Source organism: Dermacentor variabilis, chromosome 2 (assembly GCF_050947875.1).
Source record: "Dermacentor variabilis isolate Ectoservices chromosome 2, ASM5094787v1, whole genome shotgun sequence".
In the NCBI taxonomy this organism is placed as follows: Eukaryota; Metazoa; Arthropoda; class Arachnida; order Ixodida; family Ixodidae; genus Dermacentor; species Dermacentor variabilis.
This window is the reverse complement of record NC_134569.1, coordinates 143676835-143950720: the sequence shown is the minus strand read 5'-3', so window position 1 is coordinate 143950720 and position 273886 is coordinate 143676835. Positions and strand designations below refer to the sequence as shown.

At 46.1% G+C, this 273886-nt stretch overlaps 1 protein-coding gene across 5 annotated transcripts; it reads right to left on the bottom strand.

Annotated features, from left to right (window-relative positions):
• Nucleotides 1-40882: 40882 nt before the first annotated feature.
• On the bottom strand, nucleotides 40883-204919 carry Ubr3 (Ubr3 ubiquitin ligase). Of its 5 annotated transcripts, XM_075682179.1 has the most exons (38): nucleotides 204686-204919; nucleotides 191480-191693; nucleotides 188213-188358; nucleotides 186172-186321; nucleotides 183690-183797; nucleotides 171011-171037; nucleotides 167917-168050; nucleotides 160211-160619; nucleotides 157588-157721; nucleotides 155213-155305; nucleotides 154583-154738; nucleotides 146364-146545; nucleotides 141421-141554; nucleotides 138207-138352; nucleotides 127124-127290; nucleotides 116953-117100; nucleotides 115075-115173; nucleotides 113324-113594; nucleotides 109264-109560; nucleotides 103954-104070; nucleotides 103634-103848; nucleotides 100566-100924; nucleotides 100387-100475; nucleotides 99995-100147; nucleotides 94315-94457; nucleotides 86868-86978; nucleotides 85055-85255; nucleotides 77960-78087; nucleotides 70883-70968; nucleotides 67507-67615; nucleotides 64819-64916; nucleotides 56519-56643; nucleotides 55538-55636; nucleotides 52210-52338; nucleotides 48253-48429; nucleotides 47007-47216; nucleotides 43834-43973; nucleotides 40883-41370 (listed from the first exon to the last, which is right to left on the bottom strand). In XM_075682179.1, exons 1-38 carry the CDS (start codon nucleotides 204894-204896, stop codon nucleotides 41253-41255), a joined length of 6033 nt encoding a protein of 2010 aa, XP_075538294.1. In that variant the 5' UTR covers nucleotides 204897-204919; the 3' UTR covers nucleotides 40883-41252. The 5 variants fall into 5 exon arrangements, with proteins under 5 accessions (XP_075538294.1, XP_075538291.1, XP_075538292.1 ...); XM_075682176.1 differs by having other exon boundaries at nucleotides 103634-104070; XM_075682177.1 differs by having other exon boundaries at nucleotides 52210-52332; nucleotides 103634-104070.
• Nucleotides 204920-273886: the final 68967 nt, after the last annotated feature.

Here is a 273886-nt window from a genome sequence, read left to right as displayed (position 1 = left end):
CCTCCGAGATGTGTGGCGCGCCAACGTGTGCGAACGCTGAGAATTGTTCCCTCACTGGTCGCGGGCTTTCGTGGCGCAACGCTCTAAAGCGTCGGCTAGCTGTGCTTGCGGAACACGTGTGACACGGTTACACTGAATAGCGGCACATACCGTGGCACATATCCAGCGACCCAAGTTGGCGTGATAGAGGGTAATTGAAGAGTGGTGCATGCGCATTCCATTCGTGGCGCTGCTCGCTAAGGCGTCTGGCTGCTGCGTATTCAAACCAGCGTTACCGGTGTGACATCGGTTAAAATCCACTCCGAACCGGAGAAAGTAAAGGCTTCACTTTAATGCGATTAGCATTGTTTAGGCTGTCCAGCTTCTGGTATGTTTGTCTGTCCGCATCTAACCTCTTTCACGCTAATTTAGGTCACTAGATACCACGGTATGTGCCAGTTTAGGTCACTGGGCATGTGGCACTAGATATGGTTCGCCCTTCAATGATCCTTGTCCACGCCAAGTTGAGTCACTGGGTATGTTCCGCAGTTCAATAAACCTTTTTCACAGAAACTTGGGTCACTGAATATGTGCCACTGGGTATGGGCCGTTTTTCAATGAACCTTTCTGTCTCCAACTTAGGTCACTGATTATGTGCCACTGGGTATATAACGCTCTTTATTGAACCTCTTCCACGCCTACTGCGAGGTACAGGGTTGGGGAGCGAATGGTCCACCGTGTGGATCGTCGTGGTTCAGAAAATGCGCAACGTATTGGGCTTCATGCCAAGTGCTTTAGTATTAGCATTCTTCGCCAACATCAGGCGTTTTGAGCATATCTATCTATCTATCTATCTATCTATCTATCTATCTATCTATCTATCTATCTATCTATCTATCTATCTATCTATCTATCTATCTATCTATCTATCTATCTATCTATCTATCTATCTATGTATCTATCTATCTATCTATCTATCTTTTTACGCCGACCGAGTGGCCCTACTTGTCTACCAGCTGGTGCCGCTACGTATGTACTCGTGGTCGTGATGCCGTCGTGGTCGTTCGTTTGTTCTCACTATAACTTTGTCATCTAGTCATGATGTCGTTCTCACGCCCTCTAAGCCAGCCCAGTGGCCCAAGTTGTCTAGTAGCTTGATTCACTAAATGATGCCATCGTGGTCGTTGCATCATCAGTATTCCAGATTTGTCCTTCAACTCTCGTCATGCCGTCGCCGTACCGTCGTCGTCGCCATACAATCGTCATGCATTCTTTTTCGTGACCACGAGCGTCGTGACGACGTTGTGGTCATACCATCGTCGTCGCTCCAGCTTCGTCACCCGACTGTCGCCATGCCATCGTCGTCACACCATTGGCGTCGTGCAGTCTTCGCGATATATTCGCGCCACACTATTGTCGCATTACAGTCACCTTCATCCTATTGTATTCATACCGTTGTCATGTCATCATCTTCCTTGCGTCATCGTCCGACAACCGCTATCATGCATCCGTAGTCGTACCACCGTTGTTACGCCGTCGCGGTAGTCCCATCGTCGTCATACACTATGCGTTATGACATATTGTTCTCATGCTATTGTTGCGATATTTCTGTCATCGCGTAGTCGCCATACAGTCGTAGTCATGCAGTCGCTCTCACACCATCGTCGTGATACCATTGCGGTCGGCCCAACTTCGTCATTCTAACTTCGTCATCCGATTCTCGTCATGCCGTCGTGGACACGCCATCGTTTTCACACAGTCATCGTCCTACCTTTGTCGTCATACCGTCGCCGTCACGCCGTCATTTTACTGTCGTCATCGTTTCAGTAACGCTATCCTATTGTCTCGTCGAGGTTGTCGTCGTTTGCCACCTTCGTTTATCGCTCGACGTCAATCCTTCTTCGTCATTTTTCGGCAGACAGTATCTATGATGCGTCCGTTGTACTACCGTCATTCTCATGCCGTTGTGGTTGTGCTATGACATCATTCCAACTCCGTCATCCTGTTTTCATCACACCATCGTCGTCATGCACTCATGGTTAATTTCCTTTCCATTTATCCTCTGCTAGCTTCAATACTAGTTGAGGAGGGAAGATATTTAAGGTTCGAAGTCGGCGACCCTCGATGACCCGAGTGCACGGTGTTAGCGCGAAGGAAGAACCATTGTCTGGTAAAGAGATGCTTTATTCAAACACCCAGGCATCTGTCTGAGTGAAAGCCCGAACCTCCGCTCTCTCTCACACAACCAAAACATGACTCTCTAAGCCCTCAGTTGCACAAAACAGTCACAAACCAGCCAATCACACATGCGGGTTCACACCATGGCAACCAATAGCACAAAAACTTTCGTGAGGGACACGGCACTGGTAGAAACAGTGACACAATCTACAATACACAAGTGGATAGGTTTGCTGAAAGACATGTGTCACCTCCCTATCCCCTACGTTAGGCTCCGAGTATTGACCTTGATGTCCTCCGGCACTGGCAGCCAGGCTCAGGCTTGCACTTGTAACCATAAATTGCCCGTGTCGTTCCCCTTTGTCTACGCACCAGCCCACGGACTAAACATCTCCTGCAAGAAGCCGCCACGCAAGCTGCGAGAATGTTCCCACGAAGTCATGGCCTATTGACGACATGTGTGCCTGACAGTGGGCTGCTCTGCCAGCACTAAGAAAACTCGGTGCCTCGTGCAGCTGTTGGCCGGTTCGCTTGAACGCTCCAAACACACTAATTGCGACCCGATGGCGACCGCACATAAAGGCATCCATCGGTCGGAGCCAGCTGAGTGGTCTTAAATATACCGCCGTTTTCTCAAGGCATTCTCAAAAGGCGCACGCGGATGCCAAACAATAACACCGAAACCGGATGGCCATGTGTCGCGTCGCCCAATTTCCGTGACTACGCTTCACCGTCTGGCGGCGAGGCCCACAAACAAAGCGCAGCTGCGACCGGGAGGGTCAACGGGGCATCTGGGAAGCGCCTGGGCGTTGGCAGTGGCGGTGACCTAAGGCACACCCCTTTCTCTTATCTTCACGCCCGTCTCCCCGAACGCTTCTCATTCAGCACGGATCGTCTTCTCTTTTGTTCCTAGTGAGGGTGCGCACTTGGCGGCTCTTCTACGTATGGCGCAACCACTAAGCCGCATTTCTTTACATGCGTGGGTATCTCACCCGTCCTCTCTCTGCGGAGCCGACCCGGGTCCTTAGTTTACGGCAATTGGCCGATACAGCAGCGTGTGAAATCTCCCTGTGTTTTGCTGTACTTGCATGAAATGGGCCACACAAGAACAGCAACACCAACTCCATTTACTCTCGTCGTCATCACATCGTTCTCGTGTCGTCGTTGTCATGCTGTCGTGATTATAGCACGTTTGTTGTTCCATCGACATCATCCCTTCGTCGTTCCATCGTCGCCATAGCGTCATTGTCATCCAAGTGTAGTCATGCTGCCATGCTCATGAGAGACCCTTGCAAGCGTCATAGCAAAGTGGGACGATAACGGGGTCTGTCGCATGCAGCCGATTCAACGGGAGTCTCAGAATGACCACTACAGATGTTAAGTAAACATGAATTCAGAAATGCTGTGCACCCTTATATCACTCGAATGCTAATAGCATTACCATCGACAGTCATCGAGAGATGACTTCTGCTGTATTTTTTTATACCTCCTGTTGTTAGCTCGACTGCGAAGTGTTTCAAACCATACTAAGGTTTATATGCGGCGTTTATTTGCAAGGCTAGGCCCGCCTGCACCGAGCAGTCACTGAGTATAACTGCACCGAGCAACTTGGGTCACTGAGTATAACTACTAGGTATGTGCCGCTCTATCATAATCATCATCATAATCATCATTTAATGGACTTATAGCAAGCCGCCATAGCCAGGCCGAGGCCGAAGACAACGAAGCTGCATCATAGCATGGTCCCAGGGATTTTATTTCCACTGGTCTGGTTTGGCAGGTTCACCTCATTGCTTTTATTGCAACGAACCTGAAACTATGGAAAATTTCTTCATAGAGTGTCGTAGGTTCGACGTGCACAGAAAGCGACTTCCGGAAGGTCCCCTTCGACATTGCTCCCTGTGAAACTGTCTCTTGGGGCTTCGGCACTAGGACACTGCAATAGGAACGTATTTGATGCCATATTTAATTTTGTAAGTGAAACAAAGAGACTACCATGTTAATTTCATTGTTTTACTTTCCTCAATGTTAACACAAAAATATTAACTTCAAATGTGAAATAATACAGCCTGAAAATTGATAATAGCGATTACTATTCATTTAATATCATTTCTAAATTACAAAATTTTATGTAAGTATTCTTCCCTTCTTACCTACTGCAGCCCAATTCATGGCCGACCCCCCGTAGTGGGTTGAGCCATATCCATAGGCATCAAATAAAACCAAATCAAGCTAGATGTCAGGCGAGACGACGTCTTCTATGCCCCTAGCACAGATATTTTTGCCAAACACAAAAACTGTCCGTTAAGAGGCTGCACTGTCGCATACCTACGTTAACCTTCTGGTGGCAACAACTTTATTTCGTCAACAGAAAGGATTTGGTTGATTTTAGTGGGCTTGAAGGGTGCGTGAGGTGGCCGTCCGATCAGTTCCTCCAGTGCCACCTGCTATGGGCATGAATCCCTGTCTTTCGGCGACTTTCAAAGCCCACCTGACGGCCTGCATTTCAACGGCCGTGTCCGAGCTGGACACAGCACCCTCCCACTCCTGCTCGTTAGAGAGTTGCCATTCTCTTTTCGGTTTTAGATTGTTGCATTCGAATAAAATGTGCCTTAAATCTGCCTTCGTGACCCCGCAGAGCTTCCAAGTCTGGACTGCTCCGGGTCCCTCAGCATTATGCTCAATCTGTGGCGAAGGGGAGACAACAGACCATTTCTTGTTGTCAATTGGAGGCGTTTTTCTGCGATAAGAAAAAATTCGACAGAACCCATCTCACAATGACTGTCGACGGTAATGTGTTAGCATTGAATCAATACATATTCCAAGTAGCACACAGTCTTAAAAACATCTATTTGAGGGATACGTCGAATAAAACTGATTTCATACTTTTTTGACGTCTTAAAGACGCCTCAGACTAGTCAGAATATATCTAATCGTTAAAATTGCTCATTAAATGTTTTCAAAAAGACTGTTTGTATTATCATCTTCTCCAAACCCTATTAAAACCATGTTTTTGGCGGGAGAACTTGTTTTTCTTTCTTTTTTTTCTTTTCGTGGCGGAGCCTTGCTTGCTCCGCAGCCGTTACAGGGTCGACAAGGCAGTTGCGGCGCAGGAAGCCGAGCGGCGAGTTACCTGAGTGCTATCCGCCATACTGCGAATTGTGCCACGCGTACAAAGGAACGTGGAATAAAGTGTCGATTCTCTGCTTTTTCTGAACCTTTTGTCCGGTGCGTGCTGAATTCGTTGTTGCTGGTTATCGTTAGCAGATAGCTTATTTGGGAGCAGTCGCCAGCGATGCTGTTGCTGGTGGGTATAGCGAACCGTAAATGATGAAAAGGGGCGGGAACAGTCGCATTCATGTCCTACCGGTGCCACCCCAGTATGTGTAGCATTGATGTTCGTATTTGTGAAGCGTCTATTTAGCTATTGTAGCGTGAATACTTAAAGCAGAAGTAAGTCTAAGTCTTGAAAGCTATTAATGTTGATAATTCTAAGTTGTGAGCAAGTTTTTGAAGTCGCGTCCGCGTGCACACTGCTATACGATCGCTGACAGGCGCTGAGTTGCTCCGACGCCTTCTCACATCTGTGGATAACAGAACGCGTCCTTTCCAAGCCTATAATGAGGGGCAAAAAGCACAAAAGAGCTTGTGTGAGGAGTTTCCTAAAGAAATTAGCTTGTAACTGCCTAAAGGCATGGTTTTTGTTTCGGAGTTGCGAATTAAGAATTGGGATAAATGTGCCTTATATGAATTTCTTCACATACGCGAGGTAAATAACTCGCTTTAAAGAACCGGGTGATTCCCATTTACTTGCATTTAAGTATATCCTGTAAGTGAATTATCGTTAAGACGAAGTCGGTTAAGCTGAATTTTTCGCATGTAACGAACAACATGGGAACCTTCGTTTGGTTCTCCATAGGCTCAACGAAAAAAAAATCATGTTAGACGAACCGCCTAAGACGTGCTCTTTGGTTAAGACGAACATATTCGGAATGAACGCCCCCGCAGCCGATCCTGAAGGCAAGGGTGCCTCGATGCGCCGCGACCTCATATTCAGATCGTGGTTTCCGCACGTAAAACTCAAAATTTATTTTATTTTTTAAAAGAAAGAGAGACAGTAACGTTTTACTTCATGAACGCGGATGACGCGCAAGCGTGTGGGTGCTATAGCGCACACGAAGCTATCGGCCCTCGGTGCGCCTAAACTGTCCGGATCGCAGAACGTATTCAAGACAGGGCTCGTGCGGCCGCGCCATATGCAGCAACCGCCCGAGTAGAACGTCCCCTTGTGAACATTCGCTTACTAACTAAACTAACAAGCATGGTGCAAGCGCGCACAGGCAAACGTGAGCACATCACACTCGATGACCGCGGACGCTCGCTGTCAAAACGCCGGCGAGAGGAATCGCGGCAGCAGCAGCGAGCGAAGTCACCTTCCGCGAGAACACAGGGCACACAAAGCTCCGAACCATCGGCCCACCTAGACTGAGCCCCCAAAGCAGATCGCGTCCAAGATGAAGTCCGCGCGACCGCGCACGGCCGAAGTACAAGTTGGCCGAAGTGACTCAAGTTGGTGAGACGTTCATTGAAGAGCGGCACACACCCAGTGTTCCAATTCGGCATCAAAGAGTTTATTTGAACAGCGGTGTCTACCTAATCCCGCATCTACAGTGACCCATATCAGCGTGAAAGAGCTCCATTGAAAAGAGGCATGTCGCCAAATACTCAGTGACCGAAGTTGGTCCGAGAGTTGGTCTCGAGCCCCGTTACCTCAGCAATGTAGCCCTATGCGCTACCCATTTGACCACGGGCTACTCAGTAACCTAGATAGGCGGGAAGAGGTTTAGATGCAAAACAGATAGATGGCTAACCCGCCGATAAGTGTGCAATGCTATCGCATTAAAAGATTACTCGAAACTCCGCTTCGCAATATAGGCCCAGATTATTCTGTGCCTGTGATACTATCTTTTGGAGCCTCCATTATTGGGCTCAGCCACAGAAATATTTGCTTGGCAATCGAAAATTACACCACTGAATCTAATCGATTACAATTTTAAACTGACCGTCGCACCTCCTGATTCTTTTATTTATATATACTATTTCTCATTCAAGTTTTTATAATTGCTTTTTTCCCTCACAAATGATTTTTCTAAGTTCCAACATGCAAATTTCATTTTCCTTGTTCTTTTTTTTATTGAAATGAAAATAAAAGAAAGAGACGTAGTCACCTTATAACGGTGACGGCTACTCGTTTTCTCATAGCGGAAACAACAATATAGAAATATGTAGGAAAATGAAAAGAAATCACTCTATACGGTCCAAAATTCACAGCACAGTCCTATACGCCCATAAACATAACTGTATAAAAGTCAAATGCAAGTTGCACGACAATGAGTTCGTAAACAAAGCCCCAAACACACACAAACGGCCGTGATGTAGACTTCGATGAGCATACAAACGGATGAGGAATTGCAGTGTTAAAATAATTTACGCACAGAAAAAAATTTATAGCATGTAATATACAAGCCCTAACAATTACAAATAATAGAAGAACGTTATAGTAACATCGTGTGATTATTCAGTGCAATACCTAGTACTTCAATAAAACTTAGTGCTGGGCTAGCTAGTGACGTATTCTTTAAAACTGATGGTAGCGCTAAAAGGGGGACGAACACACGGTGGAAAGACGACACGACGACGAGGGAACGCTACTGACAACTGGTTTATTTTTGAAAAAGGTTTCAAATTTAAGACAAGCACAACACATGCGCACGACCGAACTGCGCCAGCCTTCTTTTACAAATAATTATATAGCAATATCGCAAGCAGTCACGGAAAGTGAAATAAAAAACCAAGCAGCGAGAAGTGAAACAAATGACCAATAAAAGACAGCAACGGACGAAAAGCCATATGTTACGGTTTTACACATCTCTCCAGAAGTGTGCGCTCAGCCGAGTACAAGTTTATCGAAACATTGCTGATGCACAGACCCGCCTTTTTTTGTATGTGAAATGCTTCCAGCAAAAGTCTAGCTTTAGCGTTTGCACTTCTGCCCAGAATCTTTGCTTCTTTGAACCGTGGCACGCACTCGAAAACCATCACATGCGAAGCTGAATCCGCAAGCTTGTCTTGCTTTGTTAAGTTTTGAGAATGTTCCCTTAAGCGATCATTGAAGCCCGAGATAGCACTTGCCGCAGGACAGGGGAATAACGTATACCACTCCTATGGCACACCTGACGACCGGGAATCTTCATGCTGCTTTTTGCAACCGCGCTGACCTTCACCGCAGATGCGGGGGCACAGCTTCGCCAACTTGTTTGGCGCAAAGAAAACAAGCGGTACGTTGTGCTTGCTGGCCACTTTGTTGAGGTTGTGTGAAACCTTATGAATGTAAGGCATCACCTCAGGTTTGGTCTTCACGCGTTCCGGTGCACCCTTCATTCGTCGGGGACCAAATTTCGTGAGGAGGGTTTCAGCGACTGCTAAAAGGACCGAGCTAGGGAAGCCTGCGGCCAAAAGCCTGCGAACCTGATTGTCAAAGCTAAAAAGCATATCGTGCGGCCACGACTTTTGAAGCGCCGATTCTATGGAGAGCGATGCAATTGTTCTTTTTACGGTCTTTGAATGAGACGATTCATGGGGCAAAAGCTCTTTCTTTGCACGTGGGAAATACGTCCCTTAGTTATCCTCAGCCTGAGGTCTAAAAAGAGAATCTCGCCATTTTGCGGTAGTTCATGGGTAAAAGCCAGAACTTTACCATGGTCGTTAAAAGTACTTAAAGGGAAGCTGAAAGCTTTTCCAGAAAAAATGAGTGAAGAGCAGTACGCCGTGGTTTCCAACCCTCTGAATTCGAATATCGCATCGAAATTGAGCGAAAGAAAGCGCAAACATATTTATTTCGAAGAAAAGTGCAGCAGCAGACACGCCCGCCTCGCGCGCCTCGTTTCCGCCTGTGATTGGTCGGGCGCCTCGTGACGTCAACAATGGTGTTCGTCCGGACCGACTCCTGCCGCTACACACGAAGCACGGTGAAAAATAGTTTGTTGGTGTTTTGCTGAGACGGTCATGGAAATTTTCGAAAGCTTGCGTTTCTCTGAGGAGTTCGGCGTTAAGTCCAAACTCTACGAGAGCGATCTTGCGCGCGACGGTGACGGGCGACGGCTTCGAGCGACAAAACGGGCCGTCGTTTGAACAAATCGCACGGTGTTGTCGCTCGATCGCTCGTTTCTATAAATCTAGAACTCGTCGCTCGTCGCCCGGAAATGCTATGAGCGACTAGCCAATTGTGCGAAGCCGAAACTGGATGTACATAACTCAAATACTACTGTTTGTCGCACGGAACGAGCAAGCTATTGAATTTTACACGTGCAAGACCTTCAGAAATATCTTGTACTCCTTCTTCAGTAAAATACATCAACTTAAATTGATAAAGCATGCGTCACGCTAGTTTCGGCGCGTATATTGCTGCCCTCATACCGGGAAGTCCTCGCTCAAAGCCGTCGCTCGCGTGGAGTTCGGCTTGCAGACGACGAGTGAACGCGACAGCTATCGCCTCGCTTGTAGCGCTGTCGCTGTCGTGTGCAAGATCACTTGTAAGGGGTTTATACTTGTACATACTACATGTACGAGCCGATTGCGAAGAGCCGGCCTCTTCAAGAAGCAAAAAATGCTGGTGCAAGCACTGCTTTCCACGCGAACGAAGGCGAAGTGTTAGCATCTCCTTGTGTTGTAAATGTTCTTTGGCGAGTACGTTTTTTGCTAAGCTGCATTCAGCGTTCCAGTGAGTACGTTTCCGGGAAAACAACTGTAGTGTTATGTTCCCGCATGCCTCCTCGTAGAACGTAAGCGGTAATGCGATCTACAGCATTTGTGCGCTGCCCCAAAGCTGTCGGCAATCTAAACAGATGGTTTAAACGCGGGAAAAGTTTACCGGCTGTTGTAGCACGTGTAGTATAGAACCTTCATCAGCGCGCCATCCGCATGCTACTCGTAACCGGCGAATTCCGTCGGCTACATGAGATGGTCGGTTTCTTATGTGTGCGAGAGAAGGGGAGCGCAGCGTCTTGGCGTGAGCAGGCTTTCCAAAACATGCAAACTTTACGCTTGCACTGGCACGCTTGCATAGCTTTTAAAAAGATCAAAAAATCATCAACATGTCTAAAAACCTTTAAAACCGGGCCTCCAATAAAATCTCGATCCAAAAGGCGATCAACATCAGCTAAAAAGATGTCGCACAATACAGGTGCAACACAGGACCCTATACAAATGTCATTGCGCTGCAGAAAAGGCTGCCTGTCAAAAAGGATTGGATTGTAAAACTTTATTTGTCCAACAGATGTAGGGAAGACTTTAAGTCTTCCCACCTAGACGACGGCCAGGAGTCCTTGGACCCTAGCGGCGATTTCGGCCAGTTGGACGGTCTTCTGTTGAATCTCCGGATCGGAGCTGAGTAATAAGGTCTCCCATTGTTCTAAAGACTTTATTCTTCCCTCAGAGGGAGCCTGTGGGCATTCCCACAGAATGTGATTAAGATTAGCCCTGGCTTTACATAGCTTACACTGGCTGGAGTACTGACCCGGGTAGTAGAGGCTGCACGACACCGGGCTTGGAAACGAGTTGGTTTGCAGGCGACGCCAAGTGGAGGCCTGGCTCTTGTTTAAGGATGCATCAGCCGGAGGGTATTTAACCCGCCCTAGTCTGTAGTGTTGTGTGATTTCTCTGTAGCACACTAAGCGGTCTCGCCCCGTGAAGCCTTCGGCTAGCCCACCAGCTCGGAATGTAAGTCCTCGAGCTAATTCGTGGGCCGCCTCGTTCCCAGCGAGGGAGGCGTGCACAGGTGCCCAGATTATTTCAATTTTCCTGCTATCTCTGCAGGTCTGCAGGATTCTGCTCGCCTCGGGAGAAATTCTGCCTCTGGCAAAGTTCATCACCGCAACCTTAGAGTCGCTTACTATAATTTTGGCTGAAGTACTTGCAATTGCAAGTGCTATGGCAGATTCTTCTCCAATCTGAGAGCAATCCGTTGGAACTGTGCCACTGGCTATCAGTCTAGTTTCAGCGCTCGCTACAGCTAGGGCCATGCGGCCATTGCCATAGTCTACAGCATCAACGTAGAGCACGTCCTTCGAGTTTTTGAAACGCTTCTCAAGAGCCTCAGCCCGTTTCTCTCTGCGTTCCTTGTGATGGATTGGGTGCATGTTTTGAGGTAGTGGTGGGATTATTAGTCGGTTCCGCACGCTTCGCGGCAGGTCGACTTTGATGCCTTCCTGCCCCTCATAGTTTATGCCTAGCCTAGCTAGGATTTTCCTGCCCGTAGGGCTTCCCGCAAGTCTCTCATACTGCGAGATCCTCACTGCTTCAATAATCTCCTCAAGAGTGTTGTGGAGCCCTAGAACTAAAAGCTTTTCATTTGCTGTGCGGATGGGAAGCCCCAGCGCCTGTTTGATACTTTTACGTATGATGCCCTCAATCTTCTTCTTCTCGAATGACCTAAAATTGAGGAAGGGAGCAACATAAGCTATTCTACCTATCACAAAGGCCTGGACTAGCCTAACTAGATTCGCTTCTCTCATCCCGGACCGCCTGTTGGCGATCCTGCGGATCAGCCTCATGGTCTACAGTGCGCAGCCGTCTAGTTTCCTTATTGTTTCGCCATTAAAGCTGTTGGCCTGAATCAAAAGTCCCAGAACTCTGATTCTGTCCACTTTTGGAATGGGGATCCCCCCAGCTGTGAGAGAGATTTGCGGTTCCTCCTTACTGTCCCTGCCTTTCGGCTGGTATAGAAGCAGTTCCGATTTTTGCGGTGAACATTTAAGTCCCCTAGGTCCGACGTAACCTTCAACTGCCTGGATAGCCCTTTGGAGGGTCTCCTCTATTTGGGCATCGCTGCCCCTAGCTATCCACAACGTAATGTCATCAGCGTATATGCTGTGATTTAGTCCTTCAATAGCCTCCAGTCTTTCAGGGAGTTTGATCATGGCCACATTGAAACGAAAGGGCGAGAGCACAGAGCCCTGTGGGGTCCCTTTGCTGCCTAATTTAATGTCATCCGATTGGCATTCTCCAATCTGGATTTTTGCTTCTCGGTCTGACAAGAAGTCCCTAATGTAATTGTAGGTTCGTACGCCTACTCCCAAGTCCTGAAGGTTCTCAAGAATGGCTTTATGTGTGACGTTATCAAAAGCCTTCGCTAGGTCAAGCCCTAGGATGGCCTTTGCGTCCCCCGCTTCCGCATCGATGATTTGGTGTTTTAGTTGCAGCATCACGTCCTGGGTGGAGAGCCTGGGCCTAAAGCCCACCATCAAATGCGGATAGAGGTCATTATCCTCCATGTAGTTATTGAGCCGCATTTGAATAACGTGTTTCAAAAGCTTGCCTGCACAAGAGGTTAGGGAGATAGGTCTTAAGTTCTCTATCTGGAGTTTCTTGCCTGGTTTTGGGATCATCACCACCTTAGCGGTTTTCCACTGATTTGGTAGTTTACCCTCTTCCCAGCACTTCTGCATAAAGTTAGTTAATGCAGTTATAGAGTTATCGTCTAGATTGCGTAACATTTTATTGCTAACGCCATCCGGGCCTGAAGCTGATTTGGTTTTGAGCTTGGCAATCTCCGCCCGGACCTCCGCCTCGCTGATGGGTTCGTCTAGGCTGGAGTTGCCTACGCCTTCATAGTTAGGTAGGGGTTCCTTGCTAGTGTCGCCTATGTATCTCTCCTGTATGTCCTTCATTAGATCTACCTCTGTACCTTCGTACAAGTGAAGAATTTTCGAAGGTTCTGTCGCTGCGCTGTTTTGCAGCCCTGTGGATCCAGCAGGTAGCGGAGTAGATTCCATGTCCTAGCTAGGCCTATATTTCCGTCCATCCTATCGCAGGTGGACTCCCAGTTCTGCCTGGTTAGTTTGAGCGCGTAATCTTCTATATCTTTATTGAGCCTAGCGATCCGTCTCCTGAGATTGCGGTTCCACCTTTGCTTCCTGAGCCGTTTTTCCATGCTGAGCTTAGCCTCCCACATATGGAGGAGGTGGCTGTCCGCTATCTCCAGTGCAGAGTCCTCCGTTATCTCCTTCGTTGCGTTTTTAACGTCCTGGCCCAGTTTCTTAGCCCATTCATCAATATCCCTTATCTCACTCACTGCCGTCTCGCTTCTTATTTCGCGAAAGGCATCCCATTCAACAATTAGCTGGTTTCTGCCTTTTCTCCTGGCAGGGCCTGCGCTCACCACTGTTTCGAGAATGAAGTGATCGCTACCTAGGTTTTCCTGGGTATTAACCCAGGTTGCATCTCCCACGTTTTTGACGAATGTGAGGTCGGGTGAGGTGTCTATGCTGACACTATTCCCCGTTCTAGTGGGGGTTTGGGGGTCGGTCATTAAGGTGAGCCCCTCTTGCTGTGCATCCAGCCAGAGTTCCCTTCCCTTAACTCCTTCTTTTCTGTACCCCCAGGCAGCGTGTTGGGCGTTAAAGTCTCCCACCACTACCAAAGCTTGCCTGTTGGCAATACGCAGAGTTTTTTGGAGAAGAGCTCCAAATCGGGCCTTCCTTTGTTTCGGGCTGCTATAGATATTGAGAACAAAGAGGCTGCCTTCTTTCTCTTTTGCTGGAATGAGTTCAACAAGGACGTGGTCTACGTTGATAACGTCCGTGTCGTGCTTAACGACTGCCAAGTTTCTCCTGACCAGGGTGGTTACCCCGGATCTTCCATCATCTGTACTAAATGATATGTAGCCCGATAATTTTGCCATCCCCGCAGTTTCTTGTAAAGCGATTACGTCCGGATTGTCTTTGCCAAGAAGGAGCTGCTGTAGGACCGCTCTTTTGCGACGGTACCCGCGGCAATTCCACTGCCAAATCGTGTGTTTATTGTGACTGGCCATGATTCAATTGTGGATTATCACCCAGTGGTATTAGGGTCGCAGCCGTGTGAGAACCACCATGTACCTTCTGCTCTGTTTCCCTCTGCCAATTATTAATACTAACCAACGCGGCCCTGTGTTTCTGGCTTTCTTCCGATAGCGCCTGGATGGCTTGGATGACTGATGCGAACTTTGCCTCCCAGCTCGCCTGGAAGTCGTCCATTTTCTTGCACAGATCTGCCATTGTGGGTTCTTGCGGCGCATTCGCGCCTGGTTTCCTTTTCAGAGGTGGGGAGCGGGTGTCATCTACCTGCATCGCCACAGTGCTTTCAACGGTTGGGTGGGTTCCAATCGTGTTAGCTGTTTTGACTGCGTTAGCTACTTTCTTCTCCCTTTTTAGCATAGCGTTTTCCTTTTCGAGGTCATCTACTCTTTTAATGAGTTTCTCTACCGTGATTCTCATCTTGGCGAGTTCCTCGGACTCCGTATTTTTTGGGGAGACCTTATCTACCCAGCTCACCTCCCTTTGCTTGTTGGCTTCATTCCTCGGCCTTGACGACGATCTTGCCCTGGAGCCGAAGTGGACCCCGGAGCCGGAACGATCCCTGGAGCTGGAGCAGCCCCTGGAGCTGGAACGGCCCGGGTGGTCGAGACGAGGGAAGGAGCCGGAGCGGCTCCGGAAGCCCTCCCGGCTTCTTGATCGGCTTTTTCGCCCAGACGGGGGTGTTTTCTTCGCCTCCTCTTCTTGGAGCTTCCGCTCCCACCGGCGTTTCCTGACGATGTACGGAGTTCGGTAGATCTCGCGACACTTCTTGTTGCCCAGTTCATGTCCCTTTCCACAAAGAGCACATTTGGGATCGCACACGTGTCCATCCGGTGGCTTTACCGTACCGCAGCCGCGGCACTTGACGTCGTCCGGGTCCGGACACACATCAGAGCGGTGCCCAAGATGTCCGCATGCGTTGCACACCTCAAACTTCTTTTTGTAGAGGAAGCACTTGAGGAGCCCGCCTCCATAATAAATCCAAAACGGCACATTATCGTTTACGAAGAGTATTAGAACTGAGGTCGATGTCTTCCCCATTCTTCTGACCCCTCTGATTTTGGGGTTCCTTGAACAATCCAGGTTGTCCAGAATCTGTGCTTCCGTGTGTTCCACCGGGATCCCATGAATAACTCCTTTGCCACTGCCATCGGGGGCTGACAGGTAGGCGTTTACTTCGTATTTTGCCTGATCAACCTGAAGTATTTTTATCTTCAGGTAGCGATGCATTCTTTCTTCACTCATGGTGCCCACCAAAATGGTGTTTTGCTTGGTGTTAAGTTGAATAATGTCTTCCTTAGCCTCCTTCATATTCACGCCCGCAGCGGCTCGAACAATCTCCTATATCTTCACGTCTCCACCCAAAGATAAGAGCTTTCAATCCTCCGCTCGGTCGGATTATCACCTTATGCAGGCCAGTAGGTAGGCGTGGTTGCTGTGACGCCACGGAGCGCAGCGCCAATTTCCTCCCCGCCATCTTGATTGATTTGGTGCTCATGTGGCCGTGGCCGCCATCTTGTCTCTTTCCTCGATCCGAGCCGACACCTTGGCTTCCTCCTTCGCGGCCGCCATCTTGGCTGCCGCGTTGCTGGCTTGTGTTGATCGTGAACCAACCGACCTTTTCGGAAAATTCTTCAGGAGAAATATCCTCCCCTTGAACAACAACCTCCATTTTCGCCGAAAATATCCAGCCGTGCTAAGCCCCAGGGGTCGGCAGCGCGGCGCACCGACGCTTGGCCGGCGGGCAGTGGTCGGAGTCGACGCTAGGTCGAACGCAGCTGCCGGGACGACGCGTCAGAGTCGAAAAATAGCCGAAAATTGGGTCCACTTGCCGCAATTTTGGTATCCAGGTGATCCTGGTGACTTCCGCTGATGATTCGCCTGAATTTTCGACAGATTCTTTCACAGCAACTAAATGTTCAGGTCGAGGGACGGAATTAAAAAAATCCTCAACATCCACAGAGAAAGCGTATCCGATACGGCGATTATTCTGGAGAAAGTTTGAAACCTCTTGGGATTTGTTTGTCAGGAAGGGATCGTTCACTTTTATCGACTTAAGCTTACATAGTAAAAACCGGCTAACACATTGCTGCCAGAATCCGTTCTCACTAATAATGGTCCTAAAAGGAAGGCCAGGTTTGTGAGCTTTAGCTGTGAAAAAAGCATTCAGGGAGTTACCTCTGCAATTGGAGATATCATTGCTTAATTTTGTCAGGTTCAACTCTACAGAAGTTCATGAACCTGGTTTTTACACGCACATCGCTTTTTCTCACTTGCACAAAGTTCTTCTCAACTGCTTGCATATTGCAATATCATTATTTGTAAAAGAAGGCTGGCGCAGTTCGGCTGTGCGCATGTGTTGTGCTTGTCTTAAATTTGAAAACTTTTTCAAAAATAAACCAGTTGTCAGTAGCGTTCCCTTGTCGTCGTGTCGTCTTTCCAGCGTGTGTTCATTCCTCTAGCGCTACCATCAGTTTTAAAGAGCCGAGTACTTGTTAAGGATGCTTGTTTTTTTCATTAAAATGTTCAAGTGCGTTCAATGCGTTTAGCTGTGCTATTTTCAATGGCCACGGGCCCAGCAATTTTGTGAGTCAGAAGGGCAGGCGAGGATCGATGGAGTTAGCTCTTGATGTAGCTGCCGTCTTTGCACCTCGTATATGGGGTATTCGAGGAGTAGATGGCAAACATCCTCATCGTCGTGGCCACGGGAGCAAGCCGGTGAAGGAGCCCCTTTGATGCGATAGAGGAAATGTTCGGTGTATGCTGTCCCAAGGCGCAGGCGATAAATTAGTGTCTCTGTATTTTTAGAAAGTTGTACATCCAGCTGGTATTTGAGTTGAGGGTCGACTTCATAAAGAATTGATTCCTTAGTGTTTTCATTAAACCATGTTGACATACGCAAGTCTTTCTTTAGTACTCTCAATATCCGTTTTGTGTCCATTGGTGATAAAGGGATGAGTTGAATTTCTGCATCTTTACGGGCCGATTTTGCCAATGAGTCCACTAGTTCATTGCCTGTTTTACCAGCATGGCCCGGGTCCCACTGTAATATCATTTTATGTTTCCTTTCATTAGCCTGAGTTAAACTGTTCAGTACTGCGTGTATTATTCGTGCGTGTGGTTGGCTGTCATCAATATTTTCACGACATGCTAAAGCCGATAAGGCGTCCGTGCAAATCGCCCACTTTGTTGGTGTCTCATATCTTTTGATAAAATGAGTGGCTTAAAGAATTGCCACTAATTCCTCTATTGTTGGTGACGACATGTGTCCTAGTCGACAAGCGTACTCTACTTCTAAGGATGGTATAACAAAAGCTGCAGTCGCACTTTCTTTGATTACAGAGCCATCCGTGTAGACGTGGATAGATTACTGGTACTTGTGAAATAGGTGATGTAACGCTAATTGTTTTGCTGCTAATGTGGAAACGTCGCTTTTATTTTTAAGCCCTTCGATTCACGTTTCTATTTTCGGCGCTTGCAGAAGCCATGGTTGGCAGCAGAGGTCCGAGTGCCAAAAAAAAGTGATCGTGGGAGTCGTGATTTATGCTCTTGAAACATGGCGTGTATCTGTGCACCCGGACGGTTCTCTATGAGATAGAGAAGGGGGTGTGAAGAATGCTCAGTAGAAATTCTGAAGAGATGTTGGCATGTTTCCAGGCTGCGAATCACCGTGAAATGCGGTTCCCGCGCTTCTGCAATAGTGAGGTGACTGGACATAGCTTGCAGGACTCCTAGGCACATTCGTAAACTCCGAGCCTGCAAGAGCTGTAGCCGATGGAGGGACGTCGCAGATAATTTGTGCAATATAGAGGCGGAGTAAGCACTTCTCTGACGCACAAATCACGTGAGGGACGTGAAGCAGGGATGCAGTTGTTCCACCCCACTTCGTGCCTGCGATTCTGCGGAGAACATTTATAACACAACTAATTTGCTCCTCCAGGGCGGTCAAATTATCAGTCCATCGAAGCTTGTGGTCTAAGATCACGCCGAAAAAACGATGTTTCCGAACCAGCTCGAACTCATGGCCGTCTGTTGAAAGACAAAAATTTTTAACCTTTTTTCTTGTGAAAGGCAGATCCGCTGATTTGGCATATCTTCATGCCCCGTTCTCTTAAATAATCACCTATTGCGTTCAAAGCTTCCTGCATCCAATGCTTGACAACTTCTGGAGACTTATTGTTCGATGTCCATATGCAAATGTCATCAGCATACATAGATATGTTTATGTCTGCTGGAAGTACTGCAGATAAACCTGCTATTGCTGCATTGAAGAGAAGTGGACTTAATACACTTCGTTGAAGAGCTCCTTTGTTTATGGCGTATGCGTCACTTTATCCGTCACTTGTATTTATGTATATCTTTCTGTCTTTCAAGAAGTTGGCGACCCATTTGAGAACTCGGCCATGCACTCCGAAAGTTGAGAGTCCAAGCAGAACATGAAGGTGACTGAGCGAGTCAAAGGCCTTAATGTCAATAAACACAACGACAGCAATGTTCCCACAGCTAGTCTCGTGGTCAACAAACGTTACCAAGTCAAATATGCAGTTCATTGTACATCTACGTTTTCTGAAGTCAGCCATTTCATCTAGTAGACAACTGCTGGTTTCTATCCACCATTGCAGTTTAATATCAATAGTTTTTTTTTTTCGTCACCTTTGAAACACAGCTCATTAAAGGGAAGCTGAAATGTTTTCCAGAAAAAATGAGTGAACATCTGTACATAATGGTTTTCAACCCTCCGAATTCGAATATCGTATCGAAATTGAGCGAAAGAAAGCGCAAATATATTTTATTTCGACGAAAAGTGCAGCAGCGGACACGCCCAGCTCGCGCGTCTCGTTTCCGCCTGTGATTGGTCGGTGCGCCTCGTGACGTAAACTCTGCCGCTGCCGACCGCTGCCGCTACACATGAAGCACGGTGCCAGGTAGTTTGGTGCTGTTCTTCTGATAAGGTAATGGAAAATTTAGAGAGACTGCGTTTTTCTGAGGTGTTCGGCGTTACTCCCTACATGTACGAGCCGATTGCGAAGAGCCGGCCTCTCGAAGAAGCAAACGATGCTGGTGCGAGCAGTGCTTTCGACGCGAACGAAAGCAAAGTCTTGGGATCTCCTCGTGTTGGAAATACTCTTTGGTGAGTATGTTTTTTGCAAAGCGATCTATTGATCTCGCCGATCTTTCGCCGATCTAGTGAGCTCGTTTCCGGTCAAACAACTATAGTGTTGTGTTCCTGCATGCCTCCTCGTGGAACGTAAGGGGGGATGCGATCGTCGGCATTTGTGCGCTGTCCAAAGCTGTCGGCAATCTACAAAGACGGTTTAAACGCGTGAAAAGCTTCCCGGTTCATGCGGTACGTGTAGTGACCTTCATCTGTTGACTACCACTCACGTTGACTACCACTCACGTTAATTACCACTCACGTTGACTACCACGCACGTTGACTACCACTCTGCATACACGCAGACGCACCAACAAAGGAATGCAGGGTCGATTGAAGCAGATTACGATGGCACGCACGCAGAAACAAGCGCGGTCAGGCACGGTCGCGGACGCTGCGAAGGAACGAAGCAGAGTTGACGTCACAACACCGCGGTTTCCGGTCTCCGCTCCGCTCGCTCACTCAAAGGGGGGCGGAGCTACAGCGCAATTTGAACCGACGATTACGTCGCTCCTAATTGAACAAAAAACCCCAAATTTTACCTACATGGTTTATAAGGTTCCCGCATCCGTATATGAGCGTCTTATTGAATTCGACAGACTCTTCAGCTTCCCTTTAAACTAACAGGAAGGAGGGAGTCAAGAGACAGTGGCTTTTTACCAGGTTTTAGCAACAGAACTACGTTAGCGATCCTCCAACTCACAAGAACATGTGCTTCCTCCAACATCTTGTCGCAGACGTATAGGAGAGTGGACGTGCCTGTTGGGCCAAGGTTTTTCAAGGTACAATAAGAGATGTTGTCAGGACCAGTCGCTGTTCTTTGGCGTGTCTTCGAGAGAGCGGGCTGCAGTTCTTTTAGAGAGAACAGAATATCCAACTGGGCAAATTGCAAGCATTTTCAATCTGTTGCTGCACCGAAAAGATAGGTTGATCTTGAATTGAAACAGGATTTGCGAAATTTACTAGTGTTGCACAGAACGTGTTTGTAATTTCACGTTCAGATAAGCCAAGAGCTGTAGCGAGGCTTTTGAAGGGACTACATTGTGATACCGGATGGCCAAGGGCGTTTATTAATCTCCAGATTTTTGGCAAGGGAGTGAAGGGGGTAAGTGACGTACAGAACTCACGCTACCATTGCTGTCGCAGTTTTTGCATGTCCCGGTTAGATTTTCTGTGTGCAGCTTGACTTTCTTCATAAAAGCCGTCCGAAACGACGAAACCGACGCTCTGCTCTCCGTCTAACTGCTCGGAGTCGTTCATAGTCTGCGTCGACACTGTATTGTCCTACTGGAACAGTTGTGTATCGCGTAGCCCTGGAGTAATTAGTACCGATGACATGAACGTGTCCAGGTCATTTACTTGGCTCAGTACCGCAGAATTATATTGTCGAAATAGCTGCCAATTAGTAAGTTTAGTTACCTTGGGAGATCTTGCCGGATGCATAAGGGGCTGCGCTATGAGAATTGAGTAGTGGTCACTACCCCGTGTCTCATAATCTGTGCACCATCTAATACCACGCGTAAGGTCAGGGGAGGCTATAGTACGATCAAGACAACTAGCGTAATTGTAGCCTCCTAAAAAGGTAATCGATCCGTCATTCAGCACAACAAGGCCGCACGAGTCTATAGCATTTTCTAAAGACCTGCCTCTAGAATCACTGTGACTACTGCCCCAGGTAACGTTATGAGCATTGAAGCCCCAGCAGAATAGGACTGGTCCTTGAATCCTTTGAAAGAAATTCATGAAAGTAATTGAAAGTAATGAATGAGTAAGCAATGAAATGAAGTAAGTAATCAGTAAGTAATGAAAGTAATTCATGAAAGACTCAGTAATGCGCGATGCTGGTTGCATGTAAACGCAAACAATGGTCACTAGCAGCTTTTTAAATTGAACTTTACAGGCAACGAACTCAGAGTCCGAGGAGGAGAGAAGCAAGAAAGGTAGATCGCGTCTGACGCATAACATAGTTCGGCTAGGGTTCGGACTTCGTGAAGATTAGTATATTACGTAGTTCGAAAGACAGAAATTACGGTCTACACCGGCTTCGTTAAGACACACAATGTGGAACCTGTATTGCGAAGCAAGCTTCCTGAAGTCTGCACTCTTAGATCGAATGCCGTTTGCATTCCATTGAAATACGGTTGTGTTTAGAAAACAGTTATCCATCTGGCAAGATATTATGCTATGCTGTAAGTTACTTTTGTAGTACCAGCGGTTCTAACGAAAGAACAGCGCTCACCTCTGGGAGGTTGTTTGCCATAAGAAACGCCCGAAGAATTGCTTTTAACGCAACAAAGAGCACGGACATCACCATATGCTGCTGAGATGATTCCGCTTCATGTGAGACATGCGCAGGTGCTTGTGTTCTCAAAGGGATGAATGCCTGCTGAGACTCATGCTGGCGGTCGACAACACTTGGCGAAGTCTTTCCTTGGCTGTCTTCCCTCCTTGGTTTGCCTTTCATCTCCTGTAAACCATTAGCCGCCATCGCGCACGTTTATTGCGCTCTGCTGATTGTAACGGTGGAGCTGCATTCACTGGGTTGACAGCATCTAAGTTTGGAGGAGGCGAGCCTTGCTTCGTCGTCCGACCATTTAATATTTCTAGTCGCCTGAGTAATGAAGCCGCTTGATGCTTGGGACATCCAGCCAGAGGCGTAGCCAGGGCGAGGGTGGGGGGGCTTATGGGGCTTCAGCCCCTCCCCGAAATTTTTTTGTGCTGTCAAGCAGCGCCGACCAAAACAACCCCGGCGCCGGAAATCATTCTGGATTTTGTACAGAATCGGTCTTTTTTATGTTCGAAAAGACATTTCGGCACGAACATGGCGAACTCGGGCTGGTTTTCGCGCCAAATCTCATGCACCTGGAGTCACATAACACAAGAAGTCCCATCCGAGCACAAAGTTTCAAGGGCGTTTTGATGGCGAGCGGGCTCGTCGCGGCATCTCGCGGAGGCCGCGGAATCTGCGGAGCGCTTGGATTTTAAGCGCGAAACTTTATGGGCATAAACTTCTTATAAACATTTGATACCAAAGATGCACTGACTTTTATAAAGTCGTACATCAGACCATACAATGAGACAAGCCAAATCAACACGCTATCATACAAGTTGGCAAAGCACGCAGCGAGGTCATACAAGACGAAGCGTTGTGGTGGGTCATTTGCGCCAACATGTAGCAGAGAAGAATATCAACAGTTTTTTTCACCTGAGCCAAAGCGTCGATGTCAAGACAGTAAAGGCAGCAAAGGTGACTACTCTCTTATTTGTTTTTCTACTTTGACTTTTATTCGCAAGCACCACATTCAGCCTCTTCAATTTTCTTGCTCTCGCTACTCGCAGGCTGCCAGAGCCAGCCAGAACGCATGCGTTTTTCTTTTGTTGCCCCGACCACAGCGAAACGCACTTTGGTTCACGTTCATTTTGCTCGGGCCGAGTGGATTTGGCCTGCCAGAGTTTTGGACACTTTCTGGCTAGCAGACAAGAAAAAGAAACAATGGTTGCTCGCCGCTATCACTGTGAGGACTCGTTGGGTTGCAACGCCTCCGCTTGAGAGCATCACCTTAACTTTGATGTTATTGCAACCTCTCCGTAAAGTCTTGGTTCTCTGTGGACCAAGCGTCTCACTACATTAGGTGCCCAAAGTAACATGCTATTTTGGCAAAATGCTTTCCTTCGCTTATTTTTTTCAATTCGGTGCCCCCGCCCCACAAAAGAAAGAAAGACATTGTTGCGACGCAGCGAATTGTTGCATGGTGAAAGTTCGATTTTGTTACTTCTTTTGCGGAAACTGATGAGTCACGGGACTCTAATACTCTTATTATATTATTGCGATAGCAATTATATGGTCACTTCAGGCGCATTCCTGCCGTCGCCGTCACCATCATGTTCCGTGTAAACTCCAACAGTTGAAATCGAAACTTTGACGGTAGCCCGTCTGGTCGCGAAAATACATGTTCAATAAACGCGAAAAGACTGCGTGATTACAAGGGCTGAACGACTACTACTACAAGCAAGAATACCGGAGTGCAAGGCTAAGGTCTCTATGCTGGAAAATGATACCGTCTATGCCTGTCGCTGGCTAGAGTTCCTGTGCCCTGCCGATTTTGCTTCAATTCAGCTACACGCTAACTTTCAAGCAAGCGTGAGAACACGAAATAACGACGTCATGCACCATGCCAAGCTTGAAAGCCTGAGACCATCCTGAAACGGTAGGTCCAGAAGTTTACCAAGGGAGGCTATACACAATCTTTCTTTCTATACGCCTGACAAAGCGGAACCCTGTCCTGAGACTTGGTCTAAACTTAAGCACTGGGCCCACACGAGATACGAAATAGCTTATTTGTGCTGTTAAAAAGGCTCTAAGTCAAGTCGACGAAACAAGACGTGACGAAGCTCGCACGCATGTTATTAACGTGCCTTCTAGGCTTCAAAACCCTTATTCAAACTCCGTGCTGTCGCTAGACGAACATGAGGCTATCGACTGGCTTCGATGCAATCCAGACATCGTCATTCCCCCGGCTGACAAAGGAAACGCAACTATTTTGCTTGATAGTGGTGACTACACCAAAAAGGTGCTGGCACTGGTCAGTGACGCCGATACCCATAGTCGCATCACGCGTGATCCCACAGGAAAACTGCAAAGGAACTTCCAAAAGCTTCCAGCTGACGACTTTCATTGAGTCCCGCCCCAGCATAACTCACTCCATTACCGATTACTTTGTCACAAAGGATAAGCTCCTGCACTTTATGGCCTACCGAAGATACACAAGCAAGGTGTTCTAATGCGCCCATTGTCCACTACACTCACTCACCTCTGTACAAGGTTTCCGGTTTCTTGCCCCGGATCTTCGCCACTCGTTGGAAAAAGCGGCATCCAACTACGCAGTTCTGGCGACCTTACTGAACAGATACGGCACATTGTTCCTGCTCATGACGACGTCATGGTCTCGTTTTATCTTAAGTCACTATTCACAAGTGCTTCAGTAGAATTGGCTGTAAAGGTTTGCACCGCTGCCCGATAAGTATCCGATTGACGTTCCAGACCTGTCCCGTCTCCTTAGATTCTGTGTGTCGAATATATACTTCGTCTTCCAACATATTTTTTACCTACAAACGCATGCTACGGCTATGGGTGCATTTATATCAGTTTCTGCTGCGAATCTGGTCACGGAGGACGTCGAACGTCGGGAGTTTGCATCTTTTATCCCTTCTCCAAAGGATTTCTTGGGATATGCAGATGATTGCTTCTCCACAATTCACAAGGATGCTCTCGCTGCCTTCACTATTCGTCTTACAGCAACAGGCGATTCAGTTTACTGTCGAGCAAGAACCATAAGGTTGTCTTCCATTTCTTCATGTTATTGTCGAGCGCGGTGTCTCTGGCCTTTCAACGTCTACTGGAAGCCCACACATACAGGCCAGTACCTGCATTTCAAGTCGGTAGATCCGCTTTCACACAAAAGGTACGTTCCTGCTACGCTGTTCCAGCGAGCGAAAACCATTTGCACAAGACAGGACTGCACGCGTGATATCGGGAGCATCTGTGAAGATATAAGAAACTGTGGCTACACTCCGTCCTTCTTGTCCTCAGTATGGAAAGAAGGGTCACTCCCAGAAAGACAGCGTTCTACGTCGTCTCCGAAGTCAGCTGCCATTCCATATGTCCCGGGCACAAGTGAGACCATCGCTCGTATCATGCGCAGGTACGACGTCAAAATTGCGCATGTGCCAACCCGCAAACTAAGAAATGTTTTAGTAAACGTAAAAAACTAATTGCCACAGGGAAATTTCCTCAGTGTAGTGTACGCCATAACGTGAGAGAACTGTGTTTACAAGTATATCGGCGAGACAAGTGACTTCAAGAAACGTGTGAAACCGCACGAGTACGACGTCAAGAAACGGTGCGCGGCCTCGAGTGCCCTTGCTGAACACATGAAATGTACAGACCACAATATTGTTACGTAGGAAGACACACATGAGAAGCTATATAAAAGTATATTTACAAGAAAATACGCCGCGTTTGGCCAAGAGGCAACAGCCCGCGCTAGCCTCTAATCGTCGTCGTCGTCTTCACACTGCTCGCCTCTTCGTGATCGCAAATACTGTTCCGTAGCACTACCCCCGGCGGCAAAAGCGCCGTCCCGGAGCGACTAAAGGCCGGACTCGGAAGCAGTGTAGTAGGCCTTGAGCCTAATGACATGCACGGCATCACTAGATGCCAGAGGAGAGGACGAAGTTGAGCCCACAGGAGCGATTTCGTACGTCACAGGCGTCACCTGGCGCCGCACGCGGTAGGGCCCTGTGTATCGCGAAAGGAGCTTCTCTGAAAGTCCGACGTGACGAGGGGGCGACCACAGGAGAACAAGCGCATCAGGCGTAAACTGTACGTCACGATGGCGGGCGTTGTACTGACGCTGCTGAGCGGTTTGTGAGGCCGTCAGTCGAGCACGGGCAAGCTGGCGTGCATGGTCGGCGAGGGCGATGGCATCGCGCGCATACTCGCTTGTTGAGATCGCAGCAGGAGGAAGTGCCGTGTCTAGGGGCAAGGTAGGTTCGCGACCGTACAGTAAATAAAATGGAGAAAATCCGACGGTGTCGTGCCGGGATAAATTGTACGCAAATGTTACGTAAGGAAGGGCAATGTCCCAGTCGTGGTGGTCCTTGGAAACGTACTTGGGCAGCATGTCGGTAAGAGTATATATACGGTTTAACCGCTCTGCCAGGCCATTGGTTTGAGGATGGTATGAGGTAGTCAGCTTGTGTTGAATAGAGCAGGAAAGCACAATGTCGGCGATAACTTTCCAGAGGAAGTTACGACCACGGTCAGTAAGCAGCTGTCGCGGGGCGCCATGCACTAAGATAATGTCACGCAAGAGAAAGTCCGCGACGTCAGTGGCGCAACTGGTAGGGAGAGCCCGCGTGATAGCGTATCGGGTGGCGTAATCAGTTGCGACGGCTACCAATTTGTTCCCAGAGGATGACGTGGGAAAGAGACCGAGGAGGTCTAATCCAGCACGAAAGAACGGTTCCACAGGGACGGTGATCGGCTGTAGATGACCGGAAGGTAGCACCTGAGGTTTTTCCGACGCTGGCAGGGATCACAGGCAGCAACATAGCGTCGGACGGAGCCAGCGAGACCACGCCAATAGAAGCGGCGGCGGACGCAGTCATACGTGCGGGTTACCCCAAGATGTCCTGCAGTGGGTGCGTCATGCATCTCAAAGAGCACAGTCTGTCGTAGATGTTTTGGCACGACAAGAAGATCAGAGCCGTCAGGGAGGAAGTTCCTTCGATACATAATGCCGCTCTGGAGGAAATATCGGCGAACGGATGCGTCGGTAGGTGTAGAGCTCAGATGCTCGATGAGTACTCACAGCGATAGGTCTCGGTACTGCTCATCGGCGATGTTAGCGAAGGCAGACACAGAGAAAATGCCGTTGGCGATACTACTGTCGGCGTCGTCAGGCTCGTTTACCGGGTATTGAGACAGGCGGTCAGCGTCCTTGTGTAGTCGGCCAGATTTATAGGTGACAGTATACGAATATTCTTGGAGGCGTAAGGCCCAGCGACCAAATCTTCCTGTAGGATCTTTCAGTGAGCATAACCAGCAAAGCGCGTGACGGTCTGTGACAACGGAAAATGGTCGGCCATATAAGTATGGGCGGAATTTCGCAACCGCCCAAACTAGGGCCAGACACTCACGCTCAGTGATGGAATAGTTGCGCTCCGCGGGCGAGAGGAGCCTGCTGGCGTAAGCGATAACACGGTCCTGGCCGCGCTCGCATTGTGCCAGTCCTGCGCCAATTCCGTGACCGCTGGCATCACTACGGACTTCGGTAGGCGCAGAAGGATCGAAATGGGCCAAAACGGGAGGCGCTGCCAGAAGGTTGATTAGATGCGAGAATGCAGAGGTCTCGTTATCGTCCCAATGGAAAGGGACGTATTTTTTCAAAAGCTCGGTTAGTGGTCGTGCTATGGCCGCGAAATTTTTCACGAAACGACGGGAGTACGAACAAAGGCCGATGAAGCTGCGCACATCCTTGACACACTTCGGAACAGGGAAGTGCGTAACAGCATGCATCTTGCCTGAGTCCGGTCGCACTCCGTTCGCGTCAACGAGATGTCCAAGGACGGTAATCTGGCGACGGCCGAATTGGCACTTCGATGCGTTGAGTTGCAGACCGGCTCGATGAAAAACGTCCAGGACTGCTGAGAGGCGCTCTAGGTGCGTAGCGAACGTTGGGGAGAATACTATAACGTCGTCCAAGTAGCACAGGCACGTGGACCATTTGAAACCGTGAAGAAGGGAGTCCATCATGCGTTCAAAAGTGGCAGGGGCGTTACATAGACCGAACGGCATCACTTTGAATTGATAAAGACCGTCGGGTGTTACAAAAACAGTCTTCTCGCGGTCGAGATCGTCCACACCAATCTGCCAGTAGCCGGAGCGAACGTCAATAGAGGAGAAATAGCAAGCACCGTGGAGACAGTCAAGGGCGTCATCAATCCGAGGTAGGGGATACACGTCCTTTTTGGTAACCCTGTTAAGGTGCCGACAATTCACGAAAAAGCGCTATGAGCCATCCTTCTTTTTTTTTTTTTTTTTGCCCAGTACAAGAGGTGACGCCCATGGACTACAGGACGGTTCAATTATGTTCCTTGCAAGGATTTTGGGAACTTCTGCGTGAATAACTTGACGCTCAGCCGGTGACACTCGATACGGGCGGCGATGAATAGGAGGGGCATCACCGGTATTAATGCGATGTTTAACAGCTGTAGTTTGGGCCAAAGGACGATCGTTAATGTCAAAAATATCGTGGTAGGAAAACAGAACGCGGTAGAGCTCACGAGCGTGCTCGGACGGCAAGTCGGGCGCAATCATTTCCTGTAAGTCGGCGATGGTACAAGTTGCCGACTGCGATGGTAGAGGAGGATCGGATGAATTGTCGTCTACTGCAATAGATGCTACTGAGTGATCCTCGAATGAGCAAAGCTGGGCCAGAGACATCCCGCGTGGCAGCACTTGTGTCGTCAAGCCAAAATTGACCACTGGCAGACAGACGCAATTCGCCGTAATAGATAAAACTGTATGAGGTACTGTGATTCCGTGTGTAAGGAGCACGTCTTGCATAGGAGCCGCGATGTAGTGACCATCGGGGACTGGTGGGGATAGCACTAAGTCAACGTAAATCAGTGCAGAAGGTGGGAAGCGAATAAAGTCGACGGAACTGAGGCGACTGGGATGTGGTTCAGCGGGATCCAGAACAGGCAGGTCAAGGCGGAGAGTACTGGCGGAACAATCGATGAAAGCAGAATGCGCGGAGTTGTATAAGCCGAGGATAGATGGCGTGGAGACAGTGGGCGATGACTGTGAATAGCACGATAGTGGAGCGATCGGCCAAGGAGGCGCGAGCGGTACACATACCAATTACAGGGGCTGTTCCGCCATCGGCGACACGGACAACAGGCGTCGTGGCGGGCGTGATAATTTTCTTGAGCCTGTTACGAAGGTCAGCGCTCATTACCGACAAATGCCCCCCAGTGTCTATAAGAGCAGACACAGAAACACCGTCGACTTGCACGTCAAGAAGGTTCTTATGAGTGGGCAACGTCAGTAGAGGATTTGGCGGCGTCGGGAGCAATGCAACGTCACCTCAAGGCGCTGCATCGTCTAGTTTTCCGGCTGGGAGCGGCGTCCGAGGGGAGTCGGCGAATAGGAGCGACGGGGCTGGGGAGAGCGAGATTGTCGTCGTTGGGGCGAAGGCGAACGAGAATAGAGGCGGTTCGGTGCAGGGGAATCAGCAGCGGCATTATCGGAGCGTGCGGCATAGGGACGAGAATGGCCAGCTGGGAGGCGAGAGTAGGCAGTATAAGTAGACCGGGTCGGCGAATTCCAGCGACTGCGACAGTGCCGAGAAATGTGCCCGATTCGATGGCAGTGAAAACAAATGGGCTTGTCGTCAGCAGTGCGCCATTCAGAAATGGGTTGCGGAAACGTGGTGGGTAAGAAGATGCGAGACGGGGCGGAATCGAAGAAGCCGGGCGGGTATCAGAGCGATGGGCCGAGCAGATGGTGTGAAGACCCATGTTTTCGAACTCCTGGCGGACAACTGCCTGGATCAGGCAGTTGACTGCAGATTCGTTGGTTGTACTGGAGTCGAAGGCAGCCGGATAGGCGGCCTCGATCTCACGCCTGACGATCCTGGTAACATCGCCAGTGTTGTTGGGACGAGGAGCGTCGGCACAGGAAGATGTCACCGGGGTGTTGGGCAGACGGGCAGACTGCTGGTCAATACGTCGGCTTTTAGCGAGTTTCAGGCGGCGGCACTCTTTTATAACTGTATCCACCGTCGCCACGTTGTTGCAAACGAGCAAGTTGAAGGCATCATCGGCAATTCCTTTGAGGATGTGGGAGACTTTGTCTGACTCAGTCATGTGTGCGTCAACTTTGCGGCACAGAGCCAAGACGTCCTGAATGTACATGACGTAGGGCTCTTTTGACGTCTGCACACGGCCGGAAAGCGCCTTCTGCGCGGCAAGTTGGTGACCGAAGGGGTTGCCGAACAAGTCTCGAAGCTTTTGCTTAAGTGAATCCCAACTGGTGAGCTCATCTTCATGTGTCCGAAACCAAACTCGAGGTGTGCCACCGAGGTAAAAGACTACATTGGCGAGCATGATAGTAGGGTCCCACCGGTTATTGCGGCTGACGTGTTCGTACAGGCTGATCCAGTCATCGACGTCTTCCCCATCTTTGCCCGAGAATACGCCAGGATCACGGGGAGCGGGGAAAGTGATGTAGGTCGTCGAAGTGGCAGCAGGTTTTGGAGTCGGCGGAGTCGAGTTGTCGTCGCCGGGAGCCATGAAGGAAGGCTTGACGTACCGTCCATTGCGAAGCTCCGTGGCGAGATACAGGGAACGTCCACCTCCACTAGATATGTTACGTAGGACGACGCAGATGCAAAACTATATACAAGTATATTTACAAGGGAATACGCCGTGCTTGGCCAAGAGGCAACAGCCCACGCTAGCCTCTGATCGTCGTCGTCGTCTTCACACTGCTCGCCTCTTCGTGATGGCAAATACTGTTCCGTAGCAATATTGACTGGGCAAGTGCACGTGTCTTGACCAAGGAAAAGAAGCTTGCGTCACGCCTGCATCTAGAATCCTTGCACATACAGACCACGGCGCACACGCTGAATAGGCATGACGGGACTCTTCCGACGGTGTACGCTCGCTGCTTGTGTCACGTACTGAAACCTACTTAAATACGTTGTATCTCTGTTATCGGTTTCACTGTGAACAAGGCTCCCGTATCGGGGGCCGAAACGTTATTAAATTTTCAGTTATCTTGCTCGGTGCATCTTTTCGCGCTTATTGATTAAAATTCAAGGCCGATAACATCGTCACCGCGCGCCGCAACCTGTACGTGCGAGTGAAAGCGTAGGGGGGAATGAAGGTAGGTGGAGCCGACGATGGTGGATTAGCCTTGTGTGCACAAGGGAGAAAAGTGGGGTGGAAGGGCGCCGCCTTTCGTCGCGCGCGATGCATCGGGGAGAATGGGGGGGGGGGGGGGGGAGGGCTTATGTTTCTGTGATCAGTGATTGCGAAACATGCTTATTTGCCTTGTTTGACGCACTATGTGCAGTGAATTTTGTTTAGATACGTAGATTTATTGGAGGCTTATACGTATATATAAATATCTTGTTGCGAGCTTTTGTGTATACACGCAGTGAACTTTGTTTCCAGTGGCACTTTTTGCCCTTTATGAAGCTGTATCTTCGCATTTTTATATTCCATTGTATCTCCGCATTTCTAACCTATATTTTGCTGAACACCTGCCTTTTATATGTGCTTTCTGCAGCGACGATAATTTTGGTGCAATTACAATACACGACCGGTGACAGCTGCACCTGCGCAATACATTGGAACGAAGGATAGCATCATTGAGATTTTTCCCTGGCCGTTGCATATGTACAAAAATGTGAAGAAGGTTCTCGAATTACAAAATTTTATTAAAGTATTTATCCTAAACTTGTTCATTTCATGGCCTTAACGTTTTTCATATGAGCGGCATGCACTCCTTTGCTGGTTTCGAACTAATATAGTTCTAAAGTTCATGTGATATTTTCTTTTAAATAGACAGAAAAGGTGGAAGAATTGATATCAGTTATTTCTGGCACAATATTTTGGGACGTACGAATATATTATGAAAAAAATACATATTTTACATGTCTTTACAGTGCATAGCGCTCAAGAATTCGTTTGCAGCATCTTTGGCAATGGCAATGCAGTTATCATTTATGTATTTTATCCCTCGACAAATTCTATAAGGAGCAGGTTGAGCTGGAACGCTTCTCTGGACAGACTGATCTTTCGCCAGCTCTTCCTGCAGCGACTGCTGCAGCAAAGGCGCATGATCTTGAGTGTGTCCTCCTCGAAATCCATCGACTCTTTAGTACAAATGGCCGATACGATCATGGACGTCGGTGTTGAGGTGGCGTAGAGGTAGAGCATCCGCCTCGCGTGCAAGAGGACCGTGGTTCGAATCCCGGTGCCGCGCAATTTTCCACCAGATTAAAAAAAATCCGCGTGTTGATAAAATTGCATAAACAGGCCTAGAGTGCGGCCTGATCCCGGTGACCAGAACCGGTGACGCACTACCTCACCAGAGCAGGATTTGCCACCCTAGGCAGTACTTGGCCACAACCACCTATTTGAATACAACAATCAAACCCCGGCCCTCAGTCCCCAGCAGCTGCAAAGCAACTGGCCATGGCGGCGGTCAGACCTGTGACGCAGCAGAGGGTGCTAAGAATCCCTGGGTCCGCCATTGGAATCTGACGCTGGCAACGTTAAACGTTGCCTAGTGAGGCGACTCTAGCAGTGTTATTGCAGGAATTAGAGGGCCGTAAATGGGATATACTAGGGCTCAGTGAGGTTAGGAGGACAAAAGAAGCATATACAGTGCTACAAAACAGGCACGTCCTGTGCTACTGGGGCTTAGCGGAGAGACAAAAACTAGGAGTCGGATTCCTGATTAGTAAGGATATAGCTTTTAACATACAGGAACTCTATAGCATTAACGAGAGGGTGGCAGGTCTTTTTGTGAAACTTAATGACAGGTGCAAATTGAAGGTCGTACAGGTCTACGTCCCTACATCCAGTCATGATGACCAGGAAGTCGAAAGCTTCTATGAAGAGGTGGAATCGGCGATGGGTAAAGTCAAAACAAAACATGCTATACTGATCGGCAACTTCAATGGCAGGGTAGGCAAGAAGCAGGCTGGAGACAAGTCAGTGGGGGAATATGGCATAGGCTCTAGGAATAGCAGGGGAGAGTTATTAGTAGAGTTTGCAGAACAGAATAATATGTGGATAATAAATACCTTCTTCCGCAAGCGGGATAGCCAAAAGTAGACATGGAGGAGCCCGAATGGCGAGACTAGAAAACGAGTAGTCCGAATTTTTGAAAACTACCATGGTAGGCCGCGTGACTTACCCACACACAATCTCTTCGGCAAATTCGGCAAACATTTACTGATCCGAGCAAATCAAGTATTGTATTATAGATTACTCCTACATATAAATAAACACAGGCTCCATGTTGTCAGCATACCGACTTTTCCTCGATACCCATTACGTTATCAAATCAAGAAAATACCATTCACGCGTACTAACTACGGATGTCAGGATATAAACTATCGAATACCAAGGCTACTAAACATCGTTGAGCAAAAAATTGATTTCTGTGCGCCTAAATTTAAGCAATGGATAAGAAACCTTCTCATACACAATCAAATTATTTATGTATAAAATGCTATTGCACTAAAATTTTTATGCGCTATATATGTATTCCTTAATCTTCTCTGTAATGCGAATGCACAAACAAAAATTGAAGCATAAATGTCTTTTTCATATAGTCATTGTATAATGTACACATTATCTTGTTTATTTGTATTTTCTACATCGTACTTGCTTGTTTCTTGTTATATTTGCTTTTTTCTTACATTGGATCATCATGTAAGCCGAACGCGCTTAGGAGCAAGAGCCCCTGTCAGGCCAAATGGCCTTTAGCTCCTGTTTCCTCTTTCTGTTATGAAGAAAGAAATAAACTTCAAACTTCAAATAGACCTCATACTCTGCGCTAACCCTGGCATCATACAAGATGTGGACGTGCTCGGCAAGGTGCGCTGCCGTGACCATAGGATGGTAAGAACTCGAATTAGCCTAGACTTGAGGAGGGAACGCAAGAAACTGGTCATCCTACTGCGGGTCACAGCGTCGTCCTACTGCGGGTCACACTAGACAGTTTTAGTTCGGCGTCCGCAGCAGCTCGGGCCTTCGAGAAGAGGACCTGCTGCGCTTGGTGGAGGCATGCGTGATCAGCCGCCTTACATACCATCTCCCATTTCAGCGGTTGACCGAAGCGCAACAACTTCGCATAGACGTAATGATTCGCAAAGCGACGAAGCTGGTCCATGGCCTCCCGAACTACACTTCCACACGCCGTCTCCTTAACTTAGGGACGCATAACACAGTAGGCGAGCTGCTAGAGGCACATTGGGTCAGCCATCGCCAGCGCCTCCTACTCGCTCCTACTGGCCGCCATCTTCTCACACGGCTAGGATGCTCTGTCCCGCCCCTCGAGTCTGAAACCCGTCCAACGATCTTGTCGTCAGCGATACGCCAAGCACTAAGTATACATCCATTGTCACGTAATATGCACCCCGAGCATGACAAAGGGCGGCGCAAAGCCCGTGTACGATACATTGGCCGCATGCTTGCAAACATCCCGGAAACACATACTTTACACACGGACACATCACGCACTCAAGAGGGCTATACCTCGGTTGTTTTGGATGGCACCCAATCCCTGAGAGACTCTGCTGCAATGCGCGGAACAAATGCCGCTTACGGAGAAATTCTCGGTGTTGCTCTTGCAATTCGATACGCCATCCGTGTTCCTGAGGAAGTGTATATATTGACGGACTCGCAACAGGCATGCCGAGCGTTCCTATCAGGACATGGCATCCCGAGAGTGGCGCACCAAATTCTCAAAGAGATCCCGCAAAATACACCAACCACACCTCCCCGCATCCACTTACTCTGGACCCCTGGTCATACCTCGCTGCCGGGTAACGAACGCGCACATGCGGTTACCCGAGAAATTTCCCTCCGGGCGACTCGGCGTGGTGAGGCGACTAGTTCAGAGTGGGGGCATCCCTTGCTCCGTTACAAAGACATAATCCGTCATTATACACGCATTCGTCGCACCCACGTCGCACCACCGCCGTCCTTCTCGCGAGAGGAAGCAGTGGCATTACGCCAGTTACAAACCGCAACTTTTCCAAATCTTGTCTCTCTCAATAAATTCTACCCACACTGTTATGCAGATTGTTGCCCTGATTGTGACAGCTCGCCCACAATCTTTCACGTCACGATTGAGTGCACTGCAAACCTCTTTCCTCCCTCGCCAACTCTCCTTTACTCCCTACGCAACAAAGAGCTGTGGGACGATGCCCTCCGCGACGGACCTCCTGAGGTCCTCCGAGCTGTGATACAACTGGCTCGAAACACCGCCGGAATCATCTTAGGGACCCTGGACTGAGGGTTCCTCCCACACTGCTCTCGCCATTCAAATATTATTAATAAAGATGTTTTACTCTCTCTCTCTCTCTCTCTGCGTGTACAGCAAACCGCGGAGACGTCAGTGCGCAGGAGCACGTACGGTATGTTGCGTGCTCCCGCAGCTTTTCAAAAGCTGCATAGATTCCGCTGCCGGCTCAACGTTCTCGCGTGTCCACGGGAGCGCATTTCAACGCGACAGCGTTAGGAGCACGTGTCGCAGGAAATGCGGCGTCCAGCGTCGGACGGCGCCACCGCAAAAAGAATTTCGAACCAAATTACAAACCACGCATACCCAACCACTTCTCTACCACGAAAGTCGCTTATATTTTCTTTCATTTTTTACAAGGTTATTCCTCGTAATTGTGAGAACGGCAGCCCACAAACAAATGTAATGAAAAAAAAAAAAAACACCGACAGCGTATGTCCTTCTCAGACTGAAATATTAAAAGTGCGAAACTATAACAGGAGATCGACCCACGCAAGAGGCCGCGTTTCTACCAGAAAGCTCGCCTTCGTGCATAGCGTTTGCAGCCAGCGTTTCCCGGTAAACGTTACGGCTACATAAGCTGCAGTTCCCGCGGGAAGCATGAAAAGCAGCAAGGGGCCTCTGAGCGCTATCCCGTTCCACTCTTAAAGGCGAAGCTTAAACGTCCTGCAAATTTTTTCGATATCGCTCTTGACGAAGATATGACTCCGGCTTGTGGTTTCACTTCGTGGCGGCTGACACTGGCTACACAGTTTCAGAAGGTGGCACATGGCGGTGCCGAGTAGCACACTACGGGTTCCTACGCGTTCATTCCCTTGTCAAGTTTTGCGTCCGGCCAACTATTGCCGCATCGTGCGCTGCGTACGTGGGCGGTTGCGGAAAGCTGCGCACTATCAGCCGCGGTGGCGGAGTGGAAGCAAAATCGTGGTTGGCTTCGCTTCGTACCGCCGATGTGAAGATATCGTCGACACGGCATGAAAGCGGGCATCTTTCATCGCTGACTTAAACAAAAAAAAATTTTTTTCTCAAATTTGCTTTTTCCGACGGCCCGACACTTCGGCAAATTTTACGGCACCTGCCACGTAAGAAAAATTCATCGGCGATTGTGCCCATTCGCGTAAAATGTCTAATTTCAATATAAAAATTTCGCTATAACGAAGCAAATCGCAGATTTTACCGACTTCGTTATATAGAGGTTTGGCCACGGCGGTCGCATTTCGATGGGGCGAAATGCGAAAACACCCGTGCACTTAGATTTAGGTGCACATTAAAGATCCCCTGGTGGTCGAAATTTCTGGAGTCCTCCACTACGGCGTGCCTCATAATCGGAAAGTGGTTTTGGCACGTAAAACACCATAATTTATATCGAGGTTTATCTGCACTTGTTAATTTTAATGTCCTCCTGTTAATAGCTTTGGGAAAAGGCACACTGAAATCTTACTCTATATCTAAAATTTGATACGCAACTATAAAAGAATACAAGTTCTATGGTGAGAAAGCTACTGAATGTTAAGCTAAAGGGCATCCCCATTCAGCATGCAAAATTTCAGATTAACATGTGCAGTAGTTTTCACAACAGACAGCTAAAACCAAGGTGGCCCTTGTAATCTACCACCCCTCCTTAAAAGGGCCCCTCACCAGTGGCGGCTTGCACGAACAGTTAATAACGAAAATAATAACGAATTTAGGAACGCATTCTTGTGACGACTAGGCGTTGTCTACAGAACATTTAAGAACGCATTCCTAAATTCATTATTTTCGTTATTAAGTGTTCATGCAAGCCGCCCCAGGTCTGGCCATGTTGAGCTGACAAGCGCAGAGCATACATTGCGCGGTAACGATAGTGTCTTCAAAGTATTACACTGCAGAAAGACCTGAAATTTGAAAACCGAACGCCGTTTTTCTTTCTCCTCGCGGCCGTTGCACTCCAAGCCGGAGGACGACGTACACGTGCCAGTGCGCCTACGTACACGTTTGCACATACTGTGACGTCGCTCATGGTGACACGTGACTTCGAGAATTATTCAGGACATCTGTTATTTGTGTAATACGTTGTTTGAATAGACGAATTAAAACTTGGAGAAATAATAAAAACACAAACCGAATCTCTGCGCAGCGAGAGAGATGTACTTTTGTGTCGTCTGCTTGTTCCCACGTCGTACAGTTGCGCACGCAGACACCGAAACTATGTCATTTTCTACCGTGTTGCAGCGGGGACCACGCTCAGTGATCCGCCTGTGTCTGCCTCAGTATTCGTGTAGCACAGACTTATACCGCTAGTCAGGTGTCCTCGTGTACAGCGCGCAAAATCGTGTGCTGCGCGAAACGAGACAATCGCGACACCGTCAGTGGAAGTGCAGCACGCCGCAAAAAAGCTAGGTGAAAAAAAAATAATAAAGGTGGGGCTCGTGACGTATGCGTCACGCGATCCTCGAGGTCCGGTACGGGAGAACACAGGGAAGGAATTTTGCTTGCGGAGGCCAGACGGGGCAAGTGGAGAGAGCGTCTATGTTTGCGGTGAAGCTTGCCTCCTGAAATAATAGATTCACGACACTGAAATATCTCTGTCCCGGCTATTAATGAGCCGATTTGAAAAACTTTTGCGGCAGAATGCTCCCTAGGGGTCAGGTACGAACTTTCAACGTATAACCAAAATTTGCTATGAGGTCTGGTAATGGGCCCTTTAAGGAAAACAACCAACAAATAGCGTGGTGCTTGGTTGCAATGCTGATAAGTCGAAAATATATATAAGGATGAAACCTTACGAATGCCCAAATGACAACCAGGCATTCTTTTACTGCAGAAGCAGTTTATGCATAGGTCGAATATCGGTAACCCACAGACTTCCGCTACCAGAAACAGAAGCTGCATCAACAGTCGTCATGGCCACGCCAAACCTGCCTGCTTCAGGCCAACTGATCCACTTACCCCCCTCACAGGAAGTTAATGGTGTTTCAGACTTTTGCTATCCCTCATCTCACTTTTTGGTGGCAAAGTTCAGCAGCTTTCTTGAGACTGGCTCTTGATCGATTGCAATGATACTGCACAATGGTTTAGCTGATGGTAACCCATAGGCTGCTCGCCTTGTCATTATTCTTGTCATGGCCTTAACACTTGGTTCATGTCACAAGGTTAGGTGTAGGTCTAGAGCCTAGAAGCTAGTGGCCTACCCACTCTGGAAGATTGGCCAAAAACCAAGTAGTTTATTAGGAAGTTTATTTTGCGTATGCAAAGTGTGACGCCAGGTTTGCATTCTTTTCTAACCTTTTTGCTTTCTTTTGTAAGGCCAGTGGCATTCATCCCCTCAGATTGCATGTACAAAATCTAAAACTCCCCATATTAAAAAAAAAGATATTGTAAGGAAATTAAAACAAAATTTCTGAATGGGTAGATAAGAATGAAGAGATAGATCATAGATAACAATTTAATGAAAACGAAAGATTAAATAAAAGCAAAAATACAACCAATCAAAATCAATACAGAGCAATGAAATTAAAACCTAAGCCCTGTTTTTAGTGATTTGATAGATAGCCTAAGCTTCGTATTCTAGAACGTTTCTCCTCTCAAGACTCCAGCATGACTCAAGTAAGTACATAGCCGATAGAAGCACCTCTCGACAGAAGTGATGACTACACTTCATTCGACATTCCACAGCAATTCTTGAGAAGCATAGCGTCTTCTTTAGGCGAGGGGCCATCAACTCGGTGAAGTGGAGGAAAAGATTCAAGTCAAGGATTGTTTGAGAATGCGGCGGTAAATCTCATTAACCAACAAGAAAACCCTGAATGGCAATGCAAACTTTCCTGACCCTGTGCCCAAGAGGTGAGGCCCCTAAGAGTAGGGCCTCACTAGCAACATTCAAATCCAATCAAAGAAAACTGAAAGATGTTTCTAACGTGTTTTTTTTCTTTTTTTTTGCGAATTGAAAAATGCTTCACAAGCAATGAAAAAAAAAAATGGTCTGTTGTCACCTCTTCCCCACAAAACGAACAGTTGTGAGGATGCCAGACCAGCTCTGTGTAATTGGCGTGGCTTCAGGGAGCACACGCTCTTCTTCATTAGTGGTAGTGTGTGGCTAGTGCTAGCTCACTCCTTGAAACGATTGAAACACTCATTAACACACACAAATGCAGAGATGTATCAAACACTTAATTTTGCAGAAACATAGTGCAAGATAATTGGATACAAAGACGTGTGTCTCTCAATTTACATGCTATACACATGTGCATTTCTGGCCCTTTTGTACATATATGCTTACGGAAACTAGCATTTTGAAACGATTGAAACGCTCAGTTACCATCATAAATGTGTGTCAGAATGCCTCTACACATCTTTCTCCACTCCTAAACTTGGGAGTCCCCTTTGCTTGTTAAGTGACCCAGATGGTGCGGGAGCTAGAGAAACCTTACAGCTTACGATTCGATTTCCAATCCGCAGGGAGGCATCTGGCTTTGCTGTGTTTCACAACAGATAGATCCGTCTTGAGAAACCACTGCATCAACGAAAGCATTCATTGGAATAAATTGCCAGAGAAAGCTTCAAGCAGACAGCCTTTGGAACGAGCAAGTAACTCCAGGACCGTGCTAGCCGTGCAGAGTGGGTCTACACATCGCCAACCACATGATAGGCTCAGCTTCTGCTGTGGTAACCTACTTTAATGAAAAAATTAATTGGCCCTAAATTTATTTTTCTGTAAGACTATAGTAGCACTCAGCTTTGTAGCCATGTTTCCGCTTTGCAAGGACAGTGCAAAGAATGATTGCTGGCTCTTGTATGATTGTGGTGGTAGAGTCATAGTGCTGTAGTACAGGTGGAGGCATAATGAATGTACCTTGAATGCAGCATTGCACGCAAGAGATCACAAAGACAGATCATTCGCATCATTTAACAGTCCTGTCAGAGGCTACATTTTTGAGGCAAAATTGTGAACAAAGCATCTGAATTAAGAACAGAGGCTGATGAAGCGCAGATTTCACTGGGTGGCTTTGGCTTGGGGAACTCTGGGACAGCGCGAAGTTTCAATGGGTCAGGAAGGAGTCTGTCTTTAGATACGACTTTGCCAAGAATCACAAGCGTCTGTGTCATGAAGTGGCATTTTTTCAGGTTTAGTTGTAGGCCAGTGAGCACAAGTAAACCAAGCATATGGACAGTCTGCCCAACACAGCCTCGTCTGAGAGGTCACATGCTGGGCCAACTTTTGCAGGCATGGGGGAGAGAAAAAAGCAAAGAGGATGATTTCACAGTGTTGACTTGCGAAAGCTGGCAGCGCGCTGCCCGGCTTCCTTCTAGTGGTTCCTTTCTTTGTGCAACGCATTGACTTCATTTCTTTTGCCACCCTACAGCAGCTAGACGGTGATTCAAATAGTGCTAAGGACAGTTCAAATGATGCAGGAAGGGTATTTTGAAAAAATATGAGAGGAAATCAATATCAACGCATCTTTTTCACTTTTTTTCTACACGTGTACTGTGAATCCCTTTTGTTTTTCTCAATGCCATCCTGCAGATCCTACAATATAGTCATTGTGACAGGCCTGCTGGTAACAGTATTAGAGCTTTATTAAAATCTTGTTGAGGGCTAGTTGTTTCATCTTTAACTGTGCTCAAACTACGGGGCTGCAACAAGGACACACAGAGACAAATATCACAAAACAGGCGCTTGTTCTGTGGTACTACGTATGTTGCTCTGCGTGTCCTTGTTTCAGTTGCGCTGTTTGAGCATTGTTCTAAAGCATTAGTTCCTCTCGGTTTTTACCTTCTTTTTTCTTAACAGCAAAAGCTTATTTAAGCAGTGTAGTCTTAAATCATAAAGTACGATGAAAGCTACAAGAGATTCCACAGTGAAGAGGTCTTGATTAACTAAGAGCACCTCTGAGCTGAAACTGAATCGAAATCTCACAGCATGAGCATTATTGCGCTTCGCATTTACTGGAACGCAGTTGTTTCGATTGGGAATTGAACCTATAACGTTGTGCTTAGTGACAGAATGCCACAGATGCTGTGAGCATTGTATTCAACATCAAACTACCAGGACAGCTTTCACTGTATGGAGACAGAGACGAGTGATCTCAACTCTCTTCTTTTAATGCAAACAAGCAGCAATTTTTTTTCTTTGCAACTTCCTATACTAGTATTATACTGTATTCTTTCGGCCTGGCTGCAGTGCTACTTGACAGCTGCATCTCACAGAAAAAAGAAGAAAATCCTACGCGCCATTCCCCGCAGCAGCGGCAGAACTTCGCCTGTACATATGTATAGTGCGGTGAGGAAAAAGGCAGATAGAAGTGACGGCTGCAGCACCCGCAGCGTCCAGGCATCTGTGAAACAAGCCTAGGGGAACAACGGCACCACGGAGTTGTGGCCAACAGCGTCCTGGAGCGCGGCCAGACGCAGGTGTGGGAGGTGAGGCCGAGGGGAAGGAGGGCCAGGGGTGGCATCACAGGTTGTCCTTATGCCACACCCAGCGTCTCGAGGTGTGGTCAAAGGCATGTGTTGTCCATTGCTGCTGCAACAGCTGGTACCGCTCCACGCTCAAGTAGAGTGGCTTCCCTCGCCTGCGTGCATGCGTGCCACACCCAAAACATTTTGAATCAACATTTTGATTCAAATCGGGCCCTATTAAATGGGAGGGAAAAGATAAGAGACATGAGAAGGGCAGCATGGTCCAAACAGTTGAATTTGGAGCCTTCAAGTACGGTTGAGCTTAGACATAACCAAGTGGGCTACGTGAGACACCCGGTGCGTCCTTATGTGCCCCGACCACTGCAATGTCGCAAGAGCCTAAAGCTAGGCCATGTCAGCACTGTCTGCACAGGCCAGATGGCGTGCCTCCACTGTGCCAGTAGCGATGACATATCTTCATGCACAGTAAAAGAAATCAAATGCTCGATTGCGATGGACCAAGGACTGTCCAAGGGTTGTCCAAGGATTGTCCTAAACAGAAAAATGAGATAAACATACTGAAGCAAATGAGTAAGACAAGTATGTCTCACAAACATGCGGCAGTGTCAGTGCAACAACAGAGAAGACTATCTCGTTGTCAACGTGGACAAGCTGTAAGTCCGAACGAGAGCTCCCTGGCTCCAATTCGCAGGTTCACCAGAAGGTAGTTGATCGACATCGATAGATCTCTCCGAACCATTGCTTCAAGCGAGCCCTGAAAGCCCGGAACCTAATGTATGGCCACACTTGCTGCCGTGCACATGGGCCTTAGACTGTCAGCGCGAGCAAGGACAGTGCACTGAAAAATCACCATGGTATTCTGCCATCAAAGCCATGCTGCGACAAATAATCGATGCCCTGCAGCTGCTACTGTCTGGTTTAAGTACGCCAGTTGCGCTAACACCAGCAAAAATTGTGAGAGCTATAGACAGTCTTCTAGCTGCGCTGCAGTAACTTCTACCTTTGCCCGCAAAGATGATGGGTGTGCCGTTAAAGTGCACACGTACGCGTTGCACAGAAACAGTATGCTGTGGAGCCCTCACCAACATCCTATTCACCATACCACCACCCTCCTTCCTCTTCACATTCTCTGTCGTTCCCCCGAACCCCTTCCCAAGCATGGAGTAGCAGGCTGGAGGCACTTCACTCAGGCCGACTACTCCACCTTTCTGCAATTAAAAATTATCTCTCTAGACATAACCAAGCCATCAAGGCATACTTGCAGCAAAAAGTTTGTTAAATCCCACACTTGTGACATCAACATTTCTATATTTCAACAGCAAAAATTCCTTCACAGGATTCTGAAGCCTTACCAGCACCTACTGCTAGGGGGCCACCACCGTATGGTGCCATGCATGCATGTAATGGTAACAAAGAACGCCGCAAGTGGAAGAAGAGGCAGAGAAGGGCAAGGCAAAGGATGGAGTAGTAGTGGGTCAGGGGAATAGTTAGATTTTGGAACAGCTGAAATTTGGGTGTGTCGTGTACTGCTTCAAGCCCATTCAAGGCGCTGGACTCCCGTTACAATATGTGTATATAATGTATGTGTATCAAATGTACAATGTGATTTGTACAGGCTTTGATGCTAACATGTTTGTTTACAATTGTGTACTAGGTCACAATTGCGAGATCACAGTAATTTCGCATGTGATATTCATTCCCTTTCATGACATCACTGATACAACACACCTTCCTTTCATCACTGCCACATCGTTTTCGTGGTAAGCTCATCGTTACTGTTCCAAAAGGCCATTTGAACCTTTTTGGAGCATATCTGTGAGATCATGGGAATGAATGGGAAGCACCAAATGTGGTTTCCATATAGGCAGAACAAATGGCAATGCAGTGCATGCCATTATCTGCTAGGCAGCTGTCATTTTTTGCTGCTTACATGGAACATTCACATGCAAAAGGATGCGTGAAAATGATAAGGTCATAGTAGGGCGATGTTTTCATTTCTGCTTGTCACAGACGCTCCAGGTACATGCATGTGCCAGGCATGGAATCGGTTAACTCAAAATTGTGGAACAAGACTGTTTCAGTAAACCTTAAAAAAAGGATCTGGCATTCAATGGGAGCAAGATAATGAAACTAAAAAAGTTTGTTATAACATGGATTTTGCTAACTCACATATGTTGTATTGAGGTTTAGCCGCAGAGGCATTTTGTATACCTAGTTATGACCAATGACAAAACAATATATTTACAAAATTTGTAACTCATTCTACACTACACGTATAAACTGCATGTATATACACATACAGCTGCAAATGCTGGCTAAATTTATGTCAAAACACTACACAAGGGCATGGCAAGGTGCCATTTGCACAGACCACAAGTCACCTGCAGCAACACCGGGCGAATGTGCACCCATGGTCTACATTCGTGTGTTTTCTTTAACAGAGTAAAGCACCGTACATTGCCCTTCCTTTTTACAAGCAATTCGAACTGCAAAACAAAGAATGCAACCTCCTGCAGCTGCAATGTTCTCCACAATGAAGTCATTTTTCCTGTCACAAAGACTGACATTGTGGAGTTGCTAGGATAACTTCACTGTCTAGGTTGTTTCACACTCACTTGAGGTCTCTGTCCTCTTCACCAAAGCTGTCGAGGTAGACGGAGCCCCAGAGGCAGGCCCGCTTGCCTCGTATCACAATCACTGTCGACGAGTTCACCGCCAAGTAGATGGCTGTGCCCGCGCCGCAGTTAATGGAGTGCTGCACAGCGCAGGAAACAGAATATGCAGACAAATAAGCCATTTAACTTGCACTCAAAACCACACAGAGAACAAAAGAAAAACACAAGAAACTACGCTGTAGTACAAAGCGCCCATGGTAATGCCAAATGGCCACAATGAACGTAGTGACACTGCTTCTAGGGCCTTGACATGCAATCTGCGTACTGTTAAACTTTCAAAACAAACTAAATGTTTTAGGTACTATATGTAGAGCCCTGTTAATAGGTGACAGGGAAAATGCATGCCCATACATTTTTACTGATCATAATGTTGCCTAACTCCAGTACCAGTAATGCGAACAGCACAATACATCTTACAACCTTCCATTATGATCCCATGAAGGACCTAGTAGTATAAGAAGTGCATCAGCCTGCACGGGCAAAGGAAAGTCTGAGTTTGAAATATTTGAAGGCCATTTTTTTTTCTTTTTTTTAATGATGATATATTCAGAACACTAAAAGAACCGACTATAGTACTGGCTTGGACCAAATAATGGCAATAGCGACTGTCTTTGTGAGCTTTGTGCATCCATTCATTTGGTGCTGTGATCTCAGAGCAGTAAAATTACTCAAGGCCGATGTTTCTTCCCTCTCAGTGTCTCGTGTACTTGAGGAAACCTGGCTACTATATATGTCACTCACAACATTATTACTGCAGTGTAATGTAGGCTTTCTTCCTTTTGTAAAATGTTCCCGACTACAAATAAAAATCAAAACAACAATTTTACAATAAGCAGTAATTCTGTATTAAATAAAATCTTTTACTACCATACAAAATATATTTCAAGTCAAGTTTTGAGAGCCAGAATCGCTGCCCACTGGTACATTTGCTGGTGGTGGGCAAATAGTCATGACATTGAATACTTCTAATAGCTTATTTGATTCCATTTACATTTTGCTACTACTACTTGATGTACTCAGGCCTAACGAGCATTATAAATTTACAAATGATGTAGTCAGAAGCTTCTGGACAACAGAAAATCACTGACATGCACTTTTTGATGACAGAAGAATAAATGCATGACACTTGTATGACACATTGTCTGCATTTCGGCTGCCTATAATTTGCAAACGCATATGTAGAGCACCATGGCAAATTTTAGGTTTAATTATCCATTTTTTCAAACAACAAATCTACAAGGAACGAAATATATATAGGTAGAAAAAAGGTAACTGGTTTTGAACAAGTAAAAAGTTCACAACTAGTTAGCGCACTAGCCTTCGTGGAAGGCAACCACGTTTAATGGCAGTGCAACTGGAGGGCACACAAAACAAAAAGAATCGTGGCAGAAACAACAGTGCTGACCAAGGTTCTCCCCAGAAGTGGTCTGCCTACAATACACAACAAGGCAACCTTACATCATCATCATCATCACCACCACCATCATCATCATCATCCTATTTAATGTCCACTGCAGGACGAAGGCCTCTCCCTGCGATCTCCAATTACCCCTGTTCTGCGCCAACTGATTCCAATTAGTACCCGCAAATTTCCTAATTTCGTAGCACCACCTAGTCTTCTGTCCTCGTCTACTGAGCTTCCCCTCCTCTAGGTACCCATTCTGTAATCCCAACGGTCCAACGATTATCTACTCTACGCATTACATGACCTGGTCACCGCCATTTTTTTTCTTTATGTCAATTAGAATGTTGTCTATACCCGTTTGCTCTCTGATCCAAACTGCTCTCTTTCCGTCTCTCAAAGTTATGCCTCGCATTCTTCGTTCCATCGCTCTTTGCACAGTCCTTAACTTGTTCTCAAGCTTCTTTGTCAGTCACCGAGTCTCTGCCCATATGTCAGCACCGGTAAAATACACTGACTGTATAGTACCTTCCTTTTCAATGATAACTGTAAGCGTCCAGTCAGGAGCTCACGATGTCCACCATATGCGATTCAACCCATTTTTATTCTTCTGTGAATGTTTTTCTCATGGTCATGGTTCCCTTTGATTAGTTGACCTAGGTAAACATACTCCTTCACAGACTCTAGAGGCTGACTGGCGATTTTGAATTCTTGTTCCCTTGCCCGGTTACTCATTATCTTTGTTTTCTGCATATTAATGTTCAACCCCACTCTTGCACTCTCTCTGTCATGGTCCTCAATCATTTGCTGTAACTCGCTTGCAGTGTTGCTGAATAGAAAAATGTTATCAGCAAACCAAAGGCTGCTCAGGTATTTGCCGCCAATCCTTACTCCTCAAACTTCACAGTTTAATAGCTTGAATATTTCTTCCAAGCACGCAGTGAATAGCATTGCAGAGATGGTGTCTCCTTGTCTGACTCCTTTCTTTATAGGTATCGTCCTACTTTTCCTGTGTAAAATTAAGGTGGCTGTGGAATCACTGTAGATATTTTCTAAGGTATTTACGTAAGCGGTCTGCACTCCTTGATTATACAATGTCTCTATGAGTGCTGGTATTTCTACTGAATCAAATGCTTTTTTATAATCTATGAAAGCCATATAAAGAGGCTTATTGTACTCTGCGGATTTCTCGATAGCCTGATTAATGAGATGGATGTGATCCATTGTACAGAATCCCTTCCTGAAGCCCGCCTGTTCCCTTGGTTGACTAAAGTCCAGTGTTGCCCTTATCCTATTGGAGATTATTTTGGTAAATATTTTATATAATACTGGGAGTAAGCTAATAGGCCTATAATTTTTCAATGGACCTTACAGAGGGCCTGCTAACCAGACATGTCTTGAACAGCTCGCACAGTGCGCGTTTGTTGTTGCATGCAGTCTAAATACTTCTTCAGATTATGAGGGAACTTTTTTTGCACTTTCCAGGATTTGCCAGGAGTTATCCTAATGTTTTCCAGATCATGTGGGATTCTACGAAAACTATCTAAGCACAACCGCTGTAACCAGTACATCTCATTTATGCCCAAGTGTCAGAAGCCTCAATTTTTTTTTTCTTGATAAACAATAAAACAAGGCTGACAAGCCCGATGCAGACACGCCTCAATGCATGAGAACAGACAAGGGCAACAGAGGGCAGCACGAGTCAACTCACGTGCACAGCCTCGAAGTGCGCCTGCTGGCGACAGCAGCTCTCACGCAGACAGACCAGTGTGCCGCACACGAGGCACACGGACGGGTCCTTGGGCACGCTGTGGCAGTTGCTGCATGCCCGGCTGTGGTAGTACTGGAAGAGCTCGTCATAGCGGCCCGGCAAAGACAGGAGCCGTGGCTGGGCCCAGTTCCACCTCACTGACATCAGGCCCTGTTGTAAGACGAGGAACGCCTTGGAGCATTCTGGCAGACTTAACAGCTAGGGATACTGAAATTGCTGGCTGCTTTCACACTCCTTATAGGGCAGGTTCAGCCAGCGTACTCAACCTAGAACGGAAACGATAAATAACGTCCTCAATAACAAACAAGGAATCTGCCGCGGTTGCCTAATGGCTAGGGGATTGCGTTGCCGAGTTCAAAATTGCAGGTTTCATCCCAGCTTCACCGGCGGCATTCCGAACTGAGCAGAATAGAAGAACGCTCATGTACGGAGCACTGGGTGCATGTTAAAGAACCGTAGGTAGCAAAATTTAATTTCTAGCTCCCCCCCCCCCACTCAAGTCGTGGTTGTCAGGTCATGGTTTTGGCGCGTAAAATACAAGAATTCATTTTAATTTTAACAAATAATAGGGAAACAGACTTGTTTCTTCCCTGTCGACTCCATCTAACGTTATACTTGCCAAGCCTGCCAACATGCACTAACTATCTCAGCAAAATACTCTGTTAATGGTGTAGACCTAGATCCCCCGCAAGAACAGGACCCCGTTTTCCTGTTGCCTACCACACACATTTGGATAACCCCATAAGTTGTATTGCTACGATGACTACATGACCATGGCGCTCTGTTTTCATCATGATATGTGTTGACCGGCGATCAGTGTGGACAACGAATTTCTACCTATTATCTCCGATGGGGATTTTTTCAGCAACCGTGTCATCTCTCGATGCAGAATGAACACAAGAGATCTGATGGTCAGTGATATATATATTGCAACGATAACAAAGAATGCCACAAATGAAAGAAGAGGAAGAGAAGGGCAAGCAGAAGGATAGAGTAGCAGTGGGTAAAGGGAACAGTTGGTTCTTGGGACGGCTGAGATTTGGGTGCCAAACTGCCCTTACAATATTATGACTCTCGCTAGACTTGACATCTGCTCCTTTCAAGTACGCTGTAGTTTCAGGGTAATGCTGGCATTAAACTCAATATTCAGCATGATTAATTGCTAGAAAATATTCTTCCCACTTACCCTAGCAGCCACTGGGACCCCACCAGCAAACTGGTTGAACTCACGGCACCAGGAGCGCAGGAGAACCTGGGGGCTCTCGGTGACCCACGAGACGCCTGCCGCAGCCAACTGGGGAGGCTGGCCCTCGCGGCCTAGTCCCAGAAACAGGCAAAGCATGCCCAGCTCGTCCGCAGGGTCCTGTTGAGAACAGGAGTGCACCAAAAAATGAAGAGCTGCTGCAAATATCCTAGACAACGAGCTCTCCAGATTAGGAGAAAATGTGAAAGAATATACAGAGGCACACAATTAAGACTGAAAACGAAATTGTTCCTAAGAAAGGCAGTGTTCCATTTTGATAGGGTGCCTCACCTTTGTCAAGGTAGCCTTATCACCCTCAGTGCTTTTAGTGAAGTACAGACGCATCAAAGTGGTATAAACTCTACCCCACACTTCTTTCACATGAAAGGATGACACTTACGTTGTATGATGGTTTGGAAATGCATTGGGATATATTAATTTAAAGTAATGTTGGCCTCAAAATGCCAGGGCTGGTATCATTTACATCATTGTCATGCTGGACACCAAGCGAAGTATGCCAACATCATGCAGCAGTAAGACTAGCTATGTTGCTCATAAACAAGCAAACTGAAGTGTTACATCTGTTTCTTCTGGCTGAGCTCACTTGTGGCAGCCACAGCAAATGCAGAAATGGAGTTAACCAGTGTATCATGATGTCATGATGCAATCCTCTCCTGGGTACCAAAACTGAAACTGGTTTGTAGGAAAAAAGTATTGTACAGTCGACTCCCGCCATTTTGACCTTGGTTAATTCGACTTGTTGCTTAATTCGAATGCACTGAAAAAGTCTCCTAGCAAGAAACCATACCGTGCTAAGGAAGGAAAACTTGTTTACTTCGAACTCGAAAACGTACCACTTAGATTAATTCTATCCCTACCAACACGCATTGGCACCCTTTCATGCATGCAGTGGTTACTACTAGAAAACACAAAAAATTCAGCAGATGATGCCAGTGCTTCCCAAGGCATGAAGCTCTGTTATATAAATTTATTTTTATATTTAGTGGCAAGCGCTCTTTTTGCTCGTGAAGCACTAAGTTGTTGCTTGTTTTTTTTTTAATTTATTTACTCATACTGTTGGCCTGTCGGCCATTACAGGGTGGGTCAAAGCAGCATTTCAACAATTAGTACAATACATGGTATTACAATGATACACATAGCACAAAAATAAAACAAGTCAATAGCAGTATTTCGGCAATTAGTACAGCACATGACTAAGGCAGTACTATATGAATAGTGTTTTAATAGGTGAACATAAGCGAACAAAAAAGATACATAAGCGAAATATTCTGCAGATACTGCAGTGTAAATAAATGAGGTCATACATCCCCCCCTTGCGTCATGTCAGGCTGAGCCAGTGTTTAAACATGTCAGCACTCGTTCTCTCATGCTAGTTGAATCATGCTCCAAGAGCAAGAAACAAAGACATTACAGACTACTTCAAGCAATAAAAATGAGATCTGAATTTGTTCACTTTGTTGTCGTTTGATAATTCGACTTTTCAGATAATTCAACCAAATCTTGCAGTCCGACAAGGGTTGAACTAACGGAAGTCAACTATGGTACATTATCTAGGCCACAACGAGTTTTCCCGGATCTAGAGGGCTTAGGCATTCATTTATACTGCAAGAAAATAATAAGCTCAAAATGTCATATAAGCTTACTCCTTTAGATGTTCGCAAATGGATGACAAAGCAGCCTTGAAGAAGGTTGCTCCACCAAATGAAACCTTGGCTAACCTTTCCAAGGCACTCCAGCTCGCCTCAACCTTGCTCCTATAGTCTGATTTCCATCATTTTGGCCTTCTCTCTTAACTTTCTATCATGATATAACTTCTAATAGTTCATTTAGGTATAAAGGCAAAAACAGAACTCGCCTGCATGTGATGCGACCTTTGCTTACATGCACGTCACCTTAGAGGAAAAATTGATAATTTGGTAGTTAGTCAGAGTAGCCAGTTCTTACTGACGCAAAATATGTGTGAACTGACAAGTGCAATGCAGCACACCAATAATAGTATATTGCTGCTAGCTATTGGCCACTTTATCAGGACCAACAGCTCGAATGATTGAAATCAGTTGCATGCGAACACACCTGTCAAATGGCGGCTGCACAACCACGACAGACTGCCATAGCAGAGTAGCATCATCAAGTGTAATAAGATCCTATCGTGCCCAGCATGCTGTATGCTTTGGGTGCGAATGAAAGTATGCGAGGGTGAGCCGAGAAATACGGTCACTTGAGGAGCGCTGTCTTCCCGCACGAGCAAAGGGAAAGGGGGAGGGGAGCAAGCTCGTGGTAATGCAATCAAGTGTGCGCAAGGGGGCGGGGAGGGAGTGGGGGGGGTGTCAGGTTGGCGTGTTTCCTTCTCTATCCCACCTGTCATGGTTGAGCGCATACGCAGCCTGCACGTGAGGTAATCTACCATGTGTGCAAGGACTGGGCAAGCCGAGAGGGGATTGCATTATGTGTGCTGTCTTCCCACGCGTTTAGTGCTGGATGGTGCATGATCTTGAGTATTGGAGACGCATTGAAGTGAGAGGCAGATGAAGCATTCACTCCCCGCCGCTGGTGCTTTTCATAATAGCATAAGTCTACTGCAGGCGACACTGTCAGCCGCAGGGGCTGAGTGGACGTGAGAGCGTGGCTTGCTTCACTTCGTACCACCGATGCGAAGATGTCACTGACACGGCGTGAAACCGTATCTTTCGTTGCTGACTCTCAAATTTAACAAAGGAATTTTTTTCTCATCTAAATTTGTTCTTCCTCAAATGCCTGATAATTGGGAAAATCTTGCAGCCCATTTCACGTAAGAAAAATCTATCGGTGACTGTACCTATTTGCATAAAAGTATGAATTTCAATATAATGAAATTTCAATATAATGAAGCAAATTGGCAATTTTACTGACTTCGTTATATCAAGGTTTAACTGTACTAGTAATTGATAATGCGATTTCACACAAATGGCCACCGAAGCTAGTAGAAGCTCTGAACTAACGGCACATTTGACTGGTTCCTACGGTGCTCTGACTCGGTGTGTAGCGATGCGGAGCCCTCTCGAGATTCGAGTCGGAGATGGACTGTCCTCTGAACACTCTGAACTATACTCACGTACGACCTACCATGGCAATGAATGGAAATCTACGGAGGCAGAGTTCGTGCAAGAGCACTCCTGAACAGAGTCCCAAATTCTCATTACGCTAGATTAAGCTAGGGAAGAGAAGACATAAACATTTTGTTTTTACAACAGCAAAATAAGACAATATACACTGTTGAGTGTTCAAGTTAACTTCTGCTTTATCTCTCATGCATTCGGGCAAATTCGAAACTGTTGCACATGGAAGCTACGCTGGTTCAGTATCCGTTACAAGAACCCAAAAGCGCTATGAAATGTTGCCAGACTACTTGGCACTGTAAAATAGTGCTGATGCTCCGCCGCCGTAGTTTCTCCTTCGTTGCAACAGAAAGTAGTTCATGACTATAGAGTGTGGCACTGAATAAACCAGGCAAATGTGTGTTCCAGGCGCTCGATTTCAACCAGCCAAATGTAAAGTGCACCACTGGAGCACTCAAGGGCTCTTCAATGCAACCACTCAAATGCAGCATAGGCATATAGCCAAACTGGCATCATCATAATAAAAAGTGATGGAAGTGGAACCAAAAACATCTCCTAGTCGGCTATTACTCAAGACTGATTAATGGGGTTTTCTGGCAGCAAACAATGGCATGTTGTAGTTGATGGTATCTTTGATTAGATAGGGCAACCAAAATTGTACCAACATCCTATGAAGTGGTGAAAGTGGTACCAAAAACATCCTAGTTGGCTATCACTCAAGTAAATTTCGTTTATCTCTGGTAGTATGCAGATAAACAAAGATGACAAGTCATTTTTTACTCACTGCGGCTGTGGGCAGCTTCTCCTCGAAAAGGTGTGATTGCAGCAGGGCAGCTATGCGCAGGAAGGGTCCACACATGGCCATCACTTGCTTCTCCAGCTGGTGTCCTGTCAACTCCTGACCTCTCTGCCGCTGGTCAACACAAATTTCATGCAGAGGAAGCAAACAGAGCCAAGTTAGTCTTTACCAAACCAGAAGGCACAGGGCAGTCTCTGAAGATTTTCCTACTTGCCGAACTGGTAACTTGGAGTACGCTTTTGAAATGTTTTGACCAAAATGTGCAAGCATAGACAGCATGGCATGTCATCATCTTATAGTGGCTAGAAGAGACAAGATAGGCGATGATATGCATAAGCAATCTCCAGTTCTTCGAATGCTGTCTGCTATACTGTCTGCTTCAGGAAGGCGCACACCCTTGCCTTTGCTACCTATGGGGCCCCGTTGCGCATTACCGCAAATAACCAGGCCACACAGCTACAAATATTCGCAATCATCGCTTTTGCTTCCTTCTTATGAGAAAACTTCCAATGTGCCCATAAAGTTTCTTCCTTTTCCATTTTTATCTTTATTTCCTGGCACACGAATGGGCACCAGTAATAAGAAATAATGGAAAGTGCATTGCTAATAAAACGTCTTAACGTACGCCTATTCTCACACTGGCTTTTTGCAAGCAGAACTGTGCAGACAACCTATGCATGGCCTTACTGATGCAAACAGCGTAGCAGACAATGCTCACACCGAATAACGCTTTGTGCACTTATGCATACCGTCACCTACCTCAGCAACTCTCACCGTTTCAGGTGCTGACATGTCACTCAGTCGAAGTTCGCACATTATGGTTAAAAAATTGCGAGGGTGTACATTCAAACTCCTATTTAGCAACATTAGCAACTCAACAGACGTTCGCTGTTTGGGCGATCTCACCCAAGGATTGTGCATTGCTAGAACTGTTTGCTAAAATACAATTAAACCTCAATATAATGAACTTCAACATAATAAAATTCTCAATATAATGAAGTATTGTACTTTTCATGACCTCTTGTCTATAGAACACCATGTATTTAGAACCTCAATGTATATGATTTCAATATAACGAAATTTCCCTGCCACCACAGAAGACTGCGAGACAACGTGTATGCACATAGTCAAACGATTGAATTAAAAGCGGCTGCTAGCAAACAGAACTCTCAAATCACGCACCGCGTGACAAGAGCGACCGCCAAGGTGGAGCCACATCATGTTCAAAGTGCAATAATATCCGATCGCGCCCCATGCATTATGTGCTTTAGGTATGACTGAAACTGTGCAAAGGTGGGACAAGAAAGATGGTGGCTTCACGAGTGCCGCCTTCCCACACAAGCAATGGGAAAGAGGTGGAGGGGAGCAAGTGACGGTAACGTGATCAAATGCATGCGACGAGGGCGGGGCGGAGTGGGGGGTAAGTTGGTGCATGTCTCGATTTTTGGCGCACATCTTGGCCGTGGCTGCACATGGCTGTAAGCACAACTGAGCGCATGTGCACCCGCGCACCCTGCTTTAGATGTACTCCGCCACGTGTGCGTGCAAAGAATGACTGTGCCAAGACAGTATGGCTCCATGTAAGCTGTCTTACCACATGTTCAGTATTGGAGATTGCTTAATCTCGAGATTTGGTTACCCGTTGAAGCGAGAGGCAGCCGAAGCATTCACTCCCCGTTGCCAGCGCTTTTCCTGCTGCCATCCCAGTGCGGGCGATGCTATCAGCCGCGGTGGCCAAATACATGCGAAAGCGTACCTGGTTTTGCTTAATTCATACCGCCGAGAATATATCGTCACTGTATGTGGTGTGAAACCGTACCATTTGTCGCCGACTCCCAACTTTATGAAAATGAATTGTTTTCTCATTCAAATTTGCTTTCTTCAATTACCCGATAATTCGGAAAATTCTGTGGCCTCTTTCTAAGAGAAATCGAACATTGACTGTACTTATTTGCATAAAAGGTTGAATTTCAATAGAATGAAATTTTGATATAATTAAGCAAATTGCCAATTTTACTGACTTCGTTATATCAAGGTTTAACTCTGTTCAAATAAAGAATCACATTTATGAAGTTATGGAGTCTATTGTCCCATAGCAACAAATAGGCTGAAAGGGACACCACAGAGGGGAAGGAACACTCCAGATTAATTTTGATGTTTGGGGGCTCTTTAACATTCCCCAAAATCTAAGCACACAAGTGTCTTTCACATTTCATCCCTACTGGAAATGCAGCCATGGCAGCCAAGCCGAACCCACAACCTCAAGCTCGAGGAAGGGGCTCCACCTGTGTATGGGTTGCACTCTGAACTTGGCAGCCCAAGATTCAGCAAAAAAAATTCCATTCCAACCCTATCGTAATTGTGTTCAGTGCACTGACGTCGCATGCAGGCATCGGTGAGTTTTCACATGCCACCACTAGCTGACAAGAGCTGCACTTTGATTTCCAATGTCCATGGTGCGGCCATGACAGGTTCCTGTGTTCCTCTGTGGTAGTGCGCAAATCACAGGCGCCATGTTTTCATTGTGTGGTTAGTTTTCGCAGCCAGCTCCTTTAGCTCATCTGTCGGGTACCGGGAGTGCACTGAAGAGGAAGCGTTTGATGGCGTACGACGCTGCATTTAAGCTCAAGGTTGCCGTGTACGACGAGGAGAAGAGCAAATTAGAAGCTGGTCACAACTTCAGCGTGTAAATGGTCCTTACACGAGTATGTACAGTAAGTTTGGAAACTTGCTGCCCATGTATTGACTCCTTTGTGTCAACAAACACTGCCAAATGGAACCATCTTCTCACTCCTATTGCCACCATGTCACATGCTTCAAGACTGCCTCAGGGCTGATAGGTAGCAAGCACAGGTTTTGCTACCCCCTTCGGAATGGTGCAATTGGCATTCGCACCCAAGAAGGCCTGCCAACGGTTGGAGGCCCAAGAGTGGCCGGCCAGCGCCAACTTTGCAACCGCCTGTTCTCAGCTTGGCCCATGACTAGGTGGCTTCTAGGGGCACAAGGTGCATGCCATTGTGCACACAGAGGATGATGACCTTGCCCGCTACTTCGCTTCCGGAGCTGTGAGCGGTACCACATAACTGGTCTCGCAACCATTTATGTAACTGATACAATTGAAAGTTCAAAGAAAGGTCAACACTGTCTTGCAAGATGCAATGTGATGTTTTTTTTTTTATGTTATTGTTTATTGCAAGTGTTGTTATGCATTATATTACCCCAGTCCTTTATGCAGTGCCTTCCCTCCTTGAAAGTATCTTTAATAAATACATAAATAATATAAATATGTGAAGAATCCATTTGACTGACTCACCGCATGGGTGTCCATGTCCTCGTCATCAATGTACAGATTGCCTTGCTCAAGTTGCTCAACCAGCAAGCCGAGCACAGAATCTGCAGATTCCAGGGAATTCTGCACATAGATGAAAGAGTGTACAGGGATCAGTTTACAGCAACCAATGAAAATGAACATAATTCGTTTGCGCATTTTGCCCTATCCTATCATCCACTTATATACAGGAGGTTGGCTGCTTGTCAAGCTATACAGAAGGCAGATCTATTCTCAACTTCATCTTTTCTCATATAATAGTATAACATGTAAAGATTAAAATAGTGATGCTTATATGTTTCACAGCAAGTCACAGGCCATGATAGACATAATAGTGGAGGCTCCAGACCAACTTTGGCCCCATTAGGTTCTTTTAAGAGCGTACCTACCAACCTGTAAACTTAAACATTTGTAAAATCCTGCAGACACGACATCGTGAATGAAAGGGGGTGGGGGGGGGGGGGGGACCTAAATCTGAGAATGTGGGCATTTATGTGTTCCACTCACCAGCCCCTACTAACGTTCGTACTAGCCTCCACTCACACTTGTCGAAAGTCACTTACGTTCGTACTTGCATCAACTTACTCACTGGCACTCACTGCCATTCTTAATACCCATGTCTAATCGCACATTTTGTCACTCCCTCACACGTCTGCGAAATCAGAATGCAGAGTTGAGTGGGTGTACTGGTGAGTGAGTATGCTGAGCTACGGCAATCCCAGCTGATACTGATGTGGCTGCTGCACGCTGATTGAGAAATCAATTGAATAAACAAACTTAATGAATGAAATAAGTACATGAGGGATGTGGGAAAACAGAACACATAACAATTCGGGAATTCAAAAGTACCATATTCTAAATGACAATGTTTTTTGGGGAGGCTAAAGGCCGAAGAGGGAATTATGCAAGTTCTAAGGGCATTCTACATACTCATGCTCCTATCACAGAGTCGAACAAGACACCCACTGGTGAGCCGAGGCTTTTCTGCTTGAACTGAGTCCGTGCTACGTGACCAAGATTACAGCTGATCTGCACCAAGGACTGGACGTAGTTGAGTGCATACAGTGACCGAACCAGACACGTGTAGTAAGCTGCAAGAAAAAAGAAACAGAGGTTGGGGGGAGAAGTCAAAGCAGCAGTTTGTCTCTCATTCCCAAACAGCACAATGAAGTAAAAACACAACAGGCAATGATGACAGGAAGAACAAGTTTAAAAATAATGTCTGGCTCATTACCAGCATTTTATTTATTTATTCAATATACCTTACAGGCCCGTAGAATCGGCATTGGGTAAGAAAAGCTTCAAAATATTGCATGGTATAGACAGCATTCATTTATACAAAACATAAGAACACTTTGTCAATAATAGTACAATAAAGAGTAAAGTTTATGCAAAGTTGAATATATTCAAGCAAACAAGCTAAAAAATGAAGACATGAAACCATTCAGACAACACGTTAAAATAAAAAATGGAGCAATAAAGCTCCATAAATTTAGACTTGTTATTTTTTATTTTATGAAACAGGAAGAAATGTACAAATTATTGTTTTCAATCATATCTAACCATATGTCAAATTATCAAACATCATTACCAGTGCCGGAAGACCTATTTCACGTTTCGGCACAGGTCCTGGCACAGGCAAAAAGCCGATTTGGCACAGCAGCAAGCACTTCTGGCACAAGGCCCAATGCACGTGTGCTTACCATATACCATACAAATTTTAACTCATATAGTCGATACATTGTGGAAACGGGTTTGCATAAGGCTTACCCTGCAAGTGCTGTCAGGAAAGGATGCAATGCCCCTTCACACCGTGACGCACAAAGGGCGCCATGGCCGAGTTTGTCAATATGGCGCAGAGAAGGCATCACCGACAGATAGTCAACAAACGTGTGTTTATTAAGCTAGGATGCAACGGCTTCAAAGGCTCATCTCAAGACCAATCAAGTACGTGCACCTGCACTGAACATGACATCATACAATGTGCTCATGTCATGCCATGCGCATTAGAGAGTTTTCGAAAAGGGTTTTATGGCCGTAAAAAAAAAATGTCAGCACAATTGCGCATGCACTAAACGCAAATAGGCTTTTGCGTTTGCGTCAGCGACACTATTTCACCGAAATAGGGCAGCAACCCAAGCTCAATGCAAAAGTTTTGCGTCAACCAACATGGCACCACCCATCGAAGTGCCGGCTCTCGCAGTGTACAACATTCGACCTCATTTGCTAATATCATTCTTAACTACAGTAGAACCCCGCTGTTACGTTCCTCACTGCTGCGTTTTCCCGGCTGCTACGTCGTTTTCATCCGGTCCCGGCATAGCTTCCATAGGATCCAATGTATAAGGAACCCCGCTGTTACGTCGTAGCTGTGAAAACGTTCCCGCATGATACGTCGCAACTTAGCCCCCCGAACCCGCCTGGGCTAAAGTAGGCAACGCTAGCCACCATAGCAACGCGCTCCAACCGCCATTTTGGCTTTTGACGAGTTTTGGCCGGGCTTGGCTATGGAACTGGCTGCAAGAAGCCGCACGCCAGTTCGAGAGGCCGCCATCGAATTGGCGTGCGGCTTCTTGCAGCCAGCTCCATAGCCAAGCCCGGCCAAAACTCGCCAAAAGCCAAAATGGCGGTCACATACGACGACTACGTCGCCGTGGATGTTGTTGTCGGGACGTCAGAGTGTCAGAGCATCGCCGAGATCGTTGGGATCTCGGTCGCGAGTGAAGTCGCAGACTGCGATGCACGAGCCGCATGATGCCGGGGAGTTGCCAAATCGTAGCTTTCGAAAAGCCGTTGCGGCTCTGGACCTCCTCCGCAGGTACGTCGCACCTCACAGCGACGCTGACAGCAATGCGGCCTTCCAGGCTATTGAGAAACGTGTGGTGATTTCTAGCGAGCGAAAGAAACGGCAAGCCACAATTCTGGACTTTTTTTTAGGTCCTAAGCGCACTCTGAGGAAATAAATTGTCTATAGTTGAAGCTGCACTTTTTTTCATTCATTTTCGGAGCTTTCCTCACTGTTGCGTTTTCCCGGCTGTTACGTTTTTTTTCCCCGGTCCGGTGAAAAACGTATGAACGGGGTTCCACTGTATGTCCCACGTGCAATTCTGATCACAGTGGCTCTTTTGCAAAGCCCCACTTTCACCCATAAACATAGAAAAAGCTTACCTTTATCCCTAAAATGTGACATCCTCCTTCGGCAAACTCTGTGGTACCACGAGGGCAGGTACGATGAACACCGAAATAAAGCACCAGCAAGACGGTACACTAGCACCCCATTGTACGTCCGACAGAGAAAAATGCACGAATGACGAACCGGACGACTCCGACGAGCCCTTAAAGCTTCTTACTATACTGTGAGAAGCTCCAGAGACAGACCTCTGCTTTCTTCTATGATGATGATGATAGCGTGCTGTTGGTTTTTATTTCAGTTTTGTGAGCTGTGAAGCATCAATGGAAGGAGGGTTTTGCCTTTATACATGCTTTGGCGCAGGATGGTGCAAAGTGCCGCTATCGGTGCAGTTTGGCGCAATTGGCACTGCTGTTCCGAGACTGCATTGTGACCAGATTCTTAGGCACTAAAAAGGTGGCTTTTAAGCACCTAAAACAAGCACTTACAGCCTGATTTTAGGCACAATAGGGGCTGAAATAGGTGTTATAAACTGTTAGAAAACTAAGGCGAACTTAGTGCATTCAATGTTTACTTGTGAGATCTAAAGGCAGGAACCATATTTTGCAATTCATTGCTTCACAGGGCTTTACTGTGCACATGGGAGGCCACTTATAAATGCAATGCATTTCTTTGCCTAGTCGAAGTTAAGGCAAGAGGATGGACATGCACAAGGGCACGCTTCGTCTCCAAAAATGTTGGCTGATCCAAGAGATCATGCAGCTCGAAAAGCTGCTGGACGTAGTGCAAACACCAGATATAATGTGAATGAAAGTGGCTTGATTGGCTAGTATCAGACATAGTGTCAGCAAACACTGGATGTAGTATGAATTGAGGCAGCCCGTGGCAGCAGGTGATGCACGTGGTTGCAGACATGAGCTCCAACCCCCAACATGTAGTCGTCATGCTGTCACCATCATTTCGTCCTCAAGATTTCATTGCCGCCATGACATTGTGATCATTCTTTCGTTGTCATGTTATCTTTCTGCCGCTTTTACACTGTTGCTATCACTGTGTTGTCACTGTGTTGTCATACTGTTATCATTATGCCATCTTCGAGCTGTCATACTGTCGTCATCACTAGTGTTGACGACGCATCATCATTACAAGTCGTCATGCCACCACAGTTGTCCCATCGCTGTCATTTTGTTGTTGAAATTGCACTGTCATCAAATCATTTTCATCATACATGTGTCGTCGCACTATTGTCCTTATTTTACCTTTGTTATCCCTTTATTGTCAAGCCATCATTGTAATACAATCGTCATAAAAATGTCATTATGCCGCCATCAGAATACCATTGCAACCATTTTAACATTGTCATCCCATTGGCATCATTATAGCATTGGCATCACTGCAGCATTGTCATTTCATGGTCGCCATATCACCGTCATCATACAATTAGCCACTTTGCAGACATTTGTGTCGTCTGCATCTTTCATAAATGCTTTCCGTGGCATAGATAATCATCAAGGATGGTTCTTGCTTTAATTTTGTTAATATGCTAACACTATGAGCAGGCAGAATACTATATTTAATAACCAAACTTTCCCACTGACAATTCTTCCATAAGTGGGGCAGGTGTGAAAAAAAAAATATATATATATATATATATATGCCTGGGAGGGTGCTATACAGTTAATGCAGAAACTGAAATTCGTACCTAATGGATTGAAGTCGACAAATGTTCTGGTAAGAAAAAAGATCTGAATAAAGCATACTTACATATACAGTAAAATCTCATTAATTCAGATTTCACGGGACTGAAAAAATGTCCGAATTAACCGAATGGCGAATTATCGAGGGTATCAAGAAAACAATAAGCAAATGCATACTACGTCAACGCCCTGTTGTTTACTGAATGAATCAGCAAATCCTGTTTCTATCTTGCACAAAAGCAGTACGGAAGCTACAATTCTCATCTTGTGACTGATTAGAACTCCCAGCAGCGAAGGCCTCACGACTTCTTTCACAGCACAGGCGCAGCACACGTCTTCATCTGAGATGCTTTTCACTACCGCGCGCACATTCCGATTATTCTTCCGCCAGTGTCGCCAGGTCACCGCCTATCGAGATGTAGACGGTGCTCTTTGTTCTCGACATTTTCGCCCTGAATAAAAACAAAACTGCTGTTAAACGCAACTGTTGTGGACGAAACCGTGCCGGCTGTAGACGCAATCATGCACGACGACCTTGCGATTCTGAAGGCGTGTGGCCGACGTGCACACCAAGTCAAAACGAAACTACTATTTGCTGCAACCACTGCAGACGAAACTGCCATAGCTATTGACGTGATCATGGATGGCGACTATGCAATGTTGAAGGCATGCAGCCAATGTGCGCACTGAGTCAAAGGAAAACTACAGTTTGCCGCAACCACCACAGATGATACCACAGCCGCTATCAACCCAATCATGTATGGCAACCACGCAGTCGTGAAGGCGCATGGCCAATGCAGTGCTAAGTGTGGCAGTAAATGCAAGAAAGGCTTTAAAGGCACAAATAGACATGACACGTTCTGCCGTTGCTGTCATTCACATATGATTTCCACTGATGACTACGGCGATGCGAGCTCTGCCGCTTCGTTTTGGTAGACGCTAACTCTGTTTTTGATCTGTTGCGGCGCTCCGCACTCGATGACCTCTGAGAGTTGTCCAAATTAACGGATGTGCTGCCAAATGCGTCCTAATTAATGCGAGTTTCATTGCATTAAATAATACATATGCCTGACAGGGCCAGAGGACGAGACCGAATTATCTGATTTTTCAAATTGACAAGGGTCAAATTAACAAGGTTTTACTGTATATGTAAAAGTTACCAGAATAGAAACACACGATTATTATCTCTAGGTTTTAGTGTTCAAAGTAATGCTTTTTCTCACTTGCAGGCTGGAAATGAACACGTAATATTGACGGAATAAAATGGAGTGTTTTTATATTCCTGTACGTTTGATGGCTTCACACGCTATGGGAATCTTGAGTGTTTGCCTGCAAGGACCTCCAGAATTTCTACAAACAGAAAATACAATCCATGCTTCTCGTCTAAGACAGCTTGCACAAACTTTTTCTACAGCTGCTGCCACACGCACAGGATGCAGTAACTTGCATTATGGTGCGGAAGCTGTGTCATGACCCGCAAACTGTTCACAATAACTTTTCAGTAAGCAGCTTTTGTGCATCATTGCAACTTCATTCTTCACAAAGTGTTTCTCTTTCATCGAATACTACAGCACAGGAGCATCTATCTCCTTATACAGTAGAACCTCGTTGATATGATCCCACTTCTCACGATTTCCTGGCGCCAATGTTCGCGACTGAGAATACCAAAAAATAACATAATACAGTTCATGTTTCTTTTTTTCTGGTTAATATGTTCCAGGAAAACATGATCTTTTGGCATCAACGTTCAGTACATTGCTAAACTACGATCCTACAACACATTTTATGGCCACTAGATTCCACGTGAACAAGAAAAGGTGCAAGATAGCCATGACTGTGATCCAATCGCGTGCCACAGCTACTTCCCCACAGTACTCACCTGTGCATCATGTGAAAACACAAGCGTGCACCAGTGAATCCTCTCGTGGGTCATCACATGGCGCATTTACAGCCATCGTCGCTAACCCTATCACGATAAGGATCTTAATTTATCTGTTTGACAGCTCGTGTGACGTAGTGCAGTTGGAAGCGTACTGCACGCTTTAATAGGCAGTAACCCAAATGCTGTTCCCCGCTGCAGGCGGTGCCAAGTAAGCGTCATGTTTTGCTCTGGTGGCATCGTATTCCACCGTCGTTCATCAGCCTGACTTTATGCTGGTTTCCCTTTGCTCTCTTAAAAAGCTGTGCAATAGGAAAACAACAAAGCATGTCCCTGCACTATAGGCCCCACCAGCTCAATGTGCATCGACATCTCGTGCCGCATCGATTCTTGTTGCGTGGGCACGTCAAAACCTCCTGCTGAAATGACCCACCCAAAGAAGCCGTTGACCAAGGCTGAATTCGAGAAGTGTGAACGTAAGCTTGATGAAGTCGCAAGAATGACAATGCGTGTTCTCAGGCCACACAAGCCCCAGCAGCTCAGCACACATCGGCATCTTGTGCTGCAACGATTTGCACAACGCTTCGCATTACGTAGATGCCAACTTCGGTTGAAACTACATGTACCAAACTTTTTAGTGACGTTGAATATGTTTTCCCAGCTAGTACATTTTTTCTAGCATATTTTTTCCAAGACATACGAACGAGGTTATGCTGTATATCATCATCACCAGTTTTTCTTTATGTCCACTACAGCCTATGTTTATTTCCACGTAATTTTTTGAACTCCTTGACTGCGCTACCTGCTACTGTATGTACACTTACTTTATTTAAAAACTCATTGACGATTACGATACTCTCAATGTGAAATTTGAGCACAGCTGTATACGTGTTTTCTTTCGCTTGTCAATATGTTGCATTATGATTACATAGGTACACTGTTTAAATTAGGAAGAGAATGCTGCGAGTAGCATCCTTCGTTTCCCTACAGACGACGCGTGCTATTCTGGCATCACATCGTAGTCATTGTTGCCACACAGCCTGTCTTGTACGGCACTCTGCTTTTCTTCTCACGCTTTCGTTCCACCAACGAGAGCAGACCTTCGTCGCGTGGAAATCGTGCCGCCAGTGTCAGCAGCAACAACACCCATGGGAGCATCACACCGAACCTTACTCGTAGCCACTCGTCACCGCCCCATGCAGGAGTGATCCCCGTCACAAACGCTGGTACCATGGACGAGCGTAGCCCTCCCCACCTCATGCCACCTTTGCCCTCTCTCAGAAGCACAGATGAGATCGGCCACGTGGCTGCAGATGCCCTGGCCGCCACCAACTCGGCATATGTGCAGGCCATTTCCCCTCCCCTCCGCTCCTCTTCCACTTTCCATCTCACGATTTCACTGTAGCCTCCTCCTCCAATTTCCTTCTCGCGCGCTCTTCTTACATCTCCCGCTGTGCTCCACATTCTCCTTCATCTTTCACTTTGCTCGTGCACTCGGTTACGAGGTACGACGCCGAGGCCCGCCGATGCTCAATGCAGGAACGGACGCCTAAGAGCTGTGCTCTATAAGATCAGGATGGGGCAAAATGAGGGGCAGTTTAATGCAGAGGGGCAGAGTTTAGAGCCCATCAATTGCAGAGTGTAGATGAGCCACCATAGGCTGGTGTTTCTGTACAATAAAAAAAAAAAAAAAAGGAGTGGACATACCGAAAAAGGGACCTGCATAATACATTCGACAGTACTTCGAGCAGACTTTGCACGCTTACGTTTAAAACATGTGCAGTGCAATCTACAGTCAATGGTTTTGCTAAGCTACAGTCTACAGTACACTTTTCTCAAAATTGTGCGCTTTCCTCAATGAAATCCCCGCTCGCAGAGTAAAACTGAGCTGTGTGTCCACTGCCAAAGAAGCCTTTAGGTGGTCTTTTTCACTGGCATTGTCAACAAGCGTCAGGCACATGGCAAGAGGCTCTCAACAGCTCTACTAGTATCAACAATACAAGTGCCTATTTGCTAGGTAAAATTTCCAGGTGCATTGCCATTAGCAACAGTGTCTGCCAATGCTGCCAGGTCTTCTGGAGAGAAATGAATTTGCTTTCCAAACAAAAAGAGTACCTCAAAAAGCATCTTCATGGGCTAAGGGCATCTGAAAAGCATCTATATGTAGCAACAAGGACCAGAAATAGGCATTAATAGATACTAGAAAGCCAGTGCTAAAACACTAGCTTATGATTTGCACTTGCACAACAAAAGGGTCGAGTCGAGGTGCACCATAAAAAATAGGTGTTCACCTGTAATCCGGTTTCTAATTATCATTGGCATATAGGCATCATTTGCATGGCTGCTGTTGCTTCCCACCATTGCTTTCCCCATAATGATTGTGGTGATGCATACACTTTTGTACTAGACACTTACAGCTCACTCCACTTCAGGCTTCTCCAAGTTAACACGTTTGCCTCAGTGCATTCCTTGTGCCAGCTACAGATGTACAACTTCATCTCCCAGACCAATCCTATTCGATTTCTTTGATTTCATTGACAGAGAAGCAACCTGAACCCACCTCTTTCTAGGTCCAGAGGCAAGGCCAGCATGAGTTCCAGCAGCACAGCTGCAGGGTCGCACACGAACACTGGTACCTTCCTTTCCACGGGTGTCAGGCTGCAATGCACACATAAAATGTAACAACAAATCACAAACACACATGGAATGAGAATACCTGCCAACCTAAGAGCCTCAACGCACGGAAGATTTGCTGAGGGAAGGAGGGGAGGGGGTGAAAAAGAAATTGCTCTTTTTTAGGGTGAGGGGACACAGCCACATCGGAAACAGCAATTTAAAAGGGTTTGAACTCAGCCAGTTGGTACTGTTTCACAACTAAACAAACAGCACAAAATAAAACCAGAACAAGAAAGACGATAGAGGACGAGCGCTGATTGCCAACAACTACGTGTACATATATACCTTCCCAAGAAACAAGGAGGGGGGAAGGAAGAGAAAGGGCTCGTGCTCTTCTAACTGCGCATGCGTCAAGACGTCAAAAAATTCGGAACAATCTATCACGGAGATACTGAACCTCCTTGAAAGTCAACCAGTCGAAGGCACACTGACACATGACGATCCCTTGCAGTGCATACAAAAAGCTTTGTAGGTCTCACATGCTCGCTGGTCTCTCTATTGACGCAGAACATGTGCCTCTTGAAGTAAAGGCAGGCACCAACATTTGGTACAATGAATGGCGAAATTGCTTTTACTCTCAGACTTGAGGTTATTAGTGTACCTGTGCAAGCAGTCGTTAAGGCAATGACCCATTTATCCAACGTACGAGCCACCGCGCAACATTGGGACCTCGTACAAAATATGCGTACACACCTCACATGCACCTCGTATATGCATGTGTGCACACGTAGAATAAATGCATTTTGTTGGCAGTAAGCACTTGTCCTGCGTAGTCTTTCTTGTCCTAGTTTTACTTCGTGCCGTTTTCTAGCTACAAGTCAGAAACAGCTCTGAATGGCCACCTGTACAGTTATTACACATCTTGGTGCTCGTACTGTGACCAGAGACGGCATGTGAGGGTGCATAATTACAGCAACACATACTAGGTTACGTGACAGTGGTCCTTTTTCACCCTCAATACACTTAACCGCGCAACAGTACTGTACTTCAGCAGAACTAACCTAAGGTAACTGGCCATTATGCCATGCATATTAGACTTTTACCTCAGGAACGCTCCTTAACACAGGTTTCAATCTGAAGTGAAATGAGTTATGCCTGCTCTGCCTACATACACATAGCTTATGCTTAAATCTGCCCTTGTCTAGCTACTTGGCACACAATGATAATTACGATGCCTGACGCTGCATTAGATATATATATTTTTTTCTTCTGCGATGATGCAATTTTTGATGAGGCTTACGGCAGTGTTCTTACAATCTGGAGGATCGGTTGAAATTTGAGAGTCACCCGGATAAATTGGCAGCGTTGGCAGGTATGGATGAGTACACAAAGGTAGGAAAGATGGCGCAGTTACAGCTTGCCTCCAGGGCAAACATTCTTGCCATGCGGCTACAAATAACTGCAAGTGCTTTAAATTATCACTCTGACAACGAAAACCTTTTTGGACGCAATTATAAACACCAAAAGCCGCACATCTCAAACAGCACAAATGAGCCCCTGCGTCGGCACACATAGGCTTTTGCATGTGCATTTGTGCCCCTGTGGGAAACATGCTCCCCACCCCCCCTCTGTCGCATGCTGTGTGGAAAGAGTGAGCTGACATGCCCAGACGTGACGACCAAGTGCGAACAGTATGTGCTGCAGCTGACGATTGCCTACTTCTACCGGGCAACAATGTTCAGGGAAGCTATAAAATGCAGTATGCCTTGCCGGCGGGAGAGTCTTCATCTTTCTTTCATGAGCAGCTTGTTCAAAAGATTGCTTGTTACAGAACAATGCAACTAAATGTCATGTTTTTGTTCCACGTTTAATTACCAATGCCCAGGCCTTCTCTGTTGATATATCTGGTTGATATATCCAGGGTGCTGGGCTGACACTACCTTGGGACTGAGCAGTCCCATGCAACAGTGGGAAAGAATGTGATGTAATTTCTGCTATGTTAAATTGCCAATACAAAGACATCAATTTCTTAAGAGCACTTGTTAGGGGAGAGGTGAGAAGTGGGGATTCACGTCTCTTTGAGAACTGTTCCAAAACGTGGACACCTATGAGTTGTGTTTTTAGCCTACACTAGTACCTTTGTTGCTCGCTGCTCAGTGTTTGCTTTGGTATATATTTACAACTTAAATCTAACAAAGGTTGTTGCGAGTAGAGCATAAATACAAAAGAAAGCTGCAGTGAAGTAAGAGACTGGGTAATTCTTGTTGGCCCTGCTATAATGTGCTTTGTGTTTGAGCGTTGGAGGGTTTATAACTGTGCAAAAGCAGCCATGACATGTCTGTCTGTGAAAGACACGTGTGAGCGTGACAGCGGTCCACAAATAATACTACATTTTGTGAAAACAAAAGCAGGCTATACATTTCTGAATACAGTCCTGATTTATGATAGCGTTCAGCAAAAATGGATTGCAGTAAAAAAATTCCAAGCAGCTTCTGACTTACAAATTGCTCTTTGCTTATACAAACATGTATAGCTATTACATCAAGAAGCATAGTAATTGAAGTTGCAATAATGCAAGTCACCCAGAAGGAAGGAGGAAGGTATAGGTGAAGGATAACGATGGCCATGCTACCTGGTAAGATTCTCACTGAGCACCATGCCAGTGAGTTGCGACCAAAAGGGGGCTTGGCGTCGCTCCATCCACCGGTCTGCATGCAATGCCAGCACTCGGAACAAAGGCACTGCAAATGCATGTGAGGAACGTTAACTGCTTGTGCCTATAAAAAGACCCAGCAGTCAGTGATGAATCAGCTAATAACTCTTCGGTATACCCTTCAGAGAGTTTACGTTTGGTTTTACTCACAAGAAAATCACTTGAACGAAAACTTACTGCGCAATATTGCAAAGAATAAAAAGGCATAAAGCACCAGAATCGAGCACAGGTTTTCAACTTCAATGAAATGCGTATCAGCAAATTATTACTATATGTATTAAAAGAGCGTATTACAATCACCACTCATCACATGTACGCATATCCATCTGCTTATGCTCTTTTTTTTAAGTTAAAAGTACACACTTTATCTAGTCATATTATGTGTCTTTTCTTTGTACTTTTGTGCAGCTTTTCTGTCAAGCACAGACCAATTAAACAGCAAGAAAATTCTTCCTTCAGAATATACCACAACAACACTGTCTAGTTTTGAGCCAGAATGCAAATTTACCAAGTCGTCACTCAGAATTCTTTGCCCAACATATGACTACGATTAAAGAAACAGCTCATCCGTGTTTCACAGATGGGAACTTTATGTGACATGGGTTCAGTCACTACATGTTCGTGACAAAAAACAATTGGCAAATTGACTATTGATAGTACCGATAGTTTTTTAACTATAAATAGTTAAAGATGACTGTGCTCATCGACTGTGCTCGCAGCTATGGTTGTGTTTCGAGTGCCACTTGTTTTGCTGGGCAAAGGTTTGCCCAACAAAGAGTTCAGATTTTGAAGTCACGCTTTTGACAAAGTGTTATTCTATGCTGTCATGACAACATGACAATATGTTCACACTTGTAAGCCTTATTGGTGATTGAGTGTAAGCTCAGACACACATGTTAGACTAATGGCTGGGTTCATGTGTGGTCCCCTCCGTGAGCAAGAAGTCGGTCAGCAGCGTGCACATTTTTTTTTTTGTTAATGCTTGTAGAAACTCCTCCATTGCTTCAGATTGCCTCCATTCCCTCTGTGTCTGAAAGTCTGTCAGCGGCATGTATGTTTTGGCCAGCTTGCAGCCAGATTGGTCAGCTTGGCCAGACTTGCAGTTGGCAAACTAACATAATCCCACGTGATGACACCGATCATTCAGTAGGGAATTCGGGGCAATGCAAAGCAAGTGCTGGTAATTTATTATTGTTCCCATGCCTTATAATGGCATGGCATGATGCTGACGGGCCATTAAAATCCAGAGCAGACCTTCTGCTTGCCCATCGGAAGCATCCCACTTGCATTTTTTTTCGCATAGACCGGATGGCAATATTTTATCATCCATATCTACAAGTCCACTCATATCAAATATCAAATTAGAAAAGGTATTGGTACAACTGGACACAAATATTAATGCAGTTCGACAGCATTACCATAAATGTTGCAATAATTGACCATCAGTAACACTCAGTTCATGTAAGTGGAAACAGGGAAACGCGGCCAAGATTATGCTGCAGTGTTCATGTGCGATACATCGTGGTGTTTTACATTATTGATAGCATGTATCGATAGTACTGTTGGTCGTGCACTATCGATGTTACTACCGAATGAATGATTCATACAAAAAAATATTTGGTAATGACTAAACTATCGATAGCTTTGCATCACTACTACCCGTACAATTTGAATAAGTAGACACGTTAAACAGGCTGAAATGGGTGCTCCCGTACCACCATCAACAATTTAAATAATAAGTGGAAAATAAAGTACAAATCTTAATGTTCAAGTTTACCTTAGTGATTTAAGGCTTCGAAACAGTTTTTGGGTAACGCCATGTTTAAATACATTTTTTTAAAATAATTGACTAAGTTTGGAGAGACTGCACGCCCCTAAGACGATGACTAGTAGTGAGGCCATTCACAAAAATGCAAGTGGAAGCAATTTAAGCATAAAGATTCAGCATTCAGCCATGCAGCTTTCCTACATTACAACCTGTACAGTGAAACCTCGTTAAACCGTAGTTGGCCAGAGCTCGGAAAAAGTACATACTAATAAACGGTAGCACTGTTTAATTGAAATAGCTTTAGATCGCCCACTTACCTGTCAAAAATGCAACTCAGAGAGTGCGATGAAAGGGGAAAAACATGCGGTATTTATTCACTTCGCGCAACAAAAATGTTATTTTCGTTTGATGCCAAGGTGGCCTAGCAGTGAGGACAGCGGCATCAAACTTACCGAAGCTGCGAGCCAGCTTTTAAGCCAGCCCCCTCTTCTCGGCAAACACTCGCATGGCAGATTCCTCATTGGCGTTGCATATTCTCCATGCACAGACGCGGTAGCGTTGCAGAAGTCGCAGGGCACCTTTTCATTGCGGGGTGCTGTTCTCGTAGAGACAATTGCATTCATGAAGCTGATGTAACATGCAGCTTCTGCCACTGTTGGGCCTGAATCACCCGTGCTGTCGCTTTCTGTGTCATCCTTATCACTGTCGCTAGGCGACACTTCTGCAACAACAGAGGCAATGATGGCGAAAAGTTGAACCTCGTAGGCAACATCTCTTCGCGGTTGCAGCAGCGCTGCCAGGCAACTTCTTCGCATTCCAAATGCCACACACCGTAATCAACAGCAGATTCATGTCGCGTGCCAGCACCGACTTATTCGTGTTACGTTCGATAGCAAGAACGATGTCTAATTTTTCTTCTATGCTGAGCACCCGGCGTCTTTTTTATCCAAGCTTTGGCATGACACGAGTCCTCGATTGCTCGACACCTCAACGCTCTATGGCAGGGCCATATGGCACAGCCGCATGGCGCCGAAATTATGTTGATGTTCATGTGGCTTCACGCGCAAACGCACAGGGCGCTTGGAGGCCATTGTTCCGATCTCTGAGGCTTGTTGTTCTGCCGGGCCGCCCGATGGAGATGACGCACCGCCGTGTTTGCGTGACGAAAAGTGGAAACGCTACTACGTTTTAACCGATGCGTACGCAGTAAGCTGGTATGGTTCATGCAGATACAAAACACATTATGTTCAATGACCGCGGAGTTGCGGATTTGACTTTACTACTTTTGAAATGAAACTATTGTTTAAGCGGGTACAGTTTAACGAGGTTTTACTGTACCAGTCGCAGGAAGCGTTACATGTTTTTCCTTTTCCTATTTTAATAAACACCCCAGGACCTACGTTGATTGGGGATCAAAATTATGGACAGGAAAGCCAGTGGCAAATGTTCCTGTGAGGAAGGACCACACACTCATGCACTAATAGTTGGGACAAACAAAGAATTCACAACAGACCATGCAGGACTTACAGAAACAGGACTGCTTCTTGACTTGCTGTGGTTGTGGTAGGCAGAGGTTTCGCTTCCTTAGCACTATCTCCGCCTCCAGGTTGGTCCTGGTATGCAGAGGCACAAGAAGAAGGCCAAGCAACAGTCACTTACTGCAGGATGCCTGACTGCAAATTTTTCTTGCAGACGTTTGTATGCGTGCACAAACAAGCATAGACACATAAACACAGTGAACAAAGCATTCCACTAAGACACGAGTGCCGGTTTCTCTGCAAGCTTGTGTTTTGAAGCCAGTTATTTTTGTGCTTTCACAAGTGATGCCTTTGAGGGTGTCCAACTGAAGTCTTGGCAATGCATCGCGCCTAAAGCTTTCCACAGTGCTAACTTACCTTGCTCACCCTTACTCGTGCCTACCTACCTCCAGTTTCATCGTTCACTAGCTGTTAGCCAATTGTGCATGCCACTGCACGGAAAGGAACCAAAAATGACCAGCATGTGAGGAGACGATCTCTTACAGCTTCATCAGACCATGCCAATATTGCACCACCTTGCCTTCGTGTGAAAACGCGTCACCAAAGCGTGGTGTTGTTTGCTTGTTGCCAGCAGCTGAGAACAACAATTATGCAGTACCCATGCACCAGGGGAATCAATTTTATATGAAGTATTTTGCGGAAACTGGCTATTTGGCCATGTGTGGGGTTTCGCAAAGTGGTATACCAGATGGCACAGCATGTTTGTGTAGGGTAGTGTACCTCTATATGCTCTAATGGGGAGCAGAGTTGTGCAAAAATTTGCCACCTTGCGATCCTCTGTTATGAGGGAAAGCCACTACTCATGCTTGCAGGAGCCAGGCTAATGAGCGTCAAAAGAATCTTCAGCACTTTATTTTTCATTGTTACTATTATATTGAGGCAATGATAATCTTGATTGCACACAAGAAATTCACCTCATCGAAAATGGTGTTTGCTAGGCTGAATTGCATCAAATGAGCTACACAGATAAATCTCCACAGCAATGGTGTTTTTATCTGGATACAGATGTCGCATTGCACATGTGTGCTTTGTTGGTTATGCCTTGCTCTTGTTGGTACACTTTCATTTATCTTAAACAGAACATGCAAGCACTGTAATTAAATGTAGGTAAAATAAGCTTTGAGAAGGAATGCTTGCGATGGTCCTATCTGTGATAAATTGCACGGAAACAAGGCAAATGTACAAAACATTTGTATGCACGCCTCTGACAGCAATGCAAAAAGCAGTTTTAGTTCTTCACAGCACAACACCAATGATGATTGAATACGCCTAAAGTTACTGCAAATACAGAGGCAAGACCATTGTGGCATTGCTGAATATAATGAACGATAATCAATGTGTTGATGCCCTCAACAGCAATGAAACCAGCACGGCATTGGCAGCAGAGCTCTTTAGCTGGCTTCTCTGCTGAGCTTTGTAGTTCCATGTGACAGCAAACCACAGAATGGCGGCACATGCAGTGTATGGAAAACAGACACGGCACTCTGGCTCCCTACAGGAGCCTATGCAGTGACTCTAGTGTAAGGTGAGAAAGTGCGTGATGCAAGCATGTGAACCGATCGTTGTAACTGAAAACCGATGGTCAAATGAAAAATCCCACCGTTATAACCAATCATCACTACATCTGGACTGCCATTAAGAAAAAGAAAAGCTGCCAAACACACCTTTGCAGCTCCGAAACCAAATTTGCCACTTACGATAGAAAATCGACGTTGTCGAAAGTAGACTGAGAAAAATAACATGTTTATTTACACAATAAAAGCTTGTTAATTCACAACTCGTTAATTTGAAATTTTGGATAAATCGAAGTAGCCGCCGCGGTCCGTCCAACAATGTATGCAAAGCAATATGTAATGCATCTCGCTAATTCACATTGAAATCCACACTGCCATCAATAATTCGAACTCCACGTCATCGTGGATGGAAAGGGTGCTAGGCACGGGAGCACGTTGGCAACGATCGTCGCCGCGCAGCTTTGCTTTTTCTATCTGCGGCCGTCTGTTGCAGATCGGTTCTCTCCCTCTCTCAAGACCTTCAAGATAAAAACACGATCACAGGCTGCCTGGATTTATTTATACATTTATTTATTGCGATAGGAACTATACGGACACTCCAAGCGAAATTCTGCCGTCAGCTTGGGTGTCGGCGTCACCATGAAGTTCCGTATAAAGTCCAAGGATGATAACACCGTCGCATCGCACCCTTCGCTGTATGTGAGAGTGAAAGAGTGCGAGAGGAACCGAGTAGAGCGGCAAGTTGGGCCAGCTGGTGGAAGCTCGTATTATAATATGAGGGGTTACTTGAGCTGACGATTGCGGCTCGATCTCGCTCGCGCAAAAGGGACGAATGCGAAGTGGAAGCATACTGTCTTCTTTCGCGCGCGAGCACCCAACCTTGTGAGGTGCCAGGGGGCATGTTCTCTCCGGCTGCAACTATGCATGTGGCGGCTGCACGCGCTCGCGCAGCCGTATCTTGAGAGCGATCTGCGTTGGAGACAGAGTCTAGTTGCTTTGGCGGCTCTTAGCTTTGTGCGTGCTGTGTGTTCTCAGCAATCAATTTGCAGTGAAGTGATAGACAGCATGAATGTACATTCGCTTGCTGCTGTTGCTGCGTTTCCTCACACCAGTGTTCTGACAGCGCGTGTCCATAGTCATCGGGTGTGATGTGTTCATGTTTGCTGTGAGCGCTGACGCAAGGCTTACTATTTTAGTTATAGCAAGCGAATGTTTAGAAGTTGATACAGCCGACAAAAGCACTATGCTTACTTCATATGGCTGTCTACTAATTTGCTGTTGCAATCGATGTTTCGTCTTTTGGGCGAAACTGTGTCTTTTTTTCTTTCTTTTTTTTCGTGTTACATCTTGGCCCTTTATCTACGAAGTGTTCTGCCAAGAAGTGGAATCAGGTATGTGTATAGAACAGCAGCCGTGACGTTTGTCGGCGCATTGCCTTTGCATTGCAAAGGCAATGCTTTGCAATTGCTTTGCAAAAAGCATTGCCTTTGAGATTTGTGGGTATTACTCAAAGGAAAGCATCGCTGAGATACGTGTTTGGATGTCACCTATGCGTATAGTGGAACTCGGCAGCATGCAGCTGGTGCATCTATGAAAGTACAACTGAGACCAACGTTGCAGCAGGTTGTGGTGCGTTTAAAGAGTGCATTTTAGAAAGCAACTCTTGTTCCTGCGGCAAGCGTCGGCGCGTGTCACGTGCAGCCAGTCACGCTACGGCGCTTTCACTGCGCCAGCCGAAATGCCGTCTCCTCTAAACTTCGACACACCGTCGGCTGTTCTCTTCGGAGCATGCACAGAACGATCCCCAACTCAAGTGCCACTTTGAATGGCTACCTGAGACCGTTGGCGAAGCAGCATGGGCACCTTTCTTTTCGCGCCATGCTTTGTGCATGACCGCGCCCACTGCGCTAACACACACATCGGCGCAGTCGACGCGACGAACACGCGGATGGAGCCAGAGCCATCTTGACGTGGGGCATGTCGGGTCACGTTGGCTGCGTCCAGTTATGTTGGCTGTGCCAGTGCTTTGAACTATAGACGCTGTTCTCGCCAACGTGACGTAGCTTGTGCTCACGTGCGCTCACGCTACGTGGGACTGTATACACACCTTAACCGAGCGATTTCTTTCTCTGACTTTCATTAGTTCGAATTTTGCATAATTCGAATTTTCATAGCATCCCCATTGAATTAGAATTAACGAGCTTTTATTGTACCACTAAACAGAATGTCAAGCGTTAGGCATGCTGAAATAGTCAGAAACCTGCACTTGCTTTCGCAGAAGCATCATATGTTTCAGCAGCAGAAGCGGCATGCTTCCACAGTTCGGTAATGTCAGCGGCTCCCACCGTGGTTTCGCCCTGTCGCACCAAGGCTGCCTTTTCCATTGATCTGCATGGCCACTGGTTCTTGCCTTCATGATTATGGTGCTCCCGGTTTTCAGAATCGTCAACATCATCAATTGCGAGAGCTCGTACTTTTTTGAGTCTGGCAAAATTTGTAGCTTCCATCTCAAGCGATACAGTTTTGCGCATTGTCGGCGCGACTACCATTGCTTCCGTGGTGCATCTCTGCGCTCACTGAGAGAGAGAGCAAGATAGCAGAAAGGAAGCACAGGCACCGTTCACTTCCAGCTTTTTTTCTTCTCTCTCTCTTTCTTCTTTGCACGACTGCCGGTGAGGCAGACGCGAAGCAGCTGGCGCTATCTTGCGGCACGCTACGCCAACTTGCGATGCTCTCCGTGGTTTTTGCAATTGGCGCATGGGCGGGACGCGCTGCATGGTAATGGCGGCAGATAGAAACACGTGTAAGCAAACTTTCTGCCCTGTCTTGGTTAAGGGAAACTTCGCAACTAAAATTTCACGATTATTTTGCATGGAAAACGCAACCCAGAAAGCAAAATTCTGGTTATATCCGATATGCGGTGAATGATACATGGGTTTTTGTCTCACAGCCCTAATGCATAAGTTGACACTCTTTAGTCGCCTCACTGTTATAACCAATATATCATTATACAGTATTTACTCGCATAATGATTGCACTAGCGTAATGATCGCACCCCTGAATTTTTTCGTCAAAATTCGATTTTTTTTACTTCCCGTGTAATGATCACACCCCGAACTTGCCGCAGCGATATGTCATGTGCCAAGTCTAGCTAATAATGATCGTGCTTACCATCTGTTGAATGCTACGTGAACGAACCAAGCGGTATGCACGCACCAAACATTCTTAAGTAGATGCCTCATTTCATTACTTTCATCACTTTCCGCACTTCCATGACAAAAAGAGATACAACCAAACTTGCCTTTATTATGTGTAAGCTTTATAATGGTTGTGATCAACAACAACAAAAAAAGGCGCCTTTCAATTCTTCTCATCTGCACTCGTGGGCACGCAACAAATGGCAAGCGGCAACGATAGTAGCCACATTTACACTGATACGTTAAATGTGTACCTTATTCATATGCCAACGCTTGTAACACAGCTAAGATATTCACCCACCCTTAGTGCTAACGTGCGGTATTAGGATAGTAGTGAAGACAGAAAATAGGGGCCCCAAAATGTTTGGGGCCCCTATTCGAAAACTCTCTATTGTATTTTGACAAAGAAATGTTACATTTATGACATTTATAAGCGCAGTCAGAAATGGAGCATAGATAAGTATTAACTGGAACATCCGTTTATTTCATTGGGTTTTGAGAACATATTTCGTAAACTGTGCTAAGCTTATCATTTCTGCAAAATGCATGTAACCTCATTACAGCTTGACTTCAATGCCACAACTGGGACAGGTGCTTTAAAGATACAGTTGCCGACTTATTATTCAGGCACTGATAGTTTGGTCATGTTCGATTATTCGGACAGCTCCGCGGCACCGCCACGGGTCCCATAGACTTAATGTATAAGGACGACCACAATTTCGGACACCTTACAGTGTGTTGTGTGATAATTCAGACTCCAATTGCATGGCTGTGTGCTAATTCAGTCAGTGAGTCAAGCAGAAATAGTGATATTTTCATTTTTATATGTTGTCAGCCATGTTGTCGGTCACGTCATCAACGCCTCCTCGAAACCGAAGCTAGTGAAGCCTAGGAGATCTAGTACTTGCTGACCGCGCGCAAAGTGCAGGACAATAGGAGCCAATAAGAAGTAAAGGACAATGTTATTAGAAATTCCAGTCAAGTACATAAAGGGTGCATTTGCGATTTGCACGATTTGACAAGCAAATTTTGTTCCACTATTATCATCCACCATTCGTGGCTGGCTGATCTTGTTGGTAATGCAGACAGAGCACTGCTCTGACCACTGACGAAGTGCAAAAAGCCGGAACAGGAATAGCATGAAAGGCACCGCTAGAAAATCATGGCCAGAGACCATTTAGCAGGCCAAAAGCAAATGTATGGACATGTAGCAATACGGTGACAAACTTGTGCTGTATTCTCTGATGCTCACTTTAGAAGACGCATTCACTTTCGTGCTACTTTGCGTGACTAGCACCGGATGCTTCAGTGGGCAGCAGTGCTTTCGCACTGTTGGGGACTGTGCTTGGGGACTGTGCTAAGAATGCTGTCGATCATAGATGTTGATGCGTCTTGCGTTGGTCATTCAAAAGATAGCGTTCTAGGCATTGTGCCATGATTGCCGTCCCTCGTAGATGCCGACACATCTTGGGCTAGTCACGCGAAATTGAAGGTATCCCCTAAAGTGGCAATTAAAGAATATCGCACTTTTCTTTCGCCAGTTCTGGAATAAAGTCACTAATTTTATGGCGAATCCGGTATTTTGAACTCCCTATTATTTGGATGTTTTGGCAATCCCAATCGAGTCTAAATTATCAGTCGGCAACCGTATCAATAACAAATTTATTTTGTAAAACTTTTTTAATTAACACCATTTTACAATTTGTCTGCAAGTGGTAGTGTTTGCCTTTTCTAGTAATTCAGCCGATGCTACGGAACTGCAATAGCTACCAGAGCAGATCATTAGTAATTCTGTTATTAAAAGGCAACTGCAACAAAATTTCACTTTAGCTAAATTAGTTATTGGTGAGTAGTCTAATCTATACCAATGAAGCACGATTGGCAAAGCTGAAAGGCTATAATTTTCTTATTAGCAGACTTTAAACAGCACCTAAGCAAACGACACGTGTATCTGGTGGCTGTTGTATATGACTCTGAGATATTTTTTTTTTGTCAGAGCAGGTGGAGTCTAACATTGGCTGTTATGCCAAGGAAACGCATGCTGTTGGCTGTGCGCCACTTCAGGCAAGCAGTGGCATTTTATTCAGTTTTCAGACCAAAAACGTCTAGGCTTGCTAGCATTTTTCGTAATGCATCTGCTTGCACTTCAAATGCAAAATTTCTCACTGAGGCTACTCCACGTCTACATCGCAGAAACTAGGACTCTTACGTAGCCCACAATTTCATAGCAGTTGGCCTCGAAAATAGAAAGAGCGGTAGACGGGGCAACAGTACTAGGTCCTCGTGTTGGCAGTACATACAATACCCTCACTGCACTTGCTTAGTCCAAGCTGCGCCCAGTGGTCAAGCCCTCACCTGGCAATGGAGCAGAGGAACAGCACCAGACTATGCGAATTGGGCAAGTAGGAGATGGTCCGGTACTGGCTGAACGTAGCATTGGTGAGGTCTTCCATGAAGGGCCGCATCTCCTTTATCGTTGGCTCCTGGATCAGTGCAGACACAGACGTTGAAGCATAAGTGAGGACGCCACAGCCAGGGAAAGGCTATTAATGTCTTTATTAAACCGCTGAGGGTTTTCACCATACACAGTTGAACCTCAATATAGTAAGCTTCAACACAATAAAATTCTTGCTATAACGAAGCATTTAAGTTTTCATAACCTCTTGTCCACAGAACACTGTGCATTTAGAACCTCAATATAATAAAGTGCGTTCGTATGCGATTTCAAAATAATTAAATTTCACTGCTGATAAATGGAAACTTCTGCCGACGCAGACGGTAAATTATTGAACTGCAAGCAGCTGCTTGCAAACGCACCTCTCAAATCGCGTGCCACATAACAAGAGCAACCACTGAAGTAGAGCTGCATCACGTTCTGTATGAAGTCCAAGTGTGATAAGATTCTATCGCACCTTGGGCACTGTGTGCTTTAGGTGTGAGTGAAAGTGTGTGAGGATGAGGCAAGAAAGAGAGTGACTTCACCTGTGAGCAAAGGTAAAGAGGGGGACGGGGGCGAGCTTGTGGTAACGCGATCAAGCGTGCACGAGGGGACGGGGGAGCAGAGTGAGGGGTAAGTTGCCGTGCATCTCAGCCGTGGCTGCGCACAGCTGTAAGTGTGGCTGAGTGCATATCCCTTTAAGGGTCAATGACGTAAATATACGGCGTCACGAACAAGTCCAAAAATGGTCGATGCCATATATTTACGGCGCCGTCTCAGGGTGTCTACCAAGTTGACATTTCGAAATTCCCTGAGTTTTCCAGGTTTCCCCTGAGTGCTCTTGCAAAATTCCCTGAGTGAAACAGAAGTTTGTTTTATGTCGAGACAAGCTCACACCATGTTGCCCAATGCTATCACTCTCTAGTAAGCATGTTAAAAAATAAAAATGACTTAATCCAGTTTGAATAGTAAGGAGCAGCATTATTTTATTCAAAAAAGAAAACAGAAGGAATAAGGGGTTAGTAGACTGCACAGTGAATAAAATTCCTTCGAAAAGAATGGTAAAACCCACTGCAAATCGAGTTGGACATTCTCAAATACGAATAAGAAGGAGAAGCATACCGAATGAAATATTTTCGTATGTGAACTATTTCTATCAACTGATAGCAAGGTCATCGGTATGAGGCCCGCACTTTGTCACAAATGAGTTTCTCTCTCAACAGCTGGTAATTAAGTCAACCTCAACTGTCCTGACATATTCTCAGCCCCGCACAATGCCTCAGTGTTGCACTTCACTGATTTAAACATATTATTTTGGTTTGGATGAGGGAAACCTGCATGTCAGCGTCAGCCAACACTTTTTTCCTTTCTTTTTTTTTTTTGAACTCAAGCTCCTTCAAAGAAGTGGTGGCACGCTTCCTTTCCCGTTCATTCCTCAATGTGTAGGTCCTTTCTGTTCTCGTTGTCCTTCCATCGCGCATTTTCCCCACGGACCACTTGAAGCATCCTCTTGGTTAGTAGTACAGTCAACGTACAGTTTTTCGCACTCCATAGGGGCTGCAAAAACGTCCGAAAAACCGGGAATTTCGAAAAAGGGGGTATTTCAAAAAATTGAATGCATGCATGCCTTTTACTGATCTTGAGGGCTCAAAATTGTCACGGACACATCCGAAAAAGCTCTGAAGGACTGCCAGTACACATATTAGGCATATCGGTGCTCGTACTGTGACAGGAGATGGCGGATGCACGCGTGTATAATTAAGGAACGCGTACTGTGTCCCGTGACAGTTGCCCCTTCCCACGCTTGTTATGCTTCACCGCGTAACATTTCTGTAATGAGGCAAAGCTGACTTTCGGGACCCGGCATTATGCAACGCATTGTGCTGTCCGAGCTCCGAGGCTAATCGCCAGCAGCAGAAAGGCGGAGTCGGTGCCATTGCTGACAGCGGCGAATCCTTTCAATAAAAAACACGGCACCAAACTACAAGAAACTTAATAGCGAACGTCGAAGCAGCTACGATTGGCGTTTCTGCGGCGATGGCTACGGCTGCCAGCGGATCTGCGTGAAAGCGCCGGTTCGAGGCGGCGAGATACTCAAAATCGAAGGTGGTGGCTTTGACTAATGCCGTTTCGGACCTGTGGTCACGGCAAAAAGTACGGACAATCGGACAGCGAAAGGTTCTTGCGTTCGAAATTTCAGACGTTCTTATACAGTGACCCTATGGTATACGTGGTGGTGCCGCGAAGCCGCCGGACGTCCGGTAGTCGGTCGTTGACTGTACAATGGCAACTCCTCCAGCCGTCGACACGGCGTCGACGATGATTCGTTACGACACCTCTGTGTTTTACTCGAGTCAGCTAGCGTTATCGCGACCTTCCTTCCCTTTCGATAAAATTACAGCAAATTTTCCCTGAGAGAAGCGAAAACTCCCCGAGTTTTCCCTGAGTATTTCCAGACTATTCAAAATCCCTGAGAATTCCTGGTTTTCTGGTTTTCCCGGTTGGTAGACACCCTGTGTCTGTACGTTTAAAAAGCGCGCCAATTTCCTAACTTTTTCTTTTCTGTCATGTGCTCCCACTATGTGGGAATACAGGAAATTTTTTTGCACGTCTCCCTCTCTCGGTTTTCATTGCATGGTTTGTTTTAGAGCTAGGTTGCTTCCACGCGTCTATATGCTATCGCTCGCGCATTGACGGGCGGGCGGGTGGGCGGTGGTTTGGGTTTTATTCTGCGGGAAGTTTTGGCTTCTGGCTTCTTGCGCTTGCAAAACTGTTGGCTATCTCGTTACTAATCGCTGAAAAGGTGACTGCTTGTCTCTTGTTCATTTAGTGCTCACAGGGGTGCGCATAGGAAGGATGCCGCCGTGCATGCATTTCCGTTGTTTTTTTTTTTTTTTTGGCACTCGCAACAACTAATTGCCTCTGGTTGGTGATAAGATTAACATTAGCGAATGTTTGTCATAAGTTTTGCTTTTTTGATGGGCACACAACCACACAGTTTTCATGAATGTGCATGCTACGCAGTTCTATTACGCTATGGATGTAAATATTAGTGTAAGAGCAGGAACATTTGAGTCATGCAAAATATTCTAGTGTGCGCATTTTCAAAGCCTTGAACTATGTGTATAAGAATGCATCAAATTTTTCATTTTTATACGTTTATTTCTTTTTTTATTGTTGTTATTCATGAATGAAGAGTACATATATACCAACTCAAAATATTTTTTTCTCGCTTTATGGTCGGCCCAGAAAAATTGCGGCAAATTTTTTTCTAAATAAGTCCCTAAGAAGAATTGGAATCTGCAATAAAAAAAAATCAACCCCGGACGGTCGCATATGAAAAAAAAAAATTGGCCCTCAAAGGGATATGCAGCCATGAACCTGCTTCAGGGGTAAACTGCCGCATGTGCAAAGAGTGGGTATGCCGAGACGGCGTGGCACCATGTAAGCTGTCTCCCTGTGCGTTTAGTATTGGAGGTTACGTAATCTCAAGTTTCAGTGACCTGACCTGTTGGAATAAGACGAAGACGAAGCATTCGCTCCCTGCTGCCGATGCTTTTCCTGATAGCGTCGTGCCAGTGCGGACGGCGCTGTGAGGCGCGGGGGCACAGTGCATGCAAAAACATGGCTGGCTTCGCTTAATTAGTACTACCGAGGTGAAGATATCATGAACGTATGTGGCATGAAGCCGTATCGTTCGTCACAGACTCCCAAGTTGATAAAAATTAATCGTTTTCTTATTCAAATTTGCATTTTTCAATCGTCCAATAATTCGGAAAACTGTGCGGCCCCTTTGCATGTAAGAAAAGTCAATTGGCATCTGTACTTACTTGCATCAAAGGCTAAATTTCAACACAACAAAAATTCTATATAACAAAGCAAATTGCTCATTTGACCGACTTCATTATATAAAGGTTCAACTGTATATATAGCAACCCTGATCCGTGCCGCTTGGTTTTTGACACACATGTACGGCCCCAATCTCATGTTAGATATACTGCACATGCTCGACACCACTGGTTGTTAAGATCTGCTGCCACCACTATGTAGTTACCCAAATTCATCTGAAATTGAGTTTCTCCTCCGTGAGGTGCACAACTCGATTTGTTTACCTCCAGGCACTCGTTCACGTGGCCGCGCGTATGCAAACTGCAAGGTTTGCATACGTGCAAACCTTGCATGGCGGAGATGCTATCATGTTACCAATAGCTAAGGTATAGCCCTCCGTGGCTGAAAGTTCACAAATACTAATAAGTTTTGTTTTTCTTTGCCTATGGTTGCGATTCTTCTTCTGTGGTGGTTCTCGTATTCCCGTAGACTGCAGTGAGTAAAGTTGTGGTTTCGGTATGGCCATGCATGGCACCTCTTGCAGCAACTGCTCAAGCGTCCTTTCTACAGACTCGTCTTTGATGCGTTTCTGCATCTGATGTAACATGTTTTTGGGACAAGATATCGATAGCCATAAATGTTGCTATACATCTTTCTCAACCTCTTACTGTAAAGCACATTTGTGTTATACAGTATAGCACATTTGTGTTATACTGTTGGTTCAAGTAAAGTCAAACCTTCAAGTGCCAAGAATATCCCACTGTGATAACCGATAATTGTTATAACTGGGTTGCATTAAAAAAGCAGAGGGGACAAACATTTAATTATTTTAATTGGAGGGAGACAAGGACACAGACAGCATTACTGGCTTTAACTAGTGGTACGCAAATACTTTAAAATTTGAATATTTGATTTTAATCAGTTAACATTACATTCAATTTGAAATACACCTTTACTACAATAAAACTCATTAAACTGTACCCGTTTAAAACAGTAGTTTAGTTTTAAAATTAGTAAAATTAAATCCGTGACTCAGCGGCCATTGAACATAATGCATTTTGTATACGCATAAACCGTACCAGCTTATTGTGTACATATCGGAGCAAGCAAGGACTCGCATCATGTCAAAGCTCGGATAAAGAAACATGGAGTGTTCAGCATAGAAAAAAAATTTGACATAGTTCATGCTATCAAACGTGGCACAAAGAAGTTGGCGCTGGCACGCGACAGTGATCTACCGTTGACTACAGTGTGTGGCATTTGAAATGCGAACAAGTTGCGCGGCAGCCCTGCTGCAACCAGTAATGCTGAGCTAAGTGTCACAAGTTGGCGAGGCCGCGCTCCACCTCCTCCTCTTGTCTTCTGCACTGAATTGGTACAGCTCACTATGTGCTTGAACACAGATTGGTGTGCGCCTGCTTTACGCACTGGCTTTCAACAGGTCACTCACTCGCTGCTTGCGCTAAAAGGCATCGACTAGCACAGATGTGCTTTTTGCCACACACTTACCGTGTATGTAAGCACGCAGGAATGCCGGAAAACATAACAGCGAAGTGACAGGAAGCTACGCTTTATTTTCCTTTACATTGAGATGTACCTGCATGCTGAGTAGCGCCGAGCGATGGCTTCTAACAAGCGCAGGGCCGCGCTGTGACCGCAAAAAGATGTCGGCTATGAGGTTCGCCTTTTTGCCATTGTTGCCTCTGTTGCCGAAGTGTCGCCTAACGACAGTGATGAGGACGACACAGAAAGCGACAGGACAGGCGAATCAGGCCAGACAGTGGCAGAAGCTGCGCGTTATGTCAGTCTCATGAATGCAATCGTCGCGACGAGAACAGCTTCCCGCAATGAAAAGGTGCCTCGTGACTTCTGCAGCACTACCACCCGCGTGCACGGAGAACGTGCAATGCCAACGAGGAATCTGCCATGTGAGTGTTTGCCAAGAAGAGGGGGCTGGCTGAAAAGCTGGCTCACAGCTTCAGTAAGTTTGAGGCCGCTGTCGTTGCTGCTAGGCCGCCGTGGCATCAAACGAAAATAACACTTTTGTTGCGCGAAGTGAATAAATACATGTTTTTCCCCTTTTATCGCACTCTCTCTGAGTTCCGTTTTTGACAGGTAAGTGGGCAATCTCATGCTATTTCGGCTAAGCAGTACTACCGTTCAGTACATAGTACTTTTTCCGAGCTCCAGCCAACGACGGTTTAACGAGATTTCACTGTATTCGAAAAACCGTCGACTTCTGTTAATTTGACTCTGGTGTGACTGACAAAATTGATCAATTATCCGACCAGTCGATTTAAACAAAATGCATAAGAAATGCCAAAACACCGCCGATTCATTTGGCAGTATTTCCAAGAGTCTAACACATCCCCAAATCAAATGCATGTCCACTCTCTATGCGTCCAAAGCAGAAAACTAACGTAGAAATTGCATTAAAGGGGCTTAACACAGTAGAAGTCTAGTGCGCACAGGATTTTTTAGCAAGAAATATATATGTGTTGTACAATGGTGGCCGGTTTTTCCATGCAAGTTCTGCTGCACGGGTTTCAAGGTCAGCTTCGCCGCAGTGCACTTATGTAATGGGGTAAAGCATAAAAATTCCACAAAGGCAGTTTTGGTTTTGTATCCAATTGAACTGCTTAAGCAATTTTCGGCACAATTTTCTAGAAAAAAGAGAGGCATGCATTAGAATTGGGTAAATACCATAATCGGGCATTGCGTGCTATGGTTATTGTTAGAAAATTTTGCTAGGGCATTCAGGAAATAGACGTTTAGATGACGTGTGTTTAATGCTCCGCCATGACAGACACTGCACCTAAAGGGGTCGCTATTGGGGTTACCATAGGGGTCAGGTCAGTGTGTGCTGACTGGGCAAGTTCGAGATGTCCAGAAAAGGCCAATTTTAGGATGAAAATAATGAAAGTTTGGGCCCATAGAAATGTGTGGGCGCAGACCAGGACCTTCGCGTGGGATTGAATTAAGTGAAGAAGAAAATTAAGCACAGTCAAATGAATGAAAGTCTGCGGTATTAAAATCCCTGATAATTGCTGTTGTCGGTTCTTCAGATCAGCTTTGCTACAGTACAGCCATTGTATGCGGTGAAGCATATTTGTTGTGCAGCGAAGCATATCAAAAGGGGGCACTATCACGGGACTCCTGCCAATACAACACATGTCAATGCTCACCTCAACCGGAGGCTTGTGTGCAAGCATCGCGGACAGGTCTTGCACCAGTTGAGCGTTGGGTGTCATGCCCCTGCGCACCAGTGTGCCCCGGGGCTCCTCAGGGTGCAGGGGAAGGACAGAGTTCGCCAGCTGTCTGCAGAGTGGACACCAGTACTCTCCCCGCTCAACCGCTACAGTCTGCAACCGCTGGCTTTGTTGGCTCTACAAAAAATGGGAGAGAGGGAGAGAAAAAAGGCATTTTTCTTTTGGACGTAGACACTGTTCCACACTTTGTATATGACAACTAGTATTTTTGGCACCACACAGCTGCCAGACACAAATGACGTCATTTGGATTTAATCATGCCTTGCTTCCCCTGCAACAATTAAAAGCAGGAATGTCAGCAGTCAAGATGGTCATATGCAATGTAGCAGTGATAACGACAATTCTGCTAATGAAATTCCTAGAGGATTGGTACATGGTTTAACACCACAGTCACATGCACACTTTCAAGGACCACTGAAATCAAAGGTGATTGAAATGTATGAGCACTACTGGCTCTGTTCCATGAGTTCATACAAAGCAACCAATTAGGCATGCGGATTGGCAAGCAAGTGATAGAAGTATACTAGTGGTCTCAAATGATAAGACCTGGTGCAAGCTTTGACAGTTTGCAGTTCAAAGGTGGTAAAGAGGATGACGACAGAGATGAGGAATTTGAGTCAACAGTTTATGAACATCTCTTACAAGAATCTGAGCTCAACATTTTTGCTGCTCTAAGTTCTTGGCTTTGGTTATACTATACAAGCTGAATTGGGAAGCACTGCAATCATAGTGCTATATTTTTTCTTAATTTTTCAAAGGTCAGACTGTGAGCCTTTGTCATGGCTACCTTATATACAGTCGATGTCCGTTAATTTGACTCCAGTTAACTCAATTTGCCGGTCAACTCAATTGTGAGCAAAGGTGCCAGCCAGTGCCCATGCATTTCTATGGGCTCAAACTTTTGTTATTTCATTCCTAAAATTGGCTTTCGTCAGATAATTCGATCCTGATCAGTCAGCACCTGTGTACCTGACTCCTATGGTGATTCCAACAGCGACTCCTTTAGTGGCAGCGTCTGTCTCGGCGGAACTTAGGAGACGGTGAATGCATCGAACGCATGTCATCTCCAGTTAAAAACGCCTATTTTCAGCTTGCCCTAGGAAAATGTTTAAGTAATAACTGTAGCTAACATCTGATTAAGGTATTTACTGTATTTTAATGCCCAACCTATTTTTTTTTAGAAAAGTGGGCTGAAAACTGCCTGTGCAGTGCAATTGGATAAGAAATCTGGATATGCGCACAAACAGCGCGTATCTGGAATATAACCTGGATATGCAATATTAACTGCCTTGGCGCTGTTTGTATGCTTTACTGCATAATGAAGATGTATTGCAGCAAAGCTGACTTTAAGTACCATGCGGCGTAGCTGACTTTAGGAAACCAGCCCCCATTGTGCAACACATATCAGAACCTTGTGCATTTTGCGTGCTAAAAAAATTGCGTGTGCATAGGTTTCTACTTTGTTTAGAAGCATTAATGGCATTTCTACGTCAATTTTCTAATTTGGACATATAGAAAGTGGGCACTTATTTCACTCAAGGTCGTGTTAGGATCTAGAAAATATACTGCCAAATAAATCAGCAGCGTATCCTGCCATTTTTTCTGCATCTCGTTCAGTTCCACCTGCCAGATAATTCAGTCAATTTTGTCAGTCCTGTCAGGGTCGAATTAACGGAAGTCAACTGTATGCACAAATACAATGCACGACTATTTGCAGGAAAGTACGCACCCTTTGAGACAGCATGTAGGACTTGTGGCAGTCCAGATGCAGGTAATGGCCACACGTCTGCACATGTACCCCACCCTCCCAGCCTATGTTCACCGACTGTGCCAGCGGGAACTGAAATTGACAAGAAAAAAAGCAGCAGTGTTATACAATAGAGCCGCAAGGTGCAGGTCTTATGAAAATTCATCAAGCCAAGTTGCACGTTAGTAATGCAAGAAATTGTGATTACCAGGTCAACAGCTTTCATCTTGTAACACAGGTAAAGAAGCTAATTAGGCCGAATTCTTACTATATTCAAAAGCTGTTAGTGTGAACTATGTGCACAGAAACAATAATCGTCATCAACTTCCTTAGTCGTCACTAAGGAAGAGAATGTGTGTCATCAGAATTACTGTTTGAACCTTTAATTATTCAAACAGTGCCTAATGTTATTAACCAGGTTCATGGGAATGTGCCTCAAGCTTACTGACACTCATTACTTCACATCATGTGCACTAAACTGATGACAGCGGTTTGTCCACCACATTGTGAATGAGGAAAGAAATAGCACATTGTCCCTCATCTGCTTGCCACAGAGCGTAGTGCTAAAACAACACCCCACACATTGCTCTGCACACCGCTGTCCCCAATGTGTAGCACAAAATATGCTTTTTAGACCAAAACCCCAAGAAATGAGAGCAAAACATAATTTATGCTTAAAGTGAAAATGTGCTTCCGTCAGCCAGTGTTTACCTTTCCTGTCAAGTAACATTCTGTAGCATAACTTGTTTATTGGAAAGCCTAACTCAGTGATGGAAGCTGCACTTGGTATTTCGGAGCAGCTTTCATAGCAGGAAAAATTGCTGTTTGGAGCAGAAAAATTTGCTGTTTGGAAAAGAAAAAATGCTTTGGAGCAGTAACTTGTTGCTCTTGTGCAATAAGAAACCTTTGCATGTGATTTATGAAAAAAAAAATGCTGTATAAGTTAGTAGTACTTTTTGAAGCATTGCACTCATTATGTATTATACTAATATGTAAGTTTTTTCCATACACACATGTCAAAACCGCTAAGCGACCGTGAAAAAAGATGCGTCAAGCACATGGGCCCTCGCAATCATGCATCACCACAATTACATAATATATTTATTTATAAACTACACATACCAGGTGGAAAACAATAACGAAAGGCACACAGATACCCGTGGTGGATTGCAAAATGGACCACAAATATCTAACACAATTAGCAGCAAGAAATAATGTGCCACGAAAGTGCACACAGCAACAAATAAGCCTTAATAAGAAAATAAAGTGCATTTCAGTCAACTAGCTGAAGTATCGGTCCTAGCTGAAGTATCGGCAGCAAGCTCTCGGGCAATGCTTGCCATCTGTACATCTTCGGCAACCAGATGCGAGATGCGCACAGAATAAACTGGTGGCTACAGTAGTGGAGACTGGGTGTATGAGCGAATCGGTGGGAACTACCACAAACTCATCTACTATATGCTTGCTTACAGGATGGAACAGTACGAGCAGAAAGTTCCAAACTAGTAAAACTTTGCGTGACGCACATCAGGCTGTGTTACAGGCCAGCGATGAGCAAACATGAACTGCTTTAATAGACAGGACCATTGCGTAAAGTAGAGGCTATTTCAATGAAGCACCACGCAGAGCAAAAATAGGCAAATTCATTGTAACACTGGTACATTGTAAAAAGCAATAAAATTATTTTTACTAAAAAGTGCTTGATTATTCATAGCAGGTGAGTGTCAGTGCAATATCTGAGGTAAACGACAATTTGACGCAACATGTAGCAACATTTACTACATGGTGCAGTTTGGCACAATTGGCACACCACTTCTGTCACTGCCTTACTACATCACCACAAGGAAAAGAAAAGCAATACATTGATGGTAGCAGGCTCTGAACAATACAAAATTAAAGAGAAGCAACAGATGCAGTGCCTTTTCAACCACTCGGTACATTCTGCCTTAAAGGGACACTAAAGGCAAATACTAAGTCAACGTGGACTGTTTAAATACCATTCCAGAAAGCTCAAAACACTTGTTTCGTGCCAAGAAAAGACATTTAGTTTACGAAAAAATAGCATCTGAAGGGTCCGAATACCTTTTTCAAAATTCAAATCTCCCACCACCCAACCGGGGGAGTGGTGACGTTGCATGAGCCCTCACCACCCTTTGCTGCCGTCAGTGAGTAAACTGGCACCTGACAGACAGCAGTACTGCGCCAAGACAGAGCAGTAGATTCGCTGCTGCAGCCGCTTGTTGGTCAATAGGCATAGACCATTTGGACATCCCGCGACATCACATGGAAGTTTAATAATTCTCTGCTAGCAGTTTGTGCAAGTTTTGCGAGCCAGTAAAACTACCGCAGCACTACGCGATAACAAAACTACTGAAATGCAAAAGCACGGGCGGCGCAGAGTAGAGTGAAAACGAAACCTTTCGACCGCCCGCGTCATTGTCAAGGATAATTTCAATTCGTTCTTTTTTCTAAAAGTGAAATGGAGCTGGACAAGTAGCATTTTATTTCATCTTATAATACAATACAAGGATCCTTTTTGCAACGAGTGGTTGAGCACTAGTGACAGAATTTAACTGAAGAGTGCTATTGTCATCGGGCAAGTACTTGAATGCCGTGAGGCATTCTCCAATCATGTCCTGCATTTACTTCAATTTCTCGATTATTAAGGCTCTGTTCACAATAATATTGACGCCTTAGAGGTTCTTTAGCACTAATCTATCACTTTAGCTTGACTTAATATTAGCCTTTAGTATCTTTTTAAACTGCAGTGCACAGGTGCATGCGAAAACATGCACGAAGATTGGGCTGCTTAGCCGGTTGAAGGCATGCAGATTATGTTGGGTACACAGCGACAAACGTCACACTGCTTCAACAGCTGGCGACCTAACACACATATGTGATTTTAGGACTGATCCCTGATGAGCCACTCGTACGAACTTATTAGCAGAAAGCATTCCACGCCGGCTTGCGGCTCTTACCACATCAGCCTGCAGCAAATTTTTGGCACAGCCACACTGCCTAAGCCATTAGGCCTAATCGGCACTGCTTCATCGGGTGTCGGCAACTAAAGTTACAGTTTGGTGCCAAATCAATGACGATCTATTTGCAGCAGCCAACTGACACTCAGAAAGCCAACAAACTGTCTCACAAATGAAAGTGAGTGCACAGGATGGCAACAAAGTTCACGGCTGCCATCGTTGCTGCTCACTGTATGGCTGCCTCTTGTTCCCAACGCCTTTTGAAGATACACATCGGCATCTTTTTGTAGCTTTAAGCAACTTGTAACAAGACTAGCTTTGGATTTACATGGTGGGCATGAAAGTGTCATGACCCAGTTGCATGCATTTGCGCAAACGGTGGATGAACGAAGCGAATGAATGAGGGGGGGGGGGGGAGGGGCAAAGAAGGGGAGCAAGCGTTGTGTGAACTTGTTGTGACCCTCTAGATTTAAGAATCCTTGACAGGTGGCAAATCACACCAGACCTGGCAATGAAATGGCCTGGACGGCGCTTGCTCTTTACTGTCAGTGCCGGTTGTACGTGGCGAAGTGATACGAGTCACATAATGCGTGGTTATTTTTTCTGTTAAACAGATTTTCCTAATGATAGCCTGCTTGCTGTAAAGTTGGATAGCATTTCTGTATTTTGGAGGAAAAAAAGGAAAGCAAGGCTTTCTATGCAATAAATGAATGATCGTCGCAAAACACAGGGCCACTACTGAACCAAGTACCTCATTGGTATTCTGTACAACAGAATGTCGCTAATTCATTAGTTTTAGAGGAAAAAAAGCATTTCATTTTATTAAACAAAAAATCCATTGCAAAAACATATCTTCTAGACCTTCGTATACTAGAACTGAGCTGTAATGAGTGCTGGCATACTAAGTTGGTGTTCCCTTTAATCGGGTCCTGCTGAAACACCCCTTGGGCTTGGTGAAAAACGCAGTCTGCAGATAGCATACGTTGCTGTGAACACCTCAGCAAAATTTTGCAGTTGTGCGCGGCGCATGGAGCTTGCAAGTGGAGCGCCGAGTCATCTTTTCCTCAAACTCTCTCTCTGCAACAGAAGCTTTCTTTTTTCTGGGCACATTTCATCATATAGCTTATTGTATGCACGACTGCTATTGGCCAATAGCTGACATCAGTCAAGAAGGATGCTTGGATCAGTGCGCTTCTTCCTACTGTCACTGTTTATATCTTCAGACGCAGTTAAATGAGCAGGCTCAAGTAAGCAAGAACTTGTTTTCGAATTTTGATGAGAATTCCATATTTCTGGAAGAAGCCCACTATCGTCTGCTCCCGATAGGTGATGGCTGCCCACATTGGAACTAAACATTGGACAGCATGCTTATTGGTGTCATAGCCGACTAGCCCTGAATCACATGAAACTTAAGGTCAGACCCCATGCACACTTGTCAGTGCGCACTCACTCTTGGCTGCTCCTCGCTAAACACCTTGGCAAACTTCGTTTCGTATTGAGCTATTGACAGCACTTCCAAATGCACAGGTTGGATGTGGCTACTATCCGTCGGTCAAGCTGGTGCAGGACAAAGCCGGTCCGCACCACGTAGCATGGACAGCAGCATATGAGCATGAGCGTGCACTCATGCCTTTTCGTGCAAAAAGCAAGCGCTGCGCATATGCACTACAGTTGCATTTAGCTGTGGTCTGTTACATAGCATAGACACCGCAGCTGTCACGGGGTGCTACGACAAGTCTGCTCACAAAGCACAACCATGTTTGGTGCATTGTAGGCACCAAAATTGAAAATAATGCCATCTACGTGAACACACGAAATCAAATTTGAATATCTTTTGCAGTGCAAGGCATTGGAGAAGTGGGAGCACTGGCAAAGGGGATCATAGGGACCTTTGATTGCCAATAACTCCACTTCTACTGAGCGCATCGAACTACTTTTTCCAGCAGAGCATTTCTGAAATAGTCTATGTTAACTTCATATGCATTTCTGGACTTCTATAAAAAGTGGTTCAGGGCCTCTTTATAAGGGTAGACTGCAGTGTATATCTTGATGGATATATACTTAAGTTAATGATAGCTTGCTACGTTCTTGTTATGGAATAATGCTAGGAGACTCCCAAGCATGTGCAGCACTGTATTTTCTTGCCCACAATTTGTAAACACTAAATGTTGTGAAAGATCTTCTGATATTCAATTTGATATTTGGCTTTATTTTTCTTGATTAGCTTAGATATTTGATTCGAAATCTACTATTCGGTAATCACACACCCATAGTTCTATAAGTGCACCAGAAAAAGAATAGCGTGTCTACCAAGTTGACATTTTCAAATTCCCTGTGTTTTCCAGGTTTTCCCTAAGTGCCTCTGCAAAATTCCCTGAGTGATGCAGAACTATGTTTTATGTCAAGACGAGCTGAAACCATATCGCCCGATGCTGTCACTCTCTAGTAGGCATATGCAAAAAATTGGAAAAAAAATGACAATCTAATTTGAATACTAAGGAGTAGTGTTCATGTTATTCAAAAAGAGAATAGAATGGAGCGGTTAGTAAAATGCACAGCAAATAAAATGTCTTCGAAAAAAATTGCAAATCGAGTTGGACATTTTCATATACGAATAAAAAGGAGATGCATACAAAAGCAAACATTTTCGAATACGAGCTATTTCTGTCAATTGATAGCAAGCTCAGTGGTATGAGGCCCGAACTGTGTCACAATTGGGATTCTCTCTCAACAGCTCATAAGTCAACATCAACTGTCCTGACATACTCTCAGCCCGCGCACGACGCCTCAGTGTTGTGTTTCACTGCTTTAAAGAGTTTATTTTGGTTTGGATGAGGGACACTCGCATCTCGGCATCAGTCAACACTTTGTTTTTTGAGCTCAAGCTCCTTCAAAAAGGCGGCAGCACGCTTCCTTTCCCATTCATTCCTCAATGCGTAGGTCCTCTCTGCTCTTGTACTCCTTCCGCCACTCGTTTGCCCCACAGACCATTTGGAGCATCTTTTTGGTCAGTTGAACAGTCCACGTCCGAGTTTTCGAATTCCCTAGGGGGTGTGAAAACGTCCGAAAAATCGGCCAGTTGGAAAAAATAAATGCATGTCATATACTGCCCTTAAGGGCTCAAACCGCCACAGGCACATTCGAAAACGCTCTGAAGGCCTGTCGGTACATGTATTAGGCATATTGGTGTTCGTACTGTGTCAGGAAATACCGGGTGCACGCATGTATAATTAAGGAATACATACTGCGTCCCACGGCAGTAGCCCCTTCCCACGCTTGTTATGCTTCACTGCAATACTTTTGTGTATGCTTCCCCAAGTAACATTTCTGTACAGAGGCGAAGCTGACTTTCGGGAACTGGCATTGTGCAACGCACCGTGCTTTCCAAGCTTCTAAGCCAATCATGAGGATCGCAAAGACGGAGTCTGGGCCATTGCTGACAGTAGCGAATTCTTTCGATAAAAAACCCGGCACCCAACAAGAAGCTTCACAGCGAACATCGAAGCAGCTAGGCCTAGCGTTGCCGCAGTGGTGGCTACGGCTGCCAGTGGATCTGCATGTGAAAGCGCCGGTTCGAGGCAGCGAGGTAATCAAAATGGCAGCGGTGGTGGCTTTGATTAATGCTGTTTCGTACCTGCGGTCACGGCAAAACATCCGGAAAATCGGACGGATAAGAGTTCTTGCGTCCGAAATTTCAGACGTTCTGATACATTGACTCTATGGGGTACGTAGTGGTGCCGCGAAGCCGTCCAAATTATCAGGAATCCAGAAAGTCGGTTGTTGACTGTACATTGGCAACTCCTTCAGCTGACGACAGGACGTCAAAGACGATTCATTATGATTCCTGTCTGTTACTCAAGCCAACATTACTGCGACTTTCGACCCTTTCAATAAAATTACAGCTAATTTTCTCTGATAGAGGCACGAATTCCCTGAGTTTTCGCAGTTTTTTCAGACTACTCAAAATCCCCGAGAATTCCCTGTTTTCCCAGTTTTCCCAGTTCGTAGACACCCTGAAGAAAAATTAAGAAAGGAACAATAGGCAGGATGTCGCCATCTCAACTGAGAGGAAACATTGTGTAAAGGAGGAATGGAGAAATCAAACATTGCGCTCTATATCTCTACTACCATGAGGTCCTTTCCAAAAATTTCTGCAAGAATGTAAACTCACTGAATGAGAAGGACATCACACACACTCTACACTGTTCTCAGTTTGGAAGAGAGATATTGTAGGGTCTCTAAGAAAAAGCCAATACCCCTTTTAACTGTATGTCTGGAATGCACCTTGCTCTGTCAAACTGTCCCACCTCGTGCTGCCAGCTGATGCCGACAGAAGGTTAAGGCTGCCGACGCTTTCACACTGAACCAGCCAGGCATTAATCAATTCTGTTACCTGCCCATCCTTATCTCCGTACTGCCCTTTGGCGCCTTCCATGAACAAATGCACTCACATCATCAAAGTGCATGGTGAGGGTCTCAAAGCGCTGCTTCATGTAAGCCGATCGACTGGCATCCCGAAGCAGCGGCAGGCGTTCCTCATCCGAGCAGGGAAGCTTGCGGTCAGCCTCCTCCTCTTCTCGCGCATGACCCATCACTGCAGAGAGGGACACCTCAGTCAGACTTTGTTTCTATGAAACTGAATCAGCAGGGGCGTAGTCAACAACACATTACAGTTGATCCCCAACATATAGAACACTGCATTATGAATCACTCGATAAAACAAGGCTTTACAATGTAAGCGGTACTTGCCACAGCTGCGTGCCAAACTAGGTAAAAAATTTTAAGGGGTGCAATGCCCTTCAGCCCCATACGGACAAGGCAAGCACAGAGATCTGGGAAGCACTGGTGTTTAGTACTAGCCGAGGAGAGATTAGAAAGATCAAGAAATGGCATCCCCAAGCAGCCTAGTGTGCCCAAAATCCCAAACCCCTTTGTAGAACCTTTGCAATCTTTAGTATTTTCTTCGTATTGTATTGTACATTTGCCCCACAATGCCCTGAACTTTGGGTTCCCTTATTTGAAAACTCCATTTTGTGAAACGCACTCCCGCTCACCTCTGCTCACTCACTGGCACTCACTCACACTCACACTCACAGGCCCTCATTTGCACTTGCACTCACTTCCACTCACACTCACGGGCACTCACTTGCACCCATCCCCCACTCACATTCACTCGCACTCACGCCTTTGAAATGATGCGAGTGAATGTGAGCGAGTGCACTCATTAGTGAGTGTGCCACCATCTGCCGCTCACTATTTGTACTTTTTGTGCGCAAACAAACAGGGACGAAGAATAGGGGCAACACAAGGACGAGCGCTTTTGCGCACAAAAAGTATAAATATGAATATGTTCCAACTAGGCCGACTCGCAGTTATGCTTCAGTTCATCACTATTTGTGTATATTTATAACGAAGCTTCCAATTTAGAACCTGCTACATCTGAAGTGCACCAAGGCAGCGTTTTAGGCCCAGTTCTGTTTTTAATCTACATAAACGACTTGCCTTCACGATTACATAGTAACATCCGTCTATTTGCTGACAACTGTTTTTCGTAACGTGAAATTAACTGCAATGATAATCACCATGTACAACATTCTACCTTTTCTTGGTGTCAGGAGTGCAGATGACTCTAAATGCCCAAACATTAGTAACACTAACAGTAAGTACAGTCAACGACTGTATTTTCGGACATGCCTGATATTTCGGACGTCTTCGCGGCACTGCCACGAGCCCCATAGAATCAATGTATAAGGACATCTGAAGTTTCGGACGCTCGAACCCCCCGCCGTCCAATTTTCCCGACTTTTTGAAGCGACAGAAGGTCCTTTGGCTCCTCGCACAGCGCCCTCGCGAAGGAAATCAACTTGCAGCCGAAGCATATCACCGCTTTGAACGACAACTAGCCGAATCTAGCCGTCACACACCGATTTGGTCTGGCCACGCTGGCTATGTTCATCGCCGCAAATGGCCGCATTTCTGCCTCTGGCGGAGTTTCCGGAGCAGCGCTGTTTCGTTTGTTTGTGCAGGCCACGTTTTGGCTAGTGTGGTGTGTGCATGACCTACTGGAACTCCAGACCTGCACAGATAACCGGCTTTTATGGGAGCAGCTTGTGGCCACTTTCGTTCAACCGACGGCCGTAGGTGGCGCTTTTATAACCTGCTCGTCTGCTACGCGGTGGGCGGCGTTGTAATTAGTACGGCAGCTGTTGTGTTGTGACGAACTGCTTCTCTAGTTGATGATTTTTGCTAACACAGTGACAGCGATGTCACAAGGCTTTGATCGGTTACTTGGCTCCAAAAATTGACTGCCCGAACTTAAAAAATGTCAGAGCGTGCAGTCCGCTGCTTTCTAAAATAGCGTTGAATAGCCGCTCCTATTGCCTTTTTCAAGCAGATTACTATAAATCACATTGTGTATAGAGTTCGCAACGTACACAACAGTTTCATTGTACACGTTGTAAAATTCACTTCTGCGCTCTTTAGAAACTTGAAGCCACCGTAATGTTCGACGACAGAACGATTACCACTCATTTTAATTCCGTGAATGCGTCGCGAGTTCAAAAAGTGAATTATGCACACAGCTTCACTGCGTACGTATCTTAAGCACCACCGTTATGCTGCCGCCGTACCACGCAGAAAAGCTAGCTTTACAGTTTGAAAAGAGTTCCGTGACACGATTTAAGGCCTGCAGTGCAGCACGTTTTAAAGCACTGGGATCGCTTAATTTTTTGCAAGCTTTCTACTGAGCTAGACATCCAACGATATTAAAAACAAGATATGCTCACCTTCCCTTGAAACAGAATCGATCAGCCTATTGCACGTATCGGGCGGAGGACTTACTCGTGAATACTTTTATTATACTTTTACCACATCATCTGCCTTTCACTACGGCACACAGCAGTAAATCCTAATGTCATCTACGACATTAGGCTGTCTGTAATCAACTAAAAAAAGCTAGATTATCCTATAAATTTTTTAAAACATTTTTTCCAGTCTCTTAAGGAGGCTAGGAAAGGGAAATTTATGATGTCGATCTAGCATTGCAGCGGCCACCTATGCTCGTTATTTACATTTCTTGCACCGTTCCTCCTCTTCTAGTTTCACTATTCAAATGCAAAGCCTTCGCAAATATGTCTTCTTTTGTATATTGGTGAATTTATTCAATTACCGCCAATACAAGTGCTTTGTGCCTGTCGAAATGGTAAGACAAACACTGAACAAATCGCAGAAGCAGACGACAGCGAACAGGTTATAACTAGCGCCACTCTGCTCGTACGTTCTTTCCCTAGCAGCAAAAGGGGCAAACTAGACCATGTGTGCTGGAGGAGGGAGATCTGTGCAGGCCTGGAGTTCAGTAGGTCATGGGTGTGTGGTTGTGCTGTTATGTCAAGTGTGCTCTGCTAGGCCTAGGTGCTTCGACGCTCATCAGCGAACTCCACTGTTCACAACTTGAGGATTTCGCTTGCCTTCGATGGCCCCCACTTCGTTTTCGTTGTCCTCGCTGATGGCATCGAAGCGCAGAAAGCAGTACCGTACCCACAGAAATAACTTTCGAACAATTTGTTGACGCTGACAACGAGCTCAACTTCTGCGCAGAACTGAGTGACGAGGGAACAGTTCGTCAGGTTGTGGGGGATTTAGAAGACTCCGATGTTGAAAATGAGGAGCCAATGCCTGCGCCGCCTACAAGCGCCGAGTTGACGCGAGCACTGTTGACTCTTACATCGGTGTACAGTGCTGACATGACCCTTGCTCAGATCGAGGCGAATATGATCGCATGCAACCGGAACGCCGTCCAAACAACAATCAACAAGTTCTTCAAGCCACTGCAACAATAACATCGGCTGCCCGACGATGCACATGTACATAATAAACCGGCAGTCAGCTGCATGCAGAGTTTTTGAACGCCTCTTTTTATAGCACGTTCATTGATGCTTTGGCAGGGTTTCGGAAGCGTGGTACTTCGCCCTTTACCTCTAGATCCGAGAAAAAAAGAAAAAAGGTGCATTTTTTGCATGCATTCATTTTTTCGGGCTGCCTGAATTTTCGGATGTTTTTACATTCCCTAGAGGGTCCGAAAAATCGGTCATTGACTGTAGAAAGAAACAGATATCAGATTTTACTTACATTATTAAGGACACACCTCTCACTTTTGTATTTCAGGGTAAATATTTACGTGCTCTCCGATGTGAAACCCAGGTTAACAACATAACCTCAAGTGGAAATAAATGTATATGCTGAGCACTAAAGCGACTCATCTTTCTGAGAAGACGCCTTTGTCGTGCATCTGCAGATACAAATCTGCTGGCCTACAAAATGCTTGTTTGATCAGCACTGGAGTTCACCAGTATTGTCTGATTTACATGCACAAATGAACTCGTAAGAGGGAGTGCAGAGGAAGGCAATAAGGTTCAATTATAATAAATACAAGTTAACGGATTCATCGACTGAATTATTAAAGAGAGCTGGTTTATTAACACTGCAAAGTAGGGCAAAGCTAGCACGAATAAAATTTTTGTTTCAATTTATTCATGGTGACAAAACTATTGACACATCCGTATGAAGTTCTTCAAATTGTTCTAGGTCAACATGCCACAAGCTCTCTATAACACCTTTAACTCAAGTTGCTTTAAATATTCATATTTCCTTACAACAATCATGGTAACGGAATGAACTTAATCCTTCCATTACTAACGTTTTATATTTAATTAACTTCATAACTTCGAGCAGCCACCAACTTCAACAGCATTCGTTTGGAGTTTGCCCCTTGTTGATCATAGAGGAGGGAACAGCACGTAGACGAGACAATGTAAAACAAACTGGTTTAATACATCACTACGGGCGAGCGAACAACATCGAGCAACAGAGCACCGTAGTGCATGCCAGCAACTAAAAAAGTTACTAGAAGCAGAGCTCTTATCTACAGAGCAGCGCAATCTCTCTTTAGCAATCGTCTTAAGCGAAGATTAAGGTATCTTAAGGCCCTCGGCAATGCTGGCTTTTGTGGTTCCACGCCGCTTTTCTGCTTCCTCGATAATATTCAGCTTATTGCAGAGCGACAGAACTGTCCACTTTCGGAACATCGTGCATCGTGTTGCTCCACATAACTCAAAACCTCCGCTGAACCTGGAACACGTGCGATAAACCTAGGCCTCTCTTTGCTACCTTGTCGGTGATCTGGTGCTGGGAAACTGGAAGGAGAGAAATGCTTCCCCAACACGACGAGAGGTGACGCTGCCGAGAAGAGAGGGAGAAAGTAATTGTGGAGAACAAAAGGCGTTATTTCAGCACAGCAAGCGTTGCGGGCAGCTGCTAGTGGGGGAGAGAGAAACAAAAGATGAGACGAGGCAGGGAAGAAAGCTGCGCTGGAGCGAACCAGCCGAGCGATGTCAAGCGCTCCGCATGTGGAGAGACGGAGCGAGGAAAGAGACCTGCAGCACTTTTCTTTCGTCCGCAGTTCCATCCCGTGCTTTGCGAGGGTTGTCGTTTAACGTGGGTCAGGCATAAAATTGCGTCAGATAACCGATGTTTTTAAGGCATTGCTTCTATGGGGACTTTGCCGGGACTGCGCTAATCTGCCGTAAAACCTGGGTCGTGGCAAAATCGGGGGATGTATAACCGGGGTTCCACTGTATTTTACGCTGTTTTTTTACAGTAAAACACATCAACTTAATTTACTAAGCCCGCGTTATGCCAGTTTCAACGGGTGTCTGCTGCCCTCCTACTCGCTACACCAGGGAGACGTCACTAAAAATCGTTGCTCGCATGGGGTATGACTTGTAGGCGACAAGCTAATGCGATTGCCATCTCCAATGCATCGCTTGTCGCTGTCGCGAGCAAGATTACTTGCATGGGGTTTATACTTGATTTGCAGAAGTTTTTGATGCATTTTTTATATGATTTTATATATCAAATTCTGGCTATGTAACTACTTCGCGATCACCACGCTATTCGATATATCGAGATTCAGCTGTGTTTGAGCATTGTAAGTACTATTGAATTTGAAGCAGCATATGTAAGTACAGAAACTGTATTGGTAGCTCACCCTTTTCAACATTGCAACTCCTGTAGACCAAGATTGCAATGGTCCCCACTCTACAGGGCAAAAAGGCAACAGCCGGGGCTACCTACCACTGGTAGCCTGCAGAAGCACCACCATGCCAACAGGCCGAGCCACCGTGGAAGGCGATGTCTGACTGCAGATGACACACTCATACTCCTTGGCCACTGACACCATTGTTTCTGGCTCGGACAGCTGCTCTGCCATGTCCAACTCCTCAGTTTCTGAGAGGGCAGTTGGAAAAAAACATTTATTGAGGACATTACTGAACCATCTCTGGCAATGAGCCCTTGCTCTGTTGAAACCCTATCCCCAACAACTACCAACCTTAAAGCCAGTCATAACTGAAGATCATTAAACGTGACTTTATTGCAATTAATTCAAGAGCTTGACAAAATTGCACCTGTTTGGGAACGATCACGACAAAGCACGACAGACGGCGACCAAGCTGCAGTGCACTCACCAATTTCCATGGCCTTCTTGAGAAAAGACTTTTGTCTGTTGGCGAACTCTGCCATGAGCTTCATTTGGCGCTCCTTGGCTCGACGCCTCCTGCAAGAGTGACGCATGACAAATTAGGCAACTTGATGCTACCTGTGGTGAAAGTAAACAAAACAATGCAACATCGAAACCTTTACATACCGTTCCTCGCGATCGCTAGCCTCCCGCGCTGCAGCCGACGTGCTTGGAGTGGCCGAGCTTCCCTCGCCATCACTGAACTGGGGTGGCCAGATGTGCTGCCGCACCTCTTCAACAGGCGACTCTCGATCGGCGGTGCGCGTCAGCCGCACCAGTTTGTCAAGCAAAAGACCTAGGAAGTGAGGTCCTGCCCCAACCCTGTCCCTCTCTTGCTCTTCAGGTGTAGGACCACCTTGGTCCTTGTCCGGCAGCCGGTATGAGTCTGGCCGGCCTGACAGCTTCGAGTGCAGCTTGAGCAGCAGGGATACCAGGCTCTCGTCTATCTCGGCCACTGGCCGTGGTGCATCTGATGGGGGGAGGGCCTGCACAGAACATACTGAAGCTGTGACTGTGGCACTGGATGCAACCTCCAAGAAATCATTTCATGAGAGTATTGAACATTTTAAGCCCAAAGTGCTTCCCTTATATACAAATTCGAAAGTGGTACCTTACAAGGGCTGCTGCCAATACATGATTTATGCGAGGTACGGTCAAACCCACTTATAACTATACGTGTTTTAGCAATACAGTAAAACCTCGTTAAACTGTACCCGCTAAAACAGTAGTTTCATTTTAAAAGTAGTAAAGTCAAATCCCCGACTCAGCGGTCGAACATAATGTGTTTTGTATCCGCATAAACCATACCAGCTTACTGCGTACGCATCGGTTAAAACGTAGTAGCGTTTCCACTTTTCGTCACGCAAACACGGCAGTGCGTCATCTCCATCGGGCGGCCCGGCAGAACAACAAGCCTCAGAGATCGGAACAACGGCCTCCAAGCGCCCTGTGCATTTGCGCGCGAAGCCACATCAACATCAACATCATTTCAACGCCGTGCCAGAGAGTTTCTGGCGTCGTGCAAGCGAGGACTCGTGTCATGGCGAAGCTCGGATAAAAAAGACGCCGGGTGCTCAGCATAGAAGAAAAATTACACATCATCCGCATTATCGAACGTGACACGAAGTTGGCGCTGGCACGCGACAGGGATCTGCTGTTGACTACAGTGTGTGGCATTTGGAATGCGAAGAAGTTGCTCGGCAGCGCTGCTGCGACCGCGAAGAGATGTCGGCTACAAGGTTCAACTTTTCGCCATCGTTGCCTCTGTTGTTGCTGAAGTGTCGACTAGCGACAGTGATGAGGACGACACGGAAAGCGACAGCACAGACGATTTAGGCCCGACAGTGGCAGAAGCTACGCGTTACGTCGACCTCATGAATGTAATCGTCGCGACGTGAACAGGGGCACTATAACGTAACTATTCCAAATGAAAAGTATTCCGAACTCCGGCACCCGGCAATGAAAAAGACGCCCCGGGACTTCTGCAGCACTACTGCGCGCGTGCACGGAGAATACATAATGCCAGCGAGGAATCTGCCATGCGAGTGTTTGCCGAGAAGAGTGGGCTGGCTGTAAAGCTGGCACGCAGCTTCAGTAAGTTTGAGGCCACTGTCGTCGTGCTAGGCAGCCGCGACATCAAACGAAAATAACACTTTTGTCACGTGAAGTGAATAAATACTGCATGTTCTTTTCCCTTTCATCGCACTCTCAGTTCCATTTTCTACAGGTAAGCGGGCGAGCTCATGCTATTTCGGTTAAACGGTACTACCATTTAGTACGTACATTTTCCAAGCTCCGGCCAACTATGGTTTAACAAGGTTTCACTGTATAGTAGAGGTGTGTGAATAATGAATAGTAGATTTCAAATCAAACATCAAATCGAATTAAGAAAAAAAAAGGCAAATATCAAATAGTACATCAGGAAATTTTTCACAAAGTGTAATGCCTACAAACTCAGGAGTCTCTTAGCATTGCATAACAAGAATGTAGCAAGCTATCAATGCCATAGGTACATAGAAATCAAGATATTCAGTACAGTCTAACCTTAATAAAGAGAACACCAAATTAGTATGCCAGCAATGATTGCAGCTGTTCTAGTAAATCAAAGCCTGAAAAATATTTTTTATCACTAGAACTTCTGTTGAACAGAATCGACAGCTTTTCTTTCCCCTGAAGCTAATAAATTTGTGATGCTCTGGTGTACTGAATTCCAACAAGGTTCTCAGCTTAATAGTAAACCAGTGTTTTGTGGCAATCTTTTATTAATTGCGTGGAAAATTTTGCTTTCCAGCTTTTCTCCAGAATACCGAAGGACTATTCTAAATTTACGGCAGGTGGGTTATCGTAAGGTGAATCTGTGTGACAGATGAAAAGACCGTGCATCACGAGACTTGATCACTGCTCCACGCATACATAGCCAGCGCCAACAGTAAAGAGCAAGCACCTTCCGCACTGTTTTATTGTCAGGTTCGGTGAGATTTGCCACCTGCCAATGATTGTGAAATCTGCAGGGTTATAGCAAGTTTATGCAATGCTTCTACCCCCCTCCCTTCATTCATCCACTAGCCACACCAATGCATGTAACCGGGTCATGACACTTTCACGCCCACCGTGTAAATCCAAAGCTAGTCTTGTGATGAGTTGCTCGAAGCTACAAAAAAAAACTGATATGCGTCTACGAACGGCATCGGTATAACAACTGTTCCGTGTGTGACAAAGATGGATGCCATAAACAACTTTGTTGCGATCCTGTGCAATCATTTTCGTTTCCAAGGTGGCTTATTGGCTTTCCAAGTGTCACACGGCTGCTGCAAATAGATCTGCGTTGATTAGGCACCAAAACTTTACTTTTATCACCAACGCCCAATAAAGCAGCGGCGATTAGGCCTAACGACCTAGACAGTGTGGCCACGATGAAAATTCACTGCTGGCTGTTGTGATAACGGTCGCAATCAGTCGCGGAATGCTTGCTGCTAGTATGCTCATACGGGTGGTTCATCAGTGATCGGTCCCGAAATCATGCTGGAACAAGGGGAGCGCCCTTTGTTCCCCTTGTTCCCCTTGTTCCTCTTGTTCCTTTTCGTCCTTTCTTGTTTGCGCTAAAGCGATCATATTTATGGTCTACTCAGCGTGATAACGAGCTCTTATCGTTTTCTTTTATTGTATGTTAAAAAAAATATGTAAAAGTCAGTTACCTTAAAAGCAGTGCTGCTCTCCAGCTCATGTCGAGGCTTACAGGTGGGCAGTTGAGGGTGGCAACCGCTGCTGCCGCTGCCATTGTTTACGCCACCGCCACCAGCCCTCGACCGGAGGCCGTGGGACCGCAGCCGCCGGCTTAGCTGAGCTAGGCCTCGCCCCAGCGGCACAAGTGCACCTATGGAACCGCTCACAGCCGCACCAGTGGAGCCCCCTTCGGAGGAGGGTAGAGGGCGTGCCCGCCCCCACAGTGCTGTTGGCAACCTCGATGATGGAACTAGGGCCCCACCGGGGCCAGCTAAACTACGCTGGGACATACCGGCAGCGCCATGCCGCACCAGTGCATCACTTGGCACAACGCCCGCTGCTCCAGACGTGGTGGGAACCAGGGTGGTAGTGGAAGGCACGAGAGCCCCGGAATGAGTGGCAGCCTGGTCTGCAATGCATAGTGTTGTTTTGTGGTGACATAACAATGAGGCAGCTGTGGCCGATTTGAGGAGAAACAAAAGCATCACTGACCTGTCATAACACGCACAGAAACGGGGCTCATAACATTGGGCACACTAAGTTCAGTAGGGGTGTGCGAATACCCAAACATCACCGGAATAAATCGAATAGTGAACGTTAGCATAACTGGAATTGCGAATCGAATATCTACTATTCAATCTTCCAAATATTTGATATATTCGGTGTAAAAACTTGCATAGTGACGCATTTCGTGTGCACCCTGGAGCCCCTTGTGCTCTATGCTGACCAAGCGAGCGTTTCACTTTGTTTTTGGCACAAAACAAGAGCCAAGTGCGCCGTGGATGGCTGGCCCAGGCAGACACATTAGTGGACTTATGCACTGAAAGCTACCCAATGTTGCCCAATGCGGGGATAGCACACACAGTGCCTGAATGCCGCAATTCACAGAATGGCACCATGTCGGCTGGGCCTGTCTTTGTCATTACAAGGTTTGCTGACAAGATTAATCGAAATAATAATGCGGTGCCCGATAGACGAAACTGCAACAAAAGTAGCATGCATTTCATGAAGTGCGAAAGCATGTGCAAAGATCGGGCCGATTAGTCGCCAATAGGCACGCAGGTCATGTCAGATACGCAGCGACGAACTTCATGCCGCTTCAACAGCCATCAATCTAACTTGCATGCACAATCACACATGATCTTGGGACCGATCACTGCAGAACCACACATACGAACTTATTGGCGGCAAGCACTTCGCGACGACTTATGGCCCCTTACTGCATTGACCTGGGCCAAATTTTCATCACAGCAATACTGCATAGGCCATTAGGGCTAATTGGCGCTGCTTCATGGGGCATCGTCAACTAAAATTGCAGTTTGCATGTTAGGATTGTATCGCATAGCGAGAAGAACTTACTGCCCTATTGCTCCGCTTCCATTTGAAGTAAGTTCCTGTGCCGTCCATATGCACCACAAGCTGTAACTTCAATACCTTGTGTACAGGGGGCTGAACTCTTGATAATACATTTCAGGGACACTACTTTAAAATTTTATTGCATATTGCATTAAATATTCATTAATGCATAATATTGGCAAATAAGCTCAAGAATTAGTTACCACTAGTGCTGTGCGAATAGCAATATTCTGGGTGCGAAGTGAGTTCGCATATTAAAGTTTGAGTGCGAACCGAATATTTTTTTAGAACTTCCAAGTTAAATTACCGAAAAAAGGAAAAAAAAAGTTTGTAGTCAAGAAATTTTACTACAGCGCATTATTTAGAAGCACTGCGATTTCATTTTTAGCGGACGAAACCGTTATACAGTCAATGTCCAATTTTTAGGGCTCCCTAGGGACCACAGAAATGTTTTAAAAAACAGGCAGTGTGAAAAAATTTGAGCAAAGGCTCAAAGGCGATTTGAGCCATTTTGAAATAACTCTGAAGGCCTGCAAGTACTTTTATCAGGTGTATCATACTGTGATAGGAGACGGTGGGTGCATGCGTGTATAATTAAGGAATACATACCGTGTCCCGTGACAATTGCCCTTTCCCACTCTTGATATGCTTCAATGCAATACTTCGTGTATGCTTCACTGCGTAACACCCCTGTACTGAAGCAAAGCTAACTTTCGGAAACCAGCATCATGCAACACTTCGTGCTTCCCTAGCTTCCAAGACATTGACGAAGATTACAAAGGCAAAGTTGGTGCCATTGCTAAAAGCGGTAAATTGATTCGACAGAAAACACGGCACCGAACAGAAAGAAGCTTGGTAGCGAACGTCGAAGTAGCTAGGCCTAGCATTGTCACGGTGGTGGCTATGGCTGCTAGCGGATCTGCATGCGAGAACTGCATGCGAGAGTTTAGAGGAGATGAGATAATAAAAATGGTGGCGGTGGTCGATATGGTTAATGCCGTTTCAGACCTGCAGTCATAGCAAAACATTCGAAAAATCAGGCAGCAAAGGTTTTTTTGCGTTTTAAATTTTAGACGTTCTTATACATTGACTCTATGGGGTAGGCGGCGGTGCCGCGAAGGCATCCAAATTATCGGGCATGTCCGAAAAACCGAGCGACCGGAAAAACAATCATTGACTGTATTTATTTTCCGCAACTTTGAATAGTTTTAATAGTAAAAGGTTGGTGCCAATTGAATCAAATAGCAAACGCTATTTGAAAAATATTCGAAAGGTCGAATATTCGCACACACCTAGTAAACACTTTGACTGACCCAAGTCACTAGTGGGTGACGGCAGTTATTCCCTGTGTGTGACTGTGCAGGGCTTTCCTGCAGTGCGTAAGCACCATCTTTGCTAGAAATCAACAGAAGGGGGAAAAATCTTGTTGCTTCTTATCCAATGCTGTCATAGCACCTTCTCTCTGCACCTCAAAGTTTCAAAAGAGCACAACTTCATGGAGACTCACCGGTGAGTCACGACGGTGAGTCACAAGTGAGTCATAAAACACTGGAATCAAAATTTCACAAAGCACTGCTGCAGTGAATGTGTTGATTTGGGCTCATTTGTGCTTGACACAGTTTTTCCTGTCATTGTCTTAGGTCTCCTGTTTGCGCTATGCAGTACATATACAAAGTGCTTTCCCATCCCAGAGGTAGCAGAATGCTTTCATGTATATTAAGGGGGGAGGTGGGGATCAGAGCTAACTTTTTTGATCTTTGACCTAGAGCCACTAAATTTGGCAGCCACACTCAAAAGTGTCTGAAATAAAGAAATATGCAGTTTCATTACGATACCCTGACTAGTTTTCAAGTCGTGTGTTCCGCTTGTGGAAAACCTGGCACTGTAACAAAACAGAGAGAGCTGCCTGTAGTTCTTAATCTTTGCTCAAAGGAGCACTACAGGGTACAACAGTTCCAAAACTTTCTAACCGCTTTATTTTTTTTTTTTTTACACAGAACATCATGTTCACCTTCACTAATTGTACCAGAACTTGTCATTCCCAAGTTAGCATGCAGAATAAAAACTAAGCATTGAGCAATATATTGAAGACTGTAATACCCTCAAGCACACTTCAGGGAATACATAAAAACAAACAAGACCAAAATTGGTCCAGTCATTCTCATGCCACCCTTTCCACAGACAACACAGAATACCCAAAACACACTTTTGAGAAAACGTCTCTCCAAGTTTTTGGGGCAGTTCACATCTCTCAAAATGCACCAGGATTGTAGTTGTTGCTGTCTTTGCTTACAGGTGACTTTTTGGGTCTCTGCCCTTTGATTCACACAGTTTGAAGTGCCGACGTGCGAAGTACCTAGCAGCGCAGTCCGATGTGCCAATGCACGAAACGCCTAGTCGCAGGCTCAAGGAGTCAACACTTGATGTGCTTAGTCGTGCAGTACGAGGTGCTGACATACAAAATTAGTAGCCGCGGGCTCGAGGAGTCGACACTCGGATGTGCTTAGTCACGTAGTCCGAGGTGCCGATGCGCGAAATGTCTAGTCACGGGAATGAGGAGTCGACACTTGATGTGCTTAGTCGCACAGTTCGAGGTGCCGACGCGCGAAATGCCTAGACGTGGGCTCGAAGAGTCGACGCTCAATGTACATAGTCGCGCAGTCAAAGGCACCAATGCACAAAATGCTTAGGAGAGGGTACGAGATGTCCGCGCGCGATGTGCTTGATCGCCCAGTTGGAGACTCCTATATGCGAAATGCTTAGCGGCGGGTCTGAGGATTGCGTGCGCGATGTGCTTGATCACGAATTTCGAAACACCAAGTGCTGAAAGGCTTAGCCGCGTGTCCGGATTCCACGTGCAAATCTCAGTCGTGATGTCCGCGTCAACGATGCTCTGTTGCTCAGCCGCAGGTCTGAGACGTCCACAAACACAGGGATCGGCCACACTACTGCAATGTCCGCATAGCACCCGTTTTGACATGTCGAGATTACGGCCCGTGGAGACTTCCAGACTCGCGAGATGCGAAGAGCGGAGCAGATGACGCGAGCGCAAGACCAATGGCGAACCACACTGGAGTCTCGTGATGGGTGCGGCCAGTCACATATTCCGGCACGGCCTTCAATCATTTGCTTTTTGTGTGCTTGTTTCTGTATGATGGAGGTAGCTGAAGTGGCAAATTTGAAGAGAGATAAATGCGCTTTCCAACGAGACCAAGATGGCAGTGCTCGGTCGCTGTTCCGAAGATAATGTGGCTTGAAAAATGCTGTTCTTTCTTGATTTCTGCAAAAATTTTCACCACCTTGGCTGATAAAATAAATTTTGTAGAGTGCTCCTACGTGATTTGCAGTGATGATATTTCGGAATCAGATAGAAAAAGAGTAACAGAAATTAAAAATGTGATTTTTCAGAAATTCGATTATTTTGGCCATTTTCACGATGCGAAAGCCGCGTCCTCCCTTAATGCCTATGGCCACATTGAGTCATTAGGCTGGACACTGTGACATGCGGAAATGCAGCTGAAAGTGAATAATTAAGAACACTGCTATGAGAGGTACATGTGCAGATATGCTTTCGATAGTTGTGCAGTTTAAGTTTTTGAACAGCGAGCAGTCTGAATTGAGCAGTCTTGTGGAAGAATGAAGCACTTGGCGCCGGCTAGGTTGTCTTTCGTTTCTTGAAAGAGTATCCCCCCACCTGCTCTTCTCTGCTCCCTTAAGCATATTTTCCTCCACAAGTCCCAGAGCACATAGCAATTCCTACAAAAACTGCTGGAAGGAACTCTGACGCTAGTATCAATGCAAGCTGTAAGTATGGAAGTTGAGCCAGAATTGGAATGATGGGTCTCAGGAAATGGATTTTGCCTAAACCTTGTCATTGTGGCTTCAAACGGCTTTGTGACTTGGCAAACTGATCATCCTCAGTGAACCACTGAGTTATAAATGCCACCATTCGCAATGGGTCTGCATGTGCACAGAGACTTAATGCCTTGGCATGTTTAACAAAGTGTGACGATTTGAATATTTAGAAAGATAAAGCAGAGAAAATAATGCCACAAGAATGATAAAAACCACAAGCACAAAGTTCCGATGAAAATTTTTGTAGGAAACTTCACACCATAGCACATCCACCACGCAAAGAACTTTTGTCTGATTAGACACAGAAAAGTAACTATGCCACACTGGCCAGAAATTCTTTTTTTGCTAAGTGGGCTGGGTCAGTGAGGGCTAACAATGTGCACACCCTTACCAGCAGATGCCCTTGCAGCTGCCCTGCCACCACCGGCAGTAGGTACCAGGGCAGTGTTTGTGGCTGACTCTGCAGTACCAGTATCATTCGGTGCAGGCAGGGCTGGTGTGGAAGGGTGCGACGGACCAGCCAGAGGTTGGGCGTAAAAGGACGGCGGCGGAGAACTGTAAAAGGCTGGCACCATGGTGCCAGCTTCAGGGTTTACCGGAACCAGCGCACCAGTTTCTGGAGTTGGCGAGGAAGGGGGAAGAGCCAGTGGCTGGCCAGACGGGGGCAGCTGGGGCGCAGTGGTGCTGCCTGCAAGAAGAGAGCACTGAGCCTTCTGCAGACACCTGTTACGCTGCACTACAAAGATGGCTACCCGTTCTGCATAAATGAAAGCTGACAGCAGCCCCCCCAGACGATGCAAAATGTGATGGCAACCGTTCGGTTTGCGCGATGCACTGAGGGCCCCGTCTTGTATCAGCTCTTTCCCTTCAGAATTAAAATCACCTTTATTCGTACAATTTAATTTCTTACAATGCAGAAATATTTTGGCCGATAATGAATAGGCTAGTGGTCAATAAAAATTTCCAGGTGTCCTTAGCTACCGCCGAAGAGATGAGAAGGCAAAATCCTTGTAAAGCGTACTGTAAATCAGCTTAATCTACCTTAATCCTCCTTCATCCACCCAAATCCACCCAACATAACCCTCCTTAATGCACCTTAATGCTCTTTCATCCACCATAATCCACCTGAATTGATCTTAATCCACCGCAATCCTCTTTAATCCATCTTAATCCTATCACTGGTTAATCATGAATTAACTTTGTTAATCATTATTCATCTCTTATACATGGCTGGGCACACTTTGGTTTGCTTCTGGCCTTCCTTGGATCACGTCATTACCTCACAATGTGGCCTCGAAACAGATTTAAGGCTTTTGCCTTAAATTATAAATATTATTAGGGAGCGTTAAGTGTTGTGTACCCAGAATTGGGGGTTTGAAACTGCTGGGAGTACAAAATAATGCAGAAAGGTACACAAAAGAAGGCAAGAGTACAAAAGAACTCAAGCCGGACTTGGTATGCAAAGACACTTGGGTGCCCCGTTTCTAAAGCTACCTATTTATTGTTTAAAGGGACACTGAAGGCCAATGTTAATCCAAACCAAAGTGATAGATTAGTGCTTGCGAACATTATCGCGAACAGAGCCTTAATAATTGAGAAGTTAAAATGTGTGCAGGACATGATTAAAGACTCCCCCGGAACATTCAGGTACTTGCCTGATGATGAAGGCACTCCTCATTTAAATTCAGTTACTAGTACTCAACAACTCGTTATAAAAACATCACTGTATTGCATTATAAGATGAAAGAAAATACTACTTCTCCAGTTCTATTTCATCTTTAGAAAAAATAACTCACTGAGGTTACCCTTGACAATGACGCGGGCAGTCGAAAGGTTTCATTTTCGTTCGAATCCGCGCTGCCTGCGCTTTGATGTTTTAGTAGTTTTTTTATCGCCTAGAGCTGCACTGGTTTTGCTGGCTCGCGAAACTCACACAAACTGCAAGTAGCAGCAAATTCAATTTCCATGTGATGTCTCGGGATGCCCGAACAGTTCATGCCACTTGACCAAAAGCAGCTGCAGCGGCGAACCTACCGCTCTGCTCTGTCTTGGCTTGGTTTTTCCATGGCCGTGCATTTGCGTTTTGGACAAAAAAACGTACCGCCATCTGTCGGGTACATTTTACTCGCCGACAGCGAAGGGCGGTGATAGCGCATGCAATGTCACCACTCCCCTGGTTGAGTGGCAGGAGATTTGAATTGCGAAAAAGGTATTCAGACCCTTCAAATGCAATTTTCTCGTAAACTTAGTATTTTCTTGGCACGAAACAAGCATTGTGACATTTCTGGAAGGGTATTTAAACAGTCCACATCAACCTAACTAGCCTTTAGGGCCCATTTAATTCAGCTGGAAAAGGTACTAAAAAATTTTCAAAAGTATTATTTTAAGTTTCGTCATCACGAAGGGCATTAAAGGTGCACTAGTTCAAAATAATGAATGAGTAGAAAGCACACTTTAAACGGAAAGAACACTTCAACCGCGCTCTTTTGCTGTGAAAGCAATAATGATCTGAGAAGCAGGTTTTCTAGTATACATAACACAGCCAGGCCAAGACATTACGTCCACAGTGTATTAAAGTGGCACTGAAAATATATTCGAGGATTTTTTTTTTTTTTTTTTTTTGCTATTTAAGACACTTTCCTGCTTATGGGAAAGCAGCAGTTCTTGGGTAGTCTAGTAAACACTTTTTTTTCTATCAAAAAGCCCGCTTGATACTAAAGTGTATAGTATAAAATTAAAGAATAAATTTCCTTGCCAATGGTACTATTCCCAAACAACATGTTTATTAAAAATAATTTGAAAAAGAAATATCTAAACAAAAGTTATGTAAAAGAAAAGAAAAAGTTATAAGAAACGTCACTGTTGCTTTGCACAGCAAAGCCTTTAAAAATGTCAGACTATGCATTTTCAACGTAAAATACAAGTGCAGTATTGCAGCAAATATCACCATTCTATGTAAAAAATTTCTTGAGATTATAAGGAAACATTAACACTAGCGACTAGCCCTAGCGCAATGCCAATGCTGGCTCCCGACCATCTTTTCATGCAACACTTGACTCATTGCGCAGCTGCCAGCAAATGATCCCAACAGAAGGTTGTTAACACTCTGCAGATAAGAGCTGTAACCTTCAGAACATGCAGGATATCTTAAAATCGGCGCATGGCAGCTTTGAAGTAGTTCGGCGAGGAAATTGAAACTCTACTGGCTCCAATCAATGCCACATTGAACCTGCAGTCATTGCAAAAAATCGAACGGTAGGTGTTATTGAATCCGTAATTTCATACATTCTTATATACACTGATTCTGCGGGGTATCGTGGCGGTGCCGCGAAAGCATCCAAATTATCTGGCATGTTAGAAAAATCAGGCTTCCGGAAAATCAGTCGTTGACTGTACTGTGTCAGGACACCGTGACACAGTATCTTCCAGAAACAAAACCGAAACTGACTGGCTTGCATCTACAAAATGGCAGTTTGCATCTACAAGAGACGCACCAGTGAATGCCCACTTGGCTCACTGATAGGCGTTTTGGGAGACATCGTCTCGCACTTTGTTATTGACAGTGCTTCAAAATGCTGAAATATTAATAAATACATTTTCTTTATTTTTAGAGCAGTTAGATCACCGCAATAAAGTAAAGAAAATGCTCATTCTTGCATGACATAAATATGCCTCACTGAGTGTTGATTGTAACACGCCACAGCTCCGTAGCCAGGAGTGTAGAAATGCAAGGCAGCCAGAGCCCACTATCTGCCTCCAACAGATATCCGCGCGATATCTGTTTGGAACAGATATTTGTGCTCGTGCCGCACTTGGACGCATACTATCTGTCCCACACATCGCGCATGCGTAGACACGCTGGCACCAGCTTGCACATGCCAGCAAGTGTACATGTAGCTCGACCTTCATTGGCCCGACCTTCGCACATGTGTTCGTGCTTTATGGAATATGCACTGCTTCTGTTGCCCTCCCCTCTGTCTACATCGCGTTATCGTTTCAATCGGTCCTGTCAACCCGGATTAACGTTGCATCAATAGAGGCAGCCCTGGCCAACGAGGCGCCCTTCTGCGAAGTGTGGCATTTGTGCGCTGTGTGTGTGCATCTATGAACCACCGATGTTGGGGAGCACTCACAGTGACAAACTCCACCACCACACCAGCCGCCGCGGCCCTCTTTTTTCACCGGAAACAAAGTGAAATGTTTGCATGGGTGGCATGAAGCACGAGGGGCTCCGCAGCACAGCGATATGGGGCACTGTGTGTGTCTCTACACTGAATATATTGAATATTCAAAAAATGAATAGAAGACAACCGATTTGTGAATCTAATTATTCAAACATTTCCTATTTGATTCGAGTATTCGTACACTCCTATTTTTCGGCCAAGGACCTCGGCAACCGCGGAAACAAAACCGATCAACAAAGAGAGCAAATGAGCTGCTGCACTCCTTACCTGCTTCATGTGCCTCTGTGCCGTCTGTGAGCTCTGGAAAGCTGCCACTGGCCGATGGGAAAAGGAAGGCAAGGGCATCCTCGGCCTCCTCGAGGAATTCATCGGGATCCTGGTCGACCTCCATGTCATCAATGCCCGTTGGAGCAAGAGCCAGGCCATCCGGCAGCATCACTGTCTTAATGGTGCGCAGCGCATTCTGCACTATGCATGTCTCTGGAAACCACTCCAACAGTGACAGGTCTGTCACCTCAGCCACCGATGTTAGGTCGTCCTGCCGGAGATGAAGGGGACATGATTCATTTCATCAACCCATCATTAATGTGTGCGTAAAAGCACAGACTGCCAAACATGTTTTCTTTGCCCTCATATGACTTAGCCAGTCTTCAAAAAGTGGTCCTGGGTTGTCGTGTGTGAAATGTGCATATTAAGAATGAATGCTGACAAATGGTCCTTCAGTAGTCATACATGCATACATAAAGTGGCCTCAAAGGTTTGTTACATGGAAATGAATACAAGGTAAATATGCCTCGTAGTGAAGCTTCCATAGAAGCCCACACATTAAAAACATGGCAGTGCATCAGTGATTCACTGGGCATAGCGCCACCTTTGTGAAAAAGAAGTACTTCCGATGGAACAAAGATTAAAAAGCAGAAGTGACGGCTTCTTTGTTGTCAAAGGTGCGAAATTTGATTTTGTGGCCTGCCATTAAAGCTGTTCATTAAAAGAAAAATGATGCAGCAAAACATCAGCCATACGAGTGTCGAAATCGCATCCATGCCCAGATCTTGTCTCCATGCCTGTTTCTTGAGAGATCGAAGAAGCTCTGGGTTTTAAGTGATGGTCGCATCATCAAATGAATGAGCGGTACGCTTTAGCATTTTTTTCTTCATCTTTTTTAATTAGATTCTCTGGATAATTTACCGATTTCGTCATTTCCGTCATGGTCAAATTAATGAAAGTTGACTGTACTAGAGTTGAGAAATTATCCGGTATGGCACCAGAAGTTCAAGTTGGTGTGCTTGGCTGTGAACGCGACTGAGCACATACATATGCAGCCGTGCACCCTGCTTTAGAGGTGATCTGGAGCATGTGCAAAAGGTGGACATGCGTGCCGAGACGGCGTGGCATCACGTAACCTGCCTTCACACGCGTTTAGTATTGAAGCCTGCGTAATTTCTAGTTTCGGTGACCCATCAGAGTGAGAGGCAGACGAAGCATTTGCCCCCCACTGCCAGCACTTTTCATGATATCGTTGTCCCAGTGTGGGCGACGGTATCAGCCACAGGGGTGGAGTGCACGCGAAAACGTGGCTTGCTTCGCTTAATTTGTACAGTCTACTGGAGATATCGTCGACGTGCCATGAAACCATATCATCCGTCACCAACTCCCAAATTCATAAAAATGAATTGTTTTCTCATTTAAATTTTCTTTCTTCGATTGCCTGATAATTTGAAAAATTCTGCGGCCCCTCCCGTGTAAGCAAAATCAATCGGCGACTGTATTTACTTGCATAAAAGGTCATATTTCAATACAACGAAATTTCGATATAACAAAGCAAATTGCCGATTTTACATACTTCTTTATACCAAGGTTTAATTGTATTATGTTTTTGGAAGTGGAGATGGTACGGCATCCTAACAAAGAATGTTTTTTCAAAGGCAGCCTAATAAGTAAAGTGCCGAGCTTACAGAGTGCAAGTTGGCTGGTTGCCATTTCACACAATACACGGCAGAAAAAAGCTTTGCACTCACCTTCTGCGAGACGGAGTGAGGGTGAAACTGCAGAGCCATCTCCAGCAGGTAGACAGTGAGAGCCAGTATCTGCTCGGGAACCTCCGGGTCTTTCAGGGCCTGCAAGAGATGCAGAGTGCCAGCATTTGAAGGGAACTAAAAACATCAATTTTCTGTGGGCAAAAGGAACAAGCACAACAAAGCAAAATAAACACACAGCCTAAGCAACTCCCAAGCCAATGACTTCACTAAGAAGCTCCAATGCCATGTACTTCTTCACACGACTTGCAGACTCACAAATTATAGGGACAGATTCGCAAGGGTTAACCTTGAACCTTGTTGATACGGCATTGTAATACAGTACAGTCCACTTATAGCGATACCACGTATAACGATATATCGGTTATAACAATGACTTGACTTCAGAGTATCAACTTATGCATTAGGACTATGAGGAAAAAAAAACGTATATAACACTATGTTATTCACTGCATATCTGATATAACAATCGAAATTCTGCCTTTTGGGCAGCATTTTCCATGCAGACTGACCATGAAATTTGCGTTGCTAAGTTGTTTTTAACCGAGACGGGTCAAAAAGTTTGCCTACGCGAATTTGTATGTGCCGCCATTACCGCGCAGTGTGTCCCGCTAGTGTGCCGATTGCGAAAGCCATGGAAAGCATCGCAAGTTGGTGCAGCGTCCCACAAGATAGCGCCAGCTGCTTCACATCCACGTTGCTGCCGAGCAACCAGAGAAAAAAAAAAGAAAAAAAAAACTCGAAGCGAACCGCACCTGCGCTCCCTTTCTACGATCTCCGTCAGTGAGCATAGAAATGTGCCATTGAAGCAGCAGTCGGTGCACCGACAAAGCACAAAGCTGTGTCGCTTGGGGCGAAGCTGTAGATTTCGCAAGACTCTAAGTACGGGCTCGCACAGTTGACGATTCTGAAAACCACTAGTGCCGCCACGATCCTGAAGGCTAGAAGCAGTTATCATGTTGATCAACAGAAACGGCGGACTTTGTGCACCAGGGCAAAACCCTCCATGTGTAAAAACAACACGGTAGCAGCCGCTGACATTAGCAAACTCTGGGAGCACATCGCTACTGGCGATAAAACAGGCGGTGCTTCGATGGAGGAGTTTCTGAGCGCACATAGTGCTGCCTCGTTCTGTGAAGAATCTCCAACAAGTGGGCTGTCGTGATCATTGTCGTGACACAGACGGCAGCATGGAGCAGCGGAGGCAACGACAGCAGCAGCAGTGACGACGAGATTGACAGTGGCCCGCCTTTGACACTGACCCAACGTTCATGCCAAGTGCACTGTCGTCGACAGAGTCGCTCACCGATTTCATGCAAGCTAAATTATAGCCACCAGTATTAGCGCAGCTGCTGGATGTGATGCACACCGTGGTTGTGAACTTTAAATTTCCGTGAAAACAAGTGCAGGTTTCTATTTCAGCGTGCCTATGCTTGACACGCTGCTTAGAGGTATAAATTAATGTTTCGTTTTTAACAGCCTACTTTCTACAACGGCAATTTTTTATCGTAAGTGGCAAATTTGGTGTCGGAGCTATGAAGGTATGTTCAGCAGCTTTTTCTTTTTCTTTTTTTTGCGGCAGTCCAGATATAGTGACGATCGGTTATAACGATCGGATTTTTCATTCTTCTTGATATTGTTATGAGTGGACTGCACTGTAGGCATAAAGTGCATGAAAAGATGGGGATGAAGAGGAAGGGCACATTACAAGCGCTATTCGGCAAGCTTAATAACCACAATGAGGCCCAAGAACCAAACAGCTGGAACAATAACAAGCCCACAGGGTACGAGAGCCAGTTCTGTCGGAGAAATCTAAGAATTTGGCTTCATGCACACAGAAAGCCCCATTTTGTGACTGACCTTGAACAAGATGATGAACAGAGCAGCCTGCATAGTCTTGCACTGTAGCAGCTTGCGGGGGTCCACCAGCTCTGGGTGGACAGTGCGTGGCAGTCGGTATGGTGGCCAGGGTGTGGCACTTCCCTTGAGCCGACCAGACTGACGCATGCTGCAAGGACCAAGCCGTTTCACTTCGATCACCTCAGTTACCTCACTCACTAGAAGTCACGATGCCCAGTGATGAGGCGAGAGGCTAGAAGAACAACCAAACACATAACTTCCCAAAACATCTTAAAGTAACTTTGCGATACCACCAGCAATTCAATCAGCGGTAAAGCAAATGCACAACTTCCAGAAGGAAATGCAAAAATTTGGAGGGTGCTTAAGCTTCGCCTTTAAGAGTGGAACACGATAGCATTCCAGGATCCCTGAGTGCTTCTCATGCCGCAGCAACTGCAGTGCATGTAACCCTAATGTTTACCGGGAAACGCTCACGGCGAACACTACGCACGAAGGCGTGCTTTCTGATAGAAACACGGCCTCTTGAGTGGGCCACGATGTGGCGGAGGCGAGCACAATCATTAAGTGTTTCAAGAAAATGGGCACGGCACTTCGTGGCCTCTGACATATTCACACGCTGGCGCATGCAAATGGCAGACGCCGTGGCTGGTCTATGAATGGTAGAAACGCTGGAAAAGGGGTTTCTTTGAGTTCTCACATAACAGAATTATGTTTTCTCATATAGTCAAATTACAATCCAACACGATCATGTTTGTAGGTTGTGTGTAAGTCGTACTTTTTTTATTTTTCAATGTATTTTAGCTTGAGAATTTCAATTAATTCAGAAACATTATTGCACACCATGGAGGTCCTGGGTATGGGTGGTTCGCAAATCTTTTTGAAGAAACAACATCCGACGCCGACAGTGGATTTTCTGCGACACCGGGAACTTAACGATATCGCGTTAATACAGAGAACTCTCATTAACACGAACTTGGTTAAGCCAAATTCTTGCATATAACATACAACATGGGAACATTTGTATAGTTTTCCAGAGACTCAATGCAAAAAAATCTACTTAAGCCTCAGATGTGCTCTTCGACTAAGACGAACATTCAGAGTGACCGACACCACTACCGATCCTGCAGGCTAGGGTGCCTCGATGTGCCATGCATCGAGGCCCCCTGAAGCATGCGGCGCACACCGCTCACGGACAGAGGCAAAAAAAAGAGGAGGAAACAAAAAGAGGGACGTTTCACTTCGTTAATGCGGGTGATGTGCAAGCGTATGGGCGCTATAGCACTCACGAAGCTATCGGCCCTTGGTGCACCTGGACTGTCCGCATCACAGATTCTATTCAAGACAGGGCTCGTGTGGCTGTGCCACATGCAGCAGCCACCGAAGTAGAACGCCCCCTTGTAAACATTCGCTTACTAACTAAATTAACAAGCATGGTGTTTGCACGCACAGGCGAACATGAACACATCACACTCAATGACTGCGGACACTCGCTGTCATAACACTGCCGTGAGGAGTTGCGGCAGCAGCAGCGAGCAAAGTGATCTCGAATGCAAACTGAGCGGCGAGAACACAGTGCATGAAAAGCTATAGCCATCGGCCCACTTAGATTGTGCCCCCAAAGCAAATCACTTTCAAAATAAAGCCTGCGCAACCACACATGGCCGAAGTACAACCCCCTCCCTCCTCGGTGCCATACGTACGACATATGATGGTGTGCATCCCCACCACCTTTCCTCCTTTGCACATGCAAGATAGAGCCGCCATCATCGGCTCACCATCGCACACGCAGTGTACAGTGTGCGAGGATGATGCTATAACGAGATGAACCCGGTATGTCCTTATCACAAACAAAACCTGGAGCTGCTGCCAGAGGAGGTCAACCCAGTGCGCATCCACCTCCTCCGCAACGCTTCGCCTCATTTCTCCTTCCCCACTTTGCTCAACGTCAATGCCTGCTTGAAATCCCTAGTGAACTTTTTCCAGCAGCACAAAGGCAAAGAAGGATTTTTAAGGTCGTTAGGTGAGATGACATCATTTGTGACTGCTCGCCGATCTCCACAGAAGCACCAAACATCCATCACGGACTGGATGAAACGAAGCAAGAGTACCACTTGAAGGTAGTTTTCTATTAAGTTCAGCTAAAGAGATGCGTTTTATGTCATTTTTCACCCTTTTTAATTTCACTTCATTTAACATCTTGAAGTAAGATATTTGGATGCACATGGTCATGTTACCATTATTCTTCTGATAGGACAAATTTCTGATAAGACGAACAAATTTTCATGGTCTCTTCGAGTTTGTCTTAAAGGGAGTCTACTGTAATCCAGCGCGCGATCGGAGATATTTTGTTCAATACGTGTTCTGTTCGGTTGCTGCAACGTCACAAAGTGGCAGTATGCAAAATTTGTGACAACGGGGCAGACAGAGCAGCCAATCAGGAAGCGGTGACCTCCCCGGAAGTTTACTTCCATCATTTGTCATCTGCTTGCAGACAGTATACTACAAAACGAAATGTTTCTCGTCTTCCAAATGAATGAAATCTTTATCTAAAAATATGTGTTTTTTCTTCTGAAGCCCAGACACGTTTTCAAATAGTAGTACGTGCGACTACTGCAATTTATAACTATTAGATTCTTTGCGTCATCCCTAGGTGGTGTCGCACACAGCGAGAAGAAAAAAAAAACGACGGGAAGAGTGGTGCACTTTTCAAGAGGCAGCGACAACAGTCCAGTGGCTCACTGGCACCGACAATGAGGTCGATTTCGCTGTACAACCAACGAATTATTTGTTTCGAGAAACAAAAATGACGCCGGAATTTACTTTCTGGCATTTCTTCGAACGCATTTCGCACCGCCACCCGCTCCCCTCTTTCCTCTAGAAATGCCAGCACAACAGCCCAAGTTCCCAACGGAAGCGCCATTTTCTCGAATTAAAATATGGATTGGATCCAAACGTGCCATGCCACAGCCGCCGGTTGGATCCAATCGAATCCACCAGACGGGCCATGCGAAGCCGTATGATCGCTCCAAACTTCCCAGCTCCCGTCGGGTTCGGCGCCTAGCAGACGAAATGCTCGGTGGGAGGATGATTGACAGGAGCGTGTTGTCATTTCGACGTCACCAAAAACGTGGCTGCGCCCCGCGGCTGGCGATGTTGGCGTGGAGTAGGCTAATCGCGCGCGCCAGTAACCGAATGAACAGGCCGAACAACCATCTCTGATCGCACCCCTCTTGAAAGTAATGCAAAAGGCCATTTGTAAATACAGTAGAACCTCATTCATACGTTTTGGAAAAACACCGCAAGAAAGAGCATACTAACCGAGAAAATGTATGATCCAAAGTAAGTAAAAAAATTTGACAGACTCCAACTATTGTTGACATCTACGTAATGTGAAGCGTCGCACAGATCGTTGCGGCACAATACGCCGACGCACGTGGAGCTGGTGGTGCCCCGGTGGCCTGAGACGCATCTTGTTTTCTTATTGCGTAGTGTTTTAAGAGGACGATGGAAAACCGAAACAAAATTGAGCTAGTGGGCGATGCCGGATGCCGCCAGAGCAAAACATGATGCCCACATCATGAGATGGGTAACTATATACTGTTCTCGATTGCGCACGCCTCGCGTCTTTTCTTATTCACGTGGGGTCTAGCGGCCAGAAAACATATACGATCGCAGTCTGCAGCAGGGAACAGTGTCGCATTTTGGTTATCTCCTATTAAAAGCATGCGCTACACTTCTGACGGCACCACGCACTGCGAAACCGATAGGCAAAGATGCTTACTGAAATAGGATTGGCGGTGATAGCTGTGAATGCCGCATATGACGACCCTGGAGAAGATTTACTGGTACCGGAATGAGAAAGTGAGTGCATGCCGGCACTTTCACGTGAGATGGGCAGGCGAGTACTGTGGTGAAGCTGCTGCAGCGGGCAGCTCTATACTGTTCTATCACTTGCGGCTCACACATTTTTTGTTTACATGGAATCTAGCCACTGGAAAATGTAACATACGATGGCAGTTTGGCAACGTACTGAACGTTGGTGCTGAAGTATTATGTGTTCTGGGAATGTATGAACTGGTAAAAAATGAGCACAACTATATTGGGTAAATTTTTGTGTTCTCGATTGCGAACGTTGACGCCTGGAAAACGTACGTAACAGGAATATGCTAGCAAGGTTCTACTGTACATTTGTCTTCCAGGACCCGACTTTCAGGGAATATGTTCGAATATCAATTCAAGTTCATTGTCTCATGTTTCCGCATTTGCATTGCTGTTTGAATATGTTCCATTGAATTAATAAAGGGAAAATGAGACATCCACCCAATTGTAGCAATTGCTACAAAGGAAACCCATACGGATTTTTCGAAAGAAAATCCTCGCAGTTGAAGAAAAATTCATCCTGGTCCGGGTCTCGAACCCGAGACCACCACCTTTCCAGGGCAGCTGCTCTACCACCTGAGCTAACCAGGCATCCAGCGGATGGCAGGGCGATGTCGAACTTATCAACAACTCGAAGCAAAGGCAAGCGTTTGATGTAATATTTCTGCGGAAACCTGCAAGGTGGAGGAAAGAAATAATTAAAGGGAAAATTGCCAATGAATATTGAAACATTGCATCCTGTTCCAAATGCAGGTATCACTTGGAGTCTTCGATTATCAGTCCCTGACAGTCCCGGACTGCTTCGGACAGCTTCAAAAGCTGTGCCCATCAGTCTGAAAGCTGCCAGAATCGCATTCTTTTTTCACGGATCAGAAATTGCGGACTGCCTGCAGACTCTGGGAGCTGTCAACAGATTTTTTTCTCGCACAAGTGCAAGCAGCCAGCAGACGATGGCTGTCTTAAAAAAAAGCACACGTCATTTCACGCCATGTTGTGGAAGATGCCGTGTGCTTTTGCATACTTTGTGCATTCCAGACGGCAAATATTGTGCTCTCAGCCACTCAGCTATCACTTTTGTTACATTGATGCTTTATGTGCCGACATGCCAGTTTTTTATGGGTTGTCTAATTGCAGCAGCTTTATTCTTCGTGTTTTTTAACAGAGAAGCACAGCGATCGGACACAAATGCTTGCTTTTCTTGATGTGTTTCACGAAATCTGTCTTGCTCATTGCTATATATGTAGCAAACAGGTAAAGTTCTCTTTTCAAATGAGTAAATGTGGTGTGCGAGGAAGCATATCATAGTGCATGTGGCTGTTTCACGCCAGTAGCTGGGGTGGTATACAATTGGAGCTTCGCCAATTGCTGTTGACATATACAGTAATCATTCGTTAAAATTAAATTTCTTTACTCAAAATATCGCTTTATTCGAAATTTTTTACAGTCCCGACCCAAACGCATGCGTTTTAACTCTTTCACTACCGCGAGAAAATGGTTGTTTTTATAGGTCTTGGAAAAAAATTATTTACCACTACAAATAATATTCCAGCCCACACTGCAGGAAAGTATATTGTATATAATGAAATGCTCTTTCCAAAAACGTAAGTTGCTAAACGAAAAAGTTTATTAGATAAAAGTAGAAGTCTAGAAAGCGCCATCTTTTCTGCCAATTGATAAAACAACAATAAAGAAAACATGATATCTTCAAAAACATTAACATCAAAGGAAATCCACAATATACATTTTAAAGATAAATAACCCACAAATAGTGTCTGAAAAATAGGTGCTCAGTACACCGCCATTCTTCGGATACAAAAAAGGAAACTAAGAACAGTTCGTCGCTCATGCCATGCGGTGAAGCAGTTCCTAGATTTTGTGAAGCATAGGTGCACTTTGCATTTTTCCAACAAGACGTCTGGCTTTTGTTCAACTTTGCTGTCCTCATAACACATTTTGCAATTCCGCCTTTTCGGCATCTTTTGAGAATGGTCGGATGAGAAGTCCAAGGAACATACTTCACCAGTTCGTCTAGAGTCACGCACCTTTTCCAGGGCCAATCGCTCTCATCATAGCTGGGCAACTACAAGATTAAGCAACGAAGCATGTTTGTTTGCATTTTTGCAGAATGTCTTTAACACTGTTTCAGAGAAGAGGAGTAGAAAGAAATCCCTAGCCGTTGTAAACTGTCTTGTGCTAATCAGTAGTGTTGGGCTGAGATGTGCTATGGCCGGCCTTCTTGCCGTGAACAGAAGTTTCTTTGCTGCCGATGGCAGCGCATCATAACCAAGTGAAGTATGCACCCTGAAGATAATTAGTAGAGCCCTCAAGCCGTGCAAAAAAATCGGCAGACAAGTATGCACAAGGAAGGAGACCGCTCAAGGTCGTAAAGGAAACTCGCCGGTGAGCAGCTGCAGATGTCCCATGCTGACTCCAAACATCACTGTGTCAGAGCTTGAATCTGCTTTGCTGTCATCTTCGGAATCATAACTCGAGTTCTTATCACTAAATTGAAGTGCGGGTGCAGCATAGTTTTGAGCACGGCGCTTTTCTCGTGACGCAGTCGCACAGGATGACGTCATGGGAGCGAGTTTTGATAACTGCGCAGTGACACCGACATCGCTACTTTCTGGGATTTTACAAGAGAAGCAAAACCGAAGCTCATGGAAACTGGATGAAAATGCAAGGTCCACATGTTGCACATGCGGCGGGCATGCAGAAATACACTTTAGCAGAATAAAACAACTCACACTCCAAACCAAAGCTCACTAGTGAACAGCTGGTGTAATTTTCGGTTAATTATCCCCACTCAGCACTGTCAGATGGCAAAGCCGGCGATATATTTTAATTCTTGACTTGCTGGTAGTCACCTGATTGCAAAATTTTGATGTTAGTGCAGCGTAATCGTGGGCAGCATAATTTTTTCTCGAGCACGGCAGAAGGTGACAGCTACGCCTGTTTTTGCTACAACATACGCACATTAGTTTGCGAAAAGGTCCGTCAAAAATCACATCGCCGGAGCGCAAAAATGTTAAAGTGATTCAGAAAGTGCAGTGCCTTGCGCTAAGTAGTGGATGGCCTTAAGTGGATAAGAAACGGCTCAAACATGTCGAAATCGGCGATCTAAAGCATAGATCACCGGTGATTGATTTGAATAGACGTGGTAACAAAAGAGTTAAGCCGAATTACTTGTAGCACACGAATAGCTTGGCCCACTTAGAGCAAAGCAGAAAGCTGAGGCATCGCCACCACCGAGCGGTGGTGACCCTTTTGCGCATGTAGTATCAAATTAATACCGCCAAGGAACTAGTCTCATGCAGGCATAGAACAAGCCACAAAAGTACAAAACCTACAAGTGATGACCACCTAGTAACGGGTACCAAGTGGGTGCCGAGTGCTCCCAGCTGTTTACTGCGGAGCGAACGGAATTTGTCAAATTCCATGGTGCAGCACGCCCGAACCATTAATCTCGGTTGCAATAATTTCACCGGTGCCCCCCGTAATAGAATCCACGCGAAAATAGTTTTCTTGACGTTTTGCTATGCTGGAAAACCACGGTCTCTTGGATGCCGAAAAGTGACCAATAGACCACGGGCAGACTTGCGCAGTCGTATTCCATGGGGTGCGCTCAATGAGCAAACTTTTACCGTTCTAAAGAGCACTTCTGGCGCTGAAACATGCCGAAAAGCACAAAAGAAATGTCTCTTCGATTATAAATGCCATATTCGACGTTAACAAATCGGGAAGACAACTTTGGGGATGCTGAACTAGAAATCTGCTCACCGCTTACCATAATCGGCCTGTATCGCAATGAAATACCGCCCCTAGATTCATTGCACTTTTAACAGTGCAAATCGACCAATAACTTGCCGGAAACAGGAAAAATCCCAAGCGTTGCCAGCGGTGAGTCATGCTGTCAACATGATGGGTCAAATCGCTGGGTGTTTCCCCAGCGATTTTCTAGAGTCGGTCATGCTCAATCCACGCCATTCAACTTTATACAAGCGGTCTAAATGCATAGTAGGGTCATTGAATTTTGTTCCTAGCTACTTTTCAATGGCGCGATCATGACAGTGCGTGAACACCTACACTAGAACCATAGAATTAGCACAGTGTACTTTATTTAAAAAGATAACAGAAGGGAGGGAGTAGTAAAATTAACAGCGAAGAAAATATCTTCAAGAAAAATGGTAAAGCCCATTGCAAGTCGAACAATTTCAAATACAAATAAAAAGGAGATGCATACAGAAGCAAATATCTTCTAATGTGAGCTATTTCTATCAACTCATAGGAAGCTCAGTAGTATCAGGTCCGAACTTTGTCACAAGCGAGATTCTCTCAGCAGCAGGAAAATCAACTTCAACTGTCCTGACATACTCTCAGCCCACGCACAATGCCTCAGCGTTGCATTTCACTACTTTAAAAAAAAGTTTTTTCTGGTTTGGAAGAGGGTCACCTGCACCTCGGCGTCAGCCGACAGTTCGCTTTTCGAGCTCAAGCTCCTTCAAAGAAGAGGTGGCACAGTTCCTTTCCCGATCATTTCCCAATGCGATGGTCCCTTCTGTTCTCATCCTCATGCCACTGCGTGTTTGCCCCACGGACCATTTAAAGCGAAAACGTCCGAAAAATCGGGCAGTCCGAAAAAATAAATGCATGTCTTTTACAGCCCTCAAGGGCAGAAATCACCACAGGCACGTCTGAAAAAGCCCTGAAGGCCTGCCAGTATTAGGCATATCGGTGTTCGTACTGTGACAGGAGACGGCGAGTGCATGCGTGTCTACTTAGGGAATACGTACAGTGTCCCGTGACAACTGCCCCTTTTCACGCTTGTTAAGCTTCACCGCAATACTTCAGGTTTGCTTCACCGCGTAACACGGCTGTGCTGAGGCGAAGCTGCCTTTTGGCAACCACATTATGGAATGCGCGGTGCTTTCAAAGCTTCGAAGACAATCGTGAGGATTACAAAGGCGGAGTCCGTGCCGTTGCTGACAGCGGCAAATTCTTTCAATGGAAAACACGGCTCCGAACAGCAAGAACCTTAATAGGGAACATCGAAGCAGCTAGGCCTCACGTCGCCGCGATGGTGGCTGCGGCTGCCAGTGGATCTGAATGCGAGAGCGGCGAGCGGTTCAAGCGGTTCGAGGCGGCGAGGTAATCACAATGGCGGCGGTGGTGGCTTTGATTAATGCCGTTTCTGACCTGCGGTCGCGGCAAAACGTCCGGAAAATCGGACGGCGAAGGGTTCTTGCACCCAAAATTCCAGACATTCTTATACAGTGCCGCAAAGCCGTCTGCATTATCGGACATGTCCCAAAAATCAGGCGTCCGGGAAATCGGTTGCTGACTGTACACTGGCATCTCCTCCAGCTGATAACACAGCATCAAAGACAATTCATTACGATTCCTCTGTTTTACTCGAGGCAGCATTAGGGCGACTTTCGTTCGCTTTCAATAAAATGACAGCTAATTTTCCCTGATAGAAGCACAATTTCCCTGAGTTCTCCCTGAGTATTTCCGGAATATTTAAGATCCCTGAGAATTTCCACTTTTCCCAGTTGGTAGACACCCTGCAAATCAAATATTCAAGTATTTTCACATTCCTAGTGATTAGAATTTCACCATGCTTTTTGTTTGTATGTAAGTCGTTTCTGTCATGGGTGGTTCTGTTGCTATAATCTTTATATGCACTAGAACCTTTTTTATATATTTTTTGAAAAAGCATGGTAACATACTAACTGGGAAAACGAACAATCCAGTCACTAAAAAATTCACCAGGCTAAACTGTAGTTGACATCTATGTAATGTGAAACACTGCAATACGAGATGTCAACGCACGCCGATTTGGTGCAGCCCAAGATGCGCATTGTTTTTGTGGCTTCAGCAAGCTTACGTCTGCGCTCCTTGAATTCGGCCTGGGTCAGCAGCTGCTTTGGGCATGCATCTTAGTGGAAAGTTTTGACGTGCCCACTCGGCGAGAATCGTTGCGGGACCAGTCGTGGACGGGCGTCAAGCTTGTGGGGCCCTAGCAACCCGGCAAAGGTTTTTTGCGTCCGAAATTTCAGATGTTCTTATACATAGACTCTATAGGGTGCCTGGCAGTGCCGCGAAATCATCTGAATTATCCTGTCAGAATTATCGTTGCTGTTACCCATCGCAGTCCTAAAACAACAACGTGCATCTGCACATTGTCATTTTAGCACAGCGATGGGAAACAGCAACGAAATCAAGCTAGTGGGCAATGATTGCAACATGCTACCTCCAAACTTAACAAGTGTAAAAGCACAGAACCACTCACAAGTGCATGTATCGGTCCATGGATGCCTGATAGTCCTTGCGATGCACTGCACGCAGCTGGACGTGCACGGGATCATACTCTCGCTCCCACACTGAACCTTGAGGCACATACATTCCCTGCAGCAAGTTGCCGCCGGCCTCAAAGTTTGGTTGCTTGTAGAGTGCCACCTGGGTGTAGAACACAGGGCAGGCAAACGGTCACCAGAAGCACAGTAACACCCAGATCCTGTGCTCCATTTTGCCACAATTTAGAAACAAATTTAAATGAAATTGTGGGTCTTACTGTACCAAGATACCACATAATGGGTTGCGAGAGATGACATAGTGTCAAGCTCTGGACTAATTTTGACATTTTTAACCACTTCAGCACCTTGGTTGAGCTGGGTTTGTCCGCCCGTTTTAGGAAAAAATGGCCAAGGATGGGCTGAGTTCATCATTAGTACGTTCCATTTTCTAGAAATACCATGAACGAGTGCGTTTCGTCTCAGTACTTTGTTGTGCTTCTCTTAGATGGCAGAATACAATCTGTGGGGCAGCGCAAGCAGGAGCAAGTTTATTCAGCCAGAAAAAATAAAACAAGTTGGCAACTGGGGTCTTTAAATATGATGCCACCAGCAGTTTGACCTTTGTTGGCTTTTTCATGAAAAAGCAAAGCAAAGAAAAATATTCAGCAGAGACATACCTGGTTGGGAACAATTGAATTAAAGGGGCCCTGAACCACTTTTTATCAAACTGGAGAAATGCATTTTAAGTTAAAAGAGACTATTTCAGAAATACTTGACTGCAAAAAGTACTTCAATGCCTTCAGCAGAAGCAGAGTTATTGGCAATCAAACACTCTTTTCGCAGTGCTTTCACTCTTTCTTCAATGCCTTGCACTGTGAAGGTTACAGAGGAGCAGGGTGTTCCCACAAAGCTCCACCTGCTCAATGTCCCTGTGGCATGCAGTTCAAGTTTGGTTTTGAATGTTAATGTAGACGCCACTACTTCTGATTTTGGCATCTACAACGCGCCAAACGTAAGCCAAACACGGTTGTCCTCGGTGTGCCACAGTGTGCTAAGTTAGTGAAATTGTCACGACACGCCCTGGTGGCCGCGCTATCTATGCTACGTAGCAAACCGCAGCTACACGCAACTATAGTGCATACGCACAGCATCTGCTTTGTGAACAGGGCTGGAGTGTGTTCTCGTGCTCATATGCTCCAGTCTGAGTGTGCTACGTGGTGTGGACCGGCTTTGTCCTTCCCCACCTTGACTGGCTAATATTAGCTACATCTAACTGGTGCATTTTGAAGAACTGTGAATAGCTCAATTCGAAACGAAGTCTGCCAAGGCATCTAACCAGGAGCAACCTGGAGTAACTGTGCACTGGCAAGCGTGCGAGTGGTCTGACCTAAGTTTCACGTGGTTCGAGGCTAGTTGAGTGTTGAAAGCTAGTCAAAATACGCAGGACCCAACAGCTACGACACCGATAAGCAGGGTGGCCAAAGTTTAATTCCTATGCAGGTGGCTGCAGTCTGTTACGATCAGCCTGTGGGGGCTGGCAATCTTCGGAGAGGCGACCTCCGAAGCCTTCCCACTCCGGAAGGCTTCGTCGCTTTACAAAGCGACGACTTGCTTTGTAAAGATGACAGTGCGCCGCATCAACAGCCGTACGGCACCGGTATGTCTAGCTCAGTCGGCGGACCAAGTATTCTTAGAGGAGTCGCCATCGCCTTCACGGTTCGATTGGAGCAGGGGAACTCCTGGAAGGAGATGTTTTGCGATGCAGTCTCACGGGCACCAGAAGAGGTCACAGTCAATGGGCAGACGTGGCGGCCATTGACTGCAGGGTCAACTCTGGGATCAAGAGGCGCCTGCTCGGGTCAGGACCTTTGTCTGCGAGAAACCCTCTCACCTCAGTGTGTTCCGTAAAAACCAGTGCGGAAGTTGGTGTGTAAACTCTCTCCCTCAAAGGCGGGTCGGCTACGATGACTTTGGACGCTTCGTTTGGTTGAAAGTTGAACGGCCGTTTTCCCTAACCTAAGGATCTAGGGAGGACAGTGTGCATTTAAGCAGCCGTTGTCGGCTGTTCAGTATGCATTCTCTTTCAGTCATGCTAGACTGATGAACTGTAACGTTCTCATATAGATACTGCAAATACCGTATTCACTCGCATAATGATTGCACTTGCGTAATGATTACACCCCTAAATTTTGTCGTCAAAATATAATTTTTTTATTTCCCATGTAATGATCGCACCCCTAACTTGCCGCAGCGATATGTTGTGTGCCAAGTCTAGCTGATAATGATCATGCTTACTATCTGTTGAATGCTACGCAAATGACTCTTCAAGACAAAGCAAGCGGTCTGCACGCACCAAACATTTTTAAGCAGATACCCCATTTCATTCCTTTCATCACTTTCCACACTTCCATGACAAAAAAAAACGCTACAACCAAATATGCCTTTATTATGTGTAGGCTTTATAATGGTTGTGGTCAACAACAACAAAAAAGGTGCCTTTCGATTCTTCTTGTCTGCACTCGTGGGCATGCAACAAACCGCGAGCGGCAACGATAGTAGCCACGTTTACACTGATACGTTAGTATTGTACCCTGTTCATACACCAACGCTTGTAACACAGCTAAGATATTCGCCCACCCTTAGCGGAAATGTGCTGTACTAGGATAGTAGTGAAGAAAAATGCTGCAGTTTCCGCAGCATGCCCGCCATGTTTCTATGTCACTGGCAGCTAAGCGCGCCCATCTGTTTCTGTCCCCTCAAAGTGGACATGGCTATGTTATTGCCGCAAACTTGCCAATATTAACGACATTATTCATTACTGATATGGAAGAAACTGTTTCAATGCACATAATGTACTCACGAGAAGAAAAAAAATTTCGTTCGGTGCGTTTGGCTTGCTCTTCCTGCCGTCATTTTTGCTTGGTGTCCCGCACTATATACAGCGACAGCCACCTACAGTCAAACCCTGTTACAACTAACACCACATTAACGAACATTTCAGATTAACGAACTTTTAAGAAATCCCATGCCAACTGCTTATAGTTTCAATGTAAAAATATTTCACTACTACGAACTTCAAGATAACGAACATTTCAGAATAACGATCATTATTTAATTTCTGTGTCATCTTAACAACACCTCAGTACTACGAACTCATATCCGAAAATGCGAGGATTCTTAGATTTCAGTGTATCCGTCACGGCAGTCGGAGCTCTAAGCTAGCAGACGATGCAGCGCGAAGAGCGGGCCGGGCGCCTTGCAACTTGCTTCCCGCAAAAACCTGAGATGGCGTGGGAGGAGAAAGATGCGGGCGGGGACTTTTTTTTTTCCCCTTCTCTGTTGCGGAGGCAACGACGCACTAGGTTTTGTGAGTAGAGAGGCAAGGAGCATGGGCTCATAAAACCCGAGACGGTGCGGCAGAAGAAAAAAAAAGTAGTAATTAACGCTGAAGTGGGCCTTTTCTTTTTTTCCTGGTGCGGAGGCGACGATGCATCACGTTTTTCTTGCTTGTTTTCTCAGTTGTTCGCGTGTTGTCACCCGTATCGGGCCTGTCCATCTTGTTTTTCTTCTGGTAATATTACTGTGTTAGAAGTGCGTGCCGGCGTTCACGTTGCCATGAGCTCAACAACTCTAACCACGGTGAAGAAGCGAAAGCAGTTTTCTTTGAGCGAGAAAGTAGACATTCTTCACGAGATAGAAGATGGGAAGAAACAATCCGTCGTGGCTAAAGAACGTGGAGCGGCGCGGTCGACGATCACCACGATTCTCAAAGATGGACGATGATGGACGATGACATTACGGCAGCACCCGAAGACCACGACAAGTCCATGTCGGCCACAGATGCGTTGGACTGCTTGCGAAATCTCCGCATACTTGTAGCCAAAAGCAGCACAGCGACCGAAGGCGTGCATAAGAATGGGGATGGTCCGGAATCGTTCGTGCTGCAGAGTCTGTGCTGCACACGTCAGAAGACGATCACAGACTCTTTCAAATAAATGTGCCTTGTCTGACGATCACGTGTGCATTGTGTGAGAAACGAGTTCAAGGAGGTACCGTTTCAAAGGTAGGACGTTTGCGTTACTGAAATGCTATTGTTATGGCTAATTTTTGTGCTTTCACTATAACGAACTTTCAGAATAACGAACATTTTCCTGCGGTCCCCTGAAGTTCGTTATACCGAGATTTCACTGTATTTTGTTAACCTGTTGTCATCCCGCAGCAAACGCGGGATGTAAACAATTTCTTTTTTCAGGGAATTTAAAACACGTAATAACTGCACCCCTGAATTTGCGTCAATTTTTTTTACAAAAAGGAGCGATCATTATGCGAGTAAATACGGTAAGTCTCATTCCTTGTTCTCGATGAGAACAAGCCTCTACCTTTAACAACGTCCTCAGCGTGGGTGAGTTGGACGACGGCATGGGCCAGCTACCATCTATTTCATGCCCGACCCCAATCCTTACAAGTCTAGTGAGTAGATGATAATCGCCTTCTTCCGGAAGCATGTAATCATTATAGAAAATTGAAAGCAGATTTTCGCTTAGTTTATTTTGTTTGCTAAACTTCATCAATAAATATACACAGCAATAGTAGGAAGAAGCGCACTGATCCAAGCACCCTTCTTGATTGATGTCAGCTGTTGGCCAATAACAGCTGCATATGGGAATCTGCTATATTATGAAATAAAGCGTCCGGCAAAAGAGTGATGAGCCGGCTTCTGTTGAAAAGAGAGCGTTTGAGAGAAAGGTAACTTCACGCTCCACGTGCGAGCTCCACGTGCTGCGCATGTTGTAAAACTTGGCCGAGATGTTCACAGCAGCGAATGCTATCCGCAGACTATGTTTTTTCACTAATCCCGAGGGGTGGTTCAGGACACCTTTAAAGAATGAAGGATCTTCAACCAAAATTTACTTTCTTAAACTTCAGTTATTTGTTAAACTTCAGTTTTTATATAACGTTTTGATAAAAATTCATCAGCCCTTCCACTCTGTGAAGAAGGACGAGCAGTGAAGCTATGGTATGTTTTACCTCAATTGACACATCTATGTATGTGTAGGCGACTTGACGTAACCACAACACACAACGCCCACTGGTGGCAACAGTGTGTATGGGACACAGGTGGCCGTTAAAGCGAGCCTTGACGCAAGCAACAATATGCATTGACAGCAGCGCAGTCAAAGGAGTATATGGAACAAAACATGTTTGTTTGTAATTTGTAATTGAGCATACTTCCTACTTAATTAGCTGAATGAAACTCGCAAGGACTAGTTTTATTCTAGCGGACAAACATGGGGCTGTCCATTCCCCTCCCATAGAAGCCCATGTATTGACAGCAGACAGAAATTCCACAATATTTAAACTTCATTGTTCACTACATAATTAAGAAAAGTAGATGAAAGTGTAATGTTATACTAGCGGCTAATTGTCATATAATTTGTTTTGGGATAGTGTCAATAAAACAAGAGTTACAGCCGTTTTCTGCAGCCATTCTTATTCCGTAGATGGCCATGTATTGACAGCAAACGGGAATTCTGTAACGTTTACAACTTCACTGCGAACTAACTGATTATGACAAGTAAGTTAAACTTGGTGTAACGATAGAGTCATCTTAGCAGCCAATTTCAGTACGACTTTTTCCAAGATACCTACATTAGATTGAGAGCTACAGAGCATTCGTGAGAAACTGGAGACATCTTTTTGTGTGGATGTGACGCTTGGACGGACAGACATCAGCCCACCACCGGATGGTATCTATATACAGCTTCACCGTAATACAACATTTCAACCTTTGTTTGCAATGACTTTAGTAGAAATGCTGCAATAAAAAAATTCGGCTGTTTTTTTTATTAGACTGCGGGATAAAAGCATGGCAGAGAAGGGGTTAACATCCACCAAAAGTACAGCGCACGAGCAGTTGTGCATTCTGTCTGCATCTAAATGTGACCATTGCTGCATGGGTTGAACCTGCAACATGTTCAGCAGCACAACTCCATAGCCACTAGAGCCATTACAAGGGGCTACCATACTTACACAAATCTGACGCATACTTTTTGACAGAGGAAATGGGTCCAAAAATTGCCCTGGCGTTAATCGGATACGAAACCAAAACTATGTTCGCAGCACTTGCAACAGCCTACTATCAGAGTGGTTAGACGCAGCCTCATTGCCATCACAAGGTGGCAACAGAGCACATTTTTGTGAAGGTTGCTGTGGGTTCATCTTGTGCTTACTATGATCAGGAGCATTATTTCTGGTTAATCACTTTCGGAGGTATGTACTATCACTTAGCCAAGATTTCGAGTGACTCAGCACAGATGCATTGGCATATACGGCCGCTAGCATTTTTGGCACTGAGCCAAGCAAATCTAGAGATACACAGTGCCAGGAACACTCTTGGCTGCATGCTTCGAAAAGTCCAATGCAGAGTCGTGTAAAATCTTGTAAAACTGATACTACAGTCAAACCTCTTTAATACGTACCCACTTAATGTGTTATTGCAGTTTAAATGTAGTCATGACAATTCCTCCACTCAGCCCCCATTGAACCTAATGTATTGGCTGACTACTTAAGCTGTAGTCACTCAGCGCCCATCAAATGGTTAGTGTGTACCATTTTCTTTCTTGTTCGACAAGCACAGGCACAAAATCGGCAAAATATTACGTGCGTAGACGTTCAATTCTCGAGTTGCGACATCCGGACGACAGCCGCCAGCAATGGTGACATTCAAAGATGGCCACCATGACGTTGTTCCTGCTCATACAGCTGTTGCCAATTGCAGAATGCAAAAGCATGGCCTTCGCGATTAGCTTTCGGTAACGCGAAGAAGCTGTCAGTAGGGGTGCAAATTCACTGTCGCCATCGAACCAAAACCAATCAAAGTAGTAACCACACAGAAGCACATTTTTCTTTAAATGCATAGGCCTTTCTATGCTTATCTAAGAAAAAAAAATGTCCCTCCGTCCATCTGTCACGTAAGACGATTACTTTCAAGATAAAGCCCGCAGCAGCAAGCGACTGTACCTTCACGCTGCCTGTCGCTTCAACACAAATGAGGCGGCGTGAACACAGTGCTCATGAAGCTCTCCACACAAGCCACACCCTGCCCCTTTCGCAGATCGCTTTTAAGATTTGGGCTCGTGCGTCTCTCTTTACTGTGCAGCAGCAGAAACGCAGTGCACAGAGCTATTAGCAGTTGGCCCTCTCTGTCCGCATCACAGATCATTTTCAAGATATGGTCTGTGCGGCCACGCCATACAGTGCAGCTAACTTATAATGATATCAAGAAGAACGAAAAAGTCGATCGTTATAACCGATCATTGCTGTATCTGAACTGCCATGAAAAAAAAATACAGCTGCCGAATATACCTTCGTAGCTCCGAAACCGAATTTTCCACCTACTATAAAAAAAATTGACATTGTCAAAAGAAGGCTGTGAAAAATGAAACACTTAATATTACCTCTAAACATCGTGTCAAGCATTAAGCACGAAGAAATAGTCAGAAATCTGCACTTGCTTTCGCAGAAGTTTCAGATTCACAACCGCGGTGTGCATCGCGTGCAGCAGCTACGTGAACACTGGCAGCTATAATTTAGCATACATGAAATCAATGAGCGACTCTATCGACGACAGTACACTTTGCGTGTACACTAGGGTCAGTGTCAGACGGGCCACTGTCAATGTCATCACCTGCATCGCACAACGCTGCTGTCTGTCATGACAATGATCGCTCCGTCGGAGATCCTTCGCAGAGCAAGGCAGTGCCATCTGCACTCAGAAACTCCTCCATCGAAGCACCACCTATTTTATAGCCAGTGGCGACATGCTCCCAGAGTTCAGTAATGTCAGTGGCTGCCACCGTGTTGGTTTCACACATGGGGGTTTCGGACAGGTGCAAAAATCCCGCCGTTTCCGTTCATCAGCATGGTCACTGGCTCTAGCGTTCATTGACGTAGCGCTCACGGTTTTGAGAATCGTCGATATCATCGACTGCGTGATTTGAGTCTTGCAAAATTTGCAGCTCCGTCTCAAGCGACACAGCTTTGCGCTTTGTCGGGGCACCTAGCACTGCTTCTGTGGCGCATTTCCGCACTCACTGAGGGAAAGAGGGAGATTGTAGAGAGTGCAGGCGTGATTCACTTCTCTTTTTCTTTCTTTATCTGGACGCATGCCGGCGACGCGGACGTGAAGCAGCTGGCGCCATCTTGCGGCATGCTGCAACAACTTATGATGCTCTCCGCGGCATTCGCAATTGGCACACTGGCAGGATGCGCTGTGCTGTAATGGCGACAGATACGAACTCGCATAAGCAACCTGCTCACCCTGTCTCGGTTACGAGGAACTTAGCAAAGCAAATTTATCTATTATCCTGCATGGAAAACGCTGCCCAAAAGGCAGAATTTCAATTGTTATATTTAATATGCGATGAATAACATATCATTATATATGTTGTTTTTTTATCATAGTCTTAATGCATAAATTGATACTCTGAAGTCAACTCACCGTTATAACTGACATATTGTTACATGTGGTATCGTTATAAGTGGACTGCACTGCATATGCAGGCGCTGCCGGTGTATGTTTGATCACGATTCATAATGGTTCGACGCGGATGGATAAGGCAATAATCAGCGATAATGGCTTATAATGATCAGAACATCATCAGTGCACCTTGCACCGCCATGCGCACCAGTTCATGTTGCCGCAGCGCTGTCATTTGTTTGTACTGGCCGGATCAAGTTTCATAAAACCAATAATCACACCAGGCTGCACGGGGATGAGCAACTGGCACAATGCTTGCACATACATGGACAATGCCCACAGAAGTTCCTGCATGAACTTTTTTTATTCATTCCGCCAGTGTGTTTGCGGTGGTGGGGTTGTGGTGTTCAACCGTCTTTGCTGCGGGGTGTCATATTCATGTTATAGAGAAGTCCCCATTGTTACATCCGTGGTGTTCTCGGATAGCAACATTGTTGCTGCCGTCGCACCTTGCCCATCTTCAAGCGAAGGTGATGACAACAATGTGGAAGTGCACAACAGCCCTTCATTATCTGACGCAGCACATGCTTTGGGCATCGTGTGAGCTTTCGCAGAGATGCAGGGCCTCGTGGACAAACTCGCTTGCGGCCTTATCGAGTTTGAAGATGTCACGGAAAGGCCACCACAGCGACAAGTGAAGATCGCCATTTTTTTTTTCAGCATACCGACAAAAAAAGCCTGTCTAAGTGTGTGTGTTTAGTTCTTTACGTAGTTCTTTTCTGGCCGATAAATAGCTTCCAAACTGGCACTGGCAGTTAATTCGTACATTGTTTAGTGCATGCCTAAACATTGTTCCCGGCTGCCTACGTATTAACGAGGTTTGACTGTAGCACAGATGAACACATTTATAGTGAACTCCATAGTTCCGTGAAAAGTGGGCGTTGTATCAGTAGACAGTTATATGTGGAAACTCCCTTCAAAATGTGCATAAATGAATGACACTGACGACACTTAAACATCCTCTAAAGAATGAAATGAGGCATCATAACTTGTTCAAAATAGCACCCAGCTGGTTCCGATCACCTGCCATTTCGAAAATACGAGCACAGCCGCTGCCATTTTTCGTTCGAGAGCTTGTTATATATTTTACTATTAGCGCACACGAGTGGATTCTACATACGATAGCAAAGCATTTAGCTGGCTGGAAGCGGGAACTACTGCGGCTTGCCGGTATTTTGCAAAGGTCTTGCCGTTACGGTGGCGGCGCCGGCCGCTTGTGCGCGAAACGCTGTGAAGTCCCGTTTCCCAAGTCACTTCAGTCAAAAAAGTATGGTTCGAGTGGTAGAATGCCACTGCGAACGTTTATCAGCGATGATGTTAACGAAGAAGTGATGAACTGCGATCTCCTGATAACCATCGACTCTTTGCAGCTTTGCGTAACAGCAGCGTGTCCTATCGTGTTCAAGCCGATTCAGGCCACATGACTCAGCAGCAATGATAAACTAGCAACTAGAGTTGCGTTGGTCCAGATTGATCTAAATTATCTAAACAAGCGTAGTGTATGTGCTACCACATGGAGAACTATGCAAAAATGAGGGTGCCACTGTCATGGCCTCCAAGACAGCACCAGCACATGCACCCATACTATCTCAGAGGCTAAGACAGCCATACTGCCTCGCTCTGAAGCATGCTGGAGACATGCCTTGAAAATACAGTTACCGTAGCATGGTTGACAGCAAGTGGCTTTTCTCGTGGCTTCTGAAATTTGTGCATTGTGTTCGCTCATCTCCACGGTCATATTTTCGTTGTTGCTGGAATGGAGCAGGGAGGGAGGGGGGAAGAGGTTTTGTGCTTTGGATGTGTGCCCTCCATTTACCATGAACGGTTTTGCATTGTTCGCTGTAACTGTATGGCAGTGTTGAAAAATTTCATTATATCTGGGCACAGTTTCAATAGGCAGGGTTATGAAACCATAAATGCAGTGAAATGTAGTCCTTATAACTGATAAATTGTTACATCTGGGATCATTATAAGTATCTCTATATGTGTTTGCTCGAGCGTACTGCCTCTGCATGCTTGGTATCTTGGTCAATTAAGTGTAAATAGCAACAACGACACGTTACTTCCATTTCGAAAGCTCATTTTAAAAAAAATTTCCTTCTGTAAAGGTAAACTTTGCACATCTTGTTTTTTTTATAGCAAAAGTAGCAGGCATGCTATATTTTTTTACATATATATAAACTGGCTACATGTGACATTCGGTTTGATGTTAGAATGGTGTAAATATGGTATTTGGCAAAAAATGTGAGGGCAGGGGCTACTTACATTCCCACAAATATGGTGTATATTATGCAACATCCTTACACCAGTGTCCTATGCAGAAAGAATAGACCAGATTCCCATTGAAATCCTGCCATTGCCGATGCAGCAACATCCACTGACCAACCAAACCCACCCAAGCCTGAAATTTCATGGTGTCAAGGTGACCTTTGAGAAACTCACACATATGGCGGTGCTAGGTTATAATTATAAGCGTCACCACAAAGGATTCAACGATCCCCAAGCAGCACTGCGGCAGTGCCCAAGCGCGGAGGGCTTACTTCCTCGAGGAAGGCCTCGAAGTCCCGGCTGTGGGCACTGGTGCCACACTTCTCAGGCAGCAGGTCCATCAGCTGGGAGTGTGTACGGTCCCCCATGCACAGCAGGCTCACCATCTCCTGCCGCGTCACCTCAGCCTCGCTCATGCCTGCAAAAGGGACATGCCTGGTGAGAGATGGGCAAGCCTTGTACGCTCTCAAATGCTCTTTAGCGGCCACAACAAATGAACACCAAAATGGTTCTTAACCCTGTTTGATGGCATGATTACATAACAAATTGAAAAGTGCAAAAATAAGACAAAATATTAAGGGAACGAACAACAACGGCACTGTGGTCTCATGCATGCTCTTATTCTTTTGTCTCATTTTTGCGCTGTTTGCCTTAAGTGATCAGCGAAATCCTTCCAACAGCAATCACTCAAAGCTAGCTGTGCAGTCAATTCAATGAAATCAGACTGCTTATTCCTGCTTTTGCAGTCGAACCTGGGAATAACGAACGTGGATATAATGACATAAACCTAAAGTTCGGTTACCCATGCTTTACCTAAATCAGTATTCTACTGTTAGGACTATGCCCATATGCAGGATCCACTGCACATCGGTTACAGCAGAACTAATACTTGTTTGCTCAAAGCTCAAAATATGCGTTCTAGCAGTAGACATTTCAATTACTTAGTAAGAACAATTAAAATTGCACATTCTAGACACACATGCACGTTTTGGCCAGCAACTTGGCTTGGCTGCATCCCAGACGGTGCAAAATGCACATTTGTAATTAATGTTGCTCATTTGCCACACGTTGGCACGGCAAGCCACCAAGAGGTTATCATGATCCACAGGAGATCACTTGCTGGTACGTCAAGGGCATCAAACTTGCGTTTCTATCAGAATTGCAAAACTTTTTTTCACCATATCAGCATGTATGTTTAGAATGGTTATCTGATATAACGAAGTGTCAGATGCAACTTTGAATGCATTACAAGAAAACTAGAGCACATTCATAGTGGAAATTCGGGACCAGACAACTTTACCTTCACAGAATAAATTTGTTTGTATCTGTAGCAGCCAATGCGAATTTAGGCTGCTACAGGAGCTGCACACCGGCTTTGTTGCTCCATCAGCCATTTGATGCTTTCGCATCAAAATGTCCGAGGCATTTGGATTGAGGTGAGTAGCTGCCTGCCATGGCAGCTACACTGCAATACTCGCCCGCCCCTCTCGCATGAGAACGCCAGTGTGCACTCAGTTGCTTATTACAGTACCAGCAAATCACCTCCCGGTTTGTCGCACGTTGCATTCACAGCTATCACTTCCAACCCTATTGCGATAAGCATCTTCACCTATTTACAGCAGGTGGGGCATAGCAGGGTTTTACAGCAGGTGGGGCATAGTGCTGTTGGAAGGAACATACCCCAAACACTACATTATTCCCTGCTGCAGGTGGTGTGATATGAGTGCCACGTTACGCTCTGGTGGCATTCAGCGTTACCCACTAGCTAGATTTCGTTTTGGTTTCTCGTTGGCGTCTTAAAGCACAACGTGATATTGGAAGATAACAAAACCCGTCTTGGCGTTCCGAAGCCCCACAAGCTCGATGTGCATAGGTGCCTCATGCCTCATGCCTCATGCCACAACAATTCGCGCAACACTTCGCATTATGTATATGTCAACTACAGTTGAGTCTGTCGAATTTTTTAGTCAGTATGTTTGTTTCTCTCATTTTTTTTCCAGAGTGTATGAACAAGGTTCTACTGCATATTGGTTATGAATGCAAAGTGTGAAAGTTGCTCTAGCCTCTTTAGTACTGCCTGCTAAGTATGAAATGAAGTATAGTTAAACAGTGACTCAAATTTTTCTATAGAATGTTTTACTCTGATCTTTCGTCAGTAATTGCATGCTACCAAGGGTAATGAAACTGCAGAACTGCTTTTGAAAGTTTCACAGTAAGTTCAAGAGTAGCACAAGGGTGCAAAACAAGCACAGTTGAACTCATTTATATAACAAACTCAATAGTTCTGCAAAAAATGGTCATTATATCAGTAGTTTATTATATGGGGACTCACCCTCCCAACAACGCTCAAAAATAACCGCACTGAAGCTGGCATCAGCAGTTACAATTCAGCAGCACTTTGGTCTGAAAGCTAAATTTTCAGTGTTATTTTTGTTCCCAGTAGGTTCCTGCACCCGGCTGAAGATTTCTGTAAGGAACATCCATCTAAAGAATGAAATGCAGCGTCATATAGCTATTTCAAAATGGTTTGGCTCATATAGCATCATATAGCTCTTTCAAAATTACCCAACCAGATTTGTTAGTTTTTAATGAAATGGCTTTCTCTTGAGTCTATGCATAGAAACGTAATAAAGCCGCTTCTATGCTTTAGACTTGCAACAGGCATTGCACATTCGGCGCACTTCAAACAAGCAGGAACAAAAGTTGGTGGAACAACAAGACCATGTCAACAAGACCATGTGAACATGCTCTAGGATGCCCGCAACTACACCGAAGCTACAGGGAAGACGTCCACAAGTTTTTTCTAATGTGCACAATTCCTCCGGCACAACTGTGCCATCGAACGTGTGAACGCTGATTAAATTACAATCACGAAATCCACTTTTACAATCATGTAGGGTTCCAAAGAAGATGCCCACTCATAAGCAAATTATAATGTCAGCAGTTGAAAGATGTATTAAAAGATATTATTTTAAAGTTGAATGCCGACAACTATGGTAAACAATGTGTGACCGGACTTTATCTGATACTTCTTTTTAATCTGACATCTTTCTTGAGTGAGCTTCGTCCTATTCTAGTACGAGGAATACCGAACTGTAGCACAAGTGGCACAAACAAAAAGACAGTACAGCGACAGTACATTGAAACATTCACGGGATAAACCTGCAACAAAAGCACAAATACAGCAATAACTTCCACAATGATGAGGATGGTGAAGGCTTTGGTTCCTGTTTCACTACTGAGGCAGCATCAACGAAAGGGGGCTCTCATTTTAAGGTTTCATTTGATGCAGGCTTGGCACAATTTTCTACTAAAATTCTGTTTTAGAGCAGGATGGCACAAAGGGCCACTACTGGTGCAATTTCGCGCACTTGACGCAGCTGTTCCAGCACTGCCTTACTTGAACCTCAAAGCATGAGGACATGCCACACCACCACACATACAGTGAGAGAGGGGGAAAGGAGGAAGCAGCGAGAGTGCCCGCACCCAGGTTGGTGCGGACGCTGAAGAGCATGGCAAGAAAGGTGAGCGCAGCCTCCAGCATGGGCAGCACCTTGTCCGGCTCCAGAAAGGAGTTGGCCCGATTGGGCGACAGCGACAGCCACTCCCACACGTGGAACCTGATCAGATAGAGGGGAAGCACAACAATCAGATGAGCCGCTTCCTGCTTTCTAGTTTTCCATGCAAACAGGCCACAAAGGGTTAGAAGAATAAGCAACCCCCCTCCCCACTTACCTCAACCAATTTCTCACGTCGTTACGTGTAAAATTGTCAAAAGCTTTTGAAAAACGTTAGAGGGACACTTAATGCAAATGCTAAGCAAGGTAAGACTGGTACATTAACCAAAGGTCAACTGCAATAAAATTAAGACTCCATAAAAAGTATAATTTTATACAGTATAGATAGTGTAACCTCCGTGGCAGATGGTATGTTTCAAATATTCGTGAATTTATCAAGAAAAGCTAGAAAAAATAGCATTTTTCGCAACAAAAATTGCATAAATACCACCTTACCACTTGCCCAAAATGACGCAGAACTCAAAACGCTGAGAAGCAGCACAGCTCCTTGGTATGACCTTCGAGATTCGGCAGCTCCCATGGCGTTCCAAAAATCTCGGAGGTCATGGTCTGGGATTTTCTTTATATCTGCTAATTACTAGGTACATGTGTCGTTTGCTTAGGGGCTAAAGTCCATTCACAAAGAAATTTAAGTTACCAGTCCTTCAGTATTTGCCAATATCGCTTCAGTAGTATACACTACTCATTTATAACCAGTTTAGTCAAAGTGAAATTTTGTTGCAGTTTGCCTTAATGTGTTACCACTTGAGGGAAGGATTTCTTTTGCAAAAAACTAGGGGTGTGCGAATACTCAAATATCACCAAATCGAATCGAATAGCAAACACTCGAACAATTCATTTTGTGAATTGAATATCTACTATCTGATTTCTTGAATACGTAGTGACCAGCGTAGTGCCACATGTAGCATGTGCTGCAGAGCCCCTTGTGCTCGATGCCACCAAAGCAAGCGTTTCACTTCGTTTTCGGTGCAAAAGGAGCACCAAGCAAGCCACGAACTGGCCACTCCAGCTGATGCGGTAGCTGACTTAGTCACTGCGAGGCTCTTAGACGTTGGCTCAATGCAGGAATCACACACACAGCGCCCGAACACCTCAATTCGTAGAACGGCGTCCCATCGGCCGGGCCTGCCTCTGTCGGTACAAGGTGCGTCCGAGTCAACAGGACTGATCAAAATGAAAATGTGATGCAGACAGAGGGCACGGCAACAAAAACAATGCATAGTTTCGGAAATGCAAAAGCCTGCAGTAGGCACGCAGATCATGTTGGATATGTGAGGACGAACTTCATGCCTCTTCAACAGCCGTCAATCTAACCTGCACGCGTGATCTCGGGACCGATTACTGATGAGCCACCCATACGAACACATTAGCAGGAAGCATCGTTACCACATCAGCCTGCAACCAAATTTCGTCACGGCCACACTGCCTAGGCCATTAGGCCTAATTGGTGCTCCTTCATAGCATCAGCGACTAAAGTTACAGTGGTGCAGAACTGGTGCAGATTGATTCGCAACAGTGGCGCGACACTCAGAAAACTGCAAGCTGCTTTACAAACGAAAACAAGTGCACGGGACGACAACAAAGTTGTTCACGGCCGGCATCTTTGCGACACACCATAAGGCGGCCTCTTGTTCCCAACGCCACCCATAGATGCCCGTCGGTCTCTTTTTGTAGCTTCAAGCAACCCGTGACAAGACTAACTTTGGTTTTACACAGCGGCATTCAATTTCAAATCTACTATTCGGTATTTGCACACCCCTGCAAAAATGTGCCCTTGTGGTCATTTTCTTAAATTGCAGTTTCCAGTACAGTAAAACCTCATTAATTTGGACTTCACGGGACCGAAAAAAAAAATGTCCGAAAAAATTGAATGTCAAATTATCGAGGGTATCAAGAAAACAAGAAACAAATGCATACTATGTAACACGCTTTTATTTACTGAATGAATCAGCAAATCAGCTATTTTGCACAAAAGCAGTGCGGAAGCTGCAATTCTCATCTCGTGACTGATTGGCACTCGCAGCAGCAAAGGCCTTGCTACTTCCTTCACAGTGCAGCCGTGGCACACAACTTCATCTGAGACGCTCTTCACTACTGTACGCACATCCCGATGATTTTTTCCCCAGTGTCGCCATGTCACCGCCCATCACGATATAGACGGTGCTCTTCATCCTCGACAGCTTCACACTGAGTAAAAACATAACTACTGTTTTCAGCAACCATTGCGAACACGAAACCACGGCTGCTGTCAATGCGATCATGCATGGCAACCTTGCGGTTCTGAAGGCGCACGGCTAATATGTGCACCAAGTCAAAGCGATACTACTGTTTGCCGTTTCAACCACTGCGGATGGAACTATGGCCGCTATCGACGTGATCATGTATGGCAACTACACAGTCGTGAATACACATGGTCAACACGGTGCTGAACCAGCAGAAAATCACGCTCCTCGACTTTGTGGTGATAACATGCATGTGGTCGCAAAAACCCGCCGTAACTCCGCCTCCAAAGAGACTGGTATGGAATCTGTGGCAAGAAAGCAACCGGTGACACCCAGTTCGTCGTCCTTATCCCCCTCCTTTTCATCCTTTTCTCGGTCTTCCAGGTAATGGTGGGGTGAGCACCTGTCATGGGACTCCTCAACAGTCAGCATCCAAGCTGCATTGACGTCTGGATAGAAGGGGTGGTAGTTTGACACGTGGCAAACGTCTAATTGACACCTTTGTGGTGTTGAGACGTAACGTTGCTAAAAACAGAAACATACTTTACAAATTTTCTAATAAATGCAACCTTACTTCAAAAATTTGCACTCTGAAAAGCTTTGCCTTTCTGGAAAAAAAACAAGTAGAAGCAGAGATAATGCACCTCCAATATGGCATCATCGCCAAAATTGCAGTTTTGAGAAAACAACAAAAAACATTTTACAAGTGAAACATTGAAAGAACATATGAAAAAAATGGCACCAAAAGCCATCAGCAGGCACCAGGTATCATTCATGGCTGTTTGGGCATTGCCGGTCGACAACATAGCACGCACTGTGAATACGTTCACTTCAAAAGGATTACACGTCCTAGGGCCCTCAATTTTCCACAAGCTCTATCTTGGTGCAACTTCACCGCAGATCTCGCAAACCACAGTCAGTTTAGTAGCGAGACCGTAATCCTGATCGCTCCGCACTAGCTACGCAGAACCACCACAAGTACTACACGAGAAAACGCCGAGAAGATTGTTAACTGCTGCAAGTCCGACGACAATGTACGGAGCAGCAGGCTTCGTGACTGAGGCTGTTGCATACCGCACTATCAGCAGTCCAAGCTTCAACAAAACGGTGAATCTTTTGCTCTGTGGCCAGCGTAGATGCAATCTTGTTGAACGGTAGCTCCCTCGTGCAGTCTTATCTTATCCACTTCCTGTTCAGTTATGACAGCCATGTTAATTCTTACGCAAGTGGCACATGTGTCTGGAGATACGCAATCCAGCAGAGCAGTTGAGGCGTCGACGTTAGGCGGCGGTATTTCAGCAGCGAGCTGCCGGGTATCCTGTGCCGGCTGCAATGACAGAGTCACTTTCGGAAGTCTCTTGCATTTTACACGTTTCCACCCGTAACGATCGATGAAACGAAACTTTGTCGGACCTCCTGCATGTCCAGCGCTGCACTCGCGAGACGACAAAATGGCAGCTATTCGCACTCGTGAGAGTACAACAAAATGGCGGCTGTTATCGTCGTCTGGGCGCTCATGGTCCTTGGAGCCAATAACTACTTGGTATCTTGGTCACATGCTCAAACTGGCCAAAAGTAGCATGCACGGCGCATTTCTCTTGCTGTTATTTTTTTTGTGACCATAGAGCAGGCAATGTTGCCGACTGACAAATAAAAAAAAGCCAGAAATGTGAGCTTTCGAATGAACCAAAATGGCATTGGCACAACGCGTAGCTATCGAGTTATGCGCGACGAAAATCGGGCAAGATTTGTCCCCAATTTAAAGGGCGACGCTTGCAGACCCGCATCTTTAGGTCTCGATAACGGAACAAATGCACAGTATTCTGTAACCAAATTTCGGAGATAGGTGCGGAAACGCATCAGAAACGTGGAAATATAAAAATTTTAAATTCGTATTTTGGGTCGATTTTCGGTTCCAAAGACCCCGTAAAGGCACAAATAGGCATGACGGGTTCTGGCATTGCAGTCATTCACATACGATTTCCACTGATGACTATGGCAATGCGAATTCCGCCGCTTCGTTTTGGTGGACGCTAACGCCGTTCTTGCTTTTTTGTGGCGCACATTTGCAGCGCTCCGTGCTCTCCGAGTTCTGAGAGTTGTGCAAATTAACCAAGGTGCGGCCAAATACGCCTGACTTAACAAGAGTTTCATTGCATTAAATAATGCATTCGCCTGCCAGGACCAGAGGACGAGTCTGAATTATCAAATTTTCCGAAATAACGAGGGTCGAATTAACGAGGTTTAACTGTACCACAGCACTTGCGATGAAGCTTATAAGCACTGTGAAGTAAAAATTGGCTGTGTTGGTGGCAAATTATCCAGGTGGAAACAGTACCAAAAATCGCAAACTGCAGTACACCACTCACCTCCGACCACAAGGTGCACAAGGCAGTTAGTTGTAAACCAGAAATTAGATTAAAGAAGTTAACCAATAGTGGCAGATGTTTGCTATCTGTGTTATGTCCAACTTTTATAGGCTGCACATCACAAATGTTTAGAGAAGCCAAAATGCTTGCTATTCAATTCTACATACAAAGCCAATGTACAGTTAGGCCTCAACATCTTGCTGCTTCACAGACTCCTGAAGAAAAGCATTCTCATCGTGCGAAAGCTCACATGCACATACCTCTGAAAGACCGCAGAAATGAACCAGTCAGGATCAAGATGGGTGGCACACAGCTGGAGCAGAAAGAGATCGGCATCCACCATGGAGTTGCAGAAGTGGCACTGGATGTACGTCATGGCCTGGCCCTTGATCTGCAGTCCATTGCGCGCCCAGAGGCCACACAATATTTCGTGGAACGACACCTGCACGGTAAAGAAGCACATTAATGCTACAGATGCCTATTCCTGATGCTTGATCTTGAAATTTGATCCTGAAATTAGTGTTTTGATCCTCAAAACACTAATTAAGTTAAACAAAGAAATATTTGTACTAAGTGCCACATAAAAGCAGCAGCAGAGCAAAGCAATGCAAAAAGTCATGCCCCCTTAGAAATCTATGAAGTGAGAAAGCAGTCAAGATATGCAGCACGCCAACAAAAGCAGGGCATTTTCCATGGTTGCCAAATGCCTCGGGACATGACGCACAGTTACAACACCCTTGTCACCTCCATTTTAGATTATCTCTCTTGCCAATTTCACTCGAACTGCTTCCAAAATATCTAACAACTCACTTCCTATTTTTACTAAGAAGTTACCGTATTTACTCAATTGTAACATGATTTTTTCTTTCATGATTTTTGTTGCTTGAATTTGACCCTTGCGTACAAGTACAGCTAAATACAGTAATGCAGGTTTCAAATACAGTCGAAAACAGCGAAATAAAATCGCGCAACTATGAAATTCTCGCGACAATGAAATATTTTCATATCCCTGGCGAACACCCATAGAATTCAGTGCATTTCGTACCTCTCGACAACGAAATGTTGCTGTACCACAATCCCTCATCAACGAAATTTCCCAAATCGTAGACCCGCATATTACCTCCTTGCACAAGACTACAGGCCCCAAAGTGTGCTTAAATTGTCCCGATCCACCCGGGTTCGTGAACGAGGGAGGGCTCGAGGCACCCTCCGTTAGACAGATGCTCGCTCTGCAGGGTGGTGGTGATGAATGATGACTGACCACCGAGCAGCTGTGCTCATCGGTGTTTGTTGGTGCGGTGACGAATGTTGCCTACCGAGCTTGGCAGGCCACCAAGCCTGGCAGGCCAACGAAGATTATGCCCGAGGGGGCGCCACATGCTTATTACACCCCCTTACCTCAAGTTTGTTAACTAAAAGAAACAAACGCCCAAGTTCAGAGCATGAGGCTCTGCCACCATCCCAGCCAAGTCGACGGTGCCTGCTATCCATGTGAGTAATGGTCTGGCGGCTTCCGTGGTTGAGTACTCCACCCGGGCACCGGTGTTGACGGGCTGGGTGTGGCAATGCTATGTGCTGCCTGAGCCAGCCTCGCTTCGTCCGGAGGGTCCGTCACAGTGGTCAGCCTTGTGAGTGGTGCCGGACTTGACACCAGCCCAACGAGCACCGCACCACTGGCAACGCTTGCCGCCTTCGAGGTGGGCGGTGCTCCGCTGGAAGTGACTGGTGTTGCCACTGGTCCTCCTGTGGGCTGGAACTCTGAAGTGGTAGTCGAGGGTGCTAGCCAGGTCCATAAGCAAGGCCTAACATGGTTAGCGTGTCTGTGCCACGTGGCCCCGTCTGACATGTGCACAAGCAGCGATGAGGCGCTGGCAGGAGACACCACCTGTCCGTCAGACCAGGGTGGGCCAGGATGGAAGTTCCTGGCAAAAACTGGAGCTCCCGACTCCAGCAAAGGCCCGCGACGGCACCCTCTGTCAGCAGCCAGCTTCTTCTTCAGCTGCTTCAGGAGCACTGTAGATCGGAGGTCCAGATGCAAGACGTTCAAGGGTACCTTGACCATCTGACGTAGCAGGAGCTCACAGGGGGCACGGCCAGTGACATCGTGGGGCATGGTCTGGTACTGGAACAGTATCCAGGCAATGTGCGTCCAGAAATCCCTAGTCTGGCTCTTCTTAAGCTTGTCCTTGACAGTTTGCACCACCCGCTCGGCTGCACCATTTGAAGCAGGGTGGTATGGCGGAACCATCATCGGCGAATTCCGTTCGTCAGCCAGGCTAGGTATGGCGAAAGCAGGACCATTGTCAGATACGATGACATACGGCAACCCCTGGGCGGCAAAGACCTGTCGTAGCACTGCAATGGTCATGCCTGCTGATGGAGTGGTGACAGGTAGAACATCCACCCACTTCGAAAAGGCGTCCACCACCACCGGGAAGTTATAATGGCCCTTTAAGGGTCCCCCAAAATCTACACGAAGGCGGGACCAGGGTCTCTGTGGGAACGGCCAGGGAGTGATTTACACATGATGCGAGGCCCGCTGATGCTCCTGGCAAACTTGGCAGCTCTGCACCATGTCAGCAATGTCCTGGTCCAGGCCAGGCCCCAAAACATAGGACTGGGCCACCATCTTGGTCCTTTCCATGCCAGGATTACCTACATGCAGCAACTGCAGGACCCTGGACCGGCGACTTTATGGGATCACCACCCTGGAACTTCACAGTAGGCAGCCCTGCTGCAAGCTCAGCTCGGCGGCCTTGTGGCTATAAGCCTGCTGAACCAATTCCTCCCATGGGACACCGCCTTAACCACCTGAGACGGGATTCGGTCCCGGCTGGTCTCTTGCAATATTGCAGACCTGGAAAGTGCCTTCGGGTATGCGTGCTCCAGCATGAACACTTCAGCAGGTTCTGAAACAGCATCAGGGACCACCTCTGGCAGGGACAGGCGGCTCAGGGCATCAACAGGTGCCAGGTCCTTTCCTGGACAGTAAACCAGCTGGTAACTGTAAGCTGCCAGCCTCAAGTCCCAGCGTACTACTCGAGGTGATGCCTGTACGGGAACTGCCTTGTCAGGCTCCAGCAGCACCAACGGCGGCTTGTGGTCCGTGACCGCCTCGAACTTCCGGCCCCACAGATACTGGTGGAAGCGTTCAACACCGAACATGAGGGCCAGGCCTTCCTTGTCCAGCTGGCTGCAGCATTGCTCTGCAGCATGAAGCTGACAAGAAGCAAACAACACATGGCGTTCCTGGCCATCCTTGTCCCAGTGTGCCAGGACGGCTCCCACGCTGTACGGCAACACATCTACGATCAGGACGACAGGCTTGGCAGGATCGAAGTGTACCAGCACTGGAGCCTTGGTGATTAGCTCCTTGCTGCGCTGGAAGGCCCGGTCCTGCTCCTTCTTCCAGACCCATTGCTGACCATCTCGAAGCAGAAGATGGAGTGGCTGTAGGCTCCGACAGGATCGGCAGGAAACTCCTGTAGAAGTTGATGAGGCCGAGGTAGCTTTGAAGCTCCTTCTTCATCTGGGGCTTAGGCGCTTTGAGCACAGCATCAACTTTGCGGGGAGCCGGGGCTAGGCCAGCCTGGGAAATGACATGTCCCAAGTACTCAACACTGGGGGCCAGGAAAATGCATTTCCAGCTTGAGCTTGAGCTGCAGTCGTGCCAGGACGTTGTGCAGGTTCTGCAGGTGCTCCCCGTCGCCACTGCCAGTAACCACAATGTCATCCAAGTACACCGCTACATGCCTCATGCCCCTGAAGAGGTTGTCCATCTCCCTCTGAAATATGGCTGGGGCTGAGGCCACACCAAATGGTAAGCGCGTGTACTGGAAGAGCCCCAAAGTTGTCAATATTGACATATTTCCGGGAGGCATCCTGGAGCACCAGCTGCTGGTAAGCATCTCTGAGGTCGCACTTGGTAAACTTCTGTCCACCGGACAATGCTGACCAGAGATCTTCAATCCGGGGCAGTGGGTACTTTTTGACGGTAGCGACAGGATTGATGGTAACCTTGAAATCCCTGCAGATCCTGACTGCTGTCTCACTTGAGGACTGGTACGATGGGAACGGCCCATTCAGACATCTTGAGGGACACCAGGATGCCCTCTCGCTGTAACCGTTGCAGCCCCTGGGTGACCTTGTCCTTCAGGGCGAACGGCAGTGGGCGAGGCTTGAAAAAAAAAACATGGCCAGACTCCCTCAGGTACATAGATGCCAGCCGTCATGCCGTGAATGTGCCCACCCCTGGCTGGAACAGGGACTTCGGTCAGGAGGTTGGGGACTTCTTTCACCACATGCAGGCTGGCTTCCTGGTACTCTGGCAGACGAACACCTAGTGCATGAATCCAGTTTTGGCCCAGCAGCGTCGGCGATGACCCCTTGGTTAAGTAAAGGGGAAGGGTTGCCTCACTGTCACCAAAGCGAATGCTGACCTAGGCCTGACCCTGGACCTGGGAGAGCTGCCCAGAGTAGCTGTGCAGCATCACACCCGAAGCCTCGACGGACATGCCAGGGAAAGTATGCTTGAAGAGTTTCCCGGCCATTACTAACACTCTGGCCCCTGTGTCCAGCTTCATGGAAATGGAGTGCCCACAGACTTCGACGGTCAGCATGTGTGGCACCACAGACGACGGAACAAAGCCTGTGCACCACATGTCGAAAATCAGCGGGGCCTCAGCCACGACATGGAGCCTGGCCGCTGAAGAACTCGAGCCTGCTCCCACTGCGTACCATTGCGACGGCTACCCTGGCCATGGGCTTGTGTGGTACCTGGGTTTGAACCAGGTTGCTGCTGCTATTTGCTGTTCGTCCTTCCCCTTCGGCATACCCGTGCCAGGTGCCCAGTTTTCCCGCACGTGAAACATTGTGCTTGAGAGAACTGGCACTGTGTGGGGGAGTGGGCACCACCACAGCGACCACAGGCACTGCCCTTTGTCATCAACTTATTGACCACCGCTTGCACCGATGGTGGGCCAGCCGCATGGGCGATCTCGCCGGCATCCTAGGAGGCAGCTTCCATTGCCAGCGCTGCCTTCACGGCGTCATCCAGCAAGGGGTCGGAAAGCTCCAGGAGTCGCGTCTGCATGGCAATTTTGTTGATGCCGCAGACGAAACGGTCCCGGAGCAGCGAGTCCAGTTGGTTCCCGCAGGTGCAGGCACTCGCTAACCCTCGTAGCGCGGCAACGAACTGCCCGGGGGTCTCTCCTTCCCGGCAGCTCCGGTTGTTGAAGCGGAAACGCTCCACTAGTGTGGACGGTGCTGGTTTGAAATGCGAGCGCAGTATGGCGAGCAGCTTAGAAGGTCGGCTCAGAAGGTCGAGCAGGAGACTGAAGACACAGGTCCCGCGGCTGGCCAGGAAAATGTGCCGCTGGTTGGCCTCGGGTGTGTCGTTTGCCCAGAAGAGCACGTGGACTTGCTCCTCGTAAACTGGCTAGGCAGACCCATCTCCCTCGAACGGCTCGATCCTTCGATATAGCAGCACGGTGGCAGCAACAGGAGGCGGTGTTTTGCCGCTAGTGGCTGCATGGGACAATCCGTGGGTACTCTTCACCAGTGTCATGATCCACCCACGTTCGTGAACGAGGCAGGGCTAGGCACCCTCCGTTAGACAAACGCTCCACAGCGTGGCGGTGATGAACAATGACTGACCACCGAGCAGCTGTGCTCATCGGTGTTTATTGGTGTGGTGACCAATGTTGCCTACCGAGCCAGGCAGGCCACCAAGCCTGGCGGGCCAACGAAGATTATGCCCGAGTAGGCATCACATTCTTGTTACACAAATGCGATTGCTTTGCACTAAAATTGCGTAAAATACCACGACATTACACTTGCATGGGTGCTGCCATTATTGTTTGCAAAAACAACCAAGCACCGGAAGCCATCACGCCGGAAACACGTCATGGCCACCATCTTGTTTGATGACCGCCTATTCGAAGTGGCACACGTGTTGCTACCAACATGCGATGACTGTTTTTGCATGCACATCTAGTATAGTGCAAAATACGCACCTTGGTGAGAAAAATGGAGCAAGAACAAGAACATCTACGGCCCACCGACGCGGAATTGTTTATGCTACTTGCGATGGTGGTCGCAGCATGGAGTGCCATGCATCGGGCCGTGATTGAGCGATCGCCCGGGTATACATGTCGATTTGGCACCAGAAGTAGGTTTGTGCGAAGGGGCCTTAATCTCGGTCAAGTGCCTTTGGGTATACGAGATACGATCCCTTTCTTGTTCGGCACAGGACGCGTAGGCGCCTACGGGCGACAGTGTATGCTGGACAAATGCTGCTGCATGCTTGGACTGCTGTTCTGTCTGGTGCCGAGCTACGCAGAATCTCGGCAAAGTGTTTGTACCTCCGAAAGCAATTGACTGAGAATACCACTCCATGGCAGTGCTGCCAGTGCTGATCCAACGCATGCGGCACACTCTGTACTGTCAGCAATGCGGTTCTATATCCTCAAGTAAGCTTGCCAAGGTAGGCTAATGGAATTTTGACAGTAAAGTTTCATACTGTGATGCATTACCTATCTGTGCTGTCTCATTTCGCAACAACAAAATTTTCACAAAAGCACATTTTTTCGCATTCCCCACAGATTTCGTTACTGCGAGGTTCAATTGTAACTGCGAAAATGACCATTTTAAAATAAATAATCAAAATACTGCGGTACTTAAAGGGACACTAAAATGAAACAATAAATCAGTTTAGACTATTGAAGCACTGTTTGAGAACCCTGCAGGCAGTCATTTCAAAAAAATAGTTTGATTATTAGATGAGAAAATGAAGGTCCATATATCAGTATTTGAATTTCGCATTTCGAATTTTTTAGCCCCATCGCCGGTACGTCAGCGTGACGTCAGGGATTCCAAAGTATGTTTTCGCATTTGGGCCACGTTGGCTGAATAAAGGTTCCCAAAACTTGCCATGTTTAATATTTGGTTCCTTTAGAACACAATGTAGTCACTCTGTAACGCTATATGTAATTAGTAGGCCCTAGAAGATGCCATCAAAATCCGAGACGTCACAGCCCACAGGTGCGGGAACTTAAGTAGGCGTCGCCACCCGTATTTCGTTCTTGCGCTATTTCTGGCTTACCAAACATCTTATCGTTGTAAAAGTTGTGTTTTTGGTGTTGTAGAACGGTAATTTACTGATGCAGAAGAAATCATTCTTCACTTTAGAGTCCCTTTAGCACTACGTTGGCAACCTGCATCTTTCTTTTGCAATTTGCTTTTTGTTCGAATCGAAGCCATTTTCGCTGTTTTTGTGACTGGTGTTACGGTTACGGTGCTGCAGTACCCTGTGGCCTTTCATGCTTAGACCGTTTATTCGCAACGTTATGGTGATGACGCAGCACATTCGGTATGATGCCCGCTTTGAGAGACGAGCAATTTATTGGCTAAGGAGCTGTCAAACTCCGCTGCAACTCCATGGCGCGGCGTCCACAGGCTGATGATTTGCGGATAGCGGTACCAGCCGGAAGCCCTCTTTAAATGCGAGGCCGGTCAGGAGGAGTCTGGACCTCGTAGTGGCCTGGTATTTTCCCCAAATAAAATGGTTGCGCGGTCTCTGAAGAAGTGCTTAATTTCAAATGAGCTCAATGGCACGGAAGATGACTTGATCTCAGGTTATCACTTTCGAAAATAGTTTCACTTTCGTGAGGCTCGGCTAGACCCAGTGCCGAACCTTTCGAAGTATATGACTGAAAGCGCTCTTGGTACTGCGTAGAGATTGTGAGCTTGGCAGAGCACCAGAAACCCTTGTTCGGTGACCTGTTCGAGGACGAGTTGCGCAATATTTCACAAAAGTGAAACTTCTACATCCAAAAAGTGATCGCCTGAGAAAACACCCAAGCTCTGTCTTCATCTCAGACTACGATGATGACTGCGGAGAAGTAAGTTCTGAATAGTGATTCCTTGAATAAAGGTGAAATTTCTTTACCCGCTCATCACGCATTACTTTCACGGTTTTAGTCTTTTTTTTTTTTTTTCGCGGGACTGGAAAGGAGACCCTCATGTTACAATTGCGGTCACATTACATTAGAGTAACTACGGTAGATGGAAAGATGCATTTAGATGAAGATGCAAATCCTTTCAACTTTCCGTGCCCATGCACGACTTTCTGCTTTATGGGATGTACTGGACACAGTCTGACAATATGCTATTCTACCAAATTCATTTTTCTTTTTGTTTCTACTTCATTTCCCTTGTTCTTTATTATGCCAACATTTCAAATGAAAAAGAAAACACAGGTGCTTCATCCTACATTATTCCTGGCTACATAGACTGTTGGCTTCATATGGAAGTCACTAAAATAAAAATAAAAAGCAAGCCCTTTGGTTTCCTTCTTCTCACGTGTTGACACTTGGTAATATGAAAGGTCTCATTACAAGCACACTCTCATGGATTCAGGTGAAGGAGGAGCCACAAACTATGGACAAGGGGTGGAAGCACGGAAATACCGAAAGCGCACCATGGCTTGTAGAGGGTGTGCCATTAGGGTCATCAGGACATCAGTGTCTGGCAGCAGCTCCACTAGCGTGGCCCCTTGCCTCGTCACTGCCTGGCACAAGAACACCGCATAGTACCGGTGCAGGGGCAAGTGGAATGACACCTGGTACGGGTTAGGCTGCAGGAAAAATAATGAAAATAATGAAAGAGCTAGCACACTAGTAGAAAAAATGAAAGTGGCCAGGGCAGTCCCAAGATTTAGCCCTGTTTAAATATCACAAGGCTAGTCCCGCAAATGCTGTCAGCGAAAAATTTTTGATAACGAACATAAAGGGTGATGATGTAGGAGTGCAACAACAAAGAACGAACAACTATCCACTGTCACAGCTGTGACATTTCACTGCTGTGAGAATTTCACTCATAAAAACTGAATGCACATCCTGCACCTTGAGAGAATGGACACTTATGGCTGCGTTTATTAATGGAAGGCACTCTCAAGAATTAGAAGTGTAGCTCTGCCAAAAAAAAAAGAAAGAAAAAATCAGATCACAGCGTGATTAAAGCTTTGGAATTCCTATCAGCCCAGCCTAAGCCACCGTAAGACAACAGAATCATCATTACCAAAATCCCCAACCACCCCTCAGAAACTTACTGTATCATCCTTCTTGAAGCCAATGCTGTCAAAGAAATCCTCCAGTGCTGTGAGGCACCTCTCAAGGACGTTCTTAGACAGAGGCAAAGTTTCCTGCAGAAAAAGAACGCAACCAACCATCAGCATTGCAGCACTTCTTGGCTCACAAAAAGGAGAGCAGCCACAACCCAAGTCAAGACATTAAAGTGCTGATGACTGCGAGAACAGATCGCTAACCACATCATCACATAAAAGCAACCCCCATTTCATAGACTAGGAACCAGACAAGAACTGTGCTTCGGGGCTTTCGATAGGCCGATCTCGCTACACACATGCATGTGAAACAGCCCTGCCAGCACCATGATGACAGTACTAGACCTTGCTGCTTTCCCATTGAACATTGAAAAGAAGGCCAAAGACAATACCACTGTGGATTTTTCCAGTGAAGCTTAAGGACAAGTTGAAGGAGATGTCTTTTCACCTGCCACTTCCCTACTGCAAAATCCTTTAATCTCATCTCCCTGCTGTTTAGTCTTGAGGACTGAGAGGATTTGTCATGGTGCAAACATAAGACGTCCTTTACCATAGTTGCCCTTCAGCCCAGTTAGTACTACTATTACCAGCATGCTTTGTGGCAGCGGTGGCGTATTGCAACTCATTCTGAAATCCCTCTATTGAATCTTGGCCGGACATGCATAATTAGTCTGAATTATCTGATGTTTCAGTTAATGGAGTACTTAAAGGGACACTAAAGCGAAATGAGAAATCGGTTTAGACTAATATAGCACTGTTTGAGAACCCTGCAGGCAGTCATTTCAGAATAATAGTTTGATTATTAGATCAAGAAATAAAGGTTGAAGTATCAGTATTTGAATTTCGCCCCGAAACCCTGACGTCGGTACGTCAGTGTGACGTCAGGGATTCCAAAATATGCTCGCATTTGGGCCGTCTTGGCTGAGTAAAGGTTCCCAAAAATTTCCATGTTTAATATTTGGTTCTTTTAGAACAGAATGTAGTCAATCTGTACCATTATATAATTAAATAGGCCCTAAAAGATTATAAGTAGGCAATAGAAGAGTGGCATTTTTGGTGTTGTAGAATGGTAACTTACTGATGCAGAAGAAATCATTTTAGAGCGCAGCTCTTTGGCGTCCGTTCCTGGGTTTCGCGTCATCGTCGGCCTCGTAACCAGCTCCGCCCCCCTTTCATCCCCCCAGCGCTAGCAGCGACCGACTGATACCGCTGGATGCCGCTGACGCCGCTAGAGAGTCAAGATAACGTGACTGCATAGAACACCGTCGCCGCCATGGAGAAAGAGGAGGAAAGGGTCTCCCCCCCCCCCCCCTGTTCTTGTGTGGCGGATAGGGTGCTCTTCAGTTGCCAACGCGCCGGTTATTTCACGTAGGCCCCGGCACGTCGACGAATACGTGACCACCTTCCCACGGCTAGACCTGGTTCTTAGCGCTGCGGAAGCGAGGGTATCATATTGTTTGTGTCACCATCGGCGGCGTTGTCCCTGAAACCAACTCCGCAGCTGGGGTTGACTCACTATCGGCGTCAGCAGCATCAGTCAGTCGCTGCTATCTCTTCCCTCCTCCCTTTATCGTGTTGTCCGCTTGCTGCGCGCGCTTCTGCCCCCATCGTTTGCCGCTGGGTGTACACGCCGCCCCCCTCCCCCCTCTTCCTGCGAGTCTCCAGTTGTCAAAGCGCCGGCTCGAACTTAATTCCTTTCTTCGCTCCTCCTCCAATGCAACCCCTGTGCGGTGGCAATCAGAGAGCCAGATCGGTGGCGGCGGATCTGTATATGTGCACCGCCCGAGCCGAAATTGCCGCTGCCGTTCGCCCTGTGCGGTGGCAATCAGAGAGCCAGATCGGTGGCAGCGGATCTGTATATGTGCACCGCCCGAGCCGAAATTGCCGCTGCCGTTCGCCACTGCGAAATTATCTGCCAGTTCTTTCTGAGCCATGAGCGAGACGACCGATGGAAGTCCTCCGTCTGCTGCTGCTGCTGCTGCTGCTGCTAAACGAGCTGCCAGAGCAGAGGCCCAGCGCCGTCGCCGTCAGAATCCAGAGGTGCGTGCCGCCGAAGCAGAAGCTTACCGTCGCCGCCGTCGAGATGATCCAGGAGTACGGGAAATATAAAAAAAAAATTCTGTGATAGCGCATACATGTGTTGCTCGATTTCTTTGCCTCAATCTATCGAAAAGGTGAAACAGCTTATTTGCTGCGCTCAAATTTCGCATTAGGAAGTAACGTGATCGTCGGTCACTTTTTTTCTCTTTAGTGTCCCTTTAAGGTGAAAAAGTTAAATAAACGGTGCCAAATATGCAAAGTTATGATTGTAATGAGCAAACATTAAACACTTTAGGTTTAAGATGTAGAGAAATAGCACCCACCTCATTTTTGAGGTGTGAGATAAGCGCCCAAAGTGGCGTTGCTGAAGCCTCCAGCTCGGCTGAGAAGGCTGCATAGTATGTGTTGGGCTCGAACTCCACGTGCTGGGTCAGCTCTCGCTGGTTGACGTTCATGCCTGTTTCACAAAGCGTGGAGACAGAACAAAGCAAGGCAAGGCAGCTTGCCATCAGCTACAGTCGAGGTAACACACAACAGGTGGCCACAGTGGATCCAATTGCATCATGCACACATGCAAGCAGGTATTAGTGACCTCCATGAGTCACGCTAGGAAATGGGCACCAACAATTACAAATCCTGCCAGTTGTCCTTGCACTGATAGGACACGATTTGCTGTAAGTGGGCTCTCAAGTATGACCGTGCAACAATAGAACACCAGGCCCACAGTCTAAGAGTTCTTTTTCAAAAATCTGCTTAAATTATGGGGGTTAAACATCCCAAAGCAACTTGCAAGCTATGAGGGACACTGTAGTATGAAGCGCATGATTAATTTCGACAACCTGGGCTTCCTTGATGTGCATGTAAATCCAAGTAAGTGAGTTTTTTTGCATTCCGACCCCATCAGAATATGGCCACTGCAGCCATGAATTGAACCCGTGACCTCGCGCTCTATAGCAGAACACTACAGCCACTGAGGCACCGTGGTGGATAAGTGGTGCTCTTTACTGTTGTCATCAATAAACCAGGCACAAAAAGCTAGAATTAGCTAGCAGCAACTACTAAACTTGGTGCAATGGGTGTCGAGCTCTGGAAGTACCGACTTCATTGTAGAACCTATCCTAATTCTTTAGTTTGCTTTCTGATGCTGCACGTTTGTGTAGTCACAGTACAAGTCATCTTTCACATTAAGCCAAAGTGCAAATCACACGTGCCAGTTCTTGAAAGGTGAACATGATTTCAACTCTCAGCAACCACATCGCTGCTCCCTGTTTCACACCAGTGAAGCTGCATACATATCTGCTGCTTTAGGAGCTACTGCACGTACAATTTATATCAGCAAGCCAAGTTGCAGGAGAGCTTGCTTAACTTTGCTACATGCAGCTTTGCTTGTGCTGCAGTGAAAGGCAAAACAAAGCGCAAATCAAATGTCATCACATCCCAAAACTATACCTAGCCCATAAGGAACGCAGCAGAGTATTCCGGAATAATTTTAAATGGAATCGTTTAGCAACCCCAAACCTCTTGGTGCTTCCTGTCTTTCCGTATCTCACCTTACTCGGAATGTGGCTGCAGTGGCTTGGAGTAGACCACATTTTTAGGGGTTCAATGATCACTCCTTTAAAGTAGGGGTACGCAAAAACTCGGATATTCGATTTCAAATAGAATATTGAGCATTCAAATAATCTGATTCATGAATCAAAGATCTACTATTCGATTCCTCAAATATTCAATCTTTTGAATATCGGTACTGTCGGTGAATGACCTGGCTGTGGCCAGTGCCTTGGCATGGACAGCATTCCCACGGCATGCAATCTTTATCAGTACAAGGTTTGACCAGGTCAATCGAACTGGTCAAAACGATTAACGCTACGCAAACAGAGGGGACAAAAAAAAAGACAGAGCATGTGGAACTCACGAAAGCATGTGCAAAGAAGATTGGGCCAATTAGCCACCGGAAGGTACGCTACTGCATCCCATACACAGGTTCAGAGTTCAAGCACGTATATTCGTGCAGTTGAGCTTTCTACCACATGGCAACACACAGACAAACTTGGCATGCATGCTTGTGGTAGCTGCCAGATGGTTGATGGCGAACCTGAACGCCGCTTCAACAGCCATTGACCTAACCTGCAGGCATGATCTCGGCCCTCGTCACATGAACTTGTCATGGGCCTCCCATTTGAGAACTCTTTTATCGTCGAGATCGACGACCACGCGGGAGCGTTGCAGAGTGATGTGATGTGCATTCCTTGATTTTGTCTGTCGCACAGGTTGCCCTTAATGAGCTGACGATAACCCACAGAAACCACCTGTCATAATGATAGAAAAAACCTCCCTCCTGTTTTCTACAGGAAAACTTGAAAGCAATACTTTTTCGTTAAATAATGTGGTCAGCATCCTGAGCACCTGCGACACTGTTTCTTGCACAAAATTTGGAAGCCTAAAAGTTTGTGTTAAATTTTATGATATTCAATATTTGATTCCATATTTGGCTTTTTTTTTTATTCAATTAGATATTCGATTCAAAATTTGCTATTTGTATTCACACACCCACGCTTCAAGGCAATTAAGGAAGTAAGGCTAATGGAGGCCTAGCCAACATAAAGCGTGCAGACAGAATGCATCGGATGTGAAGCAGAGGTACACACTGTATTTTCTCTACATCAGCTCTATGATACCACTGCAGTCTAGGATACTGCATTGGTCTTCCTCCTCTAACCATGTCATCAAAAGAACACGAGTCGTGCTCCAAACTTCTTCCTCATCCACTCTTCCTGTTCCTATCCAACAAATGATGCACGCAGCCAATCATTTAGTGTTGCCCAAAGAAATTTGTCTAGAAACTCTGTACTCTAAACAGAAACTCAGCAAACAGTAAAATAATTTTTTTGGGTGGTTCGTCACCTGTTGGCAACACTGGCACACAAAGGGTTAAAAACAACTTGCCTTGAAACATGGAGAGCAGGGAGAACCACATGTCCAGGAGGCGGGTGTCAGCCAGGAACTCCATGGCGACCGGCCGGTGGGTGAGGATGTTGTTGAGGTCGCTCACCAGCGGCCAGTAGCAGTGGTCCTTGGCAATGCGGTGTCCACAGTTGACGACGTAGTGGAAGTTGCGCTCGCCCTCCTGCAGGGTGCTGGGCTGCAGGATGAGGGACATCATGGCGCGCAAGCTGATCACCATGATGTGCAGCAAGTGCGCCCGGCGCGTCATGCGCAGCGACAGCGCCTCATTGGAGAACAGCTGCACGCTCACATGCACCACCCGGTTGGACAGGGTCTCCGAGTCGGTTGACTGAGTCAGCATGTGGCTGATGCGGCTGTAGTGCTGCACGAAGGTCTGCGTGAATGCCTCCTGCAGGGTGGTTGCAGAGGAGAAGGAAAGGAGATTCATTCAGGTGAGAAGCGAGGCTGGCAAGTAAAAGGCATTGTCTTCGACCGTGACTAATATACCCTTGAGGCACTGTATGCACAATTGTACATCGAAAGCAAAAGCAATAATGTACAAACTTCAATGGCAATTTAATAGTAAGCTTGAGAGAAATGTGTTAGCATCAATGATAGAATGTGTAAGCGGGACTGAACACGGACATAGAAAAAAACAGACACACACAGACAGCGCTACTTTCAACTGTAGATCTTTATTTTCGCACAAGCCGATAAATGCATAGTACCGAACGAGCAGAAACAAAACAGAGAAAAAAGAACATTGAGTGGTACATATCGCAGAACTGTACACGTGCGTGAGACATGAGTAACATACATTGCAATAGTTACACCGATAAACCGGAGAATTCGATCTCTTTTTCCGATAGCGACACTGAAGGCTTGCTTATGCAACTTTCATCTAATTTTGCGACTTCATAGGCCCCCACGATTTCTCTTGTAATCCTGCTATGAGCCTTATACAAATTTGAAGTATTTTTAAATATCAGTTTGCAGCCACAATCTCCACAATGAATCCCCAAATGGCCCGATATTGATTTAGTCACCTTATATTAATGCTCCTTTAGTCTCTGATCGATGCATCTGCCAGTCATAAAAGGTCTGCTGGTGTTATCAGCCGAGAGGCAATAAGCCAGTCCCACCATTTCCTTCTGCTCATTCAAACATCGTTAAATGTGCAATACAGTAAAACCTCGTTAAACCGTTTCCCTCTTAAACAGTAGTTTCATTTTAAAAGTAGTAAAGTCAAATCCCCAACTCAGCAGCTATTGAACATAATGTGTTTGGTATCCGCATAGACCGTACCAGCTTATTGCGTACGTATCAGTTAACACTTAGTGTTTCCACTTTTCATCGCGCAAACATGGCGGTGCTTCGTCTCCATCGGGAAGCTCGGATAAAAAAGACGCCGGGTGCTCAGCATAGAAGAAAAATTAGACATCGTTCGTGCTGTCGAACGTGACACGAAGAAGTTGGTGCTGGCATGCGACATGGGTCTACTGTTGACTATGGTGTGCGGCATTTGGAATGTGAAGAAGTTGCTTCGCAGCGCTGCTGCGACTGTGAAGAGATGTCGGCTGCGAGGTTCGACTTTTTGCCATCGTTGCCTCTGTTTTGTCGAAGTGTTGCCTAGCGACATTAATAAGGATGACACAGAAAGCGACAGCACGGGCGATTCAGGCCCGACAGTGGCAGAAGCTGCGCGTTACGTCAGCCTCATGAATGCAATCGTCGCGACAAGATCAGCACCCCGCTATGAAAAGGTGCCCTGCGACTTCTGCAACGCTATCGCGCCCGCGCACGAAGAATATGCAACACTAACGAGGAATATGCGAGTGTTTGCCGAGAAGAGGGGACTGCTTGAAAAACTGGCTCGCAGCTTCAGTAAGTTTGAGGCCACTGTCATCGCTGCTATGCCGCTGCGGCATCAAACGAAAATAACACTTTTGTCGCGTGAAGTAAATAAATACTGCATGTTTTTCCCCTTTCATCACACTCTCTTCCATTTTTGTCAGGTAAGTGGGCGATCTCATGCTATTTCGGTTAAGCAGTACTACCGTTTAGTACATACTTTTTCCGAGCTCCGGCCAACTACGGTTTAACGAGGTTTCACTGCAGTAACATCTAGCTTCAATAACTTTCTCATGAGGTCATACGACCAAAAAGTGGAAACCAGTTTCAGGAATAAGGCCAAGTGCCAGGAATATTCTGGTTACCCGTCGTGTCTGCTCACCTAGGTAAAAACTCATTAAGGGGAAGCAGTAGCACTGCTTAAGCAAGGAAAGTTTCTGTAGTGACATACATTCATTGTATTTCGCATAATCTGAGAAGAATAGCGGGAAAGTCTGGGCTGCATCTGATTTTTCCTGCCCCTGAACGTCTGCAAAAGCTATGCGAAGAGGTTAACTCCGAGAAAAGTAAGACAAACGCATGTTCTACTTGACATCGCAAAGATTTTGTAACCTGTATTCGCAAAATTGTCTATGCCGTTCCCCTTTCTTGTAAAAGAACCTATGTTGGTCAAACTGGCAGATGCATCAATCAGAGACTAAACAGCATCTACATAATGTCACTAAACTAATTTCAGGCCATTTAGGCGTTCACTGCCCAGAGTGTGGCTGCAAACCCATATTTGAAAATACTTCAAATTCGTATAAGGCTCACAGCAGGATGACAAGAGGAACCGTGGAGGCCTATAATATTGCGAAATTAGACAGAAGGTGTGTAAGCAAGCCTTCAGTACAGCTATCAGAAAAAGATATCGAATTCCTTGGTTTGTCGCTGTAACTATTACAGTGTATGTTTTGATCATGCCTTACACACGTGTATGGTTCTGCAATATGTTCCACTGAGTTCTTTTTTTTTTCTCTGTTTGGTTGCTACTCGTTCAGTACTATACATTTATCTGTCGCACACAAATAAAAATCTATAGTTGAAGGTATCACTGTCTCTGTGGGTCTGTTTCTTTCCACATCCTCGTTCAGTCGCACTTACACATTCTGTCATGGATTCCAGCCAACAAGCCCGCCAACGTGTTTTACGGTGCAGTCCACTTATAACGGTATCAGGAATGAAAAATCTTATCTTTATAACCGATCATCACTATATCTGGACTACCGTCAAAAAATAAAAGAAAGCTGCCCAGACATACCTTCATAGCTCCGAAACCAAATTTGCAACCGCCTGTCACAACAACGATCGCCCCGTTGGAGATTCTTCGCAGAACGAGGCAATACTATCTGCATTTGGAAACTCCTCAATCGAAGCACTGCCTATTTTATCGCCAGTAGCAACATGCTCCCAGAATTCAGTAATGTCAGCGGCTGCCATCATGTTGGTTTTATACATGAGAATTTCGGCCGGGCGCACAAAGCGAGCCGCTAACATTCATCGGCAGGGTCACTGGTTCTAGCCTTCATGATCGTGGCACTCGCGGTTTTCAGAACTGCCGATATTGTGACACTCTTGCATGCGTAGTGGTTTCACACCTCACCAGTATATGGGGCATCCAAAACACGTGAAGGAAGAAGACGACGTAGGCAGACTGGCTGAATCTGAATATGCACTCAGCTGATCAAAGCCGTCGCGTCTAACTGTACCTGGCTTGTCAATAAACCCCTTTCGTGGGCGTAACATCATTGACTGTGCAAGCTGGTACTTTGAGTCTTGCAAAATCTGCAGCTTCGTCTTAAGCAACACAGCTTTGCGCTTTGTCAGAGCACCTACCGCTGCTTCTACGGCGCATTTCCACGCTCGATGAGGAAGAGAGGGACATTGTAGAAAGGGAGCGCAGGAGTGGTTTGCTTCTTGCTTTATTTTTTCCTGGACGCGAAGCAGCTGGCACCATCTTGTGGCACACTGCGCCAACTCGCAAGGCTCTCCATGAGCATGAGCGTTGTGTGCATATTCATAATCAGCAGCAGCAGCTGCCTAATTTATGCACACTGCAGGACGATGGCCTCTTCCTGCGATCTCCAATTAACGCTGTCCTGCACCAACCGATTCCAACTAGCGCCCGTGAATTTCTTAATTTCATCACCCCACCCAGTCTTCTGCCGTCCTCGACAGCGCTTCCCTTCTCTTGGCACACATTCTGTAACCCTCATTGTCCACCAGTTATCTAACCTCTATGGTTATATGACCTGCCCAGCTCCATTTTTTTCTCTTAATGTCAATTGGAATATCGGCTATTCCCGTTTGTTCTCTGACCCACACAACTCTGTTTCTGTCTCCTAACGTTATGTCTAACATTCTTCATTCCATTGCTCTCTGCGCGGACCTTAACTTGTTCTCGAGCTTCTTTATCAGTCTCCATGTTTTTGCCCCATATGCTAGCACTCGTAGAATTCATTGATTATACACCTGTCTTTTCATTGATAATGGTAAGCTTCCAGTCAAGAACTGATGTTTGCCATATGCTCTCCAACCTATTTTTATTCTTCTGTAAATTTCCTTCACATGATCAGGGTCCCCTGCGAGTAATTGACCACGATAAACGTACTCCTTCACAGAGCCTAGAGGCTGACTGGTGATCCTGAACTCTTGTTCACTTGCCAGGCTATTGATCATTATCTTTGTCTTCAGCATATTAATTTTCAACCCCACTCTTGCACTCTCTCAGTTAAAGTCCTAAATCATTTGTTGTAATTCGTCCCCAGTGCTGCTGAACAGGACAATGTCAGGGGCCAAGGAAAACATTGACAGTAGAGAAGCCTGGGAGGCCTTGCTCCAGAGCGAGGCTGAAGACGACCAGCGTCGAGCAATCCGCCTGGCCGTTGAGGCAGTGAAGACTCACCGTCCTCAACGCGCGGGGACTGCTTCGTCCTCCCCCCCTACCTACGTGTAGATTAAGAGGCGAGCACCCCAGCTCGGTGGAATAATAAAGTTTTCAATCAATCAATCAATTCCAGTTTAATAGCTTGAATACAAACAGGCAGGAATAGCACTGGAGAGATTGTGCCTCCTTGCCTGACCCCCTTCTTTATAGGTATCTTTCTACTTGTGGAGAATGAAGGTAGCTGTGCAATCTCTGTAGATATTTTCCAAGATATTTAAAGGGACACTAAAGTGAAACAATAAATCAGTTGAGACTAACAAAGCACTGTTCGAGAACCCTGCAGGCAGTCATTTCAAAATAATAGTTTGATTACTATATGAGAAAATGAAGGTCGAAGTATCAGTATTTGAATTTCGCGCCGAAACCCCGATGCCAGTAGATCAGTGTGACGTCAGAGATTACAAAGTATATTTTTGCATTTGGGCCGCATTGGCTAGCCAAGTAAAGGTTTCCGAAGCTTGTGTAGTCAATCTGTACTGCTACATAATTAAGTAGGCCCTAGAAGATGCCATCAAAATCCACGACATCACAGCGACCAGGTGAGGGAACTTCAAGGAGGCGTCGCCCCCCGTCTTTTGTTCTTGTGCTTCTTCTGGTTTACCAAGCGTCTTATCGTGGTAAGAGTGGTGTTTTTGGTGTCATAGAAAGGTAATTTACTGATGCAGAAGAAATTATTTTTCTCTTTAGTGTCCCTTTAAGTAAGCCTCCTGTATGTAATGCCTCTATGACTGCTGGTATCTTTACTGAATCAAATTCCTTTTTGTAATCTATGAAAGCTATATAGAGAGGCTGATTGTACTCTGCGGTTTTCTCGATTGCCTGATTGATGACATGGATGTGATCCATTGTAGAGCATCCCTTCCTGAAGCCAGCCTGTTCTCTAGTTTGACTGAATTCCAGTGTTGCCCTTATTCTATTGGAAATTATCTTGGTAACTATTTTATACAATACCTGAAGTAAGGTAATGGGCCTATAATTGTTCAAATCTTCAACCTCTCCCTTTTTGTGGATTAATAGTTGGCATTCTTCCAATTCTCTGGGACCCTTGAAGTCATGAGACAGTTCGTAAAAAGGGCCACCAGCTTCTCAAGCATGATCTACCTTCTCCTACCGCTTTTCCCCGTTTCACGTCTGGCAGGGCCCTTCCAACTTCATCGCTAGTTACAAAAGGAGCCTCTGTAACCTGTTCATTACTACTTCAGATGGAGATACATATCATGGCTGCTCTAGGTACTTACAAGTCAATATAGAATTCTTCCGCTGCTTTTACTATATCTTCGAAACTGCTGATGATATTACCCTGCATATCTTTCAGTGCATACATCTTGGCTTGCCCTATGCCAAGTTTTCTTCTCACTGATTTCATGCTGCAAGCAATGTTTCTTACATTATAATTTTAAAAATCCATTATTTTCTCCTTGTTGATCAGTCTTGACAGTTCCGCAAATTCTATGTGATCTCTTGAATCGGACACTTCCATACTTTGTTGTTTCTTTATTAGGTCTTTCGTTACTTGGGAGAGCTTACTGACTGGTTGCTTTGGCACTTTACCTCCTACAATTGCTGCTTCTGAAGCCATTCTAGTTACAGTTTCATTCATTACCTCTATGTCATCTTCAGCTCTCTGTCCTAAGGCTGTTAACGCATATTACATCGTGGTGACCGTCATGCTAAGTTTACATAATCCTTTCTTTAGATGCTGAAAAACGCCAACAGCTTTGCTTCAGGTCTCGAGGTGTGACACTTGCAAAGCTGCTGGCATGCTCCTCATCTCCAGCTTTCTGAGGCATCATTAGTGCATTGCTAAACCTTGCAATCACTTTCAATGCTTTTGCTGTTGGGTAAAACTGACAATTTTTTTCAAGATTTTTTTTTTTTAATCATACATGTTCTTCAAGTGGTTGGATAAGTGCTTTTAAACTATGCTAGACAAGAAATAGTTGATATTTCCATATCTGATGTCCCTGTAGAGAGCTCTTGCATGGACTCCACATTGTGTAAACATGTGTAAACATTACAAAATATAACTGCATATGCAATTGGAGCTTCTCAATCCATTCTGCAGCTGTATGCTATTCACGATAATGAAGATGCAAAAAAGTAGGTGAAAGATTTTTTTAATGGGCAGAACTAATTGGTGCCTGAAGGGGTTATAGAAACACCACAGGAACTAAAGATGAGATGGGAATACATAAACAGCACGTTGACAGGCTGTTCACTACCCATTGACAAAGCAGTAGTGGTTAGAACATTTTAGTGTACATTACGACAAGAAACAGAAAAGCATGTGAATAAGGCTCAGTGTTTTTGCTTTTATTTGCTCAACATTTTTTGCTCAAGTTTTTATTAGACAACACAATTTTTAGCCTTTTTTCTTTTACTGGCTATTAGTTGTCATGACAGATTGGCAGTGTTTTTCAGACTACCTTGACAATGTGAAGGGTCAATTTTGATTTTTTGATAACTATCTGCATAACAATCCAACCTATTTTGTTGGTGAACTCATGCAATGATTACCAACTGCATGTCTGTAGTACGCAACCACATTGTTTATGAACAATCACAGGAATGCAAGACAAGAGTGCATAAATGCACAAAACCAAGGAAGGCTTCAAAACGGGATGGAACACACGCCGAACAGGGTGCAGCCTAACAACAGTTGTTGGTTTGCACTCTGTGTAGGGTGTATGTGCTGCGTCATTTTGCAGTCGTTCTTCGTTTTGTACAACACGGTGCCTAACCAACTGGCCCTAATTGCAGCCTCACTCACAGTAACTGCAGTGTGCGAAACACCCTATCACAGACGAGAGCTACTCTTTCTCTATTACTTTCACCGAAACAAAGGAGACGGAAAGGGATGGCAACATACCTTATAGTTTATGTCAGGTAGCATGTTGAGCAGGAAGCAGACTAGCTTCTGAGGGAACTCAAACTTGACCATCCAGAAGACCAACTCCTCCAGGAAGCTGTTGTGCATCAGGACGGGCTGTAGTGAGGCGATCTCTGCACACATGGACAGCAGAGAGAAAGGTGCATACAGACCTAAGCATGACAAAAAGAAAAGAAAAAAAAATCTTTTTTCCCATAAATACTCCAGCATGCTACGAGAGGCCAGATTCTCGAAGGTTCTTGACATCCCATCAGTCACATCACCTGCCTATGAAGATCAAAGCACAAACATCAACAAATCCCCCTTTTCTACAAGTAATCAAAAATTGTAGCAGATTTTTGCTTGAAACATCTTATACTATTTATGTTGGGAAACAGGTACCTTAAACGAAGTTTTCACAAGCACAGATCCAGTGCTTAATGTTAGTTCAACAATGTGAATCTGTAAAGCAGTAACACAAGACAATGAGCTCCGAAATTGCTGGTGTGCTACTTGGCTTGAAAAACAACCTGATGCACAGTGAATCTCAAACACCATGACTTAAAAAGATGACATGAATTAAAAGGATGCCATGTTCCAACCTTCAAACCAATTTTGGAAGGGCCTCAGATGACATCTGTCTTCTTAAGTCTGAAGCATTCAGTTTGTTATGTACCATTTCCTTATACCATTTTCAAAATATGAGGTCTCTTTTAAAAGATCATGCAGCAAGCTTTAAAAAATTCATTTCGCAACCATTCAAATACATAGATGTCGTCACCTTCAAGATACTCCCCATTAGACACAATACACTGGTTCCACCTCTTCTTTCATTACTGGAAGCACCCTTGGAAGTCCTCTTCCGTTAAGTGCTTCAGCAACTAGTATGTCGTTTCCTTTTGAAGTGCCATCACATCCCTGACATACCACTCCCAGGGCGCCAGTTTGCATTTAGGGATAAAAAAATGTCACAGGGGGCCAAATCCAGGCCGTAGGGAAGGTGTTAAAGCCAGGGGATGGAATGGTGTCACAAAAGCTCAGGCACTATCAGCAGAGAGTGTGCAGGGCGCATTATCATAATGCCAAATTTAGCAGCCCCTTTTTCAACAAACCTGGTCGCACATGGCACACACAATCTTTAAGATGTTTCGGGGCCTCCATGTGGAGAGCTGCATTGACAGTGTTACCTTCAGGTACAAATTCGTGGTGCACAATTCCTGGCAGTCAAAAAAACATCGTGAATGTGACAGATTTTTTCTTTGTTCTTCCATGCTCCTCTTGGCCTTGGCTCATCTCTCCTTTCCACTCGTTGCTCTGTGACTTCAGCTCAATGTCGTATTTGTAAATTCAAGTTTCATCGGCAGTGACAACCCTTTGCAAGAATTCATTACTGTTATCTGAAGTTCTCCAATAAATGCAACATTCTTTTTGTCACAACTTTTGCTCAGGCATCAGCAGTATTGGCCCCATCTTAGAACAAACCTTCTTAATATTCAAACTTTCAGTAAAAAGTCAGCAAACAGACGACTTTCCAAACCAACAATGTTGGTTATAGTGAAGAAGACGACGAGGAGCTTTGAGGATAGACTATCCAACATCTTGGCTGTTTTGCTGTTTTCTGTAAAAAGCCTGTAACTATGCTTTCATTTATATTGCTATCCGTAACAACATAAGGTCTTGCAAGGAGTTAAACAAGTTTAAACAAGGTGCAGTTCCGAGACAGACATTTTAAACACTAAGCATTTGACAGGAAACATTACCTTCAGAAATGTCCCACTACAACAGCCTTCAAATGTTGAACTGTATTTCTTATGTAACAACTGCCTTTTCTCCAGACATGTTATACCAAGTAACAGTCTCTAGATGTCCACAGAGCAGAATAAGCCAAATGTAAGAAAGTGCCACACATCACTGAACATTGAGCCACTCTGAAGTCCATTATACTTGCGGTAAGGTCAAAAAGCACACACATCTACGAATTCTTACCATTATACTTGCAACACCTTCTTTTTTTTCATGCTCCTACTTTACCAGGGTTTTTTTTTTTTTTCTTTCCTTATATCTAACAAGACACATAGTAATCAATTGCTAGGTGTTTTAATATGCTAGTTGATGTACCACCTCTTGAGCTACTGTTAACAAGCATGCAGCAGAAGTGCAGTTATTCACATCAACCAGCTTTTCTTTTGTTCTGCATCTATTGGAAGCTAACTAAATGCACCCAGAGTATCCAGCTTTGTGCACATCTGGGCAAGCATGCTACCAGTGGGGGGCTGCAAGTTATCTTGGGGAAGGTCACGAAGTACAGAACATGCCAGTCACTGAGACCAGACTTATTTCTCAGAGCGGAATGGGAACATCCAATGCAGAGAAACCATAAAGTAAGCCGAGATGCTCACCATAAAATAAAGTTTCAATATCAGTTTTATGTCCCTTTTTATTTTATGTAATGAAGTAAATGAGAGGTATGTCTATACTATACCTGGTATGTCTATACTTCATTTTCTTTTAATGCCCTATGGGCCTGATTTTCTGTTACATAGGGGGGGGGGGGGGAGTAAAGTGAATACATAGAGGTAATTTGAGACATCAGAAATGGAAGACAAAAAGAGAAGAAAAAAACAAGACTTTGAAATGCAGTAAAACAATATCAACAATACACTGGGAAGATTTTGTTACAATAGGCCGGGGAGGGGGGACTGGAGTGGGGAGAAAGATTGAAAACTGCTGCACTAAAAGTGCATATAAAGCAAACTCAGAAGACAAGCAAAGCACTAACTAAGAACTACCAGGAGAACTATGGGAACACAAGCCAAGCAAAACAAGAGTTACAGAACTACCTACCTGGTAAGTGGTTCCCAAATATAGGAAAAATTTAAACACAGCTATTAATCACTGTCCTATTTAGGATAGCTAGCCAGCTTGTGGCCATGTGTAGGTAAACAGAATAATGTTAAATGGGTCTAAAACACCTGGACATAGCAAAATGACTTTGCCACTGAAAAGCAGCTGGTGAGGGGCAGGGGGCTGCTGCCATGCAAGACTACAGTGTAGATGCACAACAAAGCCACGCCACAGCCAGTCACCAGCTCACCTTTTGTGAACATCTTGTACTCAGACACTGGAACAAGAGTAGGAGAAAGAGAGATCACAACAGTTGTGCCACCCAAACAAAAGAAAAATTTACTTTCTTGTTCCTTTTACTACCCTGCTGCCCAATGCCTTTGCAGCAGAGCCAACGCTGTGAGATACATACTAATCTGATTATCTAATTAGAAAAGTGAAAATGTGCCCTTATAATATTCATCTGCATCTGCCTCCATAGAGGCAGGAGGCATCTGACAGCAGAAATTTGCATGAAAAGCACGGGACACCTTTTGGACATCTTGTAGAAGTCAGTGGTCTTTGCCAGCCTGATAAATATGGGCACTTTGTGCACACTTGTGCAAATATCTGTGAGGGCCTTGACACCAAGACAAGGCCTCTCATGTAGCCAGCCACCCTGTCTCGTTTATGCCAGCTGCCAGACGCCACTGTTAGGCTGAACGTAGTCCAGAAACAGACGTATGCTCTGGCTCCCAGTCCATGCGGGCAAAGAACTACATCCAGCTGCAAACTCACCAGTGCTTCAGCATGCTTAATTGTACTGGCTTCACAGGAAGAGCTCAGTAAAATGGAGTAAGTAAGATCCAAGTAGCAAATTGCCATACAGCTCAGGGCCAGAATTCAGACTCGACATAATTGCCAGAATAAGAATGGAAACAAATGGATAGTGAATAGCCTCTCTCTTGTGAAGTGGGCAAAAAGTGGCTGTTATCAATCTGGCCACCACCAAAAAAAAAAAAAGCAGGTCAGAAAAACCCATTGTCACATAGACCACGTCAAATCCACATGATTATCAGGACTACCTATCTAGATGTACTGCCCAACAATTGTTAATAGTGAGAGACTCTCCCAAGATTTAGGTGCAAGTGTTCTTTCTCTCTCTCTTGATGGTAATTGGGCATACCCTGTGATGATAACAGAGTGGTCAGCAAAGAAAAAGAAAACCCATACAGCAATACAATCTTGGCATCACGTGCAGTGGTTCTTTTTTCTCCAGCAAAGAGTACTTCCAATAATTTATACTTCCGCCCTTCCCAGCCCCCCCCCCCCCCATTTTCAATTACCCTGACTACAACTTATAACCAGAGTATGCATGTACTGCCCACTACTGCTATGGCTCTTTGCCATGCTTTTGTTGGTTGCAATGTTATAAATATGTTGCACGTCCTGCAATACACTAATTTTTATGATCAACTACATCAGCTCTACTAATTCTCACATTACGGCTCTGAAACGATAAACCACTTTTAATGACGCAATCACTATGGCAGATAATATAGGATGACACAAGCTTCCATTAAGAAAACGTCCTTCAAGAAAAATCTGACATTGCAGTACAACTTGATAAGAAAATGCACAAAAAAAATTCTTAGTTTTACTGAAAACTGCAATCTAGCGAAGTAATCTCGTTCTGCAGTTCAAATTTAAAGTCAGCGGATATCACATCCATGCACTAGAGCCTTATCTGAGAAGCAAACGAAGAAAGTACTTCACGAAATCACTTTTATTTCATAGAATTGTTTAATTACCGACAAGCAACAAAAACACTGATCGTCCATCGAAGAACAGAATGCATTGCTTTGCCAACTGTCAGGATGGTAAGGAAACAACACTAGGTCTGCTCCATTTGCACTTGCAGATACAGTCCATGCCTGTTAAACGGATCCACATACAACATACTTTTGGATCTAACAGACAATTCAACTCACTTGGTTTGGTCTGCCTGTATTACCAATGCAACGATTTCTGCATTTAGTGGTGCCACTGACACCCTGAGATTTGGAGAAATTTTTGGAGCAGTAAAATGGTAATTTTGGAGTAGTTTGGAGCCCACAAATACAATCTTTGGAGACTTTGGAGCAAATACAGTCAACGCCCAATTTTTAGGACTCCCTAGTGGCCGCGAAAACGTCCGAAAAATGGGGCAGTCCAAAAAAAATGAATGCATGCCTTTTAGTACCCCCAAGGGCTCAAATCGCCACAGGCACAACCGAAATAGCTATGAAGGCCTGCCAATACATATGTTGTGCGTATCGGTGCTTGTACTATGATAGGAAACAGCAGGTGCACGTGTGTATACTTAAGAAATACATATCGTGCCCCGTGACAATGGCCCCTGCCCACTCTTGGTATGCTTCACCGCGTATAATTTCTGTATTGAAGCGAAGCTGACTTTAGGGAACCGGCATTATGCAACGTGCCATGCTTTTCGAGCTTCGAAAACATTGGTGAGGGTTACAAAGGTGGAGTCAGCATTATTGCTAACAGCGGTGAATTCTTTCAATGAAAAACGCACACTGACCAGCACAAAGCTTGGTAGCGAACATCGAAGTAGCTAGACTGCGGTGGTGGCTATGGCTACCAACGGATCTGCACATGAGAGCGCCGGTTCGAGGCCGCGAGATAAACAAAATGGCAGTGCTGGTGGCTTCGAATAATGCCGTTTTGGATCTGCGGTCATGGCAAAAAGTACGGAAAATCGGATGGCGAAGGGTTTTTGTGTCCGAAATTTCAGACGTTCTTATACATTGACTCTATGGGGTCCCGTCACGGTGCTGCGAAGGCGTCAGAATTAGTGGCCATGTCCGAAAAATCAGGCGTCCGGAAAATCGGTCATTTACTGTAAATCCAAACTTCTGGGCATGTCCTCGGCTATTCCTAACCTTTAACATTGACAAGCATAATTCAAGAAGGTATTTGCTTGCTATAAAACAATGCTGCTCTGCCTATAAACACACAAAGAATGGGGAAACCAAAATTTGCGTATTCGTGGAATTTCAAAGAAGACAACAAGCTTGTTCAAGCAGTGGGCTGCAATTAGTTAATTTCAAATTGAGTGAGGATGCTCAGATGTAAAATGCAACATCTGAGCATCTTCACTCAATTTGAAATTAACTAACTGCAGCCCACTGCTTGAACAAGCTTGTTGTCTTCATTGAAATTCCACGAATACGCAAATTTTGGTTTCCCCATTCTTTGTGTGTTTGTGTGTTCGCTACCAAGCTTTGTGCTGGTCAGTGCGCGTTTTTCATTGAAAGCTGCCAGCTTAGCCATGTTTTCAGCAAGGCTAGAGCTAGCATCAGTCAGAAACACCTGGCCAGACTCAATGCCGTGAATGCTCTTCTGAGCCAGGCCAGTCTTGATGATCACTTGGTAATGCTCAAGGACTGTTTTGTGTGACACCAGGAACATTTCAATGGTCTGCTCTTCCTCGTAAAGCTGAAGGCACTGTCCAAAAACTGGCCGATTTTCTATTGGCACCGACCGATTATTTGGTCACCAACAATTCAGACAAGCTCGATTATTCACACTTCTTCAAGGCCCCATTACTGGCCATAAATTTAATGTGTGTGTATGACCAAAATTCCGGACACCTTAAGGCAAACCGTTTAATAATTCAGACTCTGTCTGAATGAATGCGTGCTAATTTGACCACTGAGTTGAGCGGAAATAGTGATATTTTGGCTTTGATGTGTCACTGGCGTTGCCACAACATGGTCGTAGACCATGTTGCCAACGCCTCCTAGAAACCGAAACTAGTGAAGCTTAGTTTATACAGCACCGACTATGCCCAAGCCGTACGACAAGCGAACCCTGGCAAGCCATTCACAGGTCCGGCAATGTTGGTTACGTCTGTCCAGCATTTCTTCAGTCACATGTTAAACACCACGGTCCCAGTGACTTCAAGTTAAGCTGTGCCGACACCATCCTCGATGTCTGTGCCGGCAAGAACAATGACTGTTGCTTAGAAAATCCGCCGCCATTTGGCTATGATAACGCAGTCAAATTCTGGGCCACAATATTGAAGTGATGCAATCTGCTTGATTGTATATGCTGCCCTTATGGTCCACCTTTCACGGCCGGCTGATTCCATTGATAATGCAGGCAGAGCACCACTCTTAACACTGACGAAGCGCAAATAGGGGTGGCACCGGAAAAGGCATCACTACGAAATCGCAGTCTTGTTATGCTGCCAGGGGTCGCAGATTCAATGCATGCATTGATGGTACTTTCGTCTATATGTGGTGACAGCATGGCAGTGGTAGAGACACGGGCTGATCAGATTGTAGGCAAGCATACATACGTGCAGCAACGCATTGACAAACTTCAGCATTCTGTTACAATGATCCCTTTCAAGGACACTTTCACTTTTGCGACATTTCGTGTGACTAGCACCGGACACATCAATGGAGGATAGCGTTCCTGGCACAGTGCCAAGAATGCTTTTGCTCATAGATGCCGATGCGGTCTGATGCTAGTGATGGGAAATCCCGCAAAAGACAATGCATCCCTGAAAGTGGTCATCCAAGAACACGGCACACTTATTTGGGCACTCGTGAAATAAAGTTGCTTGTTTCCTGGCGAAATTGCATATTTCAGACTCCAGATCATTACAACTTATAGGCGGTCCCCGTCGAGCCCAAACTATCGGTCGGCGATATATGGATAACAGGAAGTTCAATTTATTAAACTGCTTTAGTCATGTGCACTATACATGTCAGCAGACCACTGCGGCCCCACACGTATTGTGCAGTCGCTAATTCTGGCACACTTCAGTGCATTTTATCACGATGGCCCAGGAAATCTTGTTTGGGGCAATTTAGTGCATTTGGCCCGAGAGTGGGAGCACTGCACATTTATCGGACCTGGTTATAACATACTTTCGGGTGCAATCGACAAATGTTTGCACAGATTTTGTCTAGGTGGTGTAAATACAGTGTACCTTGCTGCAGCAATGCGTTTGTGCTCTATTTCCGGCCACTCACGAAATATGTTAAATTGCACTTTTTTAAGAAATAAACCTGCCAGCTGCGTGCTCAACAGAACAGCATGCCACACAACAGCCAACACCGTTTTTGGTCGGGTCGACAACACCCACCGCTGTTGACTCAGCGACTCGCAAGTGAAGAGTGCCATTAGGCCTAACAAACATAGCTTTGAAGCTGTAGCATAAACGACATGAAACTCAACAAGCAACCATTGCAAAATGCACCGTTTATATATGCTTAATTTCTCAACAAAGCAATTTGCATGAAAAAAGACCATAGGCTACTATTTCCAGTGTCCAGAGCGTGAAGCACATGATGAGGTCAAGTCGTCTAGCAAGCAATGCAGCAGTGGCCCAAAGTAGGCTCGGAACTGAACTTTCCTCGTACCGCAGCACTGGTTCAAGCTTCAGGTTTGACACTGGTCACTGCTTGTTGCGAAAGATAAAAATAAGAGTTTGTTCTACCAATCACTGTTTCGTGTGAAAAACAGTAGTCAATGTTTGTATCACTGGAGGCGACGACATGGTAAAGCCAAGCGGTCGACACAGCAGTAAGCTGGGTGGTTGGCTCCCGCTAGTATGCCTGCCATTAATCTTGCCATTGTGCAAGTGTATATGTGCTCTAGTGTGGAAAAAGTGCCATTTGTTGGTGACCAGCATCCGGGAAAGGGCAGATGGCAAGGCGCTGTGCCGCGTGGTTGTACGATTACCGCATTACCTCGTTTATCTGTTATTTATTTTAATTTCGATGATTTCCTCATTTATGCGATTGCTTTCGGGTTAGACAGTGGTACAGTGAAACCTCGTTAAACAGTAGTTGGCAAGATCTCGCAAGAAGTACATACTAAACGGTAGTACTGCTTAACCGAAATAGCATGAGATCGCCCACTTACCTGTTAGAAACAGAACTCACAGAGAGTGCGATGAAAGGGCAAGAACATGCAGTATTTATTCACTTCGTACGACAAAAGTGTTACTTTCGTTTCATGCCACGGTGGCCTAGCAGCGACGACAGCAGCCTGAAACTTACTGAAGCTGCGAGCCAGCTTCTCAGCCAGCTCCCTCTTCTTGGCAAACACTTGAATGGCAGATTCCTCATTGGCGTTGCAAATTCTCCATGCACACTCAATAAGTCGTGGGGTGCCTTTTTCATTGCGGGTTGCTGTTCTTGTCACGATTGCATTCATGAGGCTGACGTAACATGCATCTTCTGCCACTGTCGGGCCTGAATCGCCCATGCTGTCGCCTTCCATGTCGTCCTTATCGCTGTCGTTAGGTGACACTTTGGCAACAATGGCAAAAAGTCGAACCTCGTAGCCAACATCTCTTCGCAGTCGCAGCAGCGCTGCCAAGCAACTTCGCATTCCAAATGCTACATACTGTAGTCAACGGTAGGTCCCTGTCGTGTGCTAGCGCCAACTTCCTCGTGCTACACTTGATAGCACGAACGATGTTCAATTTTTCTTCTATGCCGAGCACCCAGTCTTTTTTATCCGAGCTTCGGCATGATGCGAGTCCTAGCTTGCACAACGACACAACGCTCTCTGGCACGGCACCAAAATCATGTTGATGTTGATGTGGCTTCACACACAAATACACAGGATGCTTGGAAGTCGTTCGGATCTCTGAAGCTTGTTGTTCTGCCGGGCCACCCAATGGGGATGACGCACCGCCGTGATTGTGCAACAAAAAGTGGAAACACTATGCGTTAACCACTACGTAAGTAATAAGCTGGTACGGTTTATCCGGATATAAAACACATTATGTTAAATGGCTGCTGAGTCGGGGATTTTACTGTCCTACTTTTAAAATGAAACTACTGTTTAAACGGCTACGGTTTAACAAGGTTTCACTGTATATGCGAAGTTCTGCCATTTAACAACATACCGTGGCCCTAAGTTTGGAGATAATTAACTTTCGAGATAGCGGACCTTTTTCGCTGGATTACTACGGTCCACTGTAACGAGCACAGACTGCATGCTTCCATTGGAATTTACAGGAAATTTGTGCCAACCAAACAGGAAACAATGTTGCATAAACATGGCTTCTCAATTCACCACAAGATCACAAAGAAACAAAATGGCATCCTAACACTGACAGGCCATCATGATAATGGCGTACGTGCGTCATGTCACATGGCACCATTTGAAGGCAGGGTGGAAAATTTGCTCTCAACACTACCTTAACCACATCAGTTTTTTGATGTGGCAAAGCTTCACATAGTTATTAACAAGTTGGTAGCCACATATTAAAGCAAAACAAATAAGACTTAGCACTGCAGTAGCAGACATTGACGAACCATAACAACAAAGTGGACATTGTGATGTTGCTTTTTGAACTTAGCAACAGAGCATTCCCAGTTCACCGTCATAAAACTCAAACCCCACGTGAGAGATATTGTGTGCGACAGTGACGGGCGACGGCTTCGAAAATGAAACGGGCCATCACATGACCATATCACTCATTTTGTAGCTCCATCGCTTGGTTCTGGAAATCTAGGATTCGTCACTCATGTCCCAAAAATGCTATAATAAACTATCCAATAATAACCGGCACAGAATACACATCAGTGACACTACCAGTTGTCGCACAGAACAGGCAAACAAACGGATTTTGATATGTGCAATGAAAAAAAAGAACACCTCAGCAAAACCTTGACAAATACAGCAAAACCTCATTAACTCGGCCCCCGATAATTCGAAAATTTGGTTCATTCGCATGCGCCGTCTGGTCCCGTCAAACATGCTCATAACCCTATGGCACGAAACTCCCATTAATTCGGACATATTTGGTCGTACTTCGGTTAATTCGGACAGTTCACGGAGCTCAGAAGCACGTGAGGCATATAGGATCGGTTGGCACTAGGGTGTGTTCAAATCGCACCGTCAGCGATGGCGTCTCCGATTAGCGTGTGGCGATCTGAAAGGCCATGCTTGCATGTGCTGGGAGTGCCGAAAGGCCGGATATACATAAAGGCCGCCATGTTTATTTTAAAACTTTTTGTGCGCAAACAAACAGGGACGAAGAATAGGAGCAACACAAGGAAAGCGCTCATCCTTGTGTTGCTCCTATTCTTCGTCCCTGTTTGTTTGCGCACAAAAAGCTTTAAGATGAATCTGTACTAACTAGGCAGACTCGTGTGTTTATTTTATTGCTACATACAGTAATAGACAAACCTAAGTCTCAAAAAACATGGCGGCAATGATGTACTTCTGGCTTTGCAGTCGCTTTTGGCACTTGGCACTACCTCTGCATCGCTATGGTTACCGGCACGGTAGTTATCAGTGTATGCTAGCAACCCTAATCTATAAATACATGTTCTTTTCTTTGTATTGCTGTCCGCCATTTCCGACTTTGTCTTTTGCTTGTGCAGTTCTTTTTCGTTGTCATTTTTATCGCATTCATCAGTTTGCGTCAGGTGCGCGTGCGAGGACGGCGGAACTTTTTTTCGTGTGTGTTAAATTTTGTTTGTGGTTTTCTTTTTTCGGTTTATACTTTGTTTTTTCTTGACATCATGTGTGTACCCGTCGCTTCGTTGCCGCACCACCATGTGCTCTCGTGCCCCACCGAAGCGGACAAAGTATGAGGCGAAGGATTTGGCAGCGAAAGTAGAAAAATTTAAAGCCGTGAAGGCAGGAATGCCTTGGCAGGTCATAATGAATAAATTAAACGTGAGGAGAAGCACGCTCAGCACGTACGTGAAAAATGAAGCGGAGATTCTTCAGGCGTATGACAGCGACAAGTTTGCTGACGACAGGAAGGGACTGCAAATGGCAGCGCATCCAAAACTTGAACAAGCGTTGTTAAGATGGATTGCCGATTCGCGCAACGCACAGCTGCCTTTGAGTGGCACCCTTATCTGTACACAGGCCAAAAAGTATGCGCTGAAACTCAGCACTGAAGACTTCAAGGCATCGGAAGGCTGGATCAACCGATTCAAGAAAAAGACACGGCCTGGTCTTCAGAAGCTTGTGCAGCGAGAAAGGGGCTGTGAATGAAGACATTGTCGAACATTGGAGGGCCGGATTACCCGCAAGCTTAGCCGATTATGATGATTATGATGCCTGCGACATTTTTAACACAGATGAGATGGCCCTCATCTACAAAGCCCTGCCTGACAAAACCATCACATTTAAGGGGGACCCTTGCATTGGCGGAAGCAAGGACAGAATAACAGTTTTGCTGGCTGCCAACATGACTGGCACAGAGCGGGGGTACCGCTATTGATAATTGGCAAAGCAGAAAAGCTGAGATGCTTCAAAAGCATAAAGAAACTTCCCGTCAGGCACATACCCATTGAGGGGGGGGGCCAGCCCCCCCCCCCAAAAGTTTACATGCATAATCCCCCCCCTCCCCGCCCACGCCACCACTTCACACACACATTGCTAAAGCGCTGCCAGAACAATGTTGAGACTTGACAGCTATTCGGCGGTCAACATTTTGCTGCCTTTTCCCCTCCTTTTAATGGAGGTGGTTATTGGCGTCTCCTGGAATGGGAAGACTGGTTTCCTCATCAATTCGGTGCCCGCACGATTAACTCGAGATGCATTCAGTTGTCACCGTCTATTCAACGGTCACGTGCATCATTGTTGCTTCATTAGTTCAACCTTCTTCGTTTAGACTGATCGAGGGACCAGGAAAGGGATCGAGTTCGTGGTCAGCTGGTCTGTATGCACATGGAACGAGTTGCAGCCAGAGAAAATGCCAATTGCGTTTAACCTTTCTTTTTGTTTCATTATTTCCTCGAGTGACGGCTCGCCGCAACACTGACAGATCCTCAGAACCATATACCCGTAATATGGGTTCGATAAGGTGGAAAATAAAATATTGCGAGAATGCGTCCATCATCAAACCCTGCAATAACCCTTAAACTCATAGGCAATATGACCGTAACCCGATAACTCGTTTGGCTTTTCCCTAATTGTACAGCTCTTTTCGTGCAAAATTGCCAACTGGAAACTAGAGTCGCGAGGATTTGAGAAATTAAGCGATCTACTAAGAGAGAGCCAAGGCAACAGCCAAACAGGAAGGAAAAGCGAAAATTAACAAATTTAACCGTTATTTATGAAAATATTTATGGATCAACATCTTTTTATTTAAAAAAGAAGTAGAGAAAACGCCGCCAGAAGTGGAGGACAATTCCGCATGTTCTGAATGACGCTTTTAGGGTTATCATTAGAGCCGCCTAACGTAGCCACTTCTCTGCTGTGCTTATGTAGGTGTTTTTCTAATCTTCCGCCGAGGGCGCAGTACGTCTAGAATCGCGCCGCCCTGCACCATACGCTGTTCTATGCAACTGGTAGCCACGGATCGTTACGTAACTTCCCAAATAACAATGCGAGTCGGTTGTGGAACTTGTTAGAGCAGTAAACGAGGGATCCAAAAGAACTGTGATTGTTCCGCAAATATATATTTCCCTATAATTCTTCCAGAGCTAATTTTAAAAAAACGCCGCTTGCTCTGTGTGATTTGTGGGATGTTGAACGTGGCAAGCGTATGAAGACCATTAAGACAGATATACAGGTTCACTGCCTGAATTTGTTTTATTTTAACATAGTGAATGTCGTGTAGACCTGATATTTCACCGTCAGATGATACAAATCTTCTGACCACACACTGTCACTTGGTCGCCACAGTGCTATTTCTGGATCCGCATTACAATGCCCTTGTGATCAGTGACATACTCGATATCTTTTATGGAATTTTCATTGTGGAACGCGAATTCGATGTACGTTCCTTGAATTGTCGACGTGACTTGTTTTGGCATGGCAAGGTCCAGACCTAGAACAGTTTCTATGCGCTATAGAAAAGCTGCATTTGTCCTGAGCGTTTTGGTTGAGATCACCTATCATAATCATTGGCTGGTGGCACATGTCGGGTGGCATGTTTCGGACGATGAAGTTACCTGCTGCTTTTTCTGACAAACTGGGTACCAAGTAAGCGCAGACGACAATGAAACCCATTGACAATCGTACTGCACATTTTGCCATTGCCGAAATGACAGTTCGGATCCACAAGTGTTGTTTGTACTGTGTCTTTAACGTAGATGGCTACACCTGCTGCATTGTTTTCATGATGTTGTGCCCCACACGCATACAGACAACTCTCTGGGATCTGCTGGTTCCATCCTCATTTCTGTCAAGCACAGAATGTGTGCTTCTATTAGGTTGATGTCATGCGTAATGTCTTGTTAAAGTTTTGGCAGAGATTGCACGTTGACGCATGCCACTACTATGGGTGCTTGACTTTCCAGTTCACTACACGATAACGATCTGTAGACATTTGTTCAACCTTTGGAATGCATCAGCCAGTGCAATGGCACAATTTTCCTTGCCATGGTAGAATTTGAAGTCACCACCTTTGTTTGTCAAGTAGAGGCCAGAGAGGTTCACTACTCTGCTTAGTGCCACACAGACTAACTTTTGTGGTTATGTTTTGGTATAATCTACAAATTGGGACCTACAGCTGTGCTGTAGGTCCCCATCTTGTGATTTGCGGATTGTGATTGCACTTGCTTGTACCACTGGGAATCAATTTCGTTTCTGATGCATGTGAGAAATTCCCTTGCCCTTAAGTTGACAACACAGCTTCACAATGTCAACCAGAATCCAATTTGGAGATATGGCCACCTCATTTACTGACGTCCTTTAGTTTTTGCCAAGACAATAATGCCAGGTGGAAACTCCAACCACAGTCTGACAACTTCGGAGTGTACGTTCAGTTGTAACGAAGTTTGCCTACAGATCCATTGACTAACTTGTCAGTGAGAACAATGTTGCGAACTACCCTGTATGCGTCCCGATACATAGCATAAGCTTGTGCGGCAATGATCCAGTCTCAGCTTTTGAAAGCTTCGGTTATTTTTACTTTGCAAAGTCATATTCCAAGTCACTGTGATAACCGACTGAAAGTGAGGGCAAGTTGGCGCACGTCTTGCTTTCTAGAACGTCCATGGCTGCGGATAGCTGTCAGTATGGCTGAGCGCACCCGCATGCAAAGAGTGGGCGTGGCAAGATGGCATGGCATTATGTGCATTGTCTTCCTGCACGTATAGTGCTGGAGGTTGCGTAAGCTCGAGTTTTGAAGACATGTTGAAGCGAGAGGCAGACGAAGCGTTCGCTATTAGCTGCAGGTGCTTTTCATGATAGTGTCGTCCTAATGCGGGCAACACTATCAGCAGGCAACACTATGGAGTGGACGCGACGGTGTGGATGGCTTTGCTTCGTACCACCGATGTGAAGATATCATCGATATGGCATGAAACCACATCTTTCATTGCAGACTCTCAAATTCAACAAAATGAATCTTTTTTCTCATTTAAGTTTGCTTTTTCCGATTGCCTAATGATGCGGAAAATTTTGCTGCCCCTTCTGTGTAAGAAAAATTTATTGGCGACTGTACTTATCTGCATAAAAAGCCAAACTTCAACATCATGAAATTTAAATATAACAAAGCAAATTGCCAATTTTAACGACTGCATCATGTCAAGGCTTAGGTGCATATAATGTTGCTCTGTGCAGCAAAACAAATCAGCTCAAGTTATTATAGCAAGTGTCACGTTAGTTTTGCTGCTTATTTGCTGCCCTCATGCCAGTATCACAGGAGAGTTGTCACTTGCGCAGGGTTCAACTAGTAGGCAAAGAGTGGACGCAACTGCTATGTCACTCACATCGCTTGTTGCTGTCGCACAAAAAATTGTTTAAATAGGGTTTATACTTAATCTGTAGCAGAGTCCATTTCCCCATGAAAGATGCAGGAATAAGGACTGGTTCCTCAAGTTTACAGGCATTGCTACCACTACCCCATTTTTCTTGTCAATGCGCAAGGGTCAGTAAGTGTGTGTTCGTGGTTGACCACTTCTGCAGCCTTGATATGCAGAACTCCCGTCGATGCAGCTCACCTTGGTACTCAGGTGGGCACTCCCAGTTCTGAAGCCGACGCTTGGCCTCCTCGTAACACTCATAGTTGTGCCGTAGAAACTTTGCCTTTTCCTCGTCCTCCACATCGACTGCACAGGGAGCAATAGACACGCTTGCAAACAGTGCACAATAGAACAATGGTTTTAAGCCCTGCCATAACAGTGAATATTATCCACAGTGGTTGCAACAACGCACAGGGGTCATGCAGGATGCGTTACTCAAGAATTCATGGACATTTAAATGACTTTGAGTCTGATGAAGGTGAAACTCGGTAATGCTGAAGCAGACCTTACAGTATTGTGTTCAAGGCTACATTAATTTTCCTTTATTTTTTTCACCCCCTACTCTAATAGGGAGATTAATTGAGAACCTCCCCTTACCTGTGCCAAGAACTGTAGCACATCGCATCAACTACCATGTGAGGGGCTTCTCAATCGCACATCTGATATTCCAGTGAATTGGCTTTTATGACCCAAGGCACCTGTGCACCCCTTTTCAAAGAATTAAAGGAGTGCATCTACTTTCAAGAAGTATTAAAGGGACTGACAACCAATTTTCACGTTACCCATTTTTTTATTTTTATTTTTTTAGTGCAATGGAAAGCTTACTGGTCAGAGTGTCTAATCGTGAAGTGCTAGTGCGGAAAACGCCATGGAACATTTTTTATCAGACTTTTTTGATCTGGAGCGAGGATGTAGTCATTCAATAGGAGCATGCTGAAAACGGCGATAGGTAACCACGATAGCAATTATACGCCGGCATTAGCGGGAGGCAGACGACAAGTGTGGCCGTGCTGTAACAAAGTACAATTTTGTTTGTGAAGTCGATGTTCCTACGATTCATGCTTTCCGAATTGTTAAATGATTTCTGCAATAATAGCAACATGTTTTTATGGTTTCCTGTCTAACTGCTTTGGTATTTAGCCAGTCAAAAGGAAACCAGTTGGATCAAAAACTAAATAACACCTTTACACGTGATACGGAGTTACACATGTTGCCATAGTCACACGTGCGTTTTTGATTTCCGAAGCATACAATAATGCGTGAGTGTTTAATAGTATACCAACTGCAATTTTAAGCAATAATTATGATGTATTTAATAACAGTCAACTTACGTACAGTAATCTCATAGAATACATCCGAAATGCCAAGATTTCACTGCCAGGTCTTGCCACTTACTCGTTTTTGAGACTTTCTTTGCCAATTCGAAATTATAATTCCTACTTAAATTGCAAACAGCGTGCTGGATTCTTATCTCTATAAATCATGGTCACTTCATTTCCATCAACATCTCACAACACATACTGGCCAGTTGTCAGTTCCTTTAAGGACCCCCGAAAATATTATTCCAGGACTAAGGGTATTTGAAGGCTTTCATGAAGGTGCACACAGCCACATGCAAGATGTAACAAATTAAAACAGAGCAGCAATGTGACTTCGACGACAAAGGCCTTTGAGCAACGAGAGCATTTCAGCTGAAACACAACAGATATCTAGTCACAGAAATTCATGAACAAGGCACATTATCTTCCATCATACAGAATTCCATTTCAATCAACTTGCCACTGACAGTGCGCTAGTGCTGACCAGCATGGTACTGCAGAGTCGCTGTACGCATTGCACAATTATTGGGATGCATGATGCCAGAGCAGGCAGCAGCACATTCTTTTGAGCAATAAAACATTCTAGGCAATCCTGTGTTATGATCGCTTGCTTGATCCAAAGCCACTGCTTTAAAAGCTAAAGCTTTGGTAGTAAACAGTAAACATTGATAGCTCCACATTTGTTCCATTGCAGCACTCTTTTGACCATGTCCCTCTAGTTCGAATTATTTGTTGACTCTTGCTTTGTCAAGCTCTGCTCTAAAAACTACATAAAATGACCCCTGAATCATTTCAGTCAGGCAATAATTATTGCCTGAATTGCTAAAAAAAAGAAGAAAAAACTTTTAATGGGTGCTTGCTCATAACATGCAAGTGGATGGGTCTGCACAAAAATGTTGCACATTTAGAATGAGAAAACTACAGTTTAGAGCTACTCTTGACCTAAAAAAGTTTCTGGTCAACATTAGAGCTTGATCGAACAGACAAGTGGTCAAGTGGACATTTCAATCCTAAAGCACTTCTCTCTCTCCTGCTGCTGATAACACTTGAGCCGAGATAATGTAGCAATTTTAATTCGATGCTGTTCCTTTTCGCGCTTCCTCAGTGCTCTAAGTGGCACACCGTTCACGTTATCACTACGATCGACTGGTTGCAAACGGTGTACAATAAGAAAGGAATCAAATCGCACAAAAGGAATTCTTACATTATATTGGCCCTGCACTCACAAACGTTAAGGCTCAAATGTAACAAAGACGTGAAGATGCCACTCTGGTAGCCCACAAGCACCAAGCAGTGGCAGCAGCTGACATGTGACTTTATCTCCTACATGCCAAGAAGTCAGAAAAGCTTCTGTAACTTACTGGCGGCGGCACAGGTGAGAGTTCGATAGCTGAGGGGGTTGGTGAGCGCATGCGTCATCACTTGCCGCATGACAGCGCCCATCTCACTCAGCTGATGCAGCATAGTCAGAAAGCCATCTGCCTCTTGCACTGCCTTCTGGCCCACTGTTCCTGCAAAAAAAAAAAAAAGAACAGTCGTAAGACATTTTCCAGTGATTTCTACCAAGCTAGAGCAACTGAACAAACACAGCTTAAAAATCCAAAAGAAATAAACAAATCTGCCAACTCCAGCGATTCCTCTGGCTTTGAACTCATAGCGACAGCATCAGGATCCCACTGCGGACACTGCCATCTTGTCAAGAACAACTTTCTCATGGTGCACACAACGTTATATTTGCCCACTACAGTAATGCCTGTGATGGCTTCCGAAATATATGACCGTCACTGGCTGTCACTCTTGAAGTCTGTATGGGGCACAAAAGTTCACACAAATTGTCAAGTTCCACTGCTGTACAAAAGCACACAGGTTATTGTGTCTGCCTCTCAGTGGCACATTGCCACAGGGGCAGACTTAGAATCTCAGTAGCAGTGGTAGGCAAGTTTTGTTTTACAGAAATTTACTCCCCTGGTCGTTTTCATGTCTGCCGGTGTTGTTGCTGGAATCCCAAAATGCTTTGCAAGAAAATTACAACGAAATGTACTGCAAGGATTCAAACCTACGAACAAGAGATTGGCAGTCCAGGATTCTACCGCAAAAACCGGAATATAAGTCAAGATATTTTCTCGCAAAAGGCTGGCTATAGTCACCCCTAATCTTATACAGTCGACTGATTATTCAGACATGCTTAATTACTCAGACAGCTCCGCAGCACCACCACTAGCCCCATAAGCTTAATGTATAAGGATGAATGAAATTTCAGGCACCGCACGGCATGATTATTTTATTTCTTTCATACGTCAAAGGCCCAAGGGCATTACATGAGGAGCCATGTCGTCGACCATGTCGGCGCTCCGCGAAACCAAAACCTAACAAAGCATAGTCGATCTAGTAGTCGATGATGAAATTCGATGCATGCATTGACTGCACTTTCATGTATCTGTAGCGACAGCATGACAGTGACCGAGAGATGAGCCACAATTCTGCAGCGACGCCTTCTGCTTGATTCTATGTCACTCTTATCATTCCCTGTTCATGGCTGCCTGATCCCGTTTAACAAGTGCAGAATGTCGCTTTGACTACTGATGCAGTATGCAAAGTGTGAAAAAGAATAGCACAAAAGGCACTGATAGAAAATCATGGCCACGGAATGTCTAGGCCAAGGGTGTAATGGAAAGAATTGGCACAATGGAAAGAATGGACACAAACAGCAAACACAGTTTCAAGCTTAAGGAGGACTAACAGATGCTTTCATGTGTGCAATGTATCATACTTGGACGATTCTAATGCACACTTTTTTTTTAATAAAAGAAGCGTTCAAATTTGCATGTGCATTACAATCGTAACTATTTCTACTCAAAATCAAAAATGAAACAGATTCTTACTGAAAAAAAGCTCAATGCAATGTAGCTAGCCACACTGCCATCGAATGGGTCGTCTGAAGAAAGCGATGCTCGGAAATATTTCAAGGTGGGTCCATGGTGCATGGAATGCCATTCCGCAGATGATGACTGCACAAGCCTTCAGTTTCTAATGCATTAAATGGAACTGAGGATGACTGTCTGCAGTCAGCAGACAGTGAAAAGGAGATGTTGATGGACAACGATAGCGACTAGCTGCTGAGATTCAGCTGTGTGTGCAAGTATGCCTTTGTATGTTCCATAAAATCGTTTCTACATGCTACGCGTCGACTCAGGTTTCGTTGCTTGATGTGTACTTGATGCGTACGGTAGAATCGGCACCAAGCTTGCTTGTTTTCTTTTTATGTTTGGATGGTAATATCACAGTGTATTACAATCAGTGGCATGGCAGAATCATACAAATACAGTAAATGGCCAATTAAAGAACAAAAACGCGCCCTTTCAAGAAAACCAGGAGCAGTTCACACAGAGTGGAGACGCTCACCAGCATCAACACTGCTGCTGTGCTCACGCAGGTGCTGGACGAGGCGCAGGATGACTCGAGGCATCATGGACTCTGCCACGCAGAGTAGATCCGGAGGTGCCGGCGGCTTGCCAACTTGCGCCTTGGGACCATGCCGGTGGCAGAACCTGTTTCGCAACCCAGAGGCATGGGGGTAGGTGGTAATGAGTGATGCACACCTACTACCACAGAACCTCACTACTGTTAACAGTGTATTTTAAGCATGCCTATAATCAAGCAAGTACAGGCCCAGGGCAAAACAATTTCCCTCAAATTCGATTCCAAACTGACTCTTTTCGCCCTTCACAACCGGTCAATAAACCCAATGGCCACAATATCACCAAAATCAGAAAGGCATATGTGGATCAGAGCAGTAGGATGAAGAGGATAGTTGCGTAATACCACTCCTCGATACCAAGGTTGCTAAGTACAATATTTGTCTTTAGATGGCAAACAATATTCTACTATTTGTCTTTTTCTTTTTCTTTTTTCCTATACAAGTGTCATTCTTGCAGCAACTCCATAGCTTGAGATCCAATTTAAAGAGACACTAATACTACTAAACTTCTGCTGTAGCAAAATGGTTCCCCTTGCTGTGTGAGGAGGCTTGGAAAGCCAGAAAAAATGCAATAACAAAAGACTGGGACGTGACACCGTCCTGACATTCTTTCATCAGCCTGTAGTGGCGTCATGGGTTTTGACGTCTATTCAGGTGGAGCTAATCGCTTATCGGTAATGGTGTGTGAATATTCAATTCGAATTGGTTGGTATTCAATTCGATTTGAAACACGCTTTTACTATTCAAAATATTCTAAGCCCCAAACATTCTTAAATGTATTCAGAACGTGTTTTAAATGCGAAGCCACATAGGAATTACGTAAACAGTGCTCACTAGCTCACTAAGTACATTTTCACAATGGCTGTACCGGTGTTCCTGCATAGTCTCCAGCATGCAGCAATGTGCATGGGATTAAGTATGCTGTTGGTCAGTTCCCTATAAGCAGCTTCGCCGCAGTACAGCCGCGCTAGGCAGCGAAACAAGCTGTATTGCAGCGAAGCATATTTGTCGTGCAGTGAACCATACCAGAAGTGTAAAGGGGGCACTGTCACCGTGTCATTGCTGGTGCTGATGGCCACCCACCACTACCAGCTGAAGTACCCATACAATACTGCCTCTTCACACATCTGGACAACAACAACTGCTGAGTGTAAACCACCGTGTCTGCTACCAATCTAGCTAACTGCTTAAAAGAACACGGTTTCCAGACTACAAATTTGATTAAGTAGCAAAGCTTGACAATGTTTTTAGATCCTAGCTATAAAGCAGTTGTGCACCACCATGATGCTTCAATGGCAAAATAGTGCAGACATGGACCGGTTGGTACATACTGAAGCTTGATAGAATAAAGTGCATGGGACAGGGTGAAACAAAAGAGGCAAAGAAAGAGAAACAATCAGCGTTTTCATCTTTCTTCATCTTTTCATCTTTTCGTCTTCATCTTTCGTCGTCTTTTTTCATCTTTCTTCTCTTTTGTCCTATTCCCATGCGCTGTTACTTTATTTAGCTTCAATGGCAAATTCCATTAAAAACCTGGCTTTAGATGAAGCAAATAAAATTTCAACACCAGGAGACCTAGAGATGTCCTCAGCAACGAAAGCTCCTGAACAGGCCCTTTCCACATCAGCACCGTGGAATGACTTTGATAGGCTCACCAACAAGCAGCAATCTTCACTGCCCCAAGCACAGGTTGAATGATATTGCATGATCACATTTTGGACCAAAAATGAAGATCCATGTGAGCAGTGGTGCGAACATGGTGCTCAGAACTACCCACTGCTAGCTCTGCTTGAGAAGATATACCTGCCTATACATTACACCAGTGTGTCCAGTAAGCGACTGTTTGCATTGTCTGGAGGAATTGTGACATGCAGGAAGGCGTCACTGCTTTTTGAACATGTTGAGTAGCTGTCCTTCCTTCAAGAAAAATAACTGCAGTTGTGATACTGTCAAGCGAAAGTGTTGTACAAGAGAATTTTGTTGACTTTAAAGCATAACTTCCCGGTACATTATTGATGTACAACAAACTTTCTTTTTTTTTCAAACTTCTGGTTAGAGAAATAAATAGTATCTTTGAAAATGGCAATAGTATTTGTATTCTAAAAGTATTCTATTCATACTTCGTTTTTATTATCCAAATTTGTTTCAAAAGTGAAAATTTGATGTGAGTTATCAGCAAAGAAGGGCTACAGTTTACTCTAATATAATTAAAGTTCACGTTAAAAAGTTTAAAAAATGGCCCAAATGTGAAAATACACTAAAAAATTCAAGACCACTCTGATGTACCAGCAGCCAGGTTTTAGCGCAATATTAAAAAGAAGATGGAAGATTGGCCTATAGATTCTCCCCTAGTAATAGGCTTTTCTTTTTCTGCCAGAACAAAGAAAATAGTTTTCAAAGAGTACTTTTTTGGCTTAAACCATTTCAGTATTGCTCCCTCTGCTGTCCCTTTCATAATTTTGCATTGATACATATGCAAAAACATGTATTTTCTCTTAAACAGACACTTAGGAGAAATATATTTTGATTTGTATTTGTAAATTACACTTCTATGAAAACAGCCAGTGTTACTGTGAAAGAAGGCTCTGCAAGCCATGAAAGATACAAATCCAAAAAAAATTGAGTCGCAATGACACCTTAAACTTCCTGCAACAACTCATTGTGACAAATTTCGACGGCACCTGCTAGGGCCTAGTATCCATCAGTTAAGATGGACTACATTGTATTGTAAAAGAGCCAGAGAGTGAACTTGGTAAGTTTCAAAAGATTCATTGAGCTACAGTGGCCATAATAGGAAAAGTTACTTTAAAATCTTTGACCTGACACTACAATGATGCACAAGCACTGTAATTTCGGTGCAATATTGCAAAACCAGAACCTTGACTTTCAACATGTCTAACAATATCAACCGCTTATGCAAAATTAAAGAAAAAACAGACTTTCGAAAGAATGCTTTGTCAGTCTAACTGATTTAGTGTTAGCCTTTAAGTCACTTTTGAGGAACAGAAAATTGGTCAAGTTCATTCTGGTTCCTGATTACAGGCATCGCAAAGCAACCAGAAAGAACAGTTTGTCCTGTTTATGTTCCATCTACTCTGTCCCTGTCGTTTCTTTTTTTTTTGTTTCTTTTTTTCACCGCCTGTAACCTTGAGATATTCCCACAAGCTCGTCGGTGCTTTCACTTTGCTCACCCATCCTCGCGCATGACGCTGGCGTCCCCACAATCGCAGGCACCCCCCGCCTGGCTGCGGAACATGTTGAAATCGTGCCCCTGGTGGTTGCCCTGCTGGAAGCAGTCGGCACAGAGGGACATGCACGGCGAGATGCCGCATGTGCGGCACCGGTATGCCACAAAGTTCGCCGTCCACACCAGCCCACACGTGGTGGCATTGTCGTAACGCCGCACTGCAGAGATACAGACAAAAGATACAAGGGTGTGATGAGTGGTTGAAATGTGGAATAAAATTAAAGCATTAGTGGTGGAAACCTAATGGTGACAGCTACTCAAACTGCTTTTGCTTAAGTGAATGAAGCCCAAAACAAAGGTCTCCTATTTTTGGGGGACATAAAGGAACTGTTAATACGGTTGTTGGCCACACTGTTGTGAGTGGCGCTTCCTTCACTCCCAAATAAGCATGCATGCGCAGCTATTCAAAGTGGAGCTCCCACTGAACTCTACCGCCAAGTGTGAAATTCACAGTTATTCAATTTTTTTACGCAAAAGGCGTTAAACCAGTTGAAATTAATCGCCAATTCACAGAAATGTACGGACAGTCATGCATGGATGTCAAGAATGTTTGCAAGCAGTGTAGAGGCTTTACAGCTGGTCACAATGAAAGTCATGACAAGGAAAGGGGCAGTAGGTCGTCAATTTCCGATGAGACAGTCACGAAGGTTGAGGAAATCATACGTGAAGATTGGAGGGGATGTTCTCTGCATTTTGGTTACCGAGGTTTCCCAAAGCACCATCCCCAGGATTTTAGCAGAAAAACTGCAATATTGCAAGGTGTGTGCAAGTTGGGTGCCGTGTATGCCGACAGCAGACCACAAATGGCAACGAGCCGATTCTTTTTGCAAATTTCTTTGCCACTATGCAGACAAAAAGGACAACTTCTTGAACTAAATTGTCACGAGTGACAAAACCTGGGCATTCCATTTTACACCTGAGACAAAATAACAGTCACGCGAGCGGCAGCGTCCCTCTTTGCCCAAGCTGTGAAAGTTCAAACAAACATAGTCCACTGGTAAAGTCATGGCAGCTCTGTTTTGGGATCGGAAAGCGGTACTGTTGGTCAACATTCTGCCTGCTCGGATGACAATAAACACTGACAGGTACTGTGAAACAATGAAAAAACTCAGAAGGGCAATTCAGAACCGGACAAAAGGAATGTTGAGCAAGGGCGTAAGCATTCTTCACAACAATGATCGCCCACATGTCGCCTGTCAAACTGTCGATCTCCTGCGAAACTTTGGCTTGAAAGTCATCACCCATCTACCATACAGTCCAGACTTGGTACCAAACGACAGCCACCCATTCCCTAAATTGAAGGAACACTTGTCTGGAAGGCATTTCGGCTCCAACAATGAGGTGAAAGATGAGGTTCAACACTGTGTGAAGGCCATGACAGCAAGCTGGTATGACATGGGCATTGGAAAACTGCCACGGCATCTACAAAAATGCATCGACCGAAATGGTGACTATGTAGAAAAATAAAGCATTCTTCAACCTTTAAAATGATGTAACTTAATATTAGATAAACAGTTGTTTCTATATCTAAATATATAGGAGACGTTATCTTTGGCTCTGCCCTCGTACAACACCAATAAAAGACAAAATACATTGTTGAGTGTTAAATATGACTTATTTTCATGCTTTTCTCTTCCGCATTTTGGCACATGCAAAACAGTTGCACGTGGAAGCTACGCTGATGGAGTGTCCATTCCACGAAACCAAAAGTGCTGTCAAACACTACCAGACTACTTGTGCAGTGGCTTCACCTCCCTAGCTCTCCCTTCATTGCCACAGAAGGTAATCTGCGAGTATAATCATAAAGTGCAGTCCTGCGACCAGTACAACAAAAACAAAGCAATCTGCTTTTCGTACAAGCTGTAGTAATGTAAATAAAACGATAATGCAAAAAATATATAGTTAAAACATTCTGAAAGCTGTATTAATGGAAATAAAATGATAATGGAAAAAATATGTAGTTAAAACATTCTGAAATCAGACCAAGACCCCACCCTAAACCTTTTTCCTAGAATAAACACTGCCATAGTGGGATAAAACAAGGCAGAAACGTCAGACGTTTTTCCTTCAGCCTTACCAACCACAATGACACACACACCGCTGCACTTCTGAAGGTGAGAGGCTGTTGTTTGTGAAACAATGGAAGCAGCAGGTAGCACACACAAGAAATAAGAATGCACAAAACCTATATTTTTCCTTAAACAATATCAAGCATCAGAGGCTAGTACAATAAAATAATTGAGTGCACCAAATGGAGAGGTTCTAAAGGAGCCTCGTTTGTCTTCAGCACAACTAAACACATAACAAGCTTAACTAAACATTAAAGGCCAACTGCAACAAAACTTCGACTAAATTGGCTATAAATGAGCAGTACATGCCATTCAAGAGATCTTGGCAAAGCTGCACAGCTGCTCAGTGTCTAATCTGCTTGTTAGCCCTTTCCATGCGAAGGACAAGACTCACTCCATCAATGGATTTCCTTTCGTCTACGAGTGCTACAAACCCAGTGTAAATCATTTTATTATTATGGTGTGAATTCCACATTATTAGATGGTGCCAGCTTTCCAGAAAACCAATTTCTTGTGGGCACAGTTGGCAGAAACTCAGTAAAAGTCCAACTCTCATGGCTTTTAAAAATGGTGGCATAGAGTCAGACGGCTGCAGCAACAACAGCCACCTTTCTTAATGCCGGAATCGTGGCATTTCGAGCCTCTGGTGGCTTCTCTCACATGGATGCAGGTCGACAAGAACGCTTTGTTGCTGGAGCCTTTGCGATTTTTTAAATTGCAGTGCCACGAATGGCACATCGCATGGTGCACAACACAAGCGTGCCTCACTTCTGTTCCAAGAAATGTCAAGCATCATACAGACTGTTTTTGGTGGCCAAGCATATCCACAACTCTAAAACAAGAAAGAGTTGGCAGAAATAATACACCAGAAAACAACAAATGAGCTCCTGATATAGCAATAACGAAAGCTGCTCACATATATCAGTCATAAACTCAGAAAATGTCGGTCTTCTGAAAAAATTTGGTGGGGATAGGGTCAACAGCACATAAGCATACAATGCAGGCACCTCATGGTTAGCCGATAGAACACAAATCCTGTAACACAGCCTAGGATTTGCGTCAGTCTTCTAAACCATGAAACTACATGGCAGGCACCTGCCTCCTTATTTAAATGAAGCAACCCCACATAAAGCTCTTAAACGTACAAACCTGCCATACCATATGGCAGGTTTGTAGGTAGGTATCATAACATTGGAAAGCTATCATACTATCATACCGGTCGCCCATAGAAAGGATGCCTTCCGTTTTTCTACAGTCCTTTTTGCACTTACATGAAAGTCTCTACTGAACAAATTCAGTGCTTTTCAGAGTGTGCGAGGGTTTGCCATTTGGCGCTAAATCGAGGCAGAGTGTCAAAATGCTCGTGTACTTGCTAATTATTCAGACTTCAGTGCATATTAAAAGGACATTAAATAGAAACAGTAAATCAAATTAAACTGATGAAGTACCTTTTCAAACCTCTACTTTGATTACTTTTGCAGGAATAAGAGTTTTCTAAATTTTTTTTATTTCCCATCGACACCTCAGTGCCGGTATGTCAGCATGACTGCACAGATTTCAAAGTAGCCTTGTGGCTAAGTTCACAAAACTTGTTCGGTTCCGTCTATGGCTTCTTTAGGATTCAACATAATCCATCATTACTGATAGAAAAAAATAACTAGGCCCGAGCAGGTGCCATCAAAATCCATAATGTCAGGGCAAGCTGCTGCAAAAGCTTCAAGGCAGCGCTGCCAACAGTTTTTGTTATTGCATCTTTCCTGAATTACCAAGCCTCCTCTCGTGGTAAGAGTGCCTTATTTATATATATATATATATATATATATATATATATATATATATATATATATATATATATATATATATATATATATATATATTACACACGGGCAATTACTAATACACAACTCAATTTTCTCTTCCGTCCGAACATGAAATCGTTGAAATCAATCTGTAAGCCCACCCGCCCCCCAATGCCACCTCTCATAGCTTCAGTGTTCATTTAGAATGTTAAGTCCCGTGAAACAATCACTACTCTTGTACACAGCCCACGCTTCAGCACTTCGTTAGGAATGGCCGTACAGGGTGAAGACGTGCCAACTATTTCAGCCTGCTGCACGTGTTCCAATCCAACCGGACGGGGCGCACTCCAGAGAACTGCGAATAACCGGCAGCCACGTGGCGCGGGGTCAGCTCAGGAATGTGCTACCCGGCATGCCAGCCGGGACGAAGCAGAGTTCCATGAAGCCCCTCTGACGTCGGCTCCGGACCTTTATACCTGTGTGTGTGTGTGCGGCACTGAAACCTGTGCAACACGTGTATGTGAGCCCGCCTCCTCCAAAAGGGCGGGTCATCTTCGGTGACGTCGAACGATGACTGGACGAACGTTTCCGTCCGCTTGGAATCAAGGGGGGGACCAAGTGCTTCTAAGCAGCGGTTGTCGGCTGCGAGAGTGTGCTCGTCGTCGTGAGCTGAGTGCTCGTTGTCATGCTAGAAATGTACTCGTGAGCTGTGTGCTCGTAAGCTGTTTGCTGTATGTTAGTCCTGCGGGCTCCATATGGGAGTCACGCTAGACTGTCGATGTACGTCTTGTCTAAGATGCAAATAATGTAAATAAATCTTGTACACCGAGTTCCTCTCTACGACCTTCAACTTTTTCAAATGGTGGCAGCGGCAAGGTCGTCCGACGACTCCTACATCTGGTTGACAGCGGTAGGATCGTCCGACGAATCTAATAACTTACAGCCTTTGTGTCCACAGGCAATCCAGAGTGGTGCATCATCACACTAAAAGACAATTAGGGTGGCTCATGCATTTGAATGCTGCAAATCTGAAATTCAGAGTGCAAGTACAACAGAGAGCAGTCTACAGCAGCGCACAGCGCAGAGAGGGCATGAGAAATGTGCCCGTTAGAAATAACGGAGATGAATGGAAAGAAAATTTAGATCAAGAAAAATGTGCACTGATTGCACAACAGCACGTGAGAGCTTACATACAAAGAGCTACAATAACATCCGAAAGCTGATACCATGTTAAAGTAGCCTATCGAGGAAAAATAAAAGTGAGCCTTGGCTGACAAGATAAACTGTGTGACACTGGATATGTTGGTGTAATCAGTGGTCAGCAAGGCCTCACAAGGAGCAGCCCTTTCGTTTGTTTTAAAGGGTAGTTCGAACTTCCAAAACACCAACATTAAACGGGACACCCAATCTACACAAGAACTGCCAATCTGGCTTTCAATTCAAGGCCACAATAAAAATAAAAAGTAGCTGCAAGGAGTTCGCCATCTTCAAATTAGATGTGCTATTATGCATGCTCTGCAAAGTTGCCGACAGCATGTTTCAGCAGTTGTGCCACTGGAGATAAGTGCAGAGTGCCCGTCTTGTTATTCCAAATGCCATCTGCGTGCGATAGCATCACAGAACCAGCATGGGAAATTGGCTGTTTGTTGACAGAGGAGAGGAGACATTCGAGTGCGAATAGAAGGGACACCTTGGGTATGCAGGCATGCCACTTTCTCTCCGTTTGTCAAGTACAGGTTTTCCCACAAATAACTAACTGCCTTGCCTCTCAAAACAGCACAACTCTTCAACAATCACTCCCAGGAACTTGATGCTTTGCTTCTCAATTTTTCTGCTTGTGTCCAGGCAGTGATCTTTAGTACCACTGAATGAACTGCTTTCACACAATGCCTCTCGTGATGGGTCTACTACTCTCACTATCAGCTATGTTTCCTTATGCCAATTCCTTCACATTCTAAATCCTTTTTTAATGTAAGAAGCATTAATGTTACTATGAGTATCCCTGTCATGCTTTTATGTGCATCTGCCATGAAACCAAATTACAACAAGCGCAGCCGTGATTACCAAACTGTATTCATTCTTGCATTCAGTCAGCTACAGTCACTTGTTATTACAAGAAACATCATTACTATGCACAAAATCAAAACCACCAATCTGAAATGACAAATTCACCTTCAGCAACGCCTCAGACTAAAAGCTTCTGAAACTGAGTTTGAGTTGCTGAAAAAATAGTAATAAAGGTACCGCGTGAATTCTCTTGTCCTATTTATTCTATGCAATGGCACCACCAGCAATATAGGTACCACTACAAATGCTTTTCTATTACTTATTGCATGCAACAGTGCATGTATCGTTGCAACTACTAAGATTACATGCACCACTTGATATATTTTTCCCTCTGATCACTGCATGCACAGCATCACAAACAATACAAATACTCTTGAAATTTCCTGTCCTTTTTATACTAGACAGTGCCACAATCTATATGGGTACTACCAGAAGTACTTCTTTATTTATTTATTGAATGCAACAATGCCACCAACAATGCAATGAAAATACAGTGTATGTGTGGCCACCGCTTGGTATCCTTTCCCCCCATTATTCACTATGTCCCAATAAAAAAAAAGGACATTAAGGCCCCATACCTAAGAACCTCATATGAACATATGGGGGTTTCATACATAAACCTTTGTGCTCCCATATACTATCACATGGGACAAATATGATTATATGAATGTAGTATAAGTATCCCGTATACAAACTTGTATCGTATGGGGCCCCATGTGGTATATGGGAACATACAAGTTCTTTTCTTTTCTTTTTGCGAGAAGCTCATATAGTCAAGGGATCGACAAAACAGCACCTGGCAAAAAGCAAACACTGTTAGAAAAAATGAGCTCTCCAAAAGCAGGAAAAAAACAGTGAACATTGAACATTGAACATTCAATTTTTTTTCTGCTCTTGACGAGTGTTCATTTTTTTCTGACAAAACCCTTCATATGTGTGTGTGAGATAATTGAGTGTACGACCTTTTCTTCTTTAATAGAGCTGCAATGACACCACAGATGATACACAGCTACCATTTGAAATACTTTTCACATATCTACTGCACAGAACAGTACCGCCAGCAGTAACTTTAAATTATGGTGAAGTGGGTGTTCATTGTGGTGAAACGGTGGAAACTGGGTGTGGGCACATAGCAAATGTTTTCCTCACTAATATTTCTTTGACCACCACTTCATCGCCACCAATACAGTAAAAGAAATGATAAAGAAAGCCACAAAAACGATCATTTAGATTCAATGTTGCATGGAAGACAGTTCTCTCAGTCACTGCACGAAAAGAAAAAAGTTGTGGCTTTCTTAGTAGTGTATACAATGGTCTACTCTGATCACAAATGGTTAACCCTTCGCTCCCTGTGAGAATATTAAGAAATATGCTAATCTTTACGTCCCTTTTCCTTTAAGTACACACAGCCAGACAAACCTTCGTGATTAAAAGTGTGAATGTGTCACGTACATTGATACTTATAATCAAAATTTTTGTCACAACCATCAGGCGTTCAATACAGCTACAATATGTTACACAGACGGCAGCAATTGTTACAATTGGTAAACAAAAGGTTTTAAATATTGACATATTTTCTTTCATTAGTTTGACCATTGGTGCATACAGAAGGTGAAGGATACTACAAATTTACAAGGAAAGTCTGTTATGTGATGGCCACGTCACCCTTAACAGTCACCGCGAGATCGTTCTGCCAGCATTTTTTTTTTCTACATCTGCAGTTGAATTCCTGCATCCAGCAAAACATTTATACACCTGAGGCTGCTCACCATGCATCAGCGTTTGTGCACCTTCTGTTTCATCATCAAGGTTTTTTTGCCAGCACTTAGTGGCTGGGCAACCCCAGAGATAACGAAGTGCTGACTGATAACAAAAGTGTGGGAAGCTATCCAAGGCTGCATCAACTGCCCCTGCCCTCGCCGATAACACGCAGCCATGTCTCACTGACATCACTTCAGCACAACCACTGACAGAAAGCCGCAATCTGTACGGCAATGTTTACGCATGCAAGCTGAAAAAGCCAAGCACTTTTCACCCTATGAGGCTGTGCAGCTGTCAATACAGCTCAAGTAAGAATGTGAATACAAAAAAAAGAATGTTATTTTATTACCACTGCTTTTCATAGGCATTTTAAAGGGGCACTAAAGAGCAAGTCTAAATCAGTATGTGCTAGTATTCTTTCAAAACCCTATTAATCATTTAGCAGGAAAAGGTTGGTTACAATATGAGAAAATGATGGCACCACTTTCTTCAATTTTGCGCTAGAACCCGAGCACTGGTATGTTAGTGTGATGTCACATATTTCAGAGTATTCTCGGATATATTTTGGCTGTTTTGAATGCTGCAAAGGTAGTGAAAACTTGCTAGGTAGAGTCTCCGGTTGTTTAAAAATGCAATGGAGTATTTATTTAGCGATAAGCAATCAACGAGACCTGAGCGGACGCTGCCAAAACCCATGACATCATGGTGAGCTGGTGCAGGAACCTCTCAGCCAGTGCCGCCACCTGTCATTCATTCTTTTTGCTCATTTGCTGGCTTGCCAAGCCTGCTCTTTGGGTATGAGAGTCTGTTCAGCTATTGCAGGAGCGTAAGCTACCAATAGAGCACAACTTCATATTCCTCCTTAGTAGGGGTGTGCAAATAGTAATTTTTTAGACCGAATGGAATTGTGCGAAAAGCAAACTGAATGGAATATTGAATACTTATCAACTAGAGAACAGACAATAATGAAGTGCCTTTTTCACCATCGACACAAATGAAAGTTGGCACCCCAGTATTCACAACTTTAGCAAGCTTCTATTGTTACACTGTACCACTCCGAAGTAAGCTTTATCGAAACCTGGAATGAAGCATTATAAAGAAATAAGGAGGATTTTTGAACCATGCATGCTTGCACATTATAAGAATTATTTACATTTAATCCCAGGAGAACACACACTTGCAACATTAGTAAACCTGGTACTAAACGAATACCATGCCTAATATTATGTCTAAACATTCTATGTCTGAAATTAATTGCAGTTTGGCTGGAAAACTCCGTCGCCTAGAGTGACACAGCATTTTCTATGCAACTTCCCCTTCTATGCGTCCACTGAGGCAGGAGTGAAATTTGATTCATTTTTGCTCCAACTTCATGTTTATCGTGCACAGCTGAAGATATGAATTATTTGAAAACTATTTTTTTTTAAATACTAGCAATCTCAAACGCCTATTCAATTCAAGGACAAAATCTAATGCAATAATGTTCAATTAGTTATTCAAAAGTTTAGAACATTCACAAACCTTTACCGCTCAGTGTCCCTTTAATGTTGCACTATAGTAGATTAAGGGACAGGCAAGCATGTAACGATTGGAGAAGCGAAGCACAAGTCATGCTAAGATTATGGCTTCAGCTCCCAGTGGTGGCAAAGTTGAAACCCACTTTAATTTTCCTAATGTGTCTTATGAAGAATGCGAAGTCTATTGTAAATTTAACCTTCAATGGTAATCAGCTATACTGTTCAATAAAGAAACAGCTAATCTTCCAATGCTTTCCTTGGTTTGGTGTCACTATCTGTTGACTTAATATGGCTCTTACAAAAAATTTTGCCTCATGGTTCTGCTTATTCCTTTTGCTCAGTACATCAAGAAGCACCCAAAAATAACAACACGTAATGACTTCCACCTAACACGCTCATTGCAAGCTGATCACAGTTGAGGTGTCCCAGCTACAGCCATGCATAAATAAATCTATACCTGCTCTAATCTGTATACTGCATTTAAATCAATAAAGTGTATTTATATTCTTTTTTCATTTCTTATTTTTCATAAAAACACCTCTTTTCTATAAAAGTTCTTCCGGTTCTCTCACCTTTATTAATCCTTAAGTGCTAGTGTGACTAAGATATTAAAAGAGTAAATAATGCACTTTTTGCTGTCATCTCATGTTTCATATCATATTTGTTTTTATTCTATTCTTGGCCTAATGGTGACACAAACATGAAATAAACCAATTGTTTCTTCCCCAAGCATCAGCATGCCTCAGCACACAACATAATCTCTGGCCTGAGAGCATTGGAGGTTTCTGGACACCGACCTGGCAGAGGGAACTACCGGGCACCCCGGAGGAAGCTTCCAACCTCGAAAATCCAACAATTGGTGGCAGTGGTGTAAAAAGCCCATTCTATAAGTGCATTTTCACCAGGTGCATCGTTCAATATGGCCCCATGGTTTGAGACTCTGAATTGCATAGAATGCCCACCTATAAATCAATAAGCCATAATGCATTCATATTAAAGCTTCTTGTCATTAGGTAGAAATGTAATAGTTGTTATATTTATTTACCATGAAGTAGCACAGTAACAGCCAAGTGCTTTGTAGAAAGTAAGCAAATTAACAAAAAAAAGTTTTGTGGAAACTAAACAAGGTAAAACAATCTAGAACCCCCCATCACCAAGGTTTGTAACACTTCAACATGCTTGAAAACCACAAAAATTATGAGCAGACACGCAGCAGCAAAAATGTGTGTGCTCATTTCCACCTTCCCACATTTTTGTCGAATCACAACCCAGTGTGGAGACTGAATGTTCACCCCCCCCCCACCCCCCCACCCCATTATAATCTACTATGCTCAACTTGCTTGCATACAAATCAACATGACAGATAGGCCTTAAACACAAGTTTTACATCTCTAATTATTTTTAAAAATTTAACATGTTACTTTAGGTTAGGATAGGTTATTTACATGTCATGTGAGGCTCTAATGTTAATTTAATGTTCCTGGCAAGGCAAAGTAACTCGGGAATATTTCCTCAAGGTCATCAAAGGGCTTCTCTCAGCCCACCTATTAACCTACATTGAACTAATCCTCCAATCAAATCCCAGCATCACACATAAAAAAAGTGAATCAATTCAATAATGTGTGAGGAGGAGCCGAGTTCAAGCCATGGCTAGCTGGTCTTAGTCAGCCTTCAGTCTGTCTTATGCCTTTTCTGCAACCTTGGCTGTGCTCTCCTAGAAAGGAGCACTCGTGGAAGGAGTGACACCAGTTCCCACACTGTCTCTACCCTTTCAATGACATTGATGGCTTTCCAATAAAACATTACTGCAGTACAGCAGCTCGGTGGATGGGCGTTTACTTCTTGGTACATGTGATAGCTGCAGGATGGCTGCAACGAACCACACCGACACTGAGCAGAGGTCTTCAATATGCATGCAGCTTCTCAACATGTACAGCTCCTCAAGTGCCTCAACACACCCGCTGACCCTCCATACGACAAGTTCATGCAGATGCATCTGACAAAAGTGCCGCAATCATGGTGATTCCCCCTGATGGGCCGTAGCACATGACCACTTGTGGAAAGTGCACAGTTGCATCCTGCCTTTAGAGTGAATCTTTTCTTGGCAAGGTTGCCAAGGACAGAAACACTTAATGTGGATACCTGAATTATTCAAATTGAATAGCTAGCTCCACCATGAGTTTCATGTTTTTGAGAGCCACAGCGATGTTGATCTCAGTCAAGCACCCTCAACGGTGGTGAACGAGCCTGTTGGCACAGCTCAGCAGGAGGCACGTAGCTCTCGGCCTCCTCCTTCCCGGTGCCGTTTCTATGATGTTCTCCAACCACACAGCCAAAACTGTTGGCAGATCTTGTAGCTGCTAGGGCAATGGAATAGCCAGAAAATTTTTTTGAGGAGGGGGGGGGGTGAGGGAGGCACCCACTTGACTGGGGATGGGGGGAGGGGAATGCTGGGAAGGCTGAAAATTCAGCAGGGGGGGGGGGGGGATTGCCCAGGGTGCCACTGTTACTGGGTGTGTGGGATGTGACCAACAGCAGCATAGCCAGGGCCTTAGTCGAGCACCAATGAGGGAAGGTCCCCAGACTGCACCCCCTTATAGGTGGTCTCAGTCAGCCCTGCGTAAATATTTTGCCCTCTTCTCCAGAAAACTTGCTTGTGATCACGGAGGGAGTGCTTGCAGAAGAAGGGACACGAGTTCGCAGCAAACGATGCCTGTATTTTTAAATGTACAGGCAACAGCACAAATCTAGAAGCCTTGAATCGCCTGTGTGCAATCGGTGGCATATACCGCTGCGGCAGGGCAAGCGCAACATGTATTAAAGCTTTTGCGCATCTGGTGCGAGACGGTGTGTAATTTCGGAGCCAAGTCCTGCGCTAGGGAACGAGACAGATACGCGCAACTTCTTCAACCCGCTCCGATATGCCCCTAAAAGTCGCCGAAAATCCAGTCCCACGGTCACGCGCTACCGACGGCGAGCTTTCCACAGGAAGTTCACAGGGTTAGTTACACGTGCAAACAACGCTCGCCTGCACGCGGTTATACGGGCGATCGGCAGCGCTCTCGCGCTGCTGGCTGGTCAAGAGAAAGTTGAGAGCGCGTGCCACGTTCGGTCAGCTACGAGGTTGGCATAGAGAGAGAGCGTGGTTGCGCAACCACTAGTAACAAACGCGCATCGCCAACTCGTAGGCGTGCGAAACCCCGATAGCCAAAACAGCAGCACAGACGCGTGCAACGATGGTACTGAGGAAGCGAACACAAAATGAACTCACACGCGTTGTAGTTTCCAAACAGATGCGAGCGCTAGACGCTCGGGGAAAGCCGCGCGCGGCGAGAGACGGCGGAATGCGTATCCGCAATGACGAACCCTGCGACCAGGCCGAACGCGGCAGCTGGAAGCGCTGCACCTGTCACTTTCGCATCGCGCACGAAAATTCAGGGCCACGTTAATTCATCAAAACGCAAGACGCGCTGATGGCAGCGAAAGGCGGAACAGTTTTTGGAGGTGCACACGCTGGGCACGGTTCACGCCTTGCGTAGCGGCGTCCCCAGACTTGTCAGATGGGCACGGAGATTTGCTTCTGTGTAGCGTCACTCTTTATAAACCGGACAAACCTTCATGCGACTACCTGAGGCACGATTAAAAGACAATTTGAAATGAAACGCGAATCACACACTGCACTGTAACAGCGTTAAGTACACACGGTGGTGCGCAATAATTTAACACGTAGGAGCGCCTACGCGTCAAGGACTCAGCAGGGTCCTACGAGAGGCGAAAGTTGAAACTAAAACCAATACTAAGCATCGACGGTGACCACGCCGCGATAGAGCGAAACTACGTGTCCGCACTGCTCGGAGCTTTCGGTTACCGAAGCGACACGTCTTGCGATGTGACACCTCAACAAACGCGCCCCGACAGAAGAGAATGGGTTGCTTACCTGTCTGGGAGAACTCGTCCGGAGTCTTGCCTCCGGCCATGAGCCATTTGCACCAATCTATGGTGTCCCATATGTCGATGGGCTTTCGAGGGTCAAGAATAATGTCCAACAGCTCGTTTAGCTGCCTCGGGTTGCTTGTTCTTGCGCATTCCGATTGAAAATATGCAGCCGCTCCTCTTTTTCCCTTCTTAATTAGCACTTCGGCGGCCATTTTACATTTCCATCTGCCGTCCAGAGTTGCCAGACGCTTCCTGAGGAACGCCCAGAAACGGGGCGACGGGAGCGTCAGTTTCGGTTGCGTTTCCATGCGGCGTCGAAGGCGGGGCCGCTGAAACTGTGGCGTCGTTTCGCCGAGGGCTGCTCGCCGCCATTGCAGAATAGCAGCCCGTACGCAGGCACTTCTTTCTCCTTGTACGTTGAAAAGCGCATTATTGTTGTCTTTGGCAGCAAACGCACTGGCAGCTGAATGATTAGCGCACGTGTATTTGCTTTCCACAGCAAATGTTCTGGTATCGCTCTGCGTTAGTCTCGCTCCAGCAGTGCATCTCCATTTAAATTAAACCAACATTCCTATTTTTCAAAGCCTAAACATAAAAAAAAGCTGAAACTCATATTTTAAAAATCAGCCGGTAGTATGCCTGCTCGTTACGTTAGAATTCATAAGACATATGCAGTACCTCTTAGTTATATATGAAAGCATAAAATCATGAATTATCAGAGAAATCAAGAACTAGGTTAGTTCAGTTCATTGGACGAAATCAGGAAATTGTATTTGTGAATACGAAGGAAGAATCAAAAGAGTTAGAAAATTTTCTGACAGAATCCATCTAACGATGAATGTAGTCATTAATGCGATTAGCATTGATGAATATATATATATATATATATATATATATATATATATATATATATATATATATATATATATATATATATATAATTTTTCGGGCCTCCATTATTCACCACGTGGGACTGAATTGCATGGAAATGCGTCTGTCAGTTATACTTATTTTAACATACATAGACCTTTATCAATCACACGTGGCGAACCATGGGGGCCCGAAAAGTTCTTTGAATTTGCATTTATTTCTTGCAACTATGCAAAATCTCACGATAATACATGGACAAAAGGCGATGAGTGCCTCGCATAGGTCCCGAGTCCCGCCCAGTAGCAGCAGTACAGCGTTCATGAAGAATGCGCACTTGCTACAGGCATTTTGTAATAATTAAACAAATTATTGCACTTCATGTTTAAGTCTACAGCATAAATGTATCGCTAGTTTACGTAATAATATTGCGAGGTTATACACAACGAGTACAATCAACATAAATTACTTGCAATATTCACAAGAAATAAAAGGCAGCAGATGTGTTCGACATTGGGAGAATTACAACCCGATTTCCAGCGTAGCTGTTTCTTTCGAACAGTTACTACAAAAGTTTCAGTTTATTTTGGCTGTATCGCATATATACTTTAAAAAGTTGCCCGCCTATATGACTGTTCCGTTTGAAACCTTGCCCACAAGTAATGCGTTGGAGGACTTCTTGCTGGTAATTGTTAAAAAGCCAGTAATTCATCAGCACACATTACTTCGCGATAACATTCACTATGGAGTATATTACCTTCCTCCCTGCCCCCCCCCCTCTCCCTCCATCTCAATTTCCGCTAGATTTGATATCGGTAGAGTTCACAGTTTTCTCGGAGCAGCAGGATAAATTCTCTGTTTACAATTTACAAAACACATTCATAAAACTCTGGATCGCTAATTTACTGCATATGTCATAATCAGCCCCCTGTCTCTGAAGTTTACCTACACATTGTCCATAACGCGCCTTTGATTTGCGCCGATTATAAACAAAATGTCTTGTTCAGCTCGCCGCGGAAGTCGCTAAAACAAAGCCGGAACATGTATTGACGCCTGAAAATAGGGAAAGAAATTTACTATTTTTTCCTGTCAATAATTTCCTATCAGTAATTATTCGCAACGCTTCTGACTGGACCAGGAACATAAAATTCTGTCGCACATCGCTGTTGCAACGACCCCCGTCCGCTCTCCACAAAATATAAACCTGTTGTAAAGTATAGCTAAGTCGCGACACTGTGAAGCATGCTGATAGCAGCCATATCACATCTAACACTTGAACGAGATATTTTTTTTTTTTTTACAAATTAAGGCTGTGTTTGATTCAGCCATACTTCGCGCAGAGAGTTTCCACAGCGTGCCACCATTTTTCGCTAAATTTGATCGTGGTGGCTTTTATAGTTCTGCAGGCCAGAGGGCTAAATTATCTTCCGCTAGCTCGTTCGGTACGCTCATAACACTCTAGAGTGCTTGCATGCGTTATTTATTGCGAGAGCGAAGGTATTTTTACGTCACCTACACTTCACTCAATAACTTGTCCTTAGAGTCACCAAACAAAACGAATCTGTTTCTTTTCAGGCGAAACTAATATATCACGCGTGAAAAAGTAAAAAAAAATAGAAGATGACGGCTCAATAATTATTCTTAACGCTTCTAAATAAGCCAGAAACGTTAACACTTAAAATACCGCCTATTCTGTCAAATTATAGAATATATGAAACGCAGAGTTCTCTCGGAACATCGGGAAGCCTAGCTAATAGCAGCAGCGTGATACATTCGAACATTATCTTAAAATATTTTAGCGCTGCACTTGATCAACACACATTTACCACCGCACATAGACTTGGCGCATTGTTTCCCGTTTGTTCGCAAAATTTGAACTGAATTGTAGTTGTAATTATGCCAGCGCAGCCTGGTCTAAGTCTCACACCGCTCGTAAAACGGATCAATAACGCTATGGACGACTTACATACATACTCTACAGGAAAATGCGCGTTTAACCCACCCATTTGGAACATTGCCTACTCATTGGCCATATCATGCCCACAGTTTTCTCACGTATAAACAAGATGCCTTGTTTAGCTCACCGTGGACACCGCAAAAACTAACTACGAATCTTGTATGATGCAAGAAAACGTGTGGAAAAACGGGTATTTAGTAATTATCTGCAACACTTCCATTTAAAGCAGAAATGTGAAAGTTTCGCAACGCCCATTGCGTTTAAAATTCTTTCTATTTTCCCGGAAAGTCAACCGTCTCTTGTGCTGTTGTTTTAAGAGTCTGGGAAACATTTAGATTAGCGGCAGTATGACACTCTGGAACGCTTTAATGAGTAACTTTCTACAAAAGCTGTGATGAACCTACGCAGAATAAACATATATCCCTCGTCACTCGGAACATTGCTTCGTACATCGAATAAATATAAGCACCGTGAATCGCATATTTTACCGAGGATACCGGGGGAAAACAACTAAATGCCGTGTATAACACACAATAATTGGGAGAAAGTGACTATCAGTAACTGTTTACAGAGCTTCTAGGTACGCGTCACGAAAAAGTGGCCCTCGTTTTTCAAAATGCGGAATATCTGTTGCTTTTTTTTCTCCTGCCGGGAGACAAGCAATAGTGCAGTTCTTATTTAAAAACAGCCTGAAAATGAAATCGTCAAAGTCAGAAGCGACACATTCCTTTAGAAAAAAATTCACATCGGTGTTCTGTTGGTATTGAAATGGCTCTGCACGTTAGGCCGAGGTCATGTTGAATAGCATGTCTACGATAAGCCATGATTACACGATGAAATCGGACAGTTATACTTGTAAGAGGTTTGATTAGATTGTTGACGGTATTAATATACTGAGTCTACAATGCTACGTAGGCTACCTCTACACAGAGATTAAATAGTTCCAGCATTTGATAAACCAACGATTTCATGCCGTAAGGACCGTCAGTCGTTTGGCGCGGCTGATTGTAAGACTTTATCCGGACCTCCCCCTCGCCCGTACGTTAAATGTACCAAGCTGATTGTGTTTCCGAATACGGAAATAGCGGTCCCAAAAACCTGGGCATGATGCAAGTTGCGCAAGATGACATTTGCTAGGGCGGTAACTGCCCGTCGTCAGGCGTTCTCCGCAACCCGAATGTGTATGGCCAATCCAGCGCGCCGTCCGCGACAGGGCGTCCCGAGAAGGCACAAACGACAATCCTCCCTGTCCAAGCATGGAATGCGCAGTAAAAAAAAAAAAAAGCATTACTTATGTGGTCACTCTATTAAGAAGAAAATTTTGCTTCAGCTGTAGTTTTGTTCGACTTTCCAGCGTGCAGGCCGAAAGTGCTCAGCTTCAAAAGGGGGCGGGGGCAAATGGCGTACTTTGCCCCCCCCCCCATTTTTGAAGGCGTGTGTGTGGGGAGGGGACAACTGCCCTCCTTGTCCCTCCCCCCCCCCCCCCCCCTGTTAGGTACGCCCTATGGGCTAGTATCATCTCCAACCAATCCGCTTTGCCGGTTACCACTTCATGATTGCATCTACTCTCGATTACGGGAGAGCCAGCAATTCTTTCTTTTTTTTGTCTTTCACCCCCCCCCCCCCGTGGTGGCTCCTTCATTGCACGGACCACAGAAAAAAAAAAAAAAAAGCCTAAGCAAACATTGAAGGACAACCGCGAATCTGGTGAGAGGAAGGCATGTCAAGCAATTCCACTTGACAGCGAACACACGCACCAAAGGATAATTGCGGCCGCCGGCGACGCGCGGCTGTTAAGAACACAGTGAAAAAGATGCGCCAAGTGTTCCCAGGCCGTGCGTTGCACTACGTAAGCCACATGATTGGTTAGGGCTCTGCCGGCCTGTCGATAGCAAGCACACAGCCCTGTCCGCATTGGTGGCATGCTGAAAACAAAAAAGAAAAGAAAACCTGCGGTGTGGCATGAGGGGAGAAAGAAGAAGAAAGAAGGTGACTTTTCCTTGCCTTCCATATAAAATAGAAAAAAAAACGGATAAGAGGGAAAAACTTTTGCTGCATTAAAGCCGGCATTTCCCTTCCTGCCGGATTACCGAAAAAAATAAAAGACTGTAGTAGAAAGCGCGCAGCCCAAAGGAATTCTGTAGTTTTAAGCGCAATACAAGCGCGGAGGTTGTTTGCGTGCACAGGATTGCGCTAGCAATATGAACAGACACGCTGCAATAACCAAGCAAACGAGACTTGCGTCTTAAACTTTAAAAAAATGACGGACGGATGAAACAGGCGGTGGAGAAGCGCTACTTCCGTCATTGGACAAAACTGCCCCTTTCTCATGCACAGCCGGAAGCCAAGCGCGTAGAAACTTCTGTAGCGACTCAGGAAAACGCTCGTGCAGCCGTATGTAAATCACCCGAGAACGAACCGCGGCAGGCCCTAAAGAACGACAAGCACAACATCGACACGCCACGAAGAAATAATGGCGGCCGCCGTTCAACTCCAAGCAATACCCAAGCAAGGTGAGTGTCATGACACCCACACATTCCGGTTCGCCTTCCCTCAGTGCGACGAGTGCAAATATTCTTGCTTGTGGCTTTTTGGCTCAAAGACTAAGCATGTACTTGACCCAGAGACGATGGAGAAGCTGCTGCTTGATCCATGGAGCCCTACGGCTAGCTATGATTATCCAGCCACAGAGAAAAGAAATCTGGAGTTCCAACTTCACAGGGTAATCGACGAGGGTGGCGATATGGGCTTGTTGGTCGGTCATCATTGAAAGGTACCTGTATAGAGCAACAAAACAAGGACGCAAGAAGGAACGCAAAGACGAATACATGCGCTCGTCTTTATGTGTATGTCTTTATATCTCTTTGTTTCTTCGTGTGTCCTTGTTTTGTTGCGCTATACAGATACCTCACAGGGTAGATCGTTACCTATGGCTTAATACAGCGAACCTTCAAGAAGAGTTATGCAAATATTGCGTAGCCTTCGCAGGCGAGTGTGCAGGGAAAGAGGAGCACCAGCGCTTGACCTGCTTTTTAACTAAGGTGTTTAACAATTACAAGAAAAGTCATGCACGGCTTCAAGAGCCACGCATCCAACAGTTACCACGCCATGTCAACAACGCTATCTGAGAACTTTCTAACAGTCCGATCCTACTCACAACATGACCTTATAACACAACTTGACCACGGCCTTAAAGAGGAGGCGACATAAAACCGCAAGAACTTGCTACCAATAAGTATGAACGCATTTTTTTTTTTTTTTTTGTGGCAGGCAATAAGAGCCGCTTCGCGGCACAGACGAATGCGGTCCAATAAATGTGTCTCAGGTGCTGCATACGGAGACGTTTCAATATTAGCGCTCAGGGCGGCATCTCCACATTTTGCCCTCATCTTAAGCATTGCTCGGAAATTTCCGTCGTTTGTCAATGGCATGCTATTGACAAATGACGGAAATTTCCGCGCAGTGCTTAAGATGAGGGTAAAATGTGGAGATGCCGCCCAGAGAACTCATATTGAAACGTCTCTGGCGAATGCCCTGTACACGAGCCCAAAGCTTCAAGATGAGTTTCAAGATGAGGCACTGAAGCCCGGTCAGCTCACCCCTCACCCCCCCCCCCCGCCCCCTGAGGCTACGCCACTGCATCTAGACCAAGCTGCAACCCTTCTATGCTCCGCGGTTCCGAGGAAACTTCGCAGCAAGCAGAATGGGCGAATGATAACATAAAGATCTGAACGTCGGACTACTTGTTGGTTTGCTTCTGAAAATTTATACATTTCTTGTAACGTGGTTACATTGGGTTATTATTTCAGGAGCCGTGGGTAAACACAGGGATCGGTATCTTGCCAAAAGCAAACAGAATCTTGCGAAGCATTTAACATATGCACAAATAATGGGTCTGCGGGCCCAAGAGGGTGCAAACAAAATGTAATTAGATCTAACATCACCATTTGCGATAATTTCATGCGGTCATCTACACAGAAATTGCAACTAGCGTTCGGAACTGCAGCGAAAAAGAAATTTCGCGGAGGAAAGGTATTTTGCCCACAGCTTCCAGTTTATAGGCGCGGTGCAGGGTAACAGCTGGGCAAAGGCAGTTACAGTTTTCGTTCATGAAACTCAGGCGGTGGTGTCCCCGGCTTCGGTGGTGTTATAGTACAAACTTTTATTTCTTACCTTAACCAGAATTGGAGTGTTACACACCATTTTTTGTTATTCAGGTACAACTAATTTTAACGTAGCCTTAAATTATTATATGCAAGCGATGTGCTTGATCCACACATGAAGATGAGCCAGTAAAAATATTTCAAAAAGGCAGCCGTTTTGCACACAAACACCCCCCCCCCCCCCCACCCCACGAAAAGATTCCTGGGTACGGCCCTGTTCTGTCAAAAAAAAAAAAAAAAACATTTGCAGAACTTGATCTCATAATAGCTGTCGAGGGTAAGGCGTTTAACAGTGAATCAATACAGCGACACATGCAATTAACGTATTGTCACTGTCGAAATGAGTTACGTATAAGGCATGAAATACAGCGGGACTCTTCTTTCGTGCCCCGACGACGGCGATGATGATGATGATTATGTATTGGCATCCATTTTGAAACGGCGCGGTGACAAATAGTCATCTAGCCTGCTTTATTTAATAAGGTATGCTGTACATGCTTTTCATTCTAGCGTGTGTATATAGATCGCCTTAATCTTTCTTTCTCTGCCTCAAAACTTCTCTATCTACCTTGTACCGCTACCTATACCTGTAAGGGATCCGGTTGTCTCTCCCCCTGCTAATCTCTCCCCTGCTTTTTTTTCTACCAATAGACTAAACTCGCTTATCTCGACTGCTGGCCAGTTTATGCTTCCGTCCATGTTAAAAACAAAGCGTTTCTGGAAGGTGTATACGCTACCTACGGGGCTCACTGGGCGGATCCCTTCACATTCCATTAGAATGTGCTGACTGGTCTCCGGATTTTTGCTGCAGCATGCACACGCCTCATTTTGCTGCGAATATTTGCTCCTGTATGTTCTTGTCCTTGGGCAACCAGCTCGAGCTTCAAATAGCAAGGCACTGTGCTTTGTGTTATCGTACAGGCTTTTCCTTCTAATTTCTTTCTTCCCATTCTTGTAAATATCCGTGCTTTCTTTTTGCATTATTGGCATCCAATTCACTGTCTCTGTTTCTCTCACTTTCTCCCTGATGACTCCTGGTAGTCTATTTACACTCTCAATTACCCTGTACTTGGTTGCCAACTCTCTTAACCTTTCCCTCCATTCTGTGTTCCCGCTTTTCGGGTACAGATACTTGTGTACTTTAGCCCCCACATTTACTTTGTGCCATGTTCCTGAGTCTTTCTCCAAAACTAATTTTGCTTTGCTCTTCTCTGACTTCAAAAGAGGCCCGAATAACCCATGTTACCTTGCACTGCATGATCTGTGATTTTAATGTGTGCTCCCAAAGCCAACGGGCCCTACTGATCTTTGGTTAACTTCCAACCCCAACACGATATCCGATTTTAAACATAGAATGGCATTTGCGAACGTTAGCGCTGGCACCATTGCTCCTTTGCAGATTGTACGCATAACCTCCTATTTGTTGTGGCCCCAAAGTGTTCTATGTTTCATTACTGCTGCATTCCGCTTCCCCTTCATTTTCAGGTTATCTTGGTGGGTGCTTGAGTAAGCCTTTCCTTTGTTTATGTATACCCCGAGGTACTTATATTGCTTGACTATGGGTATGACTTGCTGTTCAATTGACACCATGTAATTACTCGTCTCTTCATTAAAGATCATAATTTCCGATTTCTATGTGCTAAACTTAAGGCCTAGATTTGTCGCTGCGTTACCACAGATATTCGCAAGTGTCTGTAAGTCTCCTGCATTGTCCGCTAGTAGCAATATGTCGTTCCCATACATCAGTTTGGGGACCTTCTGTTGCACTGTTTGTCCACCACGCATGTAGGATAAATCAAACCCTAATTCACTGTTTTCCAGTCGTCTTCCTATGCACTTAACATAAAGCGTGAGTGAAAATGGGGACAAGGGACGTCCTTGCTTCAGTCCTTGGTGAAGTTCCGCCACTTCATTACATTTTCGGCCTTCACATACAATTTGTACTCGATTGCCTCTATATTGTCACGTGGTAGTGACGGTGAAGAAAGCAGCCAAACTGAGAAAGACCAAACTAGCGTTTTATTGGGCGAACTTGTGCCCTCAAGAACAGGCTACACTCAAAGAACGGCGACAAAATTAAATTATGGTGTTTTACGTGTTAAAACCACTTTCTGATTATGAGGCACGCCGTAGTCAGGGTCTCCGGTAATTTTGACCACCTGGGGTTCTTTAACGTGCACCTAAATCTAAGTACACGGGTGTTTTCGCATTTCGCCCCCATCGAAATGCAGCCGCCGTGGCCGGGATTCGATCCCGCGACCTTGTGCTCAGCAGCCCAACACCACAGGAACTGAGCAACCACGGCGGGTGGAACGGCGACAGCGGCGAACACAGTAGGCGATCGCCATCTCATCGCGGGTCAAGCGCGTCGGCTTTTATACAGCAGTCGTCGAATGTTCCAGACTAATCGTTGGGACCCGCATGCCTTCCACAAAGTTCTACACCATTCGCGTCACGCAATGAAATCAGATAACACAAGGTTCGGCGACAATAGACAGAGGATAGAAGCATCGATACCATTCCAAAAACTTCCGATACATGCAGGTGCGTCCCGTGCTGTGCGATAACCTTTGTTAGGCGGCGAAACCTGGTCGCCCGATAAAGACAAGTACATATGCGTCAATATATCAGTACGTGAAGGCAGATACGATAGTAAAACGTATTTACAATATATTTACAAGGCGATCAAGCGCTGAACCATATGGTCGAGAGTGCGCGCCAGATCGAAAGCTACAGAAATTTTGAGAATTGTCTACTAATGCGCAAGCATTAATTGTTTGGCTCGGCTGTGACTTCGCTTTTGCTTAGTTTGCTAATTTGCTTTTCCTATAGCTTATGCGCGTCTACCTATGGCCTTTCCGGTGGCAAGTAATGCTTAGGCTTTAGAAAACAATTGCCAGATTTTTCTCGCCGCATCCGGCCCCTTAAATTCAATCGCATCAATTGAGCCGGGACGCCCGCGCGAGCGCCTCGACGAGAAGAGCGGTCGAAAGGGAACGCCAGCTGCCGCAGTAGCGCATGAGGCGTTGCGTAAGGGGAGAGTGGATCGCCGCGGTGACATATCACTCTCTTCCTCTTCACAATCACACTCTCTATCTCGCTCTCGCAAGCCCGTGTTATGTGCGCATTCCTTGCCCAGGCAAGCTCTCGGCAGCGTTCTGACTGAGCCTCGGTAAGGTCCAATGAAAACGCGCTCGCTTGCCCGTGACGTGTTCATAACTCGAAGGACGCTCAGCAGCGCAGAATGAGACATTGAGCCACCTGAAAATCTCAAGTTGGTCCACCCCCAAATTTAAGTAGGTCCACCTCCATGTTTCAAGTTGGCCCAACACCGCATTTCAGTTGTGCCAACACCAAATTTCAAGTAGGCCCACCCCCCAATTTCAAATTGGGCCACTTGCAAACTTCAAGTTGGCCCATCCACAAATTTAAGTTGGCCCACTCCCCAAATTTCAAGTTCACCCATCTCCCAATTTCAGTTGTCCCACACCTACTATAAGCTTCCCCATGCATTTTCTAAGGAGCCCTATGTATCTCCATAGGTATTCTCTTCTTATTTTATGTTACAGCGAAGCTGTTTATAGGCTACCGTGCATTTTTCGTGTGCGTGTGCAAAAGCCGTGAGCCGATCCCAAAGATAGCGCAGAAAGGGTCCAAGCGCAATGGCACATGCCCCTGTCGACTCTGGCTGGTGGGCTCCCGGATCTGTAACACTCCCTTGTCACACCCAGAACCCAAAGAGGTCGCAGGCACAAGGGTAAGAACAGAGGTTTTCGAAAATGCTGTTTACATTTTCCACGCGATGAAAATAACTCTGTATCTTATTTGTAACTTTCCTTTATTCAAGGCAAGCCTGTGCGTGCGGGTTTCTGCGCAGATTTATTGAAGTCTTTTCGCGCCGCGGCAGGCGCGAAATGCCACGTGCATAGAGTAGACAAAAGACGCAATGGTTTCGCTCAGTGGGAGTTTCTTGAACAGCTGGAGGTAGCTCCTGCTGTAGAGTCGTTTCAGGACTCAGTCCTTACCTGGGTCCCTGGATCCGAGCGCATCGACAATGACTGCCTCGATGCTGACTCGCTGGTAGCGGCTCAAGAGGTCCTCCCGGACGCCTGTGTACTTCTCCACCTTTGCTTGTGGAGCTGCCTGCAGAGCCTCGAGTCGGTTCTCGAACAGACAGGTCACGTCGATGATGATCGCTTCCTCTCCCTTGGCGAGGACCAGATCGAGGCGGAGTGTCATGTCACCGACGAGCCGGTTCTCGTGAGTCACCGCGAACTTCTTTGCCGTGGCAGTCTTCACCCGGTCAGTGATTTTACTGTGGCGGCTGGTGTATGCAGAGCTGTGGCTCATGCAGTGACACAGGACATGCGGAAGAGCTTCCTGCGCGTACCCGCGTATCCTGCAGCGCTGGTCCGAGGCATGTGCCGAGGGTCTGACTGCGTTCGGGGGCAGTAGGATGAGGCATGCCTTGTGCACGAAATGCCAGTCGCCTAACCGGATGAAGCGGCCAGACCGCATCAAGTGGGAGCTGCTGGGGTCTGCAGCAGCACACTCCATCACCTTTCCTTGGTTAGGCTTCTCGTGGAGGGCCTGTCTGCGTCATGCTAGCGCGGAGCGTTCTCACCTCTTTGGTGCGGTTGCTTTGGAGTAGAGGTGTCCTGGCCGCAGGTGATGATGATACCACGATCCTTCATTTGCCAAGAGACACCCAGACGGCGGGAGGCCTTCCGTGTTTCGGTCCATACCGAGTGCAGCTGGCTTGCTCGAGCCTGGGCGTTGCCCCCTGTCTCTCCGCTCAGGTATCTTGCGAGATCGTCAGGGGTTGCGGGCCTGTAAATACCTTTCTAAGTAATAATGGTTAACGCTTGCACTGCCAGCTCCCGAACCTTCAGGTCTGCTGAGGTCAAGAGCTTGAAGGCGTTGTCAATGCGGTAGGTGCCGATGGTCTCAGCGGCAAGGGGGATGCCTGCTGATCCGGCCGCGTAACTGCCATAAAGGTACTCATTGACCGTGTCTGCTGGCAGAAAAAGTGTCCTTTTAATTACCGGCCCCGCAAGCCTGCACCACATGGTAAAGCTGAGTGCAGGACAGACGAAAGATTTAACCAGTGCAGCAGGCTGCGTCCAACGTCGATCGCCTCATTGATCGTACTGCTGTCTGGCAACAGTGAGACGCCGACAGGGCGCCCTAGGAATTTCCGTCCCCCAAAGTCCCCTACGGAGAGAATTTCTTCTCCCTTGACCATGAATTGCGTCGGCCAGGTGCCTACGGGGGTTTTGCCCGAGAGCTGCAGACCCTGGGTGGAGCTGAAGTCCCAACCGAGAGGCCAGGTTCGCTACTACGTTAATACGGCTCTGGAGTTTACCTGGGTCGCCCGCCAGCGACGTCCGATCGTCGGCGTAGGCAAGCACGTTGTGCTGCTTATCGCCTCTCTGAACTGCCCGCTCGAAGGGGTCGATCACCAGGTTAAACAACAGGCCGCTCAGTGGGCACCCTGCAAATCCTGGCTCAGATGTCGATTGGTGCGGTCGTGCCGGCCTCAGCCACGATGCAGGATTTGTTGTCGCAGTAGAGGTCTGCAATAATGGTGCAGAAGTCCTCCCTGGCCCCTGATCCGCGAAGTGCATCAACGAGAGCGTTGTGTGGGACCAAGCCAAAGGAGTTGGCAAAGTCGAGGAACGCCATGCAAAGGTCCCCAACACCGGCCCGCGCTGCGTCCAGGCACTCCTACAGCCCGAAGTTGTGTTCGAGCACGCCGCCGTGCGGCAGGAACCCCTTCTGACACCGCGAGAGCACTTCTTGGTAGCACAACCACCACTGCTGTAGACTGGATGCAAGGCAACCTTCATATTGAGATTGTGCTTCCAAGGGTGATGAGTCTCCAGTTCGTGACGTCCTGAGTCTCACCCTTCTTCTGGATGAGGATCTTCCTTGTCTCCTTTCAGGCAGAGGGCACGCGTTGGTACTACCTGGGGCACACAATATACTCTGCTGTAAGAAAAAAAATGCATCAGGGTAAGCTGAGCGCAAGTGCTTGTACGTAATGCGGTCACTGACGGGGGCTGTGCTTTCGCATCTGCGAAGGCGCGCAGCCACTTCTCCGTCAGTGAATTTGGCTAGACAGGGTCCTGTTAAGTCACGGCGACACGGTTTGTTCAGGAGCAAACTGGTGTTTGCTTCCCTGGGTGCCTATGATGCGCAAAAGTGTCCCTAGAGCTTATCGAGGGCGATCGAGCAGTGCCTTGACTCGCCTTGCACGATGAGGCGAACTGCGCGCCGGCAGTTGCGATGGTACAAGCTTTGAATCCGCTAAGCGTTGACCAGGTTGGTCGGGCACCTTGGTTTGCCAGCAGCAGGTGCCGCTGGCCTCTTTGGCAACTTTCGAAGTGGCATCGTCCAGAATGGAGAGAAAACCACACCAACGCTCAGCATAAACAAGCTCCCGAAGCAAGTATCGCAGTTTCCTTGTGTGCTCAGCCAGCAAGCACGTGTCGTCGATTGGCCCTGAAAGGGAGACTTGGCCAGTGGGCTCGTCCAGTGATGCATTGGCGTTGTTTTCAGTGCTTACTCCACTTGTGTGGATTGCCTTGAGATAGAGTTGTAGATGCGAGGCAGATCCTGCGCCTCTACGGCTGCTCCTTTCTGTCAAGTTTAGTGGCTCGGGTTCTGCTGCTTCTGGCTACACGGAGGCTGCACTGATGAGGGAAGCTTCCAGTGTTGATGCACCGGGTGTTGCCGCTGCACCCGGCGTACCCGGCGTAGTCGGTGTGGAGGACATAGTCAGGGGGCTGCCGCGTGACGAGGTTCCTGGCGTTGAAGCAGGTGTGGGCTTCTTCGAGGGCGCCGGCACCGTGGTAGCACCTGAAAAGTGTGAGTCATTGTTAGCATCGTCGCTGGTAGTTAGCGAAGCCGGTTGGTTTGCGGCCGAGGCTTGCCGCGCTGCCGCTTTTCTTCCTGTGTGCCGGCAGGTGGTTGTTGAGTTCCTTTCTAGGAGGAAAAGAAGACGGGCATTCGGTGCATTTGTGCGGGTGTTGAATACGCGCGGTTACTTCGTGCTGACCACCAGTGAGGCAACGTGCGACGTCGGTCGATTTCCCAGGATTTCCCTGCAAAGAGTGCAAAAATATGTAGTCGTTGGGATCCTGATGCCATGCTGTTGCTCGAGGTGTCGATGAAGAGACTGCCGTTGGGATGTCCATACTGCCGATGAGTAGCTGGTTGGGCAGTCTTCTGCGCATTTGAAGCAGCTGGGGAGAGGAAAACAGAGCATCAATTCCTGCACGTGGCGCATCGGAGGCGATCCAGACCTGGCGTGGTTGAAGTCAGGTTCTGGCGGGCTAGCGGGCAGTGAGCGAACGGGGATCCGGCTGCGTGGCCTGGCGTCCGGGGGGCTTGAAGTTGGCTCCATCTCGTCCGGGTTGGCCTGAATGGACAGCGCGAAACGAAGGAACGAAAAAAGAAAGAGTAACGCAAAAGAAGAAAATATAAGCGTGTTCGTGAGCTGTGTATCTCACCGCATTTTACAGTGAACCGGCGAGTTTATCACATGCAAAAACGTGCACACATAGTCAAAAACAAAAGAAAGAAAAATACCCTGTGGCACGAATGCCGAGGAACGGAAAGAAGAAGAAGAAAAGAAAGAAGGGGGTGGCTTGCGAGTGAGTTGGACCTTGCAGCGGCGCCGATACAAGACTTAAGGACGCACTAAAAGTTACGGCATACAAAAGAAAGCTTCTAAGAAAAGCTACCAGGTTATGCTTATAAGAGAGAAGAAAAAAGAAAGAAAAGAGAGAAGGGGTACTACATTTAAACAAGGCATGCGACGAAACAGGCAACGTTGACTATTACCAACTCAGCATGCAGGTCCTTCGAGGGGTCTTGTTGCATAACTACACAACACTCAATGGACGCAAGTAATGCACTAGAACCCAATCATGCACGCTCATACGACGTCATTGCTTCTCATCAAGTGCAATTTTTTGTTTAATTATTAAAATTGTAGCAAATACGCATTTCTTATGTGCGCCGTACTGCTGCTACTGGGCGGGATACGGGACTTATGTGAGGCACTCATTGTCTTTTGTCCCTGCATCATCTTGACATTTTACATAGTTACAAGAAATACATGCAAATTCAAATAATTTATCGGGCCCATGGTTCACCACGTGGGATTGATAAATAGGCCTATGTCGCTGAAAATTAAGTGTAGCTGACAGACACATTTCCAAGCTCTTTCACTTATTGTAATATATATATATATATATATATATATATATATATATATATATATATATATATCCCCCGACTCGAAATATAGTACGCCACTCAGATGGGACGTAAGGGGCTGAAGGAGGTCAGCAGGAGGCATAGGTGGTTTCCTTCGGCGTTGGCACGTTTCACACGCAGTGACGTAGCGATGAACGGAGCGGTAAAGACCGGGGCATAAGAAACGACACCGAGCGCTGTCGTAGGTCCAGGAAACACTAAGGTGACCAGCGGGCGGGGCGTCATGGAGCTATAGCCGAGAACGCTCAAGCGCAGATGCGTAGGAATGACAAGCAGCAGTTCGCGTCAGTCCGGGTGGACGTTTTGGCGGTGTAAGTCTAGGTGGCGTTGCATAATGTGCCATGTTTAAGCACGAAGAGGCGAAGGGAGGGAACGGGTGCTGCGGAATCGAGCTCATTAATTTTTAGAAATTCTGATGCTATTTGTTCGTGTTTTGCGTTAGTATCTCATCCAGAGTTTAACGTTAAACGCTTATGATCGCTACCCGGGCTATTTTTCGTGGTCGCCTATTATGATTTGGTCTAGTCGTTCGCAGACTACTTGTGAGACTTATGCGTAGTCGATGCATGAATTCCTGTTTCCGCATTGCTTTGTTATCTGTCGATGCATGGCACTTATCCTCTCTCTTAACAAGTATAAGGTTTTGTTCATTGTACATCATCATCATCATCAGAAACATTTATTGGTCTTTGCAGGATCTTCTGCTGTAGTTCATCAGGGTCTTCTTGGACGCTCTTGACTGGGTTTAGCATGGGTGGGGCCCATTGTCCAGGGCTCCAACGGCCTCAGCTGCCCTGCGTGCTCGCTGCACGGGAGCAATTCGGTCCTCGCAGCGGTCGCTAGCCAGCAGTTCCTCCCATTGCTCCGCACTTGCACTTGTGACTTTAGGTACTGCTGTTATAAGTTGGCATTCCGACGTGGTGTGTTACAAAGTGGGCTTTTGACCGCAACCCGGGCATTTAGCTGCGTATCTGGTGGGGTACATATTACTCAGTAGATTTATGTTGGGGAAAGTTCCTGTCTGTAGCTGTCTCCAATCAGTGGCCTCCGCCCTCGTGAATGATTTATGTGGGTGAGGATGTCGTATCCTGGTTCTCCTCCAGTGTGCCAATAAAGTCGAGTATTCATTTGGAACAGACGGTAGACTTTCGAGTGTGGGTTCTTCGGGTGCGCGGATTTGCAAGCCCTCGAGCTACCCAGTCCGCCTCTTCGTTCCCCGCTATTCCTGCATGTCCCGGCACCCACGATATATTGTGTTGGATTGGCTGTGATTGTGTTGTGTGTTACGCTGCATATCGTTTCGAGGATTACACGGAGGGCGCGGTGGCTTATTCTACCGTTCAGGAAATGCCGGCAGGTGTTTTGAGAATCAGTTAGCATTGTTAGAAATTTGCCCATTATGAAGCCCTCCGCCGCTGCTAGAGCGACAGCTAGCTCCTCAGCTTCACTCACGATGCTTTGGCTTATTGAGCCGCTTGTGAATTCACGATGGTTTGCGTTGATGACCGTGTCCACTTTGCGTCCTCGTTTACGACCTTGGGTGGCTGCGTCTACGTACACTACGTCGTTTTTGGTGGAGTATGTGCGTTGGGTGTAATCTGCACATGATGCCCGCCTGCCTTCGTGCAAGTTCGGGTCCACTCTGAGCTGCCTGCGTATTTCATCTGGTCTGGTATGTTGGGTGTTGCCATTCTCTTAATTTGTTTAGTATAGCCAAGGCGTTTGAGGAGTGCTTGGCCCGTTGGTACTTGCAGAAGCCTTTCTTTTTGCACGTGGAGCTGAGCTCAGATCCAGAACTAGAAAACCGTTGTAATCAGTACATCCGTCTAAATCTTTCATGTGTACATTCATATCTCCTATTAGTACCACTTGGGCCGATTTCTGGAACTCACTAATAACGCTCCTAATGCAATCAATCAATTATTTATATTTAGCTCTGCTATCACTACCTTTGCATAGTTAAGCTACTCCAAGCCATGTCGTTTTTGCCTTCCCATGTGACGCTGATCCATAAATTCTCGTTACGTGTCTCTTTTACCCTTTGCCACTTCATATTCACATAATTAGCATGCCTACTCTTCCGCCTTTCTTTGACCCAGGCACTCTGTTGCACCACTCCAGTACAAAATTGTAAATAACAAGCAGCTGCTCCAAATCTCGTAGAGGCGTTTCGGTCAAGGCGTACACGCTAATAGCTTCGTCATTCAGCTACGTTTGAATTTCCAGCCATTTCCCCTGCTTGCGACCACCTGCATGTTTACGTAACAAATTTTACGGTCTCTGTACTTATCCTTTGTGCGTCTTTTCTTAACTATTCGTAGTCAAATTCTGCTCTTTGCCTTTGGTATGTCAGTACATTCATTACTTAATCTTCCTTCCTGATTGCCGGGGCCCACCCAAAAAAAGCTACTGCCCTTGCCGCAAATCGGAGTCCAATCGGTGTTGCTATACACTTTCGCTAAAATGTATCCCGTCACGCACCAAAGCGCCTTCACGGCCTGCTCGATGCACTTCTCGGTTGATGTCAACGACCGTAAAATTCGTTGCATTAGGTGGGGTCCAAATTTCCATGTTTTCAAGCACTGCCCTTTCAATTGCATAACCCTGCCGTTCAACATCTTTCACCGTGCACTCTGCGATTCGAACTTCCTTTGAAACATTCCGCATATCATTAACGCATTTGGCTATTTGCTTCGCGATCCCTGTCCCCCGACCTCGCAGTACGTCGATCACTCCGCCCTGTATCACCACTAGGTGCCTTTACTCCATTGTGTCCCACACATGTTCCTTGGCTTTCGCTATCACTTCCCTAGTCGGTTTCCCCGGAAGCTTGCTAATCTGGACTTGCTCGCCTACATCTACCCATTCTGTTATCAGTGGTTCTATTTTACGCCTGTTTCAATCCCCAAGACAGCTCGACGCTTTTCCTCCTCCTCGCTGCCGAAAGCTGCACCCGTGGCCGCGATGGCCTCCCATCCTGTCTTATCCTCATCCTTCGCTTTATTGTCTTTTTTCCGCGGCAGCCACGTTAGCGGTAGCCCCTTCGATCGTGACCATCACTGACGTGTCCTCCACTGGTTTCCGTCGTGGTGGTTTCGGCTTCCTTACCTGTTGTCGCTTCGGAGCCATCCCCGTTCGCGGTGCTCGCATCGAAGCCTTTACTATTGTCTAAGGGAATGGTGACCTACTACTATTCTGATCTACTGGCGGCAGCGGCTACACTAAATTGGCAGGTGAACTTTTCGTCCGTTTGTCCTGTCTCGTCTTTGTCGATCGTCCTTCCCGTGCTTTGCTTCCAGTGGAACTTTTGGCCATCGTTACATGGATATATATATATATATATATATATATATATATATATATATATATATATATATATATATATATATATATATATATATATATATATATATATATATATATATATATATATATATATACACATTCAACGGCCGAAACGTTAAACCATTAAAAATGCAAGTTTCCTAAGTGCGCCCCTTCGTTTCTGCAACTATATATATATATATATATATATATATATATATATATATAGAGAGAGAGAGAGAGAGAGAGAGAGAGAGATAAGAGAGATAAAGGATATTTGCCTGTATTCGCCCAGTTCCTTTCTCTCCGTTTCTTACTTCTCTGCCCCTTTCAGTCCATCTCTATGTTACGAAGCATATGTTTACCTCCTTGTCCAGTGTCGCCAGCATGCCCGCGTCAACACCGAAGCCAGACAACAGGACTGCAAGGGTCATTATGACGCATCTCATCGCGTAGTTTTCTACCAGTCTGGCGATGAAGTGCTCACCAATTCACACTCCTGGGTTGTGTGAGAAGTTCCAGTTACGGTTTATTGACCCATGCGCGGTCCTGGAAAAGACTTCTCCCGTGAATTATCCTGTGACCCCTGTTGTTGCCTCAACTGACCGCTTTTGCCGGTCTATCGAAGTCGTCTACGTTTCCCCAATGAAGCCCTTGACCTGGGGTTCCCCGTACATTTAGGTTGCGGCCAGGATGGCCGTTCTCGCGCAGGAGAAATTGTTGTTGCCTCAAGAAAGTGGTGTTAGCATTTACAATGCACTTCTTCCTCGTCTATGTCGTCATACGTGCGCTCTTTTTCTTCGTCGTGCGTGTGGACGCATCGTCAGTGTGGACTGTGCCGGGGGCCCTTAGCCGTGCCTCTCGTGCTCAATAAAGGTCAGCCCTTACTGTGACGTCACAATACATGCAAAGGAATGGGACGAATGTGCGAAACGTTCACTTTCTACCAACGTTCCTCCCGGAGTACGTGCTTCGTCACGGAACTCTCTCTCTCTCTCTGTCTATATATATATATATATATATATATATATAAGCAGATGGGTAGGCGCATGGCACGGTGGCACCGTAGACATGCGGTTCACAAATTGCCCGTTCGTCTACATTTTGCAGTTCGTATTCGACCTGCTGCTCAACGCAGGTGATGTGCGCCTCGGAACTACCGGGACCGCTGCGACTGCGCTGGACCGGCATGCAAGGAATGACTACGCACCGACGCTGCCAACATGGATCTTCGACTATCAGCTGCATCAGCTTACCGGCACATGCGCTTACCCATCTGCTGTAGAGCGCCACCCAGAGTCTGCACAATCCGCGGCTATATATGCGTTCCACAAGGGACCCCTTGTCACTGGGCACGGTGGCACCGTCGACATGCGGTTCACAAATTGCCCGTTCGTCTACATTTTGCAGGTGAGAAAGCGGTTTGGAAAATGCATCCGTTGAAGTGACCGTTTCTTGCTGGTGTTGCCATGCCCATGGCAGTTTATTGCTGTGTGTGAATCGTGCATGACATATTTTAAGAAGCTATTGTTGATGGGCGGAGATATCTAACGAAACCCCGGCCTTGACATCGAGAAAATAGTCAAACAACTTACCGAAATTACTTCCGATATTAAAGATATCAAAAAAAAGTGACTAGCGGATATAGATAGCAAGCTTGACGTCATTACGAAACTTGAAGCTGAAGTCACCGCATGTCATACAGAAATGGCTTGCGTGAATGAGGTAATTAAGAGTCTTGAAGAACAAATAGACGATCTAGAAAACCGCAGCAGGAGGTCAAACCTAATTGTTTATGGCCTACCAGAAATGGAAGAAGAAACAAGCGAAGCGCTAGAAGAGGCCGTAAACGAGGAAATAATCGCAAAAATCCTTGAACTCGAACTTGTGGCCATTGAGCGCATACATCGCTTAAGAAGACGAGGACCGAACGAGACGAGGCCAGTCATATTTAAATTACTAGACGCAAGAGATAAAAGTGTCATACTAAAAAAGGCTTTAAACTAAAGAACTCAGATCGCTCGATAGGGGAAGATTTTTCGCGAAGACTTAGAGAGACCCGAAAAAAACTGTGGGACAGTGCTAAGCCAAACCGAGAAAATAAAGACAAGGTGTCGTTAGCGTATACAACAAACTATTCATTAACAACCGTGTTGTCCTCTGGGATGACGAAAAGAATGACAGGGTAGAAATAAAGAAGCATGACAAAATGGAGCAAGAAAAGAAAGGAACGCGAACGTGGAAAAAAGAAAGAACGAAATAAACCGCCCGGCAACACCCCAACACCAGCGCAAGAAAAAATAACGTTGTTAAACGTAAATGCTCGAAGTATCTTAAATAAGGTGCAGCCTTTTGAAAACTTATTGCTCGATCGTGAACCAGATATAGTGGCAGCCACCGAAACATGGTTGTCATCGCCTGTCTCATGTCATGAAGTCACTCCCCCAAACTTCGTACTGGTTCGGAAAGATAGGCAATCCCGTGGTGGAGGCGTGGCGTTAGCAATAAAGAAATCGATCCCAGTGGTCATTCTTCCAGAGGTGATGCTGAGGCAATCTTTTGTAAGATTAGCAGTAAAGGCACAAGTATAATTGTTGGCTGCCTATATCGAAGCCCCGTATGTGGACACGAATGCATAATTGCCATACAAGAATATGTGCAGCAGCATGCTCGAAATTGTCGTGTTATTCTTATGGGTGATTTTAACCTTGCCGACCTTAACTGGTCTACCATGCAGTACACAACAAAGGCTTCAGAAGCCCTTCTCGTTATGATGTTAAATTTTAACTTTCGCGAAATTGTGGAATACCCCACAAGGGTACAAAACGGGTCTCGGAGTATACTTGACCTGATCTTGCTAAGTAGTAACTTTCTCTTAGAACAAGTGAAGGTAGAAGTAATAGAAGGAATATCCGATCACAATATTCCGATGGTTATCTTACCTCTAGATTACAATATATCAGTGCAAACCGCAGCCCAAGCTTTAATCAATTTTGACAGAGCAGACGACGCCCACATACAAACCTATTTAGCTCACGAATTCCAAGAGATTTCGGCATTGGCCTCAGATCCTTTGAATGATGTAAATGTTGTCTGGATGCGTTTGAAAGACATAGTGTCCCACTGTGTAACAAATTTTATTCCTGTTAAACCGAAAAAAACATTGAAAAATAACCCATGGATTACACGGGAAGTAATACATGCAAAACGCCAACTCAAAAGGCTGCGCAAAACTAGCAAGGCAACAGGAAATACCACATCTAAGACCCCTATAGGCTAGCGCTAGCAGCAAAAAATTTCGAACAGAAATCCAAAGAAGCGAAACACCACTATTTCAACACTGTACTCCCCAGCTTTATAAAGAACAACCCACATAGATGCTGGAACCACTTTCGCAAAAAAAAAAAAAAAACACAACTCAGCTCCCGTCAAGTGAAAAAGCGGATAAAGCCAATAGATACAACCAATTCTTTCGTTCGGTCTTCACAAAAGATAATGGCGTCATGCCGGACTTAGTTCCACGGACTGTTTCCACTATCGACCCACTCGTTATCACAGAAGCTGGCGTTCATAACCTTCTTCTTGCCCTAGACACTAATAAAGCATGTGGTCCGGACAATATACCCAACCAATTTCTTAATGGGTACGCACAGTGGTGCAGCAGATACCTCGGCCTTATTTTCCGTAAATTCCTTTCAACATCAAAACTACCAAAAGATTGGAAGATAGCTAAAATTATTCCGATCTACAAATCGGGAGATAAATCCGTTGAATCAAATTTCAGACCAATATTGTTAACAAGCACGGCATGCAAACTACTCGAACATATAATTCTAAAACATTGAACTTTTTTTGTTTTGAAAATGAAGTCATCCGGTCCCCTAACCAGCATGGTTTTCTCAGGGGCCTAACGACAATAACTCAATTAACAGAAGTCATACACGATCTCGCGCTGGGTATTGACAATCATGGCCAAATGGACACAATCCTACTTGATTTTTTTAAAAAAAGTTTGATTGTGTTTGTCACACCAAGCTAATAAATAAACTAAAAACATTATCGGAGACGGAGAAATTGTTGCTTGGGTTCGTGGGTTCTTGTTTAATAGGTATCAGTTTGTTATTTTCGAGCATACAACATAAGATATAGTAACAGTTACGTCAGGAGTGCCCCAGGTCTCCGTGCTTGGGCCTTTGTTATATCTCGTGTATATTAATGATATAACCACTAACACAGACTGTAAAATAAAGTTATTCGCTGATGACTGTATCATCTATAGCGAAATTAAATATGATCAAGATCACTACTCCCTTAACAAACCCCTTAGTACTATTACAGAATGGTGCTCAGACTGGCAAATGATAATCAATGTAAAGAAATCAGCATGTATGACTATAACAAGGAAAAAAAAACCTTCAGACTTTTGCTACACCATAAATGGTACAGTTTTGACTAAAGTACAGAAATATAAATATCTATAGTTTGATACAACTTTAGAAAAAAGGGCGCGTTTACTCCTCCGACGCGGATGCACACGAGCATCCACCAATGGGCGCGCACTCTGGACTGACATCATGAGCCGGACGGCCGGTGACCCCGCCGACGAAGATGGGCCGCCCGCGCTTCGAACTGGGCCAAGTCGCGTCAGCTGTGTGCTTCAGCGATAAATGAATTGTTTTACATAAGTACTTTTTCAATAGCAACTGATTCATTTTAAGCTTGGAAAACGAGTAGTAGATACGCCATGTACATGCGAACAAGCGTAAAAGCCATGCAGAGCTGCTCTTTCTACTTTTGTCACTTGCAATGAAGCTAAAGAGCAGACGACGGGCAGCGTTGTAGAAGGCACGAGGTTATTTTTCTGTCGCTATCCGGCATGTGCTGTAGCACATGAGAGCTCTACTAAACCAGTCATCAAAATACAAAAGTATTTATTTATACCGAGAATTGCGTGTTTGAGGAACACGATTTTTCGAGCGGGACTATTTTAGTCGCGGAGGCAATCGGCTGTCGCGCTTCGGTCATCTGAGCGGGGCCTCCCCTTTGTTTTTCAAGTTCTATCCGACTATAGGCTTAACTATAACGTCAGACCTAAGGTGGGACGAGCATATTCACCACATTACTTCATCTGCTATGCAAAAGTTATTTTTTCTTCGCAGATCACTTCAACTCGCACCCTTGTCAACAAAACTCCTAGCATACAAAACATTCGTTAGGCCAATCCTCAAATACGGAAACACTGTATGGTTTCCTCATACTCAGACGTTATAAAGAAAATAGAAACAGTACAAAGGAAGGGCATTCGATTTATCAAATAACAAATTTGGACGGGGAGACTCTCCCTCTAACTCTCCCTCACGCTCGAAGCACGAGCGAAACAGGCACGTTTGAAATTTATTTATCAACTCCTGCATAATTATTTCAAAATTGACATTTCAAATTACATTTTTTATTCACAAACACGACCTACCAGGTACAAACACACAAAAACCTTAGTTGAATATAAATGTAATAATGATGTGTTTAAATAGTCCTTTTCTCCGGTTGCCATCCGTGAATGAAATATGTTAACGCCTCTCACCACTAACACTGAGTCACTATCTCAATTTGAATTAAACATTGAAAAAATTTCCTAGTTAAAATTGCTAGTGCTATTATTAGATCATGCAAACCACCATGTACTTGTACCCTGTGTATGTAGTCGTGTATGCAGCATACAATACCTAAATTGCCATTTTATTCTACTTTGAAAATTAGCGTGTACTTCTGTTTGGTGTATACATTATGTAGCGTAAATTCTTTGTGTAAATTGCAAAACTGAGTTTATACATGTAGTGACCCTTCACATGATGAGTGTTCTTTGTATATGTACATATATATAGCGCCCACCTGCTATGGTCTCAGTAGAGACTGGCAGTATTGTGTGTGTATATATATATATATATATATATATATATATATATATATATATATATATATATATATATATATATATATATATATATATATATATATACCCGCCGTGGTTGCTCAGTGTCTATGGTGTTGGGCTGCTGAGCACGAGGTCGCGGGATCGAATCCCGGCCACGGCGGCCGCATTTCGATGGGGGCGAAATGCGAAAACACCCGTGTGCTTAGATTTAGGTGCACGTTAAAGAACCCCAGGTGGTCAAAATTTCCGGAGTCCTCCACTACGGCGTGCCTCATAATCAGAAAGTGGTTTTGGCACGTAAAACCCCAAATATTATATATATATATATATATATATATATATATATATATATATATATATATATATATATATATATATATATATATATATATATATATATTTGCATCACAGCCCTTCTTTTGTAAAGATACTTACCAAACCCTGGCACTACCGAATCTCGCATCGCCAGTGCCATTTGGGACCCTCATCAGATTAACCTTTCAAACTTGTCGGAATCAGTCCAAAATCTTGCTGCAAGGTCCATATATTCAGGATACTCTCATCTAATAAGCGTAAAAGCACTAGAATCCCGGACCAACCTTCTCAGTCTTGAATGCCGCCACTTTTCACAAATTTTATCACTCGTCGATTAACCCCGCCTTCATCGCTCCCGCTTATCGACTTCCACTTCGCATCAGTCGCCAAAAAGCCGTTCATCCCTCAAATGCGCACAATTCTGCGCATATGACTTCACTTTTCGTCGAAGCGACAAAATATTGGAACAATTAAGTTACCCTAAATGCGGTAACCAATGCCGACCCTGATAAATTTAAAACGTTTGTGACACGCATTATTAAATAGTGTTATGCCTTGCTCGCTCTTTCCATGTTGTAACACAGTGCATTGAAATCTTTATATACATGCATACTGGGGCACAGACACAGTCACAGTTACATGCATACTTGGGCTTGTCACAGTACAATGTCCAAGAGTTCCGGGACACTCTATTCACCATTACTGAATTCACAAAACATTTATATCTGGAGAGAAGACTATTTCCTCCACCACATGAAAAGCTCACAATACCTGAAGCTATAACCCATCGGATGCTTCAGGCTAGCTCTTATCCTAGTCTGGCCTTCATGCACTGTGTATTCCACCCGCCGTGGTTGCTCAGTGGCTATGGTGTTAGGCTGCTGAGCACGAGGTCGCGGGATCGAATCCCGGCTACGGCGGCCGCATTTCGATGGGGGCGAAATGCGAAAACACCCGTGTACTTAGATTTAGGTGCACGTTAAAGAACCCCAGGTGGTCAAAATTTCCGGAGTCCTCCACTACGGCGTGCCTCATAATCAGAAAGTGGTTTTGGCACGTAAAACCCCAAATATTATTATTATTATCCTAGCTGCGGGGGGACATGCAATTTAGAACACATGCTCTGGCGGCGTCCCTCGTTACGAGAGGATAAGGACATCACTGAACAGAAGTGGAACTCGGCCATCAAGAGCTCGGAATACCATCGTCGGCTTTGGGCCGTCCAGAGAGCCTGCGGTGCGGCGGTTAGGTTAGGACTAACTGTCCCCACGTGGTAGCGGCCTGCGGTGTCGCCCTAAGGGGCGGCGCTTCTAAAGTTCTTTGTATCAGTATACATGCATCAAGTGAACTAGCATGCTTTTTTAATACGCTAAAGATTACACATGTACATTTATTTGTTTTACTGCTATGCGTGTTGTACTTTACTACTCGTTTGTATTTGTTATTCATAATTATTTTGCATCCTTGCATTAAATGTTTCTTTCCTGTTGATGAATAGTTTCTATGTACGCTTAACCATTCCTCGTGCAATAACTCGCAACAAGGGTATTTTGAGGTAGGTAAATAAATTGAATAAAAGATATTACGCCTGTTTCGGATCGGACTGCTGGTACGATCTGTTGGGAACTCGGCGCTGACGCCCGTGGTTGTACCTGGGTCGCAAGCCCCAAGGGTAGCGTTGGCCTGGCGGCCTGGGGTACAACTGGAAGCATCCGAAGGTCCCGGCAAAGCATGAGTCGACTGGTAACAACGAAACAACTTGTTTATTTTAACATCGCAAAGAGTTGGCGGTCAGGTTTGACCGAAGTAGAGAGACGGGAGAGCACTTCACTCAACAGAAGAAATCGGAGCCCTCCTTTTGGCGTCCGGGGGCAGCTGTTTTTATACTCTCGCAGTTGAGGGCAAGAAGGAACCCCTCAAAAGACGAGCACGTGAATGTACAAAGGGGCTAATGGTGACGCACACTGTCGTAGCGATGCCGTAGCACCATGTCGAGCACGATCTCGTAGCACCCTGTCGTGGCGCTGCCGGTCGGACACAATGACTGTAATGAGAGGATGGTCCCTGCTTTGGCATCGCCTGTTTCGGGCACAATGACTGGAACGAGATCCCTGCTTTGGCATCGCCTGTTTCGGGCCCAATAACTGGAATGAGATCCCTGCTTTGGCATCGCCTGTTTCGGGCACAATGACTGGAACGAGATCCCTGCTTTGGCATCGCCTGTTTCGGGCCCAATAACTGGAATGAGATCCCTGCTTTGGCATCGCCTGTTTCGGGAACAATGACTGGAATGCGAGGATGATCCCTAGGCGGTCGCATCGCCGCAGTCGCGCCTGGAAACACCTGGCGATGAGTGTTGCGGCGACGACGATCGGGCCAAAATGTCTGCCGCCCCGCCGCAGTCGCGCCGGCAAAACCACGTGTCGCAGGCGAAACGCAACAGACCGCCCCGCCGGGGGAAGGAGATCCCGATGGACAGGGGACTGCATCCGCTGTCCGGAGGGATGTCGCTCGATGATGCTCATAACCGAAGTCGGGCGTCCCTTGACGTTTCTTGAGCGCAGCGCACAGAGAAGGCCTCGTTCTCTCGTTCAGGTTCGCACGGGACACTGCAAAGTGACTTCGGGAGAGTTCACATTTTTGTTCTCGTTCCCGGCAAGCGTTAGAACTACGCTGAAACTCAACCGCTCAGTCAGCAAGCACGGCACAACCCTCACTAAGCCCTGCCAGGCTCTTTCCCCTTTTTATACCACTGCCTAGTTCCTTACAGTAGTCTAGCATCACTCAGAACGCGTCCACAAATTGAAAAATTGCACTAGAAAGCATATCATCACTTTGAAACACTAAACAAAAGCAATATGTTAAAAAAAAATCCTGCCTCAGGAAGAAAAACATCAGTAACAAACAATTTTGAGGCTGATTCCTACGTTAGGGGCTTCGACTTAAGCCATCGGCGTTACCGTTGAGACTCCCCTTTTTGTAACGCACCTCAAAGGAATATTGTTGTAAAGCGAGGCTCCAGCGCAGGAGGCGGCCATTTTTGGGAGAGATGGTCTGCAGCCATTGGAGAGGGCAGTGATCCGTCTCAATGATAAACCTCGAGCCGGCTAGATAGCATGACAATTTCTGAACGGCCCACACGAGACATGCACACTCTTTCTCGGTGGCGCTATACGCCTGCTCACGACTGGTCAGCTTACGACTAGCATACAGGACGGGGTGTTCTACTTCTCCATTTTCCCGTTGGCACAGTACAACGCCCATGCCTCGCTCACTAGCATCGCACTGAACAATGAACCCTTTTGTATAGTCTGGCGATCGTAGCACAGGCTGGCTTGTTAGGGCACTCTTTAGGGCGCTAAAAGCTCTTTCCTTTGTCTCGTCCCAGACGACTGTTTGAGGCTCTGTTTTTCTTAGAGCATCCGTCAGGGGAGCCGCGATATCAGAGTACCTAGGGATGTACCTCTGATAGTAGCCGGCGACACCCAAGAACGACCGAATATCGGTCTTGGTGCGCGGTTGCGGAAAGTCTCGCACAGCGGCCACTTTTATTTCAGAGGGGCGGCGACGACCCTGACCAATCACGTGACCGAGGTAGACAACCTCGGCCTGTGCTAACTGGCACTTAGGAGCCTTTACTGTCAAGCCCGCTTCGCGCAGGCGGGTTAGCACTGCCCGCAAGTGTGCCACATGCTCAGACCAGGATGCGGAGAATATCGCTACGTCGTCTAGATACGGTAAAGCGAATTCTTGCTGTCCCCGCAACACTTTATCCATGAGGCTTGAAAAACAGTATGGAGCGTTCTTCAAACCAAAACTCAACACTTTAGGACGGAATGTTCCCATTGGTGAAATGAACGCCGCATACCTACTAGCCTCTTCTGTAAGTGGAACCTGCCAATAACCCCTGACAAGATCTAGGGTGGAAATAAACTGAGCGCTACTAACTTTCTCAAGGCGCTCCTCGATGTTAGGGATCGGATAAATTTGATCCTTAGTGATGGAATTAAGCCTGCGGTAGTCGACGCAAGGACGAGGTTCCTTGCCCGGTACCTCAACTAAAATCAAAGGGGAGGTATAATCACTCTCACCTGCCTCAATAACACCGAGCTGTAGCATTTTCTTTACCTCAGCCTCCATAATATCGCTCTGGCGGGGTGACACCCGATACGCCTTGGATCGTACTGGCTCTGGGGAGGTAAGTTCTATATCATGAGTAAGTACAGAAGTCCTACCAGGCCTCTCAGAGAACAGACCTTGAAACTTTTGTAATAGCTGGTGTAGTTCGGTTTTCTGCTCAGGCGACAGCGGTGCTTTACTGATAAGGTCACTAATGACTTGACCGGTGTCTTCCCTGTTCGTCACTGAGCCTAGTCCCGGAAGCTCGACTGGAAGCTCTTCAGGAACGTTTATCATCATGCACACCACTGCTTCCCGTTGTCTATAAGGTTTGAGCAGATTACAGTGGTAAACTTGCTGTGCTTTCCGCTTTCCTGGCAGACTTACCACGTAGTTAACGTCCGACAGTTTCTGAACAATTCGTGCTGGGCCCTCCCACTGCACGTCTAGTTTGTTGTTTAGCGATGTGCGCAATATCATGACCTCATCGCCAACCTCAAAACGACGGGCCCTGGCTGTCCGATCATAATAAACCTTGGCCCTCTGCTGGGCCTTTGTCATTGCTTCACCTGACAACTCCTGTGCCCTTCTTAAGCGTTCGAGGAGCTTAAGTACGTACTCCACCACGACTGGGTCGTCGCCCCTACCTTCCCACGATTCTCGAAGCATGCGAAGCGGAGATCGAAGCGAGCGACCGTACACCAGTTCAGCTGGCGAAAACCCCGTAGCCGCATGCGGCGCGGTCCTTAAAGCAAACATCACCCCAGGCAGACACAGCTCCCAGTCAGTTTGATGTTCAAAACACAAGGCTCTCAACACGCGCTTCATGACGGAGTGGAGCTTCTCAACGGAATTCGACTGTGGGTGGTACACTGAGCTGTGTAACAGCTTTACCCCACACCTTTCGAGAAAAGTTGTCGTCAAAGCGCTAGTAAACACTGTGCCCTGATCTGATTGGATTTCTGCAGGAAAACCAACTCGCGCAAATATGGACAGTAGTGCATTAACTATCTCAACTGAGCTGAGTTCTTTAAGCGGCACTGCTTCAGGGAACTTTGTCGCTGGGCAGATCACAGTCAAAATGTGTCTGTACCCCGTGGCTGTTACCGGCAGAGGTCCCACTGTATCAATAACGAGCCGTCTAAAAGGCTCCGTAATGATAGGTACCAATTTCAACGGCGCCCTCGATTTGTCCCCTGGTTTGCCCACCCGCTGACAAGTGTCACATGTCCTCACGAAATGGTCTGCGTCCCGAAAACACCCTGGCCAATAGTACTCTTGCAAGAGACGGTCCTTAGTTTTCTTAACTCCTAGGTGTCCGGACCACGAACCCCCATGTGACAAGCGCAACAGATCCTGACGATAGCATTGAGGCACGACCAGCTGATCGAACTCCACTCCTCGGCGGTCTAGATACTTCCGGTACAGGACTCCACCTCTTTCCACAAAACGCGCAGTTTTCCTGGCGATACCTTCTTTGACATTGCAGCGCACGTTTTCCAGGCTGCCATCCTTTTTTTGCTCGGCTATCAAAGCCGACCGGCTGACTCTTAGCAACCTATCAAGTCCGGCTGACGTAGGCGCGATGAGCAAATCTGTAGATAGCTCTTCCAACTTTCCCGTGTCGGGCGGTTCCTCTCCAGTATCTGGCGCCTTCAACGCTACAGACTCAATTTTATTCAGTTCGGGCGTGCTCTGAATATCAGCTTGCTGCGCCTCTGACCCTTTTTCGTTGTTTGATAACGTCGGCCCCGCAACTACCGCCTTTGCAGCGAGCTCCCGAACCTTCGATCTGGTTAAGGCCTGAACACTAGCTTCACCAAACAAAAGCCCCTTCTCGCGCAGGAGGTGATCGGACCTGTTTGAAAATAGGTACGGGTACTGGGGTGGCAGCATAGATGACACTGCCGCCTCCGTCTCAAGTGCTCCGAAAGGTCCTTCAATAAGCACCTTTGCTATTGGCAGACACACGCTATGAGCTTCCACGGCTTGCTTGATCCACGCGCACTCGCCCGTGAACATATGGGGTTCTACGTAAGACGGGTGAACTACATCCATCGTAGCTGCGGAATCGCGAAGCACTCGGCACTCTTTCCCGTTCACGAGGAGGTCTCGCATGTAAGGCTCGAGAAGCTTCATGTTCTCGTCAGTGCTGCCTATTGAAAAAAACACAACTTTTGGTGTTGTTTCCGGACACTGCGCCGAAAAGTGACCCGGCTTCTGGCACGTATAACACAAGCGCGCTCGCCTCATCTCGAACCGCTTTCTGCGTTTGGCTGCCGCCGTCTCTTTACGTTTGGTCGGACTGCTTTCGCTCGCATCCGCACTACGCGTGTCCCCCTTTAATCTCATGGGTGTGAACTTTGGCCTCTCAAACTTCGAGCCAAATTCACCCTTTTGACCGTCCTTAGCTCCGCGAGCCCGACGCGTCACAAACTCCTCGGCTAGCTCAGCGGCTTTAGCCACCGTACAAACGTCTGGCCTATCCAAGACCCAGTATCGCACGTTCTCCGGTAACCGACTATAAAACTGTTCTAGCCCGAAGCACTGCAGAACTTTATCGTGGTCACCGAACGCTTTCTCTTCTTTGAGCCACTCCTGCATGTTTGACATAAGCTTGTACGCAAACTCTGTGTATGACTCACTTCTGCTTTTCTCATTTTCCCGAAACTTCCGACGGAACGCCTCCGCAGACAGCCGGTACTTTTTTAGCAGGCTCGATTTTACTTTGTCGAAATCCTCTGCCTCCTCTCTATCCAAGCGAGCGACTACGTCGGCCGCCTCGCCGGGTAACAAAGTGACCAAGCGCTGTGGCCACGTTTCCCGAGAGAACCCCTGCTTCTCGCACGTTCGCTCAAAGTTAACCAGGAACAAACCAATGTCCTCTCCAAGCTTAAACGGCCGCATCAGGTCAGTCATTTTGAACAATACGCGTTCTCCTGCACCATGTGCCTGACTTCCATTACGAGCGCGTTCCATCTCTACCTCGAGACGCTTCATTTCCAAAGCGTGTTCGCGCTCTTCTTTTTTCTCTTGTTGCTCTCGCTCTTTCTGTTCTTTACGTTCACGCTCTTCTTTTTCTTTCTGTTCTTTACGTTCACGCTCTTCTTTTTCTTTCTGTTCTTTACGTTCACGCTCTTCTTTTTCTTTTTGCTCTTTAAGTTCGCGCTCCTGTCTTTTTGACCTCTCCTCAATAGTCTCAAGGCATTCCGACAGCTCGTCATCCTCAGCCTCTAACTCAAGAATAGCCTTTAGCAGTTCAGGTTTTCTTAGTTTGTCTGAGACATCCAGACCCAACTCTCTTGCAAGCTCCAACAATTTCGGTTTGCGCAACGACTTCAAATCCATGGCTGCTCTGAATGCTGCTTTCTCTACTGCTTACTATTGTCTTGCCGCAAACTAACCCGGCAGCAACGACAACCACAATTACCAGCTCTGTTTCTAACACTAACAAAAGCCTGGCAAAGCTCAGAAGAAGAAAGTCCCGCACTCACCAAACCTCGCAGGCAGGAATTCCGCGCAGTCGTTCCGCTGCAGGCAACCAGTCGTCACACAGGGCTCGTTGCACTGCTCCCGGATCGTCGTTGAGCTGCTCAGCATACAGTCAACTGCATCTCTTCGCTGCTGGCCTCCGTTGTCGCGATCTCACCGCTGGCAGACAGTTGTTTGAAGTCGGAGGCGATCTCACCGCTGCCAACCAGATGTTTGGGATCGGACTGCTGGTACGATCTGTTGGGAACTCGGCGCTGACGCCCGTGGTTGTACCTGGGTCGCAAGCCCCAAGGGTAGCGTTGGCCTGGCGGCCTGGGGTACAACTGGAAGCATCCGAAGGTCCCGGCAAAGCATGAGTCGACTGGTAACAACGAAACAACTTGTTTATTTTAACATCGCAAAGAGTTGGCGGTCAGGTTTGACCGAAGTAGAGAGACGGGAGAGCACTTCACTCAACAGAAGAAATCGGAGCCCTCCTTTTGGCGTCCGGGGGCAGCTGTTTTTATACTCTCGCAGTTGAGGGCAAGAAGGAACCCCTCAAAAGACGAGCACGTGAATGTACAAAGGGGCTAATGGTGACGCACACTGTCGTAGCGATGCCGTAGCACCATGTCGAGCACGATCTCGTAGCACCCTGTCGTGGCGCTGCCGGTCGGACACAATGACTGTAATGAGAGGATGGTCCCTGCTTTGGCATCGCCTGTTTCGGGCACAATGACTGGAACGAGATCCCTGCTTTGGCATCGCCTGTTTCGGGCCCAATAACTGGAATGAGATCCCTGCTTTGGCATCGCCTGTTTCGGGCACAATGACTGGAACGAGATCCCTGCTTTGGCATCGCCTGTTTCGGGCCCAATAACTGGAATGAGATCCCTGCTTTGGCATCGCCTGTTTCGGGCACAATGACTGGAATGCGAGGATGATCCCTAGGCGGTCGCATCGCCGCAGTCGCGCCTGGAAACACCTGGCGATGAGTGTTGCGGCGACGACGATCGGGCCAAAATGTCTGCCGCCCCGCCGCAGTCGCGCCGGCAAAACCACGTGTCGCAGGCGAAACGCAACACGCCACAGCCTGCGAACGCTGAGAATTGTTCTCTCGCTTGACCGCACACTCAGTTGCACATGCTCAGTGACTCAAGTTGGCGAGAGGTTCATCGAAGGGTACCATACCCAGCTCATTCATGGCGCACGTTGCCGAAGCATTGGCAAGAAAGGCTCACATTGCCAAGGTGGGGCACACACCCAGTGCATTTGTGGCGCAAATTACTAATGCATTCGCGTTGCTGTCCTTGAGGAACACTTGTGATCTGGATTTGATTCCGCTCAGCCTCGGAGAAATTCAGGGGATCTTCTTCGTCACTGTAGGGGCAGCACATTTCCAGTGATGCATACCTATAGTTACGCAATTTGGCAACAAGAATCGTCGTTCATTGAAGAGCGGAACACACCTACTGGCAAATACCCAATGACCCAAGTTGGCATCAAAGAGGTTCGTTGAAGAGCAGCGCATACCGAGTGACACATGCCCAGTACTCCAGGTCGACGAAAAGGAGAGAGAGCGATAGAGGAAAGGCAGGGAGGTTAACCATAGGCGAGTTTCCGGTTTGCTACCCTGTACTGGGGTGGGGGATATAGGGATTGGAAAGAAGGCCAAGATAGAGAGAGAGAAATAAACCCGGAAGACGTAACAGGAAAGGCATTCGAGTTTCATTGAACAGTGGTACCTACTCAGTTCTGCATCTACAGTGACCTGTAGATGCACGAACCTCGGGGTGAAAGAGGTTCGTGCCACATACTCAGTGATATTGCCACATACTCAGGGACCCGAGTTGGTCTGACGGTAGGTTTCGAACGCTATTCGCTCAGCACAACAGCCAGATGCGCTATCCTTTCGACCACGGACTACCCAGCGACCTAGGTAGGCGGAAAGACGGTTAGATACATGTATAAAATTTTCAAGAAGAAGGTCGGTCATGAACCACGGCGATGACCTTGTCACATGACGTCGTAAATTTCACCTCTCTTATGGATGCCCAATGCCCTCTATGTAAAATTAATTTTTCACGTAGACCTCATATTTAATCGTCAAATGGATACAAATCATCTGACCACACTCCATCCCTTGGTCGACGCGGTGGTAGTTCTGGATACACGGACAATGACCTTGTGATCAGTGCAGTATCATCCGATATATTAACGGGATAGTGTTAAGGGCCCCATATCGCAGAAAATCCGGTGTCGGCGTCTGCGTCCGCCGCGCAGCGTCTGATGTCGTTTCGGCACAAATACTTTCGAACCACCCATACCCAGGACCTTCATGTGGCGCAAGAAAGTTACTGAACTAATTGTATTTTTCAAGCTAAAATAAGTAGAAAAATCCTAAAGTACGACTTACACACAACCTACACCCATGATAGCGTCGGGTTGTAATTTGAACATACGAGAAAACATAATTCTGTTAGGCGAAAACTGAAACAAATCCCTTTTCCAGCGTTTCTACCAACATAGACCGGCCACGGCGTCCGTCATTTGCACGCGCCGGCGTGTGAATATCTCGAAGTCCATGGGGCGGCGCGCCCGTTTCTTTAAAACACTTCCATATGACGCTCGCCTCCGCAGCGTCGTAAACAGCGCCGCGGCCCACGCAAGAGGCCGCCTTTCTACCAGAAAGCCCAACCAGACTTGATTCTTTATTCTATGGCCCACCTTCATAATTCGCCGCGAGCGTTTCTCGGTAAACATTACGGTTACACACGATGCACTTGCTGGGAAGCGCGAGAAGCAGTCAGGGACCTTTGAATGCTATCGCTTTCCACTCTTAAAGGGCCCCTGAAACGGTTCGGATAAGTTTTGTAGGCGCGCAGGGTACAGCTTAAGTAGAACATTCGTACCACAATTTAAGTGAAGCGTTACGTATTGATGGAGCTACAAGCGATTAGAAGTTACCCTCCTGCCTAGCCGCGCTTTTCTTCCTCAACTCGTTCGCCGAGTGGTCGGGGCTAAACTCCTCCTTCACTGGTTCTGCGTCATGATGCGACGTCACATCATCAACTTCCGGTTGTTTTGGAGCCCGCCTCCACCCTCGCGAAACCTCTCCGCTAGCCGCTTGGACGTCGAACCCAAGCGAGAGCTATCGAAGCAGCGTGCGTTGCGAGCATTCTGTCGCAGCGCCGCACGGTCTGGTATTCCGGTAACCACACACTAGCTGAACGCTTCGACGGGAGGGTGGAGGCATAAACTCAAGCTGATGAAGGAACTTTAGCGTAGACGTACATGAGCTGCCTGATCGGTCTCCACGGTCCAGCCACCCGTTGGCGCAGAGCTTAAACCGTCAAAGAAAGAGCTAATATTGCTCTAACCAAGTGTAAAACATTTTAAACATTTACAAAAACAACGTGTTAACGATTACACTCCTGCGAAAAATTTACATCAGCAGCAAAGAATACATTTTGTTACTGCTACTGTGGGTGGTTGAGCTCTATGCCACCAGGTGGCTGCACCGTGCAGACCATTCACATTTGCGCTTCTGTTCATCCCCTGAAACGACACGCAAGGGGACATGGCCAGGCCCTGTCCCATCGCGCTTGCGTTTACCCTAATACCGGATTTGCGTTAGTAATCTTTCGGTGTAAAGTGAAGGCCGCAATCACGCAAATTCTGGCGCCGATCGGATAGCGGCAGTCCGATGCGCTGCAGCCATCCCGCTCGTCTACTGGCTTGCAGAGGGACACAATGTCGCAGCTTGACATATTACCAGTCGCTAAGTTTGCAGTCCACAACGCAACAAAGTCGAATCATAGCGCTCGCGAAAAGACAGACCGACAATGACGGTGGAGCTCTCGTCAAGACGGAGCACGTTGTAACACAAGCAAACGACACTTGTTGTGTGCCGGAAGTGCTTAAATGTACTGAAAAATTATTCTTGTGCATTCTCTTTATGTTATTTCCTTTTTATAAAAGCAAATGAACTAACATTCCAACTATTACGAACATCATTTGTTTACCATAAAGTTGGAAAAATTATCGATCACGCACCCTGGACAGCCAATCGGATAGCTCGCCCCACTAACGTCATATGGGCGATTTCGTCATATGGGTCCTCATCATCATCATCAGCCTGGTTACGCCCACTGCAGGGCAAAGGCCTCTGCCATACTTCTCCAACTACCCCGGTCATGTGCTAATTGTGGCCATGTTGTCCCTGCAAACTTCTTAATGTCATCCGCCCAACTAACTTTCTGCCGCCCCCTACTACGCTTCCCTTCTCTTGGAATCCAGTCCGTAGCCCTTAATGACCATCGGTTATCTTCCCTCCTCATTACATGTCCTGCCCATGCCCCATTTCTTTTTCTTGATTTTAACTAAGATGTCATTAACCCGCGTTTGTTCCCTCACCCAATCTGCTCCTTTCTTATCCCTTAACGTTACACCCACCATTCTTCTTTCCATAGCTCGTTGCGTCGTCCTTAATTTAAGCAGAACCCTTTTCGTAAGCCTCCAGGTTTCTGCCCCATACGTGAGTACTGGTAAGACACAGCTGTTATACACTTGTCTCTTGAGGGATAGTGGCAACCTGCTGTTCATGATTTGAGAATGCCTGCCAAACGCACCCCAGCCCATTCTTATTCTTCTGATTATTTCAGTCTCATAAAGGGAAAATCAGACATCCACCCGTTCGTAGCAATTGCTGGAAAGGAAACCCATACGGGTTCCTCAAAAGAAACGCCTCCGAGTTGAAGAAAAATTCGTCCTGGTCCGGGACTCGAACCCGTATGATCACTCTCATGATCCGGATCCGTGGTGACTACCTGCCATAAGTAGATGTATTCCCTTACCCCTTCCAGTGCCTCGCTGCCTATCGTAAACTCCTGTTCTCTTCTGAGACTGTTAAACATTACTTTAGTTTTCTGCAGATTAATTTTTAGACCCACCCTTCTGCTTTGCCTCTCCAGGTCAGTGAGCATGCATTGCAATTGGTCTCCTGAGTTACTCAGCAAGGCAATATCATCAGCGAATCTCAAGTTGCTAAGGTATTCTCCATCTGCTTTTATCCCCAATTCTTCCCTCTCCAGGTCTCTGAATACCTCCGGTAAGCACGCTGTGAATAGCATTGGAGAGATCGTATCTCCCTGTCTGACGCCTTTCTTCATTGGGATTTTGTTGCTTTCTTTATGGAGGACTACGGTGGCTGTGGAGCCGCTGTAGATATCTTTCAGTATTTTTACATATGGCTCGTCTACAACCTGATTCCGTAGTGCCTCCATGACTGCGGAGGTTTCGACTGAATCAAACGCTTTTTCGTAATCAATGAAGGCTATATATAAGGGTTGGTTATATTCCGCACATTTCTCTGTCACCTGATTGATAGTGCGAATATGGTCTATTGTTGAGTAGCCTTTACGGAATCCTGCGTGGTCCTTTGGTTGACAGAAGTCTAAGGTGTTCCTGATTCTATTTGCAATTACCTTAGTAAATACTTTGTAGGCAACGGACAGTAAGCTGATCGGTCTATAATTTTTCAAGTCTTTGGCGTCCCCTTTCTTATGGATTAGGATTATGTTAGCGTTCTTCCAAGATTCCGGTACGCTCGAGGTTATGAGGCATTGCGTATACAGGGTGGCCAGTTTCTCTAGAACAATCTGACCACCATCCTTCAACAAATCTGCTGTTACCTGATCCTCTCCAGCTGTCTTCCCCCTTTACATAGCTCCCAAGGCGTTCTTTACTTTTTCCGGCGTTACTTGTGGGATTTCCAATTCCTCTAGACTATTCTCTCTCACATTATCGTCGTGGGTGCTACTGGTACTGTATAAATCTCTATAGAACTCCTCAGCCACTTGAACTATCTCATCCATATTAGTAATGATATTGCCGGCTTTGTCTCTTAATTAACGCATACATCTGATTCTTGCCTATTCCTAGTTTCTTCTTCCCTTTTTTTAGGCTTCCTCCGTTCCTGAGAGCATGTTCAATTCTATCCATATTATAGCTCCTTATGTCAGCTGTCTTACGCTTGTTGATTAACTTCGAAAGTTCTGCCAGTTCTATTCTAGCTGTATGGTTAGAGGCTTTCATACATTGGCGTTTCTTGATCAGATCTTTCGTCTCCTGCGACAGCTTACTGGTCTCCTGTCTAACGGAGTTACCACCAACTTCTATAGCACACTCCTTAATGATGCCCATAAGATTGTCGTTCATTGCTTTAACACTAAGGTCCTCTCCCCGAGTTAAAGCCGAATACCTGTTCAGTAGCTTGATCCTGAATTCCTCTAGTTTCCCTCTTACCGCTAACTCATTGATTGGCTTCTTATGTACCAGTTTCTTCCATTCCCTCCTCAAGTCTAGGCTAATTCGAGTTCTTACCATCCTGTGGTCATTGCAGCGCACCTTGCCGAGCACTTCCACATCTTGTATGATGCCAGGGTTAGCGCAGAGTATGAAGTCTATTTCATTTCTAGTCTCGCCATTTGGGCTCCTCCACGTCCACTTTCGGCTAACCCGCTTGCGGGAAAATGTATTCATTATCCGCATATTATTGTGTTCTTGAAACTCTACTAATAACTCTCCCCTGCTATTCCTAGAGCCTATGCCATATTTCCCCACTGACTTGTCTCCAGCCTGCTTCTTGCCTACCCTGGCATTGAAGTCGCCCATCAGTATAGTGTATTTTGTTTTGACTTTACCCATCGCCGATTCTACGTCTTCATAAAAGCTTTCGACTTCCTGTTCGTCATGACTGCATGTAGGGGCATAGACTTGTATCACCTTCAATTTGTACCTCTTATTAAGGTGCACAACAAGACCTTCCACCCTCTCGGTAATACTATAGAATTCATGTATGTTACCAACTATATCCTTATTAATCAGGAATCCGACTCCTAGTTCTCGTCTCTCCGCTAAGCCCCGGTAGCACAGGACGTGCCCGCTTTTTAGCACTGTATATGCTTTATTTGTCCTCCTAACCTCACTGAGCCCTATTATATCCCATTTACTACCCTCTAATTCCTCCAATAACACTGCTGGACTCGCCTCACTAGATAACGTTCTAACGTTAAACGTTGCCTGCAGGTTCAGATTCCAATGGAGGCCTGTCCGTCATATGGGCAGGGGCGGCTTAAAATTCCGCCGAGCAGTGTGCTGCGATCGGCAGCGATGTGCATTTTTAAAACCTTATAATAAATTACACGCTTTACGCGGAGCACTTAGATGTGTCAATTAATGATCAGAAGGACCTAATCTAACGATTCAGTACCTTTGTAGAATATCGTTAACATCGTTTCAAGGTCCCTTTAAAGGCGAAGCTGAAGCGTCCTCAAAATTTTTATATCTTTTATGGAATTTTCATTCTTAAATGCCGGGTCATTGGACGTTTCTCGAATCGTTGACGCAATTTGTTCTAGTGTTGCGAGGTCCAAACCTAGAACGGTTTCCATGCGCTTGAGAAATGCTGCATTTGTCTCAGCCTTTTGGTTGAGATCACCGACCATAATCATTGGGCGGTGGCGCACGTCTGCTGGCATTTTTCGGACGACGAAATTGCCTGCTTTTTTTTTTCTGACAAATGGGTGTCAAGTAAGCACAGACGGCAATGAAGCTCGTCGACATTAGTATTGCACAGGTTTCGCCATGTCGACTTGACCGTTCAGATCCACGAGTGTTGTTTGTCTGCTGCAGTGTTGTCATGACGTTCTGCACCACACACGTAGAGATAGGCAAACGACTCTCTAGGATCCGCTGGTTCCATCCTCGTTTCTGTCAAGCACAGAACGTGTGCTTCCACTAGGTTGATGCCATGCGTAATGTATTGTTGACGTTTTGGCAGAGCTCGCACGTTGACGCACGCCACTGTCATGGGTGCTTGACTTGCCAGTTCACTACATGCCTTGGTAATGGTCTGTAGACGATGTTTGTTCAAGTTTTGGAACTCGTCTGTCAATGGCCTGTCGCGATTTTCCTTGCCATGGTAAAATTTCAAGTCTACCACCAAAGGCCGTGGGTTCGAGTAACTTAATTAACTCTATATGAATTAGGAGGGTGTTAATTAACTTCGCATTAATTAACACCAAAGGTCGTGGGTCCGACTTTCGACGTTCATGGTGGCAATTGAAACCCAACTTGGAAAAATGGCCTATGAATTTTGGTGTCATGAATTTTGGTGCCATAATGCCGGACGGCGTAACGCCAGACATTGGAATTTTCGACCCATGAGCCGTTTAAGGCTTTCGCCTCATAAGTGATGTTGCCTTGAATAATTCTTGAAATCGCGTGTCACTGCGAGCTGCGTCGTAACACTGCCATCTACGTAGGCGCGCTTGTGCTACTGACGTCGACTCTCCATCTGGGAGAGCGGCGCCCGCGAGGAGAAGGGCAAATGGCATTTGGTTTGAAATTTCAGCTCTTTCCGCATCGCGTAGGGACGTAATACTTCCCAGACACGATGGTTCACGCTGTTACGAACGGCCTGCAGAGGTGCCGACCTGCAAAGTTTTCCCAGCCAGCCGCAGACACAGTTGTGGCGTTCTTCGGGAAGGCGACCGTCGTCCCTAGCCGATCGGCGCCGGGATGTCTGCTGCGGCGACAACCTGCGTGTGAAGACAAGAATGCGCCGCGCCAACAGGGGGACGGCGCCGAGATGTCTGGACGTGGTCGGCGGAGCAAGTATTGTTAGTAGAGTCGCCGCCGCCTTCATGGTCTGTTTGGAGCAGGGGAGCTGCTGGAAGATATTTGGCGGTGCCGTCTCACGTAGCTTAAACGTCGTCAGTCAATGGACAGACGCGGCGGCCATTGCCTGCGGAGTCGACTCTGGGCTAAAGAGGCGTCGGCTCGGAGCATCACCGTGTCTGCGAGAGCCCACTCACTTCGGCGTGCTCAGTGTAACCTGTGCGGAAGTGAGTGCGTGAACCCTCCCCCTCAAGCGCGGGTCAGCTACGATGACTTTGGAAGCTCCGTTTGTCGAACGGCCGTTTTCCCTCACCCAGGGATCTAGAGAGGACAGAGTGTATTTAAAGGAACCACTAAAGCGAAACAATAAATCAGTTTAGACTAACGAAGCATTGTTTGAGAACCCTGCAGGCAGTCATTGAAAAAAATAGTTTGATTATTAGATGAGAAAATTAAGATCCAAGTATCGGCATTTGAATTTCGCGCCGAAACCCCAGCGCCGGTACGTCAGCGCGACTTCAAGGATTCCAAAGTATGTTTTCGCATTTGGGCCGCGTTGGCTGAATAAAGGTTCCCGAAACTTGCCATGTTTAATATTTGGTTCCTTTAGAACAATATGGAGTCAATCTGTACCGCTATATATAATTAGTAGGCCCTAGAAGATGCCAACAAAATCCATGACGTCACAGCCCCCAGGTGCGGGAACTCAAGTAGGCGTCGCCACCCGTATTTCGTTATTGCGCTTTTTCTGGCTTACCAAGCGTCTTATCGTTGTAAGAGTGGTGTTTTCGGTGTTGTATAACGGTAATTTAGTGATGCAGAAGAAATCATTTTTCACTTTAGTGTCCCTTTAAGGAGCCGTTGGCGGCTCCTCAGGGTGCATTCTTCTTTCAGTCATGTTAGACTGATGAACTGTAACGTTCTCATTTGGATACTGTGAATAAATCCCATATTCCTCGTTCTCGATAAGAACAAGTCTCTCCCTTCAACAACGTCCTCAGTGTGGATAAGTTGGACGACGGCATGGGCCAGCTACCATCAATTTCATGCCCGACTCCAACCATTACAACGCGCACTGTGTGCCCTGCGCTTGCCAGCTCAAAATGACCAGACCTAGTGAGGGGTTCTTTAAAGAACAACTTAGAATGTTGCTCTTTAGGGTACTCTTACTTGTTTATGCCTGCTGCGGCCTGCGGTGATGGACGCACTACGAACAATATCGAGTGTAAGTCATAATCTCTGTTATAATCTCAGCTCTGCATGCTCGTAACGAATTAGCCTAACGCTATTCGCGCATCAAAGGATATATAGTCGTTGTATGTGGTATAGTAATACTAATCACAAGTCAAATAAACCATCATGCGAGAGAGCCACAAGAACTGCGGTTAATTTTCACTTTACTTGCACAGTAGCTGCCTATTAAACACTTGCACTCGCTAACGTCACTGTCGTATACAGTAAAAACTAATTAAATAAATTTTGGGGTCTTTGTGAGCCAATACCATGTTCTGATTATGAAGCATGTGCCATAGTGTGGGTGAGAAAACTTTATTTCGAATCAGAACTAAAGTTTTCTCACCCACACTATGGCACATGCTTCAATACCAGGAGATATGCACTTCCGTTTCGTCTGCATGCTTGTTCCCAGATGGTGCAGATATGGTGCAGTCGCACATGCAGAGACTTAACTTGTCATTTTCTGCGGTGTTCCAGGCGTGTTCCAGGTCCATGTTCATGCTCTTTCATCCTCTCGCGCTTGATTCAGAGCTCGTGATTATGGCACTGACTTGTACAGCTAATCAGTTGTTATAGGCAGAGCGCGCAAAATCGTCCACTGTGCGAAATAATTTAAAAATGAAAGGCGCGTTGGAAGCGGGTAGACCGAACTCATACTATTCGCAATAGCCTATAGTAACTCAGACAATTTTTTTCCCATAGCTCACTACTTGTTTAAGTTCATCTACCCAACTTTTTAATTATTGGCTGAGGACCCCAAGCATGATACGCAGAGAGCACCTTCAGAAACCACTGATCGAGTTGTTACCTTTATAATACGTCTCACGTAGCCCTTTTTTTTCCGGGTTGCAAAAAAAGCTCGCGAAATATGAAAACAGCCACGCGACGGAGCGCTTACGCATGGTATCGTGCTGCTCTCAAGCGTGTGTTCGGTGAACAAGGTCGGCTCCCGTCGGGTGACCGCGAAAATGCATACTGCTAGCCCAGCGCTGCCGGTGAGATAAAGAACGCCCTGTCGCTTACTCGTCGCCAGTCACAATCCAGCCGACCTTGTTCACCGAACGCATGCTTGAGAGCAGCACAATACCACTGCGCAAACGCTCCGTCGCTGGATTTTTTCATATTTCGCGGGCTTTCTTTGCAACCAGGAAAAAATGACTATGAGACGTATCGTAAAAGAAACAACTCGATCCGTGGTTTCTGAAGGTGTTCTACAAATCCGCGTATCATAATTGGAGTCCTAAGGCAATAATTATAAAGATTGGGTAATTAAACTTAATTAATTAGTTAGTTATGAGGAAAGAAAATTGTCTGAGTTACTATAGTTAGATACGTGACGGTTTCCTGAGCCTACTTCGAGTTCACCAGACCACGTCGAATCGCACCACAGCTAATTAAGGAGCGCAGAAGCACGGATACCACATTCCTGAGGCGCGGCACGTGCAAACAAGTTGGCGGCCCCCACTTCGTGTGCCGCAGGTGGAGCTACTCACTGCTTGACTCTTCCCGAAAGTGAAGCGAGAGCCTGGCACTGTTGCAGATAAAGTGGGTCCCGAAGCAAGACGGCTGTAATGCGCCGTGAAAACCTGGCAGCGTCGTCCCCATCCATCTAGTGTGCCGGCGCATTGCAAGTCAGCAAGGCAAGACCGCAGGGAGAAGTAAGCCCTCGCCAATTGGCCGAAGATGGCGTCACCTGAGCGGGCTCTCCCATTGGCCGAACGTGACGTGTCTTCGAGACACCGAAGGGCTGAAAAAGACGCAGACCGGCAGCAGCAGAAGAGCATTCCTAGAGCATTCCTTGATTCATCTCTTTCGAGCTTCTTGCCACGGGCCGCAGCGTCCGAGTTGCTGCCGGCCCGTAATGTCTTTTAAAACTGTTAATATACGCTCACTGTAAATAATGTAAATAAACCTCCCAAGTTTTTCATCCCGACGTCCTCCTCAACTCCCACACTACAGACTATTGCGAATATTATGCGTTCGGTTCAATTCCCTTCCGACGCACCTTTCATTTTTAACTTCTTGGCTCAACTTATGTGGCACACCCTGTCTACTTGTGTATGATATGCTCCAGTAGCTTACCGAAATTGGAGGTAAATAATATAGGTCTATAATGAGAAAATATTGCTTTTCACCTGATTTATGCAGAGGCAGGACCTTGGCTACCTTCCAGGTCTGGGGGACGACGCCTGAGGTCAAGGAATTGTGAAAAATGATCGCCCAGTAACGTGAACACCAGGGAGAGCAGTGTCACGTGGTAGTGACGGTGAAGAAAGTAAAACGGTGAATGGCGAAACTAGCGTTTTATTGTGCGAACTTGTGCCCACAAAAGTAAGTTACACTCAAAGGACAGCAATAGCGGCGAACACGATGGGCGGTCGTCGAAATCTGATCAGCGGGTCAAGCGCGTCGGCTTTTATACATCAGTCATCGAATGTTCCAGAGTAATCGCTGGGTCCCGCGTGCCTTCCATAAAATTCTACATTATTCGCGTCGTGCATACATGCAATCAGATTACACAAGGTTCGGTCCCAGACAGAGGATGGGACCGTCGATAACGTTCCAGAAACTTCCGATACATGCAGGCGCGTCCTGCGCTGTGCGATAACATTCTTTAGGGGGTGAAACGTGGTCGCCAAATCAAGATAAAGAAGTATACGTGTCAGTATTGTACCAGGAAGTTGTTCGGCCTATTGACAGGTCCAGTGCACTTGTGTCTAAATTGAGAATCAAGTTTAGGATGCCGTTTTCACTGATTACCACGTTGCCGATATAGAGAACTCGGGATTGATACATGGGAACGGTGAAGGGCACGGAGCGAAATCACAAGCAAAAAGAAAATGAACGTGGACAAAAGGACAACTTGCAGCAGGCGGACCTTACCGCCAATGTATACGCAACGGCGGCCGTCTTCCAGTCAACTTCCTGGGCTGTTTGCTTATCCTTACAAGATTAGCGCTAGCTGGGAACATTAGCCAGCGCCACTCAGAGCGATGGCGGTGAAATGCATGTAATGGTGAAATGTGAGGACGTGGCGTAAGCGTAGACTGTGTAAAGCACAGTAGCACGCGCTATCGCATTCTTGAGGCTTCAAAAAACGTTGCTCACATATACAGGGCTGAATTTTGAAGCGGTGGCACTCGAGGAACGTATACAAATTAGCTTGGCTACACAACTTTATAGCGTGTGAAACGTAGGCAAGAAACATGGACCACCATTCCCGCGTGCAGACAATGAAGGAAAGCACATTGTCGCTCAGGCTTTTCCTCGAAAGATGACAACGCGAGTCCAGGGATGACACTGATGAATCATTTCTATCCCGATGCCGCTTGGATGCGAGATATGAGGTGTGCACTTTAATTGTACACATTGTTTCTGTAACAATAAAAAGAAATGTCTGCAGGGGTGAGAAACACTGCTCTTTATTTTTAACTATGTACTTTGGTTAAACAAACACACTGCAGCTACTAGGAAAACACAAACTGCTTCTAATATGACTCATTGTCAAATATGATATTTCGCATTAAGTGAGACAAGTAGCCGATGCTTCAAGTGAGTTAGAAAGACAGACAGGTACGCCTAGTGGCTTTTGTACGTAAAGGGGCCATTTATCTATTTATTTATTTATTTTTTTATTTATTTATTTTGCTGCTGAGCTCGCTGTTATATCTTGTGGAACTTCGCTCGCTTTATAGGTTTCCTCTATACTCCTTTTGTTGACGCAGTGATAAATGTAACACCGTAATACCACACTGGGACACGAGCTCATATGGAAATGAGCAGGTGTGGTTTTCTCTCAAGCGCCTCTTAATGGGACACTAACGGAGAAAACCCAAGTCAGTTTAGACGGGTAAGGAATTCTTTCAAAAATAAGTTTTCCGTTGCATTCGGGTAACAAATTAATTATTTGAAGATAAAATAAAGGGAACCTCCTTTTTTTTTTTACGCCAGAATTCCTGCATCGCTATATCAGTGTGACGTCACGAATTTGAACGCATTTTCTCGCATTTGGGTTGTTGGGGGTGGCGCAGTAAGAAGTTCACGAAACTGACCAAATTCAATGGATCGGCTCTTTGCAAATACGACGCAGTCCATATTTACGGAATAAAACTTAGCTGGGCCAGACCCCACGGAGTGCTAATGCGACAGCCTCACTTCAACGGCGTCGTGGGGCCACCAATGATTCGTTTTTGTTCCTTTCCTGGATTATCGAGTAACCGTCACGGTAAAAAAAAAAAGAAAAAATGATCCTTATTATACTACTAGGGTTACGTATTAACATGTATTAATTTATTTTTCTGCGTAGTGTACTTTTAACGCTAGCCCGTGGCAGGATCCAGTCCTCGAAGGTGTCTGCCCTACGAGGCCGATGCTTGTCCTACGAATGTCATCACTCCTTCGCATTCTGATACGATGTCAAGCAAGCTTAGGGTTGCCTCGCATGCGCAAAAAGCTGAACATTTCACTTGAGGTGATGAGTGCGGTCGCGGGTCATTGCGTCGTTGCCGTCACTTCCATAATGCATCGATGTCGTCAGTTGTGGCACATCCTGCTCAGGAGTGTGCCCTTGGGTTGGCTCGGGAGAGTATGTGAGGCTTGATCAGCGATCCATGCTTAACCATATTGTCACGTGGTAGTGACGGTGAAGAAAGAAGCAATACGGTGGAATACAAAACTAGCTTTTATTGGGCGAACCTGTGCCCACAAAAACAGGCTACACTTATAGCACAACGATAGCGGCGAACACGGTCGGCGATCGTCGGAAAACTGATCAGCGGGTCAAGCGCGTCGGCTTTTATAGATCAGTCGTCGAATGTTCCAGATTAACTGATGGGACCCGCGTGTCTTCCACAAAGTTCTACACCATTCGTGTCACGCGATGAAATCTGATAACACAAGGTTCGGCGACAACAGACACGCGGATAGAAGCGTCGATAACTTTCCAGAAACGTCGGATACATGCAGGCGCGTGCCTCGCTGTGGGATTACAGTTGTTAAGCGGCGAAACGTAGTTGCCCGATAAAGCTAAGTACACGTGTCATTACCCCACTCTTAAAAAGCATCGACCCGATGCTGTAAACAAACGAAAGTAACAAAGAAAAGCACTCGTAGCAAAGAAAACAACAAACTAAAGGAAGTTCATCAGCGTCCGTAAAAGGGTTTAAGGCGCACCACGTGGACCACTTCAGATCGTGCGCGGCGCCGCTGTGAGTGCGAAATGCCGTCTGGCACGACCTCATAGTCTAGTGCGCCAATACGTCGGATGACCTTGTAGGGTCCGAAATAGCGTCGCAGCAGCTTCTCACTGAGTCCTCGCCGGCGTATCGGGGTCCATAACCAAACACGGTCGCCGGGCTGGTACTCGACGAAGCGTCGTCGGAGGTTGTAGTGTCGGCTGTCGGTACGCTGCTGGGTCTTGATCCGTAGGCGGGCGAGCTGTCGGGCTTCTTCGGCGCGCTGGAGATAGGTAGCGACGTCAAGATTCTCCTCGTCAGTGACGTGCGGCAGCATGGCGTCGAGCGTCGTCGTCGGGTTCCTGCCGTAAACCAACTTGAATGGCGTGATCTGTGTTGTTTCTTGCACCGCCGTGTTGTAGGCGAAGGTGACATAGGGCAGGACCGCGTTCCACGTCTTGTGCTCGACGTCGACGTACATTGCTAGCATGTCGGCGAGGGTCTTGTTCAGGCGCTCCGTGAGACCATTCGTCTGCGGATGGTAGGCAGTTGTCCTCCTGTGGCTCGTCTGGCTGTACTGCAGAATGGCTTGGGTGAGCTCTGCTGTAAAAGCCGTTCCTCTGTCGGTGATGAGGACTTCTGGCACACCATGTCGCAGCAAGATGTTCTCGACGAAAAATTTCGCCACTTCGGCTGCGCTGCCTTTTGGTAGAGCTTTGGTTTCAGCAAAGCGGGTGAGATAGTCCGTCGCCACGATGATCCACTTATTCCTGGATGTTGACATCGGAAACGGCCCCAACAAATCCATCCCAAACTGCTGGAATGGTCGACGAGGAGGTTCGATCGGCTGTAGTAATCCTGCTGGCCTTGTCGGTGGTGTCTTGCGTCGTTGACAGTCTCTGCATGTCTTGACGTAACGGGCGACGTCGGCGGTCCGACGCGGCCAGTAATACTTTTCCTGTATCCTCGACAGCGTCCGGGAGAATCCGAGGTGCCCAGCGGTTGGATCGTCGTGTAGGGCATGCAGTATTTCTGGACGAAGCGCTGACGGCACCACAAGAAGGTAGCTGGCGTGGACTGGTGAGAAGTTCTTCTTCACGAGCAGGTTGTTTCGTAGCGTGAACGAAGACAACACGCGCTTAAAAGCCCTAGGGACAACGTCGGTGTTCCCTTTCAAATACTCGACGAGGCCTTTTAGCTCCGGGTCTGCTCGTTGCTGTTTAGTGAAGTCTTCCGCGCTTATTATCCCTAGGAAGGCGTCGTCGTCCACGTCGTCTTGCGGTGGGGGATCGATTGGGGCGCGTGATAAGCAGTCGGCGTCGGAGTGTTTTCTTCCGGACTTGTATATTACCGTTACGTCATATTCTTGTAGTCTGAGGCTCCACCGCGCCAGCCGTCCTGAAGGGTCCTTTAAGTTAGCTAGCCAACACAACGCGTGGTGGTCGCTGACAACTTTGAATGGCCTGCCATAGAGGTAAGGGCGGAATTTAGCTGTAGCCCAAATGATGGCGAGGCATTCCTTTTCAGTCGTAGAATAATTGCTTTCCGCTTTTGACAGCGACCGGCTAGCATACGATATCACCCGTTCAAGTCCTTCTTTCCTCTGGACTAGGACGGCACCGAGGCCTAGGCTACTGGCGTCGATGTGGATTTCAGTATCGGCGTCCTCGTCGAAGTGTGCAAGTACCGGCGGCGACTGCATGCGTCGTTTGAGTTCTTGAAATGCGTCGGCCTGCGGCGTTTCCCAATTGAACTTGACATCAGATTTCGTTAGATGTATTAGCGGCTCCGCGATGCGCGAAAAGTCCTTGACAAAGCGCCTATAGTAGGCACACATGCCAAGGAATTTGCGCACTGCCTTCTTGTCGATTGGCTGCGGGAACTTTGCGATGGCAGCTGTCTTCTGCGGGTTGGGGCGCACTCCAGATTTGCTGATGACATGGCCTAGGAATAGAAGGTCATCGTAAGGAAAGCGACACTTTTCCGGCTTCAGGGTGAGCCCTGATGACTTGATGGCCTCTAATACTGTCGCAAGCCGCTGAAGGTGACCGTCGAAATTTCCGGCGAAGACGACGAGGTCATCCAAGTAAACAAGACAGGTCTGCCACTTCAATCCTGCTAAAACCGTGTCCATCACGCGCTGGAACGTTGCAGGCGCCGAGCACAGTCCAAATGGCATAACCTTGAATTCATAGAGGCCGTCTGGCATGATGAAGGTGGTCTTTTCGCGATCCCTTTCGTCGACTTCTATTTGCCAGTAGCCAGACTTGAGGTCCATCGATGAGAAGTATTTAGCATTGCAGAGCCGATCTAATGCGTCGTCTATCCGTGGGAGGGGGTATACGTCTTTCTTCGTGATTTTGTTCAGTCGACGATAATCGACGCAGAAACGTAGGGTTCCGTCCTTTTTCTTCACTAAAACAACTGGAGACGCCCACGGGCTTTTCGACGGCTGGATGATGTCGTCGCGCAGCATTTCGTCAACTTGTTGTCTTATAGCTTCGCGTTCTCGCGTCGAAACTCGGTAAGGGCTCTGGCGTAGTGGTCGAGCGCTCTCCTTGGTGATTATGCGATGCTTTGCGACTGGTGTTTGTCGAATCCTTGATGACGCCGAAAAGCAGTCTTTGTATCATCGAAGCAGACTTCTGAGCTGTTGCTGCTTAATCATGCGGAGACTTGGATTTATGTTGAAGTATGGCTCGGGAACTACGGTCGTCGGGGTAGATGCAACAGAATCCGAGAGGACAAAGGCATCGCTGGTTTCCTGTATTTCCTCGATGAATGCGATCGTCGTGCCCTTGTTGATGTGCTTGAACTCCTGGCTGAAGTTTGTCAGCAACACTCTCGTGTTTCCTCCGTGCAGTCGAGCGATCCCTCTTGCGACGCAAATTTCACGGTCGAGTAGTAGACGTTGGTCGCCTTCGATGACGCCTTCTACGTCAGCGGGTGTTTCGGTGCCGACCGAAATAACGATGCTGGAGCGAGGCGGGATGCTCACTTGATCTTCGAGTGAACTCAAGGCGTGGTGACTACAAGGGCTCTCCGATGGTATCGCTTGATCTTCCGACAGCGTTATTGACTGCGACTTCAGGTCGATGATTGCGCCGTGTTGGTTCAGGAAGTCCATGCCGAGAATGACGTCTCGTGAACACTGTTGCAGGATAACGAAAGTGGCAGGGTAAGTCCGGTGATGAATGGTAATTCTTGCCGTGCAGATTCCAGTCGGCGTAATGAGGTGCCCTCCAGCGGTCCGAATTTGGGGGCCCTCCCATGCAGTCTTAACCTTCTTCAACTGGGCGGCGATGTGTCCACTCATTACGGAGTAATCGGCCCCTGTGTCGACTAAGGCAGTGACTGCGTGGCCGTCGAGAAGTACGTCGAGGTCGGTGGTTCTTTGTCTGGTGTTGCAGTTGGGTCTTGGCGTCGGATCACGGCTGCGTCGTGTTGAACTGAAGCTGGAACGTCGCGTCATCAAGTGGTCTTTCGTCGGTGTAGTCTTGGCTTCCTGACTTCGTCGGGACGGCGGCGTGTCGTCATTAGGTCGTCGAGATGGTTTCTTCGTCGTCTTCGTCGGCGGCGGAGGATCTTCGTCAGTTCGACGAACAGCAACCGCACCTCCATCGGTTGCTGCTTTTAGTTTTCCGGATATGGGCTGGCAGAGCGGCCCCGGGCTGGGCCGGTGTATGGTCGGTGCTGCGGCGACAGGTAGCGGCCTGGTGACGGCGAACGGGACGGTCGTCGAGGGCTCCACTGAGTAGCGGCGAGGTAGTCGGCGATGTCACGGGGGCGTTCACCTTCCCTCGGGCGCTGTGCGTTCACGGCGAAGCCTCGCAATCCGAGGTCGCGGTATGGGCATCGGCGGTACACGTGGCTGGCTTCGCGGGCGGTGGTCGGGGGCGCGCCAAATGTCCGTCTTCCTCGCGTAGGTGCGCTGGGTGACGGGTGGGCGTGCTGGCGGCGGCGGCGGTGGACGACGGAATTGCGGCGTTAAGGCGGAACCGCATGGCGCGATTTCAGGCGCGATTGACGCGCGGATGGTGGGACGCGCGCGTCATTTTGACGCGTGCCCAGCATGATCCGTCACGAAATCGCGCCGCCGCGTGCTGCTGCTCGGAGTAGAAAAAATCGAGTCGCGCGGCGCGTCCACCAATCAGAGTTCAAGTAAGTCACGTGGCATTTGGTCACGTGGCATTTTGGTTCTTTTTTTGCCACCAGATGGCCCTGCTCTCTGCGCATCTCGACGGAACCTCCTTGGCGGAATTCTTTTTTTTTGGCGGCAGAACTGGCGCGCGCCTCAAGGAAAACGTGTGCTACCGTGATTTCGTTCGCGCATCGTGTTGGTCCGCGCATCGTGTTCACCTAAAATGAACAAAGCAACCTTCAACGAGGCCCTAAATACTAAAGTGGAGAAGCGTCCCGTCTCATCTCTAATACTGGCAAGACAATTTGCTAATATTACCAGTGTATGGTGCTCGCTCTCTTCTCAACCAGGCAGGCCGCACCCATATGTACCTCGTGACCGGCATTTTTTCTTGCTTCAGCATCAGCATCCCCCTTAATAGTAGCAATCGCCTCTTCTGCTCGGTAGTAAGCGGCCGACCATCCTTTCTATATGTGAAGTTGTAAACAAGCAGCGGCTTCTCAGCATGCGGAAGGTACTTAGTCGCAGTTTCGCACACGATATTGCTGCTTGAAATTAAGCTTGACAAATACACTTCGGAAAGAAATGTCGCTGTCTAATTACACTCAGATTATTTTTATTGTAGTGTTCTGTAAGATTAAGGGCATATTATATATGCGGTAACAGAGACAATACATGGCGTTGAGAGTTATGTTGCCTGGCAACCCGGAAAACGCGGCGCGAAAGCGCCGCTCCTTTCTTTCGTACGGGTGCTCGCGCGTCGGCGGCAACGCGGGCGTTTGCCGCCCGTCGCGTTTTTCGCTCGCGAAAAACGCGCCATGCGGTTCCAGCTTTAAGGCCAGAATACATGGAGCGAACTTTCACGACGAAGTTCGGGCGGCAGAAAATCTGCCGCGGCCCGACGCCGTATGTTCGTCGGGCTGCGCTACATGGAGCGAAGACAGGCCGGCCGCCGCCGGCGAGTCGCTGCGTTGTTATCAGTGTGGCTAGACGAGGCAAGTGCGCTGTCGTGAAACACTTGACAAAAAAAAACTTTAACGACAATTATTATCGCTTTTGAAGTACGGAACACTCTAAAAACGCGTAAAATTTTGTTTAGAAATGATTTCTAGTCTTTTTTATGTGTTTGAGACATTCATGTGCCGATGTAGTTTAAAGAAAGCGGCGATGCTATGCGTTGTGGCAACACTGGGCGGGTAAACAACTTTCGGCTCCTCCAACTCCGCGGCTCTGTTCTGTGGCCCAACGCGCGCGCGGCCGAAGCAAGCAGACCCGAAAGTAGCGCACGTGAGCTTGTCTAACCATGGCTGTTATTAACTTGTTAAATTCCAGCCGCGCCACTTTGGATGCCATGAATACGAAAAGCGAGAGACCGGCGTGAACGATAGAGCGGGATCGGGATACACGGAGAAGCGGGGAAGCCTAGCCGGAAGTCGGGGCAGATAGTGAGACCTGATTGGCTCGCTTTGGGGCGCCGCTCGTTTGCCGCTTCCGGTATCGTCGCCGCCCGACGAACTTTTCTGCGCCGGCTGGATCGGCGGCGAACGACGTTTTCTCCGCCGCCGCGCGTCGCGCGTACGCCGCCGGGCGTCGAACGCCGACTATTCGTCGCATATTCGCTCCATGTATTCTGGCCTTTACAGGGCCCTGGCGTTGTCGCGGAGGGGGCGCTTGACGGCGTGCGACGGCGGCGTAAGTCATCGCTTCTGGCTGGGGCTGCGGTAATTGTGGTTGCACCTCAGGAACTCCTAGCGATCGGTGCACCTCTTCTTTCACGATGTCGGCGATCGAGGCCACTTGAGGCTGCGACGATGGCAAGACCTTGCGCAGTTCTTCGCGCACGATGGCCGTGATGGTCTCGCATAAATCGTCCGTGGCCAGTGATTGAATTCCGGAGTAGCTTGTTGGCTTGGTGCGTCGGTCAAATTGCCGGTTCCGCAATTCCAGTGTCTTCTCGATGCTCGTCGTCTCACGAAGAAACTCGTCGACGGTCTTCGGTGGGCTTCTTACCATACCGGCGAAAAGTTCCTCCTTGACACCACGCATCAGTAGACGTACTTTCTTCTCCTCGGACATTTCTGGGTCGGCGTGGCGGAACATACGGCTCATTTCCTTAGTGAAAATCGCGATCGTCTCATTCGGCAGCTGCGCTCTTGTCTCCAGTAGAGCTTGGGCTCGCTCTTTTCGCAGGACGCTTTGAAATGTTTGCAGGAAGCCGCTTCGGAAGAGGTCCCACGTCGTCAAGGTGGCTTCTCGATTCTCGAACCACGTCTTGGCGGCGTCCTCCAGTGCGAAATAGACATGGCGTAGCTTGTCGTAGCTTGCCCAGTTGTTAAACGTAGCGACCCTCTCATACGTTTCCAGCCAGGTTTCCGGGTCCTCAAATGTGGAACCGCGGAACGTCGGTGGTTCCCTCGGCTGCTGCAGCACGATGGGGGACGCTGGGGCTGCCATTGCGGTTGCCTTGGCCACAATCTTCTTGGTCTTCTCAGGTAAAAGTCCGTGCTCCGGGGGCAGCTGTTGAAGACGGCGGCTTGCTCGGTGGTCCGGGACTACGTTGGTGTTCTGTTTGCGGTCTGGGCTGGGATCACGGCTTGTCGGGGGCGTCCTGTACATGGACGAAAAGCACCTCCACCAGATGTCACGTGGTAGTGACGGTGAAGAAAGAAGCAATACGGTGGAATACAAAACTAGCTTTTATTGGGCGAACCTGTGCCCACAAAAACAGGCTACACTTATAGCACAACGATAGCGGCGAACACGGTCGGCGATCGTCGGAAAACTGATCAGCGGGTCAAGCGCGTCGGCTTTTATAGATCAGTCGTCGAATGTTCCAGATTAACTGATGGGACCCGCGTGTCTTCCACAAAGTTCTACACCATTCGTGTCACGCGATGAAATCTGATAACACAAGGTTCGGCGACAACAGACACGCGGATAGAAGCGTCGATAACTTTCCAGAAACGTCGGATACATGCAGGCGCGTGCCTCGCTGTGGGATTACAGTTGTTAAGCGGCGAAACGTAGTTGCCCGATAAAGATAAGTACACGTGTCAATATTCCCTTACCCCAAGTAGGCATCGAGCCACCTCCGCTTATCAACAGGAAATGAAGTGCATCGTCTGTGGGTCCTCTGGAGAAGTGGTCCGTCATCTTGAAAAGAGAGAGAAAAAAAGACAGCAATACTTTTAATAGGGCCAGTAAGCCTTCGACTGGTTGAAGAGGTGGGGGAGGGAGTACACTTGCGAAATCCCCAGGTGCTTCAGTTCGCAGGTGTTTTTTTTTTTTTTTTTTTTTGCTAACGTGTGACACTGGGCTGAGGCCCAGGTTGTCTGTGGGACCAACCTGTAGCGTCGGAAGGATGCGTGAGAGCGGACCTTCTCTTACTTTTCGAATTATGAGCGGTGTAGATGGATCGTACGTGACAACGAATCAAACGTGTGGAAAGGTCTGGGGCCATTGTATCACTAAATAGCAGTGCGGACGTACCAAAGAGAACTGGAATGAAAGAAACACACACGCATGAAACAATGCAGTTGGCGGGCCTAGCACGGTGAGCGTTTTTTTTTTTTTTCTCCGAAGGCAACAGGCTAGCGTGCGTAGCGGCGAGAGAGTCACGAGTTCGTCACGCTGCAACCGTAATTGCCGGTTGTTTCACTTCTCAAAAAGACCCTCTGGCGACTACCTACGTGGTGTTTCATTTACAATTGTGATTTTAAAGCAGCTGCGGATTACCTCGCAGTTGCATTCTAGCGCCCACCAAAGCCTCGAATCACACGCCTTCCCAAGCGCCATCGCAGGTCGTGTGATACATAAGTGGGACCACCGCCAGTCCTTTGTTCTTCGCTCGCTGAAGCAGCGGCGAGCGGCCGAAGAACAATGCGAGCCTAGCGCTGTCCTTGCCGCGTGGACAGCCCGAGGAGCTGCCCATGACGCACGCTTTCGCAAAAGCCGGGTGTAACAAAGCCAACTAGCTCACCTCCAGACGGGGTGCCCGGAATAAACCGCCCGCGCGCGGGTCGTCTAACCTTTGAAAACAGGCGCTGCAGAGAAGCATGCGTTGCACCGCGGTCACGCCTCTCGAGGGGTTGTCCCTGCTGACGCGGACGATGGCGTCAAACTGGCCCTAGGCAGAGGGCGCGGCGGGTCGGATAAACAGCCGGCGTGGCCTGATGGTGACTGGCCTTGCTGGCGTTGGGAAAGAGTCGCGCTACTTAAACGGTGTTCTTTCTTGTTTCGCAGCCTTTCATATTGCATTTTTGCACAACACTTAGACGGTCTCCTTGGGCTCTCATTAAAAGACTATTAGGGAAGAACTAGGACATGCATGACAAGTAATAGGAAGCCTTAGAATTAGCGGACTCAAACGCTATCCGCCGGGCATTCAAAGGAACGCGAAAGGAGCATGAAGTAACTCAAGCGAAGTGTAGGTTTTCGGGAACGCAGAGGCGCTATGTAATGAAACGCCGCAACTGTCGGAGAAATAGCAGTCGGCACGACATTAGTTTTCCTTGCATTTAAATGGAAATTAAGAAAAAAAAATAACTCGAACTGCTTCCAGCAAGTTGCCTTCCTGTACTTTTTTTCGTCGTGACAGGAAGCTTGATGAGCCAGAAGAGAAGCAAAAACGGAAGATGGGTGCACGGAGACAAGGCGCCGCCTTGAAGATTTCACATCAATCCACCGTGACGTCACAAATTTTTGCGACGTCTGCTTGGATCTAGTTAACTGCAGTCATCGCTAAAGATAGGCTACGTGGTATTCTAAGGGATCCAAAGACTAAACTTCACAAGTTTCAAGAGATTTTACTACGCCGCAGCCGCGTAAATACATGACGTCACACTGAAGTATAACGGCACTGAGTTTTCGGTGCGGTACTCAAGAAATGGGAGTGTGGCCTTCGGTTTCTATTCTGGTAAGCCGCCCTCTTAGCACGAAATGAGCGAAAATACAGTTCTTAAAGAGTATTTAATAGTTAAAACTAGTTGAATGATTGACTTCATAGTGTTCTTTTGAATACGGCACTTAGCAACTTTCCTTGGCTTTCATTTACTCTTTAGTGCCATCCTTTCCGTCGGAGCGACGGGCATTAAAGGGACGTGTACGGGTGTTAATGCCGGATAAGGACAGTCACAGCTGGCCTGTTTTTCAGTTTAGCGGAATTTATTATATATTATAGAAAATTACCTCCATACATCAAACCCCAGCAGGCTTTTGTAATAAAGTATTGTCGCAGTAAATTAGTTCCGAGTCCAAAGGCCCATTAAGGCTCGATAAGGCTTTTCAAAGCCTTATTGAGCTCAAATTAAGCCAACGGAATTGCTGAAGTCGGCTGGCTTTTCTTGTTTCACATTTACTGGTATATTAGCGGCCACCATTTTTCCAGCACATTTCTCTCACCGGCTGCTATTGTGCCTTCTGGATATTCAACAGTGGCCAAAAAAAAAAAAAAACGTGGAGCGCTTTCCAAATCACCGTGGGCTCGCATGAGCTACGACCGTCTGTGACGTGGCCGTTCTTGGCCTGCATAGATTTGTCTTGGGTCAAGCATGCTCTTGATAAATTTAAGAATTCTTGATTCCTTAACTAAATGTTAATGAGTTCACTGAAACCTAACAAATTAACTAAATAACTCCGTAACAACAAGTTAAAGAGTTATTTCTAACAGTTTGTCTTTAAACGCATTTCACCAGTGTAACGAAAAAAAGTTTCGGAATCATGACAAGCATAGAATGTGTAGGATATTGTATCGTTTATAATTACCTCAAAAGAGGTGTCACCTACTGGTAGAAACTGCAAGAGCAGTACTGAATAATAGCTGAGAAATGTAATAAATTGATATAGTTTAGTTAAGTCTAGCAAATTTAGCGGTTTTGTAGTCTCGCCCAAAATCATCGTTTAGTGCTATGGGCCCATTCCATCCCAACTCTATGACAGAATCTCGGTCTTCCATTGCATTCACATTCCATCTACCATTGCGCTATCGATGAGCGCAGGAAGTATACGTGAATATCTTTGAAAATATCTACAAAGGTTCCACGCCCGTTTTGAGTCTCCACAAGAAAAGTAAAAAGTTAGATATCAAGAAAAGGTCAGGCAAGGAGACAAAATCTCTCCAATGCTATTCACTGCATGCTTCGAAGAGGTGTTCAAGCTATTATACTGGGAAGGCTTAGAACTGAGGATCAACGCTGAATATCTCAGCAACCTTCGGTTTGCAGATGACATTGTCCTGTTCAGCAACACTGGGGACGAATTACAACAATTGATTGAGCACCTTAACCGAGAAAGTCTAAGAGTAGGGTTGAAGCTTAATATGCACAAGACAAAGTTCAATAGCCTGGCAAGGGAACAGGGATTCAGGGTCGCCAGTCAGCCTCTAGATTCTGTACAGGAGTGCGTTTATTTAGGTCAATTACTCATAGGGGGCCCTGATCACGAGAACGAAATTTAAAGAAGAATGAAAATGGGTTGGAGTGCATACGGTAGGCATTACCAAATCCTGAGCGGGAGCTTACCATGGTCGTTGAAAAGGAAAGTGTACAATCATTGCATTCTAAAGGCGCTAACATATGGGATAGAAGCTTGCAAGTTGAAAAAGAAGGTCGAGGACAAGTTAAAGACCGCGCAAAGTGCGATGGAACGAAAAATGTTAGACGTAACCTTAAAAGACAGGAAGAGAGTGGTGTGGATCAGAGAGCAAACGGAGATATTCTAGTTGACATTAAAAGGAAAAAAATGGAGCTGGACGGGCCATGTAATGAGTTGGGTGGATAACCGGTGAGCGATTAGGGTTACAGAATGGGTGCCAAGGGAAGGGAAGCGCAGTCGAGGACGGCAGAAAACTAGGTGGAGTGATGAAATTAGGAAATTTGCAGGCGCAAGTTGGAATCAGCTAGTGCAAAACAGGGGTTGAATGCTAGTGCAAGGCAGTTGAATGCTGCGCCGGCGCCAGAGCGTGAGACAAGGATTCGAGCTCCAGGTAACTTGCTAACGCCACGCGCGCAACCAATCAGAGCCGTTTCGCTTCCGCAGGGGAGGGAAAGGGCAGGAAGGGGTTTCGCGCTCGCTTTTGGCGCTGCGCCGGCTTCGTTTCCGTTCAGTTCAGTCTCGCAAAACGGAAGGGACGGGCACGCGTTGTGCGTTCCACCGAGGAACAGGGAGCCTTCGACGAGCGGTGACGAGAACTCGCTTGTGAAAGGGCTCGCCATCGGCGCACCGATGCAGCCGTTAGAGTCGCCGGAGCCAAGGCAATCCGACAGCAACGAAAAGAAGATACCGAGCTAAGGAAGTGGGAAGCCGAAGCAATCTAGCACCCTTACCTGTGGGTTACTAAACTGTGACCAAGGTCAGGTGCACGCGGGAGAGGCTTCGCTTACCCCCATTTTTTGGTGGGGGAAGGGTTGGTCATTTTTTGATGGTTTCTGCTTAATGCAGTCGCTAAGAAGCAATCTGCAGCGGTGCAAAAAGGAAGAAATGTGTTTAGGACTTAAAAAGTAAAATAAATCTGCGGCTGACAGGCGTAGCGAAAAATAAAACTCAAGCGTTTAAGAACCGCAGCCGACTCTCGAACCATGCAGTCGCGCAGGTGACCGCAAGACTTGATCATGTGTGCGATCAAAAAGGTATCAAAGTATTATTATTTATCATTTCCTGTAGTGTTGATCTGCTATCATGCTACCTTTTTTATCGCTTTTTTATTGAAACGAATTATTTTGGACATCATTGCCAGACTATGCTGTCTGCTCAGTGGTGCGTGCGCGGGAGCGTTGCCACGATGCACTCGCCTGAGCTCCTCAGATCGGGGTGTTTTGTCGGAACTGCATCACGCCACTGCTTGATAACTTTAAGGTAAAAAGAAAATGCTGGTTGACTGTCTGACATTGCGACACAAATCTAACGTTAAGGGACCCCTAAACAACGCTGAGCTCGAAAATCTCTTACATGGTTGGCAGCTGTGTAGCACACATTTACAACGAACGCGTGCAGCTGCAAGAACCTTTTAAAATGACGCCGTCATAGCAAAGTTGCAGGCGTTTCATGAAGGGCTGCGTGGCCACCGTGGTTTCTCTCTCGCCAGCAGCACTCTCCCCACTGGTGCTATCTCCTCCTCGCCGCGTACTCTCAGCAACTCCATGTAGTGCACTGAAAGCTACGGGTCGCGCCAATTCGCCGTTAGGAGAGGCTTCCCCATTGTCCGCCCCTAATCGCCCTCGGCAAGGCGCCGACTGATGGAAGCTTCGTGAAAGAAGTACATACTTTCGGGTTAGTTTGTTTGGTAGTTACTGTAACCACCCAGCGAAGCGGGCGAAAAAGAACGACAAGGACGGTGCGCTAACTGTAAACTGAATTTACGTTTTTGAGAAGTGGCAAAAGAAAGAAAGAAAAAGAAACTATGCATATTCAACACGCACGTTGGACATCCATATGAAGCGAAGCCTTAGTGGAGCGATTAATTAAATATTGTCCAATAGCGGTAGTGCTTACAACTCTGTTTGTTTGCTTTCATCTTAAGTATGCCGAGTGCAACATCGTACAATGCTAATCGTTTGTCCACCACATATATCATGACTTTATCAACGTGCATTTTTTCTTTGTGTTTACGCACTCTGCAACGCTCCCGAGCCACGCCAAAATGAAAACACCGAATCGGGCGGACGGACAGCGCGAGACGATATATATATATATATATATATATATATATATATACACTGACGAACACAGCCGACAGCAGACACGCTATAGCCAGGAAAATGGGCAAGGGCAGCTTCGATTTACTATCACTCACGGAAACGGTGAGGACAAATACCGGGTGAGGACGTGCTGTCCAGCCAAGTTCAGATATGCCATTTCGCTTCAGCTAAGTGCTGTATTACCACTCTGCACTCAGTACTAATTTATGCGTTCAAGCTTGCTTCCTCGATTTATCGCGTGTCTTTGTCCTCATTTCTGTAAAATGCACAGCATTCTATCTTAAACAATTATTGCATGGTTTACAACCACGGTCATCACAGTGCACTGCCAAATTTCCGTCCCGATATCGTCTCAACGGTAGTTTTCGCTCTCCTGGCCTATCATTGAGGCATCTCGCAGCTTGTCTGCATGAGAACGGAATGCGATAAGCCACACCTATGTTTGCGCAGGACACGAGCGGCGACTCGCGTTTCTTCACACTGCTCCGGCGCACATTTACGAACCGATCTGTAGCCTTACAAATCCTTGAAGGCTTCCAGGAAGCCGACAGTGTTACGTCCACTTGTGCCCTTTAGGGCAATTTCTGTAACCCATGTGATATAACGCGTGTATACGGCACAAAACTTTTTTTTTCCATTCTTATCATTGTGCTCTTCCAACGCATTCATTTTTGCCAAAGGCGCTGATGCCAACGACGCTGTTCGGGAAGGTTTTCTAACTGCGGACGGGAAAATTTACTATCAAGACATGGTGCCAGTCTTTCGAGGAGTCAGCGCTCTGCAAAGCAACCCGTCCGCACGTCGAGGGAAGTTCGGCTTCCGGACTTCGTCAGCAACCTCAGCCTCGGACTGGAGTTCGCCACCGAACCAAAGAATGAGTAAAGGCAAGGCGCAAAAGACCAGGATTGAAGGACACAAACGACAGGACCGGCACCACTCACAACTGTCATGTCGTTTGTGTCCTTCGTCAGTCTTTTGCACCTTGCCTTTGCTCATTCAAGCATGAACCAACTAGTCCAAGCAAGAGTTTTACTTGAACCAAGGAAGTCACCCTTCGAGCTTCTTTCCATTGCAAGACCGGTTCTCCAGAGCTGCACTGGAATCTGATGGTGACAGATGCCTGGTTGAATGTGCAGATATAGTGTCTCGCAAGAGACGAGCGGTGAACCATGAGCCTGCACGCTGTTAAAAACGGCCCGCTGAGGTGCAAGTTTTGCCAGCCAGTTGCGACAGCGGCGTCAACTTTTCTTGGAAAGCTACCGTTACGCTCTAGCCTAGGCGCCGTTGTGACTAAACGCGATCGGCGGACCAACTATTGTTACTGAACCCGCCACCGCCGATCTGATCTGCCATGAGTGGGGGAGTTGCGGAGGGAACGTCTCCGGAGACCCCTTCCCACGTGCCGTTCAAGACGCAAGACAATGGACAACCGGCAGCCGCGCTGCGGGGGTCAGCTCGGGGAATCGGATGTGCCGTTCCTGACGTCAGCTCCGAGTTCTGCGGAGGCCGTCTGACGTCGGTTGGGGACCGTGAACCTCGCGCAAAGAGGTGTGTGTGTAAGCCCTCCTCTACGGTGCCTGGTCGAACATTTCCCTCACCTTGGGATCGAGGGAGGACCGAGTGTTTATAAACCGCTGTTGTGCGGCTGCTCAGTGTACTTTCTCTTGCAGTCATGCTGAACTGATGAACTGCAACGTCCTTATGTAGATACTGTAAATAAACCGATATTCCTCGTTCTCGATGAGAAGCAGTCCTTCCCTTCAAAAACATCATCAGCGTGGATAAGTTGGACGACGGCATGGGCCAGCTACCATCTAATTCATGCCCGACTCCAATCTTGACAACTGGTTACGAACGGTGGGATTGACCTCCCAATCCTTACAACGCCGAGCACAGTAGTTCTTGCTGGACAATTCTTTATGCGTCCTGCCATTATACAAAGGGGGAAGCTTTTGTCGTTCTCTCTGAGGGTGAGTTCATATTAAAACCTACTGAAGCGGCCACGACTATAATGAAGCTCTGCGATGGTGTATCGCCGAAGAAATTAAATGCTGAGGGATTGAGGTTATGCTCTCGTTTCAACCTTTCAAGCCTAGCAAGTTCAGAGAATAGCACGACAGTCATTTGGTGGTCGTTTTTTTCCGAACAAACTTCCAAATTATAATGACCTTTGAGAGTATTTGGGTCCGAAAGAAGTAGGCGTCAGGAATCGCTTACACGTTTTCTGCAAGAACAGCTTCGCATGTTTGATATTAATTATACTTCTTTGTTCAGAAGCTCGAACGATGTAGTGTTGTCCTTAAAAGGACACTAAAGTGAAAAATGATTTCTTCTGAGTCAGTAAATTACTTTTCTACAACACCAAACACACCACTCTTACAACGATAAGACGTTTGGTAAGCCAGAAAAAGCTCAAGAACGAAATACGTGTGGCGACGCCTACTTAAGTTCCTGCACCTGGTGGCTGTGACGTCTTGGATCTTGATGGCATTTTCTAGGGCCTACTAAATATATATAACGGTACCGACTGACTATATTGTGTTCTAAAGGAACCAAATATAAACATGGCAAATTTCGGGAACCTTTACTCAGCCAACGCGGCCCAAATGGGAAAACATACTTTGGAATCCCTGACGTCACGCTGACGTACCGGCGCTTGGGTTTCGGCGCGAAATTCAAATACTGATACTTGGACCATCATTTGCTCATCTAATAATCAAACTATTTTTTTATATGACTGCCTGCAGGGTTCTGAAACAATCCTTCATTAGTCTAAACTGATTTATTGTTTCGCTTTAGTGTCCCTTTAACAACAAATTCAGAGAAAGAATTGTCGGCCTGCACCATCGATGTTGGGGTCTTATATTATTAGATGCCTCAAAGCGGGCCTACTGAAGGCCGATGAAGAATGCTTAGATAATTATGGTAAAAGCATGTTATCGTAAAAGCCTTTGGCAATTGTTATGGTAAAAGCCTCTGGGATCTCAAAGCCTATCCCAAAGCATGGTCTTTGAGATCGGCTCCCGTTACACCGAGGGAGCCGTTTCCGGGGGTGCGTTTGATTTCGTCACCACTCATTGTTGCCAGACTGCTGCACGGTTCAACTGCAATATAAAAAAAAATTGAATACAAGTTTTGCGCGGCACTGAATGCGCTAAACATTTGCCAGCTTTCTGTGGGACTCGTAAGCCAATTTAACATGAAATGCACAATTCGAGCTTGAAGATCTGGGGTCCTGGCCCCTTTTAAGCAAGTGTTGAATATATTGCGATTAACCTCAATGTTTCCCAGTGTTTCGAGAGAACTCTGCGGTAATAGCGTGTTCCCGTTTGGCAAACATAGAAGGCATAATTAGCGTAGTGTAGGGTGAAACTATAGCGTCTCTAGTTTAAATATAAGCTTTGCACATAAATATAGAACAACCGGTATCTCCCTATTTCCATATGTTATAAGAGGCGCCCGCGGTGTCCTCAGTGAACTGAACGAGTGCCCTTGTTCATACTTTGTTAAAATAGGGGTCGTATTATCAGTGATGTGTAGACAGATTTAAAAGTGTGTGGGTTTGTTACAGTGTTTGCAGGAAATCACGCACGCAAGCGCTTCAGAGCGAGGGCCAAAGCATCCCGATGCCCCGGTCCCACGTGACCTCTTTCAGCGTCATGACACCGCGACATATACACCTCCTGTAATGAAACGGAAACTGTTTCACAGAAATCCTAATATAATAAATTATTTAGGGTACTGTGAGGGTTGTCAGCATTTGTTCTAGGGTTTCCAGGTAGATGAACTTCATTTAAAGCGAAAAATGAAATGTCCAAAACGTCCTGTTAGTGCTTTGTGCGCACGCGCATGCTACGAGTGGACTGTTTTCTCCCTCGCTCCCTCGATCTCACTCCATTTGTTTTGTTCATTTTTTTTCTTTCCTTCCAGGATTACCACGCGCGAAATGTGAAAGTCTTGAGAACATGGAATGCCCCCTTTCTATTGTGGTGAAGCGAGCTTTCCCGAGAGGCAGGCTGGGCTGTCAGTCAGTCAGTCAGTCAGTCAGTCAGTCAGTCAGTCAGTCAGTCAGTCAGTCAGTCAGTCAGTCAGTCAGTCAGTCAGTCAGTCAGTCAGTCAGTCAGTCAGTCCATAAGTCACTCAGTCAATCAGTCAATCAATCAATCAATCAATCAATCAATCAATCAATCAATCAATCAATCAATCAATCAATCAATCAATCAATCAATCACATGCTAAGTGGCGTACCTATTTTATAAATAAGTGCGTACAGTTTGCGTGTCTTATGACGCGGAAACTGTAGACGTTGCTCTCGCGATGAAACCTACGCAAAAGACGAGTTAATTTGTCATCATTTCAATCATGGCCGATATCGTCATTATAGTTGCGAAAATGTGCAATGCTGAGAAGCGCACTCTTGAATTAGGAAAAGGGTAAGCGGTAGAGCCTCCTCTGTGATGGGCATTATTTGTAACCCCTGGATTGGATACATAGTAAATCGAGTCGGAACTATGCGAATACAGTTGCCATTGATATTTGCTCGCTCGCACAAACGCTAACTGAAGTGAACAGTAACTTTTTCTTCTGAAGCAACTTTTGTAGTTAAGACATCTCTCGTGTGACAGGTACGACGAGGGCTTCCTATAGATCTTGGTTGCGACCCCCACAAATGACGCAAGATGTTTTGGCAGGAAGTCGCGAAGCACATTGGACTCAACGCCGAGTGAATATATGCCGTGAATTTCACATCGCGAATTCTCCACTGCAAACTCAGATTGCGTCACCAACCCTTATCAGGGCGTTACCTGCCCACTGAAATTAAAAAGCTCGTGAGACTTTGTACTGGGGTGAGCATACAGTTTGTATATCCGGAGCAGGTTGTGTATTCTGTTTCTGAGAAAGAGAATGATGTTTATTGAAAAGCAGAGTGTGTACCGGACTTGTGTAGTTGCATGATGTACAATGCCAAAATAAAGAAAAAGAAAAGGCAACCGACTTGTCCACAACATTAATTGTTGAACCAACAGTCCGATTTCCCTGCAGCAAACCGGTTCCTTTCGAGAGGTTGCACTAGAAATTTCAGTTCCCTGCAATTAAACTATTGACTTCAAAATGTTCCGCGCATGTAACGCTCTGAAGCACTTGCTTAGTTCTGTCATTGCTGTCCTCGTAACGCGGCTCAGGCTTACCTGCGTGAACCGCAATGTTTGGCCAAAGTGATGGACACCTCCTTTGTAATTAACAGCTAGCGCATTTTCTCTTTATTGCTCGTTCATCAGGTTGTTTCGGTTACAGTTTAACCGACGTAATCTTCTGCTCGCGCTGTCACGCCATCTTTTGTGACGCATAACTTCTATACATTTCTCGTCCGTGTAAACACAAAACAATAAAAAAAAGTTCGTAAGAGCCCAAACGTGCCCACTTACGGTGGGATGCGTCACAACGACGTCACCGGTTGCCCCCCCACTTTCGTCAAGACGCGGGTAGGGCGAAGGAGAAGAAAAGAAAAAGCTACCCAGCGCTTGGTCTTTGTGGTCCCTTTGACGTAAACGAAACCTGCCTTCAACGCTTTTTCACGAATGAAGGCAGCTGCGCGTGATTTACTTATCTCGCAGTTTCCACAGCGAGAGGCCGGAGAGCACTGCCTTCACGGAGGTACGCTGGTGCGCTCACTCCTGTTACTTATGTATCTCGTTTGAACTTAGCGATGGTCTGACCGTAACTTTTGTCTTGTTTCAAGTTGACCTCGACTGTACTCCCCAAGAACAGCATCCCCCCCCCCAATCCACCCCTCCTGCTCCCGGCGGTCCCCCCCGCACCTTGTCGTCACAGCGGGGGTTGGCGGAGGGGGGCTTCTTCCTCGTTGAGCTGTAAAGGCCGCTTGACAGGCACCGATAGGTCAGTGGAATTTACCACTCGGGAGACGGAAGGAACCAGCGGAAAAGTACCCTACACCTGGCCCGGCCGCGCGAACGTAGCCCACAGCCGCTACGCTCTACGTGAACAGAACGCACGTAAGGCCGCGCGGGGCGTTGCATAACAGTCGGCTCACCCTAGTGGGTGAGCCCTAGTGTGGCAGAAACCTCGCCGTGAATCGACACGTTTATTTTTTATCGCACGGTTTGCCATAAGGTGTATTACGATTAAATAGATGCATGCCGTCCTTTTTTTGTTTTTTTCTTGAAGAAGCTATAAGTTGCCTCCCGAATTTAGCATCCATAACTGACCGTTCGCACGCTGTGGGTGTGCCATCTGTTCACAATCTGGCACATCTTAACACTTTCCTGGACACAGCCGCCACAGATAAAGCGAGTCATTTGTCCCAGCCTGTGCCTATAGGCATTTGTGGCCAATCTCTAAACGCACTAATATATTCTCGCCTCACTGGGACGACCGATTCCTCTGCTCCCGGCAACTGTCTATATGGCGGTCAGTTATCGTAGGGCCTTATTTTGAATTCGTGGCCCCATCCGGAGGTATGCTGTAATGGCAGTGCGGCCGGGCCATTCACCTTTTCCCTCGACACTGCACTTCAGTCGACCAGCCTTTGAGAATCCCATTGTGCTGCAGTTACCACTATACAGGCATCGCTCTTCTCTCGTGGCCGTCATAAACTCAATCCCCCCTTTTGTTGCCCTTTACTCTTTCCTAAAGGGCACAGTAAAAAACTCGAGTGCGCTAGCTCAAGCCGATATCTCTGCCTATCGGGCGATGCATAAGACGGCGCTGCCCGACGCGTGCCCATACTGTATGGACCTCTATAGTGCGACTCTGTGCCTGGCCCTGGCAAAAGCTTGATCCACGCAGTTGCTTATTTGGACACCAAAAAGCGGAACGTGACTCGATGACATGCAAAATACTTTCTTGCGGTGATGTGCGGTATGTATATCTAAATACCTGCGCATAAGTTTTCGCAAACCATGAAAGTCATGCTCTGTCCCCCGCGAGTAGAAGACTGCTGAAATCGTCCCCGCGCGTAAATTTGGAAGTAAGCCCGACGTCTCAAGGTTTAGGTCTATCTCTGTCTAACTTGTACAGCATGCAAGCTTTTATAGTATACGGTGTTAAAACACATAACCACATACCTTGAAAACTATTACATTCTATCTCCATATCAGCATGGCTTTCACAGAGGGCGCTCGACAGTGACCCCATTAGCGGAATTCGTGCACGACATATCGCTAGCAAGTGGCAACCAGAAACAAACCGTCTTGATACCGTTAGATCTTTCCAAGGCGTTCGACCCCGTGTCCTACAAAAAAAGAGCTACCTTGAATCTTCTTTCTGCCCTAGGTGGCAGTCCTAGTGTTCACAGGATTGAACATTGGCTATCTGTTCGATTACAGCTCGTACAAATTCACGACGCATCACCCTCATTAGAACCCGTCACATCAGGTGTGCCCCAGGGCAATGTCCTGGTGCCTGTGCTATTCATTCCATGCATTAACGATTTGCCATTCATGTGCAATGTAAAATTTCGACTGCTTGCAGATGATTGCATTTTGTATCGCGAAGTTTACTGACCAGCTGGTCAGGAGACACTTAATGAATCATTACAGTCCGTTCACAAATGGTGCAAAGATTGGAAAATGAGAATTAATGTCCAGAACTGTGCAGTGTTGACGATAACTCGGGAAAAAAACAAAGAACTGATTACTACTATGCAATTAATAACAACGCGATTCCAAGGGTTGACGAGCATAAATATTTGGGTCTAACACTTTCGCACGATCTCAGGTTTGAAACTCGCGTTGGCGACATCACATCATATGCCTGAAAAAGCTCTTTTTTTCTTAGCCCTCGAGTCCGTTCTGCGTCACCTAAAACGAAACCCCTAGCCTCTGCTAAACTTGTTCAACCAGTTCTGGAATATGCCGTAACTGCTTGGTTTCCTCACAATAAGAAACATTTATCACAACTAGAATTTGTTCACCGTAAGGCAATCAGGTTTGTATTCAACAAATACACACAAACTCCTTCGCCAATAGAAATGCTAAATAAAGCCGGTCTACTAACTAACAGGGTGAAACTAGCGAGAGTAAAGTCTTTGTTTCAATGTCTGAAAGACGACATTAAAATTGATACATCTAAGTTAATTTCTTTAACGAACGCTGGAAAACTTCTCAGCCAAATCAAACAAGAAGTATCCATAGGTTTCATTTGTATATAGAGATTGAAATAAATTAGACAAAGAAAGCACTAACACTGAGTCCTTAAACAGTTTTGTATCCTTATTGGGAAAGCCGTTGCTTGCAACTACTGTTACTTTTCTTTCTTTTTTCCCTAAAATGAACTTTTACCACGTTTTCTTGTTACCGCTCTTGTAATATTAATGTGTATGCAAAGTACGCGTTGTATGCAGGGTGATTTTATTTATTTTGAGCTTTATTTCTTCTTCATTTCTTTGTTTATTCCTGCGTGTGTATATTGCATCTGTACTGCACTTTTATTCTGTTCTAGTTGGACGCTCTAGTGTAAAATATGTAACATGGACACACTTGGGATGACTAAATCGTGTTGACTGATATTGCAATATTTGTGTTTCAAAATTTCCGCACTGCATTATGTTACACTCGAACATGTGTGTATTGCAAGTTCGCCTGTTTTTAATCATATGACGTGGTTCTGTACTTGGTTCTGTTTCCCCGCCTGCTATGATCTCGCTAGATCTTGGCAGTATTTTAAATAAAACGAAAAAAAATTACCGAAGATGCCGCCCCACCTCCATATCATCCTCATTCCGTGAATGAACGCGACCCGTTGAGACTATTATCAGCGGAAGCTACTGCTTGGCACATTTGGCGAAGCCATATTGTAGCGCAAATAAAACAGGCACAAAGAA

Excerpts from the sequence above, each read along its gene's own strand:
- Ubr3 (XM_075682176.1), bottom strand. The coding sequence starts at position 204,896 with ATGGCCGCCGAAGTGCTAATTAAGAAGGGAAAAAGAGGAGCGGCTGCA. Across the intron at positions 160,620-167,916 it reads TACCTGACATAAACTATAAG|GAGGCATTCACGCAGACCTT; the intron begins GTATGTTGCCAT and ends ACCACCCTGCAG. Across the intron at positions 141,555-146,363 it reads ATTTCTGCGGTCTTTCAGAG|GTTCCACGTGTGGGAGTGGC; the intron begins GTATGTGCATGT and ends CTATCTGATCAG.